This window comes from Syngnathus floridae, chromosome 10, assembly GCF_059516105.1.
Source record: "Syngnathus floridae isolate MCC-2025c chromosome 10, RoL_Sflo_1.0, whole genome shotgun sequence".
Lineage (NCBI taxonomy): Eukaryota > Metazoa > Chordata > Actinopteri > Syngnathiformes > Syngnathidae > Syngnathus > Syngnathus floridae.
This window is the reverse complement of record NC_142422.1, coordinates 8,680,001-8,891,720: the sequence shown is the minus strand read 5'-3', so window position 1 is coordinate 8,891,720 and position 211,720 is coordinate 8,680,001. Positions and strand designations below refer to the sequence as shown.

Here is a 211,720-nt window from a genome sequence, read left to right as displayed (position 1 = left end):
TCCAGAGGTCACAAAAGCATGTAGAGCATTATTCAAATGCTTTGCAATTCAACTTTGGACTACTCACCACTTTGTAAATGAAACCATATCAAATAGGTACAATAAAGCACAATCCTATCAAGTTTTCACATTATGACGCATGCTCATTTATATTTATTCCACATCAAAGATAATATTGATAATACTTCAAGTTGTGTAACTTTGAAAATGTCAAAATAAGTCAACTTTGGCACTAATTAGATCATTTCATGAAACCTAATCAGACTGAAAAAGGCAAAGTGAATTTTCACATATTGGTTATGAATATTTATAGTCCTGTGATTTTATATTTCAATTAGATAGTTTGAGCTGAGGTTAAATTTTAATAACTGACCCTTAGGAAAATTATGCTTTTATCTGCTTTCTAACAAACATACCATTAAGACACTAGATTTATATGCATGTTTCTTCACAGTCAACTGGCAAATCAAATCAACATACGTATTTAACCACAAAAAAGCCCATGTTCCTAAAATTTAACTGTTTCACAAAAGCCACTGGAAATTTTGCAGAAGAAATCTTTCACCCAGTCTAATAAACCGTCAAACTTTGGCACCAGGGGTTCCCGTCCTCAATGCAAATGCCTTTGAGAGCAACGACAGCAGTTCCCTTGTTGTGTGAACTTACTCCCCTCCTAAAGCACAAAGGACTGCAAAACTTTATCGTGTTCTTGACCTCAGCTTGCTCTAATGATGATGGAGCAAAACCTCACACAATGGGAATTTCCATTGTGCAATTATTATGGTAATACACACAAATTGTTCAAATACAATACATTCTATCCCTGCGTTTATCTCACTTCAAGTAAAAATCAACCGCAGCCCACCTGCAGTGTTTTAAAAGAGCTGACAGATGTTTCAAGTCTGCACCACCTTTCAGCTCCAATCTCTCAAGGCTCTGATTGAAATCGATTACCTAACTCAGTGCTCGAGCCCCAACCAATCCCACAGAGGTGAGGGCCCAGCGGCGTACACTCGCCCTGCAAGGAGCAGACCACGGGCAGAGACAAAGTAGACAGGGAAAGGTGGGGAGAAAGACCGCGAGGGTACATTGAACAGTGCTCAGGCCTCAGGGTCTACAGGGATGCTGATAAAGTACCTGGACATTTTTATAGACAAACTACTTATTTCGGTCCTCATATCGCTTGGGAAGACTGATAACTTTATATTCCTCTCAGGCAGGGGCGGGGTGCTTTCAAGAGTTTAATTGATCAAACTGTGGCCACAAGGGTTTTTGCTGGAGATAAAGGGAACTACCACTTTCGTCTGTACAATATGAAGATCTTTTAGAATGCAGACTCAATGAGAAAGAAAAAAAAAAGAAAAAATCACTCATTATGCAAAGTCATTACCGGGTTCCTACTATTCTGCTTAAATAGTGGGAGTTAATGGTAAAATTGTATTGTAAGGCTTTCTAGAGGTCAAACGACCAGTATTATGATAACTTTGCTTCAGAAGATTATTGCTCTAAAATGTAGATAACCATTTTTGAGGTCAGGCTGAAATGCAGGGCTTATTAAAAAGGTGTCGCAACACGTGGGCTTCTTATCTTCTGAACAATGCCCTTTTGAGATCAAAACAAAATATAACATCGTGAAATTGCTCTTCACCTGGCTTTTTCAGTATCTACGGCCAACAACTGCAGCTGTCCTGCCAGTAACGTTTTGTCCTATTGAGGAGCGCCTAATTAACAAAATTGTGTGCTCTCCGGGGCGCAAGCCAAGTGCAGATGTTTTTAATTTTTTTAAGATAGTACATAAAAAATTACCTTCATCCGATAGACTTGGTAATTGAGTGATCGCTTGATCGTTAAGAATTCTGTTGGTGTGCAATTGGCTGGTAATGCGGTCTTGAAGCAACTGAGGCACTGTTGATTCACTTTCAACAGTTTTTGTTTGCAAATATTTGCACCGTGAAAAACAACCAGAGAAGATGAGAAGACCATCATGCTGCATCTCCTCTGAACAGCGTTTTTCCGCTCGGTGCAAAACTGGCAACAGTTGTTTCTTCAGTTGTAACCACACATAAATAGTGCTCGAGAGTGGTTTAGATCCTAGTATTTGACTGGCAGGACTCTTTGAGTATGGTGTTCCACAGGGATCTGTTTTGGGGTCCTTGCTGTTTTCATTGTATTTTCTGCCCCTAGATTCTATCCTGCATAGATATGGCATCTCCTTCCATTGCTACATATGAGATCTACAGTATGTCTCACTGATCAAAAAGGATGTGTTGGCCTTAAAGCCACTCTGATTCTGCCAAGAGGAAATCAAAGTCTGGATGTCAAACTTTGGTTTTAAATTTGACAGTGATTTCAAATTGGACGACCAAATCAATGCTGTCGTTAAATCCAGTTTCTCCCATCATAGGCATTCTTTCCTTTCTCAAAAGTACTTGGAAACAGTAATCCATGCCTTCATTACATCTCGGCTAGACTATTATAAGGCACTTTACTTTTCGGAGTCATCCTCAAGCATCTCCAGTTGGTTTCAAAATGCTGCTGCTCGCCTCTAAGTTCATTAAAGGAAGCACATTACCCCAATTCTGACCTCCTTTCACTGGCTCCCAGTACATTCTAGATGTTAAGATACTTTTATATATTTCCAAACCATTAAATGGCCTTGCCCCATCTTAACTCTCTTAGCTCCTCCACCCCAACGCATCAGGCTGGTGCCTCAAGCCCGCGGACCAGATGCTACGGGAAGTGCCGAAGACAAAGTGGAGTCTCAGAGAGGATCAGACCTGTTGCCGGTCCTTCCCTCTGGAATAACCTCTCTTTAAATGTTAGGCAAGCCCCCTCACTGTCCATTTTTAAAACTCATGTGAATACCTATTTTTGATTCTTAGGCTGTCGACTGAATAAAACCAACTCATGTGAATACCCATTTTTATTCTTTGGCTGTCAAATGACTTAGTTATTATTGTTGCTTACTGTATTTTAATAATATTAATATTGTATACTAATTTGTGATTTAATTTACTATTTTCACTGTCTTTATGGTTGTCCCAATGCTACAGTTCCAGCTGTTGCAAAATGTGCCATATAAATAAAGTTGTATTGTATTTTTATTGTACAATTTCATCCGATATAATCCTGTTTAGCGCTAAGCCTGAATGGGGTGCAGCACTTTGGCATTTCTATGGCGTCAATTCAACAAGTAAGTCAACAACACTGAATTGTATGCGAAAAGAGCAAGTAACAAAAGGTTCAGTTTAACTGATTTATTTACCAATCAAACAGAAAAACTACCCTACTGTCAACCTGACCTTTCCTTTGCAATCAACAATGTCATTTTCCTACTCCATGCTGTGTCTGCCACTTGTCACTGCCAAATCTGAGTAAAAGTGACTCTCACATGTACATGCAAGAACAGCCGTGGTAATTGAAAGCGCAAACCATGATCTCAGTGGGACGTGAAAGGGGATCAAATGTCACGTCCAAATCCATAAGTCCTTGGCTGAAATGTTATGTAGTCACTTGTCTTTTTCTGACCTTGAACATTTTTAATTCAGATCTTGATCTAGATTTTGTGACTCACTTAATTCTTGGGATGTTGTCACAATCCGTCTTCAGTCAGTGGCCAATGATTTGTGTAATGTTTAAGCCTAACCTACCTGTAAGGATTTTGCCTACTGCCCGTAGTCAGCTGGGTTAGGCTCCAACACGCCCGCGACCCTCGCGAGGACAAGCGGTTAAGAAAATGGATGGATGTCATGTCTCCCTGGTATAAATAATGCCACAAATTCTTGAGGCCACTTTCTTGGCCCAGGCTTTTATACCATTAAAATAAAATCTTCAGATTATTTTTCCAACATTGTGAATTGATTATCAAAATAGTATATAATATATATGAATATTAATATATTGGCAGTGATTTTAATTGAGGCCATGGATTGGTAGCTCCAAATTTGTTGAAGCAGACAGTCAGGCAGAGATGGAAGATGTTTTGTTGTGGCGACCCTGAATGGGGTTTAGCCAAAAGAAAGGATTCAAGGATAGATTTTATACTAAGCAGTAATGCAAAATTGTTATAGTTTTTACTTTTCAAATTGCAGTTGCAGGATAAGTGTCCAGATTATAGATCAGTGGCTCTCAACCTTATTGGAGGTACCAAACCCCACCAGTTTCATATGCACACTTTTTTTTTCTCAAATTCAAGACATCAATGTTTAGTACTGGTGCAGAAAATGAGCCATGCATGAACATCACCTTGTTCGAAGAACATAACCAACACAATGCATGAACTCAAAACAAATGACATACCTGCACATCAGTGTGACTTCAGCTGTTGCCTCTGCAAGACCAGTTCAGATATGCGTTGTCACGAATTTACACAATAAATCAAGTGTGTTCGGACCTCCACAGTGGAGGCTCTGCCGAACCCCTGAGACCGACTCACCGAACGCAGGTTAAGAACCACTGTTATAGATGCTATTTACGTCAAACTGTAAATGTTACATGAATGAGACTTCTGCTGCTGCAGCGTATTTGTTAAGCTACGCCCATTGTTAAACTTTCCACCAATCAAAGATCTTGACGTTTACTTCGCGCATGTGCAGTTTGAACGCGCGGAACTCTCCAGGAACACAAACAGTTGATGACACTCAGGAAATCGCTGATCTTTGAAACAAATGCACGGAATTTTAATTCGCATATAAACACAACAAGTAAAGGTTTGTTCATGTTTTTGTGCACTTTGCTTATCCGATCGTTTTTGTTTTCTATTTGGGTTTAACGCTGATCGGAGTAAAGATTAAGGAACAATAACGGCACTGTAAACATTCTGAACATAATCCGAAAATAACTATTGATCTTGACAATTGTTGATTGGAACTGAATTCACTGCAGCATTTTTCGTGTTTCTCATTGCATTTTTTTTTTAATGATTAAAGGTGACTGATGAGCAGCATGGCAGACGACTTCAACCAATCCCTCACTCCCCCAGTGTCCCCTACAGATGGTCTGTGTGAGCTTCCCCCAGCCAGACCACCTTGGTTCTGCTGCTCTGAAGTTAAGGAGGATCCAATTGGACCACTCTCAAATGAGGGATACACTGCTCGTGGTTCACTGAAAAGGTCAAACCTTTTTATGTTACTTAAAGCATTTTGCTGACTAATTGTATGAATTAACAAAAAATCATACTAACATGAAACGGACTCACCTTGCAGGTTGCTGCTGTGTCTTGATCCAGCCCCTGCAGACTATGAGAGCGACACAGTGGAGATGTTTGGTTTAACCTGGGTTACAGAGACAGCATTGGTTGAATCAACCAAACTACTCTTTGGACTACTCAGGTAAACTAAGACACAAAGCGCAGTTTGTTTTTGCATGTTGTGGATCCATCCTTTTCAGTACCGCTCATCATGTTTTTGTCAATAGGCTAAAAAAACCTTTAGTAAACCCATAAAAGCATCATATTTTGTGACAAAACATATTTAATGTTTGTTTATGCATGTCAGTGGTAAATTAATTTTGTTATTGGCATGAAACTCTCAATCGAGTTTTTTATCGTTTAATGTTCAATTTCAGACAAAAGATCTACAGGCTTGAGACTATGACACAGCACAGCTCACATGACTTTGGTAAGCATAATTCTATTCCTATACATTGAGGTTTTGCCAAAATGATTGACCTGTGAAATTATGTCACGTTGCAGTTACAAAATATTATATGTACAGTGTGGGTTGAAACATGTGTTTTTGTGTCTTAGGTCAAAGAGGCAACCTTCACTATGAGGCCTCTGAGCTCAGACAGCAATGTGTTTCATTTCTTCAATATATTAAAGTCTTCTTACACAGGTAATGGTTGTACCAAAATTATCCTAGCCATTGCACTTGACACGGTTTCTATTTAACTTTAATTTATTTGTTCAGATATCTAAAGGTTTCCTGCAGCCTTGATGCACATCCACCCCACCCTTATGAGGAGTTGGAGGGTCAACTTCCATCTGTTCTTGTCGAAGAGTTGTTTGGCATCATTCTGCTCATTGGGCGTCTTAAAGACCTGCCTGCTAACATTCAGAATGCTTTCACCATACAGAACCCAGGAAAGGTACTCCGAGTCCTAATGGTTAAGGTTTACGTAATTGAAATTTTGGGCTGCATTACAGGACACATGAGTGAAGGAATACGATGAGTTTCTAGTTGCTGTAGACGTTATGACTAAAAGACAAATATGAAATACAACATTGATTTAGTGTAGCTCTTTGCGGCACAGCCCACAACCAACATACGCAAGTGCTAGAAGTTACATTCTGCTCGAGGGATATTATGGGTTGTCTCCACAGATTTTTCCTCCCTCATGGCATTTACTGCACCTTCACCTTGACATCCACTGGTCAGTCTTGGAAATCCTCCACCTGTTTGGCCATAAGATGCATGGTATGTTTGCCTACTCTGAAATACAGTAGTTTAATAAAAGTTGTTAAAGATTTATACATAATGTAATTGTCACAGATGAACAAAATATATCTTTTTGAAAAGAAAATGTGAGTGTTTAATATACAGAAGCAAATATTTAATGCACAGGATGGTCTCAATCTTCGAGGTGTTTTGCATTGTGGTTGCTGGTGATGTGTAGTGCAGCTAGCACAAAGAGGTTATGACTTTCTGACCTTTAGACATGGTCCTGACCGTTATAGCTTCTCTTCTGCCCAGGCCAGGTGGTGTATGCACACCAGTTTGTGAACCTGACGGGAGAGAACTTGACTGATACCAGTTTGTTTGAGGAGCACCTCTGCAGCCTTCTGTGTGACCTTACTGGCCTGGCCATGGGCAAATACAGCAAGGTGGGTGGGTGCTAAACAATGAGGCATTACATCTCAGATATATGTACAATGCCCGTAGTATTTCTAGCTTGTGTTAATTAAAATGTAGCTAAAGTGCATTTATCTTGTCTTTTTCTTACCTATAAGAAAAATACACGTGTTAGCAAGCATGTGATTCCAATTCACTCCATTATGGTGAAATTTGAGAAGGGTATATGCTGATTCTGTCATTGCATATTTTTTACAGTACCAAAATGTTGAAATTACACAAGAGGAGGGAATGTCTTGCAAATGTCTCATGAACATCTCATATATCAAACTTACACAGAACCAACCAACCTTAGACTTAGAGAACAGGCGCGTCAATGTGATGCTTGCTGTTATTTGATGTTATTTGCAGCTTGAGAAAAATAATTTTGCTCTGTGTGCTTGCCGCTGGGACAACTTGGCTAAACTCTCGTCCTTGCTCTGGGCAAACCACAGTGGTGTTTGGGGAATTTGCTGTGTTTGCAAATAATCATGGACCTTTTTGGGTGCAATGGAATAATTTCCTGCATTTCTTTCATGTGTGTATCAACAGAAAAACAGACAGCAAGAGTGATTCCACAATGCAAGCTTTTATTTAGAACTGCAGCCAAAATGATTGTAATGTAACTTTTTTTTATTTTAGGTTAGGCCGACAGAGGTTCTTAGCAGTCATCATTACCTCTGCTCCTGCACGAAAGAGCTGTGGATCCTGGTCATTCACCTTTTGCAATATAGGAATAAAAGGCTACACTCACAGGTGATGCAGATGCAAATGTATGCATATTTGCACAAATGAGATATATATTCATTAGCTTGTCTCTCTTATTGCTTTAGTCTTTTTGGAGCTATATGAACTCATTATTGAGGCCTCTAGTGTCAAACAAACCTGCAGCAGAACAGTTCAGTGGCCTCCCGACACACTGCAAGGACCCTCTAGGATTCACATGGTGGCTGCTCACTCATCTAGCAATGTTAGGCCAGTACAATCAAAATGGCATAATCCAAGCAGAGGTAAGAGGCACGGCATCACAATGTTATAATATTTACATAATTTTGCGCACTGGCTGTTCATTACATATATCTACACAATTTAGTATGATTCAAACCAACAAAGATTCCATCGCTGACTATAGTATTTATATTTGGGGCTAAAACCTCTGCCTCATATTTGATGAACATGTAATTCTGTTATTTTACCATATTTTTTATGTTGGTATTACTTGGAGTGCTAATTATTTTTTGAGGTGATGCTTGGTGTTACAGGTTTGAGAACCTCTGGTCTATATTCATAATGGTATGTTAAAAATGTTGACTTTTTATCCCTGTGTATCCTATACTTTCATCCATGCTTGCAGAAATCCCTAGATGACAATTGGACACTTGTGGAAGAGTTGCTCAAGTTGACTTGCAAGCCACAGGTCAGCATCATTCCATAACTCATCAAAAATAATGAAAACAAACATGTATTTTTATTTGGTCAGTGTTTACAACTCCACAATCCAATCATAGGGAGGTCTTGGAGAGGAGCAGGTCAGAATGCATGTGCATTGTTGTCTCTCTTTGTGTCTGCTGTGGAAACCGAGTACCAGTGCTGTGTCCACCCTCTGGGACTACTACAGCAAAAACCTAGTAAGGTCAAATACTATGACTTTTTTTTCTGCTCACCAACCTTTGCCTTTCTTAACATGCTTATAATCAATTTGATGTAATCTCCAAAGTCATGTATAGTTTTAATGTTCTCTTCTGTCTCGCCAATCCAGGGTGCCTCATTCACCGTGCCTTGGCTCGGAGTGAGTGGCCTGGGCACTTTGTGCAAGTCCCCTCTGTCTCTGTTGGAACTGGCACGCAACTGCTGTGAGCCGTCTCCTGTCCGCTCCCAAGGACATATCCAGCTGTATCGTTCAGCCAGTTCATTCCACATCTTCCTGCGACTGCTGGCCCTGTGCCTGTCCCAGGACAGGGTAGGGGGAGTACCACAGAGACAGCTCAAAGGAAGGTAAAGCTTGACCAAACCTCATTGTGTCAAATGTGCTTTTTCACAACACACATCCAATATCCAATGAGCGAATTAGTCTCAAATAGTTATTATATTTATTATTTTGTTCATATACTTATTCTAGCAATGTGATGTGATAACAGGCAAAAGGCACCACCACCCCTATAATGTTATAACTATCTTTTGCCTTTCAAAGAAGTACTCGGTAATTACATTTGTGAGTAAATTGAAACGAGATGATCATTATTTCACTATTTATACGATACAATGGTCATGGCATGTGTAAGAAAGCCAATCATTGAGTCCTTGGATCATCAAATGACACATACAGGCTGGATACCCAAATGAGGCAGATAAGTCCGCCTAATGTCTTCCCTCTGTCTGGACTGCTCAGTAGCATTGCAGACATGGGGGCTAATTAGCTAACAAGCGTGGCGGTTAATTCGCCTTAGCAAAGCTTTGGTGGTTTCCAACATGGATAGTGATGGGGCTTGCGTGGAGGGGGGCTGTAGGATGTGTTTGTTAAGCCAGACTAGGCTGGAACATGTCCAGATCTCGCCCCCTCCGACATCCCCCTTCTGTTCCTTCAACCAAGGCTACACCACACCCAATCAAGAGGCTGTACTGTATTCCAATTTCCAACAATATTTGGGTAGTCGTGGCTGGCCTCGGGAGACATCCATGATGGCCATGTTAATGTGAGACATTTTGCAATATGCATGTTGATCCCCAGAACCAGGAATTTTGAATATCTGCTTGGCTGCAGAGAAAACACAGTCGTAAATAAACAAACAGAAACTGGCTACTCAATGCAATCTTATTTTTGTACATTCAGTCACATGCAAAGGCTGCAGCCATCCCCCCAAAAAGAGAGAAAATAATTAATAATACATAAATTATTGCTTGTTTGCTAAAAAAAAAAAAAATGTGGGGAAGGGGACCTTGAAAAAAAACATTGCATATTAAATCACATTATTAAGGAGGGGTCACAATTAGGTTATTTTTTCAAAATAGTTCAGCCCTAGATGCACGTTTGTCTTGGGACATGTCACTGCTGCTTTGACCTGCGCAGTATAACGACTTACCTGTACAGGCTGGCATTTCTGTTTGTGGTTTTGGGAGGTAGGGAAAATGGGCTGAGTTATTTTTTTTCTTTTTTTACAAGGTGTGCAGAATTTGAACTGGAAGCGTGGCAGTGTGTATGTTTGTGTGTGTTTTTATTGATCCTTCTCTGGTGTTGCAGTAAATTGGTTTGGCTGTAGAGAGGGACCAAGCGCCTACTGCTGTGTGTCTGAGTGTCTCTGACATTTAACTTGATCTTTAAAGGCATTTCTCCACAGTGCCCTCAGGATCTAACAGAATGCTGGGTGTTTTGCTATTCTTATTCCCTCTCCCACCTTATGCCCCCCCACTACACACACACACTTGCAAGGATGGCTAGACACCACAGACTTCCCCGTCGGTGTTGTTTGGGTAGTGGAGGCAGGTGGTAGAGCATCATGGGAGTGGAAAGTTTAGTCACTGCATTCTAAAAAAGGAACATAATACCTCTGAATTGATTCTAAACGGAACTAAATAGATTTTTTTTAATTTTCAAAATCATGTTTAATGTTGCACCGTTACACTATGTGTTCAATGTTTGCTTCTCCGGTCACAATTTTTTTGGCCCTTTTTCAGGATTTGCTCAAAGTTCTCCTCAAAGAAGATGAAGGAGCTGACAGAGGCTGGCCTCATGAACTTCCTGCTACTGTTTCTGGTGGTTGCCATGAAGGTGGAGCTGGAGGATGTTGCCAGTAAAACCTGTGAGCTGCTGAGCTTCTTGCCATCTGACTGCTCCCCAGGTCACCGCACGCTGGTGTGGAGGGGACAGCTGGCTCTGGTATTGTTATTTCAGGTATATTCACTCATCCAAAGATTTTAAAGTATGGTCCAGCCCAGGACATTTGCACTCATTTGTGCGAGAGGTTTTGACATCTATATTCTTTGATCAAGGAGAGGGGCTTGGATCTTGGCCCGCTTGCTAGTGGATTGGCCACATCTTTCAATGATACCGCCAAGGAATTCTACAATAAAACTACAGAGATGTCTCGTAAACTTGCCCTCTGGGGGCCTCTCGGATCTTACCTGGAAGGGGTGGCTGAAGTGTTCGAAACTAGCACCAGGCTCAACCTATCAGAGGAAAAACTTCTGAATGAAGGCTTTGTTTGGTTGCTGCCTGCCTGCCGTCAATCCGAACTAAATTCTGTACTTGGCTTTCTGCAGACTGTCCTCGCCCAACTCAGGTGAGAGACTAATCATCATTCAGGCTTTTCAACCATCAATGTTTTTTCTCCCGTTTCCTATTATCCTACTATTCTGTCTCACACTAGCCAAACTACTTACCAACACACGCTGCACAGGCCATAATTGTGATGATTATATTTTTTCAATATAGTGCAGCCATCAAAATTGGAAAGAACCAAAGTTCCTGCAATCAAAGTTAGAAATTATAAAAACATTTATACGAGACAGGGAATAATGGGAAACTAGATTTTAAGAAACAATGTTGCTTCTTTCAGTAATATGTTCATAAAATTACAATAAAATAGACTAGTTGGAAAATTTTGATTTATGGTATGAAGTGAGATAGGATTGTCGTTTCATATTTATGGTGGACATGGGAGTTACGACAGGGCAATTCAGGAATTATTGTTGTCACATTGCTCAAAAGAACAAGAACGTTAATGTATTACAATTTATTCATCCACACACTAAATGCTTTAGTTTAAGTCGTTTAGGGTTTGTGTTCAATTGTCTAATGTTGATGTTTTTGAATTCAAAGTAGTCGTTGTTAATGCACTGTTTTTCTTGACTGTAACTCAAGTCGAACCACTGTGGCTGAGGCAAGGTGAAATGAAGTGCCATTGTAGGCCCCTAAATAAGTTTCTGGGCTTTAAAAATAAAGCAGATGTCATAAGGCAACTTTGCAGTTGTTTGTGCCTTGTAATTGTAACAGTTAAGTTGCATCAGTATATCTCAATAAAACGCAGCTCTTACTGTTACTTAAATTGCTCTGTATGTTATTGTCTAGATAATGTTGGACATGGAATAACATTCGCATGCTTTTATTTCATAAACGATGCAATTTACATAATGTTAAAACACTGCTTCAAAATTCGCGAGGATGTTAATAGACTCCGGGTACTCGAGTGTAGTGTTATTGCTTTACAACGTAAAAGCTTATGTTGAAGGGAAAAAACCAAACTGCTGTTCCTGGAATTTCTCACAGCCAAGTGTATGTGAGAGTGGTTGCCGCGTCTCTGTGTGTGACACTCAAGCAGCGTGCACTACAGCACAGACGAACAAGAGCGGCATTGGTTACATATTGACCGATTTATGAGAATTGCAAGATAATCGCCCAGATTAATCGGTTGGGCTCTCGTGCCAATTTGTCGTCATGGCAATTGCAAAGTAGCTATATTTAACACATAAGTCTCTGTATGCACCTACGCTGGCCTCAGGAAGCCAACCAGCCCACCAGTCCCTCTCACCAATGGAGTCCTGAATAGTGTTACAGGCCCTTGGGACTCTGTCAGGATCGTTTCATGGTCATGGGAACAGCAGCGCTGCGCTTGGCATGTTGAGATGAAGCTAGACTGAAGGTCATGAAGGCAGGTTCACCTGTAGGACACGAGCTTTAGTTACACATTGGGCCTCAGGTGTAAGAGAGAGCCACGACTGAGATGTTGCAGAGGTAAAACTAGATGAATGATGGTGTTGGTTTCCCAAAACCTTCTCAAAAGGAGACACAAGGTATTTAGGTATTTGATTCCTCCTGGTGACATAATGTAAACTAATTAGATCGTGCAAATAATTTAGATTTGTCATACAGAGACAAAAATACCCATACAGTATTAATACAGTATTTTCAAGCAAATTCAAACGGGAGAAATGAGAGACAGACTACAGTGTAAGGTTTGAGTTGCAGAGCCCTCCCACTGATTCTGATTTTCTTACGTGCTTATGTCTTTAGTTAACACATCCCAGTTTGGACGCACAAAGCTATACAGCTACACACACTAAAAGTGAAACCCAACCTCGGTGTTACTCTCTTATTTCAATGTACACAGGATCTTGTTAGTGCACCTAATTCCCTAACTTTTCAACTCGCCTCACAGGGTTAGGAGGGCACACATTTGCACATTAATGGCCAAGGCGAGAGAGTGGGGAAGAGAAATCACAGCGCCCATGCTGACCCATTTAATCAACACAAATACTATGCATTTTGTTTGTGTTACTCTCCCAAATTAAAAATGATTATCAATCCTGGGAGATAACGTTTTGTCTGTGTGGCTAACGGTTTCCCTGTTTGACAATTAATTATTAATTGTGGTAATTTTTTGACAGGCATATTTATCAGGTGCACCATTATGCCTATTAAGAGCCATGTGGAATCTGCACACATTAAGATGATTATTGTGCTGGTGGCTGAGGAAGTGCCATCTGAGTGTTCACCCTTGATGGCACTTTTACAAGAAGCCAGTCCCAAGCCTAATTCCTCAGTTTTATTCCTTCTCATGTCTGTCTGGTGGGGGATACCGCCAGTTGATGAGGTGAGCTGGCAGTGGCACAACCTGTTGGATCTGTTTTCAGTAGAACCAATTAACTCCAGTCCCCTCGGCATAATAGAAGGCAGGTCTTCCTCTGAGGTCATTACAACCTCTCACTTGATATCTAGCCTTTTGTTTTTGTCGGGAGAATCAGGGACGCATCTCAGAAGTCAAATCAAAAACTCTAGTTGGTGTCTGTAGTGTGTGGTGCATTTTGGGTGACAGTGAAAGGAGGCTGGGAACTTTGAGTTGATCAAGTTCATAGGTTCAAGACAGGATCAAACGGTGTCAGTGTTTTGTTGGCAACATGTTTAGTGCGTGTGTGTGTTTCTGTGTACATGCTGTAAGAAATGTCAGTTGGCGGAATTAAATAGGGTTTCTGACGATACCTTGTACAATGAGGACTGATGGGTGTGAAAGGCCCATTCCGCAGTAGTAACGAGGCTAATGAATTCAGAGTCTAATCGATTGTCTCAGCCCTCTCTCTGGATTAGATGCAACCTTGCCGGAAGGGAAGAAGTGAAATGTATGTGTATGCGGGAGGAGGGTGGTACCCTGTACTCGCTGTACACCCAAACCCTGCTTCCCCACACCCCCATCTGGGCAGTTGAGGGGGACAGGAGGATCACCTCCAGTCTAAATGAGATTACAGCTTCTTCAGCTGCTTATCTGGGCTAATGCCAGCCACTGTGGGGCTGCTCGTGAGGCTGCGGCTAGGGCCAGGGATGAGCCAGAAGAGCCAAAGTACATTGTGTGTACAGAGGATCAGCACTAGGCTCCCCCTCCATACCCATAATATCCTTTTCTCCTTCACCATCTCATCCTATACTCTGCTGCTCCACACCGCAGCACACCACAGCCCCCAGTAATCCCCCAGGAGGGAAGAAAGAAAACACTTAAGAAGCAGGGAGAGAGGAACAGTGGAGAAACAGGATTAATAATATAAAAAAAGAAGGTGGGGTGTTGGGTGGTGTAGTTTTGCACACTGGGTTTGACTTTTGCATTGGACAGATTTGTTTGTCTGTGTTTTTCCAGACGGGCACATCAATGTTGTGTCCAGTCAGGACCCACAATGAACCGACTGGCTACCAACAGTGTTGTGAAAGAGCCCCACCTAGCGGTAGCTTCAGCACTCTGGGCACATTTCTTCCCCTTCCTCCGCAATTTACGACTTTCTCAGACCCCTCCAGCCCAGTTGGCAGATGCTGCTGCAGGTCAGTATCAATGTTATCCTCCATGACAGAAAAAGTGACTCGAGGCTAAAAAAACAACCTAAGAGTTGAGGGGAAAATGAATTTTACTGCCTTTTAAATCCATCTAAGAATTTATAAGAAATAGAGGGTGAGGAAGGTAAATTAATTGTGATAGCCGATGACAGGATCAGAAGATGGCACACAGATCATGCATGCTGAAACATGGGCGCCTTTATTTGTCTGAATTCATGTTGTATGCCTGTAGGCTTCACACTTCTGGCATTCGAGCTGCCCGCTTCTGCCCCCCAGGACCTTCAACCCAATCCAGTTCAATCCATCATGCAATACTTCGGCTGGGATGACATGGTTCATCCACTTCTTGTCACGCGCTACCTTCCGCATCTACTCCAAAACAGGTGCTACCCCGTGTGATCATAGCAAAGCTTAATTTTCTTTTTTTTTTTTAAAAATTGACCTCTGATCTGGTCCGTCACATTTAAATGAGTGTTCATGGAAAAGAATCAGAAAGTGTGATTTGTGGTTTACACGACATTTGTTTTAACCTTTGGTCATTATTATATCTTTTATTCAGCGAACTGGTGTCATCACTTAGTGCCGATCGTGGGATCATTGTGTCTGCCTCATCGCAAAGTATGTCAGTCCGGGCCTGGTTTCGGTGTGTTCTACAGCAACACCTTGGTGGGTCTGAAAACAGAGCAGGTAAAACCAAATTTTCTCCAAGCCTTTTTTTTTTCTCATGTCGGTTTTGTGCAGCTGATGTGGTATCAATTCCCACTCAATGCCCCATTTGCAAATGCCTTGTTCGAGACTCACAATCAGTCTAGGATTAGTGATTAATCTTCCGATTAATAATAATAATAAAAAAATACACAATGCATAAAATAAACCCAACCTTCTCCAATACATTATGATGGATGTCAATCATTCCTAGATTTTTCCCATTTGCAAATTGGCCTGGTCCAAATTTTCTGAAATTTGTCAAAAAATGTACCCCCACTATTGGTAAACATGCCAGAAAATGGTATAAAGTCAGGGTTTAGCATACAACACCTGGCAGCAAGCAGGTTAGGTTCATTGAATCTGTTACCATGGTGACTGACTTGGAATTTCTCTTACCCGTCATCTTGGACTGGATAATTTAGTTTCCCTCATCTCAGGTTTAATCTTGACAGAGTTTTCACATAACCTGATTCTAGAGTACTCCCCACTTTATTCACGTGAAGATGGATTATTATAAATTACTAGCTGTTGGTTTTCCTTTTTTTTTCTTCAGATATTTTATTAGCTTTGCATTAGATAGGAAATTCAAACCCTGTGCTATTTGTGCCTGACCGACCTGATAGACCTCGCTTTGGAGGAGCAGCTGTGTGAACTGACCCGCCTAGTGCTGATGCTTCCTGAGGTGGACGGTCTTTTGCAGAAAGCAAACCTCTGTCCTACAGCCACCGTGACAAAGCCCACCTCAGCCTTGGAGTTGTTTGTAAAGGTAACGCATCGTCATCACTGAATTTTGTAGAGGAAGCAACCAAGTGTGTTTACATTTTAGGACAAATCAGATTAGTCTCATACAAATAAGACAAACACTGTCTGAAGATCAAACCTGACGTTTTATGTATAATACCTGTGTATCACGTGAAATTTATTCTGTGCATGTCCCTGCCATATTTGGCCTTCTATAGTACATCAAAGATGGAAACTTCACTCACCCATTTGATTCTTACTTGGGTCAGGCTGTAGGCAGAGTGTACTGCGGACTGCAAGTTTTGTCTGAACGTTCAGCCATGGTGACCAGAGCGCTGGACTACATTGGAGACGTCCTTAAATATATCAAACCCTCTTTTGTCAGCAAGAATCCGAAAGGAATTCAGCTAACCTATTGGGCTGTTGGTAAGAGTCACATGACGTCGATACCGACCTCTGACATGGAGGGTCAAGAAATCGTTGTTTGTTTTTCTTTCTGGATCATTGTGAGTCAGGCTGCGTCGTGAAGCATTGGAGCCCCCTGCTGGTCACATCCAAAGCACAGCAGTTGCTCTTCCGCATCGTGGATCGGCTGCTACTCCCTCATAACCTCTCTCAGCAAGACACGGCTCTCAGAAACAGTCTGCCACTCTATCTGCAGGTTTGGGTCCATTGACCACCATATAATCAGAAGACACAACAACTGTAAACGAAGGCATGCATTTATGCCTGTATTAAAATTCCTGCAGGGTCTGTCAGTGGCTTGTAGTGTGTCCCCGTCACAAGGGGCGCACCTGAAGCAACAGCTCCATTCCATCATCCGAAGATATCTTGATCATTTCCTTCCCGCCTCTCCTTCGTTGGGTAGTATCGCCAATCATCCCGTGCTTCTCGGCGCTTGCGAAGCCATCCCAAATGGCCCTGGGGCCTCGCTGAGGAGGATTATCCTGCAGGTCCTCTGGTATGACTCCAAAATGTAATCTGCCCTGTTTGAAATGTCAACTCCCAATTCAGTTAAAAACGTATTGACAAAATATGCTCTAACAATGTTGAAATGTTTTTTTTCTCCTATTAGCGAGAGCTTCCTTCAGTTCAAAGGTCATTGTCCTCCACCTCGCCTCGTGCCCGTTCTGTTATTCCTGTGGGAACTTCTAAGACGCAGCAGCGACTCAGACCCTGACCTCCTCACTCTGCCGCTTCCTTCTCTACTGCGCTGCTTGATGCTGTGCAATGACCCTCAAGGTGAGGTTTAGTTGTTTAAGGCTTGCTTCTACTTTTTACTTTACAAGTATCTCTAATTGAGAGAAACTTCTATGAGGTAAATAGTTTGTTTGATAATTATTATTTTATAGTCCCAACAGAGGCCTCAGTGGGAAACCATAATTTCCATGTGGCCCAAAATGAGTTTGACATCTTTGTAAAAGTGAAAATGCCCTGTGATTGGCTGCCGTTTGTCCAAAGTTAGACATCCAAAAAGTTTAATATGCTACTTTTAATCAATAATTAAGTATAAAAAGATGTGTTTATTTCTCAGTCAACTGGAATTATTCTGCGGTGAAGTCTCATCCATGATATTTTTGTGCAGCGCGGAAGACGAGCACAGATGCAGTCCAACTTGTGATAGAGCGTTGTGCTGCGGCGTCTGCACAAGGACCAAGCGAGCAGCTGATATCTGTCTTAAAGTAATTTTTATTCATTTGTTACAGTAAGCGCATTTGGGAGGCTCCTTGTCATGGTTTTACCATCTTTTTTTTTAATCTTCCAAGGTCATTTGTGTCAGAGAATGAGCGAGTCTACGACAGGCAGATTTACACTGTTCTGGAGACGGTGGCTGTTTTAGATCCTCCTGTTGTTGAAGCTCTGATTCCCACCCTGTCTCTCACTCTAAGAAACAACGAACACAAGAGAGGACTGGGCAAGAATGCCACCTTAAGGTGAGCAAGCAGAAGAATCCACTGCATTATTGTTGCTTTCTTTAATTTGATGCCTTTGCTTCTTTGTTTAAACAGAAGTGCATACACAAAACTGCTGTGTCTTCTTGGGGAGAATGGGCAGGCCGAAATATCAAGTTTGGAAGACGACTAAAGTGCCAAGACCTAAAAATAAGCTTGAAGCATCTTTTTCTGCATAATATTATTGTTGTCAAATATCTTTTTCTTAGCAACATAAATGTTAAACTTTGGAAAAAAGTTTGTATTGACTTTAATTGATGTTTTTTTTCTCCACCCAGGTCTCCACAGTAGCATTACGTACACTTGCAAAATTGTTATTCAGTACTTCACCTGTTATACAAATTTAACTTGTCATTGATCATGTGAGACAAACTTTAAAAAAAATATTAAATCTGCAGTGTGGTCACTAAACTAGAGTATTGATACTGGTTGTTAGTGCCTATTGAATGTACATGTACTACAGCCATGCAATGTATGCGTTTGACCAGATTGTATATATTGTAAAGAAGGTGTGGACTTGAATTTGTATGAACATATCATTTGCAATTAAATTAGTATTTTAAATTTCAGATGATTTGTACTTTGATACATGAAATGAACACAGATGCTGGATAGGTTTTGTTGGTTGGAATTCTAAATTCCACAAAGATGGATGAAGGCAAGCTTAGTGATCCCTATTAGGAGGGAATACAGTGTGTAAAAGGCATATTATATAAGGCATAATATTTCACAGTATGTTCCATTGCAAGCCATAGAAATTTCTTGCAGTGTGACTTAAGTTTGCTCCTAATCACAAAGGCATGGTCCTGTCTGCCACAATCACCAAGTCTCTTTTTTTTTTGGTCATTTTCCAGTTTCACTTCACTGCTTTTCTTTTCTTTGCACATCAGGGAGATTCTGCTGAAGTACTTCACACTTCACTCTCAGTGGTGTTTATAGAGTTCATGCATTGCTTCAATTTACTGTTCACTTATCTATTGCTGCTCAACGATCAGGCAGACTAATCCTTCATTTTCTACGGAGATTCCAGCTAGAACAATAATACAAAAATCACATTTACAAGTCATTTCTATTTATATTTGAAAAGTCAATATACATACAGTACTGTATTCACTTGGACGGGGACCGACAAGGGAAATGCAGCACCACAATGAATGATTTTTGGTTCAAACAGCCTACTGCTTTGAAAATCAGCATGGTAAATTGTTATCTGTGCGTTGAGAATACTAAGCAAATATATTGTTGAATGATAAACAAGTCTTAAACATGTTATGAATCTCTGACATTCCAGAAGGTTGTTAGCATGGTATTTATTCAACGTATATTAAAAAAAAAAGATCTGGCTGCTCAGGTTTATTGACATAGTGAATAATTAAGTATAGGTTGAAATATTTATGTTCCAGGGTTTGCATTTAGTCCCTGCATAATACTGGTTTATGCCTTTTGTTTGTTTTTCCTTTCTTTTTTGACACTTGGATGGCTGGTTTGCATTTCAAGGAAACAGGTTTCGCATAGAACAGCAGCAAGTCTTGTCAGGTGAGTTGATCTTATGTGCAAGAGTACTATCATTAACTTTATTTTCAATTCACATTTGCAAATACTGACTGTCAAATATATTACTGTTCCTCCGTTCTGTTTGCATCTTGACATACAACTCACGAGTAGTTTAAAGCGTACCAATCCTGTGATGGGGTACTTGGAGTGTCTGAAGGTTGGGGCATGTGAAATATGGAGCAGGTAAGAAACAAGTTGCTATTCCATTTGAGGCGAATGGCAACGTTGGCCCGTAGAAAACTTCCTCTTTTCCCTCTCGACTCAGATCAAGCACCTGAAACGAGACGTACAAAGTGAGCAGCATTATGTAAAAAAATGAATAAACTTTACTAAGATAGAGACATTCTGAAGGGTGAAATATTTTTTTGCACTAATTTGATGTATTGTTAAAATCTTCCAAATATCAAAACATTGCCGTTTCCAAGACACCATGCACCAAAGTGGCTGTGTCAAGGATAAGGGATCAACAGTTTCAAATGTTAAAAGTCCTCCCTCACCTGAATACATGCCAGAGGCTCATTGGTCCAAATGGAGTACCCTCCAACCACATAGATCCTATCATCATGGACTGCCACTCCAGACTCATTCTGACCTGAGAAGGAGAAAGGCTAATGAAGGAGACACTCTCAGTTTCAACTCCCATCTTCTTTCAATATGTACTGTATGGCATTCATTCGGTGACTAACTATAAACATGAATGCTCACTGGGAAGCTACACATAAATTAAGTTGTCCCAATCGGAATATGTAAAGACATTGTGGAGCATTGGTTGATTAGTTGGAGGACCTTGGTTGGGATCCCTGTTCATGCATGAAGTTAGCAGGTTCTCCCTCTGCTTGTGTGGAAATTTTGTATACTGCAGCTTTCTCCCACATTCTAAAATCATTCTCATTAGTCTGACCGATGAACCCAAATTATCCATGGATGTAAATGTGTGTGTAACTGGTGTCCTGATGACCCTGGTTAAGATAAACACTTAACCTTTCAATCAAACTTTTTTTTTTTTAATACATGGATCGTTTCATGGAGCTCTTGTGTTGGAGGTGAATGTTAATTTGAGTAAAGAAGAAGCAGGCTTTGTCCAACATCAGCTGCTCTGAATTCCACTCCACCACTTGTGTCTGTGTGTTGTGGGCGTTGTCCAATTTCCCAAACCTGTGAGGAGGCTGAAGGAGCAGCGCGTCCACTGGTCCACGTCCAGGCTGTATGAGTCGATGTGGCGAACCAGAACCCGGTCGTTATTGTAGTCCAGGTCATTCCCTCCGAGCACGTAAAGCTTCCTTCTCACCGCTGCCATCACGTGGTAGACGCGCCTCTGCAACATTGGACTGCGTGCTAACCACTGGTCCTGAAGAATAGGAGGACGGACAGGGAGATTCAATGAAAGGTTAAAAGGAAGAGAGGAGAAAGAAAGTGAAGGTGAATGAAGAAATTTGGGTATTCAATGTATGCTCTATATACTCGATAAATAATGTGGCGCCAAAGCTCTGCTTTGTACAAATAAATTCACTCCCTATTTCTAACTATATGTTTTAGCCTTTCTATTTTTGTCCCTGCTGATATTACTGGGTGAAATTGAAGCCGATTTTCCGTTAGACTATGGAAGAGAGAAAGAGAGATAGAGAGGAAGAGAGATTGAGAGAGAGATTGAGAGAGATTGAGAGCGAGAGAGAGTGAGAGAGAGCAAGAGAGAGCGAGTGAGCGAGTGAGCGAGTGAGCGAGTGAGAAAGAGAGACTGAAAGCGTGCTTGATTGAGGCACAAAAAGTGTGTATGCGTGTGTGTGTGTGTTGACGTGTGGCCATCTGTTGAGGGTACAGTCAGTGCGGGGTTGCTGTTGCTCTGGCAGGTGAATGTAGATTGGTGGTGAATACAAATGAGCCTCTCTCGTGCCTCTCTCCCTTGCTAGCAGGCCGGCATGAACAAACATAGAGCCATATGGATGTGCGCCTCACATGTAAACATGCCGCATACCTCCACATTATGTGCAGTCTTAAAAAGATGCAGAGGCCTTGCATGTTAACAGCTGGCTCATATGCATACACAAACAAACACTGGAGCTTACTACATTCCACTGTAATTGGCTGCATGAGACTATTCTACTTCAAATCATTTTTGATTGGGCTGTACTTTAATTTCATTGGGCAGTCATTTTCTACCAGGCTGCCATGACATTGCATGAGATGTACTACTACTATTAATAATAATAATTTATGAGAAAAACAACCTCTGTATTGATGCCACAGCCAATGGCAATCACATTTATGGCATAAGCGGCTGAGTATGCAAGTTGCGCCCATGAAAAAACTTGCCAAATCTGTGACAATGTCAAACAGCTCGTTTTGTTGTTGCCATCGATTCTGCTTTTGAGCTTTTACTGGTCTCTGCAAACGTGTGCGCTGAAACCTCAATTCGTAGGAGCGTTATTCAGCACTGGTCAAAGTGGAGAGAAGACTTGGAGTACTGTGTGCTAATATTGGTGCAGTGACGGAATAACATCTTTTGGTGAAGGAATTTTGATGATGGCAAGCGCAATCTCCCTCACTGGAAAAATAATGCTTGTCATCCATTGGAGGCTATCTCAATGGAGAGCGATATCCAGATGAGATTGTCCAACAAGTGTGTGAGTCCACATCTCCATAGTCGGGGTTCCAAACTCTATCCTTCAATATGATAATGCTCGCCCCCACAAAGCTCGCCTTATCAGGCACAATTTTAGTGAGAGAAGATGGAATGACCGACAAGCAGTTCTAACCCCATGGAAGGCTTGCAGGGTCAGCCTGGGTATGTCTTTTTTGTTCAAATTTTAACATTCAATCCACCAAATGACAGTCAACGGCGGTTTGGTCAGAGAACATTTAATATGTTTTTCATGGGTGCAACCGAGATACTCACATCTGCTGCTGTCACGCCCGTGCCAGAGCACGCTCGGCCGTCAACTGCCCTCAGCCACACCCCTTTTGTCACCGTAATGTCTGTCACCTGCTTCCTCTTGTTACCCTGTGTATTTAAGCCCTATCCGTGTGTTTCTTCCTGTTGGTGTCTACTGTTCTGTCCCATCCCTGTCCGTGCCCTGTGGGCCTATCATTTGGTTTTCCCTCGGTCTGTCTGGAGGCTCACGGTCAGTATTTTAACCTTGTCCAAGTGGACTTATGTCACTCTGTCTGTTTGCCGGCCGTGAGTCTCTATCCCGTCTGTGTCTTCGGTTCCCCACCTACCTCCCATCTAACTACCTTTTACCTCAATAAACCCTGGTCCAAGCTGCATTTGGTCGCCCTGCTCCATTCCGTTCCTGACAGCTGCTCATCCAACAAAAGTTTCCTATAAATGTGGCATCATTCTAAAGTGTTTGTTTCTATTAATACTTCATTCTTAGCTATTCCCATCTAGAATGTGAATGAGATGAGGTAGCCATGCACGGTACTGGTTGACCAAGAAGAAACAACCATTTGTGCCATTATTGTGACAGTACAAATATTTACCTGTTCTGGCTCGTATACCATCAGGCGATTCTGGTATTGAGCTGTGTTTGTCACCCCACCTGTGAAACAAGATAGATTAAAGAAAACAGTAAAGGATATGCAGAACTGTGCTTTTTTTTTTTTAAAGGAAATACTTTAAATCAGGGGTGTCAAACTAATTTTTTTCGCAGGCCGGATTGTAGTCATAGCTTCTTTCGGAGGGCCATTATGACTGTCAACCCAAATAAATGTATGAGCACCTCCTATTATATACAGTAAAAGCTACAAAACAAACTGACAAATAACTTGGTTTCAAATCAGATGAGTAAAAACTGTTCAAATGTATATATAAAAAAAAGATATTAAAAGTGAAGACAATTTGCAATTCTAGTAATGACATGTATTTGATGCACAATTTGTCTTCGCGGGCCACATAAAATGATGTGGCGGGCCGTATCTGGCCCTCGAGCCTTGAGTTTGACACCTGTGCTTTAAATGATCAAACATAGAAAGTGTGGCATTTATCTCATTGCTTCAACTTTAAACTGATGGGGAAGTATTCTTTGAAATTTGGAGTATATCTAGTGGATTGCTAAGGTCCATTTATTTTTTTTCCCCACTGGGACGCAAATGAGATCTTTCCATTTGTCTTGTTACAACGGTGTTGGTCATAATTTTTTTTAGATGAATTGTTTGACTAGGTGTATCTCAGTAATTTGGTGCACATAGCATACATGTATTGTTGGGTGTTTACCTGAGACCCAGAGCAGGTTTTCAGCCACACAGCCTGCGTGGCATGAAAGCGATCGGTCAAAGGGTTGCACATACATCCACTTATTCTTCTTGGGACAGTAACGCTCTACTGAGGGAAGCACCTGCCTCAGCTCGTTCCTGCCACCCACTGCATACAGGTACTGACCCAAAGCTCCTAGTACAAAATGTTCTCTGCAGGCCTTCATAGAGGCGATCTCAGTCCAACGGTTTGCCCTGGGGTCATATCGACAAGCAGTCCTAACTGCACACGTCCTCCCACTGGTGTGCTCCATCTCGCCTCCCACAACAAAGAGGAAGTTTCCCATTACAGACACACAATGGTGGCTGCGCCCGGTGGGCATTGGTGCCAACTCGCTCCAATTGGAGGCTCCCGCCACACGCACGTGCTCCTGTGCAGCCGGATTGAAATAACGCAGCTCTCGGACTCTGCACACTTCACGTTTTCTTCCCCCGGCTATATAGAGAGTGAGGGATTGGAAGCGAGGCCTGGTGCGAGCTGACTGGTGAAGGGGCTGTGAAAAGGTGCTGTGATGATAGTCCAGGGCTTCATCTACCAGAGCAGCAACAGTGGAACTGGACTGCACCAGGGGATGGCTACAAGCTAGGTGGTGCAAGGTTGAGACGTCCATCAGGCCATAGCGGACATGTTGCAGAAGATCCGCAGTGTACTGGTAGCGACAGTCATGTTCCAACCACATGACGACAAACTAAAAGGGGAGAACACAGAAACCGTGATGAATGTTACAGCACAGAGGCAATTATCAAGTAAAATCTCGAGAGCTGTAGCTCATCATCAGCTTCAGCAAGCATTATGATGAAAACTTAAATTTCTCCATTGTGGGAATAACAAAGGCCTTCTCTATTCTACCATCAAAAAAAAAAAAAAAAAAACTATTGTCAAGATGCATCAAGAGATCTAATAAGTCCTTCTCCCCTGGTCAAATAACCATTTTGGTTTATGTGTCCTGGTATGATAATTTTAATTCACACTGCACAGTTGATGTTGGCAGGCAGAAAGACACACACAATAATCAAGCATTGTCCTTTAGTGGGTATATTTAATACATCATCAAGGGCTGAATAAAAACAGTAAGAGAGGATGAACACACTGATTAACAAATAAAAAAGTGCAGGGGGGATTTGAAGGGAAGAAACAACGGAGGACTCCTAATCGTGATTATTTTTTCCAGATACCTACAGGCTATTATGAAAAACTCAGTCAAACCAACACAACATCTAAAAGTCAAGACTGTAAATATCCACAGGCACAGTCTTTTGTTTAATGCAGGCGAACTGGGTAATTGAACTTGAGAGCTGTGGAAGGTTATTTAGCCGCTGTGAGGTGTGAATGTGGGCAAGATGTCTGGAGATTACCGATTTCATTATCATGTAAACAATGTGATGTTGCTGTGAAGATGACTTAGTAGAAGATATATATTTTTTTATATATAATATAAGTGACAATTGTGTTGTTGAGAAGAAAAGGAAGAAGATGCATGTGCACGGTGCATGCATAAATCATAGATTATTATCTAGCCTCAGTCATTGCTCTTTTTTCAAACATCACTTAAAGGTGGAAAACTGCAACAAACACGCAAGTCAGGATTCCATCATTTTGTGGTGACTGCAGTCTTTGCTGTCGCTCACCCTGTTTTTCTCCTCTTCATAGCGCTGAAGTGACACCGCGCATGCCTGTGCGTGTGTGTGTGTGTGTGTGTACGTGTGCGCATGTGTGTCTGCGTGTTTGCACGGCGGCAGCTGACTGTGAAGGTCACGCTGCATCACACAACTTCCTCGGGGCACAGAATAAATCAACTCCTTCCGCTCCACGCTGGAAGAGCAAGCGCATGTATGTGTGTTTGCGTGTGTGTAAAAAGGGTAAAGTGAGGGAAAGAGATAGTGGCAAAGAGGGGAGGGATGGGGGTGCGCTACATGAAGGCAAAGTAAAGGAAGGCAAGAAAGAAGAGAGGGGAACAAAGCCAGAGAAAATGTGATTTTCCGAGCATGAGAGTCTCTGAGAAAACTCAGGGTGACAATGATTGACAGCTCAGCTATATCGGTCTGATATTGGTGTGCAACACCCCGCCCCCCTTTCACAATTTTGGACGATGGCCCTCTCTTCCTGTCCGCATCCGTCTGATGCTCAAATTAACCTTCTGGGCGCAGTGAAGGAGGCCTAAAGCAGCCTAATCAGAGACTGATTATGGCGGCGGCGGATGGTTAAGGGGTCAGCGTAATTGTGCCATCAGAGGCCTGATTGTTTTCAATCAGACGAGCGGGCGACTGACAGCTGGGGGATTGGGGCCCTGATGGAGGCGCGGAGGGCCTAATCAGAAAAGAGAAGGGGAGAACGAAAGAAAGGGAGTGAGAGCGCAGGAAGGAGGGAGGGCACATGGGGGGAGGCTGATTGGCGCAAACGAACAGTCAAAATGGCAAGTCCTCACGCCGCACTGGCGCCTCACGCTACCATCGACGCACACACCTTGACACTTCATCAGACAGCCACACAAGCCACGCTTGCTTGCTTACACACATGCATGAATGCATGGCAATCAATCACATACACATTCAGAAAAAGTCCACTGTGATTGCAGGTCAACACAAACAAACATTATATGAGGTGCAGATGGCAGTGTTTAATTTGTTCTATTAGCAGAGCGTTTGTTTTGGATCGTGTCAATCATTTCTGGTTGTCTATTTTCCAGTTGTGTACCAAGTTACAATTAGTCTTGAGTTAAAACCTGTTATATGGCTTCACATTTTTCTACATCATTGGGGCAGCTTGGTCAAGTGAATGAGAATGCGGCCTGTGACGAAAGGGTCCCTGGTTTGATTCCCTTCAACGTCATTGGCAGTGGGATTTGATTTTATTGCAAACTGTACATCATCTTTGTTCTTTGTCCAAAGAGTCTTATACGCTCCATTCAGAGATATTAGAACCGTGAAGCCAAAGCCATTATTTTTGCCATCAACTGAAAAAAAATATGGAACAAAGATGAGAAAAGAGATTAAAAAAAAAATCATTTTCTTTTAATGTGTTTCTATCGGAATCTGATACACTATTTCAATTTTTTAGGTGTACAAAATTATTGGAAAAAATAATTATATAAAGTGAATAAATGTGGCGCAGGGCCATGTAGTTGACACATCCACCTCATAGTTCAGAGGTCGCGGATCCAAATCCGGGCTGGAGTTAAGTCCCTACCCCACTGAGCAGCTGACAATTGCGACAAATGTTGCGTTCACATCACAGTTTGTTCAAGGTCGCAAATGTTCAAAAACATTCACTGGACGTTTAAACACACCTTTTAAACACACATTTCCATACCTTCCATATCTCTTCTTCACTCAGCGAGGTGAGACGGTCACTCTTGAGGACCTCCTTGAGAAGGTGGAACGGCAGCTGCAGGGCCTCCTCCTGCCTTGTCTGGCTCAGTTCAGACAGGTGACCCACCAAAAAGTCCACCACAGCCTCCTCCAAAGAAGGAAGGTGGAAGAGGTCGGCCACACGGTACAACTCCAAGTAGTTGACGCTGCTCAATTCCTGCAGACATGCAGAGAGAAACTGTATATAGTACAATAGAAAGGAAGTACTTTACAAAAAAGGATGAAAAAAGACGAACGGGGAGCTTTCCTAAAATGTTCTATTAGTATCCGTACGGTACAACACACTCCAATATTACGGTAAAATCTAAGTTCTAGTTAGCAAATGCGACAAATTCCCATTTGCCAAACATTTATTATTGAGCGCATGTGCTTTATCAGACAAGCCACAAATGTGCAGTTTTTACATTAAGCCTAAAATGATTTCAATCTCACAGTGTAATGAAAAAGCAGTGAGGGAGAAAGGCAATAAGTGTTGGGGGGCGGGGTGGGGGGGGGATCAAAGTAGATTGAAAATGTGGAATACGACTGCCACCTTCTGGCAATGGTGAATAGAACAGAATGTTGGAATGAATGTTGGACAGTGCTGTGGCTATGTGTAGTACTGTACCTGCAGATGACATAAATCACATCCATATTCTGCACAGGAGACAATGGATACACATTTGAACTCAGCTTAGTTTATTTTTTATTTTCATTAAACAAATTGAATTACGGTTATGATGATTGCTGTCCTTTTAATTAAATGAAAGTACCGTGCACCGTATGAATGGTTTTGATCAATTAAGTATTCACTGCACATCATTACTCACAATTATGGGGGTAGGTCATGGTGACACAACTCAAAGGGATTTTTAATGCCAGTATTGATGCAATGTGTACGAAGTAATCAATAATAATCATTTGACCTTGCCTTGGGCTAATACCTCTAATGCAACATCTGGTGCAACTCGGGTCAGATGTAAATATGCACAAGTACATATTGTTACTGACATTAATAAACCTGACATTAATAAACAATCACTTAGGCTCTTCTATTTAATATGATATATGCTGTTGCTGCATAACACCAGAAACCACCAGATGGCTCACAAGAGCAACGTTTGGTTTGTACTGTGGGTTAAATAGACACCAAACACACTGCAGATGTGTGTAATAATTAGAGCGGTTCTGAATGCACTTATCTTGTACTCACACACAAGTATTTAACGGGGGAATTTTAAAATGTATGTTGTGCACCTGATAGTCGATTAATATTCCCACAGGAATGGCTTCAGGATGTCCAGTGCAATAAATCTCCTGATCTGGACATGACATCTACCCATGCTTAAGAGAAACCAGTGTGCTTGTATTAATAACATTTTGAGGACATAGATCAATGTCATCGATGTTGGTGAGGTGCAACTTGTAGTGTGCCAAAAGATGCCCTGTAAATTAAAATTATACATTGTACGTATAGTAGGTCGGGTCTTGTGACAAAATTTTGGGCTCAAGCTTGGCTCGACGCCCCTTCAAGCCAGAAGAGAAAGCTGTCCAATCCATTTATACAATCATAAGTGTGTTGAAAGTGTTGCGAAGCCTGACATAATCACGGATATAGGAAAAAAATATAAAGTCAATCCTGGTATGGAGCATTGCGTGTTGAATAAAGGTGTAACAAAAAACAGTACATGCAAAAAAAGTCCCGCAACGATTCATTCTCACTGGAATATCCTCACCCCTCTGTCCATAAAATGCTGACGTATCTGAGCCAACTGCACGCTGTGCACTGCAAGTCCCTTGCTCAAAGCCCTTTGACCAAAGCTTGGATGAAGCTGGCAGAGAAATGTCTCAAACAGATTATACTTTTGAGTTGGCAGTAGGAAGGGGAGGTTGCCACTATGACTTTATCTGCATTTTTGGCTGAGAAAAACCTTTGCATTAAAGGCATGCAAGGTCATCGTTCCAATTCTCCTGACATCCAAAACGATGGGTGCATTCACTGACTAAGCAGAGAGAGACGTCGGTCAAGCTCGGACACCTGGCAAGGCACTGTCACGCAAGGGTAGAAACCAATGCAGCCACTAAGACACGTACGCTACTGTTTGAAAGTCATTTTGTCACCTCTCTTAATAACACCTCTTAGCTTAAGCCAGCAAAACACGGTCTTCTTCATTTAATATGGAAGAGCTTTCTGCTGACTGACCAAAACTCACCTTTGACAACCTTCTGTCAACGGCAAGCGTGTGCTTGATATATTTTCATAAATAATACCACTGCGTCATATTTGCTTTTTCATACATAATATATTTTGTTGGAGAGACATTTTTCTCTTTTTTTTAAAATTGTTTCTGCCTTTTTGGTAAACACATTTAAATGTGCTTTACAGACAACAATCAGTAAAAATTGGAACACTCAACTGTATTTTTGAAGCACTTTAAATAAAACAACCATCGTTACATACAAAGTGCTGTAATTGCAAAACATCGTCCGCCATTAATGTGACCTACTGTACAACTTGTGTAACTTAATAGATTTTTTTTTCTTACATACCTTTTAGAGATGGAAGGGGCAATAAACAACCGAGGTAAGAGTGATCACTCTGTGTTGTGTTCAAAATTAACCAATCACATTCAAACATTCAAACTTGTATGAGAGTCAGCACACACTTACCACAGCGTGTGGGTGTGTGCGTGTGCATGCATGAGTGCGTGCTTGCATGAAGCTGCTTAGGCTTTTGGCTTCATAGCTAGTTTTTGTAAAATAGTCTGGTGGAATCAAATGCATTGTGGGGAATGTGCTACATTTTGACAATGGGCTATGAATATATTACAAAAAAGCCCAAATGTAGAATAAAATGAAAATAAAATAACAATAATAAAGGAATAAAGATATTCCGAACTGTGTCATTTTTCGACATTCCTCTTCCATTTCTCATAGCAAAGATACCAACCTTACAAGCAGAATGGAACTGTTATGCACACCCCAATAAATACAGTAAAGGTATAGAAGCATTATCTAAGACCTCCATGGTGTCAGGCAAGGAGCATGTTAAATGTTTTTGTACCTGGATGAGGTAGTGGGAGCAGATGCTAAGGAGCTCCAGCAGCTGAAGGTGGCTGCCAGCAGACAACACATCCTGGATCACCGCTGGCTCCAGCACAATCTGCCCACAGGAGAACATTGTCATAAACTGTATGTCATAATAACCCTTAAGCAATTTACAGATGTCCACGAAAAAGAAAAGAAAAACAAAGTAGAAATGTACAAAACATCCTCGAAAAATGATTCAAATTATCCAAATCCAAATTGTTTGTTTTAATCTTATCCCGTATCAAAATGTGAAATTAGCTGACTACATCCATCCACCTCACTAGGGTTACAAGTGAGGTGAAGTTGGTACACTCTGAATTGAATGACAGCCAATTAAAAGGCACAAAGATGGTACAGACAAAAAATTTTCACACTCATCTTACTCAAGGACAATTTGGACTCGTCAATGAACCTCACATGCATGTTTTTGGAATGTGGGAGGAAGCCAGAGTGCTGAAAGTGTGTTTGTAAACTCGCTCCTTTCTTTGCAGTCAAAAGATGTGGTTTGAAGTATGAAAGCTTCAAAGAAAATAAACTAGTGACCCCAAAAATAAAAATTAACCTAACCAAAATATTTGATTGATTCAGTGAAAATAATCCAGCACTAGCTGGAACAGAATGTTCATTCTTTAAAAAAAAAAAAAGTTGTTTGGAACAAAAGTCTAAATTACTAGGCAATGTCCAATCTGACTGACTGACTCGACATTAACATTTGTATCAGTGTGCTGAAACTTTTCTCGAACCACACAATTTAAGATTGTGTCTTTTTCCGCTTTGTGCTAACATGGTACCTAGAGTAAATTTGTAAAATTGTGAAAGTGAAATACAATGATGGGCATGTCTAACATCTTTAGCACTCAGGTAAAATAGATTTAAAAGAGGCCGAAGTCTTGGGGAATTAAGCTGTTTTACACACTTGTGTGTTGTTTGCTTTTATGATGTTAACAAAATAAGTAATTTCATGCCACTTTCCTCCTTGCACCTGTCATGCTTTATTGCTCTTTTGTTGTTGAAATCAGTTTTGTCCTATTTCTAGTTATGAGCGCCGAGTGTCAAAGTGGACTCAGTGCTCCAGTTTTCATTAAGTGGATTGGGTTGCATGTTGGCCAGGGCACTTATAGATCACTGCTGTGAGACTTAGTTGGGGACTTGAAGACTGCTTTGCACCCTGATCGTCGGTGACTTTTTGAGATTGAGTGATGAGCCTGAAGTTTGAAATTCATTCATTATTCAGCAAAGTTCTTTGGAGGGAAGGATGGTGGTGGACGTTTCCAAAAGGATAGAAATGGATGCAGCAAAAACTTTCTTCCAGAAGAGGCAGCAACACAGGATGACCAACAAGAATGGACTGAGAACCACAACTGGTAGATTTTATCTTGTGCAGATGATATGTTGTATTCTGAAGATCAGTCAGTAAACCGTAAAGCAAGTGGTAGGGGAGAGTGTGGCCTGCAGCAGAGGATGGTGGTGTGTAAAATGACTCGTGTGGTGGTGAGGAAGATTAGGAAGACAGATGCAGAGCATAGAACCATATGGTGGAAGCTGAGAAAGGAAAAAGGTTGTGCGGCATTATGAGAAGACGTGACACAGGCTCTTGGTGGGTAAGAGTTTCCAGATGACTGGATCAATACAGCCAAGATGGTGAGAAAAACAAGCAGAAGAGTACTTGCTGTCTCTTCTTGAAAAAGCCATGGAACTTGCAATATAACATAACATAACATAACATAACATAACATAACATAACATAACATAATATATCACATTACGTTTGGCTTTGAGCTTCTATTGTTTAAAAAGGCATAAAACATCAACATTTTTCAGTTATAGCAAAAACATCCCGTGACAGCATGTCTGATCAACCTGACATGTGGGTGAAGGATTTTAGTGGGTTATTATTTACGATGTGAGGGTAAGCATATTGCCCTCATCTCATCTGCTATCATCTCCTCTGGGCTGACGAATAGCTGAGCCAACTGATGCAGGCGGCTTGCAAGCCTGCTGTTGACCTACTTACACCTCCAAACCAACTACTACTTGCTCATTTCCACTGTATAAATAAAATTAGGGAGTAATTACAACTTCAGTTTGCAGCATCTCGGTATCCAGTATAAACCACTCGGTTGCTTGTGGGACAGAATTTTGCTGATGCAAGGGTAAAAAAAGGTCATATGACCTGGTCAGACACTTGTGACTGGTGAGAGTACATGAATGGCAGAAAACTAATACAACCTGATTGAAAACCTACACATTGATCCACCGTCACGCTGCTGATTAAATGCTCTTGAGATTAAAGTGCTAATCTGCAAAAACCTTGCATCATTTTTTTAGATGACATATTTGGCTGCATGAAAAAACACTCAGAGGAATGTCCCTTTTAAAAGGCTCAGCTTAACACTAAATATTTTTCAATGCCTTTGTGTTGAAGATATAATTTGCAAATAACAGGATTAAAATATTTAAGTATTAATAAATCAGTACTTAATTGTAAAATTGGATAAATGAATAGTGACGGGCATAAAATGAAAAACGTGAAGAAAGATGCAGTACAGCACATTTTACTCATTGGCTGCTGAAAAATAATTATAGACATGAATACCAAAGCATCATAAAAAATCATGTCTTTTTAGAATTAATTAATAAAATGAAATTGAGAAAGAAAAATCCAGCTCTTTTCCTTCTTTGTTTTTATTCCTTCAACTAATTTCTGTGGATCTTCTTACCTGTCCGGTGTAGGCAAAGTCCAAGGCGTGTTTCAGTCCAACACTGGTCACTCCTTGCAGAGTCACTTCATCAGCCACACTCTCCACCATGCACAAGCTGAACATAGCCTGATCAAAAAACATAACATGGAAGTCAGATGAAGGACTTCACAATTTTCTCGAACAATTATTTGTTTTTTCCCAGACTCTCGACGTTTACTTATCAGTATTTCATACGTGATTTGTAGCTGCACTGCAAAATGAGTTGTGGAGCTGCACAACAACTCAATTATTCAACCAAGAGACAAAAGCCAAGAAACTTCCAGTATTGATTGCCTTCCTCAGCATAAATATAAATAGCACAATCAGTAATTTGCGATACACAGCACCTCTTGTCGTTCTTGGTCTATAATGGATGCACACAAACATGCACGCAAACATCTGTGCAAAATCAAAGCAGTGACCACAGTGTCTGTAGTCTGACCCTGCTGAGTGCAGCTTTGGTCATCAAAGCTATTGATTGCAGTCATGCCATGATGGGATGTCACCCACTGATCCGGGACTCAGTAAAGCAGTGTAACAGTAAAGAACAAAAGGGTCATGTTTCAAACAAGGACAGTATATGTATAGCCTACATTCACCATTCTTTTTTCCTCAATTTTATTCTCTGGTTGTCTATCAAAAGTGGAATTTAATTCAATCAAAACCAAAATTCTGTATTATGAGAAAATGATAGAGCACCGTTTTAATTGTCAGTGAAAGATAGATGCCAAATTATTTTTTTTTTTTGCAGAAGTGTAACCCTGCATTACAGTGGCAGACTGGTGCATCACCTGATTTGTCAGTGTAAAGAATAACATTTAGTTTAGCTATTTGATTTCATGTCATTTGACAGGTCTACCTAATGAAAAATCCAGTGTGTGCGCATAACAATGCGTCTTTGACCCAGAGGCAGGGCTGTTAAAACATCCTTCTGTCACAAAAACAATGCAATCCCTAACCCTAACCTCCAATGGCGCTTTTGATGATTCATGGCACACATGAACTTTAACTCAGCATCACCTCTCCACCCTCTCCTCAGGCAAATGGCCACGCGAGAGTAGGAACAACTTGAATTTGTGCCAAATCGTGTCCGGTGCTTGCACAGCCTAGTTGCTCTACCACAGAGCCAATTAAAAATAGACTGGTCCATTAGACACAGGGAGTGTGACGGTACAACCAGATGAATAATGGTAGCGGCGCAGTAGTTTGTCTGCACAGATGAGTGAAAAGGAAAAAAACTGCACTGTACAGGTTCATCCCAGCTTTTGTGTCATGACTGTGGGCATTGAAAGCGTCTGGTGAGCTGTCTGTCCCTCGCATGACTGTTCTTGACCTTGGTGTGAGTGCTAAGGGACAGCTGATGATGGATAGCTCTGCTGACTTGGGACCCTTGAGTCCAGCTCACTGCAGTCTTTTTCCTATGAAGCTACAAGAGGAGTACAGTGCTGCACTTAGCCTGACCTTTTGGGAAAAGAAAAAAAAAAGACGGTGTGATCATTCAAACACATTAATTCCATAAGTGCTGCATTTTATTTAGAGCAGTGATTCACAAAAAAGTTGCACAGAATTAATGGCAACTTTCTGTTTTTGTATGTAATAATTAATCATTATACATATATATATATATAGATTATATACTGGTATCGGCCAATGTCACGAATACTGATACTATGAAATAAAGCTGGTGTCGGCATCGATACCGATCCTCAGCCATCCCGAAATTGACAGGGCAGAAAATTCAGACCCCTGAATTAATTATAATTCAGTTATTGGTGTAGTCTGTAATATATCAGAGAATGAAAATAAAATGATCATTGTTAAAAAGCAAATATATTATTTTGATTCAAAGATAACAAAGATACAAAGATAATTTGTCCACTTTCATGCAGAACTACAGAAAACAGATATTTAATTATGAAAAACTGAAATTTGAGATTAAAAACTGTAATTATACATTATCAAAATAATCCTTTGATATTTTATATTTTTTGAATTAGCGGTACATTAATTGTATCACTAACTATACTATACAATATAACACATGTTTAATAAGTGGCAGAAAAGAAAGGAAAACACTTTGTGCAGGTAGCATACTTAATTCGGTTAGTTTTATTGTTCAGACTGTCGCTCAATTTAAGAAAAGGCCTGGAAAAGTGTTGCTGGGTCCAAAGGTAACACCGAAGTTTGTTTTGATCACTTCATTACATCTTGTTTGCCTAATCTGCACACACACAAAAAACTAATGATAGTTTAAGTCCTATTTCCAAGCCAATCTGATGGTTGCCAGGCAACCTCACTGTTCCAGGCAGTTTCTTTCTCTCATATCCAGTTGTTTTACTATTCCAAAGTACTTATCTCATGTTTTTAGCTGATATCAGTGTTTTAAAAAGAAATGAATTTGGACTCGCCTTCAGATTTGTCTGTGGGGGACAACGGGGGCATCCATGAGTGTGCAATGCTGGCGTGACTGATTTATTTTCCAGACGTTTTAGTAATGTGACAGCATTGGAAGAGACAGGTGACACATTTGAATAACTCACGCTTGGTCAGGTATTTCATTATAGCCACTCACCAGTGAGTCGAATGCTGTGTTCACACCACTTCTATGTGTACTGTGTGTGTGTGTGTGTGTGTGTGGAGGGGGGGTGAAAGCATGGTCACTACTAAGAGCAGCAGTTTAATCTAATAATCCAAATCTTGACCAGTACAATAATTTGGCTTGGTTAGTACTCGGCTTGGAAGGAGGAGAAGAGGGGTCTGACTCACTCGCCCAATCTTTCTGCAAGGAGAAGTAAAAATAACCTCTACTCACACAGACGACGAAATCCTACAGGCCGACTTGGACGAATTTAATCTGCCTTTCATTTTCAACAGGGATTAGATTTGATTTACTAATCTGCACTGTCTCTAAATCAAATCTCATTGGTGCTCTGTTCTTGTGGAGTCTACCTCATCTCCACAGTATATAGCTGCAAATATCAGCAAGTATCAGTTAAAGCTTAATTTGAGCATAACTTGGCAAGAAACAGCGGGGCTGAATTAGATCGTTTACCCTCAAGCTAGCCAATGAGCACACAGTTTGCATGTATTCAAGTGTAAGTAAGTCTGTCATATTTGTTAACTATGTTCGTGCGTTATTGTGTACTACTACATGTCATGGAAATGACTAATCAAAGGCAGATCTAAGAAAAAAAAATATGTGCATGCTTGAAGTTTGCCAGAGATATTATTTTAACGAGTATTAGATTCTACACTCACCCGGAAGTAATCACTGCATGCTGCCAGGATGGCTTTGTGAGCGTGGAACTTTTGATCCCCGGCCACCAAAGTGACGTCACATAGAAGACCATCTTTTCTCTGCTGGTTGAGGGCAGACAGGACTGAGTCCTGATGTGATTTGGATTGGCAGAGTCTCTGTCCTGTCAGCATCTCCCTGCTGACGGACACAAACAAATTATACACAGACTTAAACCCAACACAAAGCTCTTGGAATTTGTCTACGTCTCCTTTTTATTTGGTTTTATTTAGATTTGATGAATACATTAGTAGTTCAGAAGATCAACACAATTTAAGCAGCAATTAAACACCACTGAATAGCATCTTGCTGATTTTATGCCCGGCAATACCAACAATATTTCATCTTTTTAACAAAGATTGATATGTAGACTAGATTGGGGATTGTAATTTGTCAGACTGACTGAGTGTCTAAGTAACTGACAGGTAGTGTGATAGGTTGAAATGGTGAGTGCATATTTTCGAAAATCCTCCAGCCCTCTCCTCTCATCCGCCTCCCTCATCAGTATGCCACGCTGTGCATCCAAATCCATCTCTGTCCATTTAGTGTTGGCCATCCTTGTGAATACATTAGCCTGCCAAGCGACACACTCTGTAGTGTTGGGGTGTAAAACAAAGAACATAATGAATGCGTGTGGGTTTGAATGCATGAGCACACGTGCGCCTGTGTGGGGCCAGAAGTGAGACGACTGATGAGTCAGTGTGTTTGTTTGGAGACTGGAGTCTGCAAGGAGGAGCCCAAGAACAATTGCGCCATTGAAGTGAAAAGAAATGATGGCATTTAAAAGCCTAAGGAGGGACGTGATGCAAAAATAATTTTAAAAAAAATCTACAATTCCATATATTAGATTCTAAATAATGCAGATTTTATTGAGCAAAACTATCATGATGACAGTATTTTTTAAATAAAAAAAGGTTGTTAAAATCACCATAAAAATACATAGATTTTACAGATTAATAGATTATTGAGACTATAGATTAATGATAATATAATTAATAAATGATTATGATAACTATATATATGTATATATATATATATATAATATAGACTAATGATAATGTATGACTGCAAGCCTTGGGGTAATGTAAAAGGGATGTAAAAGGGATGAATTTTGACTCTCATTACTTCCTTTAAGAAGACCGCTCCAATATCCACTTTGTGTTTATGAGTGTAATAAATTAAAAAAGTAATTATATTGATTCAATAATAGTTGACAACCAATAATTACATGTTTATACAGCCAATATCACACACTACACACAATACATTGAGGTACAGTTTTCATTTACAGTAAATATTTTGTGTTCAATAACTATGGGCTGACCAGGTTGTTTACCTGAGGCTGCGTTCAGGAGGCATGCCCCTGGGTGCAGGGTGAAGGGACTTCTTTGGAGGCTGAGTGGAGGTGCTATATATCTCCTGAGGACTGAAGTCTCCTCGCCAGCAAAATACATCAGTCTGATGGGACAGAGCAGAGTGTCAGCTTTTATCAGTCCATCCAACGCACTCAAATTCAGTGTGGCAACCTTCTATGTGATGCGTGAACAAACCCAACTGCACATCAAGCATCGTGCCAACTTCTCACTTGACTCACACATTGGCCATTATCATTTTTACAGTTTCCTGGACCCGGGGGTGATGCACATGAGGATTTCAACTTCAGAACTATTACGCTGCACATCTAGATTGTATCGTATCTCACAGTGAAGTTGATAGCAAGCAGCCACACTCTGACTGGTACAATTCCAAACAGTAAGTCTTCTCATATAGCTATTCAAAAGATGTTTATATATGCAAACATGTGCATGCTTCATCTCATCTTCCTTTAGAGAGTGGTTCCCGGCAAGATATAGTTATCGATCCATTCGTGAGTGACCTTCAAAAACATGGCCACAGGCAAATGCATTTGATGGATGAAGTTGAGGTCTTGCATCTCCAATCATAGACTAATATGAGATTGTCACGTTAAATATTTGAAGTTATATAACAAAAGGGGGGGGGGGCACATTCCATTTCAGTGTATGTCCTATCCTGTCTTTTTGTAATTGTAACACAGATACTTATCTCACAGTCCTATGGCGAAAAATATGATGATCAGATGATCATCACAAGAAGTAGGCCATTTTCTGCAAACAATAACAGTCACTTGACTGAAAACAACTATGAGTACTATGCTATACTGGATGTCACAGACTAGACACAATCCGGATTTAGACACAAGATGAAAAGGTGAATGATGGTGAAGGAGGTTTGCGTTGCCAGATAAGTAGACACCGCGCTGACTATCACTTTCCAAAAGCTTCCAGCAGTCAAATGGGTTTCTTAGCAACAGGCTCGCGCCTTGTTCCAGCAAGTAAAGCCTCTTACTTCCATCGCACACAATATGTATTGCACATACTCACATTCGGATATGCATAGTTGTCAGTGCCCCATAGCTCACGCATACGCACCTCATATGTCAGTATCCTATCCTTGTCCGACTGCTTCTTTGACAGTGAAATTGTCCGAGCACGCCGCTATTGAAGCACATCTGCAGGTAAAAGAAGGAAGCACGACGATGGTGAAAAAGGCGTCTGTCAACAACACTTTATTTGTGTAGTGACAGACTGACAGTGTAACACCTAAAATGTTACAGCAAAACTCCGCCTCCCCGCTGGTCACATGGACATTGATAAATAAGGGGGCCTAGCGGCACCAAGTGGATACTATAGGAATAGCAACGTTTGTATGCGGAGTCAATGGCTGAACACCAGGGGTCCTCGTGGGGTCTCTAAAAGGTTGAAATTTCAGATGCCCTGCTGCTTCACAGAATCAATTTCCACCAAAATTAGCGATAATTTTCTTTTTTTTTATTTTCAGGTACTTTAATTTCTATGAGAAAAAATCTATGATCACCGCTGCTGTCAAAAGAAACGATGTTGCGAGCACGCACTCAAACGCGCGCACACTCAAGATACACAATTTTCCTATGGACCCAAAGGCAGCAGGAGGTTGGAGTAGCCCAACGGGAGCTGGTTAGTTTTTTTGTCAGGAAACACGCTATCAAATTTCACTCAGAGTTTACTCCAAAGTTATCCATGTATCCAGCTCCAGCTCAAACTTGGTTCATAACAGTTGTTGGTAAGTTTGTTTGTTCATTCCTCTCTTTTACCTTTTCAAAGTTTTGTGTTGCTACTGGATTGTTTTGGCCCCCACTTGCTTTTCAATGTTAGCAGCCGAGGCAACAATGTTTACTGCGCAGTGCCAGAAGTTAGTGCTTTGCTGCCCGAAGATCAATAACCTGTTTACGGGTATTAACCTGCAATATTGTATTCGTTATGCTAATAAATTTCTCCATCCCTCCTTCGGTAAGATTACAGTCGTTGAAATGCATTGGTTGTGTTATTGTTATTGCATATTCGCTAATCTGTTAAGAGAACGCAACACGCAACTAATGTATTGAATGCCACATAATCAGAAAGTGATTTTTTAAATAATATGCAAATGACGGAGCAATAAAATGGGGTTATAAGTAAATCTTTGTACTGCTTTGTTTGAATAATTTCCGTCTCCATAAATATCCTTTACTCGACCACTTTTATACATATTTTTTACTGTAAGAGGCCCAATCAAATACTCTACACAGTCTTGATACAAGTATGATAGTAAGTTATCAATAATAATAATAATTAATAATAATAATAATAGTCCCAACCATTCCAGATTTCAGATTAATATTGCAAGTGTGGTTGTGGATACATTCCGAAGTCATGTTTAATGAGTCCAAACAAGTTGAGACTTATTGGACTGAATCAGTGTGGATTTTTAAAATTCCCACCCACATACGGACAGGACTGTGCTATTCCATCCAATTGATGTCTTTCAACAACATGCATGTATGCAAGCTGCTGGATGTGTAACTCTTGCACTATTGTTTTCTAATTTCAGTCATGTTGGCTGTCTCTCTCTAAAAACATATGCAGCGGGCTAATGGGGAAGCACCACCATCTGCTCCTGCCATCGCCTCCAATGAGATGACCCCAGGATAGGTGGAGCCGTGAGAGTCAGGATAATTCACTATTCGGGTTAAGATACCCTCAAACTGAACCTAAAGGAAACAAGTTGTTCACACTGGAAAATAAATTATCCCAAAAGTTCCAGTGAGCCCTCATGATGATGAAATTGGTGTGGTTGGGTCTGCTTTGGCTGCAAAGCTGTAGTGCTCACAGCCTCTTCACCTGCGAGCCAATTCGGGTTCATCGGTGTATGGGGCTGTCCTACAACATGACTTTCTTTCCCAACATGATGGAGCACTATGATCAGGATGTTGCAGCCAATAAAATAGAGGTGAGTGACAAACGCCTCCACCTTAACTTTTGTAACAAATGACAAAAGCATCAAGCAAAAGTGAATCGATTCACTAATGCATTTCATGCAATTTATTTTTTTAAATTCTTAACTGTCACACACACAATTGTAAGGCCTTAATTCTAGTTTAATTTCAAATTGTACAGTCCGTCTTAGGGTCTTCACTCTTTTAGAGGTTCTACTGTTTTTCCAAAATTAAAACAGTAGATAAGGGGCACGCCTGTGGTTCCTTGGTTGTTGTAGATAGTCTAATTGAGAAAATACAGTACAGACATTTATTCACTGCTGCTCAAAATAATGTTAGTATTATGTTGTCTTGTCACTTGGCAGAATTTATTTTCTCCAATCATTGCATCATATCGCCTTCCCGAAGGCTACCTCGGTTTGGGTTGCACATGTTAGAGTGGCAAGCATGAAAGGTGCTGAGGGAATCTTTTGTGTGTCATCTGGCAAAGTTAAAGGCTTCTGATTTCACATCAGCCTCAGCCACAGGCAACTAATCATCAACTTTGTTGTGTGCAGCCTTTGATTCGTTCAGGAAGGGGATGGACACGCCCAGAGTCACACAAAGCCCCGTCCTGCATACCACAATGAATACACTCTCTCTGTTAATCACTCACTAGTTTCATATTCTGCACACAGTCATACCTCCTCAGAGAAACTATGCAGTGTCTTATCAAAGCCTGTACTGTGTAATCACCTAGGCCTTCAAATTGAACCCAGCTCACCCTTTCACAAAGGATTTTCAGGAGTAGACTTTCCCTTGTTTAGCCCATGGGCCAACATTCCACTGGCATTCACCTGTATTTGAAAGTTATACGTGTCAGGATACAAATGGGATTGAAACAGGCTGTGAAATATTTATGGAGGGATCCTTTCAGACATCTCAAAATTATTTTACTGTTTTTTTTTTCGCTAACTAATCATAAAAGAATGAGTGAACAAAAGTACTGTAATTCAGGACCAAACTTGTGACCTGAAATGCAACTTGTATCTTTGCTCAGCAGTTCTTCTGAATGTTTTCTCTTTAATGTCGTTACAGCCATTTATGCCCTTGGCAAGTCTTCGTTGTTCCCCAAATGTCCACCACTTCCTGTGCCAGGCTTTCTTCCCAGTATGCACTGAGGAAAATACAGTGCTGCAGCCTTGCCAAGAAGACTGTGAGGCTGTAATGTCCGATTGTCAGGAGACCATTAAGATTTTTGGCATTATTTGGCCTCCTGAGCTACAGTGTGACAAGTAAGTAATACTCGTGAATTATGCAAGATTAGTTCATTGATAGATTTTTTTTTGTATGGATAATTTTTTTTTTTTTTCTGTTTCAGACTTGACCCATGTGCCTTAGGAGATCGTACCAAGCTTCCCACAACCACCCCAATGAGCTCAATATCTGCTAAAAGGGACTTGGGCTTTTGGTGCCCACTGCAGTTGAAAGCTAAACCTGGCCACGGCGCATCATTCCTTGGAGCTCAGGACTGTGCGCCGCCTTGTTCCAATATGTATTTTAAACCCAACAGCATCGAATTTGCCAAGAATTTTATTGGCGTGTGCTCCATCATTTGCTTGGGTGCGACTCTCTTTACCTTCCTTACTTTCCTCATCGATGTCAAACGCTTTCGCTATCCCGAGCGTCCCATAATCTTCTATGCCGTCTGCTACAGTTTTGTTTCACTCATATACTTTGTTGGCTTCCTGCTGGGCAACGGCGCAGCCTGTAACAAGGCAGTCCACCCTACTGGTGTGGACACAGTTGTCTTGGGCTCCCAAAGCAAAGGCTGTACTCTGCTTTTTATGCTCCTCTACTTTTTCTCAATTGCTGGAATCGTCTGGTGGGTCATACTCACCATTACCTGGTTCCTGGCAGCTGGACCCAAATGGAGCTGTGAAGCCATAGAGAAGAAAGCGGTAAGATTAAAAGATTATATCTGGAAGTGAACACATGAAAAGGTTTGGCTCAGTTCTGACAAGACTGAAATGAATTTGAGGCTTCAGATTTGCTCAGAAGTGACAGGCTTTAATAAGCTTCCATGTTGCGTGCTCTTCAAAGATCTCTTGTGTGTTCTGCCCTTAGGTGTGGTTCCACACCGTCGCCTGGGGAATCCCCGGAGCTTTAACTGTCATGCTGCTAGCCCTGAACAAGGTTGAAGGGGACAACATTAGCGGGGTTTGCTTCGTGGGACTCTACGATCTGGATGCCCTGCGCTACTTTGTGATCGCGCCCCTGTGTGTGGGGGTCATAGTTGGTCTCTTCCTCATCCTAGCGGGCATCATTTCTCTGAATCACGTGCGGCAGGTTATACAGCACGACGAGCGCAACCAGGAGAAACTCAAAAAGTTTATGATCCGCATAGCTGTGTTCAGCTGCCTCTACCTGGTGCCACTGGTCACCTTGTTAGCATGTTACGCCTATGAACAGAGTCATCGCAGCACCTGGGAGAACACATGGATCAATGACCGCTGCCAAGAATATAGCATCCCCTGCTCACACAAGGTAGGTGTAACACTCTCAGGAGGTAGAGGAATGAGCTAAGGCTAAAAAGCAGAATGGGTTACTTTGAATCAATTGCTAGGTGGAGTAGAGAAAAAAAATCGAATTAATTTTCACTCAACAGATCTTGGCTTAAAAAATACATTGCCTCACTTTAAGCTGAAATGACATTGTAGAGATTTTTATTTTCTGCCATCTCGAAATCAAAGGGCATATATTGACAAACAACCATGCAAACTCACACTTAAAGAAAATTGCAAGTTTTCAATTAAATTAAAGTAATAAGCATGATTTTGAAATGCGTGAGGAAGCCGGAGTATGCAGGCAGAAGGTGGATGTTCTAACCCATTTTGCTTAAAAATACATTGGGAAATGGAAAATTAAGTTTTAGCCATGTGCCCAACACTATAAATGTCCACATGCTAAATAAATATCTTTTCTTTTCCATCTTAGACAACAGAGCATCAACGACCTGACCTGTCTCTGTTTCTGGTGAAGTACTTGATGACCTTGGTTGTTGGAATCTCTGCAGTGTTCTGGGTCAGCAGCAAAAAGACCTGCTCTGAGTGGGCCTACTTTTTCAACAGGACCCGCAAAAGAGAGTAAGGACATTTTGGTGACCTTGTCATTTTGACATTGATGATGGACATGTTTAGCTTTTAGGCTCACTTATTAATGTTTCGTGATCAACAGTCCCATCAGCGAGAGCCGCCGAGTTCTGCAGGAGTCCTGCGAGTTCTTCCTCAAGCATAACAGTCGTGTCCAGCACAAGAAGAAACACTACAAGTCAACCTCACACAAGCTCAAGGTCATCTCAAAGTCTATGGGCACAAGCACCGGCGCCACACCAACCAACGCCTCCGTTGGTGCTGGAACTTCACCTCTGGGAAATCATGAGCGCCAGAGCAAGGGCACTTCAAGCCGAAGCTCCAGGCGTGAGGACAAGGAGCGAGCAGAGGGAGAGAGACGTAGCAAAGGGGGGAGCTCCGGACAAGTTAGCAGCAAATCGTGGAGTTTACACAGCAGAGTACCGGATGCATTGTAAGTTAATTGTTATTGTTAACATTTTATATTCTTGTCTGCGGACTTAATTGGAACTCAAAAATGATATTTGTTGCAAGACTCTTCTCTGGTTTCACACAATCTGTGATGGGACGTTAGTGAACATCCTCCAGTATTTAAAAAATGTTTCCTACAGCAAATTGGATTATTCTATTCCACTATTCTAAGACTTTTATTAGCTAAACAGATAGATTTTAGTAATATCATATCCTTATAACTGTAAAAATCAAGTTATTGCGATAACTTGTAAAGATAAATGCATAATGTGAAAATGCAGAGCTACTTCACACACATTCATATGAAGGTGTATTTATCACACAAGTGTAAAAACAATTTAACAAATACAAAACAGTTTTTACAAATTGTCAAACCTCAGGAGTGTTCTGCTTAAAATGCAGGAAGCCAGCATGCCCCTTAAAGATGTTTTTATAATTTTGTTTGTGTCATAGGATGACACCAAAGAGTGAGCAGTCAGAGGTCAGACCAGTTCCGATCACACAGCAGGATTCAGCTCAGGGCCCATCTTCTGGCATTGAAGACTCCACCCACCAGCAGGTGCCCAAGGTGTCTGAGGAGGAAAAGGACATAAAGGACAGCAACTGCTGAGACACTGATGGCAGGCACTTGACTCTGATTGTATCCATTAGTTGAGGAAAAGTTACTGAGTGTGCACAGACACAAAGTAATATTTACCTCCACAACTTCAAAAGTATTTTTTTGTTCTCGATTTGCATTCTGAGTGTCATTTAGTCGAGTTTTTACCGTTATAGCTCTATGCCAACTACTATATTACCTGTGGACTGATTTGAAACTGTAAGTCTTCTGTTTTTGTATGGCAAGCTTAATGGAAGTCTTAATGTGAATATTCTGTTTTCCCCTCCATTCAATGGATTAGTCACTACACTGGGCATTTTAATGTGAGGTCATGATGTTTCCAAACCTTCAATATGAGGGGGAGTGTCCCTGTGGTTTGTTTAATGTATTCCAGAAAAGAGAGTGTGTCATCAAAAATCATCATACAGTTCTACTTTTAAATCCATATATGGTAAGTCATGATAATTGTATTTGTTTTCTTGACCGTTTTGGTTGTACAGCTCCTCACTCTGTTGGTTGGGCCAGTGAATGTTAATTCGAAGAGTGTTTTTAATTTGATAATTTGCTTTATTTAAAAGGTAAGAGCAGATGTTTCACATGTGTCGGTGATGTCATTGTTGGCATTAAAATCCGTCTGTGAAAACCAAACTTGCTTTGGTGACCATGCAGAGCTTTTTTTTTTTTTTTTTTAAATTGATTTGTCAAATTTGTTTTGGGGTTATTTATAAAATACACTACACTTAAGTCTTTCTCTGATTTATACTAGGATTCATTGTCAAAATCTGCTGTGCAAGGATTATAAATTTCATTAAAATGTTACCTTCCTGTTTAAGTGTCAAGGTCGTCTCACTGTGGCCAATTTAAAGGGAAACATTTACCTGTTATAGATGCTGATAGTGGCTATAGCTTTTTTGTATTTACTGACATTGTTTCGCTGCTTATCTCTTTTAAATGCGCCTTTTTAATTTTATGTATTTTTTTTTTTACAACACAAAAGCAAAACGTGAATAAAAGATTTTATTGCATGTATCCATGTGCGTTTTTTTTTCTTATCTCAGAATTATCGCCACGCATGCACAGTGCAGACATTGGTCCAATTGTAGGACCATGCTCACATGAAAACTGCATGTTGCTTAGCTGTTTGCTTTGGAACGGTTTTCTTGAAGAGCGTTGACTGGCCCTACCCGCTGATCCTGCCCTCCCCCTGGATTGAAAGAGTGCATCAGCGCAAGGTTGAAGACTTCCAAAGTTCCCAGTTGCACCGAATGATGTCTCCTGTAGCGCTGCGCCTTTTGCTACTGCTCGTCTGCTTGACTTTCTCCGTGTACGGCGTGGAAAAGGTGAGAAGTAGAGGATACCGAAAGGATCCTGACGGGGATAAGGTAAGACCGATTGCAAATAACTCGGTCGTCATCATGTTAAAGCGATGTGGCGTTTTCCATGCGGTGGGACCTTTTGGACGAATCCGCTGCGTCCAAGATGAGGTTGTCACATTTTATTTATGGCTAATAATTAAAGCGCAAGTTTACGTATATTTGAGATAATTGATAATACATCCAAAACCCATAGACTGCGGTGAAATTGTCCACTTGAGTATACGCACAATTATCTTAACTTTGCCCCCAAAAATTATGTGCTGCAGTTTTTTTTTTTAAATATAGCACAGTCAGCTGGTTCTTCTATTATTATCATTTAGGTGTGGTGAGAGGAATAAAGCCAATGAGGAAGCGCGTGGTCTGTATATATTCCAATTTGTTTAAACACCTGGTTTTTATATCAAATGTGAAGATACGTTATTAATCCACTAATCTCTTTATTTTTATTTTTTTAACCAATCTTGCATGAACAGGATTTACATACGTTGTGGGTGGCCACTGGTGAGATAGAATGCACTCATTCTCTGTGCTCTTGGGAATCCATCAAATGAAAATGAAGCTGTTTATTTGGCAAAGCCTTTCCAGACCTTCCCCCAGGTTCCCATTAATACTCTGTGTTGAGAAGCCCAGAGGCACCATTTTGCTCTTAAAATCTTCCTAAAGACCTTTAGTAGTACTTAGGAACTGCAATTTTCTCACCACAATGGGAGGATAGGATGAATGGCACGTTGTTCTATAATATAATCTTGTGGCATTGGAAACCCCAAATGCATTCAACTATTTTCGGGAGGATGATCTTTTTGTTCAACGAGCATGGTTATCACTTACATTTTTTTTCATAATCGTGAGTAGCCAAGCATTCTGTTCACTCTGGAGAGTTGCACTCCTCCCTTCAGTGTGTTCCAGAGTTCTCAACACTTAGGGCCAAATGCAGCCTTTATGCTTCACGTACAGTAACTGTAGCTGTGTGCTTGGACTATCCAGTATAATTCATGCAGACAGCACCAAACTTTGAGCTGGAAGCCGATATAAAAGTCAACAGTGTGCCCAAGAGGACAGTGGATCCATTCATTAGTTTGCTGTGAAAATCAAAGCTAAAATACAGGTTTGAGAAGTTTTCAAAGTCAAACTCGTACAGCTCATACTTAGTGGCTCCAAATTTCAGGTATATTGTCCAGAAAATAAAATAAAAGTCTGCTGTTTTTAACCGCAGGCTTCCCAGTTTCCTTCAGAAGTGATGTCGCGTTACCAGATCAATCTTGCAAAGCCACTCATGGCAAAAACAGACCCTTGGCCATCTCTTTCCCCAGCTGACATCAGAACACCACAATTCCCTATAAATAAAGGCATTTTTCCAGATGTTCGTCTTCCCAAGTACCGTTTTAGCTCCCCCCGAGGGATTCAAGCAGAAATGTTGTTGAATGGGGAGTACCGTATTTTCCGGACTATAAGGCACACCAGACTATAAGGCGCACCTTCAATGAATGGCCCATTTTAGAACTTAGTCCTTATATAAGGCGCACCATTAATGCATCATGTCAGATTTTTAATCCAAATTAAATCATTCTCCATTTTATCTTTTTTATTTCAACTTCAGACACAACAAATTACTTTATAATCACAAAACAATGATCATAGTCTTTATGATTCATGATTCATAGTCTTCAGTGGGCCACTTATGATTGATTTCATGACACAATGCTTTGTGCCAGTTTAAATTTAGGAATTTGGTCCATATATAAGACGCACCCGACTATAAGTTGCACTGTCGGCTTTTGAGAAAATTTTACGTTTTCAGGTGCACCTTATAGTCGGTAAAGTACGATAACTAAAAGCTCTTTGTTCTCATCTCCTGACATTTTTCAACGTCATGTCTTTTGGTCATGTACTGACTACTCTTCACTGCTGCTGGTTCAGCAAAATGTAAACTGTATCAACATATGGTCATTGGCTGAAACTGTTGCATATCAACAAGTCAGTTTGTTTCAGACAGTATCCATGCATATAATGTGAATATATAAAATGAGAAACGTGTGTACAGTACAGTATTGTACATGATTGACACTGCAATATTCAGGACAAAGGAAACTAGTGCAGAGTCATGCAGGCCCATTGTTTTGATTAGGTCTGGTTTTAAGCAAGCCCGTGAATATGTGTTTGAGTCAGGTGAGTAAGATGTGGCATTTATTTAAATGTGGCAGTAAGAATATGAATGCGTGCCCAGAAATATTCTAACCAGTCCTTCCTTCCTTTTGACAACATATGTCATTAATATGCTTCATGGTTGTTCACGGTCTCATCTTTTTCTTCTTCTGCCAATATCAGCTTATTAGTATGTGTTTTCACGACTTTGAAATGGTTGAGTTTTTTACTGGGGAAAAGAAAGCTGGCTGATTCCAGGTGTCCACTTTGCATAAACTTTAGCTCTCAGGAAGCAGGAAGTTATATAATAGATTCAACTGATTTGACATCAACATTCACATTTCCTCCGACTTGCTTGCTCCTGCAGTATGGCAGCTGCATGCAGGGTCCAGCAGGAACTCCCGGCAGAGATGGTAACCCTGGGGCCAACGGCATCCCCGGAACTCCGGGCATCCCTGGACGTGATGGACTCAAAGGGGAGAAGGGCGAATGTATCAATGAGATCTTCGAGGAGCCCTGGAGGCCCAACTACAAGCAGTGTGCCTGGAACTCCTTGAATTATGGGATCGACCTTGGGAAAATAGCTGTAAGTTGAATTTGCATGCAAAACAGAATACAAGTGGGAAGTACATTTTATATAAATTTGTCATGAAACATTTATTAACATCACTACATTATATTCCAATTATTACATAGCTGGAAAATGTTGCAGAGTTTTTTCCCCCAAATTGCAGCCTTTGCGATTTGAAAATTGCATTTTACTATATCGCAATATCGATTTGAATTTATTATTCAGCTCTAAAACGTGCCATTTTCCTGTGCTGTCTTGTAGGACTGCACATTTACCAAGCTGCGCTCAGACAGCGCCCTCAGAGTCCTCTTCAGCGGCTCCCTCAGACTCAAGTGCAAGAACGCATGTTGCCAAAGATGGTACTTCACCTTCAATGGAGCAGAGTGCATGGCACCACTGCCCATCGAGTCCATCATATACCTGGACCAAGGCAGTCCAGAGCTCAACTCAACCATCAATATCCACAGAACATCCTCAGGTATGATCACGAAGGTTAAATTTAATTTTTGAAACAAAATTAAGGCACCAACCAGGCTATATGGAGGAAAACTCTAGTATTGCACTATACTAGTCTACGGTCTCATATGCTTAGCGGTTTTATACACAGTGTCTGTACATAATGTTTTTTTTTTTTATTCGAAGGCAAAACATTTTATGTGGTGCCATTAAGTTCTGTAGAGCTCAAGAAGTAAACAGTGGGAGAGGTCACATCATAATACACCAGTTTTGTGGCCATGTGTTTTGGGTGTTCCCTGCAATTTATGTGTCCTGTCTTTGTCTCTTTTCTTTTTCTGTCAGTGGAAGGACTGTGTGAGGGTGTGAAAGCAGGGTTGGTGGACGTGGCTGTATGGGTGGGGACCTGTGCTGACTATCCCCGCGGTGATGCATCCACGGGGTGGAATTCAGTTTCCAGGATTATCGTCGAAGAGCTTCCCAAATAATAACTGTTGCATAAGAGGTATGGGATCAGCCCTGCCAGTCTGGTCTTCTAAAATGAGCAGGTATGATTTGCCGAGGCCTCACACAACACTGATGGGAACGTCAATGTTTTGTTGACAGTCACTATTTGGCTGGCCATTCACTTTACAAGAAAACACAAATTGTACTGTATTGTACTGTAATTTCAATGTTCCCTGGTGCTATGTGCAGTAATTGCCAGTATGTAAACTTGTACTCATTTAACTTTTTGTATGTCTTTTTACTGATAATAAATCTTTTTGAGGTTTCTTAAAGTGACCATGAATGCAATCAAATATAGTTTTGCATTTAGTGCAAATGCATTTGTGTACACATTTCTACATTTCACAATGCTCCCCCGCAATTGTGAAAAAAGCAGTGAAACATTTTTTAGAAGAAGTTGCAAATGTTTTGGCACATCCATGCAAATAATTATCTGCATTTCTCCGCTGTTCTCAACATTATTAATTGCTTATGTCATGTTGATCAAAATGACAATGGGTCTCTCTTGAACTGCATCACACCCCACAACATTTTAGCATCAGTTCATCAAACTTTTTGGTTTCTTCAAAGCAACACAACGATATTGGCTGCTAAATTGTCTTCTGTTCTAACGTGCAGAAGAATGAACGAGGCAATTCAGGTGAGTGTGCAGTTTCTGTTTATAGCAAAAGAAAAAAAAAGCAGACATGATACACCAGATATCTAAATAAATATATTAATGTGTGATAACAAGCAGCTTTTTTTTACCTTAAATGAATTAGGGAAAATTCACATTTTAATTTTCCATTGTTTGGCTTGAGCACTTTCATTGATCAGCTGCCATTTTTAATTTATCGTCGCTTGGAGACGTTTACTCCTCTGTGTAAAAATAACCCCCTTGCATTGCTATTACAGTACATCTTCAAGGGTGTAGCACAAACTTGCAGCACTGGCCAATAATCACTCAACCGCACTGAGAGGATCAACAATACAACTTGAAGCATTCCTTTTCAGTGTTAACACTCAGTACATGCACTGAGGTTCATGTGCCAGGTACCGATAGTCTGACTGGCCGTTCCGTCATATTGCGTTTGTAACCTCATTGTGTGTCTTTTTTTCTTTTTACTGTTGGATCTTGCTAACTTGTGCCAAGCAGGAAGCGGGAGACATTTTCATATACTACAAATGTAATGCAGCATGCTGGAGTGACACGAATCAGGTTGGGGACAATCCCTTTGTAGAACCCAGTGGCGCCTTCATTCCTGCAGTGAGAGCAGTCACGATTACACACGTCATCTTTCTAATCTACTCGGTCAACGCTAGGTCAGACTTATAGAAAGCATCACATTATTACCACTATCATACCTCCAAGTCCTCCTAATGACATCGATAACGCCGTCGTATCTATTATGCTGGTCTTGCAGTCGAGCTCGCACCACTTGATATGGGTATGTCGTAGCCACTGCAAATATTTTAGACAGTGCCGCCATTGTGATGTATTCCAAAGGATTCTGTTGAAGTGATCAATGAAGCAAGTCTCAGGTACAGCACAGAGTCATACAACATGTACATCAAGTGTGGTCTGCCTCTGAGGTTTAAGTGCTATTAAGCTAAGTAGAGGCTGTCTGTGGCTCGTGGGGTTACATGACTCACCAGCTTTGCATCTGAAGGAAATTTTTTGTATTTATTGTAGTCTCTCTTCAGCTCTTCGTAGGCCATGAACTGCAGCGCACCATGAGATGTTCCAAAGAGACCAGGAATGTAACCCTTTAAGATTATGCATTATAAATTAATTTGATTGACACTTACACATTATCATAAACGGCAAAAGTCAACATACAAGAGTTGTCATTGCGTACTTATTGTCACAACGGAAATTGTTATAGTTAGCTAAATGCAGTGGTGGATGAAATGCTGAATACGCTGACTGCCAACACATTATAACCAATTGCATATCTAATATTTATATCTAATTTAGTTAGCTGGTGGAAGTTGAGATGTACAACACCTCTTAAGTACGATGCAGTACAGTTCTGCACCACTACAAACGAGTTTTATTAAGTTTTGGAGATAACATTTATCAGCACCAAAAACAAAGGTGTAGTATTGTTGCCCTCTAGCGGTGATTATGGAAATAGCAGTCACATGTAGTTGTAGTCGGACCTTGTCTGAGTCTGCATGAAAATATCACCATGGTACTTGTACTACAGACTGACCTTGTAGAGGCCTGACACCCCCTCCATACGGTAGATCTTGAACAAGGCATCCAGCATCCCCCTGTACTGTTTAGTGTTTGGGTCAGAACCATACTGCAACACAAGCCTGGTCTTGGTTACCCAAATGGGGTTTGTTAAGGTCAGTGTTAAAATGCCTGTAGAGACAGAGACAAAGAGGACATTGTGCAACGATGGCATGCGTTCCAACTGTTCAAAATTCAATCAAGGACATTTTGAGATGCCAAACTTAATGTGGCCAGTGGGAAGTGAAGTTACATGTGAAGCGGAATGTCAATACAGAGCATTATTACCTGATTTTTGTTGAAACTAGCAGATAGTGTGCCAACACACGTACAGTAAAGTTCAAACCAACCTGCTTCAGCTGCAGACACAAGGTGCTCCGAAGCACTCAGTTCAGTCTGGCGCCCTTCCTTTACGTAAGCTTTGATTGCATTGTAGCTGTGAATGAAGCAGTGTGTCAATGCACAAAAGAAATGTCAAAAGAAAAAGAAATAACAGACTTACAAGAAAAAATAGAGACCCCAAGAGGCTCCAGCACCCCACACGTTGGGGGTCACGCCTTGATAAAGTCCCCTCAGTCCTTCCTGGTGCCACACACTCTTCATACAATGCAGTATGCCATTATACTTGGGTCGTAATTCCAAGCCATCACTCACTGAAGCAAAAATACATTTTAAGTGGGTTAGTTTGCGAGGGATGAAATTCATAGGAAAGAACAATCACAACCTTTCATACTTTTTTAAATGTTTAATCTTGATAATTGCAGTTTGTTTCATTTTTAACATGGCGGTTTAACAGTTCTGACTTGAGTACATTATCAAGACTTTGCTTGAAGCTAATGCTTAGTTTAATGTTTGCCACTTGAATTCCATGGAAAACAGTTTCAGTCTTTATTCAATACCCCTAACATTGTTTCAGGTCTATGAACCCGTACCCGCTTTGCTTTCACAAGTGAGATATTTCAGCGCACGAGGAGAACCACAAGGACACAGTAATAGAATGACTGTCTAATGAATAACGTTTTTTCACTGTAAGTGCCACTTTTGGAGTGCTCGTAAAACTGTAAGGTAGATAAAGAATATTAGATAAAAGCTCAATTGTTTTCATGCACTTGTTATTAAATAAACAAACAGCTTTCAGTAAAGCTGTCGATGTGGTATGTCCAAACAGGCTACACTACTGTAAAAACAATCCTATGGTTCCATTGGATTCACCCAATTCGGAAATTGGTTACACATCATTAAAAATGTTATCATTTGAGTATTTTGGAGGAAAAAAGCAGGGAAATTACATCAGATAGTCACATTTTATTTTAATCACGTGGGACCAAAAGTTAAATGCTTGCAGAATGTTTTTTTCCTCCTACATGAAATTTCTGCATACTATGAGGATAAGTTTGCATACTGATATTACAAGTGCATGCTATTTGTGAGGCAAAACTGTGCATTAGTTCCTTTTACTAGGAATTCTAGTACTCTAACAGCATATTACCAGCAACATGAAGGACGACGTAGCAGCCTAATGTAGCGCATGTCACTGTTGCCTGATGTTTTTTTTAAAAACTGAGATAGAAAACTAACATTTTCCAGATTATTATCATATTGACAGCGTCCAACAGTAGTTAATATAGAGTATGGCTCACCTGCAAACCTGATTTTGACCAGGTCGAGAGGATGAAGCACCAGCGTTGAAACAACTCCCCCGCTTAGTCCTGCCACCAGGTTTTCTACCTTTACATGTTTGAAAACCCGCTGGACGTGTTCGGCGAATGATACGGTAGACCCCGGTTTGCCATCACTAACGCTGACAGTACCGTGATCTTGGCCGGTGCTCATGTTTACCAACTTTAGCTGTAGCTTGCAAAAGCTAGGTGTGTTTACAAAACGTGCTCACAAGTCTTCAATGAGTCTACGGTAAAGTCGTCAGGATGTTGCAGCGATCTAACTTCTTTGACATATATCATTGTGGACCCACATGGTTGCTCGTGATCCACGTTTTTAGCACGTGGCGTCAAATACGATTGAAAGTGACATTACCCAGCAAATGTCAAGCAGCTTGCAAGGAAGTCCAAATGAGCGAAGTGTATATTGCAGTGCATCCGATTCTGAATTTCAACTTAAAACATTTTATACAAAATCATTACAACTACTGTACTGTATATTCAAGAAATTTTACATTAATTCACTCAGTTGATCTTTAAACAAACAAACGTTTGATTTGGAAAAACACAATTTTGCTATGAATTTGAGTGCACGCCTACTATGACGTAGGCAGGAGGGGAAGGATTTTCTCCCATAATGCACCGTGGTTTCCGTAGACGGAAGTTTTCAATCCGACGCGTGGGCTCATGCTGTAATGATTGATTATATTGTTGATTTATTTCTAAATCGAACCCAAGTGTATTTTGATATTTTCTTCTCACATTAAGATGAAAGTAAAAGTGCTCTCGAGGAACCCGGACGACTACGTCCGGGAGACCAAACACGATATTCAGCGCGGTAAGTGAAGTAAACCCGGCTAGGCTAGCTGCTACCACTAGCCACTTTTTTGCTAAGCACTGCAAGCTCACTGCTGTTTTATAGTCCTTTTTTTTTTTTTTTACCAAGATGCTGGTTGTCACACTAATTTCCGTGTTGTGACATGACATTCAAGAATCGTTTGACTAAGATGCACATAAATATTTTAATCAGTGACCTCAAATTATTTTATTAATATTGGGTTGTGCACCGTTTCCATCATAACCTAGATGAAAAAACTTACTTTTTATAAATATGAATTAAGTTCTCGAAGTATAATATGGTATTGCTTTAAATAACTTGTTTGACTGCGTTTTGATGGCTCCGAGTTGTAGAACGATATGACGAATTTGACTTGTCCATTGTTGCTCCCAGTTCCTAGAAACTATGACCCTACACTTCATCCATTTGAGGTGTGCAGAGAATACACTCGGGCTCTTAATGCCACCAAGCTGGATAGGGTGTTTGCAAAGCCTTTCCTGTCCTCATTGGATGGACACAGAGATGGTGTGAACTGCATGGCCAAGCACACCAAGAGCCTCTCCACAGTGTTGTCTGGCTCTTGTGATGGGGAGGTAACATACTCGGCTCTTGTATACATATTATTATTGTCCATATACTTGTACTTGTATGTGTGACAACACTGTGTTTGATTTTCATCCTTAGGTTAAAGTATGGAATCTTACCAAACGTGAATGCCTCCGCACGTTCCAAGCCCATGAAGGATTTGTCCGTGGAATGGCTGTTCGCTCTTGTGGATCATCCTTCTTCACGGTGACTGATGGTTTTTGTCATGCCAGTGATGGGCTATTAAATTAATCCGTGACGGTTTTTAATTTCAGTTCTAACAAAAATGGTATTTTTCCAGGTTGGAGATGACAAAACAATCAAACAATGGAAAATGGAGGCCCCGGGTTATGGTGAGGAAGTGGAGCCACTTAGTACAATTCTGGGCAAGGTATGTAGAGTAGGAACCACTTGTGTGATTCTTTAATAACAGACCATTCTGCACTCAGTGGTATATATTTGCATATCCAAAAGCATAAATTTCAGGAAAATAAATCATGGTGAAACGAGGTGCTTGTTCATTGCAGACAGTCTTCACTGGGATTGCTCCTCATCAAAAAGATGGCGTGTTTGCAACATGTGGCCAGCAGGTGGACATCTGGGATGAGCAGAGGAGCACCCCTATCCGTTCTTTCACCTGGGGTGTGGACAGCTTCAGCTCTGTCCATTTTAACCCAGTGGAGGTGAGTCTATGCAGGATGTAGCCCATTGAGATGATCTTAATTCTCTCAGAGTGAAAATTGTTGACAGTATTGGGTGCATACATTCATTCATGCATGTCGTAGAATTTGGACTGTTGTGAAAGCAGTATTAAAGACCAAGTGTGAAGTAAGTTGATAAAATGCCAAATGCAGTTTAGTTATCGCACATAAATAAAGCATTATTTCTATTTTGTATATGTGACAAAATAGTCGTGTTTACAAAGTGAGATCCTGGTGAGCAACACATAATGTGATAACTATGGCAAAGAGAATGGCACAATGCAGTACGATGGTCGACTGGAGTCAGAAATCTGAAGTATTTGGCTAGCAGAAGCACCCGTTAATCTTCAGCTGTCCTCAGACATTACCTCCAATTTTTATTATCGGTTTGTATTCCCGTGACAGTTGTTCTGTCAAGACCTCGGATTGACCTTGTTTGATTGATTAGTGCTTTACATAATGGGTATCGTTTTTGCAGGCAAGCACGGACATGGGTATACAGTAGGGCTGCTCAATTAATCGCATATTAGAGGGAGGAAGCTTTTCCAACTCTAAGACTTGTCAATAATTGGTAAAATAACACCCGCAGTTGTTGACTGACCACTTTATCAAAGAAATGCTGTCGGATATGGTATACGATTATGATCCCTTTAAGGTGACATGGCTTGCCCACAGTTATGTCCGCTCCACTGGATGACAGAAAACATTTCAGGAAAAAAACGCATAGCTCAATACTGTTGTGTTGATCATATTTTCCTGTTTTGTCAGACTGAACTTCTTGCAAGCTGCGCCTCTGACAGAAGCATCATACTTTATGACATGAGAGAAGCAGCTCCGCTTAAAAAGGTATAGTGACGCCACTCCCTTGCTGCATTTTTCACTTTTTTACCCTTTGCAATAATTGTTTTCTTTCTATAGGTTATCATGACGATGAGGAGCAACACGTTATGCTGGAATCCGATGGAGGCCTATTTCTTCACAGCATGTAATGAAGACTATAAGTGAGTGAGCAGATAAGACCTTTAGACAATTCCCAATGTACAACAAAATGACTTTTCCAAACACTGTTGTTCTCTGACTCACTTGAGTGACAAGGTTCTTAGTCCTTGAATGTTCTGTCCTTGTGCCTGTCCATCTCTGCAGTCTTTACACATATGACATGAGACACCTGGACAAGCCGGTCACGGTACACTTCGATCACGTGTCTGCAGTGCTCGATGTTGACTATTCCCCCACTGGCAGAGAGTTTGTGTCTGCCAGTTTTGACAAGACCATCCGCATCTTCCCCAGGAATGCTCGCAATAGTAGGTCAGTACCAATTTCTCAAATGCACATGAAGACATGCATCTGAGGTCACTCTCAAGTTATTTGATGGAAAGTGAATGGATGTTGTATGACTGCTTGTTCTGCACCTTTTCGTTGTTAACATGTCTATCTCCAACCAGGGAGGTCTACCATACCAAACGCATGCAACATGTCATCTGCGTAAAGTGGTCGGCCGATAACCGTTATATTTTGAGTGGGTCAGATGAAATGAATATTCGTCTGTGGAAAGCGGAGGCGTCAGAGAAATTGGGAGTGGTAAGTAACACGTTTAATCTTTGTCCACTGTAGTAATAAGAACACTACAATAAGCCTTTTTTTTTTAACACATATAGATTTTGAGTTGGAACATCTACTCAAGAAAGTACATTACACATTTACACTAAGCACTTCAATCTCTCTGAAATGTCAGACTTGTGCCACAACCCGATTTACTACTCGACTCATTAGATGGTTGCTTTTGACAGCACACCCTCCTTGGCTTTGTCAGAAGATGGCAACCGTTCAGATTCAGGGCTGGATCACTCTCATTAAGCGAAATGAAGCAGCAGAAATATACCCAAAACAAATGACCAGTTCTTTGACACAAAACTATAGAATTGAAAAACTTATTTTCCATCACTTTTGCCTCGTCAGGCATTGCAGTCTGTTAGTATAGAAGTAGTTTTGTTCTGCTTTACGGCCTATGAAGTGTTCTAATGCTCCAACTTCGGTTTACGGCTTTATAGTAATGATCAATGATGTCCTGCCACCATTTCCAGCAGCCATCTTTCATTTCAAATCAGTCACTTCTGCTTATTCTCTTAATGCTGCTTCCGTTTGCAAAATTGGCTCACTTGGTAGTTGTTATCCTGTCGCTGTGGAAAAAAAAAGATTTATTCGCAACTATTGCACTTAAGAGATCAGACAGTGTCTGCTCCTATCAGCAGTTTAAATCGGCCAATCACTTAAAGCGAGCCGCTCGCAACATAATGAAGCATTAACAATCAAGCTAGACTGAGGGTGTCTTTCATTATCAGGAAATACTGAAATGCTGAATCAAGGCATCGCAGATGACTTTTCTGACTTGCTGCATTTCACTTTTTTTGTTGGAAAACTTTATCATTCCATTAGATGCTGTGTAAGTGTGCTCTACAACAAATGAGTTATTTGGGTAGAATGAGTTTCCATTGGAGGTAGTCTGAAAATGATGAAGACACCACTGTAATTCAAAAGTATTTATACGGATGAATGACAAAGTGCAGCTGTACACCTCTCCAAACTTTTACCTACAATAATAAACCTGTTGAATTACAAGTAACACCTGTTTGACCGTGGCACTCATAAGTCAGCAATTTTGCATTTTATATTATTGTACAAGTGGTCATAAGGTATCGGTGTTTGATGCTCCTTTGTTGTAGCTTACGCCCCGAGAGAAGGAGGCCACCAACTACCGCCTTAAACTGAGACAGAAGTTTAAGCACTTCCCACAGATCAGACGCATCGCTCAGCATCGAAATCTTCCGAAGGGCGTCTACGACCAGTCTAAGCAGCTTAAGGAAATGAATGAAGCTCGCCGTAGAAAGTAAGTTCTTATTTCCATTGCTGTTTCATACTGGTGATTGATGTCCACGTGCATGAGTTATGGCACCTTGGACTGTTGCCAGGCTGTCTTTTGTTGTCCCACGCACCTCATGGAAAATCCCTTTAATGCGGATTCCCTACCATGATATGTATACGTGCATTTGCTGCCATTAAGCCAAAGCACAGAGGTCAGATTTGTGTGAAGCCTAACTTACTTTTTGTACTTACTGTGGTATTTTCTGAAAACATTAGTGTAGTTGTCGGTTGATTTGGTGTTTGATCGGTCAGTCTCCTTCTCTGGCCTCCTCTTTGAACACCCTTGACTTTTCCATCTCTTATGTTATCAGCAGCAGGCTTTTCTCACCACCTTTCATCCTTGTCTTTTAGGGAGAAGAATGTCCGCGCGCACAGCAAACCAGGAAGTGTGCCTCTGGTGTCCGAAAAAGAAAAGCACGTCGTGACTGTGGTCAAATAGAAAATTATTAGACAACATTCTGGAGGTGCATCACACATACGGAAGGTGTGATTAGACTTCTCTATTTGGCATTCTTGCAAGCACACTTTCGCTCAATATTTATAAGTTCATATTCTACCCGTCAAATTGTATTTCATAATTGACACTTCATTTGTGACAGATTCAATTCTTACTTAAAAGAAGTGACTCAACCAAGGTGTTGCGTGCAATTTGCCTGAAAATTACTGTTCATTATTTACAAATGTATAATAATGTTTATCTGTCCATGCCAATGACAGGCAGTGACAGGCAGAGCAATTAATTACTCTGTAAGGTACAATAAACCAGTTTTCCACCTGTTTTTATTCATACACCAGAATTATTTGTGGCTTTCTTTGAAAAAAATTGATTTATATTAAATTCAACAGGCCCAGGATTTCATACTGTATATGCATTTGTGAGTAAAGTAAGGCAAAATTGTTATTGTTTCAGTATTCATACCTTTTGTGACATTTTTGTTGAGTGACGTGCTGTGCTGTGAGATATTTCTAAAATAAAATTTGTTGCATAGACTAAAAACCAATCAAACCACCGCTTTTAAATCAATCACAGTCTACATTGTGATTCCAACTAATGAACATGAGTAGCGAATCACCTAATTTCAGGCAGAGATGAGCTGAAGATATATTTGCCCCCCCCAAAAAAGCATTACAGTTATTTGATTTTCTTCAATTAGTTTCAAAAATCTTTCTGCGATTGTATAATAGTGAGAAGGTTTCTATCTATAGCACTGAGTTCAAATTTCATTTTGCTTCATCAGGTTTTTACAGCAACAATACTTTTTCTGGTCGGTGCAAATGTTGAGAAAACCCCAAATCTACTCTGAGAAATGAAATTCATCTGTGTTTTTTTATCATTATTTCCTTGGTGTTTCTTTGCAAGCTTTCTTCCCAAGTTTGATTTAAATGTTGTCATAAGCCAAGAGCGTTTGATTTAAACCACTTAAGCTACCTGTTGTTTTACTTGGGACTAATTTGCTTACAGGTTTCTATCCTCTTAATGCTGTCACTTAAATCCCATCACCACAGGTACCTGAGCGTGGCTGAGGCCAGCATAAGAGGGCTCCTAAAAATTAAGTAATGAAACGGGAAATTGCTCCAAAAATAATGTACATTATTGACAATCGTTAATGAGGTAAAGCCTGCATTTAGAGTAAAGGTATACAATGTGCAGATTAACAATTAATTTTCCATGCGGCTTCAAATACAGCATTAACATGATCCAGCTGCACAGTGGCTCCACTCCGTGTTTCCCGTATTGCTTTACGCCTGTTGTCAATGAACATCCAAGCATCCTCAGTTTGATTCTGCTACGCGTTTCCGTCGCTCCGCCTCTTCTGCCCCCCCCGCCCCACATCTCTCTTTACCCTCTTCATCCCTCTCTCTCTCTCATTGCATCCATTTTTGTGCATTTAAGAAATCTCCAAGTGTTACCAACCTGGATGAAAACAAGCCGAACTGTGACAGAGGGGGGGCATAAGGACTCCATAAAGAAACGCGGACGGACATAACCTATTTGATTCTAAAATGCGACTGAAACCTTTCTAAGGAATGGCAGCGATGGGTTAGACAGGATTTAAAATGACTGCAAAATAAAAGGCAAGACTGCGTTTCTTTTCATCTTTTATTGCTGTTTTTCTTCCATTCCGTGAACGAATGGCTATTTGGAACACTACGTGGAGGTTTCAGCCTGCAGCGTTCGCTTCTATTCAGGGCATCCATTTCTAATCCTGAGTGCTCGAGAGCACTAATGTTTGTGTTGATTTCAACCCGCAAAATCTAAGATACCACAATCCTCTGTTTTCAGCCTCGCCTCATCCCACAACGTACCGAAAAACCCTCACGAGCTTTTGATAGGAAGAGCTAATATTTTTGACATTTAGTTGTGCAGCAGCACACCATCATGTGCATGGACCGTCGTGTCATCTGCTAGCCTCGACTGGCTCCTCCAACTGCACATTCCGAATTTGCTCACGACATGACATTGATATGTTTATTATATTTTTGTAAAACATGGCTCCGTTTGATGTTCATTCTTTTCTGGTGTTTGTAGCCACTGTGAGTAAAAGATGTCCGCTCCACGAGGGCCCAGGGGTGGTCATGGCCCTGCTGCCTCAGCGGCCGGCGCCATGCCTGAGATGCCGGACCTCAGCCACCTCACCGAGGAGGAGAGGAAGATCATCCTCGGTGTCATGGACCGACAACAGAAGGAGGATGCGAAGGAACAGTCCATGTTAAAGTAAGGAACTGCTCATTAGAATTATTTTATTCACATTCGCTGCTGCCGTGGCTGCTAGCTATAGTTTGTTGGTGTTCCATGATGTGTCGTGGTCATGTTGCCTCTTGACATTAGGCCGCGGTTGAAATAATCGACGTGTGCGAGGCATTTTTTTCCACAGCCGGCAGCTCTTTCCTCTTTATTCAAACAATTGTTTAAAATGGTTTTATAGTGCAATATTCCTCCGTGCTTCTTTGCTGTACCGCACTAAATGGGTTGGGTGAGCGACTGTAACGGGCGCCATTTTCATGTAAAAACATGTCAAGTTGCTTCACCTTTACCCACGAACGTCCTCGGCATTACACAATGTGTCACTGGAAAGATCATTTAAGGTGTCCTCTGTGCACGTAGGTATCGCACACAGACACGCACGCACACCCGCGCACGCACACACCACCCGGGTGCACAGATGTCGCTCAGAGCGTTTCAGCACCAGGCGCTGTCCATTGAAGGCTGTTTTTTTAAGGCGGACCAGGAGGATTTCCGTCATTGATTCCGTTAACCTTTATCGTGTGAGCCTTAACTCTGCTTTATAGTGGGATATTACAGTCGCTTTTCCTGTCCAGGATTTAAACATCAAACTGCTGATTCGCTGTTAAAAAATAAAATAAAAACTTATGTGAGCGACTTGTGGTTTTAAATGTTTTGTCCGATTGAGTTTTGTTTTCTTGTTTTCCTTTTTAAAAGGAAATCACGTGGGAAACTTTCTGAGTTCGAAATTAATTTTGATTTACAATGTATGGAATTAGGTATTAGTACAGTCAAAAGTTGTTTCAAAAGTCTGCGTTAATAAGAGCGCAATGGCCAAATTTGTTGGGTACTCAATTGAGATGTTAAACTAGCAAAACGTTTATTATCATGGCTGTTGTTTGCACTGCAGCACATTGAAATGTGTCTCCTTATACTGTATATAAGGGCATCATGATGTTAGAAACAACAATAAGTATGATGTAGTTGAGTTCTGCTCTGACAGGTTATTACTACTATCTTTACAAAGGCAGCTCTTTCCACAGCTCTCAGACTGTACAGGTGTACCTAATGAAATGACTACTAAGAGGGATTTGTCTAATAACCAAATAAGTACATCTGTCCATAGTGACTCACCTGTGCTCTTTTCCCATTTGCCCCAAAGCTTGCCCAGCTTATGAGCCCCATCACTGCAAGCTTTTATGATGCATTAGAGCTGTTGTTTTCCATCACCAGGTAAATATTTGCACTGAGGCAGCATTCCTAATGGAAAGAAAGTCATGCAATCCCTACCTAGCTTTACTGAATGAGAAACATGACTCATGTACTCGTGTATACAAACAGGGTTTTTATCTGCCCCCCCCCTACTTTTTTTCTTTTTATGACCAAACAACATCCACCCGTTCCTGGGGATCTGCTTTTTTTTTTTTTTGGTTAAAGCTTTCTCATTTATGAGTATTTCAGTATTAGGTAACATTAGAATTATGTGACCAGTGTTGCTGAGCTCCCGCATACTATTCCTAATACTACAGACCCATACCATTGTGGCAAGACACATTTTTCATAGTCAAATAGTCAGTGGAGTCCTGATGAGTCATCAAATAAGTAAATACCCACTTTCCTTACCCATGAATCACACAAATATGCGTTAATGCATATATTCAGGCAACATTCATGTGCTCGAGCTGCAACAGATTAGCTTGTCTTTGAACAATTTGTTGTATTGCCAGTGGTTTCAGAATCAAAAACCGCCGCTGCCGTGTAGCCAACCCTTATAGCTTGTGCATCTGCACGGTCACGGTTCAATCCCACAGCAGCTTGGATGGCATTTCAAGAAAGTGGCAGTTTGAACATCCAAGTGTGTAATCTAACAGAGGGAATCCTGGGAGGATGAAGGGATGGAGGATGGAGGGAGAAGCCTTCAGTTGCAGAGCTGACTTGCATGAATCAGCTAGGTTCTTACCTCTTAGCAGACCTGTGTATGAGCATGTCCAAAGAGGGATGCAACCATGCAGATAGCTTTCGTAGCACGCTGCACTCACACAAATGTGAGCAGCGCAATTATGAAGCACGGCTCCAGTACTATTTGCGCCATTAAATCTTGTGAAGCTATCAGCTAGCTCTGCATTCCACGCATCAGTGCGTCTTTGAGCAGAACAGTAATGATGGTTATGGGACCCCCATCCCCCACCCATCCAGACTTGGTATATAATTGAAGCAAGCATCAGCTGCCTGTAATGGGGTGACCCAAAGAATGCTCCAGGCTCCACTTTTTATTTATTTATTTAAAAAAATACATATACCATATATAGATACGTATATAGTATAAGTAACTGGAAAACAAACAAACAGCACCCTATGCTCAGTGTCATAATTAATTGACAGTAGCTGGATAAACAAACTACCGTTAGTGGTATCGTTTGTATAGAATATTTACGGTGCTATGGTATCAACCCAATTTGGCACCTGTACCAAAAAGATCTGGTCCACGGTATGCATCCCTAGTCACATGTGCTGTGATTGAAGCCGTGAGTCAATCATAAATATCCACCACATGTTGTCTAGGAATACCTAACATTAGGTAACTAGAATGTATTCTAAAGGTATCATATTGATATACGTCAAAAAATGTATTACTTTTGACGAGCGCTCTGGTGCATCTCTTTCATGCTGTACCAGGATCGTAGGGATTCAAATAATTTGCTCTGGATCTCCTTGAGGTGATAATTATTATGGCTGTCGTACAAGAGGGATTCCCTCTGAGTTGCAGTTATTGTAGGGCTCAGAAATGTTACATGATCTGACACCAAGTTGCATGGGCTTCATCAGGCTCACTTGCATCAGACACACAGGTGAGAAGGGATGTTTTCGAATCCAAATCAAACATTGGAGAGAATAATATGTCATCTATAATCTTACTTTTTTCTTCATACCTCATTAATCATTAGGAGGTCTGCTATTGTATTAAAAAAAAAAAAAACTCAAGGCACACGTCCTATAAAGCACTGAGAATTGCTCAACTAGCATCTGTATACATAGGCTACTGTAATTTAAATGATTTATCTTAATCAGCGTTGCATTTTCGAGAATTCTCTGAGTTTTCAAATTAATAACTAAATAAAATCAGCTGCTTTGCTATGAATTCTTGCTGTCATTTATCATATACTCTGAAATTCTTAGTTAGCATGTGAACACTGTGAGATGTGTGTCCATGTGTGTGCACAGCCTAAGAATTAGCTTTGATTAATTTCCTCTTATTTTCTTATTCTGTATTACCCAATCCATATTCACTCAGATAGTGGTAGATAGTTTGGTGTACCGGCTCTTTTGCAAAGATCCAAAATAGCTTGCGCTAAATTGACTGTTAACCGACAGTATTAGGACACTGTGTGTGCTTTTGGCAATAAGTACATGATTGATGAACACTCCCATTATTATTATTATTATTATTATTATTATTATTATTATTATTTTATTAAAGTGAGGAAGACTCCATTATTATTATTATTATTATTATTATTATTATTATTATTATTATTATTATTAAAGTGATGAAAACTTCATTATCATTATTATTATTGTTATTTTTATTATTATTACTATGGAACATTTGGGAAAGCAAGTGCAAAATAAAGGTTGAAGTGATAGAACTGGAAGTGCTAGAGGAAGAGAAAGCGATTTTACAGGATGATTGTGTATGTGTGTGTACGTATGTTGGCGTGTGTAGTATGTGTGTCTGTGATGGATAGAAGTCAGATGGTTCATCTGTTAATGCTATTGATGACTGTTAGTATTGCTGAAGTTGCAATTAAAACATGACAAATTGGATCAATAATTGTCAGTAGTTTGAAACGTTTCGATTTTCCGTCTTGGAACTTAAGCAAACGATTTTGTAAAAGCCATTAAAATGTCATGGAAAACTATTGTTGAATAAAATAATTACTGATTATACAAAACCTGTAACATGTAATAGTTTGATGTGCAATGTGTGACTGATCACAGATATATCTGCATGGTAAGGAAAATTGTGGAAAGGTGTAAACCTATGTGTCTTGTGTGTGCATATACTAATTTTTTGACAGTTGGATCTTCAGCCAAATTGATATATCAGGCTGTGTCAAACATAATGTTGTCAATAATTTCCCACACATTCCCTTTTATTCAACAGAGTCTGTTGCCTTTAAAATAGAACTTAACCAGAAGCTCCATACTGATTATGTTTTGCTCTGATTAAATGCCCATTAAGCTCTCCTTGTGGGAGCGAAGGGTGTGAAGAAAAGGAAAGGACAGAAGAGGAAAAGGCAAATGGAAAGTTTGTTGGTGTTAGTATAGCAGCGAGTCGAGGAAATGAGAAGAGAAAACAAGAGGAGAGACATTGACGTCTGAGATGCTATCAGGTCTTGCTGCTGATATGACAGCCTCAGTCCCCACTGACAAGCATCAGCCATCTCCCATAGCATGCTTGCCACATCAGACTTCATTGTCTCGCAGGCTTTGTTCTAAATAACATCTGCACTCGTCAGCATAGAATCTATTCTCTTCTAGGCTCTTATCCCTCAAACAAAGTTTGAAGGGATTTTCCTGTCCCTGATGCTGCAGTTTAAAATGTCCTTGGTGAAATATGACTGTCAAAAATGTTTTTGACATGAACAGTCTTTTACTACATACTGTATGATCCCGTAAACCACATACTGTACATCTTCACTTTGTACTGTTTGTTAATTGACTGACCGAACCACACCTTACCGACTGAGTTCTTGTCTGTCTCTATTTTTTCCTGTGACTGACTGGCAACCAGTCCAGTCTCCCTTTAGCCTGAAGTCAGGTAGAATAGGCTCCAGCTCGCTGCGACACTCAACAAGAGACTCAACAATTTTTTTATCAATGCCTAGGTCAACCTCAGTAAACTGACTTGAAGCACTTTCGGCAAATAAAAACCGCCGATTTTATCTGTTGGTGAGAATAGAAGTCGTGCAGCACGACACTCTCCTTGGTGAAGAGGCCGTGCTAACGTTTCCCTGAGATATCAATATTATTTTGGTTGTAGTTTGTACACATCTGCACTGTGACCCCCCCCCCCCCTCGCCCTACTATTTTGTTTATCATATTTATTAGAAAGTGACTCATACGCTTTCAGTTTCTGAGTAGTGAGCTTATGAGCTGACTTGTTGTATGTGAGCGGAATACTCTGCACACATTATGTGCTGTTCACCCATCACGGAGATAAGCATCATGTTCAGGTCACAAAGCAGCTGACAAGTTCTTGGGAATGATACGACCTTGTGTCCCTACTGACTTGCTGTAAAATGGTTAAAATTAAATGAATATTTTGCTGTAATGATAAATGATTTTCAGACTGCGGCTGTTGTTTAAATCATATATAAACTTGGAGATGGATATAATAGATGTGTACAAATTATTTTATTTGTCTTTAAAGAGATGATTGAAAAATGCATTCTCATTGATCTTTCCAACATATTCTGAACCTCTGAAGGATCATGTGTGTCTGTTTTCAAAACCAGCGTTGGAAATTAATTCAACATAACACAGATTTTTTTTTTTGACCCAACAATTGAAAATTCTAATCTAATTTCAACACAACAAACATTTTTCTTCTTCTGCAATAATCCCCTCTGGGTTGGTTTATGATTTGTATTTTAGTTTGGGTTAGAAACAAAACCTCTGCAGGCTTTTGGTCTAATCAGAATACATGGCTAGTTCTTACCAGTTAGATTGGAACAGACTAATAACTCTGGGTTTTGTACACTGGAAAAAAATATACAGTTTGATTTACTTAATACAAACATGCCCATGTACACAATTGAATATGTAGATGCAAACTCCTTCAAGTCGTTGACTTTAGTGTGAGTGAGTTTTAAAATCCATCCCATTGCTAAATGCTGTGTATCCTAAAATAGTTTGTCAAGTTTGTTATCAGTAAAAACAATGTGTCAAATGAATTATCCGGCTACTAAAGTAATTTCCTTGATACAAGAAGTAATTTGTTAACAAGACCCTATCAGTTATCAATTTTTAGTAGAACCTTTGTCAATATGAGTACATAGCATAACAATCCTGCTGGAGGAAGATTCAGTAGTTTATTGAATTCAGCATTAAACTCAGTTTATATAACTATAGAGAAATTAAAACCACACCGGCTGATGACACTGGAAGCCTTTATTTCAAAAGATTTTTTTGTTTTCCCACGACGTCCCGTCCGATCTTTCATAATTGGTTCCATCAAACTCTCGGTTTGCTCAGGTTGGCCCCTCCTCAGAAATGTGCATCAGTGCTGGCTAATTCCCAGTCCCATCCCTAAACAGACCCCAAGGGTAATGGGGTGCAACACAACAGGGAGGAGGTTGGTTTGAAGAGCAATGTGTACGATAACATTAATTAATGTATGACACCATATGTTTATTTTGATATAATAAGACTTTATTTTTTTTTCTGTATTGCTGTGTCTTGGGCATATGGCATTACATAGAAAAACACACACACAGGTGCACAATCAAATATCTGGCTGTGTGAGTCAGAGAGCTGCTTTATTTACTAGGGGTAGTTTACACAAAGCTCTATAATCTTTTCACTCAGTGTGTGTGTGTGTGTGTGTGTGTGTGTGTGTTTGTATACATGTATGCATGTGTGTGTCTGTGTTGTGCTCATTCAGGCTGTTTGAAGCAGGTGCAAACCGGTGATTCAAACACAGACACTGGCTACACAGCTATCTAATATGCAAATGAACAGCTTTGACATTTTTCCAACTCTTTCATTATTATTGAAATAAAATTACCTTTGTTTTTATTATTATAGTATTATTGAAATAAGTATTTTATTTGAATCAATATTTTTTACTTGATTTTTTGGAAACTATGCTTTGTCTTTATTGCATCATAATAGCATTCATGGTTCATTTTGAACTCCGCGCTTGCTTATGGTAATCTTCACTTTTCAAGGGCTTCAAACTGCGTAATTCTTTGACGTTGCAAAAAAGATTTGATGTTGAGTAACATTACGTTTTTATAGTGCATGTCGAGTACATGCTGCAGTAGGTAGATTACAAAACCGATTGCCATGGAGGGATGAGAAAGAAAAGTGATTATCATTCACATGACATCACACATGTAGCCATGGGCCTCGTATATGGCCAGTCTTTGAACACTTCATACAAAGGCACCAGCACGGAGCCTACATGAAGACATACTGCACATTGTAGAGTCTGGACGAGTTCTCACCCTGCCTAGGGGTGAATGCAACTTTGTTGATGCATAAAATGCGTCATTCCACAGATCCAGAGTCCGCATGTATGTATGCTTAAAATGTGTGCATATTATCCACTATGTGAACAACTGAAAAGGCCTTTTTTTCATCCCCATTATCTGGTTTGAAGGCCAAAGAGAGCTCATGCAGTCATCTCAGGATCATGCCTTTCGACCAAAATCTGATGGAGGGTCTCCTACTGATTCCGTAATATTATTCATCCCACTGAGCCACATGTTTGCGCCACCTGGTTGTTTCGAAGTGAAATGAGGTCAGGGTGGAGGGGTAGGATTGGTGCATGCAGAACCACAGAAATCCTCTGCATGATATAATCTATAAAGTCTTTGCGGACATGCTGAACATTGTTAAAGAATTTACCAGTCTGACAGCTAATGCAAGAGAATCCTTTGATTTGGAACTTTGCTCCATACTTCAGACAGATGTTCAAAGCTATCAAGTTCAACTTATTTTCACTTGTGCAATACTTTTGGGGTGTCCCTAACTCATATACTATTGCCCAGGATCAATATGATGATGAACTTAGCAGGATAATTAAATGTGTTACGCCATATGACCTCTATGTCAGTATTTTTAGGTGAGGAGCTATCATATTGCCATCCTGAAATTGAACAAACAAACAAACAAATTGAAATGTCCCTGAAATTTTGATGAGATGCTGAGCGTGTTCATATCTTAAATTCACTCCTGATGGGCAATAATAATCAATTGGCACTGGAAGGAGTAAAGAGGACTGGGATAACAATAGGGCAGGGTATCTATTACAATTCTATTGTTAGCCATGACTGTGCTGTTATTATAGCCCCACGTGAGGACAGTAGAGTCCACCTGGTGCACCCAGCTTCATGGAGAAATTTATGGGTGTGTTTTTGTTTGAATATGGGTTACATGTGCTGCACTAAAATAAAATATCTTCTTTGCTTTGTTTGTGTTAGAGTTGCTTCAGTTCTAAGATTGTCTCATAGGGCAAAACCCGCAAGCAAACACTTTTGCTGGCTATGAGACCGGAAATAATTGGGTGATCGCAAGACTGGACAGAACTGGTGCTTGTGAAGTCATTTGATGCTGGAATTGTAGGGAGTTACTTGAGTCAGTTGTCTCTGTTTGAATATTGCAGTTTTATATCTGGCTAATGTAAAAGGTTATGACCCTAGTGATGGTGCTGGGGGGTTAGGATTAAGGATGGCATCCAGAGGTATTATTCAGTCATGAGTGAGCAGAGGTGTGACGTTAGTGTGTGACATTGTCATTTTGGCATTTTACCAAAAAAGGTGCTGATCCGTCAGGATGAAAAACAAAGACAGACGATTCACATATAAGTCCATACAACCGTCATCAAAACAAGCAAGAACATAATCATGCCTATACACAATATGGCTCAAATACGGGTCTACAGGCAATGAAAAATGGAAGGAAATATTCAATTAGTTGCCATTTATGGTTAGAGTGATCTCCCCTTTCTCTGAGAAGTGTTGCACAATCTTGGCATGTGTTTTTTCATATTTTTGTCCATTCGTCCAGAACAGTATTGGTGAGGTCACTGATGTTGGACGAGACAGCCTGACTTGTAATTTCCCTTCTTGCTCATAGCAAATATATTTAACGGGGTTAAGGTCAAGCCAATTAAGTTTTTTTTCAAATCAAACTCCTTCACCCATGCATACTATAGAGATTGATGTGTGCACAGGGGCAGTCGGGCTGGAGAACAAAAGTTTCCTTTAAAAGTGGAAAGCACAAAATTGTCCAAAATGGTTAGATGAAAGAATTTTTTTTAGTAATTAATTTAATTCATTAAGATGAGTGATTTTCTTTATCTCATATATAATTGTATCTGGCCAAATGTTATTAATGTGTTTCTATTTTTTTGCCCACTTTAAAATGCAGTAGGAGATGGACAAATTACTAACGACACAGATGAATTTAGGAATCTAAGGGAAGACATGAAGGAGCTTTTTTTTTTAATCCTGGCAAGTAATCTGAGGAAACAGATGGATTTTAGTTATATATGGCAACAGATTAACCACTTCCCTGTTGTGCAAAAAACCTGCAGTCGCCAGCTTCTGTTCAGCATTCTGAATCCCAGTCCTTGCTCAGGAGGTTTGACTTGTGCACTGTTAAATTACCTGTTCGGATGAGTGTGCCCTATGAAGTCAAATCAAATTTTTTTTTTAAAGCCAACGACCACCCCAAGAAGCCTCTTGCCACCCCACTTAAGAGTCTATCATTTTTACAGTTCCCTTTGCCAAAGAAGTCAACAGCATGACCTGTATGAAGATGAAAAGTAGTACTTTTGCCTACTACCTGAACATACATTAGAATTTGCCATCTTGGTTTTTGTGGAAGTCTTTATGCCTGGCACACCTGACAATTTTACGTTACATTTTACGCCTGTTAGGACCACATTTAATTAACTCTCGGTGCAGGTAGTGTTACGCAATTTTGGTGATGCAATGGGGGTTGGGTCATGCACAGACATGAATGATCGGAATGGAAGGCAGTCTCCAAGTATTTTTTTGTGAGCTTTTAATTTTTGACTTTATTTTCATAACATCTTGTGTATAAAGTGTGTAAAGTTAAGTTGCCGCTGCATCATGCTCACGCTTTTTTTTGCACAAAGACAAGTCAACTTCATCGTAAAACAATAGAGCAATCTCAAAAGTCAAAGTCAAAGTCAGCTTTATTGTCAATTTCTCCACATTTTATAACAAGTGAAGACACTCGAGAAACTAACCAATTTGCTGCTCATGGCTAATCCATCTTCAACTTTCCTTCTGCTCACTCATCTCTGAGGCTCCTGGCAATTAACTCTTGACTGAAAGTCACAAGAACTCTGGCAGGGATGAAAACGCCTGATGTGTCATTGTGCACGTGTTAGGTTTAAGTGTAATTCTTCTTCAGTGTTGCAATTAGAAAGGAGAAATTAAAAGAATAAATGTGTAACTGTAGGACTAAATGAGGTATAAGAAAGTACGCTGAGGTCTCCTCAGATTTGCTGAGGCATTTGCCACATACTGACATTACAATTTTGTCTGGGTTTTATAAATTGAGGTTGTACTGTATTTACTTTTGAGTTCACATATTTCAACAGACTTAATTGAGACTTTTCCCTGTTGGTCATTTGCCTCTGAATGATTTTGGATTGTTATTAACTTCATCTCCTGCCAGAACTGACTGGCTGGGTCTATGTTAATGATGTACTGTAGTTGGTATTGGTATGTAGTTGGTATTTATCCACTGAGCCAAATGACTCCCTTATGATCCAATTATCACTCAATTTGTGGTGGACGTAGAGGGCCCTCAGGGTTCACTGCGTTAGGCATGAGATCTTTTATCACAGACTGTGTTTGCTGTAGATGCCAAGATGAAGTCGGAATTTATTAAAAGAGGCTTTTGCTCTCGTTGCAGCTGCTGATGAGCAGCTTTGTCCACAAGTGTTGTGAACAGCAATGTGTCAAAACTATTCTTTGGTTGTGTGCAGTATTATACCTTTCCACTCACAGCTTTAGGTGCGCATGCCATGCCTATTTGTAAAATCCAGATGTGTAGTAATGCACTGTTTAAGTGTTTTTAAAATTTTGGTTAGCTATCAAGTCAGGCTTTGGTGTCATATATATATATAGGCATTGTCCCCCCCTCCCTTGGTACTACACACTAGCATTGCCTCATATGTTATTGTGTGTCACATTGATAGTCAACAAAAACATTAAAAAGCAATATTGATACAATCAAATAACAATCCAATGTATGTAAAATTAATAGAAAACACTAATTGCTTATGGATGGTTATAGGTGCTTGTCGATTGCTATATTGGTGCTGACTCATGATTACAGGATGGGTTCTTGTGTATATATTTAAACCATATGATATGATGGATGGATTGTGCAAATGTACCTCACTTTGTGGACACACAAACACATATTTTGTTCAATTCTGTTCATATTTGCTGTGGAATTGTTAGTTTTGCAGGCCATGTGTCCACTAGAGAGCAGTGTAGCATCAGACACAGTCAGAACTGGTTCAAACCAAATAGAAAAATAATACTGGTTTTTGACTGCCCTTCTCAGCAGTCAGGACACCAACTACGTCACTTGTGAAATTTTACACTCAGTCATGTCACTGCCGCATGGCAAATAATACACTGCTCCCACACTAGCCTGTACATCCATTCAGTAAATTACAGGACACACGTGGGACCTGGGTACACAGAGGATCGTGCTTAGAAGAGTCCTCACACTTGGTTTCCAGTCGACATGCTGGCAGCAAGGCGGCTCAATCAGTTAAATATGAGGCTTGTAATGCAACCACAGAGACAAGACTGATGGGATCAATAAAGAACAACGTTGTACGTCACTGGGAGAACACAGTGAGAGGATAAATATGGACTGGCTCACCTGGAAACACAGCAGCAAGACTGATGGGTAAACAGGACTGACTACATCTTCTCTTGTGTGTTCTCCTCACTCTCATCATTGTAAAACAATTAAATGCTGTGTGCTGATTTGCGGCTCATTTGTTAAAATGCTAAATTTAGAGCATTCTAAAAACACTTTTAAGGCTCACAGAATAGGTTTTATGGATAAGTGGTTCGGCAGTGGAATGAATGAATGAATGGCCATGTGAACTCAAAAACTACCAAATGAAAGATTGGACTCTTCTTTCATTCCCAAAAAGTATTTTTGTTGTATTTTGCAGTGCTCTGGTATCACACAAGTTTTCTTCTTGCTAAATACTGTGGCTTGTTCTTCCCAAATATTTGATCCGCCCATATTTGTTCACCCCCCCAGCTCATTATTGTATTGCCACGATCATCACCATATTGTCTTTTCCACATTGCTATCATATATATTATTTATGGATCATCATTAATGTCACATGTTTCATTTCTATACCAGTTTTATATTTTTATATTTTTGTTGCTTGTGTTTTCCTCATCCATTTGTGCATTTTATGCACTGAGTTGTGCACCTTTTTTCATTTATGTTTTAGGATCAAAGAAGAACCAAAGCCTCAGTCAGCGCAGTAAGTAAACTACATTACCCAGAGTGCTTTAGTCTTTGACGCTTGTCATTCGGTGTTATGTGCTTCACGTGGCTCTGTCCCCTGTGTCTCAGAGGAGGAGGAAGAAATAAATGTCGCTAAATTCATGGAATGCAACTGCTGTAGTGAGGGAACAGATGACTTCCATGACATTACTGACAATGCCATTTCCTTGCCAGCATTCTTGTTAAAAATCCGAGCCATACAACCTTCTCCCCGTATCTGTCTGTTTTTCTCACCTTGTGTGTTGTCTGCAACTTGCTTGTGTAGCCTTGGACCACAATCTCTGGTTCCTCCCAGATGCTACTTTTCTATACTGTGGGTGCACGAATCTACTGTATTTTTTCGACAATCTTGACCCCCATAGTGTCTTCTTTCCTCAGCTGAGCATTTGAGCCTGCTCTCATTTCCACTGGCTGTAGCGTTTTCTTGTTTCAGCTTTTCCTCGTTTTCTGGATTTCTATTCAACTATTGCTGGTTTTAGGACCCTAGTTGCTTCTCCACTGTGTCTTGGCCTCCTTGCTCTATCTCTCTCTCTCTCTCTCTACTCTGGTTGTAGTGAATGTTCCCAAGAATTGTTCACTTCCTGGAAATCACACCCCTGCTTCTTAATGTACCTCGCAGGCTAGATTGTTTTCTCAAGTGATGACTAGCTGCGCTCTATCTGTCATGCTTATTTGCTTATTTGAACAGGTGGTTTCCCTTTAGTGGGATCACTGAGCTGGTAAATAATGTTCTTCAGCCACAGCAAAAGCCCCAAAATGACAAGGAGCCCGAGCCAGACGCGTAAGTAATAGATCATACACAATTTGAACTCACAGCAGACATAACCATACAACTCCACAGAGTACAACACAGTTCTAGTGATTTATTTTTGATAAATACATACATCTGTCATTGTGTACCTAAAACATGTTGGGTTTATTAGTTGTGTTAGTTAACTCCAGGGTTTTTCTCTCCTTGGTCTAAGTGGGAGCTTGACCAAGACATAGGGATCTGGTCAAATAATTCATCGATATATTTTAGACTATCAATTTGGGTCCGAGACAGATTTCCGGTTTCTTCCCAATTGGCAATTTACCCTTACACATCCATTCCACCCGGCAGAACTCCATGTTGACCTCATACATAAAGACTTGCGATTGTAAATATTGAGCAGGTTCAAAGTTTGAGATTGATAAGGGCATTTATATTCCTCTGAAAACACACTATAGCACAGTGGAAGAATATTTGGACAATTGTGCCTTTCCTACATGGAGAAATGCGTAAATTTGTCCACTTGGTATGTGTGTAGCATGCATTACACAAAATAAATTTTAAATCTGTAATTATTAAGTAAGTTTTATTGCAGTTTTACAGCATTCAATTAATCGAAGCAAATCTAACTTCTTAATCATGTCCTAATCATGATAATAATTAATGTGGTTTTGTTTAGTTCACCAATATATTCTATTTTTTATAATTAAAATAATATTATTAAAACACTACTTGTTTTTTTTTAACCTTATCTAGCATTATTAATTAGACAGAGTACCGCAACGCAGCAGCATAAACATCAGTTTTATAGCAGTTGCCATACAGTATGTACAAACAAGAGACTCATGTTACTGCCAGCGTGTCCCTGCTGGGGCACAGCCCAGAGGTAAGAGAGCTCAGATGATGGTAGAATTGGTCGCTACAATGAGCATCATACAGTCTGATCACTGATAGATAAGCAGTCTCACCTACATATAACCATGTTTGACTGAATAAGTAAAGCCTCATCATAGTGGACCAACAACTTCTCCTCTTTTCTTCTGACGTTTTCTAGGAAATGTACTCATTAGGCAAACCTGTACAATCTAATCAAAAAGACAGTCTTTACAAAGAGAATAGTACGCTACGTGAGGTATTCATTTACCAATGTTTATTTATTGTATGCTGTGTAGTGATGTGGAACAGCGGTGCAATATAATGAGAAATGTGTGTAGTGCAATACGTCTTTTAGTTCTCTCATTTAGTTAAATAAAATAACCAATGTAGTAGAAACCTAGCTAGTCATCTATTTTCTATACCACTTGTTCTGTACAGGGGTTTATGGAGCAAGAGCCCATCCCAGCTGACCTCAAGTGAAAGGCATTTTAATAGTAATAATATATACTTTAGACTGCATGCCAGTCAACACATGTAGGGTTGCAAAAGCGTGAAAAATTTCTGGCAGGTTTCAGGTAAATTTACCTTAGTGTGACAATTCGTGTTTGGGAAATACTCCAAATTACAGTTATTAAAACTAATGGGAATTGATGGTAATTTAATCGATCAGTATAATATCCTCCAAAGTCCCTGCCTATTTGTTTGTGTCCACTAAAATGGACATTTGATTTTGGTGCACTGCATATTTGTTGACTTATTTTAGCTATCCTACTAAGTCCTGGTGTGCTCAGTGGAAGACGTCCAGGCCTTTGTGTGTTTGCTATGTGGGATTTAAGGAACTTTACTTTCTTACAGACGAAATGAAGACTGCTGCAAAACACAAATGTCAAGTAAAGAGACAAATAGTAATGTAATCTAATGTAAAAAAATTCTCAGACAACTGAGTGGGAACTACGAGCATCTTCATCTGGCATGTAAACCGCCGCTCTATCCATGACAGTATTGAAACCTCTCTCAGTTTGATGAATTGAAGCCCTTCATAATATTACACAATAATACATACCACTCTGATAATTAATATCGCCTGCACAGAGCATGATATTCCAATTGTGATTGTTCAGTATTAAAATTCGGTGGTGAAGTGCCAGGAGTGGGCATCGTATGTTTGAATGAAATAGCAGATGGAGTAAAAACAAGGTTGTCGGTAGTCTCTGATCTTCTTGGACAGTGGCCATTTAACTTGCAGAACAGTTATCGTCACCCTGTTATCAGACCTTCTGTCATCAAATGAGATTTAGTGAGCTCTGTTGAACAAGGCGGCGCACTAATCTCGTCTTGTTTATCACACAAAGGCTGCGACACTTCTAATCCCGCAGTGCAACGAGGGGCATGCTGCTGGCACACCATCATGTTTTGATGCCACATGCACACAAACAAAAGCGTGCATGCACATGTGCACACAAGTTACTCGTCAGGTAGTGTAGATGGTTGCTATACTTAGACTCCAGAGCACTGGCTGAGGGTAAAGGAAGCACGTTTCACTCAAATACAGACCTGTATGTGGTAAAAGGATAGCGCTCCTCAATAATTCACAAGCTCTAATGAATGTTGCAGGAGATATGTGGGGCGAAACCAATTCTAATCGCCATATTATGAAGTCAGCCCAGTGTTTAGTTTCTAAGGAGACGCTCAATTGACATGTGTCATACAAAATGCATGTGAAGAGCCCATGTGTTTTCAGTAGCCTCTGAGGACGTGTCAAGAGTTCAGCATCTTCTGCAAAAGATCACGTGTTGTGTATCAGTAGGAGGCCATCTAAAGGACAGAGGTGGTAACACAATTAGGCAGATGTGATAAATATACATTACCACCAGCGCGTGTCCGTTCGCGGACAATCTGTAGAATATGTTAATGCTCCTGAATGTTGTTTTTTTTTGCCACCGTATTACAGTGCATTATGTCTCCATAAAATCTCATCATCACCAATACAAGGTTATATCAATTTATACTATTAATTGATTATTTATTTGATTATTTATATATCATATATTATTTATATCAATTTGATAGTTGAATGTAGGACTCAATACAGTATATTACAAGCACTTTTCTGAATGCAATACTACTTCAGTGTTGGCGATGCACAAGGCAAACAAGACTCCAATTCAATTGAATTTAGTGTGTTATTAGACCTGTTTAACATGTCCTCCTATCTACCCACAGGAAATTGCACCAGCAGTTTGAGTCATACAAGGACCAGGTCAAGAAGATGGGTGATGAGACAAAGCAGGCTCAGGAACAGAAGAGCGAAGCCCCAACTTGCGGGATATGCCACAAAACCAAGTTTGCTGATGGCTGTGGCCACCTCTGTTCATATTGCCAAACAAAATTCTGTGCTCGGTGCGGAGGACGAGTGTCTCTGCGGTCAAATAAGGTAACGCTGGTTTGCATGCTTGGAACTATCTATTTATAAGGACACACATACAGATGTCCTGCCCTCAGGAAAATTTCTCTCCGCTCTACTCAGTGAAATCATAATCTGGGAATTGAGCCAGTGGTGTCTCTCACAGTGATGAATCTTTTTCAGTATTTTGCCCTCTACAAGAGACTGTCTGCAACATTTCTGTTGTGATTATGCTCACTCTTAACACAATGGGCTCATATTATTGTGCCAAGTGAAAGTCTGGCGCAAGTTGCAGTGTGAATCTGTGCAAGGGCGGGTTAGACTAAGGTTTAGTATTTTCCCAGACCCGCGTAGTAAGGCTATTCTCCGTCTTTGTCTGCGTAATCACAGCCAATTTATTTTGCCGCCAAAGATCCTCACATTTTATTAAATTATACTCGCGGAGCGAGTTGACATAGCAGAAGACATTGATTCATGCCGAGTGTAACTTAAACTGTATTTCACCACTGAAAGGAACTACTACTCATTCCCCCCCCCCCCCACCAGCGAATTAAATGTACCCAAACACCCCCAAACAGACTGAAGGCAAAGATTGCATTATTTGATGGGTTTAAATTTTTATCATGGCCTTAAATGTTTCTATCCCAACCGGTGCAATCTAATTGCTGTTAGAGTATGTGGCTGTGCTGCCAGGACAATCTTTCTTACTGCCCACTTATTCCCTCTTTCTTCCTCCCCTTTTATTTTTCCTCTTTTCTATCTATCTGCTGCATTCCTGCTTTCATGGCATTGCAACAGGAGGACAAAGTGGTTAGCGACATCCTTTATTTCATTTGCTGGGAGTGTGTCTGAAACGTTGTTGTTCCTGTGACGTACTCATGCACATACAGCAGCCAAAAACAATTAAAACCAAAAAAAATAATAATAATCTGAATACGACAGTCTGTGTGAGTGTATCACCCAATGCCCAATCAGAACTATCACTGGTGTTTAATCTCAACAAAGCAAATGTAAAAAGTTTTATAATGGAGAGTGTGAATAGTGTTGAACATACTGGCAATTAGATTAAAAATATATAATGTGTGATCTTTTTTTTTTTTAGTAGTGTATAGATAAACAGATGTTGCAGCAAAGTGTGGAATGATCTGAGAAACTTTATAATGGTGATAGTTCTAACCAGAATTTTGTTGTATTTGCCTTGAGCCTATGAAGACTGGTTAAATCGTCTACTGGAAAATAACAAAAATATCTGCAGCAACAAGCAGCCAGTAAAACCCTCAAAGATGTTTTGTTTTCTGTTTAGAGGGTAGTCGGGAGATCCGCCGGCTGGCCGTGGCTAATTGGAGGGTAGGCACATGGTCCTAGGGAAGTGCCACTTAGTGAATAGAGGCAATGACACCTCTCGCTAAGTAGTGCTATGGCCTTTTTACCCTCAAGGTCAACCATCAATACACACTGTGGATGCTGGTGTTAAATATTAATGTGATGTTGTACAAAATAGAATCTCATGAATGAGTTGATGTGTACCGAGACAAGGAGCTACAACTCCTGGGAAATGCGTAAACAGAACAAGACTTGACATTTTGCCATCATTCAAACTCATTTGTCTGGTGCAATCACATGCCTGTAAATGCACACACACACACACACACACACACACACACACACACACACACACACACACACACACACACACACACACACACACACACACACACACACACACACACACACACACACACACACACACACACACACACGCACACACACACACACACACACACACACACACACACACACACACACGGGATAGTTCGTTATTGTTGCTTATTTATATAATTGCTTCATGATCATTGTATCATGTATATTATCAAGTGAAAATATACAGCAAAGATAGCGAATCCGAACTGCTGATGGAAATTAGCACCGCTATTGTGGTCATTTTTAACCATCAAATAGCTTATTTTAGCATAAACATTGAAGTATATTAATGAGATGTCAATGTACTGAAATATAAAATGGCTTAATCAAATAATGGCAGAAATTGCCACTTATAAATAGATATGTATCTTTCTGATTTGTATTTATCAAGTATAATAAGGGAACACTCACTGTTTTTGTATAATGATATGCAAATGAGCTATCAAACAGTGCTACTCTACTCTTTTGCTGGTGTGACGACTGCAGTGAGTGAGATCTCATTCTTTGAACCAGCATTGAATATTTACTAGTCTGAGTCTATGTCTGGAGTCAGCAGCAAGCAGCGCAATTGCGCTCTGGAATTTGATATAGTAGATTTAGAATTGGAAGGCTCTTTGAGTCTACACTCACCATTCTTACTTGACTTACAATATTTTATCAAACTAAAAACAGAAAAATTCTGCTTAAAAAAAATTCAAGGAAGCAGTGACATTTGGATTCTTATAACCTTTGCTATAGTGTGACTGTTTCAATGTTTTGAAGACCTCAGAATGCCTGCATGTCCTGGTGGATGGAGTTCACCACCAGTTCTCTCATGCTTCCTCTAATGTGGCTTCAAAAAAGCCTGAGGAACCTACAGTCTCCAGGGTGGAAGTCATTTGTGATTAAAGCAACTCTTGAAATCACTACTTCCAAGCCCTCTTTTTTTTCTTCATCCAATTGTTAGATTATTTCTGAAAGAACATTTAGTGAACTTTGAGTGGAATTTTAGGTACTTGACCCATTTGAACATACAGTAGGAACACATTGAAATTTTGAAATACGACATTTTTTTTTATCTAAATGTTTGTAGTGAGGAAAGGCAGTTCAGAAAATGGATAAATGGATGGATGGATCGACATAGTTTTAAAGGCATACAGTACTTTATGCAGTAATCAACAATATAACAATTAGTGGGACTCTGTCATGGTAACCAAATTGTCTAGTATACAGGAATGTTCTGTAAGTTACTGTCATATGTGATCCAAGACTATGCTGGTTTCAAAATAAGATGTTTAATGTATATTTTCATTGGCATCTTTAGATTCTGCCTCTTTGACTTTCATTTCCATTTGATATTTATTATTATTCTTCATGGGTAAAGATGAATACATATCAAAAATATGACCAGGAAAGTGTTGTGCTTTCAGTAAGACGTAAAAACTAGGTACATTCATGTATCGTATCTTACTAGAATTCGGATTTTTACTGTGAGAGAAATGTTGAACTGTGGAAAAATTGTAAATTTTTGAAATTAGAAAAGAAAAGCCTGCAAGGTGTGAATATTTAGAATATGTAGGAATCGTTTCAATCGGTCAAGAATTGTAGAAGGACTTAATGGATGAAAAATTGCGGCGCCGGGAAGGAAATAATAATAATAATAATAATTAATAATGGGTAGAATACCAAATGCTTTCACCATTCATACAGCTATTTTCACTTTGGTCCGCCTAACACAACAACTTGTATTCATGACAGTTACTTACGAATCTTCATAGATAGTCTAGGAGCAAATTATTTGTTGTAAAATGCATAGAAATATATGGGGGAGTGCCCTGGCATTACTGCTGTCCGTATATAGTTGGATTGTGGGAGTGAAATGGAATTGAAAATAATGATTCTTACTGTATGTGAACCCTGCATCATTCCTGCAACTTCACATCATATTTTTGTCCCTGTGACTTCATCCTCTTGCAGTTATTTGAGGACAAAATGCACTCTGATTGCATTGCCAACAAGAGTGGTCACAGCACACAGCAAATGACAAAGTGCGCCTAACGGGAGCAGAAACATTTTCAGTCAGCATTCGGCGCTCCCGTGTTGCTCTGTCTTATTGCTGGATCGAGGGGGTTGCCGCATATAAATGGAGCTCAGGATGGAGTTAACGGCAGGCTGACCGAGTCATGGATGAATTAATGCACTGGTGATGGGATGCACAACCTCATTTGGCAGGTTCTTGCTTGATTCACATGCTTCTCTCCCAGAGTAGTCCCGACAGCTATTTTGGATCGTCTGCAGCTGGAAATATTTTATTTTCACTCAAGCAGCTTCAATATTTGGACTGTGATAGAAACTAGGGCAGAGACTGCGGTGTTGTCGGTCTGATCGGAGCGGATGTGGCCGGTCGAGTGTCCGGTGTAACCTTCACTGCTCCCGGCAGCTGGCGTCTGGATTTGGCGCTGTCCGCGGTCCTGAAGGTCGGAGTAGCTGGTTTGTTTGTTACGAGAGCTGCAGACAGCCCAGCCCGCCTTATGGAGTGATTGAATTGAACACTCCGTGTTTCTCTCAGCAGCACAATGGGTAAGCTAGCGAGTGTGACCATTTTAATATTTTATGCTACGCATGCATGCATAGTTGCTTTCGGTCATTGAGAGCAGCTTGTTCATGTGTTAATGTCTTATTTGAAGCTTTGAAACTTGTAAACCTGTGCATGAAAAAAGCGGACACTGATGGGATGTGTGAGTAAAGCACATATTCACATGTACAATGATGTAAATGTATTCCCACCTCATTCCCGTGTCTCTGAGCTTCAAACAGGGCACATAAATATTCATGAAGTCTATTATTATTGCTGGCGCGCACACTAAAATTAGAAGCTCATTAAAATGTAATTCACCACGTGCAGCCACCGTTGGAGCATGTGGATGTTGCAGCCTGCCTTATTTTCATCTTCTGCACACGCAGTGCCTCTAAAAGTGTCATGGAGACTTTTTGCTCTTGAAAATGCCACAAAAGCCTAATTTCACTGACAGAAAAACACAAACAATAACAAATTGTAGTATTTATATTTGGACAGGTATGTCCTGTAACAAAAATGCCTGGGCAGTCTGTATACAATGTTAGTCCTTTAAATTCATTATTCATTGGCTGAACCAGCACCATAAAGTGACTGCAGTTCCCCCAGCTGTGGCAATAATTTTCTCTGGAGTGTATTAGCTCCTATCCTTATTGATGATTGCAGCTCAATCTGGGCGCGGTCCAGCCTCGGATGGTCTGAGATGGGCTCCACTCCCTGAACAATGAGTCTTTTAATGAGTCGTTCAGCTCCCCTCGGTGCAGGTAAAGGAGAGATACGGCAAGGCAATATGATACCTATGACAGCTCATTTAATGCCCCATCAATATTGCAGCATTGGCCATCTCCACTTTTAACCTCACTTCTTTGTTCTTATCTTCTTTGTTGTTATTTTTGGGACTTTTACAAAGAGCTCCCTCATCAAATTTGTCTGTCACTATAGTGTGTGATACTTGCTCTTCCTGACTTTATAATTAGATTAATATGGCACTAATGATGACTACAATTTTTTTAACAATGTGTTGCATGATAGTTATCATAGCAATATAGTAATAGTAATATAGGTATAGTAGTAATAACAATTACGATAGTATCAATAGTCATTTTAATGGTAATTAAAATACAGTAATATAGTAATATAGGTATAGTAATAGCAACTACTATAGTATTAATAGTCATTTTAATAGTAATTAAAATACAGTAGTATAGTAATAGTAATTTAGGTATAGTTGTAGCAATTACTATAGTATTAATAGTCATTTTAATAGTAATTAAAATACAGTAGTATAGTAATAGTAATATAATAACAAATGTCTTGATAGACGTTCGCTGTTGGGACATTTCTTCATTACAGTATACGCAAGTCACTGACAGGTATAAGAATCAATCATTAACACGAGGACTGAGAGTTATTGAACAATGTAAAGTGGTCATGAGTGTGCGATTACTGAACAATTACAGTTATGTAAATGTTTCAGAGCCATCAAGGAATATGTCATTATGTAAGTCAGAAAGTCTGTCTGAAATTAATTTTTTTATAAAGCCATATTTCCCATATCATGTTTCAGCAGGAAAACATTTGGCATGTATAAAATCTAGCCAAGAGAAAAGAAATGAAAAAGGCAATGAATACCTAACCTCCCTTATAGAAATAAATGAATGCTATTGATTTGATTTGACACGGAAAGTGGCTGTCAACGTGAGCACACAGTGAATACCTGCAGCAATTCTGCTGATTCACTCTCATGTGAAGTGATGTTGTAGTGCAGTTTATTGGCCACAAGGAGCTGCTCACTGCTCTTCACTGCTTCTCACGCTGAAATGTTAACCCTTCAGAAATATACTAAATATGAAAGACAGCATAAGAAGAAGCTTTACTCCAGGTTGTAAATTATCTTTTTTTATGTGGCTCATACCAGTTTGAAACATTATTTATAAAAAGAATGACATTCAGAACTATAGATTCTACATTCAGAATTAGCTGTTTGTGCAGTCGTTACTGTACAAGCTTCACAATAATCATATATAACTCATTTGTAGGGTATACACTACAGCCCATGATGCCGTGGTTGTTATATGTGGCAGTGCTTGGGTTTTTAGCTTTCTATTTTTAGCTGCAGGTTCAATGACTATGAAATGTGCAAACACAAGGAGAAATGGCCCTGCCTGAGGGCTGCAGCCCCCAACCCCCTTCCTGCACTCATCCATGAAGAGTTAATATGAAGGGGAGTGTGTGTTTGTGTGTGTGTGTGTGTGTGTGTGTGTGTGTGTGTGTGTGTGTGTGTGTGTGTGTGTGTGTGTGTGCGTGTGCGCGCGTGTGTGTGTGTGTGTGTGTGTGTGTACGCGCTCGCCATATGTGTCTATATACAGTCAGGTCCATTAGTGTCGGCGCAGTGATGCCATTACCATATGTTCGCTTCTGTCTACAAACCCAATGGATATGAACAAAAAAATGTAAAAGTATAGTATTTCATCTTTAATTCAATGCGTTTGAAAATAGATAAACAATCTAGGAAATAAATAGCAATTTACATATAGATGGACAAAATTGTTGGTCTCTGTTAATGAAAGAATGCACAATGTCAAGTCAAGTTTATTTGTAAAGCCCTTAATCACAGAAAAGTCTCCAAGGTCTTCACAAACCCACAGTTGACAGATATTACCAACATCCTCTGCTGTGGTGTACAGGAATAACTTGAATCTGAAGAAAGTCAAAATAAAAACTAACCAATAAAATTCCCATGCTGCTTTTCATTGTGATTCTACAGAGCCACAGAAGTGACATGGGGGGAGGGCTGAGTTAATTTTCTCACTCATAGTTTCCAGTTTTCACATGCTTTGCAAAAAGTTTAATGTGGTTCAGCAATGAAGAAAACTAGCCCCGGTGGCGAGTGGGTGTTACCTCGTCCGATGGCTAACGTTTGACTGAAGAGCTCTGACCATGACCTCGGTTAAAGGCAGTCATGGCCTCACCGACTACACTCCACTGGGACGCATAAAGCACAATTTGTAGCCTCACAGCTTCCATTGTGTGTCACTACTGTTATAGCCTATCTGTAACTTTGATAGCTGTTCATAAATGCCTCATGTGTCAATATCACATAGGCTGGTGGTACATGATGTCTGTAAGAGTCTGAATTGAAAATATGTCTGTTATCACTTGTCATTGTTGATTAAGTAAGTAATAACTTTGTTTCAGCTAGGTGTCAGCCCTCAGTATGATTCCTTTATCTGCACATTATTGTTAATATTCCCATAACTTAAGTGTTTAATGATCTTAACTGGTAGATGATTTACCCCAAAGTCCAAAATATATAAAATAAACATGCACAAGTATGAAGCTGTTGATTCCATAGTCTATTACTGTAAATTAGATGACGGCAGAAGCACAGTCAAACTCAAAACACAAATAGGGACATCACTCATTCTACATCTTGTCAACTAGTCAGAAATCAAAGCTTGTTAATAAAACAACAACTGTACTGTATTGATGATATACCAGCACCCAGGATTTGGACATTACAGGAAATCATTTGGCAAGACCACTGCACTTTACATACAGATGCTATCTGTATCGCTGATGCCAATTCAGCTTTGCAGCTCTGATAGCCAGAGAGGCAGCATTCAAGTCCTGCTTGCGCTAATAACAGTAATGCACTGACTCAGCACTGAGACTTTTAAGACAGGCGGTTTTGGTTCTGTGTGTGTGTGTTTTGTGTGGGTGACGGGTGGAGCGAAAGCTGTTTTCCACTTAGTCCACCGGCCGCATGGCCTGTCAATCATTTGCCTTTCTCCTGTCTTTACAGACACACTTCAAAATAAGTTGGTGTGGTATAGATATAGTCACTTGTACCAGACTGTTCACACCAGAAGGTACTAGGACCTGGTGTGTGTGTGTGTGTTTGATTTGTGAGGTTAATGTGGTTAGCTGGACGTTGTAGCTGCAAAGTAGAGCAGATAAAGGCACAGCATCAGAGCAGTAAAAACCTTCTCTAGTCTTTAGAGCACTTAACAAAAGAAACATCACCCATACATCCATTGTCTGAACCGCTTATCCACACGAGGGCCGCGGACGTGCTGGAGAACATGCAAATTTCACACAGGAAGGCCAGAGCTCGGGATCAAACCCGAACCTCTGCAGTCAACCAAAACTTTCCATTTAAGAAAGATCAAGTAAGAGCTCTGCTCTGAGATGTACAGAAGACTCACAGACGCAAAATTTCATAAACACGAATAAAATAAAAACGTTTTTAATTTTGTGAAAGGCTGCTGTATGTGTGAAATGAATCATCTTTCCCATAATCAACGGCCAATTCTTGAATTTTGTTTTAGTGGGGTGAAAACCTCGTGTTTTCATTTACAAAGTAAAAATTAGTCACATCTTGTGACTCAGTAGATTTTTTTGGGATTTGAAAAGCTTTTTACCAATCAACGGTGGTGTATACCTTTGTTTTGTAAACAATTTATTAGCATACGTTCACAGATTATTCCATTACAGCTCATCATAAACAATGTACCATACGGGATACAAATTCTACATACCCTTGCTCAAATGCCATGATTTTGGGATAGAAACAAAAATTGACCAACCTAAATCCTTAATGTACTGGATAACCTCTCAAGCTCAACTGAAAAGTGTTTTTATAAGACACAAGTAGAAATAAATAACTGAGATAATGTGGTTAACCAATAACATTCAATCCCGTGTTAAATGGGAGTCAACAAACTGCTGTTACCATTTTATAGAGCCCCTGATTAACCCCAAATCACCTTTATCTGTTCAAGTAGTGTTTTTATTCATTGTTCAAAGGTATCAGTCAGGAAGGGTACTCAAGAATGTCCAAGGCGTTAGTCATACCTTTGAAATACAATGATGTCATCAAGTTGAGAAAATATAGTACAACAGTGACATTTCCAAGAACTGGATGTTCCCTCATAAGTCATTAAAAGATGAGAATAAAACTGGTCTGCCAAGAATCTGACAGCAACAGTGAAGGAGTTGCAGGAATTTCTGGCAAGTAGTGGCTCTTTAGTATATGTAGCAATCTCCCTTCTTTTTATAGTTGGGCTATGGGGAAGCGAGGCGAAACAGAAGCCTTAGACTTACAAAGAAAAATAGCCAAGCTTTGCTGCATTTCGTAAAAAATACACACTAAAATTTTCCAAATGCATGCAGGGAAATGTGGTACCTTTTGGGCATAATTACATAGTAGTTACATATTTTTAATTCCACTGAATAACACATAAGGTGTAAACTTAACACGGGTCATCACCAAGAGAACACCATGCATACAGTGAAGGATTTTGGAAGCAGAATCATCATCTTGTAATCCGAATAAATGTGTCCATTTAAACGTAGCCCGTGTTAGCACAAAACCTTCACGTTTCTGCGAGAAAGAAATACCAAGAAAAGCCTATTAGAACATCTGAACTTTATTTGGGGTTAATCAGAGGCACTTGAAATGGTAGCAGGTGTGTGCTGACTCCCATTTAACAAAAATATGAATATTACCTCAGGTGTTTATTTTTCTCAGTTAAGTTGCACAAGTAAAAGTTTTTAAATTGATTACAATTGATTGTCATTATTTTAACATGGCTAAAACCTGGCATTTGGACTTGGATGTGTAGAGTTTTTATTGCTGCTGTGCACCCCCTCCCACACTGCTAATATTTCTCCTCTTCCTTCCTGTAGGTGATGTGGGTATGCAACTTGTGCCGAAAACAACAAGAAATCCTCACCAAATCGGGGGCGTGGTTTTATGGCTCGACGCCTGGTCAGGTGCGGGCTGTGTTTGAAGGCGGGCCGCAGGGGAAGAAGGCCAAACTGCAGGACCCGTCACTATACCCTTACCAGGGTGCCTCAGGGGACTTGACACCAACGTCGGACAGAAGCAGACGTCACGGCGGGCTCCTGCCCAGACAGGCGTCCCTTGACAACGGCTCACTGAGGTACTCTGGACATGGCGATGCACCCATAGACAGGTTAGTTTCAGATTTACATGTAAATGCAATATGCATGTGGGATTGATCATACATTCTTTAGTTGTTTTTATTAGATGCGTTCAAAATGATTATATGCTTCGTGGAGTTGTCTGGCGTAAAGAACAGAAGACTTTTAATGCTAGCGCTAATGTGTGTGAGGTTGGCGCAGAGCAGTGACTCAAGCTGTGTCTCCTTGCAAGCCAGTCAAGACGCCACATATAAAACAGCTTGTACATGGAGCCCATGAGACCTGTAAAGGAGACATAGACAGATACAGTTGCTCTCAGCAATTCTTCAACAGCCATTCGCCCAACCCACTCACACGTATCAGAAAAAAATATGTAGGATGTACTGTTGGCAAATAGAGGGTGAATGTTCTCTCTTTTTTTTTTTTCTTCAAGATCACACATTTACCCGTTTTTCTGTTTTAATTTTCTGGCCAGTTCATAATGCTTTATGGATTCAACTTCAAGTTATGTACGTATGTTTTTTTGAGATTGAAAGTGAGAATGGGTAAAATTTTAGAGGAACACTGACACTTGCATGGTGGGCTCTCAGTTATTGATTTTGGTACCATGTAAGGCAGCACATGTCCACATGGTGGCTCCTTCTTCTTTCTTCTGCCAAAGTTCTCATTCCAGTAGACATTCTTCACAAAGTGTTTCCTCCTCGTTTGCTCATCATACATGTTTGTAGTCTGGTATCAGTTAGGACAACTCACCCAGAATCCTTTTTTATGTATAATCTCAGTGCTGTTCGCTTCAATAATGAGATTATGCTTCTGTACAAATGGACAATACAATGCAACTTTATTTACAATATAGTGCATTTCACAACAGTCTTTATGAAGAAAATTTGGTGTTTTGGAGTAGAACCACTTAACACAATTCATATTTGCATACAATAGATGTTTAATTTCAGGTAGATGTCAACACCAGTCACTTTCTGTTTGCATTGCAGTGCAAGAAATTTGTCAGTTACAGGATTTTCGAAAATTAGGGAATCTTGAGATAGCGCTGATTCTGGATGTTAAAGAATAGTTAAACAGAACATTAAAGTTCTGCTGCGGACCAAATGTACAAATACCAACTAAATTTGGGTGAAATGAGGCGAGGCTTTTCTTTTTATTCATTTCATGGGCATAATTAAAACAGATGTCCACGAAAGGTGTTGTCATGTCACAGAGAAGTCTACTAAAGATAACATCCCGTCGTTCCCGCACATATAATAATAATAATAATAATAATAATAATAATAATAATAATAATTATTATAGTAATAATAATAATAATAATAATAATATAGAAGATAGATGGATGGATAATAATAATAATAATAGCAATAATAATAATAGAAAATCTGGCCAAGAGGCTCAAAGACAATATTGATAGTCATTATTTCATAATCACAATGTTTCATAGAAGTTTGCTTTTGCAAATAATATCCTCAGTAAATGATTACTTCATTAGTACATTAATTTTCCTTCAGTCAATTTTTTATTGCCCGTGGCAAATCAGCTTTCAAGCCGCATAATCAAGAATTACTCTCCATAGAATCAAGATAATCAGGACTGTTCTTCTTGGAATCAACACTGCAGATTCCTGGAGGAACTACACAATAATACCAAATTCAGACTTGCCCATTTCTACTCACCTTTACATTCTAAAGACAAACACGTTATAGCTGTCCAAATATTGTTTTTTTGATAGCATGGTGCCTTCAAATTATACAACCTCCCCTCTCTTTTGTGAAAACAATACTGCTTTATTTGGGACATGATCTGTACTACTTGGAATTTGACGATAGTGTATCTGCAAATTCCAAACATTTTGACTACAAGGATAGTGAGTAAGTGTGATCCAGTTGGCTGGTTTTGTGGAGGACACTTATTGCCCTTTTGTTGTAAAGTTGTTAAGGAACTGATTAAACTAATGTGAGAGTCTATCAGGGGTAGATGAGTAGTTAATGCCTGGGAGACTTACCGTGATAGCAGTTCAATTAATGTCTCTAACATTATGGAATGAAATAACATGGTATTGTTTGATCTTGAATACTGTGTTAAGATTGAAGTGAAATATGTTTTATTACTGCGGTAAGGCTTCTGTGTAGGGGAACACAATTCCCTAGCAGAAACAAGGCAGCCGATATTTTGTCTCACAGGGGCCACAACGTATGATTGACGTGAGCCAAGATTTTGGTTATACAAGCAAACTACTAATATGCAGCTCCTCCAGTGACGTGAGAAAAAAAAGAGTGAGTCACAGTCAGCAATGCACGCTCAGCCATTTATTGAACAGTGTACAGTCAAGCACACAAATGCAAAATGAGAACACTCACAAGCAGCAGCTGAGACACATGTCAAGACACTCAGACTGGTCTAACCAAGTCTCCTAAAGGTACACAGCTCAGAAACACAGTTGTTGAGACTTCCAACTCAACTCAACTTTATTTATAGAGCATTTTACAAACAACCACAATTGTTACAAAGTGCTGTATAGGATGGAACATAAACCATATTTATTTATTTATTTATTTATTTATTTATTTATTTATTTATTTATTTATTTTTAAGCAGTGTATTTGTTACAATGCAGTGCTTTTTTTCTTTATTACAAACACGTAATATATTGGGGGGGGGCTATAACAGATTAATGGCTTTTCAATTCATTTCATAAGGGGATACAGATAGCTTGAAAGGTGCATGAGATGATGGGACGGTTGGTTATTGATTAATAAAGCTTTAAACGCGATGGGACGGAATTGCTCTCGTCCAGCCTCCACCCATCGCGTATATATCCGCTCGTGTAGTGAACACACAAATCCCACTTGAGAGCTGGATTTGCTGTCGGACGCCACTGCATTGAAATGATGAGCTGATGGTGTGACCCCAGACGCGGAAAACCCCCGACAACAGCCTGGACGCCTCTGGGGTGTTCTGCGATGTATCTGCCGCTGTGCGCCTTTGCCAGAGCGCGCAGGAGAAGAGATATGACAAAGAGTGGGTTGCATCCCAGTGCAGCAGCGCGCGTGTGCGTATGTGCTAGCGAGACGGCGTTCCTCGACAAAAATATGACTTGGATGTGAGGTAGCTCCGGGGAGGAGATGCAGCTCCCGATCGCCGTGTAGGATGGGGATGTTTCCCCACCTCAACCTTCCTGCGGGCGGCCACTCGCCGATCGCAACCCCGCGTGAGGACGTTCGTGTCACGACTAGGAGAATAAACGACGCCGTTTGGGTACCTGCAACGCGTTCTTACTGCAAGTCCGAAGAATTATGACCAAAGGATCCCACCCGGAATGCGTCTCACCTAAGGATACGCTTGTCCAGGAGCTATTGGTGAAATATGGAACTTGATCGGCGTCGTCGCGTTTAATGCGCCCCGTGAGATACTAATCAACACAAACCGGGGAGAATGTGTTGAAGGGGGAGACGGAGGCTTTGGGATGTGTTGTGGGTGAAAGGAAAAAAAAAAAAACAACAACTGCAAAGAGGAGAGGTGCTGTCGAACACATAAGAAAGAAAGAAAGCAAGCAGGAGGGCGAAAATGCAGTTTGAGACATTGCGTCAGTTTTGTAGCTCGGTTCTATCCCATTTCAATGGGGCTTTCTCGGCGCCTCAGAATATCTTGCAGACTGAACTGCTGGAGCAGGCGCTGAGCAACATAGGGTGAGTGCTTCCTTAGCGAAGACTAATTTATGAGGAAGGGATTCCCCGTTACCGTGTCAAGCCAGTATTCGTGGTGGGAGGATTGTTGCGTTTATTGATTAGCAACCATGCCCGCGTAGTAGCAGCAGCCACCGGCAGAGAAGTGAGCTTGCTGCTGTTGCTGCTGCTGCTGCTGCTGCTGCTGCTGCTGCTGTTCCTGCTGCTGCAGAGCTTTCTGCCTGCTAATATCAACCATGCTCCTCTGGTGCGCTATACATGTGGGCGTGCGCGTGCGTGGGTTTATTTAAATGTGCGTGTGTGTTTGTATCACACGCGCCGGGTACAAATAATCAGTTTGTGGATTGCTAGTTGCGACGTATTGCGCCTGAGCTTGCGTGTGCGTGCATGCTCCAGCGCACCACTGCTGCAGCGTGTGCGCGCTTCTCAGAGGCTGTGCTGTGCGACCCGAGAGAGAAGAACATGAGGGGGTTGAAGACGGTCATCTTAGACCGGGAGTTTAACTTCAGCCCAGGAAATAAGTACCGTAGACACTCCAGAGCCGCAGGGTCTCATCCACCCACACCCACACACTCTCAAATGCATGACATTGTGTTCATCTCGTTCCAGTATGTAAAAAAAAAAATCACAGAACAAATCACTATTAGATATTAGATTCCTTTACCTGCAATCACGTGAATGTAGATATGGGAAATTATAAACAGACAGACTACTATTTGTATCTGAAAAATGCACCTGAATTGTCTAAATTTTGTTTCCTTGGTGTTATTTTGGGGGGCTCTGGATTCAATTTAAGCTTTTGATCGAAGTGCAACCTGCTCTGGTGGATTTTGAAGTGTAAGTAACATAATAGCTATAGCTCGAAGACTGCTTGTGTGATGTGTCAAGAAAGTTGGCTCTGACTTTGATGCACTGGAGCATGTTATGATTAGCCTGCTAAATGCTTGTTTCACTCGATTGCAGAGAGTCCTCTGGTCATCTGGCTTGACTGCCATGGCAGACACATTATGCTGATGGTGGAAGAAGCTGGGGGTTGCAAGATGACAGTTTTTCTATAGTTTACTCTTTATCACCTTAGTATGATCTTGCTCACCATCCTAATATAAGTTAAAACGTACAGCATACCTAACTCCACTCAACAACCGGAAGAGCTAAATATGCAGCAGAGATCCGCAATATTCAGATAGATTCGAGGCTTGCTTGCCGTTGAGAAAAAAAAAAGAACCCAATTGCACTGAACAGTCATCATTACCAGCATTTTTACAAAATGTGTCCTTTCTGTGTACCGTATTTTCCGCACTATAAGGCGCACCAGATTATAAGGCGCACTTTCAATGACTGGCCCATTTTAAAACTTTGTCCATATATAAGGTGCACCAGATTATAAGGCGCACCTTCAATGAATGGCCCATTTTAAAACTTTGTCCATATATAAGGCGCACTGTCGGCTTTTGAGAAAATTTGAGGTTTTTAGGTGCACCGGAAAATACGGTAATCAATCACAGCAAGCACACAAAACAACACTCGGCAGCTGATCTAGCTTAGTTCATAGCCACCACAGTTAGAGTACTGCTTTGAATAACAACCGCAGAAAATGTTGACCCAATGAAACCGAGGCTCACAAATTGTGACTGTATATCTGATCATTTCTTTTGACTGTGATTATAGAACAACATAACCCGATGCTGAATAGTAGTAGTAGAGTGCTCTTATCAGACTAAACAAGTTTCTGTCAGTTCCAGCTTTGAGGTTTGTGTCCAAGGTCTCTCTTTTCATTCTCTTTTTGTCCATTCCATGCCTGCTAATGGGCTGCATGCTTTTAGATTCTGCTTCCATGTATTATGCATGTGCGTGTCAGCCGAGGTCCTAATGGGAAGTGGGGATCTGTTCTTAGAAGGCCTCAATGGTTGAGTTCTCCTTACATTTAACACACGGTGCACATGCACGCGCACACACACTTACACACACCTCAACTTAAACTTTTTTTCATCTCCAGTGACAACTATTGTAAAACATATGAAATTAATCTTTTCATGGGTGCTTTTAAATTTTAATTAGTGATTGGTTTAAAATAATGGCATTAAGGTGCAACAGAATGAATGCAGCACCCTGTGCTGCTCTTCATTAACTCCAAACTTATTTCGCTGTTCTTGGGTGTGCTTTTATAAGTTATCCTCCAACTCTCAACTGTTAACTTTAGTTCCCAGTATAACATTGCATTCCACAGTAAAAGCATATTTGCAACTTGCTCTGCAGTCTGAGCTTTTAAGAGCACTACATACAGCATGTTATAGTTAAGAACATGAGAAAAGTCAAATCTTCCCAACAACAATAATGTTGCGGTCATGTTGGGCTACTTTAACTGGTGATTTATTCATTCTGTTTTTTCTTGGTCTTTGGGGACATATGCTTTGTTCAAAACAGACTTGGCAATTTAGCAAGATGTGTTTTAAGAACAATTCAGATTAAATAGTCTTTCTGAGTTGGCTTCAGTTCTGCACAACTTCACTAGGCGTTCCTTTAAAATAAACAGAAAGAGAACGCACTTATTTTGGGTGTTGAGCGAAAAGATTAGAAGCCAAATAGAGCAAGGCAAAAAGTACCAAAATGTGGAAGGAGTATAACCCCATCTGTCAGCATAGTGACAAAGTTATAGAAGAGTCAGATGAAATAAGCGAGAGGAGAACATTGAAGGAGTAGTCATGTTTCCACTAAGTGGTTCAGTTAAACTAGTTAGACATTTTCTGACTTACTCATTTACAGCTCATTTGTTGGTAATTTTCTCTGGTTTCGTCAGTATGCTTGCACTGCTCAGCCAATCGGCTTGCTCCCTTTTCGTGCTGTCCAGCTCTGTCTTGTGTATGAAGAATCAGAACACGCTTTGAAAATTCAATTATTGGAATTACTTAGAAAATGCATACATTATGTATTGTTCACTTGATGAAAATGATGAAAATAGAGGATGTGCAGTCTTGGCTTGCAGTAATGGTGGACCACACTCTATGATAGCTTTTATGATAGCCAGTAAAAAAGTGTGCAACAACAACACAGTTACAAAGTGCGTGTAGATTCATCCTCACCATTGGAAACAATTGGAATTTTTCATTTGACATTTAATCCAAAAGACTACTTCAGTTCTGATCAACCATCTTGAACGTGTCTGGTACCAATTTAGATATAGTTGTCACTCCACCAACTCTGTTATGCTCAGCCTTTTGCTGTTACATATGACTTTTCATGTAGTTACACTCTGCCCACACTCAGCGCGCCCAGCACCCCTCAACCCCATGATGTTGTACCTGGGTGTTGGCAGGACTCAGCTACTGTAATTAAACCAGCCTTTTATTGGCTTTGTCCTCGCCAAGGGAAATGTATGCAGGAATAAGGAAGGCCCTGGTTTATTGCCTGGGCATCTAAGAGAGGAGTTTTGATGATTGCACACTGGAGAGGGGAAAAAAGAAAAGGCCTGAAGAGAGCAATAAAGTCAAGAAGAAAGCTAAAATAAAAATTATAACAGCAGCGAAGAAAGTGAATGAGTAAAAGTGTAGCGAGTTACTCAAAATGTTTGAGTCCCTCTAGCTCTTCAGCTTTCATAATCATTATTCATCATGTCTACGTGACAATTATAAACAGATTATTTTGTTCAGACAATGAAAATGACAGAAGACTGAGTGGCAGTCGAAACTGTCAGCAGCAGGTAACAGCTAAAATGTTTGTCATTGTCTGAACAAAAGAATCTGTTGATACATTCATAATCATATCTCACAAGCAAGAGACAAAAAATGTTAATCTTAAAATCTTAAAGTGGCCCATATAGTTACATAAGCATCCTGCTGATGCCTTCAACTCCTGGTTTGCTTTACTGGATGCTAATTCCATTGACCTGCATGCTCGGTGAAATTGCCTTTGGCAGCTGTGGTTGCAGGTCTTCTCAGTCTTATAGCATCTCCCCGCTATATGTACATTATGTAGAGCTCTTTCTCTGTGGCTCATTCTATGCAGTGAAACAGGACAAGCAAGGAAAAATAAAGACATCAACAATTGAATAGACAAAAATGTTGGCCCTTGCAAAGCTCTGACATCTGGATCCTTTTAATGTCTGTGGAGCGAAACTGATGAGTACCTCCAAGGTTGAATAGGCCTGTGTGTATGCATTTGTGCATGTGAACCTTGACCTTAAAATATCATTCATGCTTGAGTGACAGTAGATCTGGAGTTCACATGGTAAAACACCATTTCAATTTCATCATAGAGGGTACTTCCATTGCAGTTTTGCCCCAGGTCTTAAAGCCTCCCAATTCATAAATAGACTGAAGAGAAGACAACTGTGTTCCTCCGATTGTGTTTGGGACAGCATATATGGTTGGCCGTGCGTCTGCAGTCCAAGACTTACCAGATCTATTGCTTTCTTAAATTGCTGCTTTTTGTGCTCACACAGATGTCTGATGTCATTTGTTTTTAAATAGCCAGAAGAGAGAAGATTAACTGCAGGGATGGTGCTTTTCCTTCAACCATATGCCCCAATGTATGATGTTATTTGTCAATGTCAAAAACTATTTAGTAGTTTGTAGAGAGTCTGAATTTCCCTGATTTTGCTGTTATTGCCTGCTGTCAGTGTAGGGCCTATGTGGAAGGGGAACGACATAAGTTATTTCACAAAGCATTGTTCTATGTTGCTTCTTTAGCGTAAGATATGCAACATTACAACATAATTCTTGTTTCGGTTTATACGCAGGAGGTTTTTTTTTTTAGTATGCTTTATTGTACATGTACAGTACGCTATATACTGTATCAATGAACAGGTCGATTTAAAAAAAAGTCATAAGAAAGGCACACTATTTTTGTGAAACACAAAATATGCAAATTGCAGCACGAAACAAGTTGCGCATACACATACAAAATAACAATGCCACTTTGGAATGGAAAATGGGCTAAAAATATATTATACTGTATCTTTCTTTATTATTATTATTATTATTATTATTATTATTATTATTATCATCATCATCATCATCATCACATTGTTTCATGAATGGCTAAGAGGCTGCTTTTCACGTAATCCTGTCACCGTGCTGAACATCCAAAGCCATTTCATGCTCTATTTTATTGAATTACCAAAAATACACTTCAAGTAGCCATGTGATAACAGAATCATGAAAAAGCTTAACCTAATATCTGTGTCTATGCAGCCCATTGCTGTTGTCATCCATCTCATCCCTCGCTTGTTCTCAAATCCTCTTTTGGAGCACTGATGGTATTTCACAAGCTCAACGAGATTAATTATCTCCATATTTTGAAAACACTGCACCGTGTGCGGTTCCCTTGTCTGCCAGAACGTGTACAATTAGCTCAGTTCATTTGGGTTGCAAATGAGTCAGCCCTCGCGATACTTGGCGGTCTCGCCGGACCTCTTCTGCCATGCAGCGGGGAAGAGAACTCAGCCAAGGATTGATCAAAAGCCTTCTACTCTGGCAGACAGATGCTGAGTAAACAGAGAATAAGAAGCTGCCCTAGCCTCCTCCTGCATCCTCTTCTGCCTTCATTAATTTTGTCTGTCTGCTGGCTAGCATAAATGAAACACTGTGTAATATTTGCTTAATCCCCAGTATTTACTAGCTGTTCTAGGATAATAGTTGATTTCCGGAGGTGGCTCAGAAAATGGAGGAAGCTCAATGTAGCAAGATTAGTATACATTATTCTGGTTGCACATCCTATATCCGACCTTGTCTGCTTCATTATGCTTTCTCACATTCGTGGATACAAAAATAAAGGATCACCACTGATTGGATCATTTGGCTTAGGTAAGAAAAGCCCTTGATTCTGAGTTGTGCTCATCAAAAGTCTGGATGCGGGCTCACTGATTGAGATGTTGACTTGTCAGTGCCACTGACCTCAGGCGAAAATGTGCCTTTGCTGAGCACACAGGTCCCAGCAAACAACGTTTTCATTAGATGAAATGGTGGGGAGAACTATGCCCCGTACCTTACATTGTGTCCATTTGAAAAACAATTTTACGGCATTGGAGTGAATATTTTTTTTTTGTTTTCGTCATGAACATTATGTTCATGATATGGTTCGTCAGGCCAATTTTTCAGCAGCGGTCTAGTGCTTGTGAGGTTATCGGGACTTATGACAAAAAGGTTAACATTTCACGCTAATCATCAGCATCTTTCACACTGCCCACATCACCCAATTTTTTCAAAGCTTTTTATTTTTATTTCTGGCTCACTGTGCTTTGATACAGTGGTACTGGCAATTTTTGCATGCAGTCAAAATTCCAGTTTCTGAAACATTTGGAAAATCCCATTTACCTACATATATGAGCGGACAGAGTTATTCCACTATACTGTACATGTTAAGTGTGATCAATTGGAATGTCTCCAAACCATGACGTACGAAAAACATCAGGATGCAAACGACGTCATTTCCATAATGTGGCTCACTGGATTTAGTAGATATCTCTAATAATTTTTACTGTCACTGTCACCAATGCACAGTATCACCTATTGCATTTTTTTCCAGCTTTAAGTAAGGCCAGTTTGACCACAAAATCATATTTCCATTGAACATATGCTTAGATATGCATATTTGTCAAACTTAAAAGGCAATATGTTTTTGAAAGATTTCATTTCCCAACTATAGGATGTACAGTACATCAATACTGTAGTTGGCTGTAGTTTCACCTTTCAATCGCATCTTTCTTGGCCTGAAAGATTAATGTGCTGAGCATTAGCAGGATTAGGTGGGAATGTCAGGAATGTCTTCTGAATATTAAGTGAGTGGAAATATTTAGTGTAAAAATAGTAGACTGGCAGTGGTAATCCCAGATGATAGGTTCATTCTCCCTTTAGAAGCAGACAAGCTGTTTAACCTGAAGCCCATCATCGTTTGTCAGCAATGATTGTACAAGTAAAGGCGCACTGCTCACATTGATCAGACCTCCATATCCCTACTTTTCGCTAACAAGATCTCAATTCCTGCAGCTCATCTCCCCCTTTAGTCATAGCCACCTTACGTACGGACTGGTGTGAGGGGTCCAGCCTGGCCCGGCCACACAGTTCCACCCCAGAGATGTTATTTTGGTTGGCAAGAATTATTAAAGCCTCCTCTGACTCACCCTTCAGCTTTTTCATTACCTACCCACTTATATGGCCAGAGAGCCAGACAGCGTCACTGCCTCTGATTTCAAATGCAGCTTGCTCATTGACATGAAAACTGCATACTTAGCAAATCCAAAAGAGTTAGTGCGTGCCGGTGCTAGAGTGTGCCTGTGTCCCTGTGTGGGAGAGAACAGAAATTGCATTCTATTCTTTTAGTATCCTGGAACAAGGCAGTATAAAAAAAATTGTTACACTATATCCAGTAACACCAAAAGGAGAATACCTGATACTATATTTGAAAAGGACCCAAGTATGAAAATAGAATCTCTAGGTAAATTGTGCAATTTCATGCAGAAAGTTCTTGTGTAAAAAATGATGACTTCCTGTGGCACTAGTTAACTGCTCAAATGGCAAATCTATTTGACTGTTGGATAGGATTCCTGTCATCTATGCAGTCTGCTGATATCCACTGCTTGGTGGGAAATACTGTACAGAGATCCCGGCCACTTTTTTAGGCTGGCCGCAACCGATAAATTTAAGAGTCAATAACAGACTGTTTAAATGACTGATTATATCCTGCATGAGACGCAAGTGTGTTATGGCAACAAAGTCAACAGTTACAGAATAACAATAATCATCCATGGGAATGTTACTGCAGGGCATACTGTACATATTTCCATGTTCAGTGTCGCGCTTCAGTATTGAAATCAGTCCGACAAAGATTTAGTTGGTGATGTGTTGTTTCACGTCAACTCAGGTATTTATACAATTATTGTTCGGAAAGTCATCACACAATCAACATGTTTGCAATATGTATTATTATTATTATTATTATTACAAAAAAGTAATTTCAGATTTAGTATGTTTTTGTTCTAGAAACACATTACATATGCAATTGAGTAGCAATTCACTTGAGACATTTCCAATGCTAGCGAATCATATTACATTAAAAATCGAGTGTTTGGAAGGCACCGAATGTTCTCCTTATTCTCAGAGTTTGACAGGGTTTGTACAAGGTCACAGTTTTGAACTTGTTCAAAATTTCCTTGTGACATGAAAACAAGAATTGTTGGCGAACGTCTGGCAAAAGGTTTGCACACATCCGTGACCTTGAACAAACAGTGACGGACTCTGATTTGAACAAGCATTATGCTACAGTTGCCAACAATGGAAAATGTTACCACCTCGGTCGGAGCAGGACTTTTACTTCAACTACGACAGGTGTAGAGATAGATAACGTCATGTTCTTTGTTGCTCTCTTCTGTCAAAATGTACGAGCTCTATGTTGGTGTAAATGATTAGTGAATTGAGATGGTTACAGACGCATGGAGCTTCCATTGTAGATTAAAAATGTTTGACATTCAAACTGTTCAAACCTGTTTTCACATGCGTTTTGTGTTTTTGTATATTAAACGAATTTGCCAGTCTTTTTTTTTTTTTACTTCACATGGGCAGTTCCTCGCTTCTGTAGACGGTAAATGACTATATCCAAGATCTCTGTCACGATTCGTCCCCGGTTGCTTTATTATGTCTGTTACCATGGTTTCTGTTCGCGTCGCCCCTCCCCTCCTATGTCACCTCAATCAATGTAACTAACCACAGTCACCTGCCTCTTGTTACTTGTTTTGTATTTAAGTCCTGTCTGCCCCTTACTCCCGGTCGGATCATTGTTGTCATCATGTCTTGATGTCTTCACGTCTGTAGTCTTCTTGTCTCACGTCCGGGTCAGTCAGTCCAGTCATTGTTTTGTTAAGTTGTGTCAGTTTACCTTTTTGAGTTTGCTCAATAAACCCTGGTCCAAGCTGCATTTGGGTGCCCTGCTCCATCTATTCCATGACAATCTCAATGTCAAATGAGGAAGCAGGCAGGGCTGACATGCTCACTCTTGGCTTGGTAAGGTGTTGTATTAAGTTTCAGCAGTAAGAGATTTGTTTATGCATTGTGACCTTTTCAGTGTGATAAAAAAATATATGTGTATATGTTGTTTGCTCTTTTAACCTTTTTCTGCAAAGAGGAATAGCAAACAGGAGTGTACCAGTTGTGGCTTGTATCTAATTTGATGGCACAGTCTATTGGGGCTTGGCCTACTTAGAATGCGAGCTGCATCTCTTCTTAAAAAGGAGACCTTACAGGCAGTGCAGTGCGGAGCAGAGGCTAACCATAAACAGTATAAACAACAAGAACACAGAAGGTGCTGCTTGATGTGCTTATGGAAGGGAGAATGTTTTAGCAGATATGTGCAAGCATGGGAGGCTCTCTGCCTTCCTGCCCATGCATGTGAACAATCAGAAAAGAAAGTCAAACTAATAATGCTTCCAATTATTTATCCATTGTAGTTATCGCTTCTCTACTTTACAATGATTTTCTTTTTCAATCCAATAATGCCAACAGTGTCCACATTAAAATGAATAAAATAGTTGAATGTGTATTACCTGTTCAAATACTTAGGCAAGAATGGAACAGAGGCTTTGCAATTTTAGTGATGCCAACGACTACATGGACATTTGTTGCCAATGTAGTGTGTGCCTTCACACAAACGACAGTGTTGTACTGACAATGGCAATATACGTACTTTATCAGACATGTGACATATTTAGTCTTTCTAATTGGATAGAAGACCAATTCAAAAGAACAGTCGAGCCCCAAAGTACCTTGCTGTTCCCAGCAGGTAGCAGTGCTGAGCTCAACTGGCACGATTTGCCCAATCATTGCCATGGTAGTCTCTTCCCATAATGTCAAAGCACGATCCGCATCCCTTGCACTATCTGCAACAACTTAACTATAACTTGCCTTTAGGTCAGTGGTTCTTAACCTGGGTTAGATCGAACCCCAGGGGTTCGGTGAGTCGGCTTCAGGGGTTCGGCACAGCTTGTATGTCATTGCCCACCCCTGTCAGCAGATGGCCGAACACATCGGTATCCCCACCCCACCCCCAAGAGGGGTTCGGTGAATGCACATATGAACCTGATGGGGTTCGGTACCTCCAAAAAGGTTAACAACCACTGCTTTAGATTGAAGTTGATGTGCAGACATAGACTGTGGATGAGGAGGAGGAAAGAGAAGTTATTGTTGGTGAGGGTCATCAGCGCCGTTGATTTCTTTGGAGACACATCAGTGGAAAGTTCCTTGGAAATGTATTCAGCGGATTCCTCTAAGAGTGCAAGTTGAGGGAAGGCTGCTGAGGTGGTCTTTTTTGTTTTGTGGTGCTTAACGGCGACCTCGTAAATGGACGTTTAGTGAGAGGTCCTCCTTCCTCTTATCATAGATGTGTGTTGGATGGATAGATGGATAGATAGATAGAATTTATGGTTTTAGATGAAAGTAGGTACTGTGATTAGATTTGTTTTCCAATTAACACCGTGTGGCCAGTAGCAAGCTATGGAACTTTAAATCACACACACATACTGTATGTATAATGCACACATATGTATAATTCCACACGTTTCGTGATTATGACCTTTATGTACTTTTGTTTTTACCGTTCTTTAAATGAGAAATTAGTTAAGCTAAAAAGTGAAACCACCAACAAGCTTACATCAGTGGTGTCTTTCTTCTTCAGGGTATCATCTTGGGAAAAGGTTAATCTTTCTTTTAATTAGTCCATTAAATTTAAGGCTAAATGGGTTTGAATAACCTCCGCGTAAAAAACTTCACCACTGTGTTTGCAACTCCACATTCTTAAAGTCTCCCAAGTACATAGTGACCTCAAAGTTTCTTGTCCAGCTTTAGTCTTGCTGCCTTGCACCATTAATATCCGTGGTATGTGGCTTGACTGTTGAAGAAGCAGAAGCCAATGTCCCTAAACTGTGACAGCGTCAAATGTCAGCACTAAGTGGACCTGATGTGCAGGACTGAAATAACGAACAAATCTTCACAGGACAGTTTGTACTTGAGTAGGAGGAGTTGCAAAACCATCCTTTCATTTCACTAAGAAACTTTTTTTTCATCTGTGAAGAAGGCTTTTGACTTTCCAACTAATTAAAATGTTAACCATAATGTTATGTGTGGCATACATATTCAAGAAAAGTATGTTTTTGTAATTATAATAAAACATATATATATATGATTTTGGATTTTTCATGCGTCATGGTGCTCACAAAAGCGACCACTCTGCCTGTATCTTTAAGTAGTGTTGCCTGTTACGTGATTTACCATTTTTTGTTGCAGCAGTACCTTTACAAAGCAGCTTCAGCTTGGTACTCATTATTGCTCAGCATTGTTTGTTTCCACTCAGTGTTGATTTGAGTGCTGATAGTAATAACTTGTCTGAATATAATCACATTGAAGGAAAATTTTGATCTGATATTTGGCACCTCATACACAGCCCTAATGGCTGAGCAAGCCCTACTTAACCTCCACCCTTGTAAGTGCTGTATCAACAACATGCCATCATGTGATTCCCCAAATCAGTCTACTCAAATCAGTCACATCCAGCCTCACCCATTCTCCCTTGCAGCTCAGAGTCAACGTTTTGTGAAGAATGAGGCAAATGGGGGGTACAGAGACCAGAGAAACACGATTGGACAATCACAGAAAGAGATGTGAAATCAATTTTGGAATGTAACATATCGACCACACACAGTCAATCTTAATACATGTGCACTCATCCCCACAGAATAAACTAGATCTAGCTCAAACCAAGCCACTGAAAACCAGCTACATCATCAAAGTGGCAAGCCTGGGAGACGTACAGTATTTGCATAAATGTAATGCATAGAAATGATGAGCTAGAGAATTTTTCACCCACCTGGACTTCCAATCTCTGTCTACCCCTCCTCTTTCTCTTTTCTATTGACTCTGTACCAAGCATACATTATTTTTATAAAACCAAGGAAACTATAAAGGACTTCATACTGAATTAGATAAAATTGCATATCTTGCTCTTCTTATGATTGGTGATGTTGTTCTTTCTGGCTGGTCGAGTGGCATTGCTGCTTGACCTCTAGCCATTTGTAGCAGTCAAATGAGGATTTTAAAGTCGAAACTGAACTCTCTTTAAAATCACGAGGAGCTTTTGAAGCAAGGTTATAATTTGTGCTACCCAGCTGTATACAGTAAGGTGCAGGAAACAGTCTGTGCAGCAGAGCGGCAGAAAAAAGCAGGTCGTGCTGATGCAACAACAGCAGTTGCTGAGACGTAACATGGTTTTATCATATATGGTAATGCTGATGCTTGGATTCATCTCTTTTACTTCAAATGGAATAAGTAATGATGCATCACTGTAAATGGGCTATCAGTCCTTATTGCTTCGATTGACTTAATGCCTGAACTCACAGGCGCATTCAGCTTGCTGCTGTCTTATTTCAATAGTGACCATCCCAAGAAGTATTGCTGTCGTAAATAGAGCAGGTACCCTTCTCAAGGAACGAGAATTCCAATAGGATGTCACTCATTTAGGATAGGCAGAGAGCACAGAGCTGGGGTCATGAAGGCAATTCAAGAGTCAAACAGATGGCAGTTGTGATAGTTTTCATCATGGAACATTTGGGAAAAGACTACAAGTGCAAAATGAAGTTGTAATGGAATTTGAGTTATTGGGAGGGGAACTGCATCAAAGCCTTGTTTTAATTTAATTTGTCCTGAGTGCATGACAATTGGATGTATGTGGCCATCCTGAATAACCACAGAGTTAAATTTTAGTTTAGCACACCTGGAAAATTGGTCTGAGAGAAGCCATCAAAGTCTTGTCACTTGAAAGAATGAAAAGAATGTCTATGCCTGACAAACTTTGGCGTTGTCATGTAGGAATGCCACTTTCTCTTTTCCTGCCCTTGTTATTGTTAGCGGTGTCTTTTTGTTCTGATTAATGAAGTCACACGGTCAATGCAGTGTCACAGCAGAGGATTTATGTCATTAACTCACAATAGGATCGGATTTTATTTCCACTCTACGAATTGCATGGCGCTCTGTTGTTCGTCTGTTCAGATAATTCACTCCCGGATGATCTGCCGGATAGTACACAACCCACCTCCTTTTCTGACCTGTGTCTCAGCCTGTGGTGACATCACATCTGCATCTTGCCATGTAAGGGAATGTGATGGAGAGGGAACATTACTGTGCGCTTTGTGACTCAATTGCTGCAGCAGTGAGACTTCAGTGCTGCATTTTAGGCATCCTGCTGCTTCTTGCCTAAGCCTCGTGCAGTGGATCCATTTTTAGCTGGAGGACATGGCTTGCTGGCAATGTCCCTTTGAAAGATTCTCACAAAAAAAAAAAAAATTACACCGTCAGCTGATAGTACTCTGTTCTGGTTTGTGAGCCTGAGTGAATATGAACTAATAGCTGTTTGTTAGCTACATGACGAGTAAGGACACAAGGCTAAATGAGATTGGTGAAGTGATGTTTGTCTTGATGTGTTTACTCTGCAAAGTTCAAGTTGTTTTAGGTATTATTCATGTGCTGCAGCTCTATGTGCATGTGTGCTCTCTGGGCTTTCAAGATCACCTAATTGGGAAGGATAGTAGGAAGTCATAAAGACTGAGTCAGCCACAATGGAAGAATTCCATTAAGTAGCAAATTAAACAAACATAAACAGAAATATGATGAATAAATCCTATCTCACAAATATTCATGGAGACATCTGAACATAAACACACATCTCATAAATGTAAACTCATCACTCATATACCACGAGTATTAAATATGCTCTCGTACTATAGTTTGTCCATTGAAACTCTATTTCATATGTATTATTCTTGCTGCTGTTAGAATGAGCACCTTCCATCCATATATCATGTAGATATTGAATTGATTCTATACGATGAAAAAATATGCTGTGTAAAATATTGTATGTTTCTGTGTAGTGTTTCAAAAGTACTTTATCACAAATGCACATGTTAAAGCAAGAAGCAGTTATTATTATCATATGCAAATTGTATGCTTCTTATCCACAGGAAACGAAGTCCGTCTGCATCCAGGGATCCAAACCAAAAATACGACCAAAGGGAGGGGAGTGACCATTCGCAGTATGCCCCAACAGACGGAAGCATGCCCAGATCACCGTCTGACTATGGGGATGGGGACCCTCGGCGGGCTCCGCGGGGCCCACACTTGTACCCGGAAGTAAATGCAGCGTGGATTGGCTACAGGGACCGGCAGGGTCCTGGACGCTGGCACTCCCAGGAGTACCCTTTGGACCAGGAGCTAGATGGGCCGCACAATGAATACGAGCTCCAGAGGCAACGGCAGGAGGAGTTCCAAACGCGCTATCGCAGCGACCCCAACCTGGCACGCTATCCTGTCAAGCCGCAACCCTATGAAGAGCAGATGAGAATGCATGCGGAGGTGGGACGCCTGAGGCACGAGCGACGTCACAGTGATGTCTCGCTAGCTTACACTGAACAGGATGACCCAGGACCCATCCGGCTGTCACGTCAACATCTCACTGAGCGCCGTCCACCTATGGTGGGACAGCGATCTTACTCTGTTGACCGCTCCTCCCCGGGCCCCATGGGTCCTGGCCTTGGAGGCCACAGAACATCAAACCACAGCCCCCCAACACCTCGCCGCAGCCCTGTGCTAGGTGACCGATCTGGGGATCTTCGAAGAGGTGACATGAGCGGAGGAGGGGACTCTATGAGGAGACAACATCACTTGGACCCCAATTCAGCTGTTCGCAAGACCAAGAGGGAGAAGATGGAAAGCATGTTGAGGAATGATTCTCTGAGCTCAGATCAGTCGGAGTCGGTACGTCCTCCGCCCCCGAAGCCCCACAAAACCAAAAAGGGAGGGAAAATGCGGCAGGTGTCATTGAGCAGCTCGGAAGAAGAGCTTGCAACTACGCCGGAGTACACCAGCTGTGACGATGTGGAGATAGAGAGTGAGTCAGTCAGTGAGAAAGGTACGTACAGAACACACCCCTTAAGCTTCACTCTTTCTGTATTTACTATGCTTTTCCCCCTGCAATTGCAATTCAAACTCCATTCTAATTTTAACAGCATAAATTGTTTTTTTTTTTCAGAGAAGGCAGATTTGGTGATTGTTGTTTCTTGTTCATGTTAATCGTGTTTATATAACTGGAGCTGTCAGATATAACCTTCAGTTTCTGCATTCTTACTGTGTTGTTAAATATGTTAAGAGCTCATTGTTTTCCTTTGCACAAAAAAAACCATAAAACATTTGGTTCCCTCTATAAAATAATTCTGCATATTCAAGACTACACTTGCATTCATAAGTAAGGTATACTTGACATTCTATCACCATAGCAACTTGGCAAGAACACCAGAGATGGAAAACATTGAGTCTACATGTGCTCTCAAGTGCGTGCGTGCGTGTGCGTGTTGGTATGCCAGTTAAAATGACAGTTTGACAGTTTGTTTGGTGCAGCCAATAATAATTGACAAGCTCATTTTTAAATACAAAAACCACAATACCTCATCCCTTGAAACATGCTAACCAGTTGACTACCGTGCCACCCTGCAATTGATAATTGTCTAAAATTGTTCAGCCCCCGCCAATATAGTCTCAATCTTGCATTGTTTTATTATGTAACTGTTGTACTCCCTGACAGGCATACACCATACTGGTGATACATTATTGATGTGGGGCTTTCCAGGCAGCCACTAAAACTCAGTAGTGAGGCCGATTTTGGGTCAGTGTTTGTGTTGGTTCTTTCTCCACGTGTCTGTCACCTACACACAAAAACTAATGTAGGATTTAAATTGCATGTGATGCTATTAGAATGTTTTTTCTGCCATGGATATATTATAAATAAATATATATGAATATATTATAAATTTAATTACTGAATCATTTGGCCAACATATTAATGTAGTATATTCATTTTATTTTTAAAATACAGAATAATGAGGTGTAATTATCTAATAGCAATAACATTGTAAAGATGACAGGGTTCATGACCCTTATTATCCTCACAATGATATTGACCATGATTCTTGTAAGCTCCAAAATTGACCTTGACTCCTTTATACTGCAGCCAAAGCAAAACTAAAACAATCAACCTGCACCAAAGGCCAGATCGGCAAAGAGACAGAAAAGAGAGCGCAAAGCACCTTTTGGCCATATGTGGTCTGTCAGCATCTCAGGGTTTGTGCACTCAGCTTGCCCGGGTGAGGAGATGAGATGTAATAGCAGGCTAAGCAGGGCACTTTTTATACTCTCAAACCTCCAAAACCCCAAGGGTGCTCCTGGAGGGAGGAGGGTTTGATGGAATGTGAAGAAGGGGGGAGTTAGGAGGCGAGAGGGTGTGCCAGCTGTAATGGGTCTGCCTCGTGCCTGTGAGAGCTGGTTACTGATTTACCGCTATGAACCTCTCCCTGTGTTTTACTCTTTATTGATTCCCCTGACACGCAGTCTCATAATAGTGCCGAACAGACAGAAAAGCGGACTGGTTGGCTAACTACAGCAGTGAGGTGGGCATTGTGCAGTGATAGCCAAACATTCATAATGATTCATGGATGTGGAAATCACAGGGTAGCTGTTAGACAACTTGTAACCATTTCCTTTAACTAACCGCTGCTAGTGTAGCGGTTCAATTGCTTGACTCAGTCAGATCATGGATGTAAGTTTGAATGGTGGCTTCTCTCGATATGAGTGAATTGCGATCAATCCAGGGTGACCTCCGACTTAGGCTCCAGCTCCCTGAGCGCAAGCGTGTGCAGTTTAATTGGGGTAACACTATCCCCTTGGTAACATACTGTACACAGTTTCACACATGCCACTTTTCTGCACCTCTTGAGTTATAGTAAAACCAGCATCAATAATTAATGATCCAATTAATAGTTTACACTGTTTTTTATTGAGCTGTCAAAGTGATGGAGAGCATGCTGGTGGTGAACTCCACCACCGCCTGCACTCTGCCTTCATCCTGAATCAGCACTATGTGGTGCCTAGGAGTCAGGGCCAACAAGCAGGGCTGGGCGTAGACTGCTGATACTCACAATTCACTGCCATGATGAGTTTCCTCACCCCTTGAAAAATACACAGTGCATTGTTGGGCATCAGTGCCCAATTTTGGGGTGTCACTGTTAATAAAGCTTGAGGAGAGAAACAGAATACTACATGGCCCTTTGTGTTTTTTAACAGTTGTACATGATGGCCTTGGAAAAGCAGTATTGTAACAGTGTATATTTCATATAACTTCAGGTTATAGTAATTTAATATAACAAAGGCAGTACGAGACAAATACAGTACAGATAACACCTTCCAGTCTCAAGACTTTGGTGAAGTTATTGGTGTGTTTGTAGGATTTCATTTGGTCAGTTCATCCATAAGAACTTGTAAGATTTATCCAGCTATTCATTTTTTAGACCGCTTGTCCTGTTTAGGGCCACGAGAAGCTGGAGCCTAAAGACGGACGACACCCTGTACTAGTCGACTGTCAGACACTGTCACATGCACGCCGTGACTGGGTAGAGATTGAACTCCTGCCCTACACTTCTATACTATGTGCAAAATCAAATACTGATTAGTTGGGTCAATTGGGACAAAGGAGTGGAGGCAAACACCTTATTGGGTAATGAATTGATCAAGAGCATATTGTCCATACAGTGCAATGTGATTTTACAGCAATTATGTGAATTGTTCATCTGCCAAATAAAAAGTCTGGCCTCGGGCAAGGGATATGTTCACTGGAGTTTGTCTAGCATGCTGAAATACTCTCCAGTGTTTAGACTGCTGACACAAAAGCAGCTGGGGAGCATAATCACTGTTGTCAGCTGTTGTTAGAGGGTCACAGAGGCTAATGCCTTTCAAGGGAAAGTGTTTTATCAAAATGCATAATTTGTTCTCACGCTAACATCTGATGGCTGCAAGGATCGTTTTAATGATTATGATGATGATCCTTTCTCACAACTCTGGAGAAGACAACCATGTCTCCTAACAATTAACTTTTATGGATCTTTGGTCTGAGCCCATCGTAAGTGTAGTAATAGGTGAGTTCGGCCCTAATCAATTAATAACAAATATCAATCGATCTATACCAGTGAATCTCAAAGAGAAACAAGTTGGTCAGCCAGTACTTTATGGTTTAATGTTTCTCATGCTCTCTCTCTGTCTCGTGCCATGAATGAGTTATGGCCACTGAATGGTCCTTAATTGGTTAACTGCTGTTATAACTGTCCATATACGTACGTATGTACCATGGGTCTTCCCCTTCAATGAAAAAAGCTGTAATCGGAAGCTCATCTTTTATAGCTGCCCTTTGTGCACTTTAAATTGAGGTCAGTTAGCCTGTGTGCCGCTGTCATCTGAAGCCAAAGTTGAACATGAGAAGAGATTCCCCTTCTGTTGTGATGATGAAACGATAGAAGCATGGTTACTTTTACAAATGATTGCTCGCTTATGTTTATAGTAGTAGTATCGACAGGTGCCTTTCATACCTGTGCCGTCCATGTACATAAATTCAAATTAATTTAAAGGGCTCATAGTTATCAGTTTCTCTGTTCTTGAAGTGTTTTTTGTGACTTTATGCACGCATTAATCCTACTTTCTGACTGACCAGAGTATGAGAAAAAAAGCAAGACATTACAATTACCATACACATTATCTCATGAGACCATCTATCCTCACAATCTTTGCGGACTTCGAAGAATGTAGACGGTTGCTGAAAGTTGCACGTTTATTAAAATCTTCAGTTGTTCAACGCAACCAAAAGTTCTTTTTCATCGATGACTCAAATGGCTCAGTAACAATGATGAGGACTGTCACGGAAGCAAAGTAATCCACATGCACACATCGATTGACGACTGTTCAGTACAGTATCATGTTTTGTTGGGAGTCGGACTTAAGGGACTTAGTACTGGGAGTCGAACCAGAATCATTTCTGATGGACTGCTGTTTGTGTCGTAACCTCAACTGTCATTTTGCTTTTTCCATAGGGATGACACAGTGTATGGTTCTAGGAATTTGTGCGCTGGAGTCTTTGTGTATGAATGTGTGTCAGGTTGTGTCTTTGTTGTGTTTTGTGGTGTCCTCACTGCTCCCTCTTGCTGTCCTCTCTCATGTACGTACACCCTCCCCGCGCCTTACAGGAGATTTGGATGGCCATTGGTGGGACCATACGTCTTGGCATAGCAGCGAGGCCTCCCCAATGTCTTTGGTGAGACATGTGGAGTCTCCTCCCTCCTGCCTCGTAACCTCTATCTGTCTCTCTCTCTCTCTCTCCCTCTCTCTCTCCCTCCTTCTCCTCCCCTCATCCCCTGTATTCCAGAGTCTACTGTCATTTCACATTTCCTTTGTTTTATTTACACCTTTGCATGTTGTTTTTCTGTTTTCTTTCTGTTTTTATCCCACACCTTTAGGGGACAGTCAAAGGGGAAAAAGAAAAACAATTGAGCAGGCATTTATGTCTGAGCCAGCACACACCTTATCTGAGAGGCAAAAGAAAATGGTGCGCTTTGGGGGACACTCATTTGAAGAGGACTTGGCATGGTGTGAACCGCAAGTTAAAGACTCAGGAGTTGATACGTGCAGTAGCACTACCCTAAACGAGGAGCATAGCCATAGTGAGAAGGTACTGAGACAATCTAGCCTGCTTTTTTTTTTTTGTATCTATTTATGACCTCCCCGTCCGTCTTTGTTTGCTCTGTGTCACTAAGTGTAAATAGGTGAGATGTTTTTTTTGCGTTTTATTTGACGTCTAAAATCCATTTCTTTTACTATTCTATTCCTTTTTGTTTCGGGGTTAATTATGGCTGCACCTTGCTTGGTGTGGCTGAAAAGAAAACATTTTGCAGGGCCACCCTCTTTGCTTGCTACTTGTACTTGCTGTTTTGCTCCCCAATAGAAAAAAAAAACCCCACACACCTCAATAGTTGTAGTAAAGATGACCACTGACTCTGAACTTCTCTGTTTGTCATGGCACAAAAGAATGTGTGTCCTCCTAGTTGCATGCTCGTTTTCGTATGTTGTGTTGTTGCTCTGCAGCGGTCTTGTTAAGAGCGACAGGCAAACCTTAGGTCGTCCCTCTCACTCTGTTGCCCTCCCCCACAGCAACCAGTCCAGATAAATCCTTCCCCTGGCCAATATTCCATTCACTTTTAGAAAAAAAAAAACGTCAGCACACCTAATAGGGAAGATTGATTTTTTTTTTTTTGTTAACGTTTTTCTTTTTTCCCTTCCACTGCTGTCTGTTTTCACCCCATGTGTGTCTCACTGCATTGTTGTGACACTTTTCATCTTTTCTTAATCTCTGTGTCTTTAATTTGATTCCTCCGTCAAAGATGACCTTTTTAGTCCATTTCATAGTCTGCTTTCCCTTCAATTACTCTTCTTGAAAAGTGTTTGTACGTGTGTAGTGAATCTTCCGCGTGAAACGCTGCCCTTCTTCTCCCCATATTTGATGTGCCGGTTTAGTAATGCTGGGACTGCTTGCTTTTATCTGCATGTGGCACTGCATGACGCTCACTCCACCCCTCACTCTAGCAGGTTCACAAAAGCTCTGCAAATGACAATACTATTGGAAATTTGTTAATTATTTGAAGTTAAATATATCATAAATGAAAAATGTTGTTTGCATTTTCTGAGTTATATATATATATACTGCACAATACTGCACTTGAGTGCCGAGCTTGAGTGAACTTTCCCCCTCTAAGTGAATAAACACTTCCTCAACTGCCTCCATTCACTGAACTAAAGTGATCACATTCAAGTTTGTAAACACAAGATGTGTTGTTGCTCTGACCTCGTAGCATCCGGTGACGTGGCAGCCGTCCAAAGACGGGGATCGCCTAATAGGGCGGATTTTGCTCAATAAGAGAATGAAAGATGGAAGCGTGCCTCGAGACTCAGGAGCTCTGCTTGGTCTTAAGGTGAGCTTCCTCTGCTACTCTGTGCTCTCGTTTTGTGTGTTTCCTCACCACAACCTTGCTTTATTTGAGTTTTTAATGAGATTTGACTCTGGTCCTGATTACTATCTTTCTTTAAATAAGAGCAAGCTTCAAAGTGAAAAGACCCAAATGATTATTAATTTTCATCAAGCTCATATAGCATTCCCACAATGTTGCCCCTTGCATACTCATAATTCCATATGCTTCCAAAACAACTCAAGTCCAGTCATAGGAGACCACAAGGAGAGTGAACAAAGAGCAGCAAGATGGGGGAGTCATCGCTGATTAAATGAGCCTCCTAAAAATGCACTTTTGTGTCTGCTCAGTGCCTTTGTGCTTTTCTGTCCCCTCAACAGCAGCAAACACACTCTGCAGTCCAGCCAGTCAGTCCATCATTCAGGCTGCCAGCTTTGCCCTCACAGTCCATCCCTCGCTGTTCTCCTCTGCGAGGCCCCCGCTTCGGCCTCAGCCTGTTATATAAAGCCATTTCATTTAGCAGACGTCCCTAAGCTCCTTTGTATGTTGGCATTCAGTCTCCATTAAGCAGGATTTTATTTGTACGATGAGAGTGGAGTACGGCATCTTGACTATAGTACAGTTCTAGCCCACAGGTTTGTACTGATACAGACCCACACAGTGCCCCAAAGGACTAAAGCATTATCCTGGACATTAAAAAACAAGAAAAGAAAGAATAAATACTTTGATCTCAGGCTTTCCCTTGACTAAGCTTTTCTCTAGTTACAGCTATACACAAACAGTAGGAGTATATATTGTAACTGGAAATGATCTCCTAGAAAGAGTTCTGAAAGTGTGTAGCTGCAATTACATTCACCTTTCTTCTTCACCTCAGGTGGTTGGAGGGAAGATGACAGAATCTGGTAGACTTTGTGCTTTCATCACTAAAGTGAGAAAAGGAAGTCTTGCGGATACTGTAGGGCACCTTAGACCAGGTATTCAGAAAAAAATAAATATTTACAGTGTATTAAACTACATTTTCTGCGTAAACATGGGAGTTTAATGAAATGTGATCATTTTACAGGTGACCAGGTGCTGGAATGGAATGGAAGGCTTTTACAAGGAGCCACATTTAAAGAAGTTTACAATATAATTTTAGAATCCAAGCCTGAACCACAAGTGGAACTGGTGGTCTCACGGCCCATCGGGTGAGTGCTCACAGCCCCCTTCAACGTGTCACTCTGTACATGCTTTTTACATCCGATATAATTATTATATAGAATATGATGTTCCAGGGATCGAGTATTCCCTCAAATAGATTTAGAGATGTTTTGCGGGGATAAAAGGATTCCACTCAATGCCTGCGAATTATGCATATTAATTTGCAATGTTGTATCTACCTACTAGTCTCAGATTAATGTTGCTACCAAGGATTAGATTTACAGTAGCCTGCTCCCTTAAATAAATTTATTCTTTGTTGAGATAACATAGCTTGTGTTCTCACTCTATTTCTTTCTTTCTCAAGCCTCATATGAGAACATTCCACACACACAAAGGCAGTTTTAAAACAAATCCATTTCTGTCTGTCCTGGTTTGTGCTGCTAAAGGGTCTGCTGTACGAATGAAGACTAATGTTGTACTTAGTGTCATTAAAGCACAGCGCATTCAGCATTAGCTTATTGATTCGCTTGACCTCATTCTTTTTCTTTCACACTCACACATTCTTTTCCCCCACCCCCAGAGATATTCCAAGGATACCAGACAGCACACATGCACAACTGGAATCAAGTGAGTCACATGCCTTTTCCATATCAAAATCCAACTGTGGCGAACTAATCCATCAAGTATAGAATCTGGTACAACTTTACAATAAATATATTCTTGTGTGGGTTTTAGAAATGTCTTATGCGTGTAGGTAAGTTAACAATTATATTAAATGACACTTAAATAATGAACAGTACTTATGTTGACACTCTACCATGTTTAAGCTACATAAACACTTTAATGATACTCGTATTTTTTATTACATAGTTATTATTAACTAGTTATTTTGAGCTATTTATAAGCCCCTCACAAAAACATAATTGTAAAATACCCAAAATCTGCATGAAATTCTACTTCAGTCTGCCTCTCTGCGTTACACCAACACATTTCTATCATTCCTTAATTTCTTAATATCTCTTATATATTTCCTAAATGTCTGCTTTTTCAGGTTCAAGTTCTTTTGAGTCCCAAAAGATGGATCGTCCGTCCATTTCTGTCACCTCCCCCATGAGTCCCAACATGCTGAGGGATGCTCCCCAGTACTTGTCAGGACAGCTTTCAGTAAGTGACCTTACAGTGACATATTGTCTATGAGAAATCCTTAGTGATAAATGGCCTCATCCATTGGTGAGATGAATTGTGAACTTGAGCCACATCCAACAGATATTTTTCTCCCTTGATATGATATTCAATGCACATTGACACCACTCGAGAAAATAGCGTGTGAGTTTGTTAAAGTAAGGCAAACAGGCACAGAATCACATCTATTTTGCTGACCTTTGTACAATCCGACTCCAGATGGTCAGTGATATGATGTGTCCATTTTCGAGATTGAAAACCTTTCCTGGGATGAATGGGTTAAACTATTGCGCTGAAATATGACCTGAACTAATTATATCAATTTGAATTTACAAGAAAGAAGTTTGTGCGTGTGTGTGTGTGTGTGTGTTTGTGTTTGTGTGTTTGTGCATGATTGTGTTTTGAGCAATGATGATTTAGAAATTCGAAATTACTGAAATACTTTTTAGTCTGTGCTTAAAACATTTGTGGGGATAACGGCACAGGTTTGGCGCTACAGTCGGGTAATTGCACATTCGTAACATCTTATAAGCAGAAAAGTTATCTTTGGAAAAAAATCATAGCGCCCTAAAAGTGCACACATCTGTTTCTGTGTTTGGGTGAATTGTGAGTTGATGTTGTTTTGTGGGAATTTGGTTTCATTGCATTACCTTTGTTGTTAATTTTGCTTATCCAGAGCCAAAGCCTTAGTAGAAGAACACCGCCTATTCCCCCTAGGGTCCAGGTAATGGGCCCTATCTGATGGGCACTCTCTATTTGGTCTTTGCTCTTTGACTGTTGACTGGGCTTTTTCTGTTTCCATACTTGGGAAAATGCATTTCCAGGGAAATTAATGCTTCGTGTTTCCCTGTCAGTGCAGTGCCTTGTGTTGCGTTATGATTTTCTGCTATCACCATTTTGATTCGAGTTATGATGTATTGCTCATTTTAACCCATTCATGTCAGTCTGCCTAGGCAGTGCATGCCCTAACTAATCCCAAAAAATGTTTCCATTGCCTTGTTGAATTTGCTGATATTCCATTTTTTTAATACATATGCGAGCTTGAACTACACGGTTGCAGGAGGCTTTTCAAGGACAGAGGCCTAGAGTTATTTTCCACTTCATAATACTAAAATAAACCCATAACTCCATAATCACACACACACAGCATATTTCTTATGAAATAGGTTTCCTTGTGTGTATTATAATGATGCAGTAGTGTAAATCGTTATTAATCCAGTTTTGTTCAACTTGTTTTGCTACCAAAACTGTTGAACATTTAGTTTTACAGCCAATTATCATTTATCTTCCAGATAGAAGTACACATGACTATTGCACATTTAAAATTAATAAAGATGTGGAGCCTGTCTTTTACAGCAATATTTGACATCTTGGATAGAAGTACTGTCTAACTCTGTGACAATTAATGGAATTGGGGTTAAACATTTTGATTGTTCAGCATGTCCCACCATTTTGCACAAAAAGCTGAATAGATTCTTATAGACAGCCGTTTTGAACGCTGAACTCATTGACAGAAAGAATATTAGACCTTGGTGTGTGCTCGCGCGCGTGTGTGTGTTTGAATATCAGTTCCTCAATAAGTCTGAGGGGTAAAAGATACATGTTGAATTTCATTGGATTACTTAAACTTGTGTTAATATTAATGCCAATAATAATAACAAATATAAATAATAACTTGTTCAATTAATTTGATTCATTTTTAAGCAAGTGTTAGATGACCCAAAGAAATGTGTAAAACCTCGTTCACACGATCATAGAACGACATCAGACAATAAGGTTGTGTGCATACAGTAAAAGGGAGTAATCAATAAGAATTTGAATACATTAAAAGCTGATGCAAATGCGAGATTGATCTAATTACTCACGAGGTTTTGTAAAAGTTGTGGCTATTGTGCCAAAAATACACAACTGTGGCCCGAGAATTCACATCAAGTATTTAGTGTGTTGGTATCGACTAAACTTTTAAAAAGGGCAAGAGTAGAACTTTGTGACAACATTTTAAAAACTGCTAGGAAATGGGTCCCATTGTCATGATACACAGATTAGAATTGTGATGCCTTCAGATAAATGATGTATTTTGAGTTGATATATTTTTTTCAGCTTTTAAATCAGCTTTTGCCACAGGAGCACCAGTTTCTTATGTTTTGACTTACTGTATTATTTGTTTTTTGAAATATTTCCTCACAAATCAATAATCACGTCATGATGATTGACATGCAGTATTCTTAGTGTTTTTGACATTTAAATTTATGTAGAAAATACTAGTAATAAACTCCCGTCTGTTTTTCCTCAACTGTTTTTCCTCAACAAACTTGCCTTGGCTACATTCTTTTAAATTGCTGCATGGATAGCTTGTAGTTTGATTTGCTATTGCAAACCCTTTCCATTATCATATTCTTGAAGAAGTATGGACAAAAACTTAGAAGATGTCCTTTTGTTTTCATCTCACCCAATTGCTTTCAGGCCTCTGTTACGAGTTTTACCTCTTCTAAGTGTCTGCTTTTGGAGTCCATACTTCCCTTTTTACCACCTTTGATTACTCTTGCAAGAGCATGATTGATTTGTCAATATCAGTGCCCTTTGTCCAATATCGGAGACATTATTACAGATAACATCATCACTGCTAGATGGCATTATATATATGCTGGCAATATTAGAGCGTCTTTTTCTGGAGTAGTTCTATCTTTGATTAAATGAAATCAATACATCAATGCCAGCATTATTAATGATCTTATATTCTAAATAAGTACTTTTAAGCATGTGACTTCACAAGATAGTCATCTTGGTATATACATAAGAGGACCCCACATTGTAGTCAACAACTGGAAATAATAGTGCATGCCAAGATTGAACCGAGCGAGCCTGGTGAAGTTGTCTTCTCCAGCATTATTCACGAAGTGTGTTTTTATCGCAACTTGTGTCTCAGATTGCTGTGACTGAATCATGTTTCTTTTCTGCACTTTTAGGTCAAACTGTGGTACGACAAAGTCGGCCATCAACTAATAGTCACCATACTGGGAGCCAAAGACCTGCCACCCAGGGAAGATGGTCGACCCAGAAATCCTTACGTGAAAATCTACTTTCTCCCTGATAGAAGGTGAGCGTAGGGACAGTTCCAATTTGTGGTAATCGAATTTGCTGTTCAGGGTCATGTCCTTCTACACTTCTTTATCCTCAGTTGTCTGCACTGTACCACGGTGCATAATGATTTTGTGGTCCTTTCATCTTATGATTGTAAATCAAAATGATAATTATTCTTCCCCTAGTGACAAAAGCAAAAGGAGAACAAAAACAGTAAAGAAATCCTTAGAGCCCAAGTGGAACCAGACCTTTATGTATTCCCCGGTACATCGGAGGGAGTTTCGGGAGCGCATGTTGGAGATCACGTTATGGGATCAAGCCAGAGTGAGGGAAGAGGAGAGTGAATTCTTGGGAGAGGTAAGAAAGACAAAAAGACATCTCATCAATGTGTGTGTGTGTGTGTGTGTGTCTCTCTCTCTTTCTCGCTCTCTCTGTCTCACCACGAGCAAAAGTTTTAGTTTGGTTAATATGAATTACTCAATGAGTGTTTGACACGGTCTGTAACCCAACTGTGGCTTTTCAAACGGATAGATACTCATTGAACTGGAGACAGCTCTTCTGGATGACGAGCCTCACTGGTACAAGCTACAGACCCATGACGTGTCGTCCATCCCACTCCCGCGTGCCTCCCCAAACACACAACGTAGGCAGCTCCATGGAGAAAGCCCAACACGGCGGCTTCAGAGTGAGTGCCGACTTTTTCACCCACCTGTCTGTCATAAAGCTCTGCTAAATTACAATGAGCGTTTATGTCCCAAGTATCACATCAACCATACTGCTTTTGCTTTTGCAGACAAAGGCTCATATTCATACTCAGGTAAAGGTCCCGCAGTCAGGCAGAACCTTTCTATGGTGCATTTGAGTGCCTGCTGTGACGCATTGCTGTGGCTTGATTCTGTATCCCACATGCGTGTCTTCTCCCTCACATGGATTTCAATGTGGTATGAGCCAGTGTGTTAGTTCCACCTTTTTAAAATCCACCCAGGGTCGCAGGCAAAGGACCCTCTCACCTGTTAAATATCTACCAGTCCCCACCCTGCAACTTTTTCCTGCATTCGGCCCTAATGCTGTGCTCTAAAAATCCAGTAAAATCTCAGTCTGAAAGTCCTGACTGATATAAACCACTTTCTTTCCCTGTGTGATATTTTCCATTACAAGTGCCTTAAAATTAGAAACACAATTACGCTGTCTCACTTTGCTCCACTTGCATTGTGTGTTTTGATTGTGACTGTTCTTTAAAAGGGAAGTCAACCCCAAAATGTTCTAATAATCTCTTCTGTGCAGCCTATCCAATCAAAACACAGTGTTCTGATTAATATTTTGTTTGCCGAATAAGAATTAAAGAGGCAAAACCCATTTGAGGGGGCAGCCTTTTTGCCTCTTGTTGTCGACTGAAAATGATGAAAATGGTCTCAGGTCAGAGCTAATCATGGCTCACCAGTTTTCTGAAGGTGAGCCGCAATTGGTTATGTCCTGACAACTGTGATGTCATTTTCAGTCGACAGCAAGTGGCTAAATGACCGCTGAATTGACTCATATTCCACAAACACAATATTAATCCGAATGCCGTGTTTAGACTAGTGGGGGCACATACAACATATAGACAATTTTAGGGTTGACTTCCTTTTCAAACTGACGAGGATGTAGTTAGTAGTGTTAGTTTAAATACTTTCTGAAAACCAAAATTGTATGTTTTGCATCGGCTTCCTGCGTCTCTTTGGTTGCTATTGACTATCATTTAACACCCCCAATATGCTTATGCAGTATTTTGTACAGTGTACTCTTGACAAATACTGTACTCTTGACAGTTTCTCTTAAAAAGCCTTTTCTGGGCACCTGATGATGACCACTGGAGGGTTGAAAGTGCTGACAGCTACGAAATGTTTGCCACAAACTGAGGTGAAAGGTTGGAAGCAGCATTACATAGTGCAGCCCTTGTCATTTATAATAAAAAACAAAATGTCCACTTGACTCAGCTATGACTGAAGATTGAAAGCACAGTGTCGGTGTGCCTGTTTTTTTCTCTGATGATGCATAGAAATGTCCAGCCTTATCAGATTTTTGGTCAGCAAAACTGCTTAAAAAAATAATTTGTGAATGATCAGACATTAGCACAGTGTTTTTATTCAGCACGCAATGATGTTTGATATAAGCCTTTCATTCAAACATATTAAAACCTTTTTCTATTTTTCTCTATCTTTATCTCAAAGGATCCCAGAGAATAAGTGATGGCGAGATCTCAGACTATGATTGTGAGGACGGTGTTGGTGTAATAACAGGTAACACTCACATATTGATATTACTGTATATACTTATGTCTGTGTTGGCCCGGAACGGGTAATTTTAGCCTCAGTATTAGTGAGATATGGATAGGATGAGTGAATGTGCACCCAAGAGCAGCAGCCAGAAGAGACAGCAGCAAGCTTTTGTCTGTAACATGCTGTTTGTGTCTTCTCACCAATCCTCCAACAGAACGCCCACGCTGAACATCAGAATGAGAGCTTGAGATAAAGTCACAGAAAACCACAGAATTTCCCTGAGAAGCACTTGAAATCTAGCAACCTTGGTTTTATTTTTGTATTGCAGTCGACTCGTGGTGTTTGGCTTTTCCAGGATTTTTTTTTTTTGGGGGGGGGGTTAGTAAAAACAAAATAAAAAATCTCCCAATGCATTTTTAATGGCCGTAAATTCTATGTGGATTTTCGCTATTTGCAGGCTGGCTAAATATGTATCCCTCATGAATAGCAAAAATGTTTAGTATATGGCAGATTTGTCATGAAGTAATATCCACTTCTTTGTTACATATTGCTACTTCTTTCAATACCCTGTTTTGACTAACATAATTGTGTAAAGAACATCTTTGACTTGACCTGTGAAAACACCACTTGATCCAAGTTGCTTATAATTTGGTGCCGTTTCTTTCATTGACATGTTCACAGACTACCGACCGAATGGCAGAGACTTCCAGAGCTCCACTTTGTCTGTCCCGGAACAGGTGATGTCTTCTAACCACTGCTCCCGGTCTGCTGAAATCCATCGTGCACGTTCACGCTCCCCCAGCGTTCCCCCACCTGCCAGGTAACAATCAATTAGTATACGATTGGAATAACCTGCTTATTTTACGTTTGTTATTATTGGCTTTTTTATTTTATTTTTTCTACCATACTTATTGTGATAGTCATATTATTTTATTTCTTGTAACCCATTGAAATTCCAATTAAATTGTAATCTCTATACTCCTCATCATATATCTTCAGGATCTTCTGGGTTATATGCAATTTATAATCAAATGATACTTTACTCTGAGTTTCTGAATTGCGCAAGTGTATCTATTACACATATTTTTTTTTTTTTCCCAGTTTGAGTTGAAGGTAATGCATTATAGAGGCCGGATATGGCAAGGTGGTACATGCTACCAAGAACTTGAAAGGAAGAAAAAGTGACCAGTAACTCGTCATACTATTATTTGCTCTGCGCATTAAATATGTTTTTTGAAATATCCAGTCATTGCCTTGGCACAATCAGACCATAGCTATTTTCCTTTTGTTCAGTTATTTTTTTTAGGCTTGCTCTACTATAAATCAGTGTCATTGACAGAGTAAACACACTTATATAAATTGTCTAGGTCAGGAGTATGCTAAATCAGCTTTTTACCAAAAACATTCACTTAAAGAATTTATGAATGAGACCAAAAAAATGACGGAAGATCATTTTGAGTTCTCCTTTTTGATCTACTGTACTTTAAAAACAGCAACAAAAACAATTAACCATTGTAGTCAATCAAAATTGTCCATCTGCAGTAAATGTGCATTTGACAACATGCCTACTCTTATTTCCCTCTATGAAGCAGTGTATATGAGTATTGAAGGTTCTTGCTATATTGATTTATCTCCTTTGATTCTCCTCATCTGCTCCACTGTGAGTTTGTCTGCATCGAGCTCCCTCTACTTCCTATTGTCTACCTCTGTCTCCATCTCAGATCTATCTCTGTCTCCTCTCCTGCCTCCATATGGTCGCAGCCATTTTTTCACCCTCCCTCGAATCACACCTACTCAGTCTAGTGATATTCCCCAAAAGGTTAGATGCTGACCTAAACTTGCTTGCAAACTCAGTAAACATATTCCAAGCCAATGAACTGCAAACCTTCAATCCGCAGTCTTTTTTTTTTCTTTCTCCAACTTCCATCTGACTTCTTACACTGTGACTATAAGACACCGAAGTCAACTTCATATGCAATAACTTCTTTGATTTTCTTACTTCACATACAGTACCTAATTTAATGTTGTAACTTATGTCAATGAAAAGGGGTGGAAACTATAATTAGCTCTCACAGATACACTCGAAGTTGACATTTTCAGTGCCATTAACCTTACGATGACTAGACTTTGTCTTCAAAGGACTTTCAGAAACAAAATAGATGAACAACAAAACACTTCACTCCATTTTCAGCATTGTGTTTTTTAATTATCCTTCAGATATTTTGGTTCCTGCCTTAAATGATCTATGCAGACCTTCAGGTAGCATCGATGGCAGTCCAGCCTTCAGTTCATGACACATTCACATGAAGGAGTATGATTATGCAAATTATCTGCAAACGAACGCTTAGTGGTTCGTTATGCGGTTCTGCCCTCTTCTTTTTGTTACCCTCCCTTGTGCGGGAGAAGAACACCCGATTCTGATCAGCTGTGATATGATATTTTTTCCCAGCCGAAACCATCGTGTGTACCCAATCTGCCGTGAGGAAGCAGTCAGGTTACTGCGTTCCACTAGGATGTCCCGTGCCTTTTCTGAGGGCGCCTACTCTTCTGACTATGACTTTGAGAGGTATTGACATGCAGTGCCGCTGCATCTGTGCATCCGCCATGTTGACGTCCCCCGTTGTTGATTTACCTGTGATTGTGATGCCAGAAAAGGATATCCTGTTTGATATCGGTTTCTGCCAAGGAGACATCACTGCTCTGAAGTTGTGTAAATGTATATGAATGGTACACAACTGCCTCTGTGCTTGTAGGCTGAGGCTCAGAGCTTCTTTATGTTGCTGTTGTCAGCTGTATGACTTTTCAGTAAATTGCTGGCCAGCACGTGACCATCGCTTTGTTGGTGCCCTTGTTTATGTTTCCCGTTTACATTGTGCAAGCTGTATGCCGATACAAGCTGTGCATGATTGTTACCGTACCTCTTTATTGGCAGCTCCTTTTTGCACACCAATGCTTAGGCATCGAAAAAGTATTGCTTGGAGCAGCTGAGTAACTCTGTGAATGCTGTCCTTGCTCTTTGAATTATGGTGTCCGGCTAGAATGTGATATTGAGCTGATAACACTAGTGTACCCTCCGGACCAATGCCAGTGCCCCAGTGCACAAATAAAATGAAATATCTCACATGTTCCTTTGCCCAGAAACATTGTAAATGACTACTCAATCTTCTGCCATCTGACTTTCAGTCAGGAATTACACCGGTGCCTTTCTGTTCCCCCTCTGGGGGGGGAGACAACTGATGAGTTCTTAGAACTCTTTCAAAGTGTTTGACTGTCTTTATTAAAGTGTCGCAAAATGTCCCCAAGGTTCAGCTGGACTCCAAATCACCACAGATGACCATTAACAAGAGTTCCATGTCAAAATTTCTTTTAAAGCAGCCGAGAAAGGAAAGTTTTCATTCGCTGAGGAATCCGCTCCCCATCCCAGTGCTGTGTTTTGATGGCATTCATTCAGAGTAAAAGTAGCAAAAAGGCTTGAAGTGGGATTAAGTGAGGAAACGTAAGCTATTAAGGGACCTTTTGTTTTTTGGCAGGCTTATTTCGGGGATATCTTGCGATGAAGTGCACTGCTGTACCAGGAGTGGGACACAGCAGTTGTATATGAGCATTATAACAAGCAATCAAAGAAATAATTGCCGCCTGCCAGTATGTGCTTTTCCAAATCGCAAACATGGCAAGAAATTATACAGCTTGCTTTCTACCATACTAACAGCTCATGATCACTGTATGTTGACCATTACTGTGAATACTCTTAAAGGTGCCTATTTAAGGTCACTAACTGATGAACCATCCTCTATAGAACACTCCAACGCCACACAATTTTCAACCGCACGTTATTAAACAAGTTCCAGAAAGTTTTTTGGTGTCTTGCTGCCTAATAAGAAGACATATCCACGGCTTTCCAAATATATTCAAGTTTGTATTTGTACTCATGCATGCTGACAAACCCAGTTTTGTGCCACATGGTGTATTATGTCTTACATCGATGTTTTTTTTTTTTTTTCTTTTTTAAATGTATCATGTCAATTAGTGATAATTGTGTCAATCTTTTTTTTACAGGTTATTTTGTATGGGTACCGAATGTGCCAAAAATGTGCCAAAAATACATTTTTTTTGTGACTAACAACTCAATGTAATGTGAATTATAACCATCACTCGCACTTTGGTACAACAAACATACTGCACATGGGCACGGAGCCAATAGCATGAGCACAAAGTCTTATACCTTGCACATTTATTTAATCTCACAAGATTCCCATTAAAAAAAAATAACCAAGAAATCTGCAGAATGATTAATAAAACTTAAATAATTAATGAAACATACACTTATGTAATTTGATACTGTAACATAAGTGTCTTTATTATTGCTAGAGAAAGACCATTACTACATATAGTATTCTGATCATTACTGCAGCCCTTGATGTCGACTACTCCGTTCTCAGGTTGGAAAACATTTCTTACACAATACCATGAAATGTGTCAAGTAAAAACTGCTGACAACAGGCCAAAACATACCTCACTCGTGTGGTCCGCTAATGGCTTTCATCCGCGCTGACCTCCCTTCCAGCCTACTGTCCCCGCCACACGGGGCCCACTGAGTTCCTGCCTATCTTTCAATAACTTCTATAGGAGCCACGGAGCCATGGATAGACACGAGTATCACAGCAGGTCCCGATCTGCAGACCAGCGGCCCACAATAGAGCGCCCCGCATCCCGATCACGCTCCACTGAACGCCCCCACGACTCATCGATGATGAGGTCCATGCCGTCTCTACCGTCTGGGAGGTCAGCCCCTCCCTCACCTGCCATGACGAGGTGTGACCCAGACTGGAGTCGTCAACCAACTCATCACAATTTCAGACTCTGGCCTTCGTTAGACAGTGACTTCCCTGAGACAGTTTAATTGTGAGGGAAAATAAGATCAACATGAAGTTAGGATTTTCATCATTTTTTGATCAAACTAAGTCTTTCAAAATAATATACTGCTAACTTATTGATCCCCAGTTAGTTAACAAGCAGCATCAGTTAGCAGTACCACTATTTTTTTAGACAATTAAACTGCTACATAACTGCTCATGATATGAGCTGATGTTACTTTAGGCCCCAGAAGGTAGACACACATGCTTAATATGTTGACTAAACTCAAAGCAAATACTCGCACTCACCCTGAACCAACTAACCCGACTAACCCAGAACCAATAAGGGAACTCATTTCACCACCGCCCAGCTTACACAATCCCAATACCTGCTCCCTTTCCTTATTTCACCTAAATGCACCCACCTTTCCCATTTGTGTTTTTGATCACAAGAGTACTGATGCTGCATTTTCTTTACATGTCCAAAGCACGCTAATCTTGGCACCAGATACCGTGCTGATTCATTTTGATTTTGGAACACACTGCTCATACACCTGTGTGAGTATAGCAGTGTTGGGTCCACTATACTTTTGTTTTGTTACTAACATGGACCGATGCTTTTGTAACCCTTTGATGGCATCCTCTGTTCGTTTTCCTTTCTGATTTGAGTTCAAGCCCTTTTGGAGACGGTCCGAACGCATGGTCGCAATGGTCTGCTGATTCTGCATTGAACTTTTTTTCTTCTTGCAGCTTGACGACTGACTGCACATGCGTTTCAGTGCCTCTTTTATTTTTTTTTGTTTTTTTGCAGCTCAGTTCCGAACAGTCGATGTGTCCCTTCACTCCCATGCCATGTGCCAAACGTCATTAAGCGCGCGTTGTCTTTAGGGATGCAAAGTGCACTGACTTCTTGATAATGGTGTCAACTACCTCACGTTGACCTTAATTTGGTCAAAGTAATTAGTTGAATCAATGTAGATTGAGGATATTAAATATGTATTACACATTCTATTATTATTTACTGATACAGGTTTCTTTCTGCCCTACGTTTTACATGTGTGCATCCATACGACCACTGATTTGTGTCTTACCTCACTTTCAATAACTTTGTGTCATATAGGGCGCACCCTCGTAGCGGATCAGTCCAGACCAGTCCAAACAGTACGCCAATGTCCCACAGACGAGGTCGGCAACTCCCCCAGCTTCCATCCACCGGGAAAGACAGAAGTAAGTCACCCAGTTGTATTTTCTCGATTTATAATTGGTTTGTATGTGCAAATGCTGTCCCTTGATAATATTGTGGGTTAGTTGTGCAATATCACTCAGATTTCGCAATGGGAATATTTAGGCTTCTTTTTCTTTCTTGTGGTCTTAATAATTAACTTACAAAGAATTTTCATAACATGTCGACACGGTTCCCTTCTCATTTCCCTCGTAGAAGATGGAGACGAAGGACCCGAGCCTTATGAAGGTTTGTACCTATGTGTGAGGGTTTAAGTCTTCAGAGTGAGGGGTGTTTGAGCCATAGCTCACGCTGAATACCCAAACTCTGTCTGTTATGGTGGTTGCAGATGTGGTTGATGTAGTGTAGTAGTGTACTCCCGTTTTGTCGTAATATTGTTGCCGTGTTACTAGCCTGTCTGGATCCCAACATTAGTGTTCTCTTCTAGTGTGTCTTTGTTTTGAGTCTGTAGTGTTTGTTAGACTGACCTACCTCAGACAAAGTTCTACTTGATTATTTTTCACCAGTACTTTTGCCTCATTCTTCCTCTTCTAAAGTGATATTTTAAGATAAATAACATACGATATTTTAAAATCGCTTTACACATGTGCTACAAAGGTTGATGCGATTAATTTCAATATTGGTTTTTTTAAAATTCTAATTCTTGGTGTGGTTTATGGTGATTGGCAGGGAGGGCTGGGACAAAGCTTGCAGGAATTAAAAAGCACAGACAGTCCTGTAGGACTTGTCAAAGCATTTGCAAGACTCTTTCATCATTGTCAGAGTCCATTAGGGCTTACCTTGTCTTCTGTATACGCAACTCTTCTCTCTGTTGCTCAGTCCTGCCTTCCTTCAGTAATTATTTCAAAGTTATGCTCTCACTGTCTGGGCCACGGCTATCTTTTTTGAACTCTCAATTTTTTCTTCATGTGTCCTTATCATTCTTCCTGCATATGTATTTTTTTGTTTCTCTTAACTGTACATTTTGAGGTATTACAAACTTTGCGTGTTTGTGGACATTACAGTTTTGCTGTGCACTCCCACAAGCTTGCAATAGAAGTCAAATAAAATGTTTTACTTGTTTGGCAGTAGGTTGAGCCGAATCTATGACTGGCCCCTGACTAATCCAGAGAGGATTTTAATCTCCTCTCGGATGTGAACTGCATGAATGTAAATAATGTTTGATATTAGTGCATAACTAAATTGTTGTGAGTCATACTTCCATCCTTCCATTAGAGGGATCACTCGAGGAATTTGGGTTACTCGGACATCAGGATAGTGGCCCAGGTGTGTTTATCGCTAACGAAACGGATTTGGACTTGTTTAAATGCGTTGTATTTTTAAACCAATATTTATTTTTCTGCATGTTATCGTACTCCCTGTTTATATAGCATTTTGATAATGTGGCATTAGTGTCAGTTGTAGTGCCTCTTGAATACATGACTTATTTGAGAATAAGAGTTCCCAGTAAACCGAAATTTGCTGACAGATTTAGTAATCTTTGCATTTATATTAAAAGTATGAACTGCTTTAATGTAATTGCCCAATGTTCGGAATTTTTGACCCACTTTTTGTTTTTCCACCAGTAGCATATTGTACAGAAAAGATTCAAAGTGCACCAGTAAATGGGAGAAAAGGCAAGTCAGTTCCCTGGCATGTGTGATTTCCTCTATATACTATCCCTGAACAAAACTGGTTGGCTGAGTGTGCCATTCTCAACTTTCCTACTCAGACTCTCTCTCTATTGTGATGTGCTGTGATTAAATTAGAGGCATGCATGGGTAGTCAGTACCTGAATTTAAATGTCATATGGATATCTTTGCTATCTTTGCTGCTTCCATAGAGCATCCTATACGCCATCTGTTCTGTCCTCCTTAACAAAAATCCACAATTCAAAGCTTCACCTTAAAAAAACGTTTCAGGAATAAAATACAAACCATTGAAATTTCCTTCAAGCTAAATATGGCATTAAAAATGATACCAATATACTCAGAGCATCTCCTTTTTTATTCCAGGGGCACGTTCTGCAACATGATAGATATGCTTTGGTTAAGAAGCAAATACGCCATTACTGTTAGTGACCAGGAGATGGCGTGCATGTCATAAGTAATGCCCAAATAAATGACAACGGAGCTGTTCATTCTGTGGTGCTGAATAGGAGAAGCGCTTTCTCTCTTTTGTTTGGATTTAAACAACCATACACTTGATTTCATCTTTTTAAATCAGGTGAATTTTTATTTAAAAAACAAAAAAACACCTGATTTAGAAATGTATTAGATTAAAACTTGGACCAAAGTGTATTTGTGTACTTTTTATTCCATCTTGCCATAAGTGTATTTGTGTATTTTATGTGTCTTTTTAGAAGTAACATGGGAGGACCAGCAGCGAGGGCTTAATGGCTCGCTGTCTGATGAAGGGATGCATCCCTTCCTCAGTGTCACAGGTTTGTTGGTCTGGGTGTGTATTTTGCCTCTTCTAATGCCCTGTGTCAGTTTCTTGGAGTACTGGCCTCCTGAAGTCCATCCACTTCCAAAAAAGAGAAAAATGATCTAGTAATGTCAGATTTGTTTCAGATGTTGTTGTTTGAGGCATCTTAATCATCAGATTTATTTTATGTTATCATGCAGTCTATGGATGACTTCCTTTAGTTTGTCTTTCTTGCCTTTGTGCGTGGTGTTGCGGTGCTGCATGGGGTTGATACGTCTGGACAATAATAGTAACTGTATTTATTAGGGTAGCATGGTAGCAAAATGTGTCTTTTGAATCTCAGCTCAGGCACTCTCTTGTGGAATTGTCCTTGTGCTTTTTTGTGTGTTTCCGTCTGTCTACTGTGACTTCTTCACACATACCACAGACGTGCACAAAATGTTAAGTGAAGACTATGTGCGAATGTGAGTGTGAATGGATGGCTGTGCGCCGTTTGGAACTGTAAAGTGTAATATGGTGAATTATACTAAACCGAATTCATGCATTAAATTGTTAATGTGCATATCTATGCACTAAAAGTCAGTCAATAATGAGTGCAAATGGAGATGTATAAATATGAATATTTTTTTAAACAGTGCATACATATTATATTGAATATGTTGTAGTATGCTGCAGAGGGCCATAAAGAAGATGAATAACTGTCCATGATGGAGAAAAGTTTGTTTGGTCCTCACTAGTCCCCACTGAACTAAATGCTTCCATCTTCAGTCCCATGATGGACAGTCTTCTTAATTGGTTTAACACCACAACACTCATGACCATGCTGCATTTTTTTTTTGTACAGTATCTGTTAAGACTTCATATCAATACAGTACAGTATTTATATGTCTAGTTGTCCTGTTTTCATATAATATCAATATATCCAATAACATGAGGTTGGTCAAGACTTAAAATTTCCCTTGTTGAGACAATGATTTGATTCTCCTAATTGTGTGACTTTAGCTTGCAAGAGATGAAAGATGCTAAGGCACATCACAAGACTCCCAAATTATTTTTAATTAATGTGGCACTCCATTATTGACCTACATTTTCAGCTAATGTGCTCAATGCAAACTGCCCAAAAAAATTTGATCGGGAATTCGTCTTTAAGATAAGTTTTTCTCTAGCTGCAGTCATTGCTGCTTTGTCTTTTGCGACAGCAAGAAAGAGACAAAGTGAAACAAAGAGCTGTGGGAAATAAGTCACAAGCTGATTGTTGATTCAAACACGTTTATTCACTGAAGAAGGCAAAGCAAATATTTGCCAGAACATTTACGTGTTGAAGTTGGCTGAAAATGAGGAGGCAATAGTGAAAAGGAGAAATATGTGACTGGATGAAAATGAACAACCTGAACTCAGGCAGTGGATGTGTCACCACTTTCTTTTGAGTTAACGCTTGTGTGTGCTTAGCTGTCGTCAACTTTCTCTTGATGTATTTCCCAATGCCTTAGTGCTTGTGTGCCATTTCTTTTATGTGCAGCTCTGTATTTGTGTCTTGTAATTATAATTTTACATATTTTTTTCCAGACTTCACAAAGTTGACCTATAGAGGCTCAATTAACTTCTCCCCCCCTCTTCTTACTCAACCCTCCTTCACTCCTCCAACTCCCAGAGGCCTCAAGTTTCTGTCTGCTACAGTGCATTAACATATCTTTATTATTACAGATTTTTTTTCCTTTAAAACACAGAGCCTTCCCCAATTCCCACTCCTTTCCAGTTATCTAATAATGAAAATCTCAGCTTCTACCTCAGCCTCTTACAGCTTCTTATCCTCTTACAGTATTTTTGCTTTTATGTCCATAGTGGAGTTTTGTGTGTGCGTCTTTTTTTTTTTTGTATGTGCTTTATGTTCTCCGTTGACCATTGTTTTGTCACTGTATTGTTGTATTGTGTGCCCCCCTTCCCGAGCCTTCATCCTCTCACCCTCGCTATCCAAACAGTGGCCTTCTCGGTGGTTACAGTGGTGATGTCACATTCCCTCGAACTTCACTCCAACCCCTTCTTGCATCCTCTCATATCCATCTTCCTCTCTCCTCTGTCTTGTCTGTCCATTCTGGATGTGATCCCAGAAGACACTGCCCCACCAAGTTGGACGAACTCAGGTCTGTCCTTTCTTCATCATCTTCTTCCTTCTCTCATTCTGCTTGCATCATCGCCCCCATCAAATCCTCCTGGCTTACCCGTGCCATCTACTTAGACTGAATTCAGTTTTTTTCTCTTTTTCTTTTTTTGCTTTGCTCATTATTTGTGCTCTATGTTGTCTTGGTCATCATGCTTGTAGCTTTTTGGCCATTCTACAATTTAGACTGTGTGGCATCAGCTAAGAAGAATCATCTTATTATCACAACAGTGTGGTCCTTGTTGTCAGACACCATTCATTTTTTTGTTAAAATTAAAGAAAGAAAAAAAAAAACATCAAACTGAAAAAAATGTGTTGAGACACAAATTCCGCATAGAGACACTTTGGGGATCTGACAGAATTATAGTTTCACATAATCAGTGCAAAAAGTATTAACACAGTACTCCAGGTATTTATTAAAAGACAATTTATAGCGTACAACCCAGGGATAGGCATCTTAACACAGATCGTAAAGCAAATATAAAATACTCTGAATTACATTTATTTGCTTTACCACAGTGTTGGACACACTTGATCCGCTTGCAGGTCTGAAGACACATTTTCTACAATTACACTTCTTTGTTATAAAAAGAACTATCTGTAAAAGTAAACATAAAGCCAATTCTTATAAAATGTGCTTTGTAAACATGTTCACCTTTCTCTGTCTGTGTGCGTGCGTGTGTGTGTGTCACTGGGGATTTGACATGAGCTTTACATTTGCATTTATATTCTTTATTTATATATCGTTTGACTGCCCAATAAATGCAACAAATTCAGGATGTACCTGCCTCATGCTCAGTTTGCTGTGGTAGGTTGAATGAAGAAATGCATGGATGGCTTAGATGTTATTAGTATTGTTCATAATCAAATTTAGACAGTATTTGTCTTCATACTTGGACACTTTACAAGGGCTATTCCCATAATTTGACCACAAGCGTCACCATAGGCACATATTAAATTATAAATATGGTTATTGTTGTAAAAGACAATATATATTTATATCGTTTGCGCATAACCCATAAATAGATTTTTTTGACTGTTTGAAAGCTTCCATGCAATTTGATTGGCTATCATTTGAGGAGTTATTGTGTAACTGTGATTTCAATTTTGAATCGCCGCAAAACAAGCGGCCGTGACTTGCTCAGTGTCTGGCGGCCCTGAGAGAAAGTCACTTGGTGTGTTCAAGGATGCTCAAATGTTGTAGCTGATCTTCAAGGGATTGAAGTTTTGATTTTTAGATGATGTTGGAGAACATTGCTAAAGGCAAGGGAGGAGTTAATGGTGTCAGTGGGGCAGAGGAGATGGATCCAGTGGGTAGGTGGGTGATTTCATGCCAGAAAGAATTTTGGAGAGGGCAGCTGCCGTTTTGGGTGAGAAGAATGAGAGGCGCTGGGTGGGAAGGCGCATGCTCCTTTCAGGGGTGATGGCAGAAGAAGTAACTAGTTGGTTCTTGATGTTAACATTTAAAAAAAAATCAAATGAATGAATTAATTACTCATAACACATTTTGAACAGAACAAGAATAGCTGGATAACAATACCAATTTGTTTTTTAGAGAATGATGCCCTCAATTGATTGAAATTATTGCAACATGAAGATACAATTAACAACATTAAAAATTTGATTTTAATTGGTTAAGGATGCTGTTTATCAAGTGTCTAATGTAAACATGAAGTAATTCACCATTATTTTCCATAAACACTGAAATTATGACTACAGAAGAATTTGAACTGTGTTACAAAGTTTGTTTGTTTACTCACTCATTTGATTTCCAAGCTGACCATTCACTTTTCTGCCATTTGACTGGTCCTGTTCATAGCTCATGACTCATAGCACACCAGAACCTTGTCACCCATCACTGCAGTGTTTACCGCCACCGTGCTTTCTTACTCATTATTGACCTCCATATGACAACTGTAATTATCTGCTCAGGTATTGACATGGAGGAGAGGACCAGGCAGATGAAGATGAAAATGAACAAGTACAAGCAGGGAGCTGGCTCTGATTCACGGCTGGAGCAGGACTACCACAAGGTAAAAACATGTCCATACACCGTATCAACATGTAAATGAGATTTGTGGGCATAATATTCACCTCTGCTTTGCACACTTAACAACTTCACAATAGTGTGGATCTTTATCATACCAGACCGTATAACGGCAATCCAATATGGGTTCTCACATGGGAACTGGTTGAGCATACTTCCATGCATCTTCTAGTACCCTGCTGAAGGTGTTGGTATAGCTGCTCTGCTGTTTCATGGCCAAGATGAAAATGATACTGATCTTCCAGAATGTGTGGTTCAATTTCTCCTTAACCCCATCAATATGTGGCCTGCACTTATGGACACCCTTATAGGCAATCCATGAGGAGAATTAAATCCCAATAGCTAAGAACCACTCAGGTTAATGTTGACTGTTGGCCTTCTTGGTCTCACGATCGTTGCCCACATGGGAGTCCCCAGCGGGAATGCTCCCCAGAACCACTGCCAAGGACTCCAAAAAAGCGTGACGACTGAGCTGCTGTTTGGTGTATAAGCTGCCAGCATTACTCTATCATACCCATGTTTGTAGGTAACACAGGGCAACTCCAAACTTGAAGAGAGTTCAACCCTTCTCAAGTGGCCTAGTTCTAAAGCCCGAGCTGTGTGTCGAGGCAGGCCGACTATATCTAGCTGGAGCCTCTTGACCTTGCATATGAGCTCCTTGTCAGAGAGGAAACGTTCCACGTCCCTTGAGCAAGCTGGTTCAACTGTTGTAAAATAAAGGAACGTGACTTCGACAGTTTGCAGAGTCAAGTGTTTACTACTCTGAAGTGATCATAGACATGTTTAGAAGGCTTGACCACAGCCTGCCGTCTCCCAAAGTGTAGCTGCCCAGCTTTCCTTTTATGTCTGTGTTATGAATACCCTCACTTTAGACGCAGTAAGCGTGCTGTAAAAAGCAGATCACCTTATGAATTGTTTGTTGAGTAATATACTTCTCGGAAGCTCCATTGGCAAACAACATTCCACATTTCTAAAGAAGACCTGCCAGTATTTACCCTTAGTCACACTCAACACTAAATTCTACTATTAACATTCCTCAAAGACCGTGTCAGTGATATTATTAAATGTACACACACTTGGGTAGCATTCCAAAAACATACATGTTACATTAACTGAAGAGTAACACTATTATCTCCAAAGCTCCTTGTTGAAGATGAACTCGGGTTCACTGCATCCTCCTCGGTAGAATTGCTTCCATTGGCATCACCCACAGTACTCTATACTGCTTTCATTCATACCTCAAAGACAAAACTCAGGTTATTCAGCTTGTCATTTTCATCACTAAAGGTATGCCCCAAGGCTCTGTCCTGGGGCTTCTGCTTTTCAACAATTACCTCTCCCTGGGCCCCATGCAAACCACTCTCCTCCCTAGGTCTATACTAACTATATATTTGTATTTTGAATTTGTTTATAACATAAGCAGACAAATATTAGAGCCATTAGACTAGTCTCGTATATCTTATGCTGTGTTTATGGAATTGAATTTATTCTGCTTTTAAACTTCCAGGAACACCATGAGCTTATTTTTTTCATTGTTTGTTTGTTTTAGTGAAATTTGTCAAATAATTTCCGTTCTGATAAACTTTAAGTGTAGACGACAGATAATCACAGTATTCACAATAAAACTTTTTTTTATTTTATTTACCGCGACAAGCAGTATAGAAAATGGATGAATGGTTCAACGTTAGAATAGTACTGAGTTGAGTGTTTACTTGCGCGATTTTGTGTTATTCCCCCACCCGCTCTGCTTGACAATATCATTCTTCTTTCTGCTCATGGTGTATGTTTTTCTTTCCCTGCAGCTTGGTAGCTGCCCTTCAAAAAGAAAACGATGTACTTGGAAAACCTTAGAAACGTTTCCAGTCAAACAACAAAAGAACTACAACCTGTTTTCTGCTCTTTTCAGCATTCCAGTAGAGATCCAAGGGGTTCAGATAACCTGTCGGCAAAGTCATCAGACAGTGATGTTAGCGACGTGTCCGCTGTGTCGAGAACCAGTAGCGCCTCTCGGTTCAGCAGCACGAGCTACATGTCTGTCCAGTCTGAAAGACCGCAAGGAAATCGCAAGATCCGGTAAGCTGACCTCAACTTTAAGGGAAGAGTGATTTTTCTTTTTTGCACTTTCAACCCAACATGCTGTTTTCACAAGTGGACAAACTCCCCACAGCTAAAATGTTTTATTCCTGTGTATGGTCCCACGCACAGACATTTTCAACAGTGGAATTGTTTGTACCTGGTTGAGCCTCAAGAGGAAAATGCACCAGATAGCACTGTGTCATTTTCTCACCCCCAATGAGTTCAGGTTTGGCTCTGTTGTAGAAAAATCTTGAACCAAACAGTTGAACTCTGCTGCTTTTAAGCTGTGGGAGAAGCTTATCCACAACTGGTCTTGACTTCTGAAATAATCAGAAGACATTGCATCATTTTGGTGCTTCTTGTATCAGATTAAGAAATAAAACTAAAAAAATAATAATAATAATCATCTTGCATGATGCTTCGCAGTAGTTCTACATTTCTGTCTTCTGTTATTGCTCTGCCTGCTTTTGATTTTGGCTGCATTGTTTCCTTGTGTTTGGCTTTATTTTTGTCACTTGACACTTCTCATGCTTTTGTTTGGTTTTCTTTCTGCTGTGCATGTGCTGCTGTCTTGCTTCTGCCTCCATCTACAGCCATTTGCGATCAAGGAGCCAGTCGCGGGAGGGGGATGAGCATTTAGTTGATGTGCTAGAAGAGGAAGAGACAGGCAGGAGAGGTGGAGGTGAAGGGACAAGGGTCAATAAAGACGGGCACGTGCAGGGAGAGAGAAAGGGATCAGGGAATAAAGTAGACAAAGACAAGCGGCAGCATGAAGAAATGCTGATGAAAGAAGACGACTTGCACCAGAGGAGTATCTCAGAGACTGACCTCAGGTAACAAGCTTGGCAGCCTCGAACTGCAAACTACTACTATTCAATATCAACCTCAGTTTGCCCTGTTGCCCATTTACTTTTATGTGAAGGATCAGCATTGTGCATGCTTCCTTAACGGTGTTGAAGCAAACACCAGCATTTACAAAAAAAAAAAAAAACATTACGAGACAAGCACAGAGAAACCAAGAGAGCACTCTCAGATCAATCTTGGTGTCATTGATAGACCTAAAGCTAGCTCAACTCTCTGCATCTTAATGTACTGTATCTATTTTAGATTTGTTAGCTCTCTGCAGGTTGCGTTTTAAACCCATACACATTTTCTTCGGCCAAATTACAAATGGGAACATTTCACTAATTCTTAAACAATCTCCTTGAAATTATTTTTTTATGTGTCAGAGCAAGGGCTCCAGTTATTTTGAGTAGAGTACAATCAATGATGGTCCCTTTATTCTAACCGCATGAGAGTATTCCTATTTGACAGAAATAAAAAGTCAAGACCAAATCAGGGCACGTGTATTTATAGTTCGAGAGAAAGGCTACGCTGTCCCAACTCTGAAGTGGAATTCACAGCAGGTGCCAAGTTGGTTCTACTTATCAACGCAGTAATCTTCAGTATCTCTTAGGGCTTAAACAAAACAAATTACAATAAAAGCAAGGCCCCCTATTAAGGCCTTTACATGGCACCTGACTGCAAAACACATTTCGGAAAGAAAGATGCAGATCAAAGTAGATACAACGTTTTCCTATATTCAGGTTAAATGTAAATGAGCACCCAGGAATATAGACAGCTGTAATTTGTTTTTACTTGATGGCTGCACTGTGTTGCTTCACTGTGTGTCTGTGCTGCTCAGTGTCGTGTCAGTGTTTTGTCCTAATCCCTCAGTGTTATTTTGTGCCTGATACTTTCATTTTCCACAACATTCCACAACTTTCCCTCGATTCACCCCAACCTTATTTCCAGCAATGCTACCACCATTATTATTGCCCATCAGTTCACTTTCAGGAAAGCGCAAAATATTTTTGAAGACATATTTAGGCAAATATACATAAGTCAATAATTCTAGAGCTTTAGTCACACCATTTTATTTTCAAACATAATTTTAAAACTTTGCTGAAGGGGCGGGACGATCACGGAAGTCCCGGTTCAAGATGGCGGCGACTCTACCCATCGCTCCAATTCTCTCTTCAAGTCCAGGTTCCAACTCATGTTATACTTTATACCATATATATGGTCAGCACTATCACCACTTCTTGTGGTGAGGAACACATGATTTCACAAAACTGAAAACAACAAAATGACCCAGATATATGATGGTGTTTCCCAACGATATTTACCAACCTGTTTTGGTACAGATTCATTTGCAAAGCCATAATGGTTTTCGATAAGGAGCAAAAATTGTTATAAAAAAAATTGTGTCACATTTAGTTATTTTCTGGACTCTTAATCCATTTATTAAACCTTTGTAGTATTTGGCCCCAACTCTGCAAAGGGCAAAACCAACTTGGGTGGTCCACCATATGCTATCCCACACTCACATTAGCCTACACACTGAACTAACATACTTTAGGCACAAAATTATATTTTACTCCACCACAGCCGGAAGGTTAATTTTTCAATCACTGGAATTAGCCACTTAAATGAAGCTGCAGGTTGCCTAAAATGATAAAATGTTTGTTCATTGCTCATCCATGCACAAACCATGAAAGCACTGAAGCAGAGTGATTCAACAGAAACATCGCTACAAGGTACATTTACTTGTGACTCATCCCCTATGTATTCAGGTCACAGTGTAAATACACATTTACTGCACATTAAACGGGCCTGCTAACATTGGCTTGGTGGGCAAACATCACCAAAGCCAAATGTGTTTTTCGTCTCATGAGAACTTCTGTTTCACAGAAACACAAAATACACTTGCACACCAACATTTGCGCTCACACAGTTTTGTTGTGTCCCGTTGACTACTCGTTGAATTTCAGTTTCCATTAATGCATTTAGAGCTCGCATCTCTTCTTCAAATATGGTTCACCAGTATTGTTGCCTTGGTAACTGTTCATTCATGGAAGAGTAAAGACCAGTGTTTTCAAGGGCAGAGACTTGGCATCACTTAAAGGGAGGAGAAAATATTTGCTTAAACCCTTGTCCATCCACACCATTTCAACAACAACTTGTCTAATGGCCAAAGGAGAATTTATATTTCTGGGGTGAATTATTTTAAAAAGAATTAGACTTTCATTTGACTTGATTTGTTTACAAGCAATTGTGCCTGTTTGATTAGTTTAAGAGTATATCAGATTACAAGGCCATGTGTCTTTATCTGCTTCACTAGATTAATAAAGCGTGACAAATAGTCCATTACTTATAGATTGTTAATTTTGAGAAGATCATTTTTGGAAAAGATTGTTGGTCTTCTTTACCTTTTTTACTGCAGTTCTTCAGTATATCGGTACATCCAATATGAAGATTTCCATGTATACCTAAAGTTTTATCTTGGGAATATTTTGATGATATTGCATGTTAGAGTATCTGCATGAACAGGATCATTATGTTCCCTGGCTGCAGAGAAAGTCTGAAAACCTCAAGGCAGGCCAACATTTTCAAGCAGGCACGTTTACCATTTGATGTGCCAAAGCGTTCATAGAGGAAATGGAACTGTAATAGGAGTAGGAGTCTTTTTTTTTTTTTTAATTTATGTATCTTGATGGAAGATTAAGTTTTTCTATATCAGACTAAGGTATTATTAAATCATGATCTAAATTTTGCGACTTAGTGAGACATTATTGTGCCATTAAGAATTTTTGAGGGGAAACAAATCATCACAGATCTTGTATTCAGTTTAAGTGTCGGATCTACTTGTGCTTGGGCAAAATATAGCTTGTATTGTCCAAGAATAAAATTAAGGGGTTTATGCCCCAGACTTTGCTTTTAAGGACTGAACCATCTTGGGCTCTTTAAGGCTGTTTAGAGGGCTTTGCTCTTTGAATGGGAGGCACACAGAGGTATGGAAAATAAATCAAACATTTAAATAAGTTAGAGGAAGACGGTGACAGAATAAGTTGTGTTTTGTTTTATAAACTTGCCCTGGAGGCGTAGCAGCTGAATGTAAATCTTTATCCCTATTCTGCATAATGTGTTTCAGAAAGTTGGTGCAGTACTGCTATGAGGCTATATTCAAAATTCATATTGCATTCAAATTATCATTAAATGTGAGTCAGCACACACCCGCCACTGATTCATCAAATACAATTTAGTTGCTCTACTAGGCTTTTCTGGACTTGAAAACGTTTTTTCTTTGCAACCGATACCTGTATGTTTGTGCTAACAGTGATTGATATTTCAAACAGTTTATAATTCCCATCACCTTGTCTAAATAAAGTTCCAGCTGACAAAAATAACAATCCCAAAGCATAATGATGCCACCATGCGTCACTGTTTTTGGAATTATGCACAAAAATGTTAACCCTGGGAGAATATAAAACAGTGTAACCACATTATTTCAGTTGTTTATTTTTACTTAGTCTCGTGAAAGAGTTTTCTTAAATCACATGGTTGAAAACATTTATCTTGGTCTATTTTTCATATCCCAAAATAGTGGCATTTGAACAGTGGTTGTAAACACGTTTTATATCCACTGTATATAAATGATGGTGTGACAGTGTGTCCTGTTTTATTCAACCACTAAGTATTTTTCATGGCTGTGTGCTTGAAAGTTTCTGAACGTGCTGCAGAGCCATGTTAGCCTTTGCCAATGCCCTGAAATCTCTTCGCTGTATTAACTAATCCAAAGCACTGTGGCATTACAAGTATTCAATATTTATGTATAGAGATGGACTGATCCACAGCAGAGCCCATCTGCACGGGCACAGACATAAACAGTTTTAAAATGCCGAGTGAGTCGCTCTGTTGTCCACACTGTGGACATCTGTTTTACTTTACGAAAAACAGGAAATCAAATGAGATCTACCTAAAAGGAGACAATCTTCAATGCTAGTCTACATAGTTCCACAGACATGATCCTTTTCCAGTTTGAATTGTCTGAACAAGCCCATGCATATTATATATGTAAGTGAGCAGATTTTGCAGAGCCCAGTTTGAGTAACTGATACAATTGAAAACCACAAACCAAATGTGAGTCCTTGAATTCTCTTCAAAAGAGTAAAACATAATGAATTTTGATCAGTAGATCAAGGGTTCTATATTCATCTCCTCAGCGATGCAAACCCCATGACACAAAATATAATTTGTCTTTTAAAGATAACATAAGTGGATGAGCTAAAATAAGATCTTAATTTGGGCTATGGCCTAGATAGGAAGCACTCGACTTGAGAATTAACTCTCATGGCAGTCCAAAGTGAGAATTTATGTAAGGTATGACACGAGATGCAAAATAGGGATCGTTTCATTTCTACCTTTATGACGTGTGGATAAAGTGGGGGTCTTGTACACTGTAAACGGTTAGTCAGGTAAACCACATGATATTGCTACAGATTTTTCGAAACGCTCTAAAGACATTTTAGGTTTTTAGAAGCTTTGTATTGAATTTGGAAAGAGCAACTGACAACCCACTAACCACAAACTTTACTCAGCGGTTGCCCTAAATCATTTATATTACAATCATATCACATCATATTCTTTGAATCTTAGATGTCAAAATAAACTAATAGCCTCCCAAATGTCCAGCCCACAATATGTGGTTGAAAATGATAATAAATGCAAAATTCACTCTACACAGGGAGCCTTTTAGCAAACAGATACACTCTGAGCCCGTAAGTCATCTATATTGTAAGTCATGAATTCTTGTACCTGAACTCTCTCCTTTTCTCCTTTTTATCCCACCCCCATCTCCTCTCACTTTCCTGTCTCCATCCTTTCTGCTTCCATCCTTTCCTTCACTTTCTGTCTCTCTCCTCTCTTATTGCATCCTTTCCGCTGGCCTCTTCCTGTCCTTTGGCCTGTTCTCTCTTTTCTGTTCTCTCCTGCCTCCCCCTGTCAATGGTGGTGGCTGACAGTGACTTTGCATCCAAAATGAAAAACAGGCAGATGGGCTCGTCGGGCGGCGTGAACATGACGAAGAGCACCAGCATCAGCGGTGACATGTGTAACCTGGAAAAGACAGACGGCAGCCAGTCAGACACAGCAGTCGGCACGGTAGGAACCGACGACAAGAAGAGGCGCTCCAGCATCGGTGCCAAAATGCAGGCCATGGTTGGCATGTCACGCAAGAGCCGGAGCACCTCACAACTCAGCCAAACAGGTAGGGCACCGTGCTGACCAACAGCATCTCTACCTATGTGCATCTGTCCTGTGGCCTTCTTGTCTCTCTTACATTGATCTCTGTACTCACTTTTTATTCAGCATGTCCTTTCCCAACCTTTTTACTTAGACAGGCTTTGGACTTGGCACAGGCGAGATGAAGCCAACAACGTGACTTTTTCCTCATTTCTTCCTCTTTCCTCTAGGCTATGTCAACTCCTGGAAATTCTTCTCCCGTTTCCTCATTGCATGTTGTTATTATAAGTCTTATTCCGTTACTGCTTTAGAGTTTCATGAATTATTCTGCTGCTGCTGCTGCCGCTGCTTCTACAATAATCGTTTTGCTGTTTTATTTTGGAATATGTGTCACAGCTGTTAGAGCTTTGTGCTTGTTGCCAAGTTCCTGACATTTCTGTCAGTCATCTGATTCTCATTTGAATATGCCTGGTGGTGTTTTTGAACGCTGCTTCATATTGCTCGTGTGTTTCAGTGTAAATGAGAGAATGTGTTCTGGTAACATTTCACACACAAAAAAATATATATATAATTATTAAGATTTCTCCATTCTTTTTACTTTTTTTCTATTTGGAACTAGTTCTGTTCTCTGAGTTATTGCTATTCTGTATGAATGAAACGTGGTCAGGCAATATGTAATAGTGGAATAGTGGCTAGAACTGACGTTTGGAATTCAGGTGGAATTAATGTAAAATTCCTGACTTTTGTTTAGTTTCTTTTTTGTTTGTTTTATTGAAGCAATTGCGGCTTACTAGATTTCATGACTTGGCAGCACCCAACAAAGGTTGCTGCCTAAATGCCAGCTGAATAAATCAAAGAGTATGTAAACAACAGTAAGAGAGGAATTGTAGTTCCAGGATTCGTTTGAACTCAAATAGAATGATGTTCTCCAGACGAGTGAAGGTTGGCACATTGAAAACGTGAGCAACAACAACAGCAATGGTTAGAGGTTCTAATTAGGGTTAGGGTTTCAAAATAGGGTTAGGATTTCTACCTTGGGTTTAAAACTAGGGTCAGGATTTCAAACTGGGGTTAGGGTTTTAACCTAGGCTTTCAAACTAGGGTTAGAGTTCCCAATTAGGGTTTAAAACTCGGGTCAGGGTTTCAAACTAGGGTTAGGCTCTCAAACTAGGGTTTCAAACTAGGGTTAGGGTTTCAACCTAGGGGTAAATGTTTTAAATTTTCTGTTGTGTTTTCAAAGCATTTTCTTTGGCCAGAAAAGCATATGGTGGAGGAAATCCATTTTGGGCTCAATCGTATGATGTCCACGTTTACGACATAACTAAGTCGAGACATACCATGCTTTCACATAGTGATAGTTGTAAATGTGATATTAGTAAGCATAGTAACTACTTGTTGAAAATGTGAACTTTGTGGTTATAGTGCTCTTGTGAGTTTGAGAAGGCACCAGGGATTATTGTGCCTGACTATTTATTGTTTGTGGATGAGGAGAAGGATTTTAAATTGGTTTCTGAATGTCTAAGGATGCCAGTGTTGTTAAGGTATCACTGGAAAAGCACGTTTTGTCCGCAATCTAGTCTGCAGCATTATTCTTTGTTCTTTGTTTTCGCACCACGTGTAGTGATGCCCATTGGCAGCGGTGAGCTAACCGAGATGAGTTGTGTTTAAACCACCTTTTCTAGGTCCGTGTCCATGTGGAGCAAGCAGAGCTATCCCTAAACAGGGCTGCGGGGTCACCCAGGGCCCTGCCGGACGATGCTGGAGTGATGATGACATAGTTGCATAAAGGCCCATTTCCAGCAACCATCCCTCCAGTGTTCTAATGGTCCATTTTGTTTTCTAATTGTGTTAGAAGGCTAATGGATGATTAGAAACCCCTGAAAATCTTTGTGCAATTATGTTATCTTGGAAAATACTAAATTGTCCGGGTAACCCCAAACTTTTAAACGGGTAATTTATGCTCCAATTACATTCATACAAACAGTGCAAAGCAGATCAATAGAGTGGTTTAGTTTTTGGCAACACTAGACCAAGTTTTCATTTGTCATTTATTTGTTTGTAACCCCTCAAAGGAAAATCCCATTCAGATTAATCATACATATATTTCTTTCATACCATACAGAGAAGCAGACCAAACACATGCAGACTTTCAGGAAGAGCTGTCAAGGTAATGCCATGCACAAGCAGTACTTTCCACTAGAACTTTGAGAGAGAATGGGGCCTTGTTTTACATTAAGTCATATTTAGATTGACCAACACAGAAGAGGATAAAATAAAAAAATAAAAAATACCACTCACCAGTTCGCTGAATGTAGTTGTAAATTCTTAACAATGTTTATAATATCAACAAATTAGTATTTATACTAACAAATGTTGGATATCATTGTGGAATTAAATCAAGGCCTAGTGCAATGCACTTGAGCCAGGCTATACCCTGACTACCAGGCCACCGTGCTTGTGTTGAGACTAATGAACTTCCAATTTTATATTTTTAGACTCCTAGCCACAGACAAAAAAAGACTTCCTCTATTTTCTTCCAAAAGCTGTCAGTCAGTGAGGAAGCTTGATGAGACATGACCTAAAGAAAATGGTAAAATCAGGTTTAGTGTAATGCTGCTACATACAATAGTTTCTTTTTCAATACGGTAACCTGACATTATTTATCCCTCTAGAAGTGCAGTGATTTATTGAAAGTATTGGATTAATCAATAAAAATTTTGATCATCATTTAAATGTTTATAAACCTTATTTCATTCAGAATTGTCAAAATCTGTGAAACTCTCGACAGTAACCATCCTCTGATTGGTATAGTCATCCATGAGAGCATGAATGAATGAATGAATGAACGAACCATACTCGATGTAAACTTGCTGCTCAAACTTGAATAACTAATTTAGCCTTATGCTGTCAATGAAGGTTATTTTATTTTGCAGTGCCATATGTCAGTGTTATAATGTAAAGGAGTCTTCATATGAATGTCGGTAATAGTACAAGTCACGTTTGAACTGCAAGTCTCTTTGTTTAAGCGCACGTTTGTGCGTGTCTGGCTGACATCACTACAGTGTGTTGTGTTTAAAGTGTCCAGGTCCAGATTTGCTTTGTGACGCTCAGGCTAGTCTCCAGCCTCATCAATCACGATGAGGGCCCCTCTGCGCTTCTGGGATATTGCGCTCTTCTTCGGTTGTGGTAGAACGGACAGAATTTTTCAGATTCCCATCATCTGAGGTGCTTATGATTTCCTGTTATGTTGTCGCTGTCCTTTTGGTCTTGACTGGGACCACGTCACAGTCTATGCTTTAATGGTAGTCTCTAGTCATCATGCTTTGGTGTAACCTAAGATTTTCTTTGTGGGTGGGAGGCAAATAAGGACTTTTTCCTTTGAACAGTAGATGAAAATCTTAAACCCAAGTTAAAGAAAAATAATCTAATTTACATATGAGGTTTCAGCAACACATCAATTAACATTCTGCCTCTGTTAGAAATGATCTGCTGATTAGCGTTAGAAACACTTTAAAAACATTACAATATTAGGCAAAGGAATTGTTAACTGTAGCCCTTAATGAGGACATTACATCTCTTCGCACTTCTTATTTGCAGCAGTTCTAATTAACTCAGAAATCATTAACACATGTCACGCTCAGTGCGTGTTCTACTGGAATGTTTGTGAAGCTCATTTCTTCTTCTGCCCAGGTACCGTATGTGGGTGGGTACAAATATACTTCACAAGTGTAAAAGTTAAAACATCACGTGCTGAATGTTTTGCTTAAGCATTGCCATCTACAGTTGCCACGTGTCCTTTGACGCATTTGGCAGAGGACAGTGAGACAGATGGGAGACTAATTGTTGTATCTTTCTTGCTTGACTTGGATCATGACTTTGTTCTCACTTGTGTTGGAACCGCATATTGCCCCTATTTCTTTCATTGCCTAATTTCAGTGACTATTGTAATTTCATTAAATTCTGACCTAATATACTTCTTAATTAAATACATTAACCACAGTCATCAGAAGGAGAAACTCAGAGCAAACTTATATAAAACAATGTAAAAGGAAAAGTTGAAATTGGCAGGTCCATTTAAATTAAACACAATAATAAAAACTCTAGTCACAGGTTTAAAACCCACCATAGCCGATAGTATTGGCACAGTGAGCCCAATTTCTAGTTGGCCAATTTCTGGAGACTGAAAACATTTGAATGACATCAAGTGATCAATAGTGCAGCTTTCTATTTGCATTTCTATTTGTATTTCTATTTGAATTGGTTTCACAACTTTGAAGTTAGCACCATTTGTTTTGACCCACTCATTTTTCCACGTGAGCAAAAGTGTTAGAATGTGACAAAGTAGTGTGTTTTGTTGTCTAGGTGTTCCCTATTTTATTGATCATCTAAATATTTTATTCTTTAATGTCTATGTGATTTGGGCTTCGCCTAAGAAAAGAGGGAATAATACTCAAGGCCACATGGAATTTTATGAAAAAATAAAGCACTGATGAAGGAAAACAACATCCACTGACAAGAAAATCATGCTGGACTCTGAAAGACCCTAAAACAGCTGCTATTGATACAAGCAATCAACATCAGGGCATAAACCAAAGTACTAGAGTTTGCTTTGTGGCAAAGTTGATGAGGTGATGATTAACCGTCAACAAAGTGATGGCAAAGCTAAATTTGAGAGAAAGCAAGAGCTGCTCATGATCCCAAACAAGCTCATCGGTGAAAGATGTGAGATTAACTATTTCCAACCACCAAAGAAACCTAAGGACCAACCGACGTATTGAGCTAGGAAGCAAGTGGATAGGCCTTCACAAGAAAAGTGCAAGAAATGAAGCCATTAAATATGACCCAATTACTGTTCTTATAATGTTCTCTGTTTTGTCCAACTTACCACAGATGTGAAAGTGTCACATTACTGTTGGCTGTGCTGACCTAGATGAAACCTTAAGTGGTACACTTGTGGAAATAGGTTGCGGCATCTCAGTGAGGACAACTTTTGCACCAGTGCTCATGCTGCAAGGAGCTATGTGTTATTGTGCCATATATTCAAAGGTGTTTCGCATTTTCATATGCAGCACCGCATTGCCGTTGCAGTGAGCATGTGAATATTTTTGCTCACGTGTGATTGTGGCCATTTAGCAAGTGCTTGATGGTTTGGCTCTCGAAACTGCAAGATATTGAAGCATTTGTCCTTGGGGTGTCAGCTATTTAATTAACATCCACTCCTTCCATTGTATAAATGCAAAAGTTAAGGCATTTTTGGAGGGAGGGGTCAAGATGTATGAATCTAGACTAGTGTGTTAAACAGACCATAGGGGAAGTATATTCACACTAATGTAAACAGAGAATGAGAGAGGTTTTTTTTTTGTGGGTTTGTGGTTTACAATCAATGAAGAGAAACTGAAGAGCCTATTGATGAATGGAAAATGACGTTTTTAGGTTGAGCATGTGAATGTGATCATCTCATTTTTAATTCCTCCCAAGTCAACACAGCTGTGTTATGGTAGAAATGGTAGGGAGGACAAGAAAAGGAGCCCGACCTGGCACGTGCAGTTGGAGTGGCTGCTACGTGGCTGAAGCCGACTCACACGTAGCAAATCAGCAAGCTGGCAGACTGAATGACAGTTTGTTTTCACTGGCCTCTGTGGATAGCATGGGGATCTGAGGGGATTGTGATACCGGGGATGGAAAATGAATATGAATGAAAATACCAATTATGAATAATGCAAAGAGCAAAAAAGGTGAGCAGAGGGAAATAATTAGTCAATGAAGAAAGCAAGGTTTTATATTTGGGGGGGGGGGGCACTGAGTAGGGAGGTATCTCCATATCTCTGGGTAGAGCTTCTTTGCCCATACTGTCATCTGAGGTTTAAGAAGGCTGGCCCTCTGATTGGTGGAGCGAGAATCAGCTCCCTTCCCTCCCCCCAGAAAAAAGAGGTGCTACAAGCAGCTTCAGGCACAGTCGAAGTCGCAGCTACTGAGGCAACATCCACATCTCTCTAGATAGACTAGCAAACGGCCAAGATTCATTTGCCAAATTCAATTTTGAAGCGTGACCTATTGATCGATCCAATCACGACATTGAGGACAATTGCAAGTCACTATGGGCAGGCAGGGGCACGAGTCCTCTGCTTCAGCTGCTGGGATGCGTATCCAACGCTCTCAGAGTAAGATGAGCTTGTCTGCATCGTTTGAAGCGTTGGCAGTCTACTTCCCCTGCATGAACTCCTTCGATGAAGACGATGGAGGTAAGACGACACTGAGGGATGCTGTGCTTTAGGAAGAGAAGCATGTGGGATTAGTCGATCGTGCTGCAATTAACGTTGTGCCACGGTTGTGCCAACATGCAATTCTGTTTGTCAACCAAGCTGTCAATCTGTCGTAAAATACTCAGCTAAACGATTTAGTTCATGTGATAAGTGATTGCTTATATTTTACTGTGTTGTAGAGATCCTACCAGAATATCTTGAATTTATACTTTTCATATTTGAAGTATTTATATATAATGAGGGACACACACAGGAAGAAATTAATTCAGCAATGTGTCAATGGCTTTTTCATCCACGTTACACATTGTCAAATCCGGTAAATTTCTAATTCCCTTGCCAATCATGTACATGCTCCATTCTCCCTTTTAAAGTGTGCAGCGGAAAACAATGCAAAATGAAGTATATCTATTTTAACACACCCAGCAAGGAGGCTAAACTAATTCATCTTGAAAAAAGCTGTAGCGACGTCTTGCTGTGTCATCAAACTGCAGGTTTATCAAACAACAGTATTTATAAAGACAGTATATGTGTATGTTGGGAGACCAAAAACATTTAGCATTCAGCTTTCAGAACTTTCGAACTAAAGCTTTGTTATATTAGCTTCAATTTATATCCAGTGTTGCTGTTTACCATGTTTTACTTGTGGTCTAGTACACAAAAATAATTACAAGCAATATAATTCCTACCAATTACTGGGACCCTTTTCGAGCATGTATCGAAAAATGTATTTTCTATATGACCTTTATATTTTGGCGCTGGTAGTTAGCCTACTTGTGCTTTGTTAATATTCACATATTTATGGCAAAGGGGACTTCTGGACATGATACTTTGTTGTCTAATTAATTTTATATTTATTCAGAGTGAGCACGTTTGAAAAGCAACAACTTGCAAGCTACTTAATTCTTGTTGTATTGCGCAGCTATACGGGTAGGAGTATTTTTCCATCCTCTTTTTTTTGGTTGTATTTTGTAAGCACAGTAAATGCTGAGAAACATTGCTGTGACGTAGCAATTCAGAAAGGGAAACTTACGAAGCACCTGGACAAATATGTCAGCAGGAATATTACCAGTTCAAAATAGTACTCCGTGATGACGTACAGCCAGACGTCATTCAGTTTCTGTCACCGTTGTTCCCATTGAAAGCTGCAGATGAAGAAGCAAGCTGGATCACTGAGATTTCAAAGCTAAATGGTTTCACATCTGTTTCGTCACATGCAGAATACTGTATGTAGATCATGTCGGACTAGTAGATAAAAGGCCCATTCTGAGGTGATAAGATAGACAATAACACACTTTACTATGTACGTGATCACTATCATACGACGTATCCCACACTGGGCTACTGACTTCCAGCGCTCCATATTTAGCTATATTTTTATCTCAGGCGGCATTTGTTAGTGAATCATTGATCATTGTAATGTGCTTCGTTTAGTTGCGGTACGTCTGACATAGGTGCATCCATGCAGGCTGGGAGATGTGAGCATGTGAGCAGGCTGATGGAAGCAGTCAGCTGTCATGTTTGATCAGCCAGATGAGACAGATGTTGGATATTTGTAGATGGAAGCTTCAATATTGTCTGGTGTGACATGAACTAACAGGGAAAAAAAATGTTTAATATTCAATGCGAAAAATGACAGAGTCTTTCTTTCTCTTGTGCTTTCCTTTATTATGTGCACAGAAGCAGGAGGCAAGAAATTGCGCAGCACTATCCAAAGGAGCACAGAGACAGGCTTGGCAGTGGAAATGAGGAGCAGGATGACCCGTCAGGCCAGCCGAGAATCCACAGACGGCAGTATGAACAGCTACAGCTCCGAGGGAAAGTAAGCAGACAAAGCCTTCAAAGATTACCTTTTTTTTTATCTTCCTGACTTAATCCAGCTGCTTAGCTCATATTATTTGACATGGATGTAGGTTTGTCTCCATGGTAACAAGTGTTTTTTTGTGCTTCAGTCTCATCTTCCCTGGTGTGAGGCTTTCTTCAGAAGCCCAGTTCAGTGACTTTCTGGATGGACTCGGGCCCGCCCAGCTCGTCGGACGACAGACGCTGGCTACACCGCCAATGGGTAAGAATCTCTCTTGCTTGGAAGCCTAAAAACATTTAGTCATTTCCTGCTCCTCGTTCTTTTATCCCTCTTTAAATTATAAATATAAATCTTGAACATGTTTTTAGGTGACATCCAAATTGGCATGGTGGAGAAGAAAGGAGCACTAGAGGTGGAAGTCATAAGAGCTCGTGGCCTTGTGGGAAAACCAAGTTCCAAGGCACTGCCAGGTTAATAACAGGCCTTTTCACATGAAAGGCATCATGTTGACAAATGATGATGACATTTTACTTGACGTGTTTTATTTTCTCCTAGCACCCTATGTTAAGGTCTATCTTTTGGAAAATGGAGTCTGCATAGCCAAAAAGAAAACAAAAGTAGCAAGAAAAACCTTGGATCCTCTTTACCAGCAGCAACTGCCGTTTGAGGAAAGCCCTGGAGGGAAAGTTTTACAGGTGAGAAAAGCAAAAAAAAAAAGCATACCATGCCTGCCGCCTGAGGTTGCCCCATGTGTTTGACTCGCGTGTTTTTCATGGCTTCTTCTTAGGTGATTGTCTGGGGCGACTATGGACGCATGGACCATAAATCCTTCATGGGAGCAGTTCAGATACTGTTAGATGAGCTGGACCTGTCCAACATGGTCATTGGCTGGTTCAAGCTCTTTCCTCCCTCCTCGCTGGTGGACCCAACTCTCGCCCCCCTGACAAGAAGAGCTTCCCAGTCCTCGCTGGACAGTTTCTCACGGTCATAGCAGCGTGCAGACTGATAGCGTTGTTGTAGCAGCCCAGTGTTGCGATGACAGGTCACGCCCCCCAGTTACACTGCATGCTTGATGTTGTGTCTTCTGAGCCTGTTTCTAGGGGTGCAAATGTGATCCTGTGTTTTGAGCAAAAACGTTGCACACGTGGTGCTCGTGGCGAAGCGCATCGCAAGCGCCTGGCGGCCAGGATCGCCGGGCCATGTTGTTCTTGCTGTTGGAAGGAAACTGGAATGGACTCCTTAGCACGAGGAATCTGTCATTTCCAGCTTTTCATCCAATTCGAAGCCATGGGGGTCGGTACTGGGAACCGCGAAACGGGTTCTACAGAAACCCTTTTTCGAATGAAAAATAAATGTTTGTCTTTGGTTTCCATTTTTGCTTTGATTTTATTTGTTTCTTTTTCCTGTTGTCGTTTTTTATGTCTGAATGGGGGTGACGGTGGTTTTCACCACCAGATGCTTGGTCGTGCCCCACCAACAGGTGAGGTTTTTGGAGACCATTACATAGGGTGAGGTTTGTCCCACCTTGAAGCCACACCCCCCAAAATCCTAAAAGAAAATAGCCTGCAGACTCTTGGTTTATATGCTCAACCAAACTGTGCTGGAAACTCACCAGACAGCAGTAATCAGAGGCAATATTGCAGCGGCTACAAATCACCAATAATGAGTCAAACCCCCAGAGAAAAGATGTGCAATCTACCATCTTGATTTCATTCTTTCTCTTTTGATATACAGTATTGTATGGAAAAAAAAATATCTGAGAAAAAATATATTTTCCCTTTTTAGTTCATTTGCATGAATACAAATTTAGCTGAAGACTAAAAAAAAAATATTTTTTTTCTGGAGGCTGTAACATGCAAAAAAGATGAAGAAAAAGAAATAAAACAGATCAGCCATTTCAATTTCAACAATTTTATATTATTTTTTAAGATACATTTCACTAGTGCATGGTTTTCAAGGGGAGTGAATGCAACATCATGATTAAAAGAGACAAGTCATTGTTTATCAGTCCAGACCATTCATGAGTCAGTTAAGATAAGGCTAACAAAAGGAACATTTTGGACTATTTAACAGATAATGTTTTATGACGAAAAAAAAAAGTGATAATGACAATAAATGTAAATGACTTATTTCATTGTGAAAAGGCTCAGATAAAGATTATGTGAAAATGTACATGTTTCTCTTTTTATTCCTTCTCCCAGGGTACTTCACATTGTACGACTCATTTCTACCAATGTCCCCTGATAGTGTTTGGATTTGGTCTGGGCCAGATCTAGTTATTTTACAGTTCTATATTGTTTTGGTATGCATTTTAGTTCAAATTTGATTTCTTTAACAAGCATGTTGAAAAGGATTCTCTGCAACATGGCTTGGGCACACCTTAAAGTAACTCAGCATGTTTTGATATAGGATGATATTTGGAATTTTTGCAGTTTCTTGTACAGTGCATGTCAACGTCCATTCATTTTTCTCCCTCACGTTAAATTCAATGCTACACCTAATTACGTTCCAATCATCCATTGACCAATTATTAAAGTTTTTAACAAGACATTCCACTCCCAAGGTCATATATATTTTCTTTGCAGATATTGAGGAAAAAAAAGTGACAAGGAAAATATTTTCTACTTAATGGAGTTGAGACGTTGTGATTACAAGTGTATTTTGTTTCAGTATTGTTGACCAACATGCAAAAATATTCTGTATTGGTACAGCAAAAGGTCTATACTGTACGTAATCAAGAGGCAGCAAACCTGTAAAAAAAAAAAAATGTGTTGCTGGAGTTCAATACAAGCACTGTTTGAGATGAGCTAATCACAAGTTCAAATAACATGGAATATTGCCACAGAATTTTTTTCTTGTTTTAATGAAAATGACATTTATTTAGTATATTTTTGTTAGTTTTCTTTTAAAAGCCAAGACCTGATTATTTTTTATTTTCTATTTTTAGTAATAAAAACGTCTCATGTCTGGGAGGCTAATGAATCGTATAGCTGCAGTATGTCTGAATGAAAATGAATTGGGGCATTATTCCTTTTCCACACGGAGATAAAGAATTTTAATGTCCAAGGATTTTTTTTGTCACTGTAACAATCTGCAGTATAGAGTTTACTTTTTGATTTCCATTGTACATACATACATAGATGTCAGATTTTAAATAAACACAACACTCTTCTGGAGCAGGAAAAATGCCTCACATGATGAAAAAGACATAAGTTATTTATGCTTTTGAATGCCTTTTAATTTTCTCTTTTTGTGCAATGTGTTAATGCCAAGGCTATGTCTTGGTTAAGTATGGTTGAGTACAGAGATTTATGTAAGTTATTTTTCAAATTAAAAATAAAAAAATGATATTACACTAATTCTGGTTCCTGTGTGACTGTAGGTTTTAGAACAAACAGCATGCATGCACTCTTATTGGTTTCCTCGGCAACTGAATTCGAGGTGGCGGTATTATCGTTAAACACGTATCCGTATATTTTTGTATCTCACTTATCCTCATTGTGGTCATATGTGAGCTGCTTTCAAGCTGACTTGAGGCCAGAAGCAAGGTTTAAAGAAGTCTAAACTATGGAAGGAATAATCAAGATTTCATGTATATTTCTGTGCACAGTGTTAAAGTCAGATTACCAGAATGTCTGCTTTAGTTGTAGCCATCATCAGAGACACACTGCTTGATTCTATTTGTGGAAACACAGTCTGGAGTCACTGATTTTAAACACTACATTCATTCACTCATCTTCCAAATAGCTTATCTTCACAAGGTTTGCGGGGATGGTGGAGCCCAATAAATTGACTTAAATTAGAAGTTCATAGACGACGCTGTGTGTATGAGGTGCATGAACAAGTCTCCAGAGACATACCCCAACCCGAGAAACCTTTTGGAAAATAGCCACAACTTACAAAACACTTGGACAGGGCATTTGTTTTCAGAAATAAGCAGTCACATGGTTTCACAGTACGTTCACACTTGATAGGGAGGCATGCAGGCACTGCATAGACCCATGTATTACTATACAAGGAATTAAAATGTAAATTTTTATAGTTGTGTGTTGTAGTAGTGTTCAGCAATATATTAATTGTTTTGTTTGGGTTTTTGTTTTTAATTGTATATGTAGCTTTTTTGACTAATTCTTATTTTATAAATAGTGTAATGTAAAGAGAAGAAGAGCAAATAGGAACCAGATATTTATTGTTGCCGCTGTCAGCTTTGCTTGTGCTTATATAGCAAATAGAGAAATAGTTGACCTGGTGTTTCTCATTATACTACACAAACTTGTTGGACTACTCACATGACTCGTCTCATGTCATTCAGACCTCTTTGGGAGGCTCCTGTAGTAAATTTGCTGTGTCGAAGAAGCCCAAAAAGTGTCAGCTCTGAGACATTACAGCAAATAATTATTTTGTAATTAATTCCTCTGTGCTTGAAAAGACACAGAACACACTGTAAATCTGTCTCCTTCCATTCTTCCCTCCAATTCTCTAAGAAGTTAGCAGAGCTTGATTTGTAACCTGTTGGCAAGACTGCCAGATTCCTCAGCATCAGGCTGCTGGAAAAAGTCTCAGATGGTCCTGAATTGTGCTGCACGTGAGCAGGCACCACTGGATTAAAGAGCTCAAAGTATCTTAATATTTCTCTAGGACGCTGCGCTCCCATCTGTTACTCTACGAGTAGCTTACCTTCTCCTTTCACAGTCATTTGTGTGATGAGCCATTTGTGACCAATACGGAATATTTATTACCCTCCTTATAAGCATACAACCAGACATGAAAACAAAAATAGATATAAAAAAAATATCAGCGTGATAATGGCCCGTGCAGTATTTATATTGCAAAGATGTGAAATAAGTTTTATATGGAATTGTTTGTTTTTATCTAACTTGGACCAGATGCAACTTTAAATGTGCTATCCAACGATGAACAATGGCATTACTAACACTGAATAACTTTAAACATATGCAGGCTGAACATGAAAAAATATGAGTTAGAATTAATAGTTAAAACATAGATTTCATTAATTAAATTGATCAGGTTTTGGTATATGTCAGATATTGCTGTAATATCATTATTGAAATACAGTATTCAACACCCATGTCTTATCTTTAATGTTTTTCCAAGATAAGTATATATGACAATTTGTGGAAATAGATGTGTATTGTTAGTTTACAATGAGACATTTATTATGATTTGTTGCTTCCTTCTTTTTTTTTTTGTTTGTTTGAGAAAAAGATGAAGATGACTGTACAGTATTATGACGAATGACTGTGGTTTGTTGCCACATCCTGTTCCAGCATTATTTAAGGCGATGGTGAACAACACACAGTAATAATAGATGCAAGGCTACATGCCTCAGGTTTGTACTTTAGAAACAAAATACACAGCACAACCATCTGATTAAGCTCATCCCAGAGCTCTTCTTTATTTAAATTCCTGGGACTGTGGACGATGATCACCAAGGGCCTAACTGACCTGAGGATTTTGGCTGTGGATGTTTTTACCAGTGATAACAGAGAGGGCTTCAAGAGAACCACCGTCCTCCTCCTCTTGTGTGTCTTCCCAAGCCTCCTCTTCAGTGCTTTACTGCTTCTGTACCTTTTCTTCACTCTGACTTGTGACCTAGCAGTGTCCTCGGGGATTGCTGCCCTCGTTGGGGTGCTGTTGACACTCGGCCTATTCCTGTCACAGACGGTACGATGCTTGTTCACTCTATTTGTCATATCGCTTTTCACTAAGAAGAGTCGTAGTCTCCTGCTAACCGCTGGCACAAGTGTAGTTGTCCTTGGAAATATTCAAAACACTTTGGAGAACCTCACAGGCTTGATCAGGAGCATGATTTGCAACCTGAGGGCCAAGAAAGAATCAGTCATTGCTCCCTTCAGAAACTATGTGGACATGTTGAAATGGCTGGCTGATATTTTGCTCGGTGTGATGGATTTCGGTTTGGTCAAGCTTGACTCCCAACTCAAAATTTCACCCAAAGTGGACTTGGAAAATTTTCGGGAGCGACTCACTCAAGTGGAATTGAAGCTGAATCAAAGTGTCAAATATGCAGTGAATTTAATAAACACAGTATCCACTGTGAAGGAATATGTTTATCCTCTCATCAGCATCCTGGTGCTCATCATCTTTATAACCTTCCACGTACGAAATTACTGCAATGACATGAAGTACAAAAATAATTTCATCACCAACAAATTTATTGACTTTGACATGAAGCAGAAGGCGCAAGGAAAGCAACACGTACTTCCTCTCACATCAGAGGAGAAGAAGCTTTACCCATTTCTCCCTTCCCTCCGTCCCACCACCCAGGAAGGAAAAGCTCTGCTAAAATTTGGCATTCCAATTGTCACCCATTTGATTGCTTGGGTCATATTTATAGCTGTGGATGCCGTGTTGTACTATTTTGTTACTATTATAACAACCAAGCTGTCAGAGATGGAACCATTCCACGTCCCTCTGCGGCTGAGCCTCAAAGTAAGTCCTTTAATTAAACTCTGAGTCAATTGTCACATCAATTAAATGAATAAACATGATGATGTATTACTTAAATAAATACTCACATACAGTAAGACACTAGTTCATTCATATTGATTCAAATTTGAAATATTATTTGAAGCTGATGTCAGTTGCTTCACCTTAGTGTTGCATTTGAACACCCACTCAGCTAAGTTTTTGTTCCCCATGATAACAATGACAACAACTGTGGGATTTCTTTCATACACCCTTGCAAAATATAATAAAATGTTGTATCAATAAAATAAATAAAATAAAATAAAATAAAAAGGTCTGTTATACTGTTGTATGCCCTAAATGTGAATTGCTTTTTTCAGGGGATTGCAACCTTAATTGGTCTACAATTGAGTGAGGAAAACCACCAAAAGGACTTTTCTTATTCTGTGACGCTGTTCGAGAAGCAGTGCCTCCCCAAACCCAAACTGCTTCTCAACAACTCTCTGGTCCCATTGACTGCCATCCTGCTGACCTTGCTCGTTATGGCCCCTGTAGCGGCCAAGTTGGTCCAGATCAGGCTCATGGTGTGTGAGAGATTTTACTGCACCGCTGCAGAGGAGAGGATCAAGTATCTGCATGCCAAAATTCTGAGGAAGAGGTCAAAAAGGAGGCGGGAGAAAGACAGTTTTACATCACTCATCACCAAGGTATGAGTCAGAAAATAATACATAATTGAGGGGGAAATCCTGGATGCTAATCTTTCTTTATGGTCTTCTCTTAACAGCCACATTTCTGGTGTCCATTGCTTTTCTCAGATGAGGTCAACACGTGAGGAAAGGTTTCTCCATATACACAACAGTGACTGACACTATAATATATCTCTGTGGGGATATATATATTCATATACATATATAAAATATTGCGCATTTTTATATTGTTGTAATGTATTTGTTCCATACAATCTGCATGTATTATCTAAACTTGGGTCAACAATGTATGTCTTTATTTATGTAATGTTGATGTTAAGACACAGATTTTATTTTCAAAGAAATTAAATATTAATATAATGACAACATTTTCTGGTTGGAACATGTTTGTTTTTGTAAAACGATATTTTCAATACATATTGTCACGTTTCGTCCCCGGTTGTTTTATTATGTGCATATTGTCATAGTTTCTGTCAGCGTCTGTGTGCTCGCTCCGCCCTTCCTGGGTCTACTCTCAATCTATGGACTAATCACAGTCACCTGCCTCCTGTTACCTGTCGCGTATATAAATCCTGTCTGCATGTCACACCCTTTTCGGGTTATTTCTTGTCTCATGTTTTGTTGTTGCTAATTTCTTGTGTCTTCTTGTCCCATGTCTCGGTTAGGTTGGTTTTTGTTTGCCACCCCTGTCAGTCAGTCCTGTTGACTTTGCCGGTTCTGTTGTCTTGTTCCCTTTATCCTCCCTTCCAACTACCTGTTCCCTTCAATAAACCCTGGTCCAAGCTGCATTTGGTCGACCTGCTCCATTCCGATCCGGGACACATATACGTAGGTATAAATTGATTGTGTGTGTGTGTGCGTGCGTGCATGTTTCTGTGTAAGATATCTACTGAATGTGTCTATTTGAATAGACAGAGACCGTGTACTTACATAATCCAAGACAGCTGTCCTTTGCATGTGCAGTGTAGGCCACAACACCATAGGCCCCCTGTCTACCATGTGCACCGCTGTCACTATGCATTGACATCATACAGGTGTTTTATAAAACAGGGACACTTGGAGTTTTGCATCCTTTGCATGACTACCAATGATAATTTTAGCTTTGTATTTGACTTTCATAGAACCAATTCATCAAGATTTATTGCCTCCTAGTCATACCTAGAACGAAAAAAATGAAAGAAAGTAAAAGATCCTCTATAGACATTTTAGTTCAGTGTAGAAATAAAAACCAAAATAAAATAAAAACCAAATCTTATGAGTATGACTTGTAGACTGTTGATTGTATATAATACGCTACAGCTTGTAATATTTTAGCCAACTCAACTGCCCTATTCCTTCCTTCATTTCCATGGTAAACAGTAAGAGGAAGTGGTACAGCTGAAGGAGGAGTGGGCCTTGTGTGAGTCACACATTGCCAGTGACCCGTGAGGCAACCTGATAAGCTCACATTATGTCTCAACGGGGCTTGCGGCAGAAAACCACGTCAGCATGCGAGCCTGACAGCAAGCTCCCACATGATGCTCGCCGACAGCCGCAGACCTTTTTACTAAGTACTGAGGGAAGGGCTGTTCTCCATTTATGGTCAAAAATGGACTGGATATGATAATACGCCATCCTGCTGAATATGCAAATGCAGAGTCATTGTGGGTCAGCAAAAATCTCATTACTGTCAGTCTATTAACTCTCTGCAGTCTGTAAAATGACTCAAATGCAATGGTTGAGATGACAACAAGAAACTCTCAGGCAAGGCAAGTGTTCACCGGGTGCAGCAATAATAATGCAGCATAAACCATTACACTAAACTGTTTCTTAGTAGCCACTTCCACTTTTAATTTTTTGCAATGATAAAACTATTGATAGTTAGAACTTTAGAAAACCTATAAAAGTACATAACATGTCATTGACTTTGATGTTGAATTGACCTAAATTGACCACCCATTCCTTACTGAAAAGATTAATTAAAAATATAATACATTTCACAGTACTGTATATAAAATGAATCTTTCTGAGTATAATTTTGTATTACTGTATTACTAGTATTTCTGAGACTGGTCCAGGCACTGACAGGATTGTGTGCGAAAGGACACACACAGCTGGAGGCTCGAAGTGGCTTTCTTTAGTGGCTCCCATGTTCACACAGAAATGACTTTTCCATCATATGGCTTTCTGATCACAGGCGTAGGTTGGCCCACCTGACGGGGAAAAAAAGGCAGAGAAGGCTTGTGTGTCATCAGTGGACAGATATCATTGTGGTCATCAGAGCAGAGCAGCACTTTCCAGCCTGTTTGATATTTAAAATTTTGTGTTGCTCACCACAACTGAAAAAATGGGGATAAGGATTGGGAGAATCAACACGTCAAACAATCTGGACTGGTAAATTGGCTTCAGCATGTTAATGACCCCCATAATGAGGCCGTGCCAAGTTCTGCTTCTATCTTAAGTATGTTTCTTCTTTTGAACATCTTTACTGACCTTGTCTCTCTGCATGATTCGTTTGTAGACAAATTCGGAGAAGGGTTTTCTGTGGACGAATCTGCCCCAACCAGGTGTCGTCTTCAGCTGTCCATCCTCGTAGACCACTCTGCCCCTGGAAATGGTGATCACTGGCACTCCATGACACTCCATACCCTCAAAGATGTTGTAGTCCACAGCCTGGTGATGCGTCTTGGCTGAAATCTTTCTGTCAAAACGTACAAATGCCGGCACAGGTCTGCTCAGAACAGAAAATGAAATTTGGGACAAGAAAGGATACTAATGCGTGACTGATTCGGTCAAAGATTCTTGCGTTAAACCAAAGAAAAATTGACATGGACAATGATTAAATAGCAAATAAAAATCACAGTGTTGTCACGAAGTTCTGTTCTGTTACTTAATCTGAAGATAAATTCATCCCCAAATGAATTAATCCTGCTGAGTTAAGATAATGTTTTAAATAGAAATGGGTGAATAGTCATGTTTCTTGATTAATTCAAGTTTAATTGTCCGAATAATGTTTGTTTTTTAGCCATTTCATTTTGTCAGGGATGGGCAAGGATAGAGACCAGATATCAAGATCACATTTTACATTATTTAAAAGTAGCCTATACTGAAGGCTCTCAATACCAGCCATTAATACATGAGTGAGGTAAAAAAAAAAAAAAAAACCAAAAAAATCCTCTTCGCGAGTAGTTGTGAGAATCACCACGTGTATCAGGAAGAAAGTTCTTTGTTCACAATTATCTCTTAGTAGGTGAAGTGGAACTTCAAGTGCACTCAAAAGTTAAGGTTAGAAAAGAAAGTGCCATTGAAAGTGACTACTTTGTTGTGAGTGTGGCTTCTGCAGTTCATAGGTCGACTTAAATGTGTATTGTGTTTCAGTGGCTTGTTTTGTGTAGTTCAAATTACCACAGACAAACTCCATGCAAACACACTTGGCTAATAAAGATGATTCTGAAAGGTGTCATTAATCTAAGCTATTATTATCATTAGTCATAGAAGTAGTGGTAGTAGTTCTTTATCCATTGCTTCGACCTTCTGCTCCATAAACCAAGACCTTACAGATTGCTTAACACCTACCTATACAAATGCATTTAGTTAATTTGTTTTTGGGTCTTGGCTGTTTGGAGAAAAGCAGAAAAAGAAACAAAAATTTTGCCGAGAAAAAATGCTTTGCGATATTCCAATGTGCCTATTTATGAGACATGAGGCCATTGACCGAGCTTCCTCTGCGTTACGTAACTGTTTGTAGCCTCTGGTGCCGGATGTTATGGAGTGACACTTACATTGAGAGCAATTAATTACGCAGTTTTACAGATGGATTCATAGGAGCAGCAATTTAACATGAGGCAATCTTACAGTTAAAAAACAAAAAGATATAGGTAGAGTAATTTACAAGAAGGCTGATTGGCTCAAACTTTAAAGCTGTCCATGTAAACAATTGTACAAATCTTAGACATACGCTAGTAATTTACAGTAAGATACTACATTGATACAAGTTAAAGTACATTGGGTAAGGATGAGTTCAATTCACATCAGTGCATAGCACCCTTCCTCAGGGGCTCAGCCCAGATTCTCTTGCAAGCAAAAGCGCACAGTCGAGTTTGTGATTACATAATGTGTGCGTGTGTGTATGTGTTGGCTCCCAACCTGCCCCATATGAAGAGACCTTCAACTGTTATGATTTATATATTTTTTTAAGGAGGAGACATGAGGAAACAACACTAAAATCAGATTTAATGGGCCCTTTGCGGGATGTGACATCATAGCTGTTGACTTTTTACGTCAATTAGCACAATGGAACACAACATTGATTCATGGAATTGTGTAGCGCTTCAAGAGAAATCTACTATTCTCTGTTTTAAGGCTCATTTGGCTTTTTTGTCTGCAAAATACATATATTTTTCCAAAGAGCGAACTCGGGAACATTTCCTGAAAGTGCTTTAACGCTGACTTCCTTAATAAGAAAATGGGATCAGACCACATGTGAACAATTCATTAGTCTTCAAATCCACATGAGCCATCAACATCCCAGTGGATGTGTCTGTTTTAAGATTATATAAATGTTGAAGTCATTGGTACATTTATAGAATAAAATCTTAAATCCCTCAAGCTATCATTTTTGAGAATCTGATGAAACCGATTTGTATTTATCATCAGCCTTTAATTTGTAGCTGCATAAAAGGGACATGCTGCAAACTTGCAAAAGACAAGAGTAGATGGGATTTTGGAACCGGGGGGGACAGGAACCTTTTTTTTTTTTTTACATATGAATATATGACATATACACATTTCTTCAGCTGCTTTTCTCTTGCTTGCACCAGAATGAATGCCAAGTGGGCCCCTCACCTTGATGACTTAGGATCCCAAATAACCACATCAGCATCTGAGTTCTTGGCGATGCGGCCTTTTTGCGGGTAGAAGTTGAAGATTTTTGCTGCGTTGCTGCTGGTGACAGCTACGAATCGATTCTCATCCATTTTGCCGCTGTGCTGGGAAGATGGAAATGCACAAATAAGCCAGTTTGAGTGAGAGAGCGCAGTTGATAGCACTGTACACAATTAACAGACAGAAGCCAATGTAGAGAAATGTGTGATTTGAAAGCACTGCAAAGTAAATCTACACTAAGAAAACGCACTGTCAGCTGTATGCATTGAAATGTCGATCTCTATTTACTCCTCTAAGTGTTTGCGGAAACAGAGCGCCACAAATGCTCAGTTGCAACTACAATTAATTCCAAGAACTATTGAATTGCAAGTCATCAAATAAAAGAAACATGTGGTTGTAGATAACCACAATGCATCACAAAGGATATCTTTTTTTTTTTCTTTGTAGTGGTATGGGTCAAGGACATATAACATGAATTCTCTATTTATGTTGTGTTGTATTCCATCCTAGAATATGGGTGAGTGTATGTGATGAAGACATACCACTCCCTTCTCCCAAATGACGGACATCCTATCCTCCACGCCGTTCACCCCATTGGGGATCTTGGTGAAGTCGTCTTTTCCAAGTGCCTTTTGACAAACTGAGAAGGTACAGTTGTCGGTCCCCGTCACACTGAGATCATCACTAATGACACATTAAGGATAAATATATGATCAAATGACAGAATAAGTGTGATGAATGATTCTAAAATGTGTCTTTTGTAATACTAATTTAATTTCCGTTATATACTACATTACTTCCTTGGTTGTTCTAATTTTATTGATGTTCCCTTTATGTGTCAATATTGGTGTTGTTTTAACCACAAAAATACTGTGTTCCAACTTTGAGGCCAGCAACATCCATCCATCAATCCTACAGGTCTCCATTAGGTTTGCTGGTCACATGACCTATATTTATTTTTGGAATGTATAGAGATAACCCACGTAAGCCACCTACTTGGCCAGCAGGTCCATGAGGTACGCAGGGGTGCTGGGGTCAGGTCTTAGGGGAGGACCCATGACAAAGAAAGCCGCATGGGCCCACTCCTTGTGCCAGTAGTGAGTCCCGTCAGTTCCTAGTCCAGCTGCAATGGGCTCCCCAAACACCACCCGTCCTGGCAGCAGATGGAAGTTTCACTTCAGCTTCACTGAACACTTTAGGCATCATTCAATATTGAAAAGTTTGACTATATTCAACACACATTCAATACTTTTTAAACATCATTGTAAAGGTATTTGTAACATCCTCTCACACATAAACTGATAAATCCATCACCTACCATCTCTACGTGCGTTGGACACCACCTTCGCTGCAGATTTGCTCATGACATGGACCACATAGAGAGGGCAATTGACAGCACTGGCGATGGTGATGGCTCTCTGTGTAGCCTCAGCCTCGACCTCCTCCGGCCGACACATTTCATGACCCTCAGGTCCTGTGATGCCCATGGACAGCATCTTCTTTGCCCCCTGTTGCGCCCCGATGAAATGGAGAAAAACAAAGCAGGGTGATGAATAGAGAACAACAACACAGAGTACCGCAATACCTATTATTCAGCTGACCCCCACAAAAATCGTCACCACGAGTGGACTAATTATAAATATTAAAATAAAACCTTGCAACTAGTCCTTTAAGCGTTAAGAACATGAACTTTTATAAAAACTCAAATCAATGGTCTGCTGCTCTCTAGTGGTGTTTCTCACCATGGCATCTGTATAAAAAGTTAATCAGGTAAACAGATTAACACTTTTTATTGATATACATATTTATATATCGGTGTATGTATATTTATTCATATTTATATCAATATTGATATTTGTATGTGTATTTGTTTATTATTATATTTTGCCTCAAACTGTTCAGTCCTAGCACTAAAATGAAATTATGAATAAATCTAGTCGGAATACTTGGCTATAATAACTGATTATACTATTTAATCATTTCATATTATTTTAAATGCATTAACATTACTGTTCTTATTGCTTCATTTAATTTATTTATTTTTACATTTTATTCATAGTTAAATTGACCCACCAACCTCAGCGATCAGGTCTCCATTCTCAGCATGCACTTGCGCTATTGCGCCAATGTTCTTGCAATGGGCAAATGCTGCATAGAGTTCAGCATCCTGCAGCATGTACAGATCTTTATACGCCATAAACATCTTAAAGGAATTGACTCCTTTCTCTTTGGCGATAATCTCCATTTCATTCTTGACCTGGGAAGTAGAAAAATGGCAATAGCAATGTTACAGTTCTGAAGAGAAACTTAAATGTTTGTTTAAACACCATTTTATGTGGCCCACCAAGACAAATTGTGCATAAAATTCGTGTCATTACTAGAATTGCAAATTGTTTTCACTTTTAATAATAATAACTTTTTTTTAAATATTTGACCAGTTTTTACTTATCTGATTTGAAAATGAGTTATTTGTCAGTTTGTTTTGTAGCTTTTACTATATATAATGTGAGGTGCTCATACATTTATTTGGGTTGACAGTCATAATGGCCCTCCGAAAGAAGCTATGACTACAATGTGGCCCGCGAAAAAAAAAGCGTTTGACACCCCTGCTCCAGCACACTGAATTTAAAGGGAGTGAGAGGAGTCGCTTCCATTGGCAGAGAAGGTAGCTGACTATGCTCACATCCACAACAGTGCACATTACCCATTTCTAGCTGTGCACATCTACAAGAATACAAAAAGAAAGTTACCTCCCATGTGCAGTGTCGTGTAATTTTAATAAAATTGGTTACGGGGCAGAACTGTTTACCATTTTTGTTTTAATTTAGAATATATCCAAAGCCCAGGGCTTTGACAGAACCTTTGCTTGCATATTTATGTATGTGTCTGAATGTCCAATAAATTGTCCAGACTCAAACAAAATGATAAAATAACCTTCAGCTATGTCCTCATCTCTGCAGTCATATTTTCATATTCACCTGGTCACTCCACCACGTGACAGCGACATGCAGTGAGTAGTCACAGCAGACTTTGCTGTCCGCTGCCTTGCGCCAAGAGTTATAAGCCTCCAGAAGAGACTTGCCTTTTTGGGGGATGACAAAGTCCACGATCATTGTTGTCCCTCCAGCTAAGGCAGCCTGGTGAGACATAGTCAAAGATTAACCGCTGAAAGATTTTGTCAACTTAGTCAACTGACTAAAGGTCATCTGAAGGTATTGCAAGGACACTTGCGTTTGGCATCCACTGATGCCAGAAAGTGTGACAATATCAGTGAACTTAATCAGTCATCAGTTCAGTCAACACTCAAATATAAAATATAGAATATCAACACTTTAGGTTTTACAGTTAAAAACAACGACAATGAGAAAAATTCAAACAAAAAAATTAAAAAGGAAAAACAATGTCAAAACAAATTACTTTTTAAAACTGCTTTACCCTGCTGTACACAATGATCATAAGGTTTAGTTTTAAATTGTGAGCGGGACATATACGTGCGTGTGTGTGTGTGTGTGTGTGTGTGTGTGTGTGTGTGTGTGTGTGTGTGTGTGTGTGTGTGTGTGTGTGTGTGTGTGTGTGTGTGTGTGTGTGCGTGCGTGTGTGTCTGTGCGTGAGTGCACATGCATGTGTGTTTTACCTGAGTTCCTATATGAAAGTCATCCACACTCCTGGTGCCCATGAACGCAAGTTCCATGTGTGTGTGCGTGTCAATTCCACCTGGGATCACCAGTTTATCCCTGGCATCAATAATTCTCACTCCCTCTGGAATGTGAAGATTCAGTCCAACATCCACTATTTTCCCATTTTCAATATAGACGTCACTGATCACAGAGAAATCTTCATTCACAACTTTCCCTCCTTTTATCAGGATCCCACGGGGCTCCGCCATCCTGGTGTGCAGCGTCTGTGAGAATGCGGAGAGCAATGTCTGTGAGAATGCGGAGAGAGGCTTTGTGGAGTGGAAAGTCACAAATGGCTTTTAATAGGTAACATCTTGTGTCTATTCCAAAGTTCAGCAAATAGAGCAGCAATTGGGCCTATCCTTACACAGTCACTGTGGCCATGAACTCAACAAACTGTCCTATTTGTGCACACACGAGCCCCGATGACCACAGGCCTCAAGTACATGTTAAAGATAACTCAGCCGCTAGGGGGAGCCACATGACCGTTTTAATACATTGGCTTGGTTTTGACATTTATGTAACACTAATGCAACGTTTCATTGTTTTTGCAAAATTAGCCTACTTTGCAGTAAATCATGGACCAGACTTTGTGACAGTGTTCTGCTCCAGTAAGAATGTATGACAGTATGACAATGCAATCATAGAATTTGAGTGAGGCCGCTCTAGACAACGGTCTGGAAATAACATCATGAAAACAACATGCGTACTGTTGAACTCTAATAAGCCAGGAAATGCAGTAACTGCAAAATAAATCATGAGCACATAATAAAAAAAACATGCCACATATTCCAAACGTGTACCTAAAGCACCAATTCCTGGAAGTCTACAGAGTTGGTCAGAGTTTTCTTTTTTTTTGGTGGGAGTCAAGTGTTTACTCTTTTTTCTTTTTTTTTTTTTATGACAGAAAAGCACGCCCTTCAAAATACATCCAATTAAAGCCTGACCTTCAAAATAAAATCAACCCAAGAAAGCATGTTTTCCTTTTGATTGGTTTATGTTTATGGCCAAGCCATGATTTTCATCTAGATATCTATTGTCTTTAAGTATGACTAATCTACAATAATGGCATGATTCATAGATTAGTGAAGGACTAATTAAGAAGTTCCTTCAGTAATCTACTGCAGTCAGGGCCTTGGTCTTCTCCAAGGTCTGCTCATACAGTCAGAAGCACATGCAGACCTCCAACTTAGATAAATTGTATTAATTTAGTTACAACAGTCTGTTATCTTCATTTCACAGTGTTTGTCGATCTACAACACAGTGCATCTCCACTTGCCTGAGATGTAAAGGCTCATTTCAAACAACAACAGAAAAGTGGGCACAATTCTCAATACATATGGTGAACGTTGTCTTTATTGTTTCTTCTTTTACTTTCTGCATTTTATTTGTTGTTATGTTTTTATTAGCTCATTATTATACTTTATTTGCTCATCGAGAAATCACCACGCCAAATTTTGACCAACTGTGCAGGTCCACAGAACTGGGAGTGATTTCCTTTTTTTTTCTGGGAATATTGGAAAGATCGGTCCACCTTCTTGGCAGTGACTTTGATGATTTCGGTATCTGCAGACAGCACACAGTGTTTCTGCAATTTGCTATCACTTAATCCAGCCAAATGGGGAACGGTTCCATCTGATTTTTACTGCAAGCAGTTCAAGTTATCATTTTTGGCACGCAAACAATCATTTGCTTCAAGAAATGCCTTTCACATTCATATGGGTGTCATTGCCATATTAAGCAGCTTTTCATTCCTTCAATCTGTCCCCCAACCCAATCGTTGCCTAATAAATCCCTGGGATGTGCAGTTTGACTACAAATGTGTGCATCCCCACATAGCGCTCCAGGTATTTGGTGACTTTGCAAAGGGAATCATCACAATTGGATCAAATGATAGTGTATTAAAAACTATTTGGTTGTGTATATTCCAAGAAAATCACCCAACTGTATTCTATGTTTTCATATCCTGGATTAAATTTCTGTATGTCTACCGGGACTGACTGTGCGGGTAATATGAGTCCAGTCATTCAGTCTGCACTCTGAATGTGTAAATATAGTAAATTGATGATGCATCAATAAAAAAGTGTTTATGGTTTTAGCAAGCTAAATATAACTTGACTCCATCGTGTCAGGCGAGCAAAGTGGCCTAAAATTTCATTTGTTTGTTTTGGTTTTGTTCATATTGTGACATTCTTTTCAACCCCCCTTAACAATATGGTCCTGATAATGCTGAGATATCCCAGCTGCACACGTCTGCCTCCCTTTCATGAGGAGTTGTTAGCCAATGGGAGAGATTAGCTTTTTACTGCAGTAGATTGGTTGTCTGCGCCGCATCAAGAGAGACAACTTTTCCTCATCCATTAGTGTATTAGCAAAGCAACACACATTGGAGAGACAAAGATGCATGCGCTGGTGAGATAAGCGCACGCACGGGGCTTAGGAACACCTAACCTTCACAGTTGCAATAAACAATAACATGTGACTTAAGAGGATTTACATAAGATGAGAGGAGTAATCAGAGGGAGTGAAAAAGCAATGAGGCAGCAATGGCATCTTCTCAAAAGTATCTGTGTTGTGTTACTGAAAGAGAAAAGTTATGATTCCGCTGGATTTAGAAATAGGCACGTGTTATCGTTTCATTTGCTCCCGCAGCATTATAAACCAACACAGACGGAGAGTTTGTGAGCTGAGTGTGCTCAGTTTTTGGGAGTGGAGACAAATAAGTCACTCAGGTCAATGATAAGTGTGCTACGGTTGTGGTTTTTCAGATTAGAATATGTCTTGTATTTTTGTTACTCATTGCAATACTAATATGCACGTTATTTGTTTGCATTATTAAAAATCTGTCACCTTCATGTAGAGGGAAAATTAGAACACACATCATTGCATCTTTGAGTTGATGTTTAGTTTTGTAGTCTAATCGAGTTTCAAACTGCAAAACATCCAGTCAGCAAAGACACACACACACACACATACAAGCACATGCACACATCAAAAAGAAATTATTTGCATTCGTGAAGCCCTTTGGCTGAACACACGTAAGCATCATTCACAAGGGCAGCAACGGATAAAATTTGCGGACAACTGAAAGTGCTTTACAATGGCAACATAGTGATTGTAACTGATTCAGAAAATGGATGGATGGATGGATGGATGGATGGATGGATGGATGGATGGATGGATGGATGGATGGATGGATGGATGGATGGATGGATGGATGGATGGATGGATGGATGGATGGATGGATGGATGGATGGATGGATGGATGGATGGATGGATGGATGGATGGATGGATGGAACAATACGAATTATAATCGTTCCGTAATAGGGTCACAGATGAAACATTTTTGGTTAAGTAATTTTCCGGTTTGAAAATTATTGTCTGTATGGCTATGTTCACGTGTATGCATTACATCCATGACTTTTGGCATTGTGGTTAACTGTTATAGATGTGCATATTTGAGCAAAGCTGGTATTGAATATTGATGAATATTCATGCAATGAATTACGGATTGCATTACCTTCCACTAACTACCAGATGGCAGTGTTCTCCTCAGACTTCAGTCAATGTAACAAGGAGCGCTCATGAAAAAACATCCGTACTTATTCGCGGTGTACAAATTTATTAAGAAATATTACCCGTATTTGTATAAATGAATATCAATGTCAACAATATTGAATGAATTTGATGACTGAAAGCATCTCAAATTTATGTTGCATTGCAGATATTCATGGAATGAATGTTTAAATATTCATCTCTGAATTGCAATGCTATGTGTGGAGAATTTACCGTTAGATGTCATATTTAGCAGCAGTTTTTATAGAATTTTTAAATGAGTGAGTAATTATAGCCTGCAAACGTCACATAATGCCGTAGAAGACAGAAGTCTACAGCATACTTGAAAACATGTCATTTTTTTACAGCTCAAGCCTCACAAAGTAGCCGCAAATGTTAATGCATCCATGTAGGGGGCAGGACATGTCAAGGGAAACAAATTATGTTTTGCTTGAAGTTTGCTGATGATTTTGGGAGGCAAAGTCGCTGCTGTGCCAAACCATTGTGCTGTTAAACATGACTTGCAAAATATTCAAGGACTTTACGTGCCTCAGTGCCCCTTCTGTATTGAAAATAATGGGCTTCTTTCCAATTAAAAACGCCATTACATCTCTGAAGTATTAATAGTATCTGCGATTAAGCTTAATTTTGGCATATGCAGATGTACTAGACAGCACAATGGAGGGGAATAAAGAAGTTTTGTTTCATTCAACCAAAATCTAATTCAGGGGTCTAGATAAAGCTCCGGCATCTATTTCTAATGAAAATAGAAAAGGAAAGGCAAGCAAACAAACAACAAATAAACAACAAACAAACACAAAGCACGCAAGCAAACTAACAAACCAATAGACAACACAAATCTAGCACTTCCTCACAATTAAAAAAAATCAATTGTAAGACAAATAAAATGATACCAATTACATTATTTTAGTAAGATCAGGAACAAGATTTTTAAGAACGCCTCTCCAATGTTAATTGCATTGAATTCTGCATTGAAGGCATGACCGGGTGATTGAGTTGACCACCTGCTTTATTCAAATCCTGTCTTCTCATGTCAAAACCCTTTTTTGCTGCAAGCGCGCACACACTCAAGAAACACAAACATACTCATGTAACAAAGCAATGGGATCGTTTCTAAATGAGACGCTTTTCAATCACGGTCTCAAACGGATTCTTTTTTAAACGGACCGAATTCTCATGCAGTACAAGTAATAAGCAGAATGTCTGCCCAAGTAACCCACATAGAGTCTTTGTTAATTAAAAGATTTGCAACTACATGTGTCTGCAGATAATCAAAATGACTTCTGCAGCAGCACTCCCACATGCATCGGCACTCCAGAGCTCATTTACTTGCTAGAATCTCATGTTTGTCTAGAATTAATCTATCTTGTCACAATTGAGTTAATTGATTAGTGTTTTAATGCCGCTCTTTATAATTGCAGATGAATCTGCACGCAGAGTAATCACATTAATGCAAATACAACAGATAATTGTTATCCAAACTTCCTCAGCAGTAGCAGGAACTGTTACTGGTGCACAAGTCTTGGGTTTTATTAAAATATACGCTAGATGGCACCATTGAGCAGAGTTTGCCCTCCTTTCCAGTTTCAATATTGTTCAATTAACTGTCCTATAGTGTCCTCGCAGAGAGGGTGTACATGCATTTGAGGAATAGATGACACAACACACGGAGCTCCATGATACCCTCACGTGTATGATGAATGTCTCCTAAGTGTTGCTGTGGTGAAATAAAAGGTCAGAATGTTTGCAACAAGTACAAGAAGGATGCTGTTTAAAAAGCTATTTCTATTTGTATGTATCCAGTGTCAATCAAAAGGGGACATTTTCTAGTCCTCCCAGCCCCCTGATAATGATTAATTTGTTTTTTTACAAGAGGTATCAACAGCGCGACCTTCGAGGTTTCGTTCACAAAATGCCAGGGATTGTACATCTCCATGAGCATTTTCTACTGAAGTTGCCTATTGGATTTGCAACATCCTTCTTGTATTTTACCATTGTTGATGTGATGAGAGTCCTTTATTTATTTATTATTTAAATTAAGCTTTGCGAGTGTGTTGCTGGAATAATATATACATATATATTCACATCCACAACAATTGCACAATAATACAGTCATTTTTTTTATTTTTCTTAATAAATCCAATTGTGTATTCAGTTATTAGTTTATATTTGTATAGTATGCATATAAATATTGTGCCCCAGTCTTCAGGATCAAGAAAGACGGCTATTATAAAAAACAAAAATCATATTATATGGTTCAAATTTACCCCACTGCATATTGCAAGCATATTTAAATGTGTTGAATTTGTACAGCGTCCCCTTATGTAGTTAGTTATGTTGTTAGGCATAATTTCTGTTATCCTTGGATATGAGTCTGTAAATGGACCCAATTTTGTGCCTTTATGTGCAGGGTGTGTCAAGAAATTTAACTCCAAAGCTGCTGTTCATCTTTGTTTACACTCTTGTTGACAGGCTTTTATTGAAAGGCTAATCTAGCAATATTTTCAATGGCGTTATTTGAAACCTGTGACTTATTTCATTATGCTGTCAATTACTTTTCTTACTGAGAAGTTGGCGGCATTGTGTTGAAGTAGCTTTTTCAGGCATTTTGTACACTTATTTTATTTTTATAATTTCTAATAGATAGATAAATAGATACCTTATGTGCATTTTTTTGTAATTTCAAATAGACACAAACCACCAATATTATCATCTGCAGTTTACATACAACTTCAAGGCTTGAGAGAATAATGTTTTGTCTCGCTGTTGCACACTGCCGGTTGTTAGGGTTTTACAGAGTATCCTTATCGTATGATTATGTTGGATTGCAACCGGTAATGAATCCCATTCTACACAAGGTCGTAAAACACCCCCTGATATGTTTTGACTAGAGCACAAGGGCTTCCTATTCAGTCTACTTTTGCCCCCACTCTTTCTCTTAATAAATATGTCCTTGCAGTTGGGAGAGTTTCAGACTTCACTCCTTCATCGTGTGAACTCTCCACCCGCAGGTGTCTAAAAGAACTTGCTTGTCTCTCGTGTGGTTCTTGCGAAATAAATTGGAGTGAGCAAATCTCAAACACCGGTGTTTTCAATAATTTACAGTTGGCTCGTTGTATCATGTGGCAGCCTCTCAGCACGTTCCACAATTGCATTGTTTTGATACTTTATCTTGTCTGATGATCTGCACTGATAGATAAGCCAGCTGAATAAATATGCAAGGAAAGTGTAGTGGCACAGTAAACGGTATATTGAGATAACAGTGGGATTTGTTTGAATTTTATTTTTTTTCTCCAGGTCTTAATTATCTGTCCCATTTTTAGTTTAGTTTTTTTTAGGCGAGGGGGGACAATAAACATTCATGTAGTTCACTTAAGAATAAAATCTCAAACACCTTTTTAGTTTTTAAAATAGCAGTATTAGAATTGAAAAATACATACTTTTTACAGCAATACGAGTGTGTATTCTGACATGTGGGCATATGTTGCCTTATTCTAGCATACCAACTGTACTGGTGACTATCTCTGCTTTAATACGTTGGGCTTTCGCCTGGCCCCCAGCTCCCACCATGCTTTGAAACATGTAAGTCGCCTTTCAATCACTTTTTAAGCATGGCATCGATATTGGCTACATTTATGGCAGAAGAGGCGCTTTGGCAGCTCTGTTTGCAAAGAATTGCCATGGGAGGTGTCGGCTTGACCCAGCTTTAATGCAAAACAGAAAAGGAGAGGAAACAAAATGCTACTATATTTAACTAAATCTGGAGCTTACTGGTGAAAACACATGATAATGATATCCTCTTAACACTCCTTGCTGCAGAATTACAGCCCTCACAGCAGCGGGGGCCAAGATTCAAGACTAGAGCGGAGCCACAGTTATTACAGCACAATTATGATGTTGTGGCTATGTTTCTGGCCCTGCTCACCTCATTAGGTCAAAAGAGCAAGGCTACAAAATTAGCAATTAAAGAAGCAAAGCTACACTGTATTTAGAAAATGCTGGCGTATAAAGTGCTCTGTTTTTCTGCTGGGTGATTCGCTGTGAATATCTTTTCCCTCTACAGTCAGACATTTTCAAAGCTCCACATGGAGGACTGAAATTTTGCATTTTAATTGACATGTTTTTTTTTCTTTATGTATAATCTTAATTACCGATTAGTTTGAAAAATTCTCATGCTGATTTTTTTTCCTCTGTGGAGGATGTTCTGTTCATCTAATTAAGCAGAGGTCAGATTTATTAACTCAGCAGGAGTGTGTCAGGACTGTGGACATCTGTAACGATGCAACACTTTGTGCAACTCCACCCCACCCACTGATTCATTCATTTAGTCACTTCACTGGGAAGGGAAGATGTGTTTGTTGCTGTTGTTTGTTGGTCACTGATCCAACTCCTCTTCTCGTAGATGATGTGGAAATATATGTATAGAAAATAATTAGGTGAACTCTGAGAGACAAAGAAGAAGGTATAATTAACACCGAGTGGGCAAGTATCAAGCATCTCACACAGAAGAAAGAACAGCTTGACCTGACTATAAATCAAAATGTGCTGCTGATATCTCAGTTCAGATCTTTTGACAGAATGTCATGCCATTGGATACACATCAAGTGTACAGCAGAAAGATTCAATTTATTGTTCTCTTGGATAGCACACCAAATCATCAACACCACAAATAAGGTCAAACTAGCACTGAAGGCACTTGCGGAAACAAAAAAAAACTTATGCTGCTTTGATATGGGTCTTTCTTGCAGGTGGCAGAACTTCATCCAAGATGGGAGGGTGATATCTTTTAAAGTACTGGTTCTCATGCAGGTACCTCTTGGGGTCTGCTATGCTTGGGGTCTTCAAAATGATGAGGATATTATGTTGTGATTTCCAATTACTTTTAAAGGTGTGTATCTACATAAGGCACCAATAAAACAAACATTACAAACCAGTTTCTCCTACCTTAGATCCGGGCCAATCAAATGCTTTAATATGAATGTGACACTGCATACAAATCTGACATTCCAAACTTTTTTTCTTCAAAAACAGATGTATGATTATAGGAATGTAGTCTTATTTTTTTCTAGAAAAAAAAGTATTTGGGTATAAGTAGAATAAATGGCATAATTTTATGAGAATAAAGATGTATTATTTTTTAATTTATTTGTAAATACTTTATTACCTTAAAACTTTGGTATTATGACCTAACCTTAGATAAATAAATTTTATTCTTGTAAGATTACAGGTTTTCATCTGACAAATTATGCTGTTTGTTAAAAAGATTGCACAATTGTCTGTGAAAAAAATACAAGTTTGTTCTCAAAGCATCACAACTTTCCCCCCTCACAAAATATGACTTATTGTATCATTGCATTCTTTTTCTTTCAAGAAAAGGCAACATTCCCCCCTTTTGCATTTAGAGATATACGAAATTCTGTATAACTGGTGTTAGAAATATGTGGACACGCTAACTAATGAAAAGTTCAACTGCATAATGTTTGGCGAGGTTTTATTGGTCAAAAATCTCTGCTGTACAGTATCCATGGCCAGACCACAATCACTGCCAGATTGCTTTTGGCTCTGCTCGATATTAAAAATAAACAAACATAAATAAATAAAATAAATTGTACCCATTTCACATAACATGCTGGGAATACCATCACTTCAGTCGGCAGCTTCATGCACGCCACCTGCATGTACGTATATCAGCATCCGGTCTGCTATAAGCTTTATTTTGTCTGTGTGGGGACCATGAAAGGAAACGAGGACGATGAGGCAGCTCCCTGCAACACTCTATGCACAGTATGTTGCTAAGTCATTCAGCCAATTTTTTTTGCTTTGATATATTTTTTAATGCAAGTGCAGAAATTATTGCGTGCTGATATAGTGAGCTAAAATTAACATCTCAAGTTATGGTTAAGAAGTTATTGTTTTATTATGTTTACAGTATAGGTCCTGATGAAAAAAAATGAAAACACCTGTGAAAATTTGTTGGCACATAAAGAGTCTGACATAAATAATGTAAAATGACAGGAATAATTATGTTTTCATAATGCTTACATCAAAATATGCATTTTGTACTAAATATACACTATTCCAGATGTATTCTTTTTTCATACAGTGCTATTAATTTTGTTTATTTAAAATACTCATGATAATGTGACACAATTATATACTTTTGAAAACCACAATGAGAAATATACTGTATATTAAATCCATATCTATTCAATAGTTTCCGTCAATATGTACAAATATGTTTGGAATGACAGTAGGAATTTTTGCTTGGGTTGTGAGTAGAAATATTGATGCAAAAACATTGAAAAGAAGGGAATGTCCTCACGCAACCTTTTATAAGACGTTTGCTGATCAAAATCCACAATTGCAAAACTGGTTCCTGAAGCTGGACATTTCTTGTACAAGTACAAGCTGTGGTCGGGGGGGCCTCAGCAATAACTAAATGATAATGAAATCAAACAGGTGCATTTGACGTGCATACCTGTGATCACTACGCCACTGTGCTTGTCTTCTTAACTTGCTCTGTAATAAGCTCCTTCAGAGATCAGCTTCTATGCCGCCCCTCAACACCTCCCACCTCTCTACTGATAAGATCTTGAGTATGTCATTCTCTCCTTCCTTTTATTTCCAACTCTTTTGGTATTCTTTAAGAAAAAGTCAGTTTAATCATATCTTAATGCTTTGATAATGGGCTTCTTTTTTATGGGCAAAGAAGAACAGTCACTTCAGTGTCTTAAAAAGCCCGTCATGTGGAGGGAAGGAGAGACTGTCTCTAAATTAAATTTGCACAGGCTCTGCCTCAGTGGTGCATTGTGTGTGTTTGAAAGTGAAGCGCTTTTCACCCCTCTTGACAATCACACAAAACATGTAATAGTTTCATGTGCGTAAGTGGAGACTATTAATATTTAAATGTCAGCTTGTTTGAGTTCAGTAATTGTGAGGTTTAAATTGGTACTAAACAGCCGTTTCAATGTTCAATGTCAGGCCAATTTTTTTTGTATTTATTGTATGTTTCATTGTTGCTGCTTTACTTCAAAGATTGGTTTGGGGTGTATTTATATTAGTATTATATAGTCTTTTTTTTTAATGCAAATATTTTTAACAGCAATTGCTAAGGTGCATCTCCACACAAGAGTGACGAAATAAATTATTTGTACAGTTTCCCTTCAAGTGACTGTCAGTGCACACTTTACAAGTGTGTGTGAGCGTGTGCAGGCGTGTGTAAACTTCCAAAACAAGCTCTCCAATCATCTGTCAATCACATTGAGTGGCAGGTGAGACAACAGCTGCACACAATTCTTTGCATACACAGCAGTAAATATGTGTTAAAATGATACAACAAACTCTCCATTGAACTTTCCTGCTCTTATACTACCATTCTGAATTCAAACAAAGCCCCCAATAGATATGATATGAATAATTGAATCTTGGGGGGGGGGGACTTGTAGCAGTGTGACCCACTTGCAGTCATTTAGCAAGTGCGAGGGTGCCCTGGAGCATATTTGAATAGCCCTGTGGCTCTTCCATGTTACTGTCAGACCACTGTGAGACCAGGAAATGGTGGCTGCTTCCTTTGTCTTGACCTACTAGTAACTTGTTATTGCATTGAATTAGGAGGATGCCTGACAAAACCAGCACAACAAAGGGAGGGGCGAAAAACAGCTTAAGAACAAATAGCCATTTCTGGTAGCGTTTAGAGTTATAATCAGTGCCGTAGAAGCTGCAGTGGAGGGAATGAAAGTCCGTGTGCAAAACATTATCTGCGTCTCAAGATGGATCCTTGACTAATCCTGCTGTCTGAGCTCAATGCTCCCAAGATGCTCTGAGTGAAGAAACACTAGAGGAGAGGAAGTCACAAGGGGGAACGAAGTAGACCAGAGATTTTATGAAGAATATAAAACAGTTTTCTCCCCACATGTAACGTGTACAGGGCCATTTTGGTCCTAATTGCACAAATTCAACAAACAAGCACCATTTTTTATGAGATGATTAAAGATGAATTAATAATCATTGTTCTTGTAATTATCAAAATCAAACTCACAGTATTTCAAGAAAAAGGCCAACGAGAAGACACCTATCCATCCATTTACTATCCTCACATGACTTTTGCATTGGCCGGTGCAGCTTGTGGCAGATTTGTTATTTATTTGGCAAAACGCAAGCTGTCGCACTATTGTGTGGCTCCACATGGAATGCTGTCCTCTTTGATTCAGACTAATAGTGTCTCACCAAGCTACAACTATAACATGCTCAATGAAAAGCCTCTAATTCTCAATCTCTTAAAGGATTCATGCGTACTGCAAGAGAAGATGCCTGTATGCAATGCCACCCACAAAAAGAAATGGATGGGGAGAGAAAAGTGATCACCAAAAAAAAAAAAAAAAAACCATTCCTGGACATGAAAATTATCGCCCACAATCATTTCACTGCAGAATCTTGGCGTCCCTCTGACTGCTCATACAGTGACTTAAAAAGAAAATGTGCCTTCTAACTTTCTCAGGGCGTTAAATTGTTCTTTTTGTCCTAAAAGATGTTTCACCTCTCATCCGATCAGGTTTCATCAGTTCATGCAAGAAGACTTGGTGAGGACAGACCAGTCTGAGATGGTGTCAAAAACCCAACTACGTATTTATGCTCCAAGTTGGAAGCATGCCACATCCACAAATAGTATCAATCATTTCTTTTGATTTTAACCCAGGTAACATCCTGGTACACTTTATACTCGGTAACACCCTGAGACAAAGGCAAGTACAACCCAAAAAACAGACACCCCAAACAAATAAAATAAAATAAAATAAAATAAAATAAAATAAAACTACCTGTTTTGGCTGTTTGAGGCAGCTCTGCTAACCTTTTACATCAGAATGAAATATTAATAAGGGAGTTTCTACTCAACGACTCCTGTTGACGGACAGAGGCCTCTCAGCAGGACATCAACTGATTGTTTTTTTCTGCGTTCCAAAAAAATAATACCATTTGTAGTTGGGGCATGCCTCTGTCTCGGCGCATGAATAGTTGGGCTTTTTACAACCCCCCCCAAATTCTTCCAAAAACGCTGATAAAGATTCAAGGTCTGGGTTCTAGAATCTAGGACAACCGCAAGAGTCCAATTGCAATCAATTCAGTGCTCTGAGAATGAGGTGACCTGGATGAATGACATCTCCACTTCATTAGGGAATTGTATTCACATTAAAAAATGCACGTTTATGAGAATTTAATTTGCAAGTTTCAGGGGGCGACTAACAACAAAGTAAAAAGTGTCCAAGATGTCGCAGACCAATGCTGCCTAGCAGGACTCTGTCACTGGCACTCTGTAAGGGTTTCCACTGAGATGAATCTAAAACTGGCCACAGGGTTATTTTTAGACTTGGCTGCGGGATAGAAAGTTTCTGAGCCCTATAAGTGGGTCAGCTCAAATGGCGTTCACATTGCTGCATTATGTACGATTACTGAAAAGTAGCATCTCTGCACCACAGCAATTTTTAATCCATGTTGGAGTGATTGAACAAGTCAGATCCACTCATACGAACTTCGGAAATCACTATTATTCCACAAGGAATTTGATGAGCACTTTTCTATCGTTACCTGATGGAAATACATTTTTAGATTGACCAACCTTCATTTCGTACATATGCACAAAATGGGGAATGCATATAAGCAAAGCATGTAATTCCCTTAAATTTAAAAAATAATATAAAATGTTTTTAAAGTGCTTTTGTCATGCTTGTTTAAATAGTTCACAATCTCAAGACAATTTGTATGCAATTACATTGCGGTATATCATGAGAGAGACCCAAGTTAAAGCCATGTTGTGTTCAGTTGCAATAATTACAGTAATAGGAGCTGGTGACAGTATTGGAGTGGAAATGATGAGCAGCCGTTGCAGTTGCTGGCCTCCATTCCAACTTTGACAGGTAAACAATCTAATTGATCTCACCAGATTGTTCACTGGCGTGTTTCTAGACCTCCATTCTGCTGAACAGACAAGCCCATCATCAGTAGCGCTGAAAAAACGTCAGAGGAGTAAGAGTAATTTATGGTGATGACTGACAAGTGCAGACTGCTGTTCAGTGGGCTGAGCGTTCATTAGAAAACAAATTTTCAGATGTCGCCATGCTTTCGGGTTTTGTACTTTTCGGGCGGACTAATTCAAACAAATATTGTTTGAATTCTGCAATGTCACTGAAATGTGCAGAAGGAACTTAAACCTCAACTGACGAAGCCGACTTTTTTTTTTTTGAACACTGACAGCCATCTGTGCGGATTTCTTTCACTCTCCACTAATGAGCTGTGGAGTAAGGAGACCCAGTCTACACAGGCCGGTCCCTTGGGCCCCGTGCAGCTGCCGGGCACACACATACTAGATGTGTGCACACAGCGCCCAGCTACAAAGTATGTTTGAAAGAATACTACTCTAAGATGTGAAGTCCCAAAACTTCCCATTGCGAATATGCCAACATCTTGTACTACAAAATGTCCTGCTTGTCTACTGCAGATGTGCCAACTTTAGTGGGGAAGAAGAAAAAAGCCCAAATATAACATAATAGATCGATTTAAGTAAATCTGAAAACATACAGTACAAGTTCCTCAAAACATAATTAGAATGGAGTAGTCATGGGAGCATTATTTTTTAATGTTTCAATATATTCAAATAAAATGTTGCATTCATTTCTTACTACCCTTTTATCCATTTTCTATGCTCAAGAACACTTCAGTTTAGCATTTAACGCAATTTGTACATTAAAACCATAAAAGCTCCCCATTAATAACAACGCCGTAAAAGTGAAGGGGTACTACAGGGTCCAATCCAACACTTGTTCAAACACTTGTATCCATCTTCTGTCACTACTTGAGGATTCCAATAATTAATTCATGCCTATACCAAAATATTATTGAAAGCTCTAAATCTTATGGTGAAATGAGTAAGAAGATTTTACCCAAATAAATAGAGACAATGCATTCCTAAATGTCATCAGTTTTGCATAGCTTTTCACACTTTCCTTCCTCACCTTCTCAAACCTGTAAATGTGAGAAAATGTGGAAATCTGTTTGATCCCCATCAGCACACGGAGCTGGAATGCCACTGATACAGTGTGTGAATAGAAAGAGACAGGAAGAGCCTAATCAATGTTCTCCAGGGCTGGCACATGCCTTGCCTTTGTTTCTTTTTGTAAATACAAGCCTCTTTAACATCACAATATAAGCCATTATCTCGCCTGGCAAGGTAAATTTTTTTATGGAGGTGGGGTTGGGGGTGGATTGGTACGGGTATGCTGCACAAAAACATATTTCCCTCAGCTTGGAGCAGATCAGTCAGCCGAGATCTAAAGACATGCAAATATTACTGCAAAAAATACTGGCAAAACTCATTCTAATTATTCCATATCAGCACATTTGCATGGAATGCTTTTTTTTTTTTCTTTCTTTTAAGAAGCCAAGAGTTTATGATCAGGAGAACCCGGACAAGGGAGCTGTTTAGGAATTCACCACATTTTGATCTAATCACAAAATCAAAATATTCATGAAGCACAATGATATCTCCCTGAAGCAGGCAGCTAGCCATTAATTTTCAAATTCAGGTAATTTATTAACACTTATCAGAGGCTGAAAAAGCCTTGCTCTGTGTTCACAAAGTGGGTGAGAGGGAGAGAGGAGTTCAGGAAAACTGATTCCAGATGATTTATAATGGTGTGCAGGGTGCATTTTCAACCAGGTATTCAATTAGAATGTATGTCCAATTTTCTGTTCTAGATCAACAGTTAAAAACTCTATTAAAGCAGAATTTTATATATCTCACATTCACAGCAAAGGCGATAACAGCCGTGCTTTAACAATGATTTGCTTGAAAAGGAAATTCTAACGTGTCCCTAATTAACATTTTCTACTATATATGTACTGTACAATATGCATTTGGCAATTAAAAGCTGAGGAAACACAGTGTGCTTGGCGAATATTTAAATGTTTTAAATTAGCTTTTAAATGCCTATTCTCTAGACTGAGTTTGGTGAGAGGCGGTGTACTACACCCTTGACTGGTCGCCTGCCAATAAATCAGTAGCTTTCTTTTACATTATATAGTAAGCATTGTACAGTATGCATTCATCTGCAACAGCAAGAGTAGTAAAGAATTTCTATAAAAGACAGTGGATTGAAAAACGACACCTGATGTCATTGTCTCAGCGTAATATTGTGAGGTATAGACTCAAGCAGCCCCCTGAAGCTGAGCCACCGGAGCTGAGCTCTGATTGCAGCATGATAACAACCAGATGGATCGATACACATGTTGTAAAGGTTAAATGATGTTATGTTGTTCGTGGCTATACAGCAAGTCACCCTGCATGATACTGACACTTCTGCTGCCCTGCCGTCTTCCTTGCTGCCAGCAGTGTTAAAGTTGATGCTCTCCAGTGACCTCAGGAAGAAGGTCAAGCGTTGAAAGCGAGTGAACCGAAACAGTAGAGTGTCTCTATTGTGCAATCCATTTTCGATTGAGACTTAAAGTAAATGCTACCTCTAATAAGGTGTTTGAATAATAAAAACACCAAAAAAACAAATAAATCAGGCTTCAGATTTGAGGCTACAGACCACTCAAGCGACATCTGATTTCAGAGTTGTTTTGCAAAATGTTTATAGCTAATGCATTTTACTAAGGACAATGATGTAGTGGTACATTTCCCTGGCTTGCCTGGTGCTTGCAGCTTGGGATCAGTTCCCACTTAGTAACCGTGGGAACGAGAGAGTAAATGTGTACAGTATGGGTCCTGTGACTGACGAGGGTGCAGCCTGGCTTTTGCCCAGAGGTACCCAGGAGAGGCTCCAGTTGGTTCCCAAAAACATTTTTAAAACTATTATGATATGGTCAAGTAAATATTAGTTATTGGGAGGATTATGTTTGTACTTGTTTTGTGCTGTGTAGATGTTAGGTTGAATATATTCTTTTTTTAAATATAACAGGTACTGAAATAGACGCTCTCAAAAACAATAGAGGCCTATATCGCAATTCCTATTAGTACACGACGCAGCAATTACCAGCTTAGTGTGTGCTTGCCTGCATGTTGACGACTCTGTCTCTTGTTTCAAAGGTGCACAACTTGCAGTCCTAGAGGATTATCAGTGCTCCAATTACATAACAGAACAAATGAGATACAAAGTCACACAGTTCCAACCTCAATCCCCACTGGGGCAATCACAAGCGGAGGGAAATATTCCCTAATTCCCTGTGGACTCTGTGAACATCCCTGCTTGTCTGGGAAGAGCAGAGCAGAAGGGCTAATGCAGAGTCAAAATGAATTGAGTTCCCCAAAAAAGGTCTGACTGGCAAGGACCTAATTTGCTGTAATTGTTACGTGAGATACTCACTATTCGACTGGAAGTTAAACATGAATGTTAAGCATGTGTGACTTTGCATTAATTCTATCGCCCGGGTCTCATTAATCAAAGCATAAAACCGTTTAATAATGTATGTTTTCTTTGTATTTAATCTATATCAACAAACAATATGACAGAGGAATATTTTGCATCAAACAGCATGTATGTTTCCTCTCTAATTGGAATGAAACTGTGACCGAACAAACACTTTGCGAAGGCAAAGCACTTCAAGTGTTGGTTTCTTCCACTCACTCACACTGTGCAGAAAATTGAGGTCATGCTGTCATTTGTATTCAAGGTAATGTGGCAGTGCAAATAATAGCTTGGCTTGTTTAACGTAACACGCTCCGGATACGTGTTTATGCTTTACAACCTGGCACCCAATTTACCGAGCGCCAACATCCACACTGCATAAAAACCCCAGCTAAAACCACCAGCCATTGATTTATACCAGATAAGAATAAAGCTAACAGATTATTTCGATCCTATTTCTTCCTTAATATGCTTCAGATGACGTTTGTTTAAATACAATCGCAGTACCGAGAATATAAAATGTCGCTTTTGTTTGTCTCATTTTGTAAGTTATTGCATGTTATGTTCATCTATGTGACACTGTGATTAGAGCTATGGTGCGAGACAAAACAGTCCTTAAATGCGTTTATCAAAGAATGTTATTTAGTGGAGATGAGCAAATCAAACTTTCAAAGGAGTTAGATAATTTGAAGAATTTGAACCACACGCAACGTTAAAAGGTATCTCTTCAACCACTGTGTTCGTACTATTTGGAAGAGAATCAATTGACTCAAATCAGTTATCATATCACGAGTTTATCTTACAATTACAACATAATTCTCTTAAGAAATTAAAATGAAAAATTAAATGATATTACTACATTAGCACCTAGTGCTATATCTTATATCTTAACAGCACACTACATGTATTTGAACGTATATCATTCTAATGACTGTATACTAAAGCGAGTGCTAATGACAACACTTTTAACAGACTCTTACCCAAGAAGAAAAACCTTTTTATGTTTGCTTTTTTTGTTTCCTCTTTATCAAGACTAGTAGGTTAATTAATTGTACTAATACATTTACTATTAAATGAAGTACCTGATTAATTAATAGTCTGAACTGCAATTAAATTACAGATATACAACCAACTTTCCTTAATCTTGTGTAATTTCCAAGGGATTTCAAAAAGGAGGAATGCTCTTCTATTATGTGTGCAGTTGGCCTTAATTAGGAGGTAACTAGTGGTGCATCTAGATTTGGCTGTGTAAACGTGTGTGTGTGCGTGTGCGTGTGCGTGTGTGTGCGTCTGTGCGTGTGGGTGTGTGGGTGTGTGGGTGTATGTGTGTGCATGCGAGTACATATTTAAGTGTATGCTGAATGCCCACATCTGTTGGATTGCATTGTTCTGGATATATCTCAACAGAATCCACCCATTGCTTTGCACATATGTACCTCACGACTAAGAACAAGTAAAAATATTGCTTTATTGTTTATTTTAGAATTTTATCTTCATAATGCATGCTGTACAGTATTTGCATTACAGTAGAAAGTATGATGTGTTCAGTTTTCATATACATGTACAGTAAAACACTCCAAATATGAAGTAAATAATGAATGGGACTCTTGACTTTGACATTATTCTATTTTTATCTGTAATATTTTATATTTTAGCAACTATTGCACTATTTGCTGCAAGGGAATTCCAACCTGTCAACATTACTGTATTATAATAAAGTTTCATTTGATGAAGAAAACCCCATTTTTTTCATACTCCTAATTCATTGTAATTTGCATTGCCTGTTCTTTAATAGAGGACATTAAACCAAATGAAGATACTGAAGGATAAGCTAGTTGCTGACTATCAAGGCCGCGGCTTAGAGATGCTGTCGGCCAATCACAAATTTGTGACTTCAGTGTAAGAAACAGCAGAACCGCAATCACACTGTAAGAATCAAATACACATTTTGAAATACACTCATTTGTTCACATTTCAAGTCAGATTCCAGCAGGGGCATAGCTATAAAATGTTCTGTTTACTATGGTGTGGATGTAATAATTTAGGTTAACAGTGACTCTAAAAAGCAAATGGTTTTTGTGGCAGAATATTAAGGTGTTTCTATGTTTGTGTTTCAAAATATTGCTTCCATCTGAAAATGGTAGAAAAGTCACAGGTATTAAAATCTTCCTTTCACGGTGGGTGAGGCCAGAGAGCAACATTGGGTGGCCATGGCGGTCACTCGATTGACAAGAATTTTAACTCTTCTCAGTTTCATCAGGCTCCTCTATTTTTCTGAATAATTTAGAGTCCTCAGGTAACATTCATGTATATGGAACGTGGGAGAAAATCCGAATACGTGGAGAAAATCCATGCAGACATAGGAATAACATCAACCTCTGTTTTTCATGATTTTAATTTGACTGAAACAAATATTATGCAGAACATCAAGAGAAAATCATTAAGTTTCATTCTCCTCAAATTAATGGTTCGACCTCCGTAAAGACTACACGGTAAACTTGAAGCTAGAGAAACAAAAGGCCACTCATGGGATCTGGAGGTACATTCATCATCCCTTCCCGTATGAGATTTAGGGAAGCAGTGTAGCACACCAGGGAATACCAAAGTCAACATGCACGGTGTTTGATTATGTTAATAATAAATCCAATTATACAATTAAAATATAATACTTGAAAACGAGGCTCGTTGTCATACCCTTTGGGTGCTCCAGCAGTGGGACTGCATTATGCCACATCGCAAAAATGGTGTAATCATGAAGACTTTGAGTGCAGATACTCTTACAACAATGTCTTTGTAGCATCACTGTCATGCATAGTTAAATAAGCACAGCGATGAAAAAAGGGAAATAAAACATTCTACATTTCAAAATCTTTTTGACTAGAAAAGAAATGAAATTTTCAGACATTTACGTTGATTGAGATGATCTGGACATTTTCAAAAGGGTCTGATGTTCATGTCGTGTCTGTAAAAAAAATACAGTAACCTACAGGATGCTGTGATTCACTACACTGACTGCTGACAACATTGTTTCAGTTCCCACTCATTGATGTGTGTAAAAGACAATGCGAATGGTTGTCTCTACCAATGTGTGCTGTGACTGACAGGCGACCAGTCAAGTGTGTATAGTTTGCCTTTTGCACAAAGTCAATTGTAAGATCCTGCTTCTTGTAAGTCGTGACAACTTACAATTTTGGGCCATTATGAGAGCGACCCGAAATGCATTTTCTAAGCCAAGTTTTCACAAATCACCAACTGATTGGTTTAAGCAAGCAGACCAGACAGAATCTAGGTGGTCTCGGTTTATTTGGACTTTCATTTGGAATAGGAGTTGAACCGCGACTGATGACATTTCATGAGATTAAAAGAATGCAAGAATGGACCAAAAATGCTGATTGAGAAACGACTGTTGATACCTGAAGCATTGAGCCAATGATGTTAATGCACTGTGAGGAAAAACAAAATCCACGGCCATACCAAAACTAGAATACAAACCAAAAATATCTAGTAATCTGAAATCATTTTTCTTAAAAAAAAATCGTGTTGAATGTAATTCTTCCTAACCCTTCTCATTTGTAAGCGAAATTTCCACTCCAGCGTTTGTAATCGAAGGTGTTCATGTACAATCTACAGGGGAGGGGTGCTTTAATGCAAAATATTAAACAAGGTCAAAAAGTATGTTTCTGTGGTTACACACATTGTCAAGAAGCTCCACCAGCCCAAGTCCATGTGTATTCAAACAATTTCTTTTTTTTTTTTTTTTTTTTTTTTACTATACATAAAGACCGCCCCCGAACTGTCTGTGTCCACACTAATTAATGTTGACTACACTTGAAAGCGTGCGTAGGCTACAGTGAGAGCAATAATTACAACGTGCCTTGAACAACATTTGGTTTCTTGGGTGACAGTAAACATAAAAAGTATGATTTATATGAATGTTCCAGCGAACAAACATGTTTAAACTATTTGAAGTCCATTCTGATCCCTTAAGACATCCTATCAGTAACAAGTCCCTGATTGGACAAGAAACTACACAGCACAGTCAAACCAGCAATTAGTGCAAATTAACAGACATTTTCAAAAATGTCTTTGCTTAGAAAACCGCTGCTTTGTTGTTCAAAAATTCCCACTTTGGCCTTAGAGTGGGAGTGTTTCCAGCAGATGCCTAAATCCTAAAATAAGTACTACAATCTTCTGGCACAGGCACACTGTAATGCTTTAAAAACAATTTAGCAACTGTCATCGCCGTAATTACAGTAACTAATTACCATCCTCCGCAAACAAATAGCTTAACATAATACGCAGGCCCAATCAATTTTGAAGAAATGGAAATTGTAAAAGTAAATAAAAATAAAAAAAGACAGAAAACAGAAAGAACATTTTGGGCAAACCTGAAAGGACCATAGGAAAATAAAACACTTTGTTTTATCCACACATAATTCCCAGGGAATATCATATCATAAATATTTGCATTCAGTTGTTATCAGGACATTTGCATTTGCCTCTTATCAGTCAGCAAGCCCGGCACCGGCAGATAGAGAAAGCTGCCTCCACGCCATACACACATTTCTAATGAGTCACGTCGCAGGCTGATATCATATTTTGGTTAGAACTTTATCACCAAAACGAGGAGGTCATTTTCTCCTAGAGTTGGCTCATCTTGGAACTGTCTTTGAGTTTTTTTTCCCCTCTGATGTGATTCAACTGAGATTCATTTTTTAAAGCCCACAAAAAGGATTATTTCCTCTCCTCCCCCATCTGCAACAGTCTCATATCAGTGGCACGTACGCTTGCCATGATTATCATTCTGTCATAAAATATTTCCGTTTTATCACAGTATTATTTTATTTTCCACAGCATTGGTAGGAACAGAGACTCAGGGGAAAGGAGCAAAAGAACCTGAGCTCATCTGCATGAACAGCAATAGTTGTCCGACAGGAGACTCTGCATCTCATTTTCTGGGAGACATGAGCAACAGTTACGAGGTAATAGTTTCAAAAGCATATTCCACAATAACAATTTCATGGCGCATTTCAGAGGGTAATTATGAATGTGCCTATTTTTTACTGGGGGTCAAGAAAAGTATCCCAGTTAAATTCTTCTCTCATTAGTGCAGAAGTTTCTCAATCCTAATTATTTTCTCCCTTTCTTTCAGTCTGTCCATCTCTGATTAATCCACAGCAATGTGGCTACAGTATTTGCACAATGATCATTTCAGATTTGTGTAAAAATGTGGTGTTTTGCAAATAATGTTCGTTTCATGGGAATAAATGATAATTATTCACTTGATCTTTCATAATCACACACATGGACAATTATATACATGATCATTTTGTTTGAATGTTACAAATTTGTCATTCACACACTGCAGGAAATATATAAAATGTTCAGGTAATAAGAGTGGATGATAGCTACACAAAACAGATAAAAAAGGAGTGTAACAAAGCTAAACATCCATTTGTTTGTTTCTGTTGCCGTTCCCTCATTTTTGCATGAACCTCTGTTAAACGTTGGGCAAGCCACCAACTACGCATCCATCTTTAAAACACGTTTATTCTTTTGGCTTTTTGACTCAGCATGGTGGGCATTTTAACGAGTCCCCGTTTCGGTCCGTCCTCGTCATATGAAAGTGTTTCCATCACCAATCTGTCCCTGCGCCTATCGTTACTGTGTTTAAAAAAAAAAAAAAAAAAAAAAAGCCAGAGTCCAACAGATGACCTTATTTGATGAAAAAGTTACAAGACTAACCGTTCCTGCTTGCCACCTAGCCGTACTCGGAGGACAGAGGGGAGACGTTTCTCCAAGGCCGGAGTTGCCAACAGGGTTAGGATACATACACACGTCACACATAGACAACCATCAGTCGCACAATACCTGCAACAACGGCAAAAAAGTTTGAAGTTTTAAATGGCTTACTTTAACCAGCATCCTACTCTGCACTGTAGCCAAGGGTGGACTCAAATCCAAGCTGGTTGTCCAAAATATTATCCAGTGGCCATCAGCGGCATCCTAAAGCTGAGGAAACATTCTCTGTGGGCCAAACGGCTTTCATTTTTTGCCATGCGTGTCAGCGTGAAAGAGATGCTAACAGCAGAGGTTTCATAATTCATAATAATAAACATGCAAAACTCATTAGCTGGCTAATTAACGATTCACATCCACTTAACTTACAGGCACCCACATATTCATATTCGGTCTGAACGTAGTGAATTGGCAGATTACACCCGCCAAACAAAGGAGTGTGTTTCCGCTTTCGTCCGTCCTCAGTCCATCCTTTTTATAAACTCTGTTGTTCTTTGTCCACAAAATGGGCATCCGTCCGGGATGCATGTATTGACCATTCCGTCTCAGGGACGGAATGCACACCTCTGATAATGGGAATGCAAAGTGAAAGTGTATCCCTCAAATAACACAAGACCAATTTTGAGTAGACCATGTGCAAAAGAATAATTACAAACAAATATGTCACTCGACAAAATCTTAAGACAAACAATCATATCTACAATTGTTGATATGAAATGCAAGTATTTAAATAACTATTAACTGTATATAGCAACCGATGATTGAATTGGACAAATACATTTACAATAAATATAATCTTCTATCTTTCCAAGTGAACACATTTTGAGCGTTTACACATGCGCCTAATTCCCCTTAATGTTTACCGATTTTTTTAACGTACATATTTGTATGGGATGTAACATTAGAGCGTCTATGAGCTGGGTTATGTCTAATGCATGTGGGGTCGCTACATTCGGGCCGTGTTAGTGAGGGCTCTCATCGGGGGGGCTATGTCCATGCTGACATTTACAACTGGTGACCTGCCACCAAACCAAAGAGCTGCTAATCGCAAACTCATGAACATCTAAAGGCTTCACAAATGAGCACAGAGATGGTCTTTACAGAGCATGGTGGACGGATGCCGTGCAAATCAAGCTACGGCCCAGTGTTTTTGTGAAGATCTCAGCAGGGACTGAGATCCGCAGGATTTGAGTTAAGCTTTAGCAGCTTTTGGAAATAAGCTTGTTTGGAAGAGGGAACAGTGCAGTACAACGTCGGATTGTAATGGGACTAACAAGGAAGTTCAGAGTGAGTCGTCCATTAAATACAAGGTTTTTGATTCAGCAATACTGACTGAATGCTCGTCACCTTTTTTTCGACTGGTAAACTACACTCACCTGAGACAGGTGAAATATAAAAAAGAAAAATTAAGAATATCAAGAAATACTTATTCACAACAACACAAATGTGGTACATGGAATTACCAAAATATTAAATTAACAAAGGCCATAAAATGTAAGGTTTAAAAAAAGGAAGAGAAACAGAAAAAAGGAACAAACATAATACGTACACAACAACAAATATTTTAGAGATTACAGCAACCTAGCTAAAATTACATTCTACCAGAGTGAGGCCATGAAAAAGAGATAGCACCACAGAGATTATTTTATTTTATTTTATTTATCCTTTTTGGTATGGTTATTCATTTAGTTTCTCATTTTGATCATTTGAGTTACCCAATTTGATTGTAATGTTGATTGTGTTAACCAAATTTCAATTTTAATTTGGGCAATTTTGTCTGTAGCCATTTTATTTTGATGACCACGTGCACGTGCACATACACGCACACACACACACATGCACAGGGAAAATTGACTTTTTGGGTCAGTGGAAATAGCATATGATGGAAGACATGAAGAGTTCAGGGTGGAGTTGGGCTGATTAAGTGATTGTGACCAATCTTCTACTGAAATGCTTTCTTCAATCCCGCAGATAACATCATCCTTGGGGTTTATCTTTGTTCTTGAACTGATTTTAAACACCCCCAACAAACACACACACACGCACACACACACACACACACACACACACACACACACACACACACACATACACACACACACACACCCTTTACATACCTGTACTATTCTTTTTTTAGACTTATCTCAGCAACCTTTCATTTTGTCACTCTAGTGTGGCATACATTTCAAGATTTTCTCATTTGGTTGAGCTTTTATGAACCAGATCTAGTCCATCACTTGGCTAAAATAATGATTACTACTTGGTAAATAAATACCTTAGATAATCTAAAACTAAAGCATAGTGTTGATCTGTTAATGGCAAACCTGCAGTGCACTTTTGATGTTTTTAATTCCATAGTAAATCTACTATTTTTTGTATGCATTACATGTTCAAATATTTTTCTAAATATGACTGCTACAATAATTGCCATCGGCCCAACCTCATATTCTGTGGTTGATACCTGTAATATTACCTCACGATTGGCTGATACCGAGGTCTTTTTGATATGTGAAAGTGTCGTTGGCCAAAAGCTCCCAGCTTCCAAAGTGATCAAGTGTCTTTTTCATCTACATCCTATCAACCCTTGTCTGCACCGCACACATGTAATTGCTTCACTCAACAAGCAGGTTAAGAGAAAAGGTTGAAGAAAATTTACTTTTTTTTTTATGTTGGCCGATTTCCCCAGTTGTTTTAATAACCCATCTCAAACCTGTGATCTAATCTGCAGGAACAGTGGAAGTAATTAAAGTCGAAATTAATTATCCTCTGTGCCTGATATTCTAATAACGGCTTTGCGTTTTGTAGCAGGAAGTTGATATTTTGTCATCCATGTTTTATCTCTCATGGCTGTGCGTGATTGTCTGCTCTAAGAGATTATTAATGTAGGAAGGGATGGGCGCAGGAAATGGCAGATAAAGGCGGAGAGGCGTTCCTTTCTTGCACTCCTCCTGACTACGGTGGCCCCTCTTGACGGCTCCAAGCTTCTGCTCTCGAGTCCCCTCCAACGCTCCTCTAATTTTATAGGCCCCTTTATCATGACAGTATTTAGAGGAAATACAATGAGACAGGCCTACGTTTGATAGAAATTGCACAATTGTTCATTAGCAACTAAGATAATACATGTCTTCTCCGTCGACACTGAGCATGGCGCTCCCTTTGGGATCTCATTTAAGGCCCACGGCGTTCAGCAGTGCATACTTTTGGGGCCATAGATGTGACACCGCACAAGAACTACCACAGACGCTGGAACTGAAAATGTCAAGTTAAGTGAAAGGAGCTGCTGGCTCAGTGCACACTCTAGCGAGCAGTGAACAGAACTCCCCATGGGGGACATGTGTGGGAGTGTGGCACTCCCCAGGCCCTGCTCTTTCACTTTTGCATTGACAAACAGTGAACTGAATTCAGAAATTAAGTTTTGGTAGCAATGGTGCAGTGCCACCTGAAGTTGAAAAAAAATATAGATTTTTAATCTCTTCGCTCGCAGCTCACCATTTCTTTTCTCCACTTGCCTTATGTTTACATAAACATGTTTATGTTTATGTAAACAAAATGAATACATCAGCCGTGTGGATGACTTATTTAACCAAAAGATGTTTTTACATTGATGCATATTTCAAGAACTTCAAATTGATTTTTGATCAAGTGTTAATCACTAGGGGTGGGGAGCTCGAGCGTGTTTAGCCGACATTGGATGCAAGGCAGACAACACTCAAGACATATCGTCAATGACATGGCATAAATAATGACGGACCAAAATTCAGACTCACATAACATTCCTCCATCAGTGAGCAAATTGAATCCACGTTGACGTTCTTTGATAACTTAAGGCACAGGTGTCAAACTCAAGGCCCGGGGCCAGATATGGCCCACCACATCATTTTATGTGGCCTGCAAAGACAAATTGTGCATCAAATTCATGTGTCATTACTAGAATTGCAAATTGTCTTCACTAATATCTTTTTTTTTAAACATTTGATCAGTTTTTACTCGTCTGATTTGAAAAGGAGTTATTTGTCAGTTTGTTTTGTAGCTTTTACTGTATATAATATGAGGTGCTCATACATCTATTTGGGTTGACAGTCATAATGACCCTCCGAAAGAAGCTATGACTACAATGCGGCCCGCGAAAAAAATGAGTTTGACACCCCTGACTTAAGGCACATCAGCTTTATTAATTTTTATTACCAATGTCAACATCCGTCACTCCTTGCAGTCAAACAATTTGAATTTGTAAAAAGTAAAATGGATGACAACTGCTGTGCACTTTTTTCAGTGTAATGTCAGTAATATCATTTTAAAATAGTAAGTATACTAAAGCTTTCATCGAACTAGAATAGGGAAATTAGAAAACTACTGAACACACAGCTACATTACATTTTTATAGTAATTTTTGTGTGTGTTATTGTCTGCGTCATTTGGGCCGCCATATACTTACAATACAATTTCCGTGTCATTTATGCGTTGTTCGGTTGTCTTCTGGGTTATTAACGAATGTGATTGCTATCTTTGCGTCTTCTAAAAACACGTCCAATACACGGGCCTTGCAACCTCAGTTGTGTATGTGGGTAGGAAACAATTTCAAATAAAATGAAAACCAGACATGAAAGTTGAATGGTCAGTCAGTCAGTCAGAATTGCACAAAAAAGGCAGAACTTATCTTACTTGCCAAGCTTGAAGTTGCGTGAAAAACAGTCACTTTCCCCAATGTCTCTTGGATCAGCTATAAGACGATTTCAATGACATGCAGAAGATCAACGTTTGGGAGAGTGAGAAGGACTGCGAGACAGGGGCTTAGAATCACGCTTGGATCAGAATGAGATGAACATACAATCAGAGGCAAAGCCACACGGGCTTATCTGCCCTTTCACGATGGCTGTCATCATTTGAGAGATCCCTCAGCTGCTCCTCTGCCAAGATGAGAAAGCTTTCTGACAAAAATGAAAAGTTCCTCTTTTTATGCTTCGGGAAAAGTTTGGGAGAACTCGGAGGAGCCCACAGGGTAACACATGAAAGTTATCAGAAAGAGGGTAAAACCAAATTGAAGTAAGAACTTAGTTAAGAAGAAAAACCAAATAAAATAAAGGAAGGGGATCACCGCCATGGGGTACACCTGAAAAGATTAAATATTGCCAAGTGATTTTTTCTTTTTAATTATACACCACACCCCCGCATTGTTTCCCTGACTGCCTCCATTGTTGTTGAAATTTTCTCGAACGCTGAAACATACTTTGCTTCCAAAAGCTCTCCTGCCGTGATAGTTGATGCCCACTTTCAATATACTCCCTAATGTAAACTTGCAGCCTTTGTCCAAAACTGAGCTTCATGCTTTCAGGACCATTTTGATGTATGCTACTGATGGACCGCAGACACCAGCCGGCATATGTCACATATACTCAATACAAATACCCCACTTGGCATCACTGTTTTCGGGCTTTGTTGGTGATCTGTAACATGAAATGGCTCAATTTCAGTCCACATCACTGAACATATCCCATACCAGGCTGCGGCCAGTGTTTATAGCTTACCCCCCTGTGAGGTGCTGGCATCCAGTAGCGGCTCTTTTTATCCGAGAGAGTATGGCGGTTGTGTAGTCTTTTCCCATGTGAGGCCTGCCATGCGAGGTGATTAGAGCATCTCTGTCAGTGGCTGAAGGGACAGATGGAGCAACAGAGGACTTTCTGGAGAGGCTGTGGCAATTAGGAGAGAAAATGGTAGTTGAGTTCAGGGAAATTCTTTAAACAACAGTATTCAAGTGGCACGGGGACTCTCGTGGCCTTTGTCCACTCAACACACCATTGTTGTGTTCATGTTAACATGCTTTCGCATGCTGTGAGGCTGCGAGTGTCTGTGTTGTAGTACAGAACTTAATATGGTAGAAGTAATTAGTTTACTAGAAAATTGCAGCATAGAAATATATTTGTGAAAGTCAAATTCATCAGACATGTATCTGTCTGTATCTGTCCATATGTTAAATTATGTTTCTTCATATGTATGTTTAATTTTCCCATGTTGATGTAGAATTGAACTGATAAATTCTTTGCTGTCAGTGGCCTCACACATAAATTTCACACAAGAGCTTTATGTGGACTTCCAAATCTGATTAAACTACTTGCCTTTTCTTCGAACACAGTGGTGATCAAATGTTCTTTGCTAATTGAAATGAAACAAAACACAATCAGGAAACAGTACTGCCCCAGCGACACACATTGAGGAGATGGCTGTTCCCCTCCGTGATTAATTGCTTTGTCAACTATCAATCTACATAACATTAAGATGGCCACGGGACCCGCAGGTTGCTGCCAAGACAATGGCACTGAAATCCCCATGGGGTCTTTATTAATGAGGATGCTACCAGAGTTAACATTTCACCATTAAAATGTAATGCATTCCGTAATTAATTAATATCTCATTTATAAACACTCTCCGCTTGTCTTTCACTCCAAATTTGACCCTATAAACAAGCAATTAATTTTTGATGGTGGGGGCATAACTCAATATCAATATAACATTTAAAGGCGATGAAGTTCAAAGATACTGAAAATTTATGTTTCAAATTATGCCCTTTGACTAAGTCATGCACAGCAGTTAGAGTACATCAAAATGAACACCTGCCAAGGTTAAAATTGTTTTTGGTGGGTCTTGAACTAGCTAGTTTGGCCGGTAATAAAGTTGAAACCACGACTCACATTCTGATTCTACCAGATCATTGACATTTCATCAGCCCACTCAAAAAACACAGGTTCACTAATCGCCATTCACAATTGTGGCATAATTTTGTTAAACTAAATGTGCAACACAAAAAGATTAGTATGTTGTGCAAAGGTCATGTGATAATCGGGTAAGAATAGAATAGAATATGTCTATTGCCAACATTGATGCATCCCATAACTAGAGTGGGTCATATTAAATAAAAATAACCAGCTAACATTAGAAGATGTTGAGTATTTTCTATACCAAGTGAGATTGTGTAAAAAAAAAAAAAAGTATAACAAAAAGAGAAGCACAATCTAATTAACCTAATTATTAATAAAGACATTGTGCTCAAAAATATTATCAACGTAGCGTGTCCTCATTTGGGATCACAGTAAAGATCTGTTTTCAAAATAAATCATTGACTTTATTTAAAGAGTTTTCAAGTGTTTGACCCCTGTGGCATATTACAGGTTGTGTTGAACCATTCTGAGAGACTGTGGGTTTTTAGAATAATCAATTTGAATAGATACTTATTACAAATATACATACATATATATAATATATACAGTATATAAACAAAATACAAATATACATAAACATATATATAGTATATACAGTATATAAATAATCACCTTCAATATTCACTTAGAATGGAATTTATGTCACCTAGTCTTCATTTCAAAAATATTTTCTAACTTGTTAGTGTTTTTTGTTTACTCAAACCTTATGGAAAAAAATGGGTCAACGTTACTTCAATCCAAAGTTTCCATTAGGTTGTACAATTGCAAACTGACATATGGGAGGGGGTGGGGGGTGGGGTGGGGTTCTGGGATCCCAACCACAGTGATACTACATGCTCATCTCAGGTGTGATTTTTTTTTTTTTATGCCAACAAGAGAAAAATGTGGTAGCATTTGACAAGAAAATTGGTTTCAACCAATTCTAATCGTCCAATAATCCGTCCAGAATGCAAAATTTCTGAGAGTGCTGAGGTTAAAGTTGCTTGCCTACTACCGATGTAGCATAATTCAGTCAATATGCAAATGCGAGATGTCCTGTATGAGTGTGTTGGTGTGAGCTGGTTGCAGGAGGCTGAACCAAACGGCTTCAGCCCAATTATTCTGATGGTGATAAGCGGTGCAGAACTGCAAAGTCAATCCTGATTTAATCACGCAATTTGGGTCAGTCCATTTTGGCTGCAGCTGCGCACCTCAACATCATCATTAAGGCCATGCAGCTCTCACCTTGCAAAGACATAGATGAAGATTGTGCTATTTTTTCCTAGTGCAATCTTCATCTTTGTCCAGCAGAACCATGTCCCACTCTTGGACCGTGAGCTCCCTGAGAGGGAGATTCGCCGTAAAAATTTGTCCATGATTCGAAATCAGAAATGCAACTTTGTGCAGTTTAAGATTTCACTTCCGAGCTCTCTCTGCCTGTGGGACCTGGTCCTTGGGCTTTTCATCAGCTGCCATTTTCGACGGCATGCAGTAATTTCATGGCTCATTGCAAGCGCTGAAAACCTTTGAAACAGCAAATGTTAACTTTGCCTGGCCTGGAGCCATTTAGGAAGCGATTAATTTAGCAAACAGAAGTGAGCCACTTTCTCCTCCTAGTCTGCGCATAATTTTTTTAGGGTGGGGGGTCTCATCTATCTGTATTTGCGTAAGAGTGAGCAATGTAATGACAGTTCCTGTAATTGTAGAGTGTGAAAATGGTTCCTACCTCGCTTGCACTATCATCTCCATCTCTCCTGGCTCAGCCTTGACAGTCTTGTACAGTGAGCGAACACACAGATTGAGAAAAGTCACTTACAAAAAAAAATCACTTACAGCATGCTTGACCTTAGTTGTTGTTGCGAGTTGTTGAAGCACATTACAGAGGCCGTGTGCAGTTTCAGCACCTCTGCGATTGTGGTTGAGAGCATATTTGCAAGCCACTGACTGATTTCCTGATCATGACTAGAAGCAAAAAAGTGTAAGAAGCAGCAATGAAGACATTGTTGGAAGTGTGAATCTTGCTGGCTGTGACACACCGAAGAAATAGTGCATCTCCCTGTGAGTGTGTTTGCCCAGTATTCCTTGAGGCTTTTTTTGTTTCACACTCTGTGCAGTTAGGCATGGGAGAGGCAGACGGCAGCGGGTCAACCAGCCTTCTCCTACAGCTGTCCTACTCCTTTCTGGCACCCTGCTCCACAAAGCCAATATGAAAACTAATTTTTGACCCTTATCGCAATTAATTTTCCTTTGCTTTTAAAAAAGAAATGTTCATCTTCACAGCATTAATCACCTCGTTGTGTGTAACTATATATATATATATATCCTACTTGTGCATAGACACTGCATCCAGGAAAGAACTGCTTCCTTACCTGCATGGCCTCTAGGTACATCTGCATCCTGTTTTAACATGGCCACTCTGTCAGACAATTTAGTTCACTGAAAGCCATTCGCAATAACGATGGAGTACTACATTCCAGTTTTCAAACATTCCGTCCCTCTTCTTATCATAAAAGTCCCACATGTCCTGGCAACATCCACAAAATGAAATAAGGAAGATAAATGTATCCTAATTACGTCCCTGGGACAATGTTGTTTGACGGCCCAAGATGTCAAATTAAATACTAGTTTGATTCTGTAAAAGTGGTGTCAAGGCCTTATTTTTACATTGCGCGTACATGGAGAGAACTGTAATTACTGAGTGGAACTGACATCAGAAATTAAGCAAATTGTAAAAGGTCTTTAAATGGGTTTGAGCCATGAATTAAAAAGACCATTGAGTGCGAAGAGGCAGGTGTTATCCTCACTGCCAATAACAAACAGGAAGAGCGTGTGCATGTGTGTGTGGGATGAATAATGTTCAAAAGGGAGGGGGGGATGCAGGTGTGTGCTGTTATCTGTGGACAATCCCAAGTCATTACCAAGTGAAATTGTATTTAGCTGATGTTCCTGAGCTTTAGCACTAATTCGTAGCGTATTGTTCCATAAATAAGCGCTGATAAACCAATGTGCTCTTTAAGTGCAAGCTGTTATTTGGCAGCAAATTAAGTCATTCTTAGTGAGTTCCTGGCTGCAATGTTCTACTTTGTGTATTGTATAACAATGCGTGTTTCTAAAATATAAACCTAGTCACTGCAGCATGCAAGCTTTTTCAAGTACTAATTTTCAAGAAACTGTTCCAGTTTCAGGGTGGGGTGGCACGTTGGAGTCATAATTAGGAGATCCCTGTTTGAAACTCACTTCGTGTGGAGTTGACATGTTCCAGTTTCCTCCGGGTACTTAACTTCCTCCCACATTCCAAAAACTGTCTGTATGGAGATCAGTCCAGTGCATACTCGACTCTTGTTAAAAATCAGCTGTGATACGTAGGTTCCAGTTTACCACGACTCCAATGAGGGCAAAAAAAAAAAAAAACAGACTACAGATTTGTGGATACTGACTTTTTCCACATGCTTTAATTTAGTTTAATTTAGAGCACTAACCTATAGTTAAATATTTGCACCAGTAATTCCATAAGAAAACAATACAGCAGAGGCTCGTTTCACCCCATTTTGTGCTGGCACATTATTTTCATGTTTTTTTTTTTCTTTCCAACGGACGAGTGTCTGGTCTTTCAGTGTGCCAAGAGAAATGTAAAAGTGATGAGAGGTCATGTGCTCCATGGAACACAGGGCCAGTATGAGGATGGAACAAATTCCTATCTTGTTGCAGCTATTTCCATCTATTTAATCAGAGTTCTCCTCGATGCCAGTTTACGTCACGGTTTCACTGGGACGTTGTATTAGAGGCATGTGAGATTATTCCTGCAATCTCAAAGGCACAATAACCTTTTGAAAGGAAAAAAAATCAGAATTTAAAGTAATTAAGTACATTATCAGCATTGAGGTTAATTAGTGAGAGTGAATGTGCTCTAGTAGCAATGCAATAGACAAATGTATTTGTATTTCTTCCCTCTTTTGTGCCACACTTGTGCACGTTACACGTACATACTCTTTGACCATGAGTGGTTGATTTCACTGTTTGCGGCTCTGATATTGATTAAACAACTTGGAATCCAGTTTAATTAATGAGAACTATCAGGAGTTCAAAGCTATTTAGTTGAATTCTGCCCTTCTGTCCCATTTTTTTGTACACAATCACAGAACTTAATAGAATTCTAGCATTACTGCAGTGAATAACATTAAAACAATCTTTGGGTCTTAGCCCTTATGAGAAGCATTTTTGTGTATAAGCACACACAATTTGAGAGTTGATACACTGTATACCGTTTGCCAGTGTTTAGCCATTAACATGAAAGGAGTGGCAAGCCGCAATATCACACAATACAGTGGAAACAACATGGCCATTCGCTATATCTCGCAAATGCAGCTGAGCCTGAAATGGCACATTGACAACAACATATATAGCTGCTGTGTAGAAACAAAAGGCAAGGCATTTATAATTATTGACAAGCAACATATATTTACTTTTCCTCATTTCAAAATGATAAGCTTTTCAAGCCCCACTCACTGTCTGCATTGTGAAGATGTCCCTATCAAAAAGTACAGACATACCTGTTTGTTCACAAGGGCTCACCATTCAAAATCCCTCCTTAGTGCACACAGCAGCTATTAACAAACTTGACGTTTGTTTTTCCTCAAATCAAAGGCGTGTTACTTTTTGGAATCACTTTTTTATTGGCAATGTTGAATTAAGAATGAAGAATATCTGATATTTGTTATCAGCAGAGTGGTACCTGGACTTACAAGTTTAATTTGGTCCATCCCATTTATTTTATTTTGGTTATTTCTTTGAGTTTCATGAGAAAATGATGCAATCAAGTAAACAATAGAAATCGGGTCATGACGTTCTCACATTGACGTCATTAGGTTCTTGCATTTTGGACCTAAACAGTAGGCATTTCTAAAACTACTCAATACTATCAGGGAAAAACGCTGATGTGAATTTTATATCCAGAAAAAAAACATGAGTGCCAGTATTTGCTTCATTGTTAGAGTCCCTTAAAGTGGCAGTTTCCCTTTCCTTCTATCTGATAATGTTCGGTTGGTTTTCTTTAATGTGTTAATAGATTTGGAACTGCTCCATATGTAAAGTGCCTCAAGATAATATGAGTTTAAGTTCCTTATATTCACTGTTAATGACTTTTTCTTTGTCATTGATATCCAGATATTTACCAGCCATAGAGGCTAGGATATTCTGCGAGACACTCACAGTGCAGCCATTTTCTACACAAGTGCAAGGGTCTTTGAGGTCAGGTGGACCTCATGAGGCACCTGCGGCTGTGACATCATCACTTTATCACATATCATGTTATCACCTTCAGCTCTACATCAAGCCCTCGCCGACAGATTCCATCCGTCATCTCTGAGCGAATCTTACTATAATTTACTCCAGGCCAATCTCAGAGCAGATTCCGTTTTTTTCTGCCTAGTCATGGCTCTTTCTGTTTGCTGCAAAGAGGGAGTGAGGTTCCTATATCAGATGTACTATTACATGAAAGTTAGGTGCTTCTTTTACAGTAGTTTGATTCACCTTAGACGTAAAGTTGACTCACTGTTCTGCTCGCTTGCTGAAACCCAAGTTATCTAGGTGACAAGCATCACACCCAAGACAATGTATAAAAAATAACACATTCATTATAGTACATGCATATTAAGCACCTCTTCAATAATTTTGCAAGCAAAAAAAAAGACATGATCATAAAACAACACAAATTGTATAAAAAAAAAACATAACCTAATTAGAAAGCCTAATCAACTTTAATGTCTTAATATTGAAGGAAGTGGGGAGGGATAATTAGTTGGGGCGGTTCACTCTCATTTCCTTTACAGTCATGCTAGTAACTTAAATGGCCACCCACATACAACAGCTAATTGCAGGACTTCACCCCCAAGCACCCTCCTAGTCATAAAGACAACAGGGAAAGTGGCCATTTCTGCGATCCCAGGTGTCATTAATAATACATGTCACTATTTTTCAACGCTTACACTGTCCCTGAAAACCTGAGCAAGAGTGTTCCAGGTGTTATGCAATGTGCTGTCTATCCTTCTAGCTGTAGCAGTGTACAGTACAGTTTTACGAGTAAGGTATAAATATCTGAAATCCCAGTATGGGTCTTATGTATATAGTATTGTGGATTTTTGTTTGTATTTTTATTTCAACTTCAATACAATCTAAAAAATGGCCCAGTGATGAGAATTGTGGCTCTTTTTAGACAACCAGCTCTTATGGGTCAGCCAAGAAATGTCTCGTTCGGCTCCCAAATGTTGAGTGGGTTAAAAATAGTTAGATATTGAAGTGTATTAAAATTTTTCAGTCAATGTGGAACAAAATGTTTTCATCATATTGCAAGAATACTGAAAGAAAAAAAAGGATTCAGACACACTCGGTCAAATTCCACTTTCTTGGGGAGTCATCCAGTGCACTGTTCAAGGGTAACCAACCAATGTCTTATAACTTTATTATTCTTTCTTAATCGGTTTATAAATATTTATGATTCACCAAAGCCACCCTGACTTGCTGCTCCAGTTCCAAAGGAGTCATCGTTTGGGAAATGAGAGATAGCATAGACAGGAGATTTGTGACAGAGCGGAGCATGAAACCCATCAGTTGATGAGTGGAAATCCCTACTTTCTAATTAATAGAGGTACACAGGCCAGAGGGATAAGGAGGATCAGGGAAATGAAATCAGCAAAAAGATACCATCACTCATTTCTGAGGTCCATTGTCACACTTCAGAATCTGCTGTAATGAATCACTCAAGCATTCCACAGATACATTTGAATGGTGAGTGAAAATTCATTGTCCGGTAGAGAACATTCGATAAGGATCTTTTCTTTTGCCTCTTCTTCTTCTCAGCCTCGTCTCCCGCGCTTTTGTCAAAGTGCCCTCTGATCAAAAAGCAAAATCAAGGCTCTAGCAACAGGTGCACATTCTGAAAGGCCGGCAAACTGCAAGTGGACTGGAAAGCTATCTTGGATGAGAAGAATGACCCGATAAGTTTCAAGGGATTTGCTTCATGGGGTCTTTTGAGAAAGTCGTTGTGGACTGAAATGCTGCAGAGTTTGCTCAAAGCTACAAATCTCATTTGATAGAATCATTTTACTTAGCGCATTCTTTCCGCTGTACTTTGTAGTACTGACCCTACTTTGACTAGTTTTACTAACATACCTTAAATCCAGATGACAAAAAGTAGAGCGGTGGAAGCCTAAAATTTTTTGGGTGGGTGCTCCCTCTTTGGAAACATCAGTTTGGCATTCATGGTCAATTTTTATATAATTAATTAGAATGTTTTTCTCTAAAATGTGTTTATTCAAAAAGAAACAACTTGTAATTAGCTTTAATTGATGTGATAAAACAACAACAAAAAAGAAAAAGCGCAACACTGGACCTTACTTGAGAGCTGTGTAGTGTTGGTCAATTCCATCATGAACAGTTGTTCACTTCAAAAAGCCAGCTCTTCATTGAAAGTCTATTTGTTGTTTTTTCTTTTCTTTTTTCTGTTCCACAAATGGAGAATACTGTTCACCCATTATTTAATTTTGTGGACAAAACACATTGAAAGAGAACCTGCGGTTAATGCAGACAAAAATATTTCACTGGTCAACAAAATGTTGTGAACCTTTCTAAAAAAATAATATAGTTTTGTTCATTGTGGAATTTTATAATGTTTTTATAGTATATAAAAATGGATCGGCAATAGATAAAAGAAATCCCAGAAGTGCTTAGTAACAATAACAAATACTTCAAATTGGGGGAAGAACAGAGAGACACATTGACAGGCGGATTGGTGCTGCATCTGCAGTGACGCGGGCTCTTCATTGGTCTGTGTGGTAAAGCGAAAAGGCAAAGCTCTCGATATTATTTACTGGTCGATCTACGTTCCTACCCTCACCTATGGCCATGAGCTGTGGGTTGTGACTGAAAGATTATGGATACAAGCTACTGAAATTAGTTTCCTCCGCTGAGTGTATGGGTTCTCCCTTAGAGATAGGGTGAGAAGCTTGGTCATCCAGTAGGGGTTCAGACTCGAGGAGTCCGATCAAGTAGCTCAGGATGCATGGAGTACTTCTGGAAACAAAATCCAACAGGTCCGAAGGCAGGTCAAACAATAGGTGTGGTGACAATCATATCAGATGTAAAGCACTCCTCTGGCACTGTCTTTCCATTAGCAATGTATCTACAGTAGATCCCAAACAAGGTCGATTGTGATCAGGAGTGGCTAGAATTGTCCAGGAAAGATTGGCGGTAGAATGAATACGACATCAGCAGCACGTAAAAATGGAACATGACAACAAATTGAGGGGGAATGCCTCTTTTCAGGGAGCCAAGCTTAAGTGGTTTTCGAAGAAGAGTCGAAATTCCCATCACTACATCGAAGAGATTGGTGTTAGTGATCAGGTCCACAGATTCCTTGAGGAAGACTTCAGCGACGTTGGTCGCAATCAAGTAGGTCGATAGGATCTTCAGGATGAAGACGATAACTGTGCAATCAACATGGCTTGTCGCTCTCCTTTTGGAAGGGTAGGGTTAAGGGCAAATTTAAATTGAAGTTATGGCTAAAGGTTAGCTCAAGAGATTACAGTTCTGGCACACTCACCTGATATTATCAAAGAATAATACGATGACCACATTTATTTTATTAGAGTTGTCTGATTTCGCGACGAGATGACATTAAAAATGCCTTTGACGGACCTTTGACATGATTTTTTTTTAGCTTTTTATTTACTTACAATACCCCAAATACAAATTATTTACTTTAACCTGAAACCATGGAATTAAAATGTATACTTTACTCACTTCACAAAAAACAAAAAATAGAAATGTCTGCTTTTATTTTTGAGCTCTTCATTTGTGTTCATCTGTCTTTCATCTTTGTCTTTGCAGTTTGTAAGAAGTTTAATAGAAGCCTGGTGATCGATAACCCGGTGCAACATATATATACTTTAAAACCCCTTTTTCTGTTGATTTTTCACTTCCACCCTTGTATCCAATTGTAATTATTTATTATCCAGCCACTCAAAGTCTGCATATGAGATATGAATATAATTGTATGTTACTTTTTAATTACAGGAAAAATCTAACTTGTAGATGATGAGCTGGAAGGTGCCATTGCATTGTTATTTTTTTCATCCTCGTTTTCTGATTATGTGAGCTGGGCTCCTTTGCTAAGCGATGATAAGCAGAATTTCCATGTTCTCTGCATAATTAATCCATCTTTGCCTCTCTTCATGCCAACTCTGGCGTTATCGCCTGCACATGCCTGAATTGCAAAAGAATCCTCTCTTCAATTGGAACTTATTGATATTCTAAAAAAAAAAAAAAAAAAACTGTAAATCCTCAAATTTAAGCCACAGATTGTTAAATGGATTAATTTCGCGGCAATCGCAGGCATCTAACGGGGAAACAGGCAAGGCAAATTGAAAGTGTCTCCTGTTTGTGGAGTTTTACTCCCAAATGATGGGGCTTAATGGCATGTTTTTATTTCGAGTGTAAAATTACCATTTATTTGCATGCCATAAAATACTTTTATACGGTTGAAAATTCAGAGGAATTCCTTTCAATGGCTGTCTTTGGCTTTGTGATAACAACTTCAGCTTCCCACATCTGGACACTTTTGATAGTGGGTGAAAGGAATGTCTGAATATTTAAAATGTTTATCTGTTTTCATCAATGGTTTCACCATTAAGGATGGCTGTGCCGTTTGCATGGAGCTTGGCAGATGTAGATTTATTTTCTGAGCTGTCTACGGCCTGCCTTTCTCTGAATACATTGGATTTTTCCATTTTACGCTGCACTGATGCCTCTGCATATGTAATAAACCAGCAGACACACTTATAAAATACATCAACAGACGTTATTATGATGGTGTTTTCCAGTGTGAGTCTTGCATATAAGAATAGGGTTCAGGAAAGGATGGATTCACAGCGCATTTGGAATCTATATATATTATACTTGACCTTTCAGAAATTAATAAGAGATAATAACTGGATGTTAAAATTGCACATATTCATTTAAAAAATCTATAATAAAAAAAAAATATTGTCACAAAGGTAAAATACAGCAAAATACAATAGTTTGGCTGACATGTCAACAGTGAAGAAGGTGATGGTGGAATTACCACATAAAGATACAATTTTACTAATGCCTTGTAATGTGCCCAGATAATAGGAAAATAATTATCATTTATTTTTTATTCGATTAAGTTTCAAAACACACATGAACACATGTATACATATATCAGAAAAACATACAGTAACAAAGTACTGACTGGCATTTACATTCTATTTATGGGGCTAGACTTCATCCTTTAAGGTATGCATAAACAAATATGCCAATAAAAGTGTGTTGTTGTTTAAACACATTATTCTCTCAAGATACTTATAGAAATGTGAATAGTTTATATATAAAATACAAATCAACTTTAACAAGATATAACTGAATAAGTAACTCAAAGTCTGGCCCTGGGGCCAATTGTGGCCCGTGTTCACATTTACACCGGTTTTGGTACCAGATGTGATCGGCCTGCTATTTTGTATCGCCGTCCTTCAGTGGCCTGTACGTCTGCTGATTTGCTAAGACACAGTGGTTGTTTTGAACAAATTCAATACCAAGAAGCACACCCAGGAGAAACATGTAAACTTTTCCTCCCTTTTCCAATTCTAAAACAATGTTCTTAATATAACTTGATCAACTTGGGATCTCAGTGCTATGAAAGCTAAAAACAAGAATTTAAGAAAAGTATTTATAGATTATCGGGCAGCTTTTGAGAAAAGAGGCATTTGCCGTATTCAATTGAGTGCTTATTATGCGACAAGCTGCATTTCTTCACTTTCAACTGTCTGACCAATGTTCTTCTGTCCTAATGAAGCAAACTAATTACGTTCTTGAAACTGAAATAGGGTATTTAATAATTTAATCCATTAAAAGGCATTTGTTATCCCCTAGAGGTACTACAATCTCAGATTTGACCACATAATAGGAAACTGAGATTAGAAGAAGTAAATGCTACCCTGATTCTTTCTCTCTCCCTCCTCCTCCTCCTTCATTTAGTGTTACAGTCGCAGACATGCTGTGTTCATCCAAACTTATTTTTTGTTTTATTGCTCCTCATTTCTATTCTTCTGGTGTAAACGTTGTGGATTCGTAGAATTGCTTTTTTTTTTTTTTTTAACATAAATGTGATTTTTGTAGTCATTCTATATTAACATTTGATTTTAGTGGTAGCAGACATGATATTTGGAAAGAGATGGTGGGTTGGGGTGCGGGCGTGCGAGACGGTGGTGTAGAGAATAAAGCCTCTTGGAAAGAAGTACCACTGAGGCCTCCAGGCCCGCGGGTGGTTTTAGCAGCTTAGCCAGCAGAGTGGGCACTCTCTCAGACATCTGTTTGCTTGCTGCTGCAGGAGCTGCTGGTCTGTTGGATGGATGGACGGATGGGCTCAACCGCAACTTGCATCCGGACAACAGCAACTCTAATTTGCAAGAACTCTTAAAAAGACTGTAGATCACATTAAAGTAATATTAGATCTTAAACCAAAAATGTTATCTTGAGATAGGTGGCACCGGCCCACATGGACACGTGTGTGTCCAGTCACAAACACACACATGCACACATACGCACACACTCACCCCTTTGGAGACAAACCAATCCCCAACAGCCAGAGGGTGTCACCACAGCAGGCAAAATCATAACACTGCTGTCCAACTTCAGCTGCTGAGGCGGCTCTTTAAGGATGTAGTTCCTGTCCCAGGGATAGCTGTCACTCCTAGTGCCACCGGACATGTGTGATCTTCTCAAAGACATCAACCTAGTAATTTGTCATGGCCAGCACTGTGACACACATGCTGCACATGCAGCACAGCTGCTCACTTGCATGCAGTGCAAGAGGGAGCACGCAGCAATATATAATACTGTATTTCATTCAGGAAAAATAAACACTGATATTTTTTCAATCTTTACGAATTTTGTTAAGTTGTTGAAATATCAAAAGAGAAAAAAAATATGACTTTGGAATTTCATCTACAACTGTATGGGGAGGACATTTTAGATATCAATCCAGTGAACAATTTGATTTGGATTTATTTTTTTAGCTTTACAGTTATAAACAATAAGTTGCCTTCCAACAAACAACTGGATGTCTGTGATAGGGCGTGTCTCATCAAACAGCAATTAAAAAGATCATCATGTCAATATATTTGCGTCATTTATGATAATATAGAATGTGAGTGCGATTTTCAACCTAAAAACTGGTGACATGGTTTTCCTATTGTGTCTTGTTTGTGTTCTGGCCTTAAGCAAATACTAAGGAATGTATTCACTTAATTGGAGCCAAAATTATAAATACATGTCAATGATCATTTTAAAAATAGTTAGCGGTTTGATTTTTCTCCCCCAACTATTTACCTGCAACAGTATTTTTCCTCCCTGGATTTAACCATACAGTAAATTAAGCGTTAAAAATAAGTTGGCTCGCTTGCAGTTTTTGCTCTTGTCTATTAAATGTGTAATGTCATTATTCACTTATGTCCATTCTGAAAGCACAATTGAGTAATCAATCAACTTTTAACAGACACACAAATAAATATAGCAGTCATTTTTGTGAAATCAGCCAACTTGTAATGTAAATAATCACATCAGTGTAGTAGGATGGAACTTTGTCAGTAAAAACTAAAATGGCACAATTAGACAGTTTTGGGTGAGCCACTGAAAGATTTAAGCACGATGCAGCCCCAGACAACAAGCCTTCCCTGCACTGACACTGAACGACAGTCGCCAGATGTGACTTGGCAGTTGTAATCAAATGATTTAGCACATCAAATCAACCTTTCCCCTAATAATCTGATTATGTGGCTACACTGTGCAACATCCCAACAGCATACAGTATACCTTAACCTATTAATATGGCCAACCTTGTGTCAGTGATTTCCCCTGTGATGGAAACAGTATCATGTTAATTATCACAACCATCTGGTCTGAGCAGTGAGGACAAAAAAAACTCCCTCTCTCACTGGTGCAGACTCGTACCTGTCAATCACATACTGCTTCAAACAAGTCACTGAGGCTCAGAAACAGCAACGAGCAATCGTGCTGCAGTCATAGGATTTAGCAGTGGCGTTAAATTAATCTTCAGATGGTAATTTTGCTCTCTCTCATGCAAAAAGTGTGTGCTTCTGCCATTGTTATTATTATTATTATTATTATTATTATTATTATTATTATTATTATTATTAAACATCTGGGCCTGGAAGAGCATGAATACAATCAGTACATGGCAGTGTACAATTTATGGGTTAGTCGACAATACAATGTTTAATCTCATCAGATCTTTCAAAGATTGTCTCTGATTGTAAGCTAAATAAACTGTTATTCTGTAAATTCTGCACAAACTTAACCCAATAGAAAGTGATAATCAATTTGAAAAAAACAATTCTATCAGCCATTACCTTTGAATGAAAATTGAACTGATTGGTAGTCTTTCTGATATATTTACAAATTTCAATTCATACACTGTGCATGGTGAATATGAAACAACTCATGATTTTGACAGCAATGATTTACTGTTCATAACTGCCACTGCCATTTGGCTCATTATGCATCGTATGCAAGGAAAGAATTAAAGAGAGCTTTTACTGGAAACTGGAGCCACCAGAGGATAGAGGGGGAGCACGGGATGAGAAGGCTTGCAAAGCAGATGCTCTTATGGAGGTGAACCACCACTGACCGTCTGTCACATGAATTATTCCGTAGTTTCAGACTCCATTCCAAAGTTGTGGAATTGGGTTATGAGATAATTTCACAGGCCACTTGCTTGTCTTCCTTTGCAGTCCAACAGGCTAATTGAAGAGAGTGATTTCAAGTTTGGGCAACAATTCACAACATGGGAGTCAATCTCTGAAAAGTTATGGGGTTTTTTCCCCCATGTATATTTTTACACACATTTTAGGCAGACTTTATATTGTGTGAGAGAAATGTGGATCACTCGTAGCGGCACTTATATATATATATATATATATATATATATATATATATATATATATATATATATATATATATATATATCAATAAAAGGTGTGGGTTCCAAATTGCATTAAAATCTGAATGTCTGTCATTATGGGTCAAATTCAGAGAGTATAGTGCACTTGGGAACCAACGGCCAGAATGTGGAAAAAATATTTATATTTCTAATTTTGTGGTGACTATGATACAGCATTAGGTTTAACTTTAATGTAATTTTATTTCGGGCAAGCTAGGAAGGTTCTACAAATTACCTGTCTGGATTAACAAAGACAAGTAAAAACCAGCATTGCAATACCAACTTCAGATAGTTCATAGAAATTAATATTTTTTCATATGTTTTGATTCAAAGTCTAAAAGCATTATAATTATCGCAGAGCTCTATTATTATTATTATTATTATTATTATTATTATTATTATTATTATTATTATTATTATTATTATTATTATTATTATTATTATTATGATTGTTGTTGTTGTTGTTGTTGTTGTTGCTTTTGTTACTAATGCATTTGATTGCAATATGCTAGTGTAACCTTTTTAAAACTAGATCCTGAACTAAACATCTAATTTTGCCAATAGTATCTATTGACAAACTGTCAATTAGATGTCAACTAAAGTTCAGAGAGCCTTGGCTACGGTGGCCGATGAGGAACAAACCTTATCATCAAACAAAAGCGCAAAACGCCGTCACCTCCACAGTCAGAGCACGCGGAGAAGCTCAGCAGCCTCATTACCGAAAGGAAAGCGAGGAGAGGGTGAGAGGGAGACAGCGACAGAGAGGGAGAGAGAGCGTGCGAGCATGTGAGAGGAAGAGAGAAAGGGAAAAGAGAGAGGGGCAAAGCCAAAGCCAGAGCCAGGAGAACAGAAAGATAAAGCGACGACAGACGGAACGATAGACGTAAAAAAAAGTATATAGCCGCTTTCTCTTCTTTTCCCCCTTGTCAGTTACCACCAGAAAAAAACAAAAAACAAAAACTGCTTGGATGAACCAAAACCTATCGCTCTGTCAACACTACACCTGGATTCACTGACCGGCCACGCAGCAGGCATGTCCCGAAGGAAGCAAAGCAACCCCAGGCAGATCAAACGTAAGTTATTTTCTTTTCTCCTTTGCATGTTTTATTTTAGATCTGTAGAAACTATTTCCACAAAGACCCCGAATCAGCTCAGTGATCAAGCATTCGCGTAACGCACGTCACGTTAAACGCGCTCCCCTCGCACTTAAGTGTGTCGGTTCTGCAGAAGGGAGTTCTGGTGCAAATCTCGTGGTGTCGTCTCGTGGCTCAAAAGTTTTACTAAAGGTGCAAACTGACTGAGTTCAGTCACTTGACTTGGGTTCTTTGGTCCGACTTTAATTTGTTTCCATCCACAAACGTGTCTTGTTACTCCATCAACTGTATCAGTTTAGTGTGCGTGCATCCTAATTAACTAATGTCAAAATTAATATCCATGTGTCCACAAACATTCCAAACGAGTGGCTTCAAAACACTGCACAATTGTAATTGATTTGTCTCCTTCGAAGCTTTAATTGACGCTCATTGTCTCTGACCCATAAATACGCACAAACTTACGCACGCACTTACGCACGAACACCCACACACACTTAGTGATTGATCCTCTCGTACAGGTGTGTGTACCTGACTTGATACACACACGATTTACTTTTAATAAATGCTATTTGACGATAATGTTATCAAATACACATTTCTACTAATTTATGTAATATGCATTGTTTATTCAATAGATTATTTTTTATTTACTAAAACAGTGTTTGGGTAATTTAGTGTCAATGCTCATACCCTTTGCACAGTCGACATATTTTAATTGCAAGTCACTGAGTGTATTGGGTAGATTACCTTATTACTCTTTTTTATAATTCACTATTTTTATGGTGTTTATGAAGGCACAAATCCCTGGCCTACACTTTAAAATTATAGGAAAATAGTTTAATCTGTAGATTGTTATTCTTTTAATTAGGTTATAATTTTTTATATATTTGATGATTACTAAATTGGAGTATTTCAACTGTTACACTTACACAGTGGCACATCACCATCGGAATTCTTTAATCGTAAATACAGCTGACGTGTGTGTTCAGTAAGGATGTTTAGTGTTGGTGTTTCTTTCAGCACTTCAGTGCTGCAAGCGATTGACACACTTTGGACAGTAATTGGAGCTCACAATATTAAAAGTCCACTGTAAATCATTTTACTTGAAGTCATAATACATTTGCTTCTTCACCATTACAACCACTTTGAGCGAAGGGCTAAAAATAAAAAGAGAGACTAAAGAGAAAAAGACTCAAGTAGCGTGTGTTTGCATATTTTTGCATACACGTTGCATGCTCAAGTTCATCTATCCAAGAGGAGACAGAAAGGTATTAAATAGCTTTTTTTACTTTTGTTCCATAAAAATAAGCCTCAGAGCCAGAGGACTTTGTGCTATTTTTAATTCTAGAATATTTGTTCATGCATCTAATTACATTTATTGTTGTTGTTGTTTTTTAATTTGGCCCCGATTTTGAACTTTGCGTTCCAACATAAATGATCATTTGTTATCACTTTGATTACAAATTTAATATTGGAAATATTTGTTGGATTTTATATCATTTACATTTAAACTTTTTACTCACTATAACTTTTTTCCTTATACCTAAAAATAATTCATTGAACATACGGGGCCTTCCGACACTAGAATCTAAATATCAATTCTTTAATATCAAAACAGAAAAAAGTTTTGAGGAAAAGGTTGAGTAAAAATAATGCAAATGTATATTTATTGATGTTTTTGTTTCACTGTTAGTTGAACATAGCAAAGCCTCAAAACATTTGATAAACAACAAAACACGAGTGATGGACCTGTTCACGTTTGAGCCAATCCAATTGTAGCATCCAAATGTTGTTGTCAAGCGAAGGAAGTCGAACATTTGTGTTGCAGCATTGTGACCCGGCCGTGTGTGAATTAATATGTCATGTGTAAGATCATGTTAATGTGCAGCCGATGTGCGGCTGTATAATCAAGCTCTAGTTGCCACCAGAAAGGTCACGAGGAGCCTAGATCCTCTCTCCCACCCCGGGAACTCTGGGGAAAAGCCACTGCATCGAAAGTCAGCAGAGACAGTCATTCTAAAGGACAAAAAGGTTGTTGGGCGCAGTGCCCCCACCAGCAGCGCTGCCACCCCCACCCTCCCCTGCATACATTGGACTGTTATCTAAAATTGTGATTTATGCAGTATTTTAATATTTTGCTTATTCTTTCCCCTTGGGTGCTCTCTGAGCGGTGATAAAAAGGCAATGCTGAAAGAGCACCATTAATTTGCTCCGATGACTGGGGAGATAAGGGCAGATAATGGGAA

At 39.6% G+C, this 211,720-nt stretch overlaps 10 protein-coding genes across 46 annotated transcripts in view; 7 read left to right on the top strand and 3 right to left on the bottom strand.

Moving 5' to 3' along the window:
• The first annotated feature begins 4,574 nt into the window (after window positions 1–4,574).
• Window positions 4,575–18,610, top strand: mms22l (MMS22-like, DNA repair protein). The gene is made up of 26 exons (XM_088387443.1): window positions 4,575–4,709; window positions 4,929–5,111; window positions 5,205–5,330; window positions 5,566–5,618; window positions 5,747–5,834; window positions 5,910–6,087; window positions 6,323–6,416; window positions 6,693–6,823; window positions 7,473–7,586; window positions 7,664–7,840; window positions 8,185–8,247; window positions 8,339–8,458; window positions 8,590–8,825; window positions 10,503–10,719; window positions 10,818–11,107; window positions 14,450–14,628; window positions 14,873–15,023; window positions 15,200–15,327; window positions 15,972–16,114; window positions 16,359–16,515; window positions 16,605–16,750; window positions 16,839–17,050; window positions 17,165–17,331; window positions 17,675–17,771; window positions 17,856–18,023; window positions 18,099–18,610. The coding sequence occupies exons 2-26, from the start codon at window positions 4,936–4,938 to the stop codon at window positions 18,172–18,174; spliced, it is 3,687 nt and encodes a 1,228-aa protein (XP_088243569.1). The 5' UTR covers window positions 4,575–4,709; window positions 4,929–4,935; the 3' UTR covers window positions 18,175–18,610.
• Window positions 18,611–19,096: 486 nt separating this feature from the next.
• On the bottom strand, window positions 19,097–38,954 carry klhl32 (kelch-like family member 32). 2 transcript variants are annotated; one of them, XM_088387444.1, is made up of 11 exons: window positions 38,771–38,954; window positions 37,657–37,778; window positions 36,284–36,461; window positions 33,005–33,112; window positions 30,259–30,357; window positions 27,157–27,372; window positions 23,809–24,535; window positions 23,076–23,134; window positions 20,751–20,943; window positions 20,093–20,187; window positions 19,097–19,869 (listed from the first exon to the last, which is right to left on the bottom strand). In XM_088387444.1, the coding sequence occupies exons 2-11, from the start codon at window positions 37,677–37,679 to the stop codon at window positions 19,708–19,710; spliced, it is 1,860 nt and encodes a 619-aa protein (XP_088243570.1). In that variant the 5' UTR covers window positions 37,680–37,778; window positions 38,771–38,954; the 3' UTR covers window positions 19,097–19,707. The 2 variants fall into 2 exon arrangements, with proteins under 2 accessions (XP_088243570.1, XP_088243571.1); XM_088387445.1 differs by having other exon boundaries at window positions 36,284–36,458.
• A 330-nt stretch (window positions 38,955–39,284) lies between these two features.
• Window positions 39,285–45,840, top strand: fzd6 (frizzled class receptor 6). 2 transcript variants are annotated; one of them, XR_015860832.1, is made up of 9 exons: window positions 39,285–39,440; window positions 40,248–40,646; window positions 41,710–41,906; window positions 41,993–42,572; window positions 42,739–43,158; window positions 43,609–43,757; window positions 43,849–44,196; window positions 44,667–45,030; window positions 45,206–45,840. XR_015860832.1 is itself a non-coding variant. In XM_088386948.1 (8 exons), the coding sequence occupies exons 2-8, from the start codon at window positions 40,470–40,472 to the stop codon at window positions 44,821–44,823; spliced, it is 2,028 nt and encodes a 675-aa protein (XP_088243074.1). In that variant the 5' UTR covers window positions 39,285–39,440; window positions 40,248–40,469; the 3' UTR covers window positions 44,824–45,840. The 2 variants fall into 2 exon arrangements, 1 of the variants encoding a protein (XP_088243074.1); XM_088386948.1 differs by having other exon boundaries at window positions 44,667–45,840.
• Window positions 44,890–50,132, top strand: LOC148392261 (collagen triple helix repeat-containing protein 1-like). 6 transcript variants are annotated; one of them, XM_088386953.1, is made up of 6 exons: window positions 44,946–45,030; window positions 45,206–45,262; window positions 45,870–46,193; window positions 48,697–48,915; window positions 49,162–49,378; window positions 49,699–50,132. In XM_088386953.1, the coding sequence occupies exons 3-6, from the start codon at window positions 45,927–45,929 to the stop codon at window positions 49,839–49,841; spliced, it is 846 nt and encodes a 281-aa protein (XP_088243079.1). In that variant the 5' UTR covers window positions 44,946–45,030; window positions 45,206–45,262; window positions 45,870–45,926; the 3' UTR covers window positions 49,842–50,132. The 6 variants fall into 6 exon arrangements, with proteins under 6 accessions (XP_088243080.1, XP_088243082.1, XP_088243079.1 ...); XM_088386955.1 differs by having other exon boundaries at window positions 44,947–45,030; window positions 45,978–46,193; XM_088386954.1 differs by lacking the exon at window positions 45,206–45,262 and having other exon boundaries at window positions 44,890–45,030.
• Window positions 50,133–50,501: 369 nt separating this feature from the next.
• LOC148392260 (solute carrier family 25 member 32-like) lies at window positions 50,502–54,328 on the bottom strand. Its single transcript, XM_088386950.1, has 7 exons — window positions 53,719–54,328; window positions 52,581–52,731; window positions 52,429–52,514; window positions 52,056–52,210; window positions 51,493–51,606; window positions 51,205–51,350; window positions 50,502–51,101 (listed from the first exon to the last, which is right to left on the bottom strand). The coding sequence occupies exons 1-7, from the start codon at window positions 53,909–53,911 to the stop codon at window positions 50,978–50,980; spliced, it is 969 nt and encodes a 322-aa protein (XP_088243076.1). The 5' UTR covers window positions 53,912–54,328; the 3' UTR covers window positions 50,502–50,977.
• A 42-nt stretch (window positions 54,329–54,370) lies between these two features.
• On the top strand, window positions 54,371–59,571 carry dcaf13 (ddb1 and cul4 associated factor 13). The gene is made up of 11 exons (XM_088386949.1): window positions 54,371–54,574; window positions 54,968–55,167; window positions 55,259–55,366; window positions 55,461–55,550; window positions 55,687–55,842; window positions 56,629–56,706; window positions 56,779–56,861; window positions 57,004–57,168; window positions 57,306–57,441; window positions 58,584–58,747; window positions 59,134–59,571. The coding sequence occupies exons 1-11, from the start codon at window positions 54,505–54,507 to the stop codon at window positions 59,219–59,221; spliced, it is 1,338 nt and encodes a 445-aa protein (XP_088243075.1). The 5' UTR covers window positions 54,371–54,504; the 3' UTR covers window positions 59,222–59,571.
• Window positions 59,572–60,614: 1,043 nt separating this feature from the next.
• Window positions 60,615–152,548, top strand: rims2a (regulating synaptic membrane exocytosis 2a). Of its 29 annotated transcripts, none has more exons than XM_088386550.1 (35): window positions 60,615–60,858; window positions 61,313–61,498; window positions 73,770–73,802; window positions 74,514–74,606; window positions 77,676–77,886; window positions 87,803–88,092; window positions 105,749–106,695; window positions 111,116–111,327; window positions 112,505–112,624; window positions 113,493–113,592; window positions 113,682–113,805; window positions 114,339–114,385; window positions 114,810–114,922; window positions 115,617–115,664; window positions 117,907–118,037; window positions 118,207–118,378; window positions 118,553–118,706; window positions 118,815–118,838; window positions 120,232–120,300; window positions 120,961–121,099; window positions 122,729–122,845; window positions 124,906–125,091; window positions 126,253–126,359; window positions 126,571–126,603; window positions 130,890–130,922; window positions 132,872–132,972; window positions 134,893–135,059; window positions 137,013–137,090; window positions 140,906–141,150; window positions 143,248–143,292; window positions 149,066–149,207; window positions 149,338–149,450; window positions 149,558–149,659; window positions 149,745–149,884; window positions 149,977–152,548. In XM_088386550.1, exons 2-35 carry the CDS (start codon window positions 61,329–61,331, stop codon window positions 150,178–150,180), a joined length of 5,010 nt encoding a protein of 1,669 aa, XP_088242676.1. In that variant the 5' UTR covers window positions 60,615–60,858; window positions 61,313–61,328; the 3' UTR covers window positions 150,181–152,548. The 29 variants fall into 29 exon arrangements, with proteins under 29 accessions (XP_088242676.1, XP_088242666.1, XP_088242664.1 ...); XM_088386540.1 differs by lacking the exon at window positions 137,013–137,090 and adding an exon at window positions 135,656–135,895 and having other exon boundaries at window positions 140,933–141,150; XM_088386538.1 differs by lacking the exon at window positions 137,013–137,090 and adding an exon at window positions 135,656–135,895.
• Window positions 152,549–154,531: 1,983 nt separating this feature from the next.
• dcstamp (dendrocyte expressed seven transmembrane protein) lies at window positions 154,532–159,197 on the top strand. Its single transcript, XM_088387330.1, has 4 exons — window positions 154,532–155,660; window positions 156,017–156,343; window positions 156,421–157,175; window positions 158,844–159,197. Exons 1-3 carry the CDS (start codon window positions 154,632–154,634, stop codon window positions 156,466–156,468), a joined length of 1,404 nt encoding a protein of 467 aa, XP_088243456.1. The 5' UTR covers window positions 154,532–154,631; the 3' UTR covers window positions 156,469–157,175; window positions 158,844–159,197.
• Window positions 158,149–165,188, bottom strand: dpys (dihydropyrimidinase). Its single transcript, XM_088387329.1, has 9 exons — window positions 164,841–165,188; window positions 164,185–164,343; window positions 163,284–163,463; window positions 162,525–162,714; window positions 162,203–162,359; window positions 161,749–161,890; window positions 161,168–161,310; window positions 158,816–159,023; window positions 158,149–158,535 (listed from the first exon to the last, which is right to left on the bottom strand). The coding sequence occupies exons 1-9, from the start codon at window positions 165,090–165,092 to the stop codon at window positions 158,476–158,478; spliced, it is 1,491 nt and encodes a 496-aa protein (XP_088243455.1). The 5' UTR covers window positions 165,093–165,188; the 3' UTR covers window positions 158,149–158,475.
• Window positions 165,189–209,024: 43,836 nt separating this feature from the next.
• The window catches only part of zfpm2a (zinc finger protein, FOG family member 2a), a 100,184-nt gene continuing 97,488 nt past the window's right edge, over window positions 209,025–211,720 (top strand). For both annotated transcript variants that reach the window (XM_088388278.1, XM_088388276.1), the window contains exon 1: window positions 209,025–209,453. In XM_088388278.1, the coding sequence (XP_088244404.1) occupies window positions 209,414–209,453 (40 nt within the window). In that variant the 5' untranslated portion in view covers window positions 209,025–209,413. The remainder of the gene's footprint in view (window positions 209,454–211,720) is intronic.

Excerpts from the sequence above, each read along its gene's own strand:
- LOC148392260 (XM_088386950.1), bottom strand. The coding sequence starts at position 53,911 with ATGAGCACCGGCCAAGATCACGGTACTGTCAGCGTTAGTGATGGCAAA. Across the intron at positions 52,211-52,428 it reads TGTGTCTGCAGCTGAAGCAG|GCATTTTAACACTGACCTTA; the intron begins GTTGGTTTGAAC and ends CTGTCTCTACAG. Across the intron at positions 51,102-51,204 it reads GTCATTAGGAGGACTTGGAG|GAATGAAGGCGCCACTGGGT; the intron begins GTATGATAGTGG and ends CTCTCACTGCAG.
- dcaf13 (XM_088386949.1), top strand. The coding sequence starts at position 54,505 with ATGAAAGTAAAAGTGCTCTCGAGGAACCCGGACGACTACGTCCGGGAG. Across the intron at positions 55,551-55,686 it reads TTAGTACAATTCTGGGCAAG|ACAGTCTTCACTGGGATTGC; the intron begins GTATGTAGAGTA and ends TGTTCATTGCAG. Across the intron at positions 56,862-57,003 it reads GCATGTAATGAAGACTATAA|TCTTTACACATATGACATGA; the intron begins GTGAGTGAGCAG and ends CCATCTCTGCAG.
- mms22l (XM_088387443.1), top strand. The coding sequence starts at position 4,936 with ATGAGCAGCATGGCAGACGACTTCAACCAATCCCTCACTCCCCCAGTG. Across the intron at positions 7,587-7,663 it reads ATAAAAGGCTACACTCACAG|TCTTTTTGGAGCTATATGAA; the intron begins GTGATGCAGATG and ends TTATTGCTTTAG. Across the intron at positions 8,248-8,338 it reads AGTTGACTTGCAAGCCACAG|GGAGGTCTTGGAGAGGAGCA; the intron begins GTCAGCATCATT and ends ATCCAATCATAG.
- fzd6 (XM_088386948.1), top strand. The coding sequence starts at position 40,470 with ATGATGATGAAATTGGTGTGGTTGGGTCTGCTTTGGCTGCAAAGCTGT. Across the intron at positions 40,647-41,709 it reads TTGCAGCCAATAAAATAGAG|CCATTTATGCCCTTGGCAAG; the intron begins GTGAGTGACAAA and ends ATGTCGTTACAG. Across the intron at positions 43,758-43,848 it reads AACAGGACCCGCAAAAGAGA|TCCCATCAGCGAGAGCCGCC; the intron begins GTAAGGACATTT and ends CGTGATCAACAG.
- LOC148392261 (XM_088386951.1), top strand. The coding sequence starts at position 45,143 with ATGATGTTTCCAAACCTTCAATATGAGGGGGAGTGTCCCTGTGGTTTG. Across the intron at positions 45,263-45,977 it reads TACTTTTAAATCCATATATG|AGCGTTGACTGGCCCTACCC; the intron begins GTAAGTCATGAT and ends GTTTTCTTGAAG. Across the intron at positions 49,379-49,698 it reads TATCCACAGAACATCCTCAG|TGGAAGGACTGTGTGAGGGT; the intron begins GTATGATCACGA and ends TTTTTCTGTCAG.
- rims2a (XM_088386538.1), top strand. The coding sequence starts at position 61,329 with ATGTCCGCTCCACGAGGGCCCAGGGGTGGTCATGGCCCTGCTGCCTCA. Across the intron at positions 114,923-115,616 it reads ACTTGTCAGGACAGCTTTCA|AGCCAAAGCCTTAGTAGAAG; the intron begins GTAAGTGACCTT and ends TTGCTTATCCAG. Across the intron at positions 149,451-149,557 it reads GCTGGCTACACCGCCAATGG|GTGACATCCAAATTGGCATG; the intron begins GTAAGAATCTCT and ends ACATGTTTTTAG.
- dcstamp (XM_088387330.1), top strand. The coding sequence starts at position 154,632 with ATGATCACCAAGGGCCTAACTGACCTGAGGATTTTGGCTGTGGATGTT. Across the intron at positions 155,661-156,016 it reads CTCTGCGGCTGAGCCTCAAA|GGGATTGCAACCTTAATTGG; the intron begins GTAAGTCCTTTA and ends TGCTTTTTTCAG. Across the intron at positions 156,344-156,420 it reads TTACATCACTCATCACCAAG|CCACATTTCTGGTGTCCATT; the intron begins GTATGAGTCAGA and ends TTCTCTTAACAG.
- dpys (XM_088387329.1), bottom strand. The coding sequence starts at position 165,092 with ATGGCGGAGCCCCGTGGGATCCTGATAAAAGGAGGGAAAGTTGTGAAT. Across the intron at positions 164,344-164,840 it reads ACTTTCATATAGGAACTCAG|GCTGCCTTAGCTGGAGGGAC; the intron begins GTAAAACACACA and ends ATGTCTCACCAG. Across the intron at positions 161,891-162,202 it reads CTCATGGACCTGCTGGCCAA|TGATGATCTCAGTGTGACGG; the intron begins GTAGGTGGCTTA and ends ATGTGTCATTAG.
- klhl32 (XM_088387444.1), bottom strand. The coding sequence starts at position 37,679 with ATGCCTCCTGAACGCAGCCTCAG. Across the intron at positions 36,462-37,656 it reads CCTCCTGAACGCAGCCTCAG|CAGGGAGATGCTGACAGGAC; the intron begins GTAAACAACCTG and ends TGTGTCCGTCAG. Across the intron at positions 19,870-20,092 it reads AGCCTCTGGCATGTATTCAG|GTGCTTGATCTGAGTCGAGA; the intron begins GTGAGGGAGGAC and ends GTCTCGTTTCAG.